At 40.6% G+C, this 288,358-nt stretch overlaps 3 protein-coding genes and 1 long non-coding RNA gene across 5 annotated transcripts; all 4 read right to left on the minus strand.

Annotated features, from left to right (window-relative positions):
* Positions 1 to 1,486: 1,486 nt before the first annotated feature.
* Positions 1,487 to 13,972, minus strand: LOC136361520 (solute carrier organic anion transporter family member 1C1-like). The gene is made up of 14 exons (XM_066319508.1): positions 13,824 to 13,972; positions 12,433 to 12,574; positions 12,213 to 12,345; positions 10,803 to 10,918; positions 10,070 to 10,216; positions 9,407 to 9,505; positions 7,729 to 7,974; positions 6,687 to 6,851; positions 6,006 to 6,201; positions 4,946 to 5,108; positions 4,031 to 4,215; positions 2,970 to 3,034; positions 2,724 to 2,841; positions 1,487 to 1,863 (listed from the first exon to the last, which is right to left on the minus strand). The coding sequence occupies exons 1-14, from the start codon at positions 13,950 to 13,952 to the stop codon at positions 1,650 to 1,652; spliced, it is 2,118 nt and encodes a 705-aa protein (XP_066175605.1). The 5' UTR covers positions 13,953 to 13,972; the 3' UTR covers positions 1,487 to 1,649.
* Positions 13,973 to 15,349: 1,377 nt separating this feature from the next.
* Positions 15,350 to 17,897, minus strand: LOC136361526 (uncharacterized). The gene is made up of 2 exons (XR_010743655.1): positions 17,782 to 17,897; positions 15,350 to 15,595 (listed from the first exon to the last, which is right to left on the minus strand). It is a non-coding gene; the product is annotated as an uncharacterized lncRNA (long non-coding RNA).
* A 9,779-nt stretch (positions 17,898 to 27,676) lies between these two features.
* LOC136361521 (solute carrier organic anion transporter family member 1C1-like) lies at positions 27,677 to 46,636 on the minus strand. The gene is given in 19 exon segments (XM_066319509.1): positions 27,677 to 27,723; positions 27,726 to 27,898; positions 28,934 to 28,988; positions 28,991 to 29,026; positions 29,029 to 29,049; positions 30,248 to 30,313; positions 30,490 to 30,494; positions 33,948 to 34,129; positions 35,095 to 35,114; positions 35,117 to 35,259; positions 36,245 to 36,440; positions 38,006 to 38,170; positions 39,113 to 39,358; positions 40,131 to 40,229; positions 41,289 to 41,435; positions 41,772 to 41,893; positions 42,525 to 42,657; positions 43,395 to 43,536; positions 46,508 to 46,636. Coding segments are annotated over 19 exon segments (2,127 nt in total).
* Positions 46,637 to 63,217: 16,581 nt separating this feature from the next.
* On the minus strand, positions 63,218 to 223,070 carry PDE3A (phosphodiesterase 3A). 2 transcript variants are annotated; one of them, XM_066319504.1, is made up of 16 exons: positions 222,571 to 223,070; positions 140,148 to 140,198; positions 98,102 to 98,362; positions 95,673 to 95,827; positions 92,527 to 92,642; positions 88,618 to 88,837; positions 86,203 to 86,288; positions 85,597 to 85,766; positions 84,532 to 84,669; positions 79,417 to 79,528; positions 78,068 to 78,181; positions 76,506 to 76,705; positions 74,851 to 75,054; positions 73,310 to 73,465; positions 69,632 to 69,872; positions 63,218 to 66,265 (listed from the first exon to the last, which is right to left on the minus strand). In XM_066319504.1, exons 2-16 carry the CDS (start codon positions 140,193 to 140,195, stop codon positions 66,018 to 66,020), a joined length of 2,469 nt encoding a protein of 822 aa, XP_066175601.1. In that variant the 5' UTR covers positions 140,196 to 140,198; positions 222,571 to 223,070; the 3' UTR covers positions 63,218 to 66,017. The 2 variants fall into 2 exon arrangements, with proteins under 2 accessions (XP_066175601.1, XP_066175602.1); XM_066319505.1 differs by lacking the exons at positions 140,148 to 140,198; positions 222,571 to 223,070 and adding an exon at positions 101,904 to 101,975.
* Positions 223,071 to 288,358: the final 65,288 nt, after the last annotated feature.

Genomic DNA, 288,358 nt, shown 5'->3' on the forward strand with positions numbered 1-288,358 from the left:
TTCTTCTTTTTCTTCGTTTTTTCTCTTGTCCATTGTGCAAGCACAGAACAATGTATTTATTTTGCAGTTTACAGCAACCTTCAGTCACAACCTCTAGTGACAACAAGGTGACAACCTTTGGTGTGTTTCTTCTAGGGGGGGTGATTCCACCACTACTCCGGGCAGTCTGTTCCAAATATTTCTGTCAAGAAAATATTCCTGATGTCCAAGCTGAACCTCCCCTGGCACAGCTTGAGGCTGTTTCCCCTTGCTCTCTTGCTGGTTACCTGGGAGAAGACCCTGACCCCCCCTGGCTACACCATTCTGTCAGGGAGTCACAGAGAGCCCACTGAGTTCCCCTGAGCTTCATTTTCTCCAGGCTAAAGAAGAAATAAAGAATTTCTCTAGTTTTGATGGATGGAGAATCTCTACCTTCAGCAAATATCACTTCATCTGGAAAAAAAGTCCCATGCTTCTCCCTTCAGCTGCTGCAATCACTGCTAAGTGACTGTCATGACAGACAACACTTCAGAACAATTCAGCATTACACTCAACATATTTTTTTTTAAATTTTTTTAATTTGTCTGCTAACCATATCCCACTGAGCCTTGAGCAGCTATTTTAAAGTATCAACCGTCCTGTTGTGAAATGGTATTCAAGTGCTCATCTTTTTATTTAAATAACAAGTTGTCAAGCTCCAAGCAACGTGAGCGCAGCAAAAGCAAACCAACAAATACAAAGGCAGCTTTGAGGATATGCCCTAAAGTATACTGAGGGAACTTTAAGGTGTGTGGAAACACGGATGGGTGTTTTTCCTGCCTGACGATGGTTTTCTCTCGGAATAATCGAAAGTGAAAAACACACGGAAAGGTGCGATAGTTATTGGGAGTAACGCTGTCATTTGAGTGCCCTCTGCTGGACTCTCCGTGGCGTCTCAACACAGCCACGAGTATTTCTTGTGTTTCAGAAACGTTTAATTAATTTTTTTTTAAAAAAAGTATTTTTGAATAAAATTCGACAACTCAAAGACTTTAAAAAACCAGAAAAACCCCACCCAAACCAATCCATTGTCTGTATGAAAACGTGTGTAGCTTTAAGCAGGCATAAATTTTTCAGCTAAGACAAAAATACCTTCTGGAAAAATACCACTTTTGCCAATTTTTGAGATGAAAACCAGGTGTAATGATGCAATTCTGTGAGGTGTTTGGCTTAAATGCTTTGGGTTACTGTGAATTTGACGGAATCAGAAAGATTGTCTTAGCCATGAGCCTGTCTCTCCTGTGTCAGTCTCCTGCATGGATCTGCAGGATCTTTTTGTGAACCTTTGGCATGTGGATGTTCTGGAAGCACCTTTGATCCCACTAAAAAAAAAAAAAAAAAAAAAAAAAAAAAAGCAGACAGGCTCTGTCAGAACTTCCAAGTAGGTTTTTCTTTGTCTGTCAAGAATTTGGTTCCATTTGTGTAACTCTTTCTGTTGCACTTTTAATCAGGTACACATAAAGCAGTCTCAATACTTGTTTGTTAGGGTTTATTGTTGTTGTTTGCAGTTTTGTTATTAGTTATGCTCTCTGTACAGTGTTATTATTTATTATTTAATTACTCACAGCATTTTGAATGGTGTTTCTAAGAGAAGCTGACCTGATTCACATGCCACTGGTCTAAATTACTTTCTAAATAGATGATTCATTCTCTGCATCAGAAGAACCTTGCAAATGTTCTTTGATCTTGCAGTTGTCTTTTTTATTCACAGCAGCATCTTCTTGCCCGTTCTCTAGAGGCCTGGAGTCCATATTTTGAAAGTCTTTCTTTATCAATATATAAAAAATTATTCCAACCAAGAAGGAAGGACCTCTTAAAATTGCTCCTAAACCCAGGAAGACATACCTGTTGGAGAGAGCATAGAAAATTGGGCCAGGCATTGAGTTTTGCAAAACACACTGAAAAAAATCACCTTAAAATATAAATATACATATATTTAAAATACACAAAAAGAAGCTTAGGGGAAGATAATAAAACACATTTTTTCTGAATGATACCAAAACCCCGACATTTTTATGTGCAAAAATTTGTCCTAAAGAACTGAAAATATTCTTTTTGCTTATGAAGATGATTGCAAAGTGAAAAGTGAAACTTCCAACCCTCCATCAGACTTTTTTTCTTTTAAATATAGATATATATATATTGAGGTCACTAGAGTGCTTTATTGTATGTAAAAATAAAAAACACATCAGAAGTGGCCAAGGCTTGAGTGAAACTGAGAAAAATCTATGGAGCATTCCCCCAAGAGACTGATAGTGTTTGAGTCTCACCAACACCTACAGCTACTCAGCACAATATTCTTTCATGGACTTTTCTCTCGAAAGTGGCCAATGCACAGAGGTAACATTCTTGCCAGTGTGAAAAAACTACCTGCAAATAAGGTAAATTTGGGTAACTTTCCTCTTTATGGTAAGTCCTAAAATCTGAGGTATTTTTAATTGGCTCTAAGTATATTAAAAATACACAACTCATCCCAGAAATCTCTTTCATGGATATTAAATCTCTTTTGTATAACATAAAAACTGACTAAAAATTGAGAGCTTACCATTTGATCTTGAGATTTTTCAATTTCAGGAGTTCTGGGCCAGCTTAAAGCTGAGCCCAGAGTTAGTATCGGAGTGTGAGTTTGGATCACGCCCTACAGTGTAAGAGAACCAATCATGTCTTTCCACAGAGAGGGTTTTTTGTGTCCTAATTTGCTCTACCTGATTGCATTGGAGTCATAGAGCCTGCAAGCCCCTCGCTTCCCACAGCCGGTGCTCCCCCATTTCAAGCACGTCTTGTCGATGGCTGCACCAAAATAGACCGGTGCTGGGACCCCAGCTGCAAGGAGACAAGCAAAAAATGGGACAAGATTTCACAGAGCAAGGACACCATCTTGGAAATCAGCTTTATATTTCCTTAGTGGTGATTACACTGGGTGGATTGGAGTCAGCAGTGATTTCTCTTACCCAGCATCCTCATGGCGAGTGTGAATAGACCAACTGCAAGGGCTTTGAGCTCTGGCTGAACACATCTGAAAAAAAGAGAGATGAGTAAGAAGAGTTGGCCTACTTAATGCTTAAACATGCCTATTAAACTGCTATTAAATAAACTGGATTTATTATTTCTTGTTGACAGAAAGCCAAAATGTGGAAGGAGAGTGCTTCCTTCATGAAGTTTGTTAAGTGGTGTGACAAAGGTGAATTAATCTACTGGCTTCCATCAAATAGTTCCTTGCAAGTCCATTCCCCATGCAAAATTAAGGAATTGAAATTTTAAAGTCATAATCAGAGTCTATCCCGACCTTAGGGAAATAAGCTCTGCAACTGCCTTCATTCTTGGGCATACATTCCCCTCGCTATTGAATGGAAATATCCTACTGCCCTAAGGCAAAAGAGTTTCAGGCAGCACAGTTAGTGCAGCATCTTTCTGTGCTTCAACAGAATTCCTCTGCACAAGGACACACCTAGGACAGCACAAAGCCCCCTGGTAATATGCTCATCTGTTTGGTGGGGAACTGCACTCCAGGCGTCTGAAATGGGCACTGATCTTGAATTCATTATAATTCTCTGCCATTTCCTTGTACATCCAGAAATCCTGGCAAGGGCAAGGAACTTTCAAAATCCGAGAAGAAAAAAGGACATGTTCTGGAAAACGTGCTTACCATAGAATGACAAAATAGTTTGGTTTGGAAGAGATGTTAAGGATTATCTTGTTCCAAAACCATGCCATGAACAGGGACCCCTTCCACTATCACAGGTTACTCAGAGCCCCATCCAACCTGGCCTTGGACACTTCCAGGGGTGGGGCAGCCACAGCTTCTCTGGGCAGCCTGTGCCAAGGCCTCACCACCCTCAGAGGGAGGAATTTCTTCTAACCTAAGCTTTCCCTCTTTTGAACCCATTACTCCTTGTCCTACCACTACAGCTCCTGATGAGCAGGAAATTCCTTTTTTTCCTAAGGTGGAGAAACAAACATGACTCTGAAAGCCTCACTAGAAAGCCTTGGGTAAACAGCCAGCTGTATTCACCTAAACATAATCATGTATGAAGGAGTGGCTCCCAGGGCATAGCAAAAGCCACCTATGATTTGTATTACTGTGTAATAAATGAAATTCTTCGAACAATCATCACTTTTTGGACATTGCCCCAAGGTAGCAGAATTGTTTCCTGTCCATGAACTTTTGATTTCAAGACATCTGCAGTTATGGAAGACCTGGAAGACACAAAAACAGGTTTGGTAGGACTCTGCTCATGAAATGGCGATTCTGTTGGAGAGAAAACAGAGTAAAGAGATGGCTCCAGATCATTTATGTTCTGGAGTAGTGACATGACATCAGGAAATATGCAAATGGCACAGCCCAATAAAGGTTTACATCCATGGACTGGAGCTTTGTCTCTGGGACTCTGGGAATTATCTCCAGCACTCCATGCCAAGCAAAAATCAGTCACCCAGAAAAACAAACAGTTTCTTGACATCCCAAAGTCTCACATGGAGGAAACAAGCTTCCTTTCCTTTACTTATTTTTCATACTTAAACATTAATGATCAGTGGCAGGGAAGATACTATGCTATCTCGGTGTACTTCAACTGTTAGGTAAAGCCTAAGGGCAGCCAAAATCATATTTATGAAAGGCAAAGCCTGTGGACAACCTTCAGGCAACGTGAAATCAATTTGATTTGCATGTTTGCCCCTCTTATGCTCAACCTACAGAAGTTGAAAATTAATATCTAGAACAAGAAGCTAGGGCTTTTTGCTGAGTTATGTGCAGTAACTCAGAGAAATCTCTTTTCTGTGCTGTCTGTAGCCAGAAATCAAAAATACCTTACTGACTAGTCCCCAGTAACTTTGGCTTTCCTGAAATGCATTATCCTAGTAAATTTTCCATGTTACATGGAAAATAAGGTGGCGGTAGGGAACCTCGGACACCAAAGCAGGGTCTTACTGTGTTTCTTCCATGTCCCACAGAAGTGTCACACCCAGCCAGACACGCCGAAACATAGGTGATCCCATTGGCTCCACACACAGGATCCCACACATTGGAGGCACATTTGCAGTGAGAGTTGCATGCCGAAAATAAGGAATTGTTGTAGTACGGAACGGAGTTGCTTGGAAGTTAAGTTCAGACAAGTGCAAGAAATTTTTAATTCAGTGCTGAAGTCAGTGAAGTCCCTTCTGTGCGACAGTGTTTCTGTTCTGAAACTCACTTCATATGCCCAGGATATGCTTTCACAGCTGAGTTTCTACATTTCTATTGGTCTGTTTGAGATTCTATCCTACTTGCACTGATATTAAAGTGATTACAAGATTATAGGGAATTTTAAAACAAATTTAAACATTGCTAAAAATTAAAATATTGATTTTACAGGTGTAGACAGAAAAAAGAAAGGACAGAGAGGTCATTTGGACTCCACCCTAACTGAATTTAGAGCTAGCAAGAGTTACCTCAGTCTTATCAAGTATATCTTTATCGGTTGGTAAAAAGGCACCAGTGACAGAAACCAGATCTCCTGGTCTCTGTAGTTGAAAAATACTCTCTTAAAGCTTAGCCTAAATTTTTATCAAGGATATGAAGAATGCAGTATTATCTTTTGCTTTCAGACATCCTTCTTGTGTTCAGCAAAAAGGTATGTCTTCACTCATCTTCTCCTTTCTAGGTAAATGAAACTTACGTGCTTGCCATTTTTCCATCCCAGTGCTTCTTAAACCTGTTCCCTGGTCCACTATTTATGCCTAGTGGAAATATTCCACAGCAATACTCCCACCCTCCTCCAGCAAAACAACCCACATTGCTAATGATGAAATTCCTAATTAATCTTTAACCTGTGTTGGGCTTTGTCAGGCTGACACTCTGCTGACCAACAAAAACCTAGCCCAATGACATGTGCTTGTGTTCACTTTCTCTCCAGCACTGCAAAAGCATGCTTTTTTTTGAGCCTTGCTGTCACAGTATATTTATTGAGAAATGTGGAAAAAAACCACAATATTTTCTGTTTAATACTCACCCTTCATAGGACACTGTTATTCCTGCCACCATATGGTTATCACAGCCGACAAAAAAGTGTAACAAACTGATGGCATAGGACAAAAATGACATGGCAAATGAAAACTTTGTCGCTCCAATGAAGCTCATTTTATACTTTTTCATTATAAGCCCTCCTATGAAAATTCCAAGACCTACAGGAGGTAAGGTTGTCACTCCTGAAAGAGATTATAGAGGGCAAGTGTTGGAATTAAAGAATCATTATAGTCTTAAGGGCCAAAGTTCTGTCCACAGTTTTTTGTTCCTGGCAGCTTTGTGGTCTGTTACGACTTTAGAAAGATTTGTGTTCAGTCCAACCCCTGGGCTGCACATACTGTTTGTGAAGTGCCTAACCCTCCAAACCCACTTCCATTGCAAGGACCTTGCCAGATGCTTCAGCAACTAAAACTTCTCCACCACATTCATTGCATATTTGGGGTGCCCTTGTTATAAATATAATATAAATGCAATATAATGTAGTATAACTTAAAAATATCTTATGGGCCCATAGGCACACACCCTGTATTTTTTATAATTCAGGTTCAAGTCAGACCACCATTTAACTCAACCTGCTCTGCATGGAATTCAGCCCCAGGTAAAGGACACCAGAACTTATCCCCTTGCACTGTTCCAGCACAAGCAGTCCTTGCATGGTGGAACTCACCTATTAGAAAGTTGGATTTGGATGTAGATTGTCCATACTGCTGTTCCATGTACTTTGGTTTGTAAGTCACGAAACCAATAAAACCACTGAACTGTAACAGTGAGCAACACAAATATGTAAAGTACATTCGATTACCCAATACTTTTTTCAGGGAGTTATAGAAATCTGAAAGAAAGGGACATATGAGTTGGCATTGAAAGATGCATGGCATAATTACTAGTGAGTAACCTGCAAAACTTAGGGCAAGGTCCTGCTCTCAGCTGTCCAAGTGCAAGTTGTACTGATCTCCTTTTGCATGAGGGTATCTGAAAGCAAAATCAGGTTCTTGGAAAACACCAGAGGCTGAGATACAGGAAGAGAACCTTAAAAGAAGACAGAAGTATGTGTTAAGGCCTGACTGTTCTATTGAGATATGCACATAAAGATTAAGGAGCTCCACATAGGACATACTTTGTTCAGTTTGCATGAATATTATCACAATAATATTCACGGCTCAAGGCTAAGTGAGAGATTGAGATGTCCAGTGTCTTTCACTGGGATCCAAACAAAAAATTTGACAAATGAAGCAAAAGCCACTTTTTCCCATCACTTTTCCACCGCATTTTTTTGGCCCAAGGACTGCACAACCACATATAATCCAGCCTGATGTATTTTCATCAGGCACCAATGTACTTCAGAGTCTCCATGAACTCTGTCAAATGAATAATTTGTCTTTCCATATTACAAAAGGACCCTTTGAATATTTTCTTTAGGTTCAGATACAAGAACACTTTTCCACTGCTCAAATTTCTTCCTGCACAAAATTTTAGAGGTAGGTGCCACTCAGGCAATGATTTATTTCAGGTGAAGCATGCAGAACCCCAGAGTCCTGAACAAGCTCTTTCTCTTCTAATAATTTCTGGTGGACCTTTCCTTTCCTGGGGAAAGCTGCCCGGTTTAGATGGAAGTGCAGGAGAGGCAAAATAGTTTGCAGAGCTGTTACATTTCCTTTGTTTGTTGCGCCTATTGCTTTTCACATTTATACAACTTGAGAAACACTTGCCTTTCAGTATTACTGACCACTTCCTTGGCTTAGTTTTATCAGCAGAAAGTTTATTCCTCATGGCAGCAGTATTTTCCAAGAGACTGTGTGAAGTTTTTTCCTTATTGGCTTCCTCTGGCTTTTTCAGACTCTTTGGCAGGAAGCAAAATGGAATAGCAGATAGGAAATTGGTTGCTCCAGCTATTACAAAGCCAAGCCACCATGCACCCACCCAGCGGGAATCCTGTGGGGTGATACTGATGCTCCCTAGAAGTGAAGGAAACAGGCACAAGTTACCCCAGTGAAGAAGCTGAACCTTCCCAAACTTTTTTGGCTAAGACAGCTACATTTTATAGTATCTGAGTTCCAGCAATAAACATCTAATGAGGGACCATCCATGCAGTGAAGGCATCAGGAATCATACCCTGAACGGTGTTATAGAATTGTAGTTCGGTTGGATTGGAAGGTGTCCCATGGGCAGGGACTCCTTCCAATTTACCAGGATGGTCCTGAGACCCATCCTACCTGGCCTTGAACACTTCCAAGGATGGGGCATCCACAGGGTCTCTGGACAATTTGTTCCTGTGCCCTACTATCGTTACAGGGAAGAATTTCTTCCTGAAGTCTTATCTAAACTTACTCTCTTTGGTTTGAAGCTATTCCTGTTTGTCCAGCATTATTTTATCTGTCATTCTACAACTTTCACTGATTGATGTTTTGTGGCAGACATCCACAAACACCAAGGTCCTTACCCAACACATGGGAAACCAAAAGTGGTGGCAGACACGCCTCAAGCATGTTTTTGGCTCCTGAGACCATCCTCTGGTTTCCTGAATTGTGTAGGTTGCTGTTAAGCAATTGGACATTCTCTGTAGTGTCAGAAATTACTCACGACTTTAAATAAATTGTAAGGAAGATGAGAGTAGCTGGTTGTATTTTTATGATTTTTAATTCTGACATGTTTGGTGGAGGACTAAAATTATAAGACTTTTCACTGCATGACTGGAATTGGCTCACTGTCTTTTATATAAAATCAAGCACTGGCTTAACAAAGGGCAAAGACAAAAGAGTTCAGCTATCTAACTACAGGATTCTGAAGATCTGAAAGCTTCTCTGTCCTGCTAGAAAAACAAGAAAACTGGAAAAGAACAGGATGAAGGACAACAACCACGAATTGCAGGGATTGCTGTGTCCCCTCTGGCATTGTGCAGATGTGAATACATTACATGTGTTTTCACTTCACCTGAATAAGCAAGGGCTGAGAAAAAGCTGTATATTGTGCTGCAAAAACTATGTCAAATATAAATAATGTAAAATACACAGTGGAAAGGGTGGGTAATTCCCCCCAACTGTAAAGCTGATGTACTAGTAGAACTAGCAAAAATTCCAGTTTAGAGAAAAGTCTTGGTTCTGTGAGAGTTCTTGTTACTAATTCTTAGAGTTAAGTGTGTATTACAATCCTTTAATCTTAAAGCCCAACTCTAAAATATGCTCCCAGTCTGATCCTGCCTTTACTCTAAAAGCTAAAAACTTTTTTTTGTAAAAATTGAAATAAATTATACAATAAAAATTAGGTAAATACAATTAAAATATAAAACATATTAATACAATTAATATAATGAAAGCATATGCAACCGTTTGTAGGAAATTCTTAAAAACGAGTATTAGCTTACTTTCACTTTTCCTCTGTTCTGCTTACCTGGATCCACAAATCCAATATCCACGTACAGTCTTGCGCATAGAGATCCCAAGAGGAAACCAAACATGGGGCCCAACATGGCTATTGTGTGCAAACAGGCTGAAAATACAGTGAACCAGATGCTAGTACCCTCTAATGGCTAAATGTCATCGTCTTCAGAGGGTGATCTGATGCCTTAAGTTTTAGCTTTCATGTTTTTCACATTCTGTGCTGCCCAGGGGTGCAGTTCTGAGCCTCACATTCAGTGTCACTCAGCTCTCTTCACAGAGTAGGGAGGCAAAACAAATCCTTTTCCTGCTGAAGACCAAGGACAACTTTCAGGCCCAAAAGCACAAACAATGGTGGGCTGAAGGGAGGAACAAGAAGGATGGGACCTCACAACCTGAAGCTGTAACTGGACAATTAAATCCCAATATGCAAATGGACCAAAACTTATAAAAGTGTGAGATCTCGTGATCGCTCAGCCATTGTGTGACCATTCTTAGTCCACCTTGGGTGTAGCCCTGGTCAGGCCCTGTCCTGCCCAAGGTGTACCCTTAAAGGCCTTTCAGTAAATATCTACTTTATTCTCTAGCTCTGTCCAGTCTCTGTTTCAGCCTTCCCAAGGCATCAGATGAACCTCTTATACTACGAATCCCTCACTTTACTTCATGTTGAGATTACCTACATATACAGGAACATTCTCTTCTTTAGCAAAATCGTCAAGATAAGAGATGCCCAGTGGTGTTATTGGTGTCTCACCAATCCCACGCAACAAGTTTCCCAGTAAGATATATATCCACATGTATGATGCTGGCTCCTTCTCACAGCCTGCAGATGAGAGTTTACACCTTTGTAATAAAATATTTGAATCCGAAAGGGGGAAAATCACAGAAAATGTAGCACATGTAATGATTATAGATTAGAAACCAAGGTATTAAAATATCTTCTATTTCCTTAGAGAAGATAAATGAAAAGCTGTCAACCCTATTATTACTTTTCATGATCTCTTAATAACACATTCTTCCACCTCCATTGCATTTGATTTCTAAAAGCACAGATAAGTATCACCCATCATAAAAAAATATCATTAAAAAATAACTTACTGATACTTTCATAAATATATCACCTGGCATATAGCAAGTATCTTTAATGTGAGAAGTTTGAGATGGTTTCTGACGCAGAGCTTGGCTCATTCTATACCTGTGTCCCATACAAGCAACACATAAAAGAGCAATATGTCATATTGTAAGGAGGATAATAGGAATATCCATTTATTTCTGTTAAACTCTATGCAGTTTCATGTCCTGTTACACTAGTTCTTCTACTCCCCAACTCCAGGCCCTGGGTAACTGAATTCTTGCAACCAAGGCTAAAACAAGCTCCCGTATTTGTACTTTCATTTACAGTTCTGTACCTGATTGTGAGACTTCCAGGACAGTGTCATTCATATCTTGATGTAGGGAACAGGGATTTATGCTGGAAGTTAAATTGGCTGAAGCAGCTGTATGTGATGTTGTCTCATACTTATAGCTGCAAACACACAACAGAAGGTTTAGAAGCAGTGCTCACTAGGGAAACACCAATGTGGTAGGGCTTGAACCACTTGGCTGCTTTTTTCCTACAAAGAAAGGTATCTTTGATTAAACATCAATTCAAAGGGCTACTGAAGGAGAAAATAAGATTTTTAAGAACATTTTAGAAAAACAAAATACTAAAATTAAGGACAAATGAAACTTAGAATTCTCTGTCTGGAAGACATAATGAGCCGGAAATAATTCAAAAGGGGTTGTGAAAATATTTCAGATAGGATTGAATTTTTGGTGTCTAAATTTAGGGTCAGGTCCAAGTGAGCTCCTTGTGTTGACGCCACAGCCAAGAAGAAAAAGAAGAATGTCTCGAGTTTGAGCAAAGGTCCTCTTTCCATCTTTGATATGTGTTTGGTCAGTTCAGCCGCTTTAACCTGATCCCTTCCTTCCCCAGAAACAGGTGCTGTTGAGGGGCAAAGTACCATTAGCTTTAGCAGAACAACATGGTAAAGCACACATTCTGCTTCAAAGAATTGCCCTGGTTCTGTCAGACCAGGTAGGCTTATTTTTCAACCAGGTTGAAACGAAGAGCAGTCATCAGTAGACACAGTGTAGAGCAGTTCCCCTACAAAGGTTCAGGCTCATGTTCATGTGTTGCCCTGTGTAGATGAGTATGATACATGGTCTGTCTTAAGAGTGAAAAATTGATGAAAACTCTGGTTCTAGTGCAAGATCTACTAACACAAAGAAAGCATTCCTCAGTTTTCTTTTTGCAGTAGTATACCTGAAATTATTCTAATATATTTAAGAAATCAACAGAATATGTCTTACTCTATTTGTCATACCTGTGCCCAAGCTATGACCAGAAACAAAATAGCTCAGGCAGTAATTCCTGAAGGTGAATAAAAATTATCCAGATATGGAAAATCAGTTTAACCAAGCATGTTTATTTAGAACAGGAAAAATCTGGTATGAGTTCTACCAGCACTCATCCATCTGCAGGCTTTAGTATAATTTGATTCTTTGTCTCCTTTCTGAACAAGCCTGTGGAAATGAAAGCATTTTGATTTTCTCGTTTTTTTTCAAGGAGTTGAACTTTCACTTCAGAAGAGCTTTATTTTTTAAATGAACATTCACCATCACATAGTGATGTGTGTGGCATGTGGGGCTTCTTGTACTTGGAAATGAGGTTCTACAGGCCTTTGGAAATCTAAGGCTAAATAGACAAGTTTCATTTAAAAACCAGAAAGCACAATACAATTGTTAAGTTACCCAAATTAACCATGATTAGCACTTACTATCCCATGAAGAAATGAGGCATCGCTGATAAAAAGCTTCCAAAAGCCATAATAAAGGATCCCACAGCTATTACTTTGGGCCTATGAAGTTTAGCTCCAAAATAGCTTACAAATGCAATCACCAGCAAGTTGCCTGCAAGGTAATGAGCCAGAATTAGTGCCAGATGCTGTCTCATGTTTCTCTGAGCAGTTTTCTGCTGTTAGGGAATAAATCCATTACCGATCTCAAAGCTCCCGTCGACGAAACCTGCAGTAGATGATGTCAGGTCAAACCTTCGCTCAATCTGAGTGATGGAGCTTTTCATTATCGTACCAGACAAGGCTTTGCTGAAGTAGCTGAATGACAGAGCAGCCAGAAATACCTGGGGGAAGGTTCAGACAGGAATGGGAGGGAGAGACAGGAAAACTGGTCACAAAGGGTTCAAATATATTTAAAACTGTGTGGAACAATCACTGTCCATGATATGGATTTGTTACTCTAATTGGAGTGGCAAAGTTAGTCTTAACCCAATTATCTTTTGCTTAGGCCACATGTCCCTTATTTTAGGCCAATTCATAACTGATTCTTTCAATCAATGTGGCATCAAAATAAAGGCTTTATGCAAGTTTTTATGATCTATTAGTATGAGGAATGTGGTAGTGACTGATTGAGTGCATCTCTGTATCTTATGATACATTTTGAAATAAGTATTTTGCCTGTATACCATATATCTCACAAGGAAAATCTGATACTCTTAGTAGTTTGGCTGTTGTTTCTGCCAACACACATTGTGGCTTTGCAAAGAAAGATTTATTTGGTAAAATGTTTAAGTTTGTTTAAAAATTATCCAGCTATTTCCACACAGTCTAAAAACCAAATAGACTTATTGCTCACTGGGCAAGGGTCCCAATACAACAGAAACTTGGGTAAATAAACATAGTAAATATAGGTTTGGACATTGCAATTCTGTCTACTGTAAGAAATTAAGACAATATGGGAAGTAAGAGGTTGAAATTTGTATATTTACTCTCTTTTTGTCCGGAATGAACAGGAAAATCTCCCAAGTGTAGGGTTTGTCATGACATGTTCTTATTTCCTGAGCTTGACTGGCAAAAATTCTGAGAATCACCCTTTGTGCCTTATGCCAGCAGTGCTCTCAGAGGGTTTGGCTGAAATCACAAACTGCTGATAAGCATGAAAACACAACAAAAAGTGCTGGGGTCGTTTGGGTTTTAAAATGCAATCCTCAGGTCAATCACAAAACCTTTGATGAAAACTGGTTCACCTCACCTGATTTTGACCCTACAAGACTGGTGGTGAGAGCAACTTCCAGTGTTTTGTAAGGCACCTAACTGAGGCTGGTTCAAGTCTTCCACTTGAAGTTGCTGCCTCTCTCTAATGACCAAGAAGGGGATCCACCTACAAGTACTTGTGAGTAAATTTGGTAGATCATGAATTTTTATTTTCTTTAGAGAAAAGGTAAGATCTGACTATCCCCTGGACCTCTGTGTGTATCCAGTTCCACAAAACATATGGGGAACACGAATGATGGAATTCAATATTATACCTGGAATGACATTTCTTGACAGAAAACAACAGTAATTCATGGTAATATTGCTAAGGCACCAAACCTTCAATCCAGTGCAAGAGGAAGTCTTTTTGACTGGTGGATTTTTGTTTTCTTCATCATCCAAAAGCTGATCAGGTTCTGCTTCCTGATTTGAGTCACTGACATTGCTGGGTTTGGTTTCCACTGTCATGACTGATTTCTTCACTGAGTGATCTGAACTCAAGAGAAAACAGGAATAAATACAAAAGCACATATGCCAAAATAGAGTTGCCTAAAGACCTCTCTGATGACTCTGGTGAAACTAATTACAGGAAAATGCTAAGATGTTGAAATTGAACCTTTCTACTTAAAATTATTTGGCTCAATGACTTGCATGTTTCAAAGTGTGTATTTATTTAAATTCTGAAGTATCTAGTTTGACTTTGTTTTTTTCCTACCTTATCCTGTCTTTTAATGCTAAAAAGGCAATTTTGACAGAGAAGTAAAAGACAAAGTCTCTGCCCCAAAATAAACTACAAGGGTAAACAAAGCAGTAGTGCTGAAGCACAGGAAGTCCTAGGAAGCTATAAATTTGAAGACCATGTGGCTTAGAACTCAATCAATGATTTGGTAAAATCTGTAGCAACACTGTGCTACTCTAGGAGGAGTGAAGGATTGCCTTACAATCTATTCCTTTACACTGACTTGTTGGAAAAAATTCTTAGTGACAAAAGAATTTATTACTTCACCTAATATTTCAGCTGTCGAGGGGTCCGCCGCTTGGGACCCAGAGAGCCACAGCCACCCCAAAGGATGTCTCACTAGAAACAGCTCCTTGGGGGGGCAGGGCGCTCCTCAGCTGGCAGAGGGGCTTCTCAGCAGCGGGCAAGCAGTGATTTTCAGCTCAGTGATTTCAGCTTTCAGTGATTTCAGCTCAGTGCTCTTAGCTCATGCCCTTGCGAGTTAGCCCCTCTTTAGCTGGCCGTAGTGAGAGAGAGAGAGGTCTTGTGTGGAATTTCCGCAGGGTGGTACTTTATTGCAAAGGTACCAGTGAAAGGGATCCAGGGACGAGGAACCTCTGCCGACCAGAGGAAACCCAGGGGTTTTTATGGGACACCAGGGTGGGAGGAAAAGGGTACAGAACCAATCAATGGTAACAGATCTACATAAAATCCCGAGGGGGCTTGTGGGTCTCCGGACAGGTCGCAGTGACTAGAAAGTTTGTCTTTTGCCTTAGGGGCTCTGGGTGAAGTTGCAAAATTCTTTGTTAACTCCTCCGCTTGGCCCTCTCCAGGGCAAAGCAGCTGGGGCGTCGTCCACCCCCACAACCTAACTGACCTCCTGTAAGGGTATTACATATTCTTTTCTTCTTTCATAATATGCAGGGTATTCGTCTTTTTCTCTTTGCAGAGTGCTGTCTATACACCCAGATGCTCGAAATGATCTGCAACTCAGCAGTTCAGCAGAACTGCTCCAGTTCCTTCAGGACTTCCTGTAGCCATAGACAATGGTATATTCTTTGACACATTACAGTGTTTTAGTGTTCAAAGTCTTATTTTGTTACCAAGTTGTATTTTGGTTTATTGCAATGAATAGTTCAATACTTCATCTTTTTTTATCTCAGCTTTTTAAAACTCTGTATCTGAGAGATGGATACAACTAAAAAGGACACTTCAGAGAAAAGCTGTAAAGGAAGTCTATATATCTGTTTGCAAAGTTTATTTAAAGAGTGAAAACACTTGCCTGTTTGTGCAACTCCCACTACAATCAGAACAGATTTCTCAAGGACGATCCAGAGCCACTGCAGAGCCCCTCGGAAAAAAATGGGTCACTTGAAACAAGCCATCTTCAGATCTGCAGATAGGAGTATTGCATATTCTATTAGAGTATTGAAATTAATGCCCTCAAGTCAGAACTCAGAAATCACAACTCGCATGATCTGATTTGTTTCACCTTTACAATATTCTCCTCATTTGAGGAAAGGGCAAAAAAGAGAGAGGGGGGGAACAATCACATGAAGAGAGGTTTTATATGCTTGAATGCAGCTGAAAAAAGTTGGATGAACTTTTCCAATGCTGGAAAACGTCCATCTGCTTTCCCACTGCTAATATTTACTTCCCAAACTCTTTTGTGGCTATGCTGTCAGTCTGGGTCAGCACACATATCAGGACAAAAAAAATATTAGCTTCTCCTTCCCCTTGGCTACTCAGACAGACAGGAACAAGAAGTAGAGAAAGGATTTCTCCAGGACTGCACAGCTACAAACAAAAAATGTTATGAAATAAATTCGTGGTGCTCAGGAAAAGTCAGTACACAAATACTTTTGAGCATCTGATCCTCTGAAATTCACCTGTCTTTGTGTAACCTGAAGATGGAAACTTCTCCTCGTAATTATGATACATTGATGACTTAAATAATGTGCTGGGGGAACATATCATTGCAGGTCACAAGGATTGGAGAAGTGTTTTGGGTTTGTTTTGGGTTTGTTTGTCTTTGGTTTTTTGTTTTTATTTTTGTTTTTGTTTTTGGTTTTGCTTTTTTCAAACATTTAAAGGTACAACATAACTTAAAATCTACTAGCATTATCTCCTCCCATTCTCAGATGACCCTGACCTAGACAGATACCAGCTGGAGATGGACAATATGAGGGCTGGAGAATTCCAGGCCACAAAAGCATTAGAAAAAAAGATTAATTCATAATTGATGACAACACATAGTAGCTGCTGAACCTGACAATTTTAAATATTGACGAAGTTGTTATTTTAGATTTTTTTCATTAGCATTTTTTTCATATTTAATAAATCAAGGGTTTGGTTAAAAGAAATGAAGTATAAAAGTAAATTATGAAGCTTTCTGCACCACACATGACCTTTCACTAATATGAGTTCTCTAAAACTAGCATTCTTTGCCTGCACAAGCCCCTCTTCTGTGATAGTGATCTAAGAAAGTTGAATTTGCAGAAAGACGAGATTAGGCAAGTAAAATGTGGTATTGTTTTAGTAGTCATCAGCCTAAACAAAAATTAACCAATCTTTCTTCCTATGGAAAAAATCCAAACCTCTTCCAAAAAAAAAAAAAAAAAAGCCAACAAAAAACAAAAAACCAAAAGCAAAAAGAAATGCACTAAAAAATTCTAAGCGGTACAAACAGATGAAAAAATAAAGGCTCTTAACCAATATCAGTGTGCATCGTTTGGGTTGCTGGGAGTTGAGAGCTTCCTCGACATCATGGGAAGTCATGCAGCAGCTTGCAATTCAATTGCAGAGTGAATGCAGCCAGCCTTGCATAGGACAGATTTCTTCAGTGCCTCAGGGGACATGATATTATAGGGGTCATGGCCTAACTCTGGGCCTGTTCAGTAGATATATTCCTTATTGGATATAACAAAAAATAATCTGCTTTGCTTTATACTCCATAATTATATGCAAATTACAATGAGTAAGAACATCAACTAAAAAAACTCCACGTGAATAACAGGTAATAAGTTTCCAAAGGTCATGACAAAAGTTTGCTACAGGCTTTGTAGAGTCTCATAAAAAAAAAAAATAGTGATGTTTGAGGACTCTTAAGAAACCAGTAAGACACTTTTAAGTCTTTGGGCTGATTGTCACCACAGTTGCACTCTCAGGGACTGTGACATCACCCAGTAGAAGAGCAAATCACAAATCAAGAGCCACGTTCCTCCAGTAATTTATGGAACGGTAATGATTTATGCTAACTGCAGTGCTGCTAATCTGATTATCGTACTGATTTTTAAATACCATCATAGCAAACCTTTTAAGGTTCACTTAAGATGAAAAATGAGTATCATGGAGCTGTGCAGACTTCATTGCTCAGGACATACAATGCTAACAGAGACACACATAAAATGCACAATGCCATCAACTAAAGCATTGACACTTTCACCAGGACTGTTACTGATGATACCAATTATAGCAAATGCAACTGGAAACTACACAGGTCATGTTTGATAGCTGCAAACACTAATGGCAACATTTTAAAGTTAAGACAAACAGAAAGAATACTGAAAAGGTTCCTACCTGGGTCCTGCATCCACAACAACAGGTAGTTCCACTACCACACAAATGTTCAAAAAGTCAGAGAATTCTCTCCTTAAGCAAAGCTCTGCTGGTACATGGTGGAAGAATCATTAACTTCCAACTCAAACCAATGTTTTAATCTTGTCTCCTCCCAGTTCTGCCCTCTGTTAAAGGTCCCAAAATCCATGTTTATCCACAGCGGTCAAAAGTTAATTAGGAAGAAGACATGCAAGTGTGTTCGTTTTGTACATTCTTGTAAAGCATCTTTTTACTCCCCTCTAAAATTGTCTAGATTTTAATGGTTCACACCTTTCTGCTGTTTAAAAACAGAGTGTCTCAACTTTACGAATATTCCTGTTTCCAATGCATTTTGTTATGAAGTTTTATTTTCATAGTCTATGGCTAAAGTCCATTCACCTCAGACCTGCTAGAGCCAGCCAAGGACTTGCAGGAAGAGAAAACATAGTGCCTTGGATATATGGAGCAAAGGCAGTGTTCAAGAATCATTCATGCTTAGAAGACTGTTGAATTTATAGTTTATTGCTATTAACAGCAAAGGCAGGTGAAATACGAAAGTATATTAGCGCTATGTGTACTTTGGAGCAGCCCTTTATCACTGACAACCGTAGTTCAAGGAAACTGGGACAGGTTTATTTGATTGTGCCCCTGCTGTGCATTCTGGCAGATTTCTGAGAGTAACAGTACTTAAAAGATAAATTACTCTTGAGGCAGGTGAGATACGACTGCTGTCTGTCTAGATGTTACACTGAAATATTTCATTCCTGGTAGTTCCTGCCTCCTTTCCTGCTGCCAATTTCAACCACGTCACCAGCCATTTCCTCATAGAAATCAACTGGCTTAGTCAGACCTTGATGTACCATTGATAAGTCCATGCTGACTGCTCCAAATCACCAGTCCATCGTGTCCAGTAATGGATTCAAGGTTAACTTGCTCTATAACCTTCCATAAACCTCTTGCTGCTATTTTATTGGTTCATTTTGGTTGTAACTTCTTGTGCAGAACAATTCTTATTTTACCATGACTAAGTGATCAATAACATGATCAAGGGAGACTTTATTCATCATTACAGAGAAAATCCATTATAATCTAGGAGCTCCCAGATTATAATTGCATCCATTATGTTCAAGTCTGATGAAAAAAAACCCCAAAACCACCAACATTGCCATCACTGCAATTTTTCTAAAAGAGTTGTCATCACAGTCAGAACATTACTTAGCATTAAATACATGCAAGAGATGGAAACTGATAGTTCTGTAACAGATGTGGGCCTCTTTTTTCAGAGTTAGTGATCCTTCATGTCTGCTGTGGCATAACCATCAACTACCCACATTGAGCAAGTTTCTTATACAATGATTGATATTTTCTAGTCACAAGACAAGCATCTTGGCCCCTCTTAATTGCTTCTTATTGAAGGCTACTATATCATACTGCTACTCTGTGTCTCAGCAAGGGCACTGTAGTGGTTTCATGCTTGTTTTTGTTTGTTAGATCTAGTGTAGCGGTTTGAGTGTTACTTTCTTTTTCTTCTGTGAGATAGCATTAGGAGAAGCAAAGCAGGCCTAAACTTAAAGGTAAACAATTTATTAAACACATACAAAAAGGAGAGGAGGAGGAGAGGAGAGGAGAGGAGAGGGAGGAGAGGAGAGGAGATGAGAGAGGAGGAGAGGAGAGGAGAGAGTAGGAGAGGATAGGAGGAGAGGAAGGAGGAGGAGAGGAGAGGAGAGGAGGAGTAGAGGAGGAGGAGAGGAGAGGGAGAGGAGAGGAGGAGAGGAGCGAGAGGAGGAGGAGAGGAGAGGAGAGGAGGGAAGGAGGAGGAGAGGAGAGGAGGGAGAGGGAGAGGGAGGGGGAGGAGAAGGGGAGGAGGAGGAGGAGAGGAGGGAGGGAGGAGAGGATAGGAGAGAGGGAGGGGAGGAGAGGGGGAGGAGAGGGAGGAGGAGAGGGAGGAGAGAGGAGGGAGAGGAGAGGAGGGTGAGGAAGGAGAGGAGGAGAGGATTTATCTCAGGAACAGGATAATCTTCTCACTTACTTCTTTACTGGTGCAGAGGACTTTTTTTTTCTCTATCTCTGTTCAACATCTCATGGGATTAATATTACTGAGTTCATTACAAACACTTTTGCTCAGATCTACACACAAATTTAAACAATCATCTCTCTAAATGCATATCTATCTCATGATTTAAAGGGAGATCTATATTTGGAGTTTATTTTTACGGTACAATAAGAAGTCTAACTTAGAATAGAATGGTAACTTCTTTAATCCTTCCTCTAATTAGTCTTTTCACTTTCGTTCAATGATTTCATGCTGTGTCTTTTCTGCATTTACTTTCTTTTCTTTTACTCAGGAGGAGAGTTAGCATCTGTGTTAGGAAAGAGTTAACATTCTTGCCCAGGCCTGCAGATGGTTATTGATTTCTGCTGGGTAGCAGCCTTTAGGATTTTTAAAAAGTTGCCGCGGATGGGGGAAGAGAGCTCAGGCCAAGGGATCCCAGAGCCCGGCTGGTGGATGCCTCCTGCCCCCATCTCTCGGTCTCATCCGGGAGGGCCCAGCTTGGAGCTGTCCATCGAGACTGCAGGCTGCCCTTCTGCTCTGGGAAAGGGCTCAGGCTATGGCTAGGCTTTGGGCCAGCTTCCTACCCCGTAGGGGGAGCAGTGGGGTGTTTTAAGCTGCTAAATAACCAATCTGGGCCGGATGGGGCCATATCTTCATCCCCTACCCGGGTTGTGGGCCAGGTGGGGCTGCTGTGAAAAGCCCGGGCGTGGGGCCAGTTCCCCCTGAAAGGAGAGAGCCAGGACTGCCTTCTTACTTCCTCTGAGGCTGGAAGGTAAAAAAGGTTGTTTTCTAGGAGCTTCTGATATTTAACCTTGTAGGTCCATGGAGACATATCCTTTCTATTTGGTTTGTCAAACTATACTTCCTGAAAAACCACAACTTCCGGCCAAATCACCACAGGCACAGACACACAAACACCTGTGTCCTCCTTCTTCAAAGGTGTGTCACAAGCTCCATTCTTGAGCTCTGACTGTGTCAAGAAAAGTATGCCTGTTGTTTTACAGAGTTTCATGGCGGAGCTTTGCATTCCCAAGCTTTCATTTTCAGGTTGTCTTCAGATGTATTAACACACCAACCAAGAGAGTTTTTTAGCCTTTTAACATCCTAACATCTGAAAAGGGATGGAGCTAAAATTACTCTGTTACTTTGAAGTGAGACCTGTAAAAAAAGGTGCTACTATCTTTTTCACATAAGGGAACCGTATTTCTTTGTGTTTCATCATTCTGACAAGTGAATACAAATCAGTTTCTCCCTCTATTTTTTCCTAGTCCTGTATATACCATTTATTATGACTTTCCAGGATTAAAAATATCTTCTGTACTTTTCTTTCGGTACGGCTGAGAAGAATCTTTGTCTTCAGACTGGTGCTGTCCAAGCTGTCTGTGGAGCATTCAAATCAAATCTTACTTCTTGAACCAAGACAGTGATTAAAACTACCAGAATGGGAAACTCCTGGAGTCAAATTGCAGACTATGATCTCACACCTTAAAAAAAGAGACTCATCTCTTTTCCATCCAAGACCTCCCTCCTATTACTCACACCTGCAGGAAAAAAAAATTATATGACAGTAAAAATCCCCTTAATAGGGACACTGAGATATCAGTAATATCTGATTCCTGCTGAGGTTAAAAGCAGTCCTTACAAAAGCCAGTAAGTCACCTTTCACACAGGAGCTGGTTGCAGACTTCTCCAGGCAGAGGGTGGCAGCAGATCCCACCAGAAAAAGAAGCTGTCAAGGCACAATTTGCAGGGGGTAGGCAGCAGCAGCAGGGAGATGCTGCCAAGCAGAGGCCAACTGGAGTAGGCAGCTTTGATTAGAGCCCTTCTTATTCTCAGGACACTAATCCCTAGATACAGAAATCGATGTATTTTAAAATTTAACTCTTTGTTAAATAAAAGGGATTGTGTACAGCAAGTGTAAGCAAATACCATGTAGTTAAGATACTACAGGAACCATGAGGGGTTGAAAATAGCCTTTCCACAAAAGAGAAGGATTCTTTGGTGCTCCTGTCCCAGAGTGTCTAGTTCCTGTTTGGTGCTGTAGAGCTAACAAGAGAGAAAACCATGCTGAGAGGCTGATTTGTTGTCTCCATCTTAGCCAGTGTCTGAGAATTTATCCTTCCTCTGTTCAGTGGAGCATTTGCCCTTCAAAAGAACTTGATAAGTTCTTTTGAAATCAGTTTGAACATTGATTTGAAATTGAAAAAATTTGAAGTTGAATCTTGAAAACAAAAATAAATGTTGTCATTTTTGCATCATGCATCTACTGGGGAAAAGTAGACCATGATGCGCTGTTTTAATGATATTTTTTTCTTTTGTTTTTCTACTTAAAATACAAAGGATAGATATTTATGCTGGTTGTACAGCTTCTCTTTCATTCAGTCTTAATCAGCAGCTTGAACAACTGGAGTTGCTATTACAGACACAGCATTGAGGTGTAGGTCAGTGGCAGGTGAGAGTGCTTGGGCCTTTTAGTAGCCAGTCCAAATGTGGGCTGCATCACAGAACAGCAGAAACAAAAACCCTGCTGACTTTGTGAAATCCCAGGGTAAGACCCCCTTCACCTTCACATGGTCTGGGATACTAACAGAGGGAACAGGACTGAAAAATTAAATATGGCTCACATAATACCTCGCGTTATATAAAACCCACTTCAATAAACTGTTCATCTGTCTTGTTACACTAGAGCAGATCTTTTACAAGAATGGGCAAGTCTTGATCTTTCCCTGACAGAAAAATCTATCAGATGTCAGAAATATCCCAAAACTGTTTTTCTAGTGAAAAAAAAAATCACTATATTTCTATTACAGTTTTATCCTGTTTGATTTCCAGACACTGGAAAAGTCTGTCTGCACAGTTAAATAAACAGATTTTTGCTGACTGTATAATGTTATCACAGGTTGTTTTTTACTTAACAAGTTTGTGTTTTTCCACATCTTATTTTAGCAGTGCCAATATCACAGGATCAACAAAAGGCTTCTGGATGTGTACAACAACCTTTCAAACTTACCATGCTCAACAGCCATGAGGGAAAGCTTCCTGGCCTGGTCACCATCCAGCTGTGAGAATGTGTTCCACGTGCTCTCCACTAAATCCTTTCCTTATTTACTTCTTCAAAATTCAATGAACTGTATTAATCTGGGATGAGCTGTTGGTTAACTAACCTCCTGATATTAGCCACATGTTGCTTAAGTAAGGTCCTTTTAATGAGCACTTTAAATCACCATTTAAATTTAAATGGCTTCACATTTAGAATTGCCCTCATCATTTTTACAGCATTATGGACTTTTTGTCTTCTAGATGTTGATTAGCACTGGATGAAGACTGCCTCATGCAGCACTTGCTTAGTGATGCTACAGGGCACAAAAAAGAGAACCAGACTGGGACAGATGCATGATTCTTCTAGGCAACAGCCTTTGGGGTGGATTATTAATAATTGTTAATAATGTTGATCTATGTGTAAATGCTTTTAAATACCCTTAGAACCTAGCTACTTGCATGTCTATGCACTTCTAAAAGTAAGATTCTAATAGATGATTATTATTATCGATTATTAAGATTCTTCTAGATTCTAAAAGTAAGTTTTAGTAACTTCTCTTTTAATATTATGCAGAATTAAGCTGCATGTTGTGTCATCATCAGACAAACCAGCCAAAATGGTGCTGTCAGTGTTTTCTCTCAGATACCAGTTGTGCTGTTATTTCAAAATATTGCAGTAGTGGTTCCATATCTGTCTTACTCATTATTTGGAGCATTCCAAGGAGGCAATCTATAATTATTCAGCATGTGTAATCTTTTGAGATATCCACACCGCCTTGCTCTCTGTTTTTGGTAATTCTCTGAGATGCTGGGATGGCATGAGCTCCATAGCTATCATATTACATATATCTGTATAGAATGTGTTGTTCCCTCAGTCTTCTGATCTCACCATTTTGCCTCTATCTGTTAGGAGTTCTTGAAAATCTCTTCTGACATGATTAAAAATGATGTGCCTTTAACTAAGACATATGATTTCACTTGAGAGTTGCATTTCTTGCTGGGAGGTAGGAGAGGAAATGTGCCTTTGGCTCTTTTGCCCCAGGCCTGGCTGCACATCCCATTATTTGGCACAGCCTCATCCTGCGTGTGACAGCTGGGGACCTTGCTATTATATCCCACCTTTTACATGGCACACAGCCCGTGGGTGCTTCTTAACAAGGGAGTAAGTCCCTCACTCTGGCCTGTAAGGGTGATAGCAAAGGTTGGGACATCACCTCAGCTAATCCTTTTAACAATCTCACCTTTGAAAATGAAAGGCGTTTGCTTCTTTGGAGTCTCTTGGTTGTGGTTTAGTATCTCTAACTCTAAAAAGAAAAGAGAAGATCCGGATTGTTGACCTTTGTGAGACAGCACCTTTGCAGATATAATTTAAGATAAAGAATTCTGGTAGGAAGATGTTGACAGATCCAAATACCCTAGTGCTGAGATAAGTATTATAACAATACGTCTCTGTAGTCAGACACTCATCCATGCATCCATGTTACTACTTAAAGTGCTAAAATAAAGTAGCAGTCTGAAAATAGTTCAAATGGAAATGGTTATATCTGCTTGCTAACTTACAGGATTATTATTGCCAAAGAATGGGAGGAGAAAAATGGAAATTTTCAAAACACAAGGCAAATAAGAGTTACTGAAACAAATTCTTTTCTCATATACCTATATGTAAAGAAAATGGGTTATGGAAGGAAAACCCATATTTTAAAGAATTATTCACTGAGTATAGACTTAATATATAATAGGAGATAAACCAAGAAGCTGATTTTTCCTGTCCTTGTTTCTTTCTGAAGTGGGATATGTTTTTTCTCTTATTTTCTTTATATGTCTGCTGCAACCTAACCCTAGCCAACAATTAAATACCATGCAGCTTCTTGCTCACCCTTCCCCCACAGAAGGATGGGGAGGAGAATTGGAAAAAAAAAAAAGATTGTTTGTTAACCATTAACCAATGGGTTAAGAACAGTTTAATAATTAGAATAAAATAAAAAAAAAAAACATAATAATAATAATTGCAATGAAGAGGAAGAAAAAGGAAAGAGAGAAACAAACCCCAAGAAAGACAACTTTTTGATGCATGATATGGCTGCTGACTGATATCCAGTCTGTTCCTTAACAATCGCTGGTTCTTCCTGGCCAATTCCCTTCAGTTTATATGCTGGAAATGGCATTCCAGGGTAGGGAATATCCCTTTGGCTTGTTTGGGTCAGCTCCTTCCCAGCTTCTTATGCAGCCTCTCACTGGCAGGGTATGGGAAGCTGGAAACTCCTTGACTTGGGGTAAACACAATTCAGCAACAACTAAAACATCAGTGTGTTATCGACATCATTCTCCACTGAACCTATGACACAGCACTCTTCCAGCTACAGAGATGAAAATTTTCTCTCACCCAGGTGAAATCAGAGAATTTTCCTGGCCTTCTTGCTGCCAGGCATGTGCAGAACTGCCACTGTGACAGCTTAATAACTGGTGAGTAGAAACTTGCCAGGACTTATTCACAAAGTAGGAATTATCCCCATTGCTTTGACACATATACAACATCACACACTGAATGAAATGCAGGTTTCCTCCTTTTTTAATCCCAGTGTGGACTTAAGTTGGGTTCCTCCTTTCTCTCATGGGATATGACAGCTCATTTCTATGGAAGTGCCCTCCCCAGGAGGCTATGGAAGGCTCCAAGCATCATTCTTTCCTGGATGCCAGTGCCGTTTGAAAATTTTGCTATTTTTATGGTGATGTAATGGATGAGGCCTGCGACAGGAATGCCAATCTTTGTGATTCACCCCAATCACAACTCTTGACTTAGTCCTTATTCATAAACCTTCAGATTGTTTTAATTATGTTTGTATAGTTCCATACCCATTTCACAAGGCCCAGAGAACAGCCACAGCTGTCCAGGACCTCACTGCCCACAGCCTCTGAGACTCACTTGGAAGGACAAACATCTGGGACAGGAGACTGAGTCTGCCATATTCCTGGCCACTGTCTAAACACTCACCCACGTGGCAAAGCTGGGTGACATTGGTTCTTCCTCTGACAAAGGCATTTTCCCCAGTAATGGATGTAAAGCCTTACCTTCTGCAGATATTTGGTGATTAACCACCATCCTTCTTGCTGTTGTGGGTTAGGTAAGTCCCTAATGGCACAGGACACACATGATCATTGATCAAGCCCAGTGAATCCCACTCTTACACATGTGCCCCTCCTCACACACACCCAGGAGAGGCAGCACGGTGCCTATAGTCACTGCTGGGACACAAATGATGTGATACAAGTTTGTTTTGCCAGTATCAGGGTGAAGGATGAAGCCTACCTTTCATCACGTGCTCAAAAATTCTAGTTGCTTTAAAGGATATCCCTGTCGTGGTGCCATTTTCTTTTCCAGTACAAACTTTCTGGAGATTTATTCATATTGAACAGCTCTCCTTGCCCTCCTCACCCCAAATAATATTAATATCAAATATTGACAAAGCCCAAAAATGTCTTAGTTGCAGCTAGAAAATACAATAAATTAAAAGGAAAAGCCCCAAGTCACCTGGTCTTTTAATTAATTTTAATTAATTTTATTTTTCCCAAGCTGTCTGGTCATAGCTTTTAAAATATAATCATATGTATCTTGTATAATTTTGTTACATCATAAAGTGCATGGAATTATTTAGTACACTGAGTACTAGCAAGTAGCAAAAAGCTGCTGGATATCTAAAAAATTCTATTTTGATTCCAGTTTCTTTGGATGTACTCTTGTGGTCTCTTTGACTGCAACGATAACTTCTAGTGTTGATTGTTGTGCTGTAAAAAACTGGAAAATGGATTCCTAACCAACACTCGATGTCCTAAGTGTTATGTATTGAATTCATGAGGTGCCCAGAGACTGTGGCTGATTTTTCCTTCCAGCAAACCACCTTCCTCCAGCCCTGTGCCTTGTTGGCAAGGATAGGCTATGTACTGGAGATCCCTCCACTTCCAGGCTGCCAAGTCAGGTTTTGTGCCCCAGCTCCTCTTGGCTGGTCTCATGGCAGAGGGAGTAATGCCTTAGTTTAGCTTTCATGATTTTCACATTCTGGCTGCCCAGGGGTGCAGTTCTGAGCCTCACATTCAGTGTCACTCAGCTCTCTTCACAGAGCAGGGAGACAAAACAAATCCTTTCCCTGCTGGAGACCAAGGAAAATTTTCAGGCCCAAAAGCACAAACAATGTTGGCTGAAGGGAGGAACAAGAAGGATGACCTCACAACCTGAAGCTGTAATTGGACAATTAAATCCCAATATAAATGGACAAAAACTTACAAAAATATAAGACCTTGTGACTGGTCAGCCATTTTGACCATTCTTAGTCCACCTTGGGTGTAACCCTGGTCAGGCCCTGTCCCGCCCAAGGTGTACCCTAAAGGCCTTACAATAAATACTGACTTCATTCACGAGTTCTATCCAGTCTCTGTTTCAGGTCAGCCTTCCCAAGGCATCAGTAGCTGCATGGCAGCATCCCCTACCCCTCACACCCAGGAGGAAACAAGGGGCAGCTTTGTGAGGAAGGAGGGAGCTGAGGGCCAGCCACATAACTTTTTCTCAGTGAGGGTACAGCTGCAACTCCTCACCATGAAATCCCTCACTCAGCAGAAAAAAACAGTGAGCAGTGTTTTTAGAGCTGTTCACACGCTAAAAATTGGTGGTCTTTGCTTTTGGGTTTACAGTGAGAAGTGCAAGAAGGTGAACATTTTCAGGATGGCTTCTAAGATACTGCTTCAGTGGAACACCACTCACTGGGTAAAATCATGGTGGAGATCTCAGCTTTCCTAAAGTCTGGTCTCCTTTTCTGGCCAGTAAGTTGACTGAATTAACGGTCACTATTGACAAAATTATCTTTTCTGCTCTTTGTCTCACAGGTGTCTCTCTCCCCGCTGGCTGAGAGGGTCTCGTCTTGTGGAGAAGACCTTTTTCGGAGAACCCAAAGGACAGCAACACTGAAGAAAATGGACACCGTGCCCAAGACCAAAGTCAGCCCCAGGTACACATACCTGAGAGAGAAATGATTGATCAGAGCCTATGTCAAAGGCAACAAACGACTACAAGGCATTGAGGACACATTCATATTTTCACCAGGTTAAGCTGGGTAAGGACACCTCAATCAAGGGGATGACCCTGGAGAGGGGATGTGTCAGCTCACCCAAGTCAGGTATACAGTGGTCTGTGGTCAGGAAAGCATCTCAGGCATTGACTGACCTCCACCCCAATTAATTTCAGTAAGAATAGCACTAATATTTTTAGGCAGTTACTCTATTTCTTGGTCATCTCATAAACAGTACCAGTGATGTCAAGACCATTTGATGACATTTTTGCTTTGAAGGCATAATGAGAGCACCAACAGCAGCAACAATGACATCATAATGTTTTATTAGCAAAAGAGTCCCAGCTGAGATTTTGCTCTTTCCTTCAAGTTTTCAAAACAAGATGTACCCTCCTCTCATGTTTATTTTCCTTGTGGTGGAGAAGGGGGCAACCTGTTCTCACATTTTCCTCTTACCACTGTTACTCCATTCTTCATTTCTGGTGAAGCCTTTCACAAATGCATTTCAGACAATTACTGTCCTCTATCAATAAATAAATTGATAAAGACAATTCTGCATTTAAGCCTTTACATAAGCGAAGCATGTGGCACCTTTGCCTTCCATTTTTTGATGCAGCTCCAACATGGAGAAAAATGAGGTTTAATAACTTATTTACACACACATATACTATGACAGCAGAGATGCTGAAAGCTGAGGGAAGCTTTAGCATAAAGTTGAGTTTCAACACAACTTTTCTTTTGGTGAATTATTAAGTGACAGTTATCTCCAACTGATACTGAAACAAGTTTACCACCACTCCCCCCCAAAAGATATTGAATTAAAAGAGTGGTGGAAATGTGAGCATCATTGTTAATATTGTTAGTCAGCCTTTCATTCAGTTTCAAATCTGTCACTCAAAATTTTAACAGAAATTCTTCTGCCAGTGACAGGTGCAAATGTAGTTTAAGAACAAAAGTGAAAGAATTAATGGAGAAGAGCTGTTACCTGAGTGCACTGGAGTCGTAGAGTCTGCATGCTCCTCTTCCCCCACACCTTTTGTTTCCCATTTCAGGCAAGCGGTATCTATGGCTACTCCAAATACACTGGGGCTGGAATCCCCGCTGGGCGTATTTAACAAATAAATAGAGGTAAAAAATTAATTTCCAGGGTGAACAGCTCTGATCTAGAGGCACTTTCACGCAGAACACAAAATAATATATTCTAACAGCAATGACACTCCACACTGTTTGCTGGTTCAAGAAGACGTGCCTTGTGCTGCCCAGGCACACACCGCCCTTTCCTCCTGTGGGGAGCCAGGAAAACATGAAAAAACATCAAAATCCTGTGGAAGTTCGTGGAAGGAGTGCTGGCCCCTCCTCCTGGTTTGGTTTCCTCACCCTGCAGGATATCTCTGGGTTAAAAAAAATTAGGAGATACTTCTCCTTTCTGGAGAGCAGTGGAGTCTGTTCAGCTTGGGTGCAGGGATGTCCTGTGCGTTGGGGGTGGATGAGAAGGACAGAGAAGGGGGGCTGGGAGCCTGAAGTGGGGCTGCAGAGATCCTCCAAGTATCTTGAGATCCTTACTGCGGAAGGGGCAAACCTACTGCAGTTCTTGGAGGTGATGGAAAGAAAAAGGCTTTTTCATGTACTGATGGGGACATCCTGGACTCTGTCACCTGGGGAGCCACCCATAGTTTCTGGAGGAGAAAGTAGGCCTGGAGAGAAATTCTGGCCTGCCAAAGTTGTAAGAAGGAAGCCAGTAGCTTGTTTTGATGAAATTTCATCCATTAACTCTTGCTAATTTTTGACTTGCTTCTTGCTAATTTTTTTTCCTGAAGACCTAAAGGATTTTAGGATTTCCAGTTAATTGGCATCTCATGTTACCTGTGATTTGAGGTGGCTCTACCACAAATCTGCAGAGAACCCTGTCCCCAGGCACACCTGTAGTCAGATTAATTCCCTTAGAAAACCAGTGAATCTATTGCTTGAAAGCAATCACAATTCTCAGCCATCGCTGTTCTATTATGCTTGTTGCTGAGTAAGGGGGACAAGATGTAATTCTGATGTTAGCTTCACAGTCTACAGGATCACGTCTCTATACATATTGGCATCTGTATTTTAATTACATCTAAGATACAATTATGTGATTTATGAAGTACAAAGCAATTTCTTTTTTCCAACCTTTTTTTTTTTTTAAGAAATCATATGATGTTTATTTGCAGATAGACATTGTTCTTTCCAACAATCAAAGCTTAATTCTAAGATAAATGATTAGTGAGAAGTGTTATTAAAACTGACTTAGGAGTACAAATGGACTTACCAAGTACTCTTATTGCCAGGGTATAGATACCAAGTGCAAATGATTTCAAGTGGGGTTTTAATGCATCTAAAAATAATAATAATAATAAAAGAGGTGTTAACTAGAAATAAGCATCAGGTGTATATAATTAGAACACAAATAGAAAGCGAGAGAAAGGAAAGAAATGTGACCTTTTCCTCCTTAATGTCATGGACTTTGACCAAATTGCACAAATATGTAAAAAAGGTGATAAAACCAGACACGGCATCTAGGAATTCTGAATGTCTATACTCTAATTCACATTTTAAGATGGATTTTCAGATGATAGCAGCACTTAGGTTACTAACACAGGACAAGAAAATTGATAGTGAATCATTCATCCATTGGATAGTTTTATTCAGTTAGACTCTTCCTGAATTTCAGTATCAAGTCCCAGGCTAGTACAAGGTATTTGGGAACTCACTTTTAATGGCACCCTATCTAGGATCAGGGTCCACACCTCCTGTAAAGGTAAATCCTTCAAACCATTCTCTGATGGAGCAGACCATTTGCATTTGGACTCTTGCAAGAGTGCAGGGTGAGTCCAAAACACACATCCAGTTCTTCTGGCTCCAGACGAGCCCTGCTCCAGCCTTGGATCATCATCCTGGCTCCTCACGGAGGGAAAGATGGTGGGCAGGATAGCCAGGCTGCCTTTTTGAGCCCTGCTATCAGCAGAGTGTGTATGGAGCCTCTTGGACTTGCAGGAAGCACCTGCTCCCTCACCAGCTGCTCAAAGAGTGCTGTTTCTCCCAGCACGTACCAGACTATTACAGTCCCCAATCCAGCACAAATCTGGGTATAAGTTTGATTTTGTCAAGTGAGTAGTGCCAGCCACATGACTGAACAAGGATGTTTTTGGTATGTGAGTAACACAGTGTATCAATATGGTAATTCATAAAGCTTTTGTCACTCATTCTATTCAATATAAATCAGAAAAAATGAAATGGGATGAAATTGAGTCTGCCATTATGGATGAACATAGCACTCTGGAGGTACAATCTGTGTGGCCTGGAACTAGGGCATCTCTGCTTCTGCAAAAAACTATTGTAATTATGAATATGTTTTTAAAAATAATAAAAACATTTCAGAATGAACTCTGCTGTTCCCCACCAGGAATAGTTTTCAACACTTTATTCTCTAATGCCCTCATCAAGGATATCATCACACAATCTGTTGATTGTGGCTTATACAAGCACTGCCATCTATGAGGGCATGACTGTAAAATGATTTGAAGTTGGAACAGTGTCTGATCTCCTACTGACACTTGCTATACAAACACTCCTAAGCCTAGAGTACTCCCAAACAAATCTAAGGACATAGAAAGCAAAAAAGTGGAAAACCAAAACCCATAACTGATATTTGATATGTGTTTCATAGGATCTTTATACTGCAAAAAATATTCTCTTTCAGATGAAAAACAAATTGTTTTATTCTTTTATTGTCTTTGCACGGAAACAAGAGTCCTTTGTGATCCTGAGTGATAGCCAGACCTCTTAGGGAGATCTGAGACTTCCTTTTCACAGCCTAATCACCTGCTATTAATAAGCTAGTACTTTACTTGAACAACAGCTATCTGAACTCCAGGGCTTTTTCTCAAAACTTCAGGGCTTTCCCAAGTTCCCTTGGCTACTGTAATTAGGCTAATGCCACCAAAATGACATTCAGCCAAATGACTTGGTCACCAGCTGTAAGCATATTTCAATTACTTCAGTGTGCAAAACCACCAAGGTAAAAGTCACTAAATCTTAAAGGCGTTTAGGGATTTAGCTGTATTTGTACTTTCTGGCAGGTGCAACGATATCTGCCTCATCTGAAAATATCAGCTTGTTAAGTGCTGGAATCTTAACAGAGATGACTGAATACTGAAAATTTTTAAAATATATCATGGAAAAATATATAATGAAGACTGCAACTTGGACCTCGGGACAGTTTGTGTTCAAGAAAATTTATTTTCCTTCTGGTAATGGAACCCACACACTCAATTCAGTCAGATTTTTGGAGAAAGTCAGTCAGTGATGGATTTCAAAGTCAAAAGTAAGCGTGAACTTAAAGTGGAATTGTGCCACAGGTCATTTGCAGTGCAGAGAAAAAAATAAAAAAGGATTGAACTTACTGAAACATGTTTTATTTAGCTGCACATCAAAGGTGGATGACTTCAATCCAGCAGGAAAACACGTAACTTCTCAGTTTCAGTTAAATGTCTCTCAAAGTAAAATGATTTTCAACAGCACTAAAAGCATTGGAGCAGAACCAATAAAACTGTTTTGCTGATTTCATATAACAAGGGGTTTAGTATTGTAATTGAAAACCTCTCTAAGCTTTTCTAACTAAATCGATAAGCAGTAAGACCCCTGAGAGCAAGTCCTTAGGGCTGAGAAGGGCAGGCAACTCCGTGTGATTTAAGCCTGTACGTGTTCAGTTATGAACATCTCCCAAACACTTAATTTTTTATGCAGTGGAGACAAGAAGAAAGCAGGAGGCTGAGCATAGCTACCACAATTTTTAGGCCCTGTGTGGTACCAGAACTGTACATTTTCCACCATATGTCTTATGGATAGATGGAAGACGTCATGTGGAAGGGAAAGGGGAAGGGAACTGCATCCCTGCATAGTTCTATGCCCATATTTATCCAGCATGTCAGAAACAACCACAGAGAGCAATCTGGCGTGAATCCTGAAGGCTTTTCTGCAAGCTCTCCACTCATGAATCATCCTCACCTTGGCACATGGACAGTTCAGTTGTGCAGAAGCTTCAGTAAAAATGGTCTAAGTGGATTATAGTATGATTGTTCTTGGAGTGAGCCCCTGGGGAGAGAGAGATGCTGCGTGGTTTCCTAGCACTCAGTGGTAACCCTGCAAGGTGTGTGAGAAAAGCCGTGCAGCTTGTGAACACCTCACTGGCAGTGTTTGTACAGGGTAAGTGGAGAAGGATCCTCACCTCAGCCATTTCTAAAAGTCTCTGTGTGAATGTTTATTCTGGTTCAAGGATTGTGATGGAACCATAGCTGAAGTCAGATTTCTTTATTTAGGTCTTTCCATATGGCCTATGTTCAGCCAGTTCTAACACTGGCATGTCCATGTGGTACAAAGATACCAGCAACGAGACAGGGCCTGGTCTAGAAAATTTAATTCAAAACAAAGAGAATTTGGGAGCAAGAAAATGCGGTTATAATACTAAAGATTAGTTAGACTGGATTTACTGTTGTTTTGTTTCAGTAATAAAATGTGCCCATCTGGAAATAATTGGGAAAAAGGAACTGAGAAAGAAAGGTTTCCAAAACAGAGCAGAGGAGAGCAGGACTTGGAATCCAAAAATTGCAAGTAGCTGACAAAAGTCCAGATTAAGCACTTGTAGTATTAAATGCCTTTTGCACTTGCTAAAATAGCTTCAAAGCTTATAGTGATGGACAAATACTTCCAGCAGTTAAATACGCATTGGGACAACCATTCAACAAATGTGTGATTATCAGAATAGGAAAAAAAAAAAAAAGCATCTCATGTTAAAACAATTGTTAAAACAAGGAGAAAAATCCAGGAGTGAACAATTATATGGAATATGCCACCTTGCACAGCTGCAAAACATTTCCTAATACTAGCAACACCAGGAGGGGAAGGAGTACCAGTCACATGTCCAAACACTTTGAAAACATTTGGCAATGCTAGCAGAAATTATTTCTTACCTTAGAAGCAGTATGTATCCGGGTGTGCCACCTACTGACAAAGTGTATGAAGTGATAACTGATATTACTAGAAAATACAGAAACATTTTGGGACACTCATTTCCTTTTTGACATGGTCCCACCACAGCTGAGGAGCTTTGTGAAGATTCAAAGGTTCCCACGCAGCTGCAGTTAAAAAACACCTGGAAGAGAGCAGGCAAAAGTGTATGATAACCTAAACGGTGGAGAAGTGGATGTTTAGGAATTGCACATCATGCTTTTCTGGATGGCTGAAAGTTTAGGTCCAAAGTGGGAAATGTTTTACAAAAGGAAAAGCTTAGTCAATGAAGGAAAAAAATACAAAGTATCTACTGTTGATGAACCTATTTATTATTTTTTTTCCAAAAATCTTGGTAGCCAACAGCTAAAAAAAAAAAAAAAAAAAAAAAAAAAGGGCTCCAACATTCTCTGCTTGTGATTTCTGCTGGCAACAGCAAAGTGAGAAAATTCTGAATGTTGGTGGCATGCGGGAAATGAAGGCACAGAAATTCTCAATATCTTGTGCATGCAGGCCCAAACACAGTAATGAATACAGGGTTTGACCTGAGACCTTGAAAACGACTTTTAAATTTAGGGACCATAAGCAAAAATGGGTTTGTTGTTTAAGCAGAGACTTATTAAGCCAGGTAGTGGAAAGTTCTAAAGCTTTAAAGTGTTACAGAAGTAGTTACAGAAATAGTAAAAAGTTTTAAGGTGTAACAAGTAAGTTACTTTGTCACTATGATTGGATAAGAAAACCCACATTGCAGTAGGATGTGTTTAATTAGCTATTGACGTGAAAGTAAAAATACTATGTGTGGCAGTAGATTATTGGCTAATAAACCTTTAAAAAACCCTGTAACCTGTGGTACTGGGACCACTGACCATGGACATTTCACCTCTAACTTATGCAGTGAAGACGCCTCACTGTTCATGAGACTGAGGCAATAAATAATATTTTAAACATCTCTTGGTGGTCCCGCCTGTGGCAGATTGCTGAAAACCCTGAGGAGTTCAGGGCTGTAGAGGATGTGTCCTGCTCAGTTTAAACCCACTTACTCTGACAGACCTGGTTGTATCAGAAAAAAAACCAGATCACGTCTCATATGGAAATGAAAGATTGCCTTACGGTGTTTTTCCCACTGCCGTGGATGCCTGGCAGCCGGCGAGGCAGGCGGAAACATAGGTAACTCCATCCTCCCCACAGATGGGGTCCCAGTCGTTCTTGGAACACGAGCAGCCTGAGTTGCACTCTGAAAACAGGGCTTCCTTGTAATCAGTCATCGGTTTAGCTCTATGGAAAAAGAGAAGTCACAAAGGTATTGATGTGGAGGAAGTCACGGTCATCTCCTGGGTTATGCTCTCTTCCAGGTGCACCAGGCCAGATCTTCCCTCTGTTCATTAAATGTTCTCTTCACATCAGCACAGCAGCGTAAATCCTTATTTATCTGTTATCCAAAGGTTTTTGCACTATCACACCACCTACTTTGAGATAGTATTTACTTTATTGAGGGGGACAACTAACAATTTATATTCATGCATTTTCTCAGATTTTTTAAGGTTTTAGTTATGCAGTTTTAATGTAACTAGGCAAGTGGCAAAGAAGTGGTTGAGTTACTCATGGGAAACAGGCTCTGTAGAAGTTAGCAAGGAATTTTTAGAACGGGATTAATCCAAACTGAGTGTCTGATACCTTGCACGACAGCTCTTTGCCAAACTCAGCCATCAGACACCAGTGGAGTAGCTACCAGAGCTGCTGTGAGTCAGTGCTGGAAACTCCTCCCAAAAAGATAGTTTTACAGAGTAACAGCATGGGCAAAAATGTTAGCCTCAGGTGTACCGCATGGTTAAACATCATGGTTAATCCATGAATCCTTAAGTTTTAAGTTCAAAGGCTATTAAATGCCATTCATTGTTCAGCGGCACACAAAAGGCAAGAAACAATTAATTGAATCTCTTCCCCCCTACTGAGCTACTCACATTTCCAGGAATCACTGGGCTCAAAGGATGGGTCCCATGGCAATAATAATTAAAAAGTAATCAGAAAATTAATCTGTACTTGCAACATAAACCCCACTGGTTTATGCCATAATCATGAGAGGGTCATGACACAACGCCCACTGGAATGGACCGGTTTCCACTGATTTGAATCAAATTTCTGGGAAGCATATTCAGGTCAGTCACTCTCTTTTCAACAATATGCACTTTGTGAAATAAAATGAGGAAGGAGTTTGGTTTGCAGCAGCCCTTTCTGCTGAAGCATGGCCTTCCCAGCATACCCGTGGTACGACACTGTCAGTCCGGCCACGTCTGAGTTCTCACAGCCCATTGCAAACAATGAGAGGAGCAAAAGGTAACCAAAGAAGGATGACCCCAAGGAAAGTTTTGCAGCCCCTAAAACACCGATTCCAAACTTTTTCATGATCAGTCCTCCGGAGAATATGCCAAAGGCCACAGCAGGAATGTTAATAAGACCTGAAATCAAACAGAAAATCTGTATTATGAAAACACCAGCTCAGTGGACTAACCTTATCAGCTACAAAACCAGCTGCATCAATCAGATGAAGGAACAAAAAGTAAAAGATCTTCAGTCAGGGCATTTTATTTTGTCCAGACTTTGACTGATCCTTGGAGTGTTACAAAGGTGGTGGGACAGCTGTGAAAAACTTACTCCCAAGGACATACTTCTTTGCTGGTTCTTTGACAGAGATTATGGATAAAGCTTAGATAATGCTCTTCCAATTTCTTAAGCTAGGTGTTTTTTTACCACAATTAGTTTGTCAGTAGAGTCATCTGCTGATTCTTAGAGAACAAATTTAGTTTTATATAATGCTAGGAAAGCCTGAGACTTTTTTTTTTTTTTAATGTGACCTATCTATCACAAGCTCTATCAGAAAGTGTTTTCTAAAAAAAAGAAAGAGTAAAAGAGGTTGTGAAAGAGACAGAAACACTGTGAGTTTGAGTCAGCCCTCAGGTTTTTTAGGAGGGTGCATTTGGAGAGAAAAGAAAAGGAGGAAGAAAAATAACCTGATTGCAGGGAGAGCCACTCAGCAGGATCCTTCCCTAACCGAGTCATCACACACTCTCTGTTGGATATAGCCCCTATGCTCAGAGAAATCAAATGGTTCTTAATCCTCACTCACTTTGCACATACCTGAAAGCTTAGCTCCAGAAAAATCTTTAAATACAGTGAGAAGTACTATACTGAATGTAGGGATTGTTTTCTGGGCTTTCTTTGGCCATCAACTATACTTGAAGATTTCTCCTTGCTTTGAGGAGTTTCGTGCCAGGAAATTCCAGCTTCTATCTTTAACGGAATTAACATAGCACAATGGATCATTACAGCTTTTCTGCATATATATACCTCTGTTGCTGTGCAACTAATGCTGCTCTGGAACAAGGCAGTTCCCTCTGTGTTAGGCAGATGTAAACCTCTTTGCTGCTTAATGCTATTGAAGCCCTGGACCTCTGGAGCTGAACCCCACATGCGGTTTCAGAAATTGGGCAGTCAAGTCCACCCTCCTGAAGTCAGCTACAAAAATGTTGATTTCTGTACCCAAAGGCTGAAGCAGCTTCTCTCTCATATGCTGTATGGGACAGCTTGGGATGTGACTGGACTTCCTTTTATTTAACACCAATCTCTTCAGAGTCACCCATGGCACTCACTGAAGTGATCATCATTTTGTTGAAATAAATGGGAAGCCATTAAGGCAGCAGATCTTTCTGATGATAAATTTATGTAAACTATTTTAAAATAATTTCTCATTTATTTTCTTGTGTTGTACATATATTACTTTTCAAATTTCTAGTTAAATGGGAACTAAGATATCAAATCATGTAAACTTTTACAGTAACTCTTGCATAGATAAACTCAGAGTTAATTAGTGCTGAAGGAGAAATGAAATAACTTACCTTCTGTGAGCTTAAGTCAGACAAGGAAGAAGAAATGAACATACCCTAGAAAAATAGTTTTCCTATATGTATATGCAACTCCTACAATGTCCATTTTAAAGATATCAAGAAGTAGATATAAACATTACCTATAACAAAGTTAGTTTTTGAAGATGTCTGCCCATACTGTTGTTCAATATACTTTGGCTTATATGTCACCATGCCAATTAAAGAATTGAACTGAATGATACTTGCACACAAATACAGAATGTAAACTGGATTCCCAAAGAGGTTCTTCAGTGATGGGAAGAACTCTGCAAGACAAAACAGCAGAAATAACAAACAGGCCAGAGAGAGAATCACTGCTGTGAGTAATGCTTTGTAACATGTGTGCACCTCCAAAAAAACCCATAACTGCAAAACCTTTCAGAGGGAATCTGTGAAGTTCCCTGATGCTTCTAACAGCCCCCCCCCCCCCCCCCCCCCCCCCCCCCCCCCCCCCCCCCCCCCCCCCCCCCCCCCCCCCCCCCCCCATTTCTGGATGGAGGAACAGTGGAGCAAAACACTAAGCATCAATTTCCCAGAAGAGATATTTTGTTTGAAATGCCTTCTTTCCATCATAAAGTATGAATGATTTGGTTTCTCTACGTCCTCAACAGCTACAGCACCGTTTAGCTTAATCTGGGGCAAAGAGTGCTCAGCACAGCTGACAATGAGCACAGACATACTGAGGTACAGATTCAAGTTTTCAGGGAAAATTCTTTTGGCAAAGCATGACCAAGGAAATGCAATTGTACAAACTAGGTCCTGTCAAAATCCAGACAGCCTCCTCTAATACTGCAGCTGGTCTGTGCCCATCTATATTCTGATCAGATATTGTACATGTTTTCATAATGCATGAGCTTACAGGAAAAAAATGATTAGCGAAAACCAAGGGTTGGTTTTCTTTTGAGCACTACTTCTGCAACAGTCACTATTTGCAAATAAAAAAATTTTGCAGAGTTTCATGATTTGTGCTGGGCCACTACTGTAATTTTACAAATCTCAGCCAAAGACATCCTCATGCAATAGTAAGTCCAGGGAACATTGAGGAGACCTTTTTGTGGGTACTATTGAGATGGAAAGTGAAATCTAGGGGAAAAAAAACATAATTCTGAGACCATTAAAATAGGGACTCAGAAAGTATAAAAATTTTTAAGTCTAAAAGCCTCTGAGAGAAAATCTCAGCAATCGGGAAGAAAACTCAGGTGCTTTGCCTTTTGCCATCTCTGCAATCTTCGCTTGCTGCCAGTAGGAGGTGCGTTGGTCCTTGTTCTCCTCAATGATGAACTTTGAGTGCTCGGAAGAGGTGCTGGAGTCCTTCCTGCTCTCAGGCTTTGGGAGGTGCTTGGGCAGGAACCAGAATGGGATGCCAGCCAGGATGCTGATCACTCCAGCTATCAGGTACCCCAGCCACCATGCTCCCACCCACTCCACGTCCTTGGGACTTATCGTGATGCTGTCTGGAGAAAGCAGAAAACAAGAAACAAATAAATACATTTTGAGAATATTTGTTACTGATAAGGAAGGTGGTTTTGCAGGGACTTTCCATCCCCACCCCGCCAGGTTTAGCTGTGCTATGTGTCACAATGGGCATTTTACAGGAGCAGCTGTGGGGACACGCTGAGGACTTGCTGATTGCTGGGGCACAGCAGCAGCCCAGCGCTAACACTGCTGTGCCAATTGCACACCCCCAGAGATGCTGCAAGGACCAGCACTAGGGGCAGTCCAGGTGCCCACTCGTTTCCAGTCAGGCTGTTCTGCACAAAAGCCCCAGGAAAAAAAAAAAACAACAAACTGGTTTCCTCCTGCTTTTTTCCTTCCTGTTTTCTCAGAAGAAGGACAATCAAGAGAATTGGCACCCCCTGCCAAACCACTTTTCTGGGCAACAACAGGATATTAAAAAAGCACACGCAGGATCCTGAGCCTCAGTCCTGTTTCCTCCTGGCTCCCATTATCTCCCCAGAGCCTCCTTATCAGACCATCTCTTGGAGGCACCTGCTGCAGACCTGTGGGGCTGAGGCAGAGTCAGACCTCCTTCTTCCTCTACTCCCATCCTTCTTGCCAGCCTGTTCTGCATGGACCACTACACTGTTGTCATCCTTTTCATTTCAGGAAGTGCCTACTCTACCCCTGCTGGCCTCTCTTGTCCAGAAGATAACCAGAGAGTTCTTGGCCTAAAATAGGCATTTTGGAGCCTGACTGGATTTTTAAAGCCTGAGTGTTCTGACTTACCCAGATCTACAAAGCCAATGTCAACGTAAAGTTTGGCACACAGGGATCCCAGGAGAAAGCCAAATATTGGCCCTATAATTGCAACTGTCTGTACACAGCCTGGAACAGAAAACAGGGGATGGTTACACTCCTGAGATAAAAAGGGGCACTGGTTCTTCTGCACCTAACAGCAGATTATGGCATGTGACAGGCATCAAGAGATATAGTTACACAAATTGAAATATTTTCAAGAAGGAAAAAAGTCGTCGATAAAATTTTCCCCACTGCAATGACACTTTTTGTTGTTGGCCAATTACAGAGTTAAACTCAGCCTGAAGGAAAAAATGTCCTAATTTGGATGAATGGCCTAAACTTAATAGCAGCACCAACCTACAATTGCTAGGAATGTTTTAGCTGACAAGATTAAAGTAACTGGGAAGCAAATGTCATTTTTTAGAGTTAACTGATCACTTTAAGTTGAGGTAGGCCCTAAATAGGCTGAGAAATCACTTTGCTTTGGCTTTCACTGTTAATATGTTTCAATACACCCTCAGCCAAACTTCCTGAATACTTTGAATTTGACAAAATTCACCTGGAAATCTGGGAAGACTGAATCTTTTACCGAGAGAATCTGATTTTTTTTGCCTGGCTGGAAACTTGTCAAGAGCAGATGCTGATGAAATAGGATTTTTGGTAATATTTCAGGTGAATGTGCAGTGATCAGACAATGAACACAAGAAAACACTGATCCAAACTTTCTAAAATTTCAGTACTATTGTTTATAATCCTACGTAAATCTGGAGGGAATGTTTTGAGTGCCCACTGAAATTCTATTTTAAGTGCTTAAAAAGTGCCTGTTTTTATCACTTTCCAGAGAACTGAATGTGCACAGAGGCTCAGCAGTCCACATCCAGAAGAATTAGGAAGATTAGGGTAACAGCAGGAACCCAAGGTCAAATTCTTTCACCAAATTAAGATAATAGAACTGTGCTGGTATAATTAAATGGGAACTTGGTCTCTTGAGTGTACATGACTGTTAAATAAACTTTAATATTGGAAATTATGCAAACAAAACAATCAGAGCAAGTTAATTCAATAACATTCATTCCATTATTCAGAATGACTCCATTTTCTCTGGGGAAAAATTCCATTAGGAGAAAGAAATAATGTTTATTTTACCAATATATAAGGCAGCATTCTCTTCAACAGCATAATCATCGATATATGTAATGCCCAGGGGCTGGATAGGGGTTTCACCTATTCCACGCAAAAGATTTCCCAGTAAAACATAGATCCACATGGAAGAGCCTGCTTCCTTTTCACATCCTGTGGGCATAACAAGAGACTACAATGATGTGTTTACAGTAACAGTTTGACACTGAAAGCTCAGGGCTTCTAAAATACTTCTGTTGTGGGAGAAAGAGTAGGAAAACTGTGAAACAGTCTAAGGTAGACAAATTTTTAGCAAGAGCTGCATCAAAGATACTACAATTTTGCTGGTTTTATTAATTTGCCACCACATTCCTTTTTAGAAAACTCTTTCCCTTCCTTCTAACCAAAACTGAGATCTCCTGACAGAAAGATTTGGGAAACATCAAGAATAGTGAGCACTACCTGCCCCAAGATTTAATGAGAGATCATTAAATCAGAGATCATTCTCACCTGCATTTATTTTTGTTTGAGATTTCTCCAAGGCTGAGAGTGGAGTCTGGCTTTTATCCTGCAGACAAGGAGAGAGGCTAACAGTAGAATTGATGGTTGAAGGGAATCTTTCATACCTGTATCTGTTTAGAAAACAAAGTTGTATTTATTCATAAGTACTGATAAGCAAAACCAATCAAATCTGTAACTAACAGATAGGCTTATACCACTTAAATGCAAATTTCATCTCCATCCCTATGAACCCATCTGGATCCATTGCCAGTGGTAGTTTACAGGGGATAAACAGAGCTCCATTTATACTGCAGCTGTAAGCGAAAATTGTCCCGTCGGTTCTTTTTGCATGAGTGATTAATTTCAGTTTAACAGGCATTTTACTCTACTATGATACATGAATTTGGACTGAGATTGTCAGACACTGGTGTATCCTCTGGCTTGTGATTGGTACTCAGATTGTCTTCCTGAGTTTTGTCATCACTTTACTGACATTTCAACAATTCTTAAACCACACCAAAATATGGCAAATCAAAATCAGAGACTAATAAAAAAATAAATTGATTACAACTGAAAATAGTATACATGTTAAATTATTTGCTCTACAGCAATAAATCTATTCACACACACACAAAAATTAAATTAACTACCCACATCCCCATATGCCTATTTCTATCTTCATAATCAATACCTAAATGTTTTAGTGAGCTGCCATTCAGTGTGCACAGCCCAGCTGGAAAACAGTGACCACTCTGCACTTACCGTCCCATGAAGAACTGGGGCATTGCGATTAGGAATGTTCCAGCTGACATAATTAAGCAGCCTGCTCCAATTATTCTTGGCCTGTGAAGCTTTGCTCCAAAGTAGCTCACTAGAATTATGATTAGGAGGTTCCCTTTGAGGGTACAAAAGGAAAACTGAGTCTTACTGCTTGTTGACAAGAGATCCCCTAAAACAACAATTCCTACTGTGTAGTATAGGCACTGATTTCAGGGAGAGAGGGCTGATGGGCTGGTCTTTCTCCTTCCTTCCAGGCATTCTTCCAATGCCTTCTGTGATAGAAAAACCATAAACCCTTGCAGAAACAGCTCGAAAGGAGGAGAAAGACTGTGCCATCTGAAGAGAGCAAATAACCAGAAAAGCAGAAAAAGGAGGAATCAAACAGAGTTTTATACACTTAGGCTAAGATTTCATTCCCATGAGTACCCCAGTCCACTGAACACTCATGAGATAAATTCAGTAATCTGAAATTGTAAGAGACATGCTGGAAACCTTAGTGTGAGTGGGAAGGAGAGGGACTGGACAAGAAATATAGATTACAGTTAGAGGTTTTTCCTCCTATTGCTTAATAAATCACAAAAGACAAACACTTGTGGGGAATATGGATTTCTGTCTCCAGAACACTCAAAATGTCAATTAATATGAATTAGCCACATGCATAGCTTATCAAATTTTTTTTATTATCTTTGCTGAAGTGCTTGTATTAGCAACCTTATCCTATTAAACATAATCATACTGATAGTCCCACTTTTTTTTACCAGGTGAATCTTGCTCAGTTTTATGGTTCAGGGAAATTCATACAATCATTCTTCACAACAAATTGCATAGCTCTATTGTTTCTACAGCACATACCAATTTCAAAACTTCCATCAATAACACCAACCAAAGAGGAAGGGATGTCAAATCTTCTTTCTATTTGTGTGATAGTACTTTTTAGATAACTTCCTGATAGTGCTTTAGCAAAATAAACAAAAGACAATGCACCAAGAAATATCTGTGAAAAAAGGACAGTGATTAAAATCAGGCAGTACAGAAGATATATGAATAATTTTTAAAGTTCTGCGTTCCTACGTCTTCTTTTGCCTAATAGCCAAACCAATATTTCTCCTACTTCTTATTAAATGCTAGATTGGAAATTTGTCCCTCTCTTATGAGCAATATTGATAAAAACTGAATTGACCATTGCTAATTTCAGGTAGATGCCAAAGCTACTGCTCTGTTGAAAGACAGAAACTTGTGATTTTCTCAGGAGGGAGTATCTTACATAGTAACCATATGGGTAAAGGCTAGGTGTGGCTTGCTGCAGAGGTGAGCTCATGAACATTTTAAAATATGTTACATGTTCTGTGAGATGAACAGTGACCTGCCAGGCAATTCTCTTCTAGACTCATCCTTCCCCTGCAACATCTCTTGCAATCACTAATACATGCATTTTCCTCAGAGTGCACCCTGCATTTTGCTGGGGACAACCTTCTCCCATCCTTTTGTTTTACAGAGACAGTTTTCTCTTTATAGATCACTGTATCTGTTTCAGCACATTCTTCTGAATCAGGAGTAGGCTTTGGAAATTAAACTCCATCTCCCTTCACAGTGCTTTGGTATATACTTCAAAGGTACAGACTGAGCCCCTTTCCCACAAAATTAAACTGTAAGATGAGGGGCTGGTCTGAAATGCATGTAGTGGGAGTGCAGGGTCCTTAGCATGAACTCTTTGCTTCTGCAGATCTATTGACTAAATTTGCCCTCACTGAATGCAGCCCAGCTGAGTTTATGTGCTCCACAGATACTCACACACAGTGCAGCACTGAGCTCAGCCTTCAGATACAGGTGGTGTTGACTCAATATGAACATGAATAGAGATGCTTTCTGTAAAATCCAGTCCCAGAAATTAAGAGACACATTAAGGTTTTATTTGAATAGAAGTCTAGAACTTTGTGCTGCTCCTTAACCCTCTCTGACAGTCACCCTCCAAGTAAGAAGGTGCTCTGAGCAATGCACTCACCTCCAGTGCAAATCTCCCTACATCTCATCTCACAAAGCACAGTGGTAATAACATCACTGCTGAATGCAAATTCTTGTGTTAAGGTTCAAATATATCTCTGTGTCAAGTTCAATAAACTTTAACCATTCTGCTTATCACTCCTTCAGAAAGAGTTGTGGGTAAATAAACATATGAAACCCCTCTCTGTTTTTTTTCCTACAGCAGCAGCTGTCAAAGAACTCTCTAGTACAAATATTGTAATAATATTTTACATCTTCTGTTTGTTTATGCCCTTGGATTTTAAATAGCAATGTAAAAGCACATTTTATTTTACAGGAAAATTGCATAGGCAAACTACAACTTGAAATGCTTCTGAATGTCTTTGGCACAATTTTTTTACTGGGTTTGCAAATGTCCCAGGTATGCAGTGGTGGAAAGACACTGTTGATTTAGGGCTAGGACACAAAGGTACACATGATTTCACATTCTTCTCTGGTCTGTCAGTGCTTGTAAGTAAATATTTCACCACATCTTTCTGATTACTAAAGGTGAATTTAAGACATAGGAAGGTTGTTAATGAAGGTTGATAATAGGAAGAAATAGCCTGTTGTATCTGCATATTGTTTTCTTAACACATTAGGCAAAACCTGAAGCAGAATTCTTCATGACTTAGAGATTTCTTTAATAATTTCATTCTGACTCAGAAAGACCTAATCAGAACTCTAAAAGGGTTAGTTCACAAAAATGGAGAGAAGTTTTCTAAGTTCCCACAGGAATACATTAGTTATATCAGTTTGGGCTCCCAGAAGACACAACTTCTTTAAAGAGAAAGAAACTGAGCTGAAATATTATTGCTTTTCTATTTCAGGAGCAAATAAACTGATTCCTGACTGGCTAACCTGTGATTGAAGTTTTATTCATAAAGGGGATTGGATTATCATGGTAGGAAATGGAGAAGCAATGACAGAATTATATTATGGTACAAAATATATTTAATATAACTTATCTTCTATTTCAAAACAAAACCATTCAAAATTGATAGGCTTCTATAGGGAATGTTTTTGGCTGTACTGGGAGCTGTATTAATATCTGAAAGTAGATGTGTGTTTGAATGAGGGGAAAAAACCAACAAAAATAAAGATTGTGCACAATGAAAAGAATGGGGCAAGGCTGAAGACTCATTTTCTGTGTAACTCAAATCATCTCACCATTGCATGGTGATTTTGAGACCTCACCCAAAATCATTTTGTCAGCATTTTGGAAGTCAGGTAGAGGAAGTAGGCAAAGCTTTGTGCTGCCTGCTGTGTTCTGAACAGGGAGCAATACTCCTCTGAGGCGCAGCTCCCGCCAGCAGGTAGGCACAGCTACACTGTGAGGCTCAAAGCTGGCATCTCCCACCATCTCCAGGAAAAACCTTCTTGTAGGTGAGAGAGACAGGGATAAAGTGGTAACACTTCTGCAGTTTCATTTCAAAGTCACCTCATGCAGAGTTCTGTTGAACAAGGAATATTACAATAATGCTTTAATAATATAGCACTTGTAACAGAGAGACCATAATACAATATAGCTTTGGGGAGCCCAGGAGACTACCAATGGCTACTCTTAAAAGAGCAATGTGCACTGACAGCTGCCTGTGGTATCTCTCTGCCAGTGCTCTGTTCTGAGCTTCAGGTGGATCAATAAGAAAGATAGAAGGACTTTTTAGGATGGGTCTTGAAGAGCTCATAATATGCAAGACTCAGCCAACAGAGTATATTTGATGACTGCCAAAAGCTAGGCAAATACAGATCTGAAGAAGATTTTCTTGTGACTTAGAAATATCTCTAATAATTTCATACTGACTCAGCATGATATAATAAGAACTTAAAAAGGGAACATTCATTAAAAAAAAAAAAAAAAAAAAAAAAGAAGAAGAAGAAAATAGAAAATAAAAGAAAGAGATTTTCTAAGTCCCTACTGGAATATTCAGAAACTCTTACTCTACCTTTATACCTCCACAACATGACTGTTTTTCCTTGGACGCGGATGATTCAGACTTGAATGAGGATCGGTCCACAGGCATAATTGTGTTGTTTGAGAAAAAGTGAGTGTGTTCTTTTGATGAAATCTCCATGATGGTATCCTCTGCCTCTAAAGCAGAAAACATGGAGAACACTTTAAAAGGGCATCCTATTAGCTCAGCCTCAAAAGCTCATCATGTGACAGCAACACCCCGCTGGACTGTTTTCCCAACAACAGCAATTACCAAACTTTACAACAGAATCTGACAAGTGCACTGGATGCTTAATTATGGAAATTTGCAATCCATTTGCCTATAATAATGGAGATTAAATCATACTCAGCAAACAGCCATCATCTTCATTCTCCAGCTATCATCAGCGTGATTTCATTAAACATTTGACCAAGCATTGCCAACAGACTAAACAAGGCTCATTATCATTTTAAAAAACATTTCTGAAGTCTACATGTAAATTCACATTTCTAGATGTGACCAGGTCTGCAGAGATTTCTCAGCACTGATCCCTGAATTTCCCATATATCTGGGACATTAGGTAATTAGATCAAAGGAAATCTATCTCCGTTAATGAGGCACTTGAATTGTTTTAGATGGAAACATTAGCTCTAATCGTCTGATCTTAGCTAATGAGTTACACGAGAATAAAGAGATTTAGTTCCCTTTACCATTTTACATAGAGTCTTAGGGCTCAGCGATCAATTGTTTCAGGAAAATGTGAATTTGTTTCTTTGCAGGTAAATACAAAGAAGTAAAGAAAACCTAAATACTGCACTTTGAAAACAAAAGGTATCAGTAATTCTTAAATCTCTAGTTACATACTGCAGTACTTTGTTTTTAATTTCAATCTCTAAATCAGATCTGAAAATATTGATGAAATCAGCTCCTGTGTTCACTTTTAGCCAATTCTGTGTTTTACAGAACTGCTGTCTGAAAATACGGATGGCAAAAGTTCCTGTTCTTTCATATTTGTCTGAAGACACAGATCTCACATAAGTTAAAAATATGTATGGTTTTATGCATATGTATATACCTCTGGATACATGTGTTTTCATGGCTTCCCAAACAGGCACTTGTTTTACCAGAAACACAAGTGAAAATAACAAAAGTATATCTTTAGATGGTAAGATTTGTTCATAGGCTCTGTTCATATATGAACAAGACAAAAGTTCTTTGTGGCACCAAAATTTTCACCAAGATCTCTCCATCATTTAAAATAAGAGCCGTGAATACATATAAGAGAAATATTTGCATTTCGCACTGTCCTGACAGTGTATTTATGTATTTCCTTATCCATGCTTAGGAATATAGAGATTTTTTTGCAATTAAAGAAAGTATTTTTTTTTTTTTTGCTTGCTGAATACTTATTGCACCTACTCCTGTTCTGCTTTTGATCTCCTTGATATCTTGGGAAAAGTCACACAGTCTGTCTCTACCCCACCTCTGAGCCTGTACAATGAGGAAAGATAGCATGTACCTCACTTGCATGAGGATGAATTCTTTTATGACAATCCCATAACGTGTGCTGCCACGCAAGCACATCACACAGCCTCTACTGCAAGGTTCTAAATGCTTTGCATGTTTACAGCAATTTTGGGATGATAAAACCTCAAAACCTGGAAAAGGAAAACGTATGCACCACAGCTAAAGGAATTGTCCTTATCTCTGAGCAATCCAACTTCCAGCTAGAGAAGGTGTGGCAGAGGTGTAGAGGGTCTCCTTCCACTGCACCACACATGCAGGATTGGTCAGGACACAAAAAAAATTGTTGTGGTGGTGTAGGGGTGGAATATGATAAACTTATGCTTGACAGCAGCATGCAAGCTTGTGTTCCACTGAGTTTAAACAAACCTCAAATGGACAGCAGAGTTAAAAGAAAACTTATGCTCAAACTACTACAGTATAAAAATTGTAAACATTTATTGTCCGACTTAAATTGAAGAGTGCAAGGAAGCCTGATAATCCATGCAGGCTCTACAGGTTTTAATATATCCCCAGCTGCTCTGGTGGAGTGGCTTTAAGGAGGCTGATAGTTTTCAGAGTATCTCAGAGCATCAGTTTGGTTGTCCTGACAATGCCTCTGACAGAAACTTTTAACACAAGACAGAGCACAGAGAAATGTACCCAGTGGAACCACAGCCAACTGCACCACTAGTTTTGATTCTTCTTCTTTAGTGCAACCAGAATGCACAGGGCTGTTTCACACTTTTGGCACTGTGGGTGTAACATTTGGAGTATTCCTAATAGACTGTCAATTCCAGTGGGAGGTGAGGGACATCTCTGGTTTTATCCAAGGAAATATCTGGCTGGCAAGGATGGCCTCTTACTGAATTGGGTATGGTGATGGCCTCAGGTTATTACTATATCTGGGATACCACATTTCTCTAGTGACATAGAAAATGAGGACAGGGGATGTCTAAGCATTTCCTTTCCAAACAAGGAAGGAATGCCAGAAAAAATGTGATCATAGAATCATAGAAAGGTCTGGGTTGGAAAAGGCCTCTAAAATAATTGAGTCCTTCTGTAGATCCAGCACTGACATGTCCACCACTAAACTCTGAGTGACACATCCACCCATCTTTTAAATACCTCCAAGGATGGTGACTCAACCACTTCACTGGGCAGCGCACTCCAGTGCTTGACAACCCTTCCAGGAAAGACTTTCCTGGTATGCAATCTAAACCTCCCTGGTGCAACTTGAACCTACTCTCTCCTGTCCTATTCCTTGTTACTCAGTAGAAGAGCCGGATGTCCCCTCACTACAGCCTCCTTTCAGGGAGTTGTAGAGAGCCATAAGGTCCCCCCTCAGCCTCTTTTTCTTCAAGTTAAACACCCCCAGCTCCCTCAGCTGCTCCTCACAGGACTTGTGCTCCAGACTCTTTCCCAGCTTCACTGCCCTTCTCTGGACACATTCCAACACCTCAGTATCCTTGCAGTGAGGGGCCCAGAACTGAACACAGGATTTGAAGTGTGGCTTCACCAGTGCTTAGTACAAGGGGGCGATCACTGTCTTGGTCCTGCTGGCCACACTATTGCTGATACAGGCCATGATCCCATTGGCCTGCTCTTGCACCTTTAAGATTTCTTTCTTGAAGAGTGTCCAGCCTTCCTTGACCCCTCTGCCCCTAAGGACTGCCTCCCAAGGAACTCTGTCAACCAGTTTCTTAAACAGGCCAAAGTCTTCCCTCCAGAAGTCCAAAGTGGCAGTTTGCTGAGCTCCCCTTCTGGCTTCTCCAATGATTAAATCTCTTTCATTTCATGATCACTGTGCCCTAGACTGCAAATGCCACATCACTTGCCAGTCCTTCTCAGTTCACAAACAGGTCCAGTGGGACACCTGCCCTCATGGGCTCTGTCACCAGCTGTGTCAGGCAGTTTTCTTCCACACACAGCAGGAACCTCCTAGACCTCCTAGAGCTCATTTCCCCTCTGCTGTGCTGCATTTCTAGCAGACTCCCACCAGGACATCTGCCTTGCTGGCCTTTCCACTGAGTCCTACCCATAAACTGTTGTCCCTGTTAGCACTATTATTAAGCTCTAGAAAATCAAAACATTCCCTAATGTACAGGGCTACCCCACTGCCTCTCCCTCTGTGCCTGTCCCTTCTGAAGGGTTTATGACCATCCACTGCAGCACTCCAGCTGTGCTTCAGTCACACCTGAAGGACACTCTGCCTGAAGGACAGCTGCTGGCCATGCTCACACCTTGTCCCTGACTGTCTCTTGGGCTCACAGCTGGGGCTCAGACCCCTCCTCCCATCCCTGCCTCCAGCTGCCCGGGGTGTGGGAGCCCTCTCTGGTGGCTCTGCTTTCCATCCCACCAAAAGCACACCTGGTAGCTCACCTGTGACACAGCTGGGTGGCAGTAGCACTCACTGTCCCGAGGGTTGGCATGTGGTCCTGCACCTGATGGTCAGGTCCAGGGACAGACCTGTCCCTGAGCATGCATCCAGCAGGCTAAGACAGTTCCAGGCAGTTCCTGAAGTGCCCCTTCACTCATCCAAGCTCCAGGCAATGAGAAAACATTCTTCCCCCCTCTGGAATCTCCTCCACTCTGCAGTAAGCCTCCTTAGCCATGCCTTTGCTGTTTGTCAGCCCACAGGCACAGGAGCTGCACTTGCAGGACTGGGTGGACACAGGAGACTCTTCACCCATGAACCCAGCTAAAAGACGTCCTCTAAGAAAAATGAAGCAACAAAGAGAAGAAGAAAAGCCAAGTCTTACCTGGCAGCAGGAATCTCCAGAGATGGTGCCTGGTGCCTACTAGTTTTCATAGGTAAGCTTCTTCCACTGCTTATGTATACCCACACTTGCAATCACAGGCATTGGTCCCAGCTTAGAAGGAGGAAAAATTGGAGGGGAAAACCTCCTCTTAGAAGTGACCCTGTCTAAGGATGTACATCTTATACTGGAGATAGAGAAAGAAAAAGAATGGGGGTGGGGGAACTTGTTTTGTGTCTTGTTTTGCCTGAGCATTTGCTGTTTGTCTGCCCCCCATCCTCCTCCCCCACCTCCTCAGGTTTTTCTTCCTCTGTCCCCTCCTATCAATTCCAGGACGCTGGGCACACCAGCAAAGCAAAGATGCTGGGTGCCCTAGATGGGAATCACAAAGAGCATTTAAACAGCTCCCAGGGGGTATTTTTCTTTGCAAGTTGCTGTAAGTTTGATGAGACACGTGACAAAGCTTTGTGGAGAGGAAAAAAACCCAAAACTCTGATCTTATTAATTGCTTAATTCCAGGAAACAAAAGAATTCAAGGGGGAATGTACTTGAAAAAAAAAAAATAAAATGGGGAATGCGTGATAGAAGACAGGCTGGAGGGTGAACAAGTGATTGATTCACAAAGACCTTTTATCCAGTCCCTGGTCCTTCCTGTTACACCCAATATGCCCTGCTCCCCAAAATCCACAGGGCAATGTCCTTATCAACATGAAAAAAACCCACAAAAACCAGAATGAAAAAGAAAAAAATCTATTAAGGGGTAGCACAGAATTTCATGGGAGAGTCAGTAAAGTCCTCTGCCACAAGGAAAGGAAAGGAACATTTTGAAGACTTCATTCCCATCCTGAGTTTCTCCTGCCACAAGGTCACAGCTGATGAAACATTTATTTGCAAGTTTGGGTAAAGGTAAAGAACATGACTAATTCCCCCTGTAGTTGGTTGAGCTGAGAGAGGCTGTAAATCCCATCTTCTGCTACCCTGTAGGCTTTCATTATATAAACAGAAAAGGTATTAAAGTTAAAAATTCTTCTTCCTTTTCCCTTCTTATTCCCTCCCACCCTCTGCAGTACAGTAGGTTCCCATGGCAGCCAGAACCTCACTCACACAGCCAAATACAGAGTAGGCTTCTGCTTTTCTAGATTTAATACAAATTATTATCCTTTCCTTTGCTATTTCTCCACTTTGGGCTCTTAGTGTGGCTGGAATTTTATTACACTGCATGTAATTCACATTTTGCACTTTAAAGTGTCTTGTATCCTTCGGTTTGGAAACTTGGAAATCTATGTTCCCCTTTTCTAAGAGACATCAGAGTGCCTAATAGGCCACAGTAAACAGTGATTAAGAGACTTAGTGATTATGAGCTCTTTCAGCCTCTTTAAGAGAACAGCTTCCAGGCCATTTCCTACAATTATTAGGAAAACTGAGTTTAAACAATACTGGATCTGTACTAGTTTTGCATGACCTTTAATCTTCACTGCTGACCTTGTTGCTTTCAAAGATTTCTGACACAAATTCCAATTATTCTGCCACTGGTAACCTTTACCACACTGTTCTTTAAAATAAGTGAAGTTTCATTATCAGATTGGTAAATTTGTTATAAAAATCCCTTAATCCTGCAATCTTCCAACACCCCATTATGCTACAAATTGTATTGATAAGCACCAGAGCCTTGTCCTCCACACTTACAGAAGAATACCTCCAGGCTGGTTTGATGTCCTTTAGAAAGCAGCAGTGCTTTCAAGAACAAGGCTCATGCGATTTAGTGCAATCCTCTCATCTTTCCTGGATTTTTGGTTCATTGTGAAACCTCAGTATCAGGTTTTTACCACAGCTGGTCTTTTACTGAAATTTCCTTACAGAGCCTTCTCTGACTTCTTTATAGGTGTTGATATCTTGACTGGAACTTCCCCAAAACCACTCGAGGGAGGTATTTTCCATTACAGAAAGTTTTCTTACACCTCCAGAAGAGTGTCACCATTCCTTTATGAACTAATGATTGCAGTCCTCAGAAATGACCATACTTACGTCCTCTACAATGCTTTTCAAGATGCTCAGAGTGAGTTAATACCAGATCCTCTCTAAAAGTCACTAAATTAATCTGACAGGAAAGAAAGTCTCATCCAGGTAGGAATTTCTTAGTCTTCCAGGCCTTGCAGGCCATGGATGTCACATGGGAAGGCGATGCAGTACATGACCTACCACAATCCACTACCAAGGACTGAGACATGAGAAACCACTACCAATTCTAATATTGGACATGACACCTCTTGTCACTTTTCAGTGCCTCCCACAGCACAATGACACCAAACCCACTGGAAGCTTGCTAGACAATCAACCAGACAAGAAAGGTTTTGCTTTCCTATAGTCCTAAAAGAAATTGTCTATTTATATACACTTATTCTGTGGTTGGAACAAAGCCTTTAAAGCAGCTACAAGATAAAGAACAAGACTGAAGCTTGTTCCTTGAGGTCTGTTTTTTATTCTATACATTCCTACTTTGTATTAGTTACAGGAAATTAGAAGCCAGACCACCTCTATTTCTAAAGCACAGGTTAAATTAATTACACTTACAAAGACTTGTCTAGCCAGAGTGAATAGCTGTTACAAGTAATCTTCATACACAGGCCCATCATTATACTGAGAACACAGCAGGTTTGTGAGCTAGTCTTTAGAAGCAAAAAACGTTTTCCTTTCTAAAAGATATTAGGAGAAGAAAAGGTATTCCAACAGAATGCATTTACAACAGCTAGAAGTAAACTGGTGAAAAAAAGCAAATCAAAAGGCATAAATAGGATTAGGATATACCACATGGGCTTAAAATCTGAATTTAAGAGATTCCTGTAGTCCAACAGAGAATACATTTGCAACCCTTAATATTGTGCTGCAAAGCAAAGTCACCTATAAACTCTTGGTGGAATGAGTCTTCAACTTCTCCCACCAAGACTTGGCCAAATGCTCCTTTAATATTTTATTTTTGCTAACATTTAAATGCTCCAGCCCTGAGCCACTCTGTATCTGGACTGACCCAAAGGAGAATTAGTCATGGCAGCAGTTGCTGTAACTGTCATTACTTGCAGTCAGTGACAGGTAGAAAGAGGGAAAACATTTTCAATTAGCTAATAAGGCATCCTTTCATGCCTACAAAATTTTAATTGCTTTATTTATGCTACTCTACTGCTACGGATTATTAATCTCTTGACATTAATTTTCCTCTTCTTTTTGTTGCCAGTCCTAGGAAAAGGCTTGGTAAGAATATAAATGAGTAGGAAACCCACTCCCAGAACAAACCTTGGGTACCCATTCCACATCAAAGAACCAGAGACAAATAATACACTTTGGCTTTTAGAAGTTCATGGGGATTGCTGGGGGAATTTCAGCCTTGTGGACTTTCTTGTCCAACTATGGACTTACAGATCTATCCTCAAAGAATAGTTTTCTTATCAAAGGACAGCTATAAAAAGCTATAGAAAAATGTTCTAATTACATTTTGGATCTGCGTAACTTCTTGTTATTCGGATATGCAAAGGTCCTACTGAATAGTCACTTTATTCTGAGGCACTCATCAAATCATTCCTGATATGTACATTTTCAGTCCCTTGCATGATACATCAGAAAGAAAAATTTGCAAAAGCAGGAGTGGCAGTAAAGGCCTTCTTTACTGCACCCTGACCACAGAACAGTACCATGTTTTTTGTGTATGCAATCTGTCCTGGCACCTGAGGCAATGTTTAGGAGTGTGATCAATGGCTGTACATTACCTTGAAAGCACTTGCAGAAGGTGACTGATCAGGTAAAATGTCTCAGAGGTTTTCCTTCCTGAATGGTTAGTAAAATATAACCAGCAAAAAACCCAATCAACCCACCCTCCACACACTCCCCTCCTCCTCGCCCACCCCAACTCAAATGACAGAGCCAGACAGGTTTTAACAGAAATTAGACAAGAATTACTATGTATTTTTATACAGCACCTCACTTTGCAAAGATCCCTGTGAAGGCCCTGTGAAACCTCTTTCTGAGGGAGTACAACAAACAGGATGAATGAGAAATCCAGTGACGTGACATTCTTCAGGGCAGGAAGCACTTGCACCCACTGGAGCTTTGAAGGGAATTTCTGTGTAAAAAGATGTAATAAGAGAAACTGGAACTTGTCCAGTTACCAGAGATTAATACCATTAATCTTGAAAAAGTCCCATAGCACCTTCCTTAATGAAGATAAGTTCTTTGAAGTAGCTTTAAACCCAAAGTTTTTGCCTAGAAATGTAGAAAGAGAAGGTACAAATAATTGAGAAGGAGAGCTGATTACATTGAAGGTGTTGAATTTGTAGAATATGATGCCTTTGGCAAGAACAGAAATAAACAATCACCATGTGCAAAGGATTGTGAAGGGACGTAATTAATCAGCAGCAACAACAAAAGGCACATTAAATGAAGCCATTGTGCAGATGGAACAGGAACCTTCTGCTGTGTATTTTCTGGCTGAAGAGCAAGCAGGTGCTGCAGCAACCTTTTATCTATATCAGACTTCCAAACCGTTATGCCTGGGTCTATCCTAGGTTACTTAGTGATTATAACTAGCAATCCACAATGGGTGACACAAGCCATCAGAACTTCCAGTTTAACTTGAAACTTGCTCGTTTTCTCATGAATTAATGCAAGGTTCTTGGCAGTGAAGCCATCTAACAAAGTCCTTAGTTTTCACAACTTCCACTGCAGCATGCCAGGTCCCTGGGAATCCAGTGTGATTAAAAATCCCAGTTGGACGGTGCGAGATGGCAACCCCAGAGCTACAAACCCCATCAGCCAGGGTAACACCTGCAAGTTACCCTCCTGTGAAAGCTGTTTGCTCTTCCATCCCTACATTAGTCACTGACAATATCTGGGCAGTTCGTGGTGGCATTAGGTTGATTTCCACAGGATTTTCGTGAGATAATTGAAGAGACATTAAAATAAAGCATTGCTAAACAAAGCACCAAGAGCTCTCTGAGAGCTGTGCTTGTAGCAAAACACTTCAAGTGCTTTTAGGCAACTTTGCCCAAGCAATTGAGTGTAATTTGAACACCTGGAAAAGGCAACATTTAATTGAGCTGCTAGGGGCTGTGCACCATGGCCTCCTTTATGTTTTAGCAGAACCCCAGGAGAGGCAGGCTCCTGTGTGGTCTCATTAGCAGATTCACTGCTTCTGCCCTGTGTTTTATTGCTCATCTCTTCCCATGGGAACCTCTCGCTGTTTGAAGAGCTCCAGAGAAGAGTTTGCCGATTTTTAGACAAGTGCATTCCTTACCTTGGTAGCCCTTACTCTTTGTGGTGAGAAGGAAAAGTTTTTCTTTGCTACTGCAGTTGCATTCCTCTCTGAGATATTTAGCATCAAATAATTACATGCTACTGTTTGGAACAGACCAGCTGCTGTCTTAGAAGCAGTTTCCATGGAATAGGTATAAACATACTTTCCTTTCCTACTGGCGATGATCCTGACTTGTACCTTCCTAAGCACTGTCTGCAATTTTTTGAATTTTTTTAAAATGCAAATTTCTTTACATTTTTTCCATTCTGAATTTTAGCCACAGGATAAACTAACTGGGAGCATTTGAAAACTGACAGCCAGATAGGTGGCTGGTACTCTTGAGGATTTTGAAATCTGTTAGTTTTTCACTTATGGGAAAAGAGGCTTTGAACACATGGTTGATCTAGGTAATTTTTATACAACCATTTCAAATCAATTAGCTGAAGAGCTCTCTAGGTCTTTGATGAAAGTAGGTAAGAAAACTTTAAAAATGGGTAAAATTTTTGACAGCAGTGAGATACTTTTATGAAACTACAAACAGTGAGCAAGGAGAGTAGCTAGATGTCAATTCTAGCCCACGTCAAAACTAGTAAAATTTTACACTGAAAAATGACAGCATACTTATCAATATAATGGCAAGAAAATCGATTTCACTCACATGTCCCACTTTAACAGATTACTTCTATGATTAACATGGGAAAAAGTTGGGGTAACACATTTCATTCTTTTCTGGAAGCATCAGTCCCTCTGCATTGCTGTGGCTGAATGCTGCCACCTAATACTGACCACGTTCCATCTGTATGGTCCATATTAATTGGACAGAGTAGTACATCGATGATGGATGCTGAAATACTGGTCATCATTAAAGAAGAATGGTTATAATAAGGCTTTCCACAGATTGGTTGAGTGACAAAGCATTTAACATGGGATTTATTAGTAATCTGAACCAAAGTGCAGAATTCTGCAGGTAAAAGTTTCAGGAAATTGTGTACCAATAAACATGAGCTTGGGTCACTATCCCATACCAAACAGGGCTGGCAGCTACAATGGTAATGCAGTATATACAAGCTTTCACTGGATTCGAATCAGAGTCTAAAGAGGGTACAAGTCATTTGTAGTCTGATACTTAAACTTGAAAGCTGGGCACCAAAGGCAATTTTGTTCAACAAAGGAAAAAGAAACACAGCAAACAGGATACCACAGAATTATATTTATGTTGTACATTTGTCTTCACATTGCAACATCCACATTGTTCATTTTGTGACAAGTATTTCTAATAATTTTGAATACATATTTACTGTATAATACATTTTACCAAGAGGCACTTCCAGTAATTCTGGCAAAAAGGAGCTTCATTATAGTGTCTAACTTACAAAACAGTAAAAATAAATAATGTTTATCTAAAAGATTTTTTTCCTGTACAGAATCTATTTTGTACAAAACATTTATCAGCCATTAACTAAATCACTTAACAAATACTTGTGAAGAGAATATATTAAGTATTGCTACATGTATCGAGTGCAAGATACTAGTGAAAGGAAAAGAATTATTCTGTTTATGAAAATCACCTAAAAATACAAGGCCTTGTTCCTGAAGTGTTTAGAAAGGAGAAGCTTGGTTACAACAATATTGACAATATATAAATATAAATTAACGTATGTAGTACTTAGTGAAAAGAACACTGTGTTAAAAACTGGCGTGTACAAATCCTAAACAAGATGGCACTTTTCTGCATTGCCACTTTGGCTGGCAGTTATTTTAGTTATTTCTTAAAATATTGCTTCAAAAGAATTATAAAGGTACACAAACCCCTTTTCAAATAGAGCCATATAAAATTACACCCCTCCACCTTTTTCTCACCTTTTGAAGTGAAAAAAAAATCAAGGAGGGATTAAATTTGTAGTACTCGAGTGATTTGTGGAAACTTGCTACTATAGCTGAGTCTGAATACGCATCATTAAAATAATTTTGCCCCAAGGTCTCAGGCCAGGAGTCAAACCTCAAAGAATAGGATGTAAGATGACCAAATTTCTCAGTTCTTTTCTTCCTGAAAAGAACTCTGTCTGGCCTGTTGTCAATTTTAAAATAAAAAAATTTGTTTAATTTGGCCCACAAGTCTGGTGGGGGTCAAGTGCTTCAATTATATTGGCATACCCAAGATTTTAATTCAGAAAGGGTTGTAATCTTGCTAGGTTAATTTCTTGATTACTTTACAAAAATGGGATTTAATATTTTTTTAATCGCATCTTCTACATGATATACATACTAGCATATTGTTACCTAGACAGGCCAAACTGTATTGGAAAAGAATTATTTTTGGAAGGTATTTCTTCCACAACTGGAGGCAAAGGTGGAAAAATATGTTTTCGTTGGAAAATATCCTAGATGTTCTTCTATCAAAAGCACTAAAAAGAAATAAAAAAACTGCCACCCATCAGTGAAAATGTTAATCTGTTATACAGACCTAACCCACAGTATGAATCACGGCTTTTTAAAATTACTTTCCATCATGCAAACATCTGATATTGATTATTCAAGAGAAGACGACTTAACTTTAGAAAAGCAATGACCAAAAGTACTCTGACATGGTTGAAATATTAAAGATTATCATCAACATCACATAGAAGTTATTCAGGTTGTCTTTGATCTTTTGGGACACCACCTGCAGTATTGTATCAAGGTTTACACACACTTACTGATCAACATTTTGCATTCAAATACAGGTTCTTGCTGTGTTTCAGGGTCAGGCAGGAATTTTGAAAAGGAAAGTCAGCTTTAACAGACTTTAGCAGGCTTTCTACCTAAAGCAGTATGTACACACATGGCAAACTCCTCGCTGTTTTCTCTCCGACCAGATAACAGTTGTTTTTTTTTTGTTTTGTTTTGTTTTGGTTTTTTTAGGAAAGCATGGGGGGGGAAATGACTAGGGTCAGAGAAGAAAAAAAAAAAAAAAAAAAAAAGCAACACCAAGACCTCCCAATTCCTTTAAATAAATACTTAAAAGCAAAGAGCAGTTGCAAATTCACATCAATTGTTTTTAAGCATTCAGTGCAGTAGAGGAAGACAGCATTGAAAATGAGCGATTATTTGATCTGATTTCTATGGTTTTGTCTCATAACGAGAGAATTCAGTCATAAAAAGACACATGGCCTGCAGCTGTGGCAGAGTCCCTGCTCTTATGCTTCCATACAGAAAACAGAAATATTTGTGTTTCCTCAACTAATTCACTGCTCAGATATACCTCTTTCCACACCTGCAGATTTCAGTGGTGCTCCCTGGAGTACAAAGACTCCCTGTGGCATCCAGGGCAGGACAATTCTCCTCTGCCTCCCTATTCCCACACCTCAGACATACTACATACACAGCTTTGGAAGCAAGGAACCTCTGGCACAGACCGGGGACCTGAAAAGCCCAAATGAAATATTGTTGGTTGTTTTTTTTTTTTTTTTTTTTTTTTTTTTTTTTTTTTTTTTTTTGTTTTTGTTTTTTTTTTTTTTCTGTAACTCCTCTTGCACCAAGAAAAGTTTTCCTTAATGAAGGAGAATTAAAAAACTTCAGTCAAAAATTCTTCTTTATTTACTACATCCTTCAGCTTGACAGACCACATCCAAGGCCAGTTGATTTGACCTGAACTCACCAGCAGTTTTACAGGAGCAAGCACTTGGGGGAATGTCTGCACACACCTCAAGTGACACTGCAGGGTTTCAGACTGCACAATGCTTATCAAGGAAGTAGTATGAACTGGCTTGAACTCTTGCCCCCTTTTGTCATTGTGAAAATGAACTCTCCAGAAATACACCAGCATTGTTCTTTCCCCAGGCTCCTGAGGAGCTTGTGTTGTCCCAAAAGCTCCGGCAGGTGCTCACTCAGGTGACATCTGCATCCTGCTGAGGTGGTGTGGTGCATTTTTCATCAAAAGAACACCTGCCTGCTAGGAAAATGCCACTAATGGCCTCTGAACAAATCATAATTCGGTTGTAAATGGAGAATAATTCGCACACTGCTCCCTCCAACACTGTGACTCAATAACTACCACAGCAGGAGCTAAACCCTGCTTTGATTTACCTGCAGAGGAATGTTGTTTTGCTAAAAGAAAGTGAAGAAATTCAAAGAAAGATTTATCATAATAAATTGCTCTCAAAAGTATTGGTGCTATTTTGCTCTAAATCAAACTTTGACTCCAATAATCAATAATTTTTCAAACTCTTCCAGTGTGTCTTAAGACAACTGTCACCTAATTTCTATTATTCTTTCATCTGTTCAAAATCACTTAACATGTATTTTCCCCCAAGATCCCTGGACATTCTTACATGTTGATTCACTGAAAAATAGGAAAAAGAAAAAGATTCCCCTGCTCTAATTAATGGGAATAATTATCTTCTCTTTAACACTGCCGTAATTGTGGCTAATACTACAACATCAAACAGCAATTGAACTCCCAGAAACTCTATGTTTACTCAATTTTAGCAGAATTACATTTGCTTTAGGAAGAAAAAGAAAATAATTTTTGTTTCATAAAATCTGTTCGATGCTGCACTATGATTTCCTTTTCTCTTCCCCACAAAATGCTAGTTTGACTTCTTTCCTGCATCTGTACAACCCCATCAGCTTGAGGACTGATGACCCCAGCTCTGAGCTGTCAGCTGAGGAACGGCCAAGTTCTAATGCCAGCACCCAGGGCTGAGGCTGGGGAGAGCAGGCAACCCTTAGTGCCTGCAGAGAGGTGTATTCTTCATTTTGGGAACATGCTTCTGTCTAGTCTTCTGCCCATGAGGCCCTAGGACACTCAGCAACTTCTCATCCTTAAACCAAAACCTTCCTTCCTTAAACATGTGGTGTTGGAACATCTCGATTGCGACAGGACTTAAGAATACTTTGCACAAATACTTCATTAACAGCCAGGACCAACCACAAACCTTTTGCTGCATTAGACTTACGGCTAAGTTTTCAAAAATGCTTAGGGCTCATTCTGAAAATTGACAAAATTCTCTAGGATTCCAAGTCCAGATAACCTCAGGTTGCTGACAGCTACCCCACACCTGTTCAGCTCACAGATCAGCAGCTCTGGATGTCACAGAATCCTTACAGGCTCTGCCACTGACTGATGCTCAATTTGGCAAGATTGTTGCCTTCTTCACACTGCATTCCACTTCCCAGGGAATTTCGGAAGAAAAATGGGGCAAGAATTTCAGAAAAAAAATTCTAGCAAAAAAGCAGACAGAAATTTAGAATTTTTAAAGAAAACAAATGAACTTAATATCCAGCATGGAATGCATAGAGAATGGGACTTGGGAGCATAATTTGCTTAGATGCCAAATGGTACCTTTAAAAGCATCTATTTGAACCTCTATAGCCTTAACTTTCTTGCATATTCAGACCACCAGGATCTTAAGAAATTCTAACAGTAATGGTGGTACACTAACGGTAAAGCCTTAAATCCATCTTTAGGGTGATGATGATGAAGCAGAGAGAAGTTCACACATGATGTCAGAATAAAAACTGATGAAAAACTATCCTTGCATTATTAACAAAAGCATTCTCAAATTACATCTACCCTGAGAACCATTTCCTGCCATAATATGACTGTGTTTACTGTGAGAACCAGCACCCTGCACGAAGTCACAGGGGAGGCCTTCAGTGACACAGAGCTTTGTGTGAAAGATTTCATTCACAGATGAAGGCCATCCAAAATCCTGCCAAGAGCATAGCAAAATCCCTTTTCCCCACATTGTTGCAGCTCCTGATGCACAGCTTGCAACATCTCACCAAACACCATCTTCCTACTGGAGGAAGGAGATGATTTTCATAGACAAGTGTCAAAATGCTCTGCACATTATCTAAAAACAAACCAAGTTTTTAGAATTAGAACATAAATATAGAACATGGTAAACTATGGCCCTTTGAACATGGGGGAAACTATTGTTTTTAGATACACCATTTTTGGTTTCTTAGAAGCTAAAGTCTTACACGCCTCCTAGAAGAAAAGGTAATTAAATAGTTTGGGGTTTTCACACTCTACTTCCAGGTGTTCCCTCTGCAACAAAAGTATAAATGAGAGAAGGTACATTCCATGCTAAACACCATGTGACTACCAACATAAGTGCCAATATAAAGACAGAAGTGTTTACATGTGATTGCTATGTGACACACAGAGTCCTACTGTCACTGCACTGGGAGCTGCAGGGAGTGCAAAAGCCTCACATCTCAGGCAAACTTCTAGACTAGAAGAGAACAGGATCAGACAGCAAACGCCATTTAAGTGGGAAAAAACAAAATATCCAACTGGAAAAAAAAGACCTAGCCTTTCTCTTCCTGTTTCTAAAGAACAGAAAACTAAAGTACTTTGGGTTTGCCACTGCAAAACTCTGTTTTAAATTGGGTTACTTTCTTTACATGTTGCTTTACATATGGTATGTACCAGGAATTCATATCAACATTGTAAACATCCCACCTAAAACACGAGCATTTCGGTGACTGAATACAATTATTTTTCTTTTATTTGTTTTTCTTTCCTAATATATTTCATAGGCTGTGGGTTATTTGGTGCTTGCAACACCAAAGAACTACACAAAATGGAAAACCTTCAAGATCTGCCTCCAAAAGGCTGCTGTAAATGCAGGTGGAAAGTTTTGCATCTTTTGGACTAGAAAATATTATAAAACCCCCTAAATTACCTGCTTCATTATCTATAAACCCCAAAGCACAAAAAAAAAAAAAACCCAAAACAAAAAAAAAAAACAAAACAGAACAAAAAGGTTTTCACATTCTTAACATAAAATCTCTCTGGTATTTTCTTTTGTGTTCTATGTAAGCCAACCTGGAGATTTCCTGATTGCTGCCTGCCAGACATGCACTTCAAAGACTAAGAATCAGATTCATGAGGAGGGACCACCTTCAGAAATTAGATTACTAACTATTTGGAGTGGGGAAAAAAAAGTCACGTCTCACCAAGCTGAGCACTCACAGCTACTTCAGCTTCTTCACTGGAATTTCTTTCTAGTTTGGATAAAAACAAGAATCGTTCTCATTTTAAGCCTGTAAGCAATTTCTTCATCAATGACTCTTCCCATGAACAGGCATTGGGTAGCAATCAATTTCTAACAGCTGCCTTGGCAATGCAGAAAAACTAATGTTACCTAATGCCAACCAAAAACTAACTAGAAAAGTACAATGGTTTAATTTCAGTTCATTTTTAGATAACTGTTCTTAGTTATTCTTAGTTCTCTTCAACCCTATCTATGCCAGTTTAGAGGAATACGTGAAACCCTACTTACAGGATTTTGCCTCATTCTTGAATGCTTCTTTGTAATTTTACAAACTGGGCACACATTAACACTTGCTCCAACAGAATTTTTTCATTTTCCAGCAAAGGCAATATAAAACTCAGTATTAAAATCCAGTTGCAGTGATTATGCACAGAAAATTGAGAAAGAATGCTTGGAGATGTGACATATTAAAGCATCTCTGTAAGTTTAATTTTTAAAGGACAGAATGAGGCATAATAAATCCTTCTCATACTATAAGGTATGCATATCACTTGTACAAGAAAAGCCCAAATAAAATTATCAAAGTGACTGAAGAGATATGAAAAAAATGCAAGCTGGAATTGGTGGAGACTTGCTCAGATCTTGGAGACAACTCTTTTCTTTTGAATGAATTCTTCTATGTCCCTTCCCTTTAAAACAGCAGTGGAATTTGGATCCTTGCCTTCCTGTATTCATTGGAAAACACTTCCTAAATCTTCCTGCTGATAAAAGCATTCAGAACCGTTCTCCAGTCACTCTGCTGAAAGGCAAACACATTTTCTACTCGTAAGAGTAGGACAGGACAATATCAGGGAAATGCAACCAGTAAAAACCCCAAATCTTCTTTTGATCAAAACCTCATTCTGACAGAAACACAAAACAAGAAGGAATTCTGAAGTGATAGCACACACGTGACTGGCTTTGATAGAGAATGTTTTCCAACATTTTGGGGAGGTGTCAACAGGATCATGAAATTTGGTGAATGTGTAACAATAGCAAAAAGTGATGGCTGTAATGACAGAAATTTAATACAGAAAGGACTTCTACAAACTCTGCCTTTCACAAGGAATCTTACTCTCACAAGCAGCTGTCTTCTTGGTAGTGGGCTGCAGAATCAAAGTAGAAAAAGCATACATAGTCAAAGGATTTTTGAGAGATACTGAAGTTTATATATATATATATATATAAAACTCTTTCTGTGGGAACAGATCTCTAAATTGTGGGCTACTGGTTGGTGCTGCCAGTTCCCAAAAGCATTAATATTCTAAAGCCTTGATCCTGTAGACCACTGGTTTCCCAGAAGGGTCTTATACAAATTACTCAAGACTTATTTGTGGGGTTTGGAAATGGCTATAAAAATGTTTTTGTATTTATTTTTTAAAAAATTACCTTTACAAAACAACTTTTCCCTTTTTTCTTTTTCTTTTTTTTTCTTAAAGATATCATTATCTACAGGAATCCATAAAAATTTTTCCATATTTACATCTAGATAGCTAATCATTGACAAATATACCGTGAAATAAAATATTGAAAGTGAATACCCAACCTTTTAAATAGACATTTGGCTCACAGCATAAACAACAGAGAAAACAAATGAACAGAACAACAACAACAAAAAAGATCGGCTGTTCTTATAGGCTTGATCTTTTTCTTTCTCTCTCTCTCTCTCAAAAAAAAAAAAAAAAAAAAAAAAAAAAAAAAAAAAAAAAAAAAAAGGTATATTGGTGGGATCAAACATGCTGCTTCTAAGCAGAACGCCAGCAACAAACTGTTCCCATTCAGCACCTGACACTGAAAACCCAAGTTCTCTGAAGCTCATGTGAGTGGTTGCTGGCCCATGCAGGACTGGCACCTGTCCCCCATGCAGCTCCTGATGCACTCTTTGCCTTTTTCTGGGGAAGGCCATGGCCCCCACGCTCCCCTTGCTTTCTCTCACAACAGTTTAGCTTTGTTCTTAAATGATGCACTTGGTCATTGATGCAGAGAGAGGCAGGGGGTGAGGGCAGAAGAGGACAGAGTGCCTGCAGCTCCCTGATTTCTCTTGCCCAAACAGGCGTGCTGACCCCACACAGCCCTTCACACCTGCAGAACCACAGGGAGGGTATCTCCAGGGGAACACATTGCTGTGCCATGCGGTTCCCACTTTGGAAATAGCGCTCCTGGCACATCCCTTTCACCAGCAGTCCAGGAGGAGCCAAGGAGGAGGAGGAGGAGGAGGAGGAGGTGTCAGCACAGCTGGGTAGGGCCAGTGCAGCTGCCTGGGCCACTGCTGCCCACAGCTGGGGTTGGAGGGCTATGGGAAAGCAAAGCTTCTCAAAATTGTTCCCTTGCAGGCATGAATTCTCTTAAATTCTGGCCTTCTGTTTGTTGTGGTATGCTGGGACATGTGCTACAGCTAGTGTGGTAAGAACTCAGACCATGCTGTGTTTCCTCACATCCACTCACACTTGCAAACACCCCCTCACTCACATATATGTGTTGGCAGGATATATCAGCATTCATGTAAAGCTTTGGAACTTTTATCCCTCAGCATTAAGAGCAAAAGCTACTTAACTGGTACCTTACTGTTAACTGCAAATGTGCTTCAGAAGCAGCATTTCCTTAGATAACTTTCTCCTGTAAATATCACAGTGACCATAATATATCATTAAATGTATTTTGCTGAAGTGTGCAGCCAATAACCCTGGCTATATATATATATATATATTTATATAATTCCGTCCACCCCCAAATCTCTTCAAAGAAAGTCTGTAAAGCCGGTGTTGCAGTGTGAAAGCTTCCTTGAGCATAGGAGTTTAAACAATGTACCTCACCATAAAAAGGAAAGAGAAACAAATGAACAGCTGTAGGCGCATTATCCCATACTTCTACAGTGTTGTGTCTAAATGCTGTGCTGGCTTGAGAAAGAGTCTGTGCACAAGTCAATCTGTCTTAAAATACTGCTGTAAATATTGTCATTGGTTTGGTTCTACAGTTGTGTTCTCCTCTTCATCCTTCTTGGCCTTCCCTTTCTCCTCCTCCTCTTCCCTGATGGCTTGGATTTGTTCTGAAGATTGGTGCAGTGGGGATTGCTCCGTGCCTTGCTTCTCTGACCCAGCTAACCTCTCCTCATCCTCAATCACTTTCTGCCACATCTTATGGTTCTGAAGCAGGTGCTGAGTGATCTGACAGTAGATTTTCCTCCTCTTGAACTTCTTCTTTCCTGTAAAACACCATGCAACATTAATGTACTGGTTTCTAAAGGAGAAGGAAAAGAGACTGAAGGCATAGGAAGCAGTCAGAATGTACATGATAGATTTTTAAACCCAAAAATTTAAACATTGTTAAAATTCAGAAAGCTATGCCTCTCCAGATTTCAGGGAAAGCAAACTGGTTTCCTGTACATTTTGAGCCCCAGCTTCATCCCATCCTAAGGCTGCATGTTGTGCCTGACTCAGTTGCTCACAGCGGTATCTAGTCTTTGAATGATTATGCATAAAAAACGTTGCTGAGCTCTTTCTGCTCATTTTATATTCAAGTTCTTAAAGAGTCTGATCAAAACACAATAAATTCTGTGCCCTCCTCACCCCAATAGATCCCTGCTGATTGTCCTAGGGAAAAAAAAAAAATCCTGATTTTGTTTTCCTATGTTCCATTTTCAAAGTCATCTATCGTTCCACCATAGCAGTCGAAGTGACCTTAAAGCTTAAGCATAATGTTGCTTTGGCACCAGCCTGAGTACTGAAGTACTAATATAGCCAAATACTATCAGGGAGCTTTCTTCTCTTTGCTTTTGAGGCACCTGTCCCCTGCCCTCAGCCTACAAAGTGTTTTTGTCCCTGGTGGTTCTCATGGCTCTTGACACAGCTGACACTACAAGTGCTTTGCTGTCTGAAGGGTGTTTTTTTTTCCCTGTCAATATAGTCTGTCCAATACAGATTGTTAACTCCTAAGTAGTACAAAGTTTGAAAAATTTTCCTGGTCATTAACAGGGACAATGGCAGTCACAGAACTGGAATAATAAAAACCCTCCAAAGACAAATGCTGGTTCTTCTTTAAAGAAGGTGACGTAGAGGAATGTTTTGTACCAAATAAATTTGTGTGGATTAGTATTTGCAGGTTGCCTAAAGTATGTCTGTGTCAGGATCCAAAATGTTGAGCCCCTGAAGCTTTTGAACTGGAAACAAAGAGCTTTTCACTGAGCACAGACCAAATCCAATTCAATCCTTCATTAGAAAGCCCTTGGTTCGCTGTAGGAAACTTTCAGGTTTAGCACTAATAAGAAGACTCTACCCTGCCAATGCTACAGCAGGACATTCTCTCCTGGGTTTCCCAGGTGACCCCACATCTTGTTGCTCTCTGCAGACAACTGCTGTGGAGTTAAATTTTATCTGAATCACTAAAGAGTGAATCTGTTTAATTTTTGTACTTGCATAAGACCCTCAGGGAAAGTACATGCTGCTGTATAGTAAAAAAAAAAAAATTACTTAAGGCTACTTTAAGGTTATAACCCTTAAATTTATCTCAACTGCTTCAGTGAATTATCAGGACCTAGATGAAGTGTTTTGTGCCACAATTATATTTCTATCTGCCTAAAAGGCGTTTTCATCAAAAGATTTTTTCCAATACCTATGCCAGTCTTAATGTCTGTGCATGCGACATCTCAACCTTTTATTGTTTCACAGAGAAAGTTTAGAAAGTCCAAAATTGTGTTAATCACAGGTACACATTTCTAAGGAACTAGAGCCCCCTATATTGACACAAAAGATATCACAGAATCCTGAGGAAGGTCCCCACAGTCACAGAGAATTATGGGGACCTGAAGAAAACAATTTGCCACACATTAGTAAGATCGAGGAGCATCCCCCATTTGGTACAAAAGAAGTAGAAAAAATTCGTTGAATATTTAAAAACTTCTGATACATTAATTTTTCAAGTTTTGAAAAACCATAGTCTAAAAATACCAGGCTGAATAGTAAGGTACTATAACAGGGTAGAATGTAAAAAAGAAAACAGAAGACCACCAAAATCAGTTTGTTTGCAATGTGAAAAGGATTAATAACAATCAGTACTTTAATCTGAAAACAGCATTGTTTGAATCCACTAATGGTAATACAGAAGATGGGTGAATAGAGATACTAGATGAAAGGAAACCAAGGATTTCACAGTAAGTTTAGACACTCCATGGATATATAAGAATATCCTTCATCTTTTTTTTTTTTTTTAATACAGCAGTATCATTAGCAGGCTTTGGGGTCTGTATTAATTACCATTTGCATCCATTTCCTCCAAATAGGCACTACCATAATGGCCAATCTGCCACAAACATGTGGCTCTGCCTATTACAGAACTGACAGATCATAAGGTGCTAAATAAGCCCATGTGTGTTATATTTCTGGATGTTTACTCTTCTCTAGGAGATTTTTTTGTGCATGTGAATGTGCTAAACTTAAAATATGTGTAAGCGTGAGTGCGTGAAAAACAGCAATGATTTCTTAAATACAAACTCTTTACCTCTGGATCTTACTAGAGATAAAAGGTCAATTCTGCACTACAGGAGACAGATTTTAGTTCCACATCCATATGTGGCTTACTGCACTCATCAAATCTCTCTCGGCTTTCGCAACAGAAAACAGGGATGATACCCAGGCAGGGCATGAAAGTGTGTAAGAAAGAACGAAAAAACTGAGGGAAAAAGCTATGTATTGATATTTATGATGAGTGCACTTAAGGCTGCTGTTCCCTAAAACTTCTGGATACAGGAGAGAGAGAGGAAAGAGGGAAATAAAGAGGAGAAAATTTCAGAAGAGGGAAATAAAGGAACAGTAATAGAAAATTCAGAGTGAGAAAGAACATGAAAGAAAGAAAAAGGTAATGCAGGATTAAACTGATAAAAGAAAGAGGTCTACAATTGCAGTATTCTGTCTTAAAAATCACTTTCCACAAGTGCCTCAAATCTCCTTTCAGGGTAAAAAACTTCCATCTCAGTACAGTAAATATTGTCGAAGTCGCCTTTCTAGAAGAGAGAAAGGAGAATAAGAGCTTTAGTTACTGATTAGCCAAGTGATGCAGCTCCCAGCACACAACACAGCAATGCTCAGTGCCAACTCTCCTCCCACTCTTCTCCATGTTACCTTGAGGAGACTTACATTAAAAGGATTCTGTTGTTAAAAACTCTTTTACTGCATCAGCATTTCAGACCCTCATTCTATTATTCCTGTCTGTCATGTTAACTCATGGAAATGACGAGTGTTTTCCTTGAAAAATCTTCTCCCAAACATCCTTCTTCAACTGAAACTCTTGTAGTTTATTCACACCAGCGCTGAAAGAGTCTAGAAAGCCCTCATGCACAGACAGATAATCCACCACCAGAAACCCCAACTAAGGTAGAAATAAGTGGTAGATATGAACACATTGGTCCTGAAACCATGGAGCATTAACAACATAAGTGGCCACAGCTTCACCAAGAGCAGCAAGGACTGATTTACTGTCATTCTGGAGAAAGCCCACATTTAACCAGCCTCTGCTTGGTCTTTTGGTCACAGCGTGGAACTTGTTTTGTTGGGAAACGGAAGTGTCAACCACTTACTGGATTCGGCGTTTTCACAAGTTTCCATTTCTGCTGTTTCTTCCTCTTCTTGCTCATCAGTGTCTCCTGATTCATCACTGTCTTCTATCCATTTTCCCGGCATCAGCCCCGCTGAGTCATAGGAGTTACAGAGTGGCCCCACAATGTGAGTGATGAAGGATTCCTGGAGGTGTGCCAGCTGAGGAGCAGAGCGGTCCATGAAAGGACTGATGGGCAGGCCCAGGCTGGCCTCTTCATCACCCTGGAGATGAAAAACAGCCATAATTTACCCAAGCTAAATGAAACAAAACTATGTCACAAAAAGGAGTAAAGAGTCTCCAACCAATTAGAGATGTTGAAAGAACAACACCTGAATGCCACTCTGGCACTTCCACCATGACCTTGCTGCAGTGTCAAAGGGTCAGTTACAGCTCTGTTCTTGCAGGAGCTGATACCAACCCACTGCTGATAATATGAGTTTAACAAGGATGTTAATGGCTCTGCAGAAGGATGCCCCTAGCCCTGAACTTTACATGGTGTGAAAACTTGAATATTGTTATTTAATTTCTTTCTTCACATTATTAAAAAAAAAATAATCCCTTCTGATTGTGTGATTGTTAGTTCACAACAACCTTGTTTACAGGGAATAAGGCAACTTCTACAAGACAGAGCTATCTCAGCAGACTAGTTTTCTTATTAATTTCATCCTTATTAAAAGTAACCTGGAGATGTCCTCTTGGCTTTGGGTCATAAATATTTGTTTCCTATTGAGTATTAGAACGATCCCTATGAAAGCAACGTATGGCATTGATTTGTTCAAAACCAGGAAATCAATCCCATGAAGCTTTCCGTTAGCTTTTTTGAGGGAGAGAGGGAGGCATAAGATGAGTTTTTTATCTCTCTTCCCATGATGTAAAAGAAAGTAAAATTTCATTGCAGGACCAAATCTGATATCCTCAATTCCCTAACACAGTAAAGCTTCTGGTGATATCAGTTTGCTTTCAGCTGAGCAAACATCAAAACACCAGTTACCATCTCCCCCTCACAAAATATCTAATCTCCCTACTCATGCCCGATACGTAACTGAATGCTGTAATACAATACAGAGTTCTATATTTAAGGATATAGATTAGAATTTGGAGACACATTTTCAGTTTCCATTATGTATAAAAGTATAAACTTTGCTTATATTTATCTCCTTGTAATGTAAATTTTTCAAAAGTAATGGTCCTCATAGCTGACCAACACACTGTCTGTATCTGTATTTGGTGAAGGCCAAAAAATGAGAGCTAAATTCTGGAGTATGTACAACAAATATCTCATTTCCTTGTGTTTTGTTTGTTAATTTTATAATAAGCAACCCTGAAATGTTATGCTCGATGATTAAAAACAAAACATTTGTGCTTACAAAACACTGAAACATGCCATCCATTCTTGAAATAGCAAGCAAATTAAGAAGAGGTGACAGCATGCTCTTTACAGAAACATATCTGAGATTTCCTAGTTGTGAACTGGGAGAAATTCTGACTGTTGAAATGTTTACAAAATCTTTTTTATTGTTCTGTTAAAACAGGATTTATTATGTGAAACATCTTGCAGTGTGTTTTTTTAAATTCTAATATGTCTATCCTGTCTTCAAATAATTATGCTGGACATGTAAAGAGAAGGAAACATCCTGCAACAATATGGCACAGTATTTTGAATATTTTTATACAATACATTTTTAATTAGCAGTTTTTATTTATATGGGAGTGAAATTCTTCAAAGAAATTGATGTTTATTGTAACAAAGATATTTCATGATTTTCACAGTATAGGTTGAATTCACATATGTGTCCTTTTTGATAATACTTCCAGGGAAATTCAAACTTTCCATAAAATTCTCCTTTTTTAGAAATGAGAATATGAAGACTTCCAGTCGCAGAAAAAAATCTAATGCTCAAAAGCATGATGACTATGGTTTGACACACCTCTTGCAACATATTACAGTAAATAAAACCAGATTTTTCTAGAGATAAAAGAAATGGAGAATCTAGCCCATCCTCCTGATTGCCAAAAGCAAGCCCAAGAAAGAAAATGTTCTGTGTTTTGGATCCCATTTCTGAATGATGAAAGATCCTGAACACAGGTTCATACTGTGTAACAGATAACAAAATATCTTCCACATCTGTTCCCTCACAAACTTGATTCACTGTCCAATGCTTTGATGATATTAATATATTGGGACACTTCCCTCTGATATAAATTTTATTGGAAAAAAGAAAAGTCATATTATACATCTGATTAACTTCTTCTGTCTGCATGCACAAGTCACCCACATAAGCTGCAATCACCACCAGAATTGTCAATTGTTGGGACAGTTTTAATGAAGAAGAAAAGCATTTCCTGAAAGAAAATTTGGGACATGAAGGTTGTTTTGGGGCACACTCTCTCCGTTAAAGAAAAAAATGAACAAAAAAGTGGAACCAGCTATATTCATACTATATGTAAGGCTCATTGTACTTTCTTTTCATTGGGAGATTTGAAAGAAGTGAAGAAGGTTCAGGTCAATGGATGAGTTATACACCTTTCCCTGTCTGTTTACATACTTCAGAAGGCAGCAGTAAATCCTGGCTGGACTTTTTCTTTTTTTTTCCAAACTGTAAGTGCAGTAAATTTAAGGGAAGTTGAAAAAGCTTTAAAAGGGATTAGTCTGTGACTCCAAGTTATGGCATTGCCTCCCTGAGAAGTCTGTGGGTTGTCTTGTTCAGTGATTTAGCCTGTTTGCTTCATCTGGAAAGGACAGGATGTGGAGTTAATTCTGACCAGAACATTCAAAATGTTCCCACTCAGGAAACAGAGGAATAGTGTGGGAACAGCCTCGACCCTTGCACTCAGCCGGGCTAAATAGTTTATAATGAGAAAAGGTTCAATTAAGGGCTCCCTTACACCTAGAAAGAGAGGAGCAGTGCCTGGCTGTATTCCCAGGTCTCTGTAAATCAATGTGTGGCTGTCCTCCTTCCTTGTGCCACCAGCATGGCCTTGCATAATTAGTGTGATTGTACTGACAAACCTCTGAGAGCTGCAAATGTTTTAAAATTTAAGTGTGGGTCAGGATCAATGTATAGGGAGCAGATGTGGTTGGCCTGTGATGAGCTGAAACCCTGTGATGAGCTGAAAGCAGTGTTACAGTCCTGCTCAGCACATAGAGGTTCTGGTTGTGTGAACAGAGATGTGGCCTGCAGAGAAGCTAAAACAATCCCACTGCTCTCTTTAGGCATCTGAACAAGGATGTTGTGTCCACTTCTGGAGACTACATGTCAATAAAAGTGTGAGACTGCAGAGGAGAGCCATGAGAACCAGCTGATGCCTTGAGAGAACACAGAAGGAAGGATGAAAACATGGTTTGCACTAAAGAGGGAAATGACAGCCACAGTGACTGACAACAGGGAAAAAAAAAAAAAAGAGGAAAGGAACATTTGTTCACCATGCCAGTGCTTGTCCACAGTGGCAGACTTGAACAGTTTAGCCTGTAGAAACACAATCATCAGAGGTCTCTGAGGACACATCAGAAACTTCAGTGACAAGTGGACTTTCACTGGTCCAGCAAAAAAATGAATTAATGTAACTCTAGCCAACCTCTTCATCCCTATCCTCCGAGATTTCTTCACTCACTATCATGCTTCAGAACACCAGGCATGCAGCTTTGGAATGCATTTACCTGTTCATAAAACTCATTGACGATGCCTTCTGTCCACTGCAGATGCAAGTCTTTGCACTTTGCAGGCCCATTGATGTCAGCCAGTTTGATGCACATCTGACAAACCAGCAAGCGGTCGTTCTCGTTGGTCCAGTCAATTCCAACATCATCGTTCACCTAGGAGACAGGAAAAAGGAAAAATGATGGCAATCCCAGGCAAAAGAGGAAGTTCTGACGTGGGATATTGTACAATGTATTTAGTTGTTTAACAAAATCACCAGGGGAAGCAGGTGACCTAACCCCAAGCTGGAATTAACAATATGGAAAAGGAAAAAAAGGGAAAGCCAAAGAACATTGAGATGAATAATGAGAAGTCAATATTTAGCACATTATGCACCTGTTTGAAAGCACTTACTGGGAAAACAAACAAATGCAATCTTTCCATGGCATTTTTCAAGAAGTTATATTTACCAATAGGTATATAAATATAAATTACTATAAAATACCATGATGGCTTGATTGCAGCGTGAAGATGTGTGTAATGAACTTATTTCCCTGTTTGATCTAAGTATGGCTGAAACTATTTTTTCCCTTTTTTCTTTTCTCTATTTTTCCCATACCTCTCACAAGAAAAAGTGACACATATTGCTCTAAAATAAAAGCAGAAAGGTTAAGGTTGGAAGGGACATGACTAGCAGGGGAGCAGAAGGAGCTCAGACTTTTATGGATCTAGGGCCTCTCTCTAAAGCTTCTTAAAGCCTGACAAAGAGAGATGTTACAAGGAAATGGAAAAAAAAAACCCCAGTCACATGTCTGGTGGCTTCAAAGTGTCAGCACACAGATCCATCCTAAGTCATGCCACAGGAAAACATTTTATCCATATCACTGAAACAGCTAAGAGGTCCTAGGTACAAAACACACTGTTCTGGGGGGTTTCTCACAGGGAACAAGAAGGCAGGTATCTAGTTAACATGCCAAAAACTTTGATGGAGTTTATTAAATATCTTAATAGGAGGTGATTTCTAGTAAGTTAGGTTGAAACTGTGAACTGTTCTTAAGAATGGTTTCTTTCTCAGGGTTGTGATTTTATGGCTTACTGAATGGAGCATGCAGGAAAGATCTTTAGTGACCTTTCTCTGGAAAGAGAAAGGAAAGAAAGGAATTTGATAATACAACAGTAAGAATAAGCCAGTAAAAATTCACTTAAAGTAGCCATCACGGAAACTTGGTAATAACACCTTTGACTTTTTATTCCTGAGTGCTTTGCTAATAGGTCTAAAGTGCCAGTGAACAAGAAAGCAATGTTGAAAAGTAGCCTACAAAAATAGTTCTTAATATTTTTGGCCTGAAACCATTTTCTGAAAAAAAGTAAATATGCATAAGAAGAGAAGCTGTGTTTACTAACTTTGAATAAGTAAAACCCAACAGAATGGCCAGACTATTATTCAACATTTTACAGCACCCGAAAGGACATTCAGAGAAAGCAGAAATCCTTTTTGCTGGATGCTACCAAGGCCCACAATCTTTTCTGACCATCCCCCAGAGACCCAAACTGATCTCACCTTGGCGTTGAACTTGGCTACGAAATCGAAGTGTTTCTTCAGGTCAGTGGCCAGAATGGCCTCGATGACGAGGAAGCGGAAATGTTTGAACTCCACGTGGTCCAGGTTGACCAGGAAGTTGTACTCTGGCCTGGACATGAAGAGGTTCCAGGCAGCAGCAGCGTGGTGGTTCTCCAGCACGGAGCGGTCGTTGTACAGCACCGCCTGTGGGAGCAAAGCGAGGAGCTGAGAACACCTCAGCAAAACCACAGCAAGGGACTGTCCTGTTTCAGCCACAGGTTGGTAGCTGACATGAAACAGGTGTGTGTGCTTCCCTCATTCTCAGAATTGACCTCATTTAGTGGGTAACTGCCTTTGGTAATTGCACCAGGCAGTGGGGTCCATGTAGGGCTGATTCCAAACACAGAAACTAGAGAAACTCCAGTTTTCAATCTGAAAACACATACTCAGCCTGATAGATAAGCTAAAATCCAAAACTGGTGAAATCTTTACCATTACGACTGACAACAGAAAAAAAAAAAAAAAAAAAAAAAAAAAAAAAAGAGGAAAGGAACACTTGTTCACCAGGCCAGTGCCTGTCCACAGTGCCAGACTTGAACAGTTCAGCCTGTAAAAACACCATCATCTAACTCTCATGGTGAGAGCAATTCCATTCACAAAATAACAAGAAAATTATTTATTTCCTATTAAATTATTTTCAAATTAGAGTCAATACATAAAGGCTAATCATCTAACTTCCTTTTCTGATTTTTACAAGCACAAGAGCTATAGCACTTGTTTCTCACAATTAGATTTAAAGATAGTGCATGTCTTCTCCCAATCTATTTACCTTGCCAGAGTATCAAAGCCCTTGATCACAGAAATGCATTGTAGGGATGAGAAGATTACTACCAATTCATAGACACAAACTGATACCAGAGCGAGTTCAGGTGACTTTCTCTTGGTGACAGTAGGTTTGGTTGCAAGCTGGGGAATAAATCTGCCACCATTAAGATATCTTTTTTTATTTCCTCATCCACAGAAGTATTTTTCAGCACAGTGTGCTGAAGTCAGGCAGGTCAGCTATGCAAAGTATGGAAAGATGATCTCATAATTAAGCCAATAGAGAGTGACTCAGAATTACTGAATTCAACCCTCAGGACTGGCAGCAACTTCTGTGTAATCTAAGACTCAATTTTACATTTGTAATACTGAGATTATTTTCCACTCCCTGCCTCCAAATAATCTCATAAAAAGATCACACCTGCTCATATTCTATAGAAACAACAGAAAATGTGTTATGATCATGCACAATTAACTTGAGAAGCACAGTCAACTACACAATTTATTTTCTTTAATCTTTCTGTGCATTACTTGGTAGAATAATTCTTTCATTCTTCCACAGTTGCAGATTCTCTATCAGTCAGCAGAGCTTTACCTTCTTCACTGACAAAGTTTACCAGTACCTTTCTTAACAGATCTGCTAACTGAGGGTGTGTAAGAAGACTCTTACCAGCAATCCCCAAGCGAAGTGATTATTTCTGTCACTTTGACAAGCTGTTTCAAAATATTTGGCAGACTTGTGCTTAATGGAAGCCACCAGCTTCCACCAGCAAGGAAAAGCTGTCATCAAGACCTTCCAAACTGTACAGAAGCACTGCCTGAGATTTATTTACCTGAGGAGCACTCGTTGCTACCAAGAAGGCATTGGTCCTTCCTGGGTGATCATAATCATGCATGGCTGCAGCTACATAAAGAGCCATCAGCTCCAGGGCAGGGATGTTGCCAGCCAGGCACCCATAGCTGTCATCTGTAGGTGTGTATGTCTTCGAAAACACATAGCCCATATGGCCGTGAGTGATCCCACTGTCAGAATCTGAGCAGAAATAAAGAAATGAAAACAATAAAAACCCACTGCCACCTTTTCAGTCACCCACTGTAACAGAAGCAATCAAGGAGGGAGAGGAGGAGTAAGTTTACAGAAAGAATAAATGCAGCCTGACCTCAATGCTTTCTGTGCCTACAATCTAGTGCAATAAGGCAAACAATTGGAAAGGAACAAATTCTGATCCCACCTGGGCATCTTCCAGCCATCCAGCAAAACCTATTCTCAAACTATGCAAGTTACAAGCAGTAAGACATGGATTCACAACCATTCTGGGAGCTTTGTGGGGAAACTTGATCTTCTCACTCCTTTCTCTAATTTCTTTCATCATGTAGAGAAGTCTATGAGACACTGATAGTCCTTAAAGCAACAGACTAGAATTTACTAATTAAACTACAGTGCATGTTTTCAAATACAAATGTCTAGACTTTGGATCTTTGCTGGTAATCCTCTTATCATCCCCTTTTTGAAGCATCTTGAGCATACCTGTCAGAGACAGATACTGAGATGCTCTGCTAATTTAATCCGAATGACCTTGAACAGATCTTGCAAACAGTTGAACAATGTCTTTCAAATAACAAACATCAAAAAGGCCCAGAAATCAACCCCTTTCATTCCACCTCACCTACAAAGCCATTGAAATCCCTTGCTAATAAATTTTTCCAGGAATGAAACAATATAACGTCACACACACAAAAAAAAGGCACAGAAATGGAACAAACGCCTGCTTTTCTACCAACTCTCTGAGAACTCCCACAAAACAGAGACGGGTCCTCTAGTTGCCACAGCTGCACATGGAGAAGTTAATATAAAAATGCAAGAACAACTTCCTGTAGTTGGCAATCATAAAAAAGAAGTGTGGTCTTGTAAAGCAATTGTCAAATGGTAAAAAGTCTTTTTATTTGGAGATAGTGAGGAAAAGCAAAGAACACTTCATGACAGCCAAGCAGCGTCACTACCTGCATGCCCCAGAAATTGTAGAATAGCAAAATAATGAAGGGTTTAAGGATTTAAGTCTATGCTGCCTCTGATACAACACTGAAAAGCACTAATAACACAGTTTTCTGGGAAAAAAACCCTCTTGCAAAAATCAAATGGTAACAAAGATCTGTCATTAGAGGTGACCACAAAGGGTTGAATTCACACATCATTAAAAGTTAAGTATTTGGAGGAACAATTCTACTACCTTCAAAGTTATACAAGCACCTGAACACCTCCAACATCCATAGTGCTGCTGAACTACAACATCATGTTACAGACTGCAAAAAATATTCTGCATGCAATCCTCACTTGTTGGCTTTCCTAGAGCAAATTTCATGAGAGAAACTTTAGGAATACAACATACAAAAATACCTGAATCACTTGCTGAGCCGTGGTCGTTGATCACAGTGGGGAGTCCTGGGATGGGCTGGGTTGTGAGGTACCACACGGCGTGTAGAACATCAGTGGCGTGGATTCGGTTGTGATCTGTGAGAGAAAGAAAAACACCCAGCTATAGGACATCAGGATATTTCTGACAGAAGGGATATCAGCACCATCTAGTGGGTACCGTGTGGCAGTCAACCCAGCAGAAACAAAACCAACATTACCACGAGCATCAGAGCTGTTTTCACCTTTTTCACGGAAATGAAAAAACAGAAGATAAATTGATTTTGTATTAGAAGGAGATTCCTCTTTAGTAAAACAAAAAACACTTAAGAAAAAACAAGGAAATTGAGTGCTAGGTTCACAAAAATCCCCAAGACTCTATGAATAGTTGAATGCTTTAAACAGAAAGGAAAGGCTTTAGTAGAACAGACTGTGGGACTTCCATCTCTAACCTCCTTAGGCTGCAATCTGCTGCTTTAGGTCCCTGATCCAGTTCAAACACATGGACAAGACAGAAACTGGTTTTCACACTTTCCCAGAACAGACTCCAAACCACCTGGCTGAAGGCATTTTGAGGTAGCTTTCCTTAAACCCTTCCCACTGTAGCTGCTCCAACTGGTATTTAATATTTTGACAGAGAGACTACATGACTTCTTATAATGATGTCTCTCAAATTTTTCTGTAGAGAAAACAGGATGGCCTGTGTTCCTCAGTGCCGGGTTTATCTGCCAGTTAAAGGGGGTAATAACTCTTCCCTCTTGGGAAAACAAGAGCCTTTTGTAGCTGAAACACTGTCATAACTTCGGTTTGAATTAGTAAACACTTAGGGGATGACGGAAAACAGGTTTTTCAGTGAATAAATGCTACCCACTGAAAAATATCAGCTAAGCTGTATAACAGGACAGGGTTCACTTGTGTATTTGGCATATTTTTTCTACCTATAAAGCTCATCTCCTTTGGTAGCATAGCACTGCTACTGTGTTGAAGTCCAAGTTGCATTTAGGGGGTTAAATGTGTCAAGAACCTCCACCTGGGGCACTGGGGTACACTTGCATTATTGGGAAATAATCTTTACTTATACTAGCTTTCTGTGATTTCTGGCTTGTACAGATTTTGCCATGAATTATGAAACTATGTAAAAGGTGAAATACAAAGAAAAAAGACGACAGGCTGTGGGTTCAGCACCAGCCTCTGCCTAGCCATCCATTTGGTCAGGATGTACTAGAAGAAAACAGTAGCTTTATAATGCAAGAAGAAAGGCTTCAATAGAAAAGTGTATGGAAAATCCCAAAACTTTAAGGAAGCATCATTATCTGACAGGAATTTTTACTTACAAGGTATCTCTCGGTATCCACACTCCAATGCATGAAAGTAGTTCATAAATTCCCTCACTGGTATTTTAAAGGTTTCAAAAAGCCCCATGTCTTCAAAAAGCCTGTATGATACCTGAAAGAAAAAAAAAAATCAACAAAACCCCCATGCTGCTAAGTAGATGAGGAAAAACTAAAAATTAGATTTAAAACTCCTTATGTCAAATTACCCTGTGAAAATCTGCTTTCCTGGTAATATTTTCTCAAATCCTTGAGGTTCAAATCAATTCCCAAAAAAGGAGGAACAAGCAAAGGACTGACAGAAGCCGGAACCGTGTGTATCCTATGCATTGTGTCCTTGCTTTCTCTCCAGTTTTGGAAGTGAAATGATAAAAATGACTTAAATAGGATATTAGAGGCAGCAAATAGCTTAGGAGGCAGAGCTGCTCTGAGCATTCCTGCCTCAAACATAAACATCCAGGAGAGGATGAATTGGGAAGCAGAAAGTGATGGGTGAGTGAGGAGGTGTCCAGGAGAGATGAATGCTCAGAAATGTAGACAGCAGCTGATGCAAAATGGGCACTTCTTAAGACAAGTTTGAACTTGACATGCAAAACAATGGGACAAAGTAAAAACGCTGCCTGATCTTTTCACTTATTTTGCAAATTAGACCCCAAAGCCTTGTAGAATCTTTTAGCTAAATTCAGTCCTTTTGATGCCATTTGCCTGGTAATGGGCTGCCTAGAGTTAAGCAGTTTGAAGCACGTTTGGACTGATGAGTGCTATATGGCAAGACATGGTCACAAATTACACTTTGTGCTTTACATCTGAATATAAATCAAACCTCTGTCCACACCTGTTTGTGTCTGTATATTTTGTATAAAAATTGGCACCTGTAAGCTGCACCTAAAGTTTCAGTGAACATCAACTCCAAATGTCCTGCCACTGTGGATTTTTACGGTAAGAATAACAAAAAAAGGATATGAATTTGCAGCATTAATGATCCTCCTCCTGCCTCTCTGCATGGTCATTCTCTACCAGGAAAATCCTGCCTGTGAACTAATTCTGGCAAAGCATTACAAGAGGCAATGATGGTGCAGAGGCAGGTTGAGTGTGACCAGTATCTGACAGGGGGGGTTCTGCCGGGAGCCCCAGCTCTCACTTCTGTTCCTACCGTAACTGAACTACTGTGCTCTGGAAGACAAGAGCTTAGAATAAAGGCAGGGCCTGTAAAAGGCAAAAAACTCTCTGAAAACCCCATGGGATCCCCCTGTATTTAGGCAGAGTGAATAGAGTGACCTTGTGCAAAATTTGGATTAGAATCTGCATAGAATCTAGTATCTCTCTAGAATCATGGCTTAACTGTACCAGCTGGCATTCAATATTTCACCTACAGACAGGTGAGTCTTACATTCTAGTTTTAGGTCAGTGAAATGTAAGCTACTTATTTCCAGCAAAATATTGCTGTATAAAAGGAGGAATCATAATGAAATAATATTTGGCAGGACCAAATCTTACTTCTTTACACTAGCAGTACTGGACAGGTATCTTAAATAAAGCATGTCATAACAGCATGTTTTTTCTCCCCTTGGATTTTGGGGGCTGAGAAATTCCATAGCTGAAAAGAAGCAAAGTTTACTGTGATGTGTAGGAATGACAGCTATTCCCTCTGACTTGGGGTAAAATGGCATTATTCTCAGTGGTCATTAGAAAGCATAAACAGCCAAGCAGGTAATTCGGCCATTTTAATACCTTCCTACCTACCTACCTACTTACCTTCCTTCCTTTTTTCTCTCACTCTCTCACCAAATAGGGAGGAAGCAGGTCAGAAAGAGGAAAAAAAGGGCACTGATGTGTTCCCCAAAGTCAATTAGCCAAATTCTTAATTAAAAAAAAAACCAAAAAAAAAAAACCAAAAAGAAAACCAAAAAAAAAAACAACCACCCAACTGTGCAGCTTTTTTTTTTTTAATTCCTTGCTCTTGATTAAACATTTTAATCTGTCTTCTGTCTTTCAAAATACTTTCTTCCCTGTCCACATACTGTTTCAGGAGCTCCCTGGGAGCTGGAATCCTGTGGGCTGAGCTCTTGAGCTGAGGTGTGGCCTCTGCTGCCAGGGACAAGCCAGGGACACTCTGATGGCTGCCAGGGGCTTGGTAGAGGGTGCTGCACCACACTTGCCTCTCTCTTCCAGCCTCCCTTTCCTGCCTGTCTCTCATCATGACTAATGCTTGAATGAATCATTTATCACTCAGAGTTCTGGTGGTGCTTCCTGACGAAGGACAAGCATTGTCTTAATGGAAGATTTTTTGCAGCTGGGCATTGCTATTCACACACAGTTCCTCTCCTGGTTTTGCAGGCACACTGGAATGGCTCTCCTTGGAGGACATGAGCAAAGTTTAGAGTGGCAGTTCCCTTCTCAGTGTTTGCAGGCAACCCTCTCACAGCCCTTTTTATGCCTCGTGTATTTGCTTTCTTCAGGTAAGCGTTTCTTTGAAATTGCTGGCACCCAGTCTCTGGCTCTGACAAACTCCTCACTGCTGTGATGATCCCAGGGATGTCCAGGGATGTCCCATCTCCCACGTGTGATGATGAGAGGCCATGATGACAAACAATCCTCTTACCATCATGCAGGGACCAACTCAAAGGCCCTGCAGTGATGCCACCCTGCCTCTGACACTGCTCCTGTACTGCCAGCACAGGAGCACCTCCACTTCTCTCTATGGGCCCAGTAATAAAGGCTAAACCACAGGATTTAGTCTTATAGGAGCTGTAAGAAAAGTGTTAAGTGTGACTGAAGATATTATTGAGTTTTATGGCTTGTTATGAAGCAACAGCTCAGTTCTGAGAGCTTGGGTCTTTTTTTCTGAAATGAGACTGAATGTTCCTCTCCAAACCCTATCATGCATATTTGTCAGTGCCCATTAACTGGGCTTGCCACTGCGGTTTGCACAGATGCTTTCATGGTTCCAGACTGGTTTGGGGTCTTTTCACATGTCTAAATCACTTTAACATTCCACAAAGAATGAACAGACATCTCCAGCAGCTTCAAAGATGCTAAGCCAGCATTTGCTTTCTAAACTGAATGCTTCCCTAGAGGCCTGTGTCAACTTTGCTTTGTTCCATCTCATAAATTTCACCTAGCGTGGATAACATAGTTTATTCAGCTTTTTAATTTAGTTTCTTCGTTTTTTTTTTTTAATGGGTTAGTCCATTTAATATCAAAATACAGAGAATAAATCATTAGAGCTTTTTTCCTTTGTTAATAATATCCCAGGATTTAAAAATCAAACTAGAAAAAAATGTTTTTGGCTCAAGAAAAAGATTTATTTATTTTAGTTTCCTGATTTCAGAAACTAATTTCATTCGCAGCACCTCAGTAGGTGGAGGTAATAAGGATTTATATTTTCTGAACACAGTTGAACTTGCTACATTCTGCTGTTAGGGAGAGGAAGTTATTATAAACAGCTGCTACAGAAAATGTTGAATTTTCATTACAAATATTAAAGCTTCCCTATTTTATTTCACAAGCCTTATTTTGTGGAACTGTGAAGTGGATAACACGTTGAGAACCTGGGCAAAAAACAGATTTTGGGAAATAGATTGAAGCGATTTAGTGCAATTTGATGGAAGCACAGAGGACTTGTGTCCACAGGTACACAACCCCATGCAGCTTGGTAAAGAGCTTAAGGCCTCCAGAGGTACCCATGTAAAACCAGAACAAATTTTGGCTCATCCAAAATTTCATTATGCCATTAAAAGGAAGTTCTGGTTTTTCTTATGTTTCATTCATAATTCCATTATCATTCCATGCCATTTGAAAAATGAGCTGTATGATCTAGAAGAGCATTTCAATCACACACTCACTTTCCAGTGCAGAAGTGCCTCAATGAACATCACTGAATTTATCCAATAATTACATCCAATATCCACAGTTTGCCTATTTCTCTAAAATGAACCTAGAGACTTGGCAGGCTGGTCAAACACAGATGTTTGTTGCTTGCCAAGCTGCAGAACACTAGAAGGCAGACCACAGAACAAATCCAAATTCATGCCATGGTTTTCCTTGTTGACCACCAGACAATTGAATCTAGCTGAATAATAGGTAACCACCAAGGGACTGTGATTTGATCCAGCATTCTCTGGAGCCTGTTACACTGAAATCTGCCTGACACACTAACCTCTGTGTTTCTGAAGGTGGGGTGATAATTGTACCACATTGTACCAATTAACTTTATCTCTTCTTTCCAGTACTCATCACTACATAATGCCTTGTAAAGTGACACTTGTTCAGTCAGATTCTCTTGGGCTTATTTTCCCTTTCATCCCAAAATAATAATAAAAAATAATTACTTGCTTTTCCTGTTTAATAATCGTCATTACTTTTATAAGTAAAAATTACTGATTTGTCAGTGTGCCAGGAAAAGGGGCATAACAGAGTAGAAAGTTCAGCCAAGAAAGTGATTACGGAAAGTGACACTAATCGTGCTGGGTAGAGACAGGCTGTGTCAGTAACTGAATTAAACCCACAGGAAGGAATAAAAACTTGAGACCTGAAAGAAAGACTAGTAAGCTCTCGTGCCAAATTAGTCTTCCCTACATAAGATAACATGAATTTTCTCTCAAAGTCCTGATTCTATAAAAATGAGAGAATATAGCAAGGATTCTTTCTACCCCCACTTCCTCATACCTTGCTTTCTTGCCTAGCCTGAAATCTTTTATTTCTGGGATTTTATACTGAAATCTTTAGTATAAAAGAGGACCAAAACTCTGTATATCTTGCATCCAAGATATCTCAATATATTTACTGTTCAGCCCTCTCATGCTAACCCTGTGAGAAATCCTTTCCCAAAGAACTCAGCAAGGGCTGGAAGCATCTTTAGAGAATATTCATAAAAGCAGAGAGCAGAAGGCAAAAAAGGCGCGTGGTTTCTCTTCTTTCGCATTTTTACATTTAAAAATAAAGACACTGGAAAGTAAGGAATATAATGAGACAGAGTTCATATTGTCAGCTTTGAGTTAGGTGTCAGGGATCACAGCTCCTTGGATCATCAGCTTGTAGGACAATGGCTTTTAACATGTCTGTGTCTGAATCTGACAACATTCTACCCAGACGCTGCAGACAAGGTACACCTCTCACCTGACTGAGAATCCGACCACATTTCTTCCCAATTTTTTCCACCAAATCAAAAATTGGGAAGTTCCAACTATTTAGCTGCTCCATCAGGGGATCCAAGTTGTCCATAACCAGAGGCTCAGGAGCCAGTACAGGCTTGTCCTGTGCCAGAAATCAGAAAAAAAAAGGATGGTTAGTTCAGTGAAGCATCTCAAACAAAAAAATTATGCTCTTAAAAGTTAAAGTCACATTAGTATCATGTGTAAGTCAGCGGTACTCTGCTCAGTGTAGATGTCCTCATTTCTTGCAGCCCTGCAGCTACTCACTCTCCTTTGTAATGTGTTTCACTTGAATGGGTAGGAAATTCTGTTTATGAAACAGCAATGTCTGCACTTAGCATTGAGACTCACTCATTCATTCACTCATGGGAATCATTCATTCATTTCCAAGGGAGTCTGCCTCCATTGTGAAATCCACTGTGGTACAGAGAGAAAAGCTCTCAGTTTCTGCTTCTGCAGCAGGACTCATTCACTACACTCTAACATGGCTAACAGAGCTCAGTCCAAGTGAGGACTTGTACTCCTTAAACTGAAACCCACCTGTTTTTCAAGGTCTGCAAATAAAAGATGGGTTGTGCCCCTCTTTTCACATTTCTCCCTATATACTCCCTGGAATTTCATTTTACTCAAAAGCTGGAGATGAATAAATGCCAGAACATTTCGAGCAAAATGCCTTCTCTCATCATGTCCAACTCCAACAGATTACAATAAATTTTTCAAGAGCTCCTGCCAACTTCAGGTTATTAATTCAGTTGTACAACAGGCTGTGGAAACCTTGACAAAGCTTTCCTCCTGCATCTCAATCAAGCTCACAGCTGAATGCTGTGAGATAATACTCACTTGTTCACCACACTGCAACATTTGTTGTTTAAGACATGGACCTACAATAACACATTGCAGCACCCTCAGACCACATTTTTTTCTGTGGGTTGTTGGTTAGTTTGGTTTTTGTTTTGCTGAGTTTTTTTTTTTTCCCTCAGTGTCAGCATACAGTCCGTCTGTTGTGCTGGGGGAACTTAAGAGGAGCTACCTCAGGTGGTATCAAGGGATGCAGGATGATGGTCTCGGGTGTGAAGGACCTACAGCCAGATCCCTTCCGTGGCTGCTCCTTGGAGCAATCGGTGTCGTCATCGTTCTGCACGATGTCACTGCTGTCGCTGTTGTTGGTCTCGTAGTCTGAAGTGGCTTGAGCAGGATCATCTGCAAACACAAATCACAAAGCTTGTGGTGTGGGCAGCAAGGGTTTCATGGAAGGCATCCTGCGACCTTCTGAATAACAGCAACAGGATCTCTGACTCATGATACCTATGTGCTGCTTCGCTGGCTCTGAGGTTGGACAATCTGTCCAAGGGCATTAAAGATATGCACCCTGCAGAGTGTAAAAATGGCATCAGGGAATGGAGAAAAAAAGTGAGGACTATTACTTAAGTAAATTGAGAAAAACAGTATATTCTTCATATTTTAACTCCATAAGCATTTTGTACATGTTGTACATACGAAAAGGGAAGGAGCCTCAAAGACAATTTGAATGGACTCACCTGTGTGTGTTCTCCTTTTATGACAGACAAGCTTGTCTGCCCTTTTAGTGGATGGTTACTGAACTTGAGGGAATGAGATGGCTTTGACAAAGAATTACCTGTTCTGTTCAAGGTGTGTGTAGTAGTATCATTTCTATTTAGTGTCCCATCACCAGCTTCTATTTGGTTGTAGGGTCTCCCACAGCTGAAATACATCAAGAAATATGAAGAGCCACATGCCTTAGATAGTCTTGTGTAAAGTGATTTCCTGCTGGCAGTGTGAGATTATGTCATCTCATCAGAGTATAAGCCATGGTCCAGGGTACATTCTCCAGACAAAATCACAGGAGAGTCCTAAAGTTTTATTGGATCTCAGACAAAAATACAGAAAGACCTTGGATTAACTGCCCACCACCATTAAATTTGTGTTTTCAACAGTAAACCTGAACCACGTGATTTCTTTAAATGATTTTTTTCCTTCTCTAAGTATACCAGCACAAAATAAATCCCCTAGTTCTATACTACAGCTGCCCTATAAAGATTAATTAAAATTATGAAAATGTGCCAGAGTCCCATACAATCTTACAGAATGCAGTTTGAACACAGTCATGATCTGGCTTCACTCTTGCATAAAATGTGACTATGTTCCTCTTAAGGAGGAAAATTATATTGATTTATCATTACTTCAGTGACAGCACACCAAGTACATAAGAACCAAGTGGGCAGAGTTTGCTTCATCATTTCCAGAACAGAAACACATTTTGGGAGGGGTCACAATCTTATGACCTTTTAAAATGACTGGCTCTTCCCTTCCATTAAAAAGCTTTATTCCTTGTGTATAATTCCCTTTAAACCCTAATTACAACCTGATGTTTTAACATTTTCTCTGGTTTGAGTCAGCATTTTGGGGCATATCTTATATATAACTGTCTTCACAAAGCAACTATTACAGAATTATTTGGATTGGTCGAACTTTGAACATTTTAAGTCCAAATATAAAAATGGCTCAACCCCTGTGCCAGCTAGCTTTTGACTGCATCATCCAAACATGTCCTGGAGCTTGGTATGCCCTGCAAACATCATGACTTTCTGAAAGACTTTCAAATAAAAATGCTAATCTCTATTCAATGATACCTGTAGTGCATAGCCAAGCAAATAAATCTTGCATCAGTCATGTTGATAAACAAGATGAAAAAGGTATTAATTTCATTACTATCTACAACAACCTTACATTGATTCTTTTTTGACATTTTTTAATGCAATACTTAACTGTTCTTTTTAATAGATGGCTTCCAGAATGCCACTTGTGAAGTAACAGTATTTTGTTGAAGTGGTAATAAAGGCACAGCTTAGTAAGACTGCAGCATCTTTATGTTATATTTCTGTTCTGTAATATAGTTTTAATTTCAAATGAGTCTGTCCAAATCCCAATTCTGGTATGTCTTTGGAAAATTCTTTAAAGCACTCAGGTTTCTACTTTGTCATCTAAATCCATCTTAGAAGCCTGTTTGGATCCTACTCCAAACTCCAGTGAGGATGGTTCCCTTAAGCAAACCTGCAGTCTCAGTTTTGACTTTCTCACAGCCACTTCCTAGCCTTGCACGCAGCACACTGAGACACATTCAAAGTCATGTGATTGAAGGCAGAAACTAAAAACCATTTCCAAAGATAGTCAAACTTGATAACAACCGTGCTTTCTGCTGGCTGGCCACTCATGCTGTGACCAAAAGTAACATCTGGTAAGTAAGGCAACCTTGAAACTGAACTGGAACAGGCTTGGGAATAGCAGTGTTTTCCACTATTCTGAACTGGACACATACTGCAAACTCTAGTAATTTGGTTTAACAACTGAATCGTTTCTGAGAAGATAAATAGCACTTTCTCTGGAACTTTCTTTCCAAAATGCTAATTTTGCAAAGCAAGCCTGGTCTGTGTTACCAAATAAAGGGGTGCTTTAAAGTAAGAAATTAAACGGTGTTACTGGAGCTCTTAGCAGTAGAAAGAATTAATCTGCAGTTGATTTCTGGGGAAAAAAAAATATCCCCATGGTACGTAATCTGACTCCGCCTAGGGAAGACAGGACCCACTCCTCCTGAGAGATGGCTCAAAGTTACAGAGTCTTCAGGCATTGTTGGCCCTAGCAGTCAGATTTTTCTATACATCATCAGGTGTCTGCTGTGGAAGACTTGGCCTGTGACCTGAAGGTGACTGCTCATGTCAAGGGCATGGCTCCAGAAAAACAAGTTGTAAACATGAAATCCAGCTTTGGGATTTGCAGGTTATTGACAAAAGATTTATTTAGGAATCAGGCTGTCCATTTGACAGGAGTAAAAGCAATAAACACAGCAGTAAATATAGCCAACAGTCTTCCACTTTAAAAGTATTTTGTAGCATTGATCTATATATTTACTTATAAGCCTGAAATATCAATATAAACGCTGTAGTAAATCACAAAAACTTGTATGTGGGCCAATAGAACATGTTCATGAGAACAGTATGAAATGATTCCAAGGCATGTCAAATTATCATCTTACCTGCTGCAGATGATGGAGGGGCTGATAATAGGGTCGGACAGGGTAGGTGCACTCTGAGTAGAAGTTAAGACTTTGTGTGGCTTTAAGCCCTGCTTGGTGTCAGTGTCTGTAGGCTCTGGAAATGACACAGAAGATGATTTTCCAGTAGGACTCGTGGCAGGCGTCCCCTGAATTGGTGAATGGCACGGGGAGGTGAGAGGTGAAATATTTGGTGGGATACCTGGCCAAGGACAAGAAAAGTCTCTCAATGAACAGAAATGGCAGTTGGTTGTATCAGTTCACTGTGCAGAAATACTCTTCTTGAGACGCATCAGCAAAAACAAAATAAATAACACCCTTCTCCATTCTGAGCCAAGCCCAGGGCTGTCGCAGAGTGAACAACTTCCACTACTATCAGCCACTTTTACCTGTTGAAGATCTGTCCCAAAATTCAAAGCATATTCTCCCTGTTGAGCAGGATGCACTAACCGGACAGGCATGAAATGAAAGAGAAGTTTGTGGCACAACTGTTGGTATCAATGTGTTCTAGTGACAGAGACACACAACCCCAAACAGGCAGTTCCCAGACCCATCTGCAGTTTCTCTGTCACCATCTCTAAAGCAGGGTCAAGGAAGGCTTATACACATTCCCAGAAAATTTGTATTTCTACATGTTTGAAGACTAGCAATAAACCAAAAAGAGCAAATTTTAGCAGTCACACATTATAGAAAATACTGTGCTTCTGGGGCCATTTCTCATAGATTTTGGCCTTGATTTTCAGCTTGAGTTTATTTTTCAGTATCTGTTGCTCACTAAGGGAGACTTGCAACCATTACTGCAGCACATGGTACTGTACACCTGAGCTGGAGTACAGAAACTGCCAATAGCCCATGTGCAATATAAACAAGATGTAGTCCCCTCTGTCCCTTATTCCACCTAAGCACCACTGCCAAGGGGAAATGCATAAGCCAGCCCAGTGTTTAAACAAAGTGCTGCCTTCTCTTGGAATCCACTTTGCAACTCCTAATCTCAGACAAAATGAGACCCCAAGTGCAGAGGAGCAAACTCAATCTTTTTTAAAAGGAAATGCACGGAAATTGAGTTACCTCCTGTTCTGAAGTTTATAGGAGCTCAGCCTCAATTAATTTACCACATTCATCTTCAAAGCCAAAGGATATCAAGGCCTTAAGAACTTGAATGGGTTTTATGTTTGAACTTTGCCCTCTATCTAAATGCATTCCAGACACGAAAATTTTCATAAAATAAGGCAATATGTTGATCTAAGTGCATGAAATATTAACCTTACAGGACATACATGTACAGTTCCAGTGTTTTTTGCTGATAGCAACTTACTGTGATAGGAGGCAAAAATATGACTTACTGCAATCTGAGAGTTTAAAAAAAAAATCTGATCGTTACTGTGCTGCTATTTGGAGATACCCAGCATCTCAGTTTTGATTAAGGGTATTTCTTCAGCAAATGTGGTATGCATTTATTGTCTTAATTCAATGACTGCATGTAGGATATAATTCTAGTTTTGAGATCAGAACACTACAGTCTTCAGAGCAATTAAAATGTTATCAGATAGCCATGACACAGGGAAATTGCTTTAAATACAGAAAACCTGTTTCATATTTATGAATTCGTTGAGATATCAGCTTTCCATCCAACAAAAATATGTCTTTAATACATTTCACAGTTGCACAGGGGATTGAGTTGGATTATGATCTTTGAGATATATGTTACCAAGTAATATTCATAACTCTTAGAGGATGCAATACATATGGTCATCTTTCAACAATTTGAAACATGTCCTGAGAATTTAAAAAGCACTTTTCATAATCATGTCTCTAATCACAGCAGGCTTTCTACTGATTGTAGAGATCCAGCCTCCTGAAATATTTTTTTGTTGTGTGTGGTTTTTTTTTTTTTTTTTTTTTTTTAAGAAAGTAATTTACCAGGGAAGGTAACCACAAATACATAAAATTACCAGAAAAAAGCAAACTGTTTCTCAGTAATCCAACATTCAACCATTTACTGGCAAAAGTGAGAAAAAATGTGTATTGCTACAGCAAGTATTTTTTCACAATCAAGGTAAGAGAAGAATAAAAATACAAAGGGGATTTTTAAGGTATATCCACGGACTTAGGTCCTCAGAACTTCTTCAAATGTGAAGTGTTGAAGATATAAAACAGTGACTTCAGTGTGATGTGAAATTAAAAATGAAATCACTTGAGTCTTTGCCAAAATAGGTAGAACTAGCAGTATTTTAAAATGTGAATGTTTTCATGCATAATTAAAGACACATTTTATAAATGAATCTATTCACAGATTTAGCTAGATCAACTTCTACTAATAATAGCATTATATTGCCAATAGAGCTAATATATGAAAGTCTAAATTGTATTAACTAGTCCAAATTGCAATAATTATTTTGCTGGAACATGAAAACAAATAGCTAAAACCACATGATCGTAAATAGTCTAAAGTATTGCAATATCGATTTTCTACATAAACACTGATGCAAAATTTTTATTCCTCTCCATCAGCATTCCTAGGAATTGCTCATGATGGAATGGAGATCTCCCTTCATCATGGGGGAGCTCTTGTATTCAGACAACAGAGATTATTATTAATCCTTTCTGAAAGCAGAAATTGCTAAAGTAAAACTGACTGAAGGGCTTGGTAATTGTTGTTTTCCAAGTACAAGATATTATACACCCACTCCTCTCCCTTTCAGTTTACTGGGATAATCTCTGAAAATCACAAGTCAAATGTTTATTTTGTTCTAAAGCGAATCCCTGGATTCTTGTTGCTATGTCTCCATTATTTTCCAGGTTAAATTTTATTTATTTGCCTATGTGCCTATAACCTTTTGAGATAACGTTGTGCTACTTAATCTTCACTGTGGTAAAACAAAGCCACTTTGTACAAGAAAAGATCTTTTGTATGGTTCTCTTCAGTTTGAAAAGGCAACGCGATGTGACTGCACTAGAAATGCAAAATAATTGTGCAGTCATATCTTAAAACTCATCTCTAAGTTGGGATTCTCTGACTTTTCCAGATGGCCTCAGCTATTTATCAATTTCTATCTGATACCTGGGCAGCCAGGATCTCTGAGTAATATTATCTCAATAGTATTTAGGTTTGGATAAAAAGCAGGCTGGTATGAAAAAGCAAAGTCTTGTGATAATTTTGAATTGTGAGTTGAAGCATGGGTAAACAGCATGTTATACTGCATTTGCAGAGAGAGTAGAACCACATTATTGTGGATTAAAGCTGCTTCATGGCTGTCACATTACACATTTCATTATCAATTCCAAAGTCACCTGCTTGATTTCTTTCAGGAAAGAAATACAGGCTTTTAAAAGGCTCAAAAGGCTGAGTAAAAAAACCCCATGTTTCTCATCTCTAAAAATCAGTAAGAATGACCTGTATTTTCTCAACAGTGAATACACAGAGGTAGACCTCTGAGCTACAAAGATTGTATCTTGGATATGTTTGCATAGGACAAGTCAGTTGCCGCTTCCAGCTCAGAATGGATTTATGTAGGTTGTGCTTTAGGAAATCTCAGTCAAGCAATATGCACAGACAGCTAATGTCACAAATGTTATGCAAAACACCCTGCTATAGCCAAGGGAATTACAAAGATATAAATTACAATTTAGTAATTTACTTGCTGCTTCGTGTCATGACTAACTTCTATAAATCAAGAGAGTCAAAACACTTACAAAGGGCATGACTACAATCTATACTACTTTAAGCATTTGCGTTTCTTTGTTTTTTTTTTTTTAATAAAAGAAATAACTATATTATATTGATGGGAAAATAATAAAAGCAGCAGGTTGGAGAGAGAAGAAAAGCAGATGCACCAGCTAGTCACGGGGAGCAGTTAAACAAGGCTGACAGAACTTGGGATTCCTGCTCACCTTGGCGGCTCTGCCTTTTCGCATTCAGGTGGTTGGCAGAGGACACTGCGTAGGAGGTGGAGAAGGACCTGCTCTTTGTGATTGTCATCAGAAGGGAGCTGTTCCAGGAGTCAGAGCTGCAAAACCAGAGCACAACATTCAACACAGAGAAAAGCCTCAATGGTAGATCTTATGATATTAGGAGCTGCAGTAAGAAGTATGTGATGATACTGAGATAGCACAAAATCTGGCGAGGGAAACTACATCTATGGCTTGGCTGAACGGGTATTTGTGAGGCACTCAGTACCATGTTCAGCAAGAATATTTACAATGTAGGCAGTCCAAAGCTGGACTTCCCTCAGTGTCTGTTTGCCTTATTTATACAAAGATGCCTTCATTATATTGTTCTGACAGTACAAAGAGACTCAAAAGTAGACTTGAAATAAGTTAAATTTATGTTCTCTTTTAATGACTTAAAAGGGCCAAAAGTGACACAAATTCTCAGTAGAACTGGAAACCCAGTGTCCTCTGCTGCTGGTGTCACAGCAGACACACAATAACCCTTCGGGCACTGGAGGAACTCCTCAGGAGGCTGGAGAGGACTGGAAGCATCCTGCATGGCTGCGGTTAGTGGAGTGCCTCTTCACGCCCTAACCAGGTGAAACGGCTGCTGCATCCCGCACAAAAATGCCCTTCTCAGACCCTGGAGACACTGGTGCAAGAGAATCGTGCTGAAGGAATTCGTGTGTCCATCTGTGTGGGGAAAAAATGCTAGTCTCCTACAGCAGCATGGGTTTATGCTTTTAGCCTTTAGGCTGTAATTGTATGTCAGAAGAGGCCAAAATCTTGTTTACAGCAGGAACACTGTATTTATAATAATTTTCCAGAATAATTTTCCATCAAATTCCAGCTTCTTTCAGGATACTGTGAGCTCTCAGAACATCTCAAGCTCCACATTCCTCCTCACATCCAAGAGTGAAGACAGGCTTTTAAAGTAGCATAGCTCCAGCTGAGCTTGAAAGAAATAAACCTGAAGGCACAAAAAACCATTCTGAAAGAAAAAGGCATGCGACACTGTGTTAATTCTACAAACATCATGTTTTGGAATAGTAAGCACTACCTATGAAAATACTTGCTGGTTGTCTTCATGGGCCAAAATCCTTAAAATCTGTGATGAAGTGATTGCAAAGCATATACAGATGGCTTTTTAAAAAATTTTGTTTGTTTTATGGTTTTGCTTTGTTTTTTAATTGACATGAAGAATATAATACACTGGTGCAGTAAAATGAACCAATGAACCAATGAACCAAAACAAACAAAAATCTCTGAACCACATTCTTTGAGTTCCTACAGGAGAATCACTTGATATAAAAGTGGGTGAGGGAAAGAATGTGAGAGCTCTTCTTTTTCCAGCGTAATGTCTACCCAGTTCAATGACATGGGGTTGGAAGAATACAGAATTACTAAACTGACACTAATCACTAATTACCAAACTGACAGTTATGGGGGATTTTTGCAATAAATTTTGAAATCCAGATGTCCCACATTGTGAGGAGCAAGATGTTTTGTAACTACAGAATGTGCCACAGGGCAATTCCAGTGCCAGCCTCTCTCCTACCCTTCAACTTTTGAAATGTTTCTTATGTTTCTTTCTCTGTGACCAGTGGAGCGCTTGAATTTGGTACAGGGGAAGTGGCAGATAACCAAGATATATTTTTTTGTCTTTAGTTCAAAATTCTTCTCCTTGAAAGCAGATCTCTTTTGGTCTGCCAAAATTTCTAAAGCTAGACTTATAGGATTCATTTCCCCCCTTTCTGGAATACACATTGTTTCTCCTACTGTGAAAGAAGTAGTGCAAACAGTAGGCTGGGAGGCTTGACAGAGCTATAATTATACAACTGGCGACATTAAACATAGGAAGAATTGATAGCCTGCTTCGCTGGCTCCTCATGCAGAGTTACATAACAACCGCAGGAAAGGACCAACAATAATATTTAATTGCTCTCCTTCTCCCTCTGATTCCCATCTTGGGATGCTTACACACTACGTGAGAGTGGGGTCAACAGCATAAATCAAATGCACCCCAGTAACCACAGGTCTGTGAGTGAAGAACGTTTGCATTTGGTTACAGCTTCCTTATATTTACTTTTACTGAGACAGATGGGACTTCTCACAAAGGCAACTTTGGCAAACCATGTATTTTTCTTGCATGAGACTTTCAAGGGTACTCTGCAGGCTGCCTTGAGCACCTCCATATTCTGTAAGACAGTCTCATCCACAGGAAATATTTAGGTTTCTAAGAAAGGCCAACCTTGGAAGAAAGCTGCTTTTTTGGGCTGCATTCCCCCAAGCTATCCAACAGGGCTACACTGGTGATTCTGGTCCTTCCAAGGTCCTATCTTTTTCTTCACTACCAGCACCAAATTTTGAATTTCATGTGAGTCTTTTGATGTCACAGCTCTGAATTCTCTGCTTCAATGTAGTGCTTTCATTCTGATCTTCCTTTCCCTAGGACAAAGCATGCCTCCACACTCTTTCTTCATCCACCAGGTCCAAGATGAGGTGAGGAGGGCACCTGAAATTTATTCTCACAAGGTGGTACCAAAACTTGCTGCTCTTCACCCTTCCTTTGAAGGCCCTTTCCCTCTCTGACTAGAACAGAAAAGGAGCCAGAAAGGAGGAAATCCTCTGTAACGACATGACGTGTAGCTACTACAACTTTCATTACAACCTCTCCAAATTCCCCAGACAAGTTGGCTGCTGGCTATAAGCAGCTGAGCAAAGGGAGGCCCATGTGTTTCATGACACCAGCTCAGGGATCAGGCCCTGAGAAGAATGGAAGATGAAGAAGTCCTCTATGAACTGGTTTAATGACAGGACCACACATCATTAGGTGTGTTCTTAGAAATGTCTGGGCTAATTGCTAATTTATTATCATAAATAGATTTTTAAAAAATTATTTTTCTACCCAAAAATATAAATAATTTTGGCATAATCTGACAAAAAAATAGGAATGCTGTTTCTTTGGCAAATCAATCTAGAGCAACATGAAGAAGCAATTCTAACACAGCTCACAGCCAGCACTTTTGAATGCAGGACATCATGACACAGAACCAAAGAAATCTGCCCAAAGAGAAACACAAAAGTGAGAGGAGGCAATTTGTAACCTGGATGAAGACGATTCATGAGGTTTGATGCTGGCACTGCGGTCCCTTCTCACTGGAGCTGGCTCCAGAGTGGGCAGTCCAGTGGCTGATGTTGTTGTGGTCCAGGTTGAGGACACTCGTCTCAGCAGTCCTGGAGGCAAACTTCTCCGTAAGCGCTGCAGAGAAATCAGTTCCTTACAGTTTGTACAGCCTTACAAAACCTCTACACATGCAGAAATAAAACCACTTCCATTTGCTTCATTCTGTCTGACAACACCTAGTGAGGTACTTTAAATCTGGGTTCTCCCATGTATTACTCACTTCAAACACAGCCAGTGTTTAAATGCCTGGAGAGTCTGGACTATCCTCCCTATCTGAAGTTTAAAAAAAGGCATATGTCCACAGTCCCATAGCCACAGATGTTCAACACCTGATGGACAAAGGTACTTAAGCAAGTTAGCAGGGCCACAAAGGTGGCTGAAGCATCTGTCATAAAAGGAATGGCTGAGGGAGTTGGAATTGCTCAGTCTGAAGAAGACAAGCCTCACAGTAGATCTTACCAGTGTACACAAATACCTAAAGGGAGGGTGTAAAGAAGGCAGCTCTTTCCAGGGGTGCCCAGTGACAGGACAAGAGGTAATGGAGCAGTAACTGAAGTACAAGAAATTCAATTAGAATGTAGGAAAGCATTTTTTACTGTGTGGAGGACTGAACACAGAAAAGTTACCTGAAGAAGCTGTGAAGTCTACATTCATGGAGATACTCAAAACCCAACTGGACATCCTCCTGAGCAACCTGATCTAGGCTGAGCCTAGAGAAACTTTCTCCCCAATGAGCTGGGCTACTGAAATAGATAATCTCCAGATGCACTTTCAACCTCAGCTATTCTGCGATTTAAGCTGTCATGAATCCTCAGAATCAGAGATTCAAGGCAAGAAAGGCTGTAAAAAAAATAAGGGAGGGGAGCTCCAACTTTTTTCCCCTGCCATATCTACCTAACCCAAGGATTACACACTGAAATAAAACTTTCATGCTCTGGGATATGATGTCTCAAAAAGCTTAGAGAAAGCATCACTGTTTACAGCAAATTTTTCCTGACAATCCTGCATTTTTCTTTCACCCGACTCTTCCATTTAACAGGATTCAGATGTTTGCTTTCAAATTTTCAAAAGCAAAGATAATAAAGGAGGTTTTCTGGATCCAGATTTGCTGTTGCAGATCCTGTAATTTTCTAAGTTGTTTCTCTTGTGAAGTTCTCATGAAGTGTTTATAGTTAAGAACTAAAATAAATATATCTGCAATGGAGAGCTTGGACTTTGCCAGAGGGTTAAGAAATATGAGATGGAAGACATCTGTGGTTCTGAAGCTCAAAACTGCAGATAAATATTTTAACACATTATCTCCTTACACATAATGCCCAGCATCAGATGCTTAAGGTGAAGGTCCTAAATCTGCTTTTAGACACTTTAAATAAAGACCTGCAAACTATTTGTTTTACGAACCATAATACATTTAGGTCAGTGAATTCTTCAATCAAATTAGTTCTCTGTAGCATTAACTCATTTCTTCATCCTTCATTTCTCTTCTCCTCATTAGGTTTTATGCAACAGCAAACTGGTATCTGTTCCCTATGTGTGCTCATGTGATAGCAGTGCTCTTCCACTTTTCCCCTCAGAGCCCAGGGTACAGCCATTATAGATATGGTCACTAAAATAAACTGGAAAATGTGCTTAAAAACCTGTGAACATCCATTTCATACACACAACTGCTACATAGGCAAATAGGGTGGTAATTACCATCACACTGAACTATAATAAAAGAATCACGAGCATTGCAATTCAGATGCCTGGAAATGCTGGAATGAATGACTGGCTGTGCCATTTAAACTGTAAAAACATAAAAGCATTCACCTGTCAACGTGCTCTCCCTATATTTAATTTTACAAGGGAGGCTGCAATACAAAAGCATTTTGGTTTAGTTTCAGAAATGAAATGTAAGCCCTGCAGGACAGCTAATTAGCAACAAGCCTACAACTCAAACTACTTCAAATCTGATGTGCTCTTTCTAGCTGTTCTCTTGCTAAGTGTGGGTGGTTAACACTGTTATTTCCTGCCTGATCCCCAAGCATTCATAAAGCCATTTTTCAAGGCAGTATTATATACATGTTTATGGCTCTGTCTTCTTTCTCTTCACAAAACAACTTCCATGAGCTCAGAGTATTTGTCATACTAATGACTGTGATGATATTTTTGTTAGTTTGTGTGGTACACAAGTTTAGACTTGAACCAAAGCACCTGAAGGACACCAATAGAGACTTTCGCATTGACTTCTGTAGATTTCACCCTTCTGTTTAAGAGAAGGAAGAAGAGATGGCAATTCATACAAAAAGCCCAGTGACATCTGATAGCCCAATGGTGTGCCTTTAGGGAGAGGCAGGCTTCAGTACTCACCTTGGGAATAGCTAGTTTCTCTCCTTTCTCCGGACATTCCTCTGAGTCAGAGCAGGTGTAGTTCTCACTGAAGGACACCAAAGGATTCACCCTTGGCTTGTGGATGGCCTGGAAGGTTAACTGTGTGTTGAGCAGGTTGCTCACTGTTCTCAGTGATGTGCACACATTGGGGGGCAGCGAGGGATCGGCCAGAAGGTCGGTGATGAGCCCGTGTGCCTCTCCCATGACGGCGATGTCCACAGTGATACTGGTGCCAGAAGACTAAAGAAGAGAGAAATAATACATGTTAGACAGCAGAAGTGAACAACCTGGTGGGCACTACCTCTTCACAGCTTCTGTTAAAGCAGTTGCAGGTGGGAAAATAATAATATGAAGTAATTCTTTAAATTCAGAGAACAACGCTGAATAGATTGATGAACAGTCTGCAAAGACTCTGGAATTCCATCATATCTGATTTCACAGCTTTCACCATCTGCAGCTGACTTAACTCATCTGAATAAATTGTTTGGGCTCCCTATAGAGACATGGTTAATAGACAGGGCCTATTTGCACAAACAATTTTGGAGACATGGTTTAGGATGAGAGGAGACTCTCTTGAGAGATCCCTGTGTACTAACTACAGAACAACTGATCTAGAACAACTAATGTTCAGTGCTTATGCCTGGATGAATGAAATTAATCCCAAGCATATACTGAGATTTCTAATGCATCTCCCTGCAACTAAACTATAGTATTCTGGTATGGTACCAACAACATTCTTCTCCAAGCAATTGCATATTGGGTAGTATACCAAAACTGAAATGGAGGAAAAAGTGGATTTTTTAAAAACTTGAAAGTTGTCAAGTCTGTGAACTGACAGCTATATAGTACAACTGCAAAGGTCTGAGGAACTTTAAATGCTAATAAAGAACAGTGAGACTTGGATGCACACAGAATTAGAACACCTAAAAAGGCAGGAGGTATCTGGAATTTCAATGTAGAAGTGACATTTCAGCCTCTCTTGGTGGTGCACCGACACCCACCACAAATTCTGCATGGAGTTGCTAATTCAAGGCACTCCAAGAGTGACCACCTTCCCCTGCTTGTGTCTCTGACACAGAAGCTCAGTCCTGCTGCTACTGTTTGCAGTGTAGCAGGTGTACGTGCAGTTTCCCAGAGAGACCACTGCAGCAGATTCTGTACTAATTTGCTTTCATGTATTTCTCAGAAAAAGCTAAAATACATAGTTTGATAAATGGGGAAGTTACGTCTGTGAAAAGAGCATAAGAGCTGCTCAGAGTGGCACAGGAAGAGCATGGAGAATTGGTCAGACTGAGGAGGAGAGTGAATAAAGCCCTAGTCAGCAATGACTTGTCAGTGACAGCATTCATGGACCTCAAAAAACAAGGAAAAGAGTAACACAACTTGACACTGCCTCGTTCTCAGAAAAGGCTTTACAGGCAATAAAAAGTATTTCTGAGGAAAGTGATATATTAGTTAAGTACAGCTAAACCTTTTCCTTCTGTCTTCCCAGTTGCATAACGTGGACATCAGACCCTTGGCAAATAGATGTTTCACTCCACTGATTCCTTCCTCCTGTCCTACTTCTTGCTAAGACTGAGGTAAGCTGCAGGACCAGGGGATAGGCTTCCTCACTCACCATCCTCTCCTGCAGCTACAAAACCAGCCTCTTCCCACATTTCTTTGCCACGCTATGAAATAACATAAACCAGAAACAGGTTAATCTACTGGAGTGCTATTTCATCCTACTGAAAAAGAATTAACACCTGAATTAAACTTCATGGCTCTTTCATTGCTTAACATCTCAGGAGTGCATGCAGAAGATACTGGCAGATGCTAAAGAAAACTCTTAAATTAAAGGACAAGGCTTAGGATGGGAGTAATTCATTATCTATCTTAACTTCAGCCATGACAAACAGACCAAAGGGGAGTGAGACAGAATGCATCATTCAAAATGCAACAGAAGCCTCTTATTTTCAGCAAAACTGTGTCATCTACAGTTTGTGTCATCTACAGCTTGAAATTCTATTAAGCCTGGAGTTGTTGACCATCAATCAGAGACAGAGATTAATATTTCTATGAAGTAAACAAGTCTGACTAAGCGGGCTATAAGCAGAGATTCTGTACAGCAGAACTAATATTGTGCAAAGCAGCCAGCACTGTTCTCCATGATTAGTACCAAGTGGGGAGAGGGAGAGCCCTTCTCCATGGTGGATTTCTGCTACAGGGCCTCCAACTCCCTGTGTTGTCACGTGTGTTGGTGACCCTTGCCTTAACTCTGAGACCTGCCAGATTTGTCCCAGTCAAATGCCAGGCTGTCATGGGTTATGTCAGTTAAGAAGTATGAACGGCTCATCTATCTCAGAGTCAATTTAGAGCACAGTAAAATTTAGACTAAGTAAAATTACAGGTATTTAAATTATTATTTTCTATAAAATTATTGCAAACTGAATGCATGAGAACATTTAAAACTGTTTTTCTTTTTAGAGTCTCTACTGAAAAACAGTAGAGAACCGCATATGTTTTGCAGACCATTATTCAGAAAGTAAATGATCATGTGTTTCCCTAAAGGGCAAAGAAACCTGGAATTTAATGTAAATCACTATGTTGATGTGAAAGCAAGAGAGTAAACTGGTGGAAATTTGAGATTAATGTAACCTCATATACGCATATGAATTGTATGTATGCACATACACACACATGACACATGCACACAGATATATATGCAGGGAGTCTTCTTTTAGGGTAAAAGTGCATACAAAATCCATGTTCAGTCTTTGCAAGCTGTTTTCTACTAATGTGCATAGCCTCTGTATGAACTGATTTGGATTCTTTCCAAACCACTTTACTCACTGAAGCTCCAAGGCTGGATACTCGGGAATAGTGGCATGAACAACATTTGCAATCAACACTAACAAACCACTAATTTGATAAAACAAAACAATGAGGAGCTAAGATAAGGTGAACTTAATTTCACAATGGTCAGTGTTCATTTACTATCTGTGCCAATAATTGTGAATGCAGTTTCCTCCCATGAATTTTGGATAACACTGGCTTGCTGTTCATTTTGTGACTTCATTCCAGTCCTGATTTCAGCAAAGTCATGCAGTGACTTAAACTGAAATGCTCTGGGGGCATGAGAATGAGAAAGCAAACAGGCTCGGAACAAAAGCAAAATGAAACAGGCTCATTTTTAACTAAGATAAGAAGAAAAATTAATTCCTTACAATGCTGAAAAACAGCTCGTTTAGACCACAGTGCCATCTGGAGTTCCTAAGTGGGCTCAAATGCACTTGCTGCATGTTTTGAGGTTTCCTTTTATGTACAGAAATAAAACAAAACAAACCCTAAACCACAGTGCTGCATGTGCGGGACCAAACGACAAAAGTTGCATGTCCCAGTATCATACACATGATTTTTATCAGGGCAGGAAACAACTGTAGGGAACACTCTCTTATTCAATATGAAAACAATATTCTGGAAAATTTTAATAATAATTTAGAACTTTTAGGCTTGAATAATTTGTTTTAGAGTCTGTAACATGACTAGAAAAGTTTTCAAAATTTGCATAACCTTCACTGGGGTTTTCTATTACAGTCCACAAAATCCCCTTTCTTTGTGTTCTTCTTTGTGTTAAATTATATTCTGCACAAAACTCTAAGAATAGCTTTTTACTCAGCAGGAGGAAAAAGCAGATAAAGCTGTGCAGGAAAAATGAATTTAGGAAAATAGGAATAACAACTTCCTTTAGCCATAAGACCCGAGAGATAAATTTAGGCATGAACTATTCCTGTTGGCTCACCTGTGGAGCAGATTTGACATCCATACGCTTAACAGACGCCTCACCACAAAGAAAAGTCTTCCCCCTCCCCATTTATGTTTTACAAATGATTCTCATCCAGCTTAACTAAAAAACACCACTCTCTCCACTCTACAAAAAGGGCGATTATCATGATGACACAAAACCAGTCGAAACTTAAGCAAGGAGAAAAAAAAAATCAAACCAATTATCAAATACAAACCACAATTCATTTCACACAGCCTCATGTTAGGGAGAAATAAAATCTTCATTTGCTGTGGCTTTTACAAGGAAAAGCAATGAAGGCAGAGATGTTGGCCTTTCACCACGTTACACTCAAGAACACTCTGTAAGCAAAAGAATGGGGGAGGCGAGGAGAAAAAAAGAAAATAAAAGCGGCATCCAGCGTATCTTCAATCTTCACACAATTACGAGCAACTATAAATCACAATCTGATAGGGTTTCCAAGTCACATAATAAATGTTCAGGCCAAGCTGTCTGGAAACAAAATTAAAAGCAAATATAATTCTCCATTATTTTAATGTCCACAGAGCAATTTGAAGGATAAACATCAAATGGCTTCTATGGAAATAATGAATCATTTTAAAGGCGCCACAGACTTAACTACTCCATCTTCCACTGAATGAATAAGGAAAAAAAGTGTGCATGCAATTCTTTCACATTTCACTTTTCTCTATTTAAAGCTCTAGAACGGGAGTGTTTTTATTTTTATATAAATATTTGTATTTATTTTAGTTTGTACTAACACAAGATTTCAGATTTTCTCTTCTCTGGCGAGCAAAGAAGATGTTTCTGAGAATCTTTTCTCCAGCTTAATGAAGCAGAGCATTCCTTACTGCTCTCTGGAGGTCAACCAGCCACAGGCTCTGTAAGGCACACTCTTTGGTAGGGCTGAAAATAGCATCTTCCTGTTGTCTCATCACACTGATCACAGAAAGCCTTTCCAAGGCACCCATGTAGTCACTGACTTTGCTACTGAGTCTTTAAAGCACCCAGAGCCACACAACCATAAACCAGACACTGAGGCACAAAAGATGAGCCCACAATGAAGGAAACTAAATCTTTCTTGAGCCATAATGATTTAATATGGATTTTAATATGGGTTCCAAAATGCTTGGGATGGCACCACCACAGAAAAGCTGACCTACCTGATAAGAATTACATTGAACTCTGATCTGCAGAGCAGAAAACATCATGACTGCCACATGAAGTGTGTCTGTAGCATGAGCACAGGCCAGAAAGATGCCAGAGTCCAAGGATCACAGAGCAGCCAGAGGAAGTCTTGCAAAGTAGTTCTGTAAACACAGGATCTAACCAAATGGGTCTCACTGGAGTTACATTTTTTGTCCCCTCCCTGTACTGCAATGACCCCTTTCCTCAGCAACAGGCCTGAGGCCACAGGGTCAGCAGGAGGCAGCCCTGCCTGGGGCTAGATGTGCATGTTGTTGAGCAGCCTCACACAGGGCTGGCTCTGTAATCTCACAGTATATTAAACTACCAGTTTTCTATTACCAAGCAAGGTCACTGATTTGGACCTTCCTCCTGTATCCCATCATGGGCTAACATAAAATTTCAAGGAAGATAATAATCTCTGAAACTTCCTCCCACCTGCCACATTTGTTTGAAAGTGTCACAGAGGAGCACGACCACATAAGACAACTTTCATTAGAAAACCAGGATGACAACACCACCATTCCTTAAGAAAGAGACATTGGTTTGAGAAGGAAATACTTTTTTCTCCCTTTTTATAAAACCTGTGGAATGTATCACTGTCTATAGCACACTTTGTCTGGGGAGACAGCTGCAATCCCCACATCCTGCATCTCTACCTTAGGTGACACCACTCACAAAGCTCACAGTTACAGCTGACTAACTTTCTTCCATTACAGGATCTTTCAGTTCGTGACAGCTTTGTCAGCCAAAGAGCTCAGACTGAAACACATACTGCCAGGTATTTGTCTGGGGTGAATTATTTTAGTGTTTGAGAAAAATTGCTCAGACATTTACAAGAAGACTGTTGCAGTCTTTTATCCATCCTAAAAACTCTTTGTAAACTGATACCATTTAATCTGCAGCAGGCACTGAAGGTACAGTAAGGCCTTTTGCTTTCCCTGCCCTGATATGTCCAGATTTGTTTGTGAAGTTCCTGGGGAAAATGACACCAAAGCTAGCCCTGCAGGACCTCTGTGAGTTGTCAGAAACCTGCCACCAAACTGCCCTAAGTGTGCTCACCTCCACACTGCACGTGTCCTGCAGAGTGCACAACATTCCAAAGGGCAGAGGATCACATTCAAGAAACAGAGAACACATTTGAGCTGTTAATGCAGTTTTGGTGCCATCTGTAACTTTCAAGGGAGACTCTCGGTTCTTGCTTTCAGGTCACCTGGCAGGCTTTTCCATATTTGCTACACACACCCCGAAAGAAAACATCCTCGTGGTCACTAGCAACCAAGCAACAGTAAAAAGATAGAAGCAGAAATAATCTCAAGGAGTGGGAGGACTGAATTTGTTAAGATTCAAGACCTACAGAATAGGAAAGTCTGAACCCATGTGGATGCAAGTACTGGACACAACCCAACGTAACATAATTAAATCTCTGTCATTTATATCTGACAGAAAGGACCTCAAATGAACTAACTCCACTGGTACTGACATAAAGTAGTACTTAATTTTCCACATTTCCTCCTTCCACAGCCGAAAACCCTGGAAGGCAGAGGAAAAAGAGGCAGAGGGTTGTCCCGGGACAGTACGCTGGGGGGCACAGCATGGCAAGGGGCAAGCTGCAAGCAGCCATACACGTGCCCTGCCTTGGGCTCCTTGGGAAATCCCAGTTCAAGTGAAGACACTCAGACAGTTGGGATGACCTTCTGCATCAGGCAGCCATGAAGAGGATCCAGGGAAAGCAGCAGCTCCTGGAAGGAGGCAAGAGCACAGGCTGAGCTTCCTGGCTAAGAGCCGCTGCTCGCAGCTTGCAAACCTCGTGGAAACTCTGACGCTGGTATTTGATGTTCTCAGCAGAGCCCTGGGGACTCAGTCACCCAGTTCCAAGGGACTTTCCGTGCTATTTGGCTGCCTAAAAACATTAAACTATCATGACTATCCAGCCCAAAGAACTACTTGATGATGTAGAGCAGATCACCAAGTCAGTTACAGTCAGGGCTGATTACTTTAAAACTAGACACCCCTCTAACTAAACTAAGAATTTTAAAAATTATTGCTTTTAATTAAAGCACAGCAGATGGGAAAAATTAAATTCTAAATGAGGCTCAAATCTGCTTTGAGTAACACAGACTGAGGAAAACAATTCTGTACTTCGGAGGCTGTCCTCAATTGTCTCACATTATTGTTCTCCAGTTTGTACATCAGATGGTCACAAAATTGGTAGCTTGTAGCTGATGGTTTGTGTTCATATGAAGAAAAAAGTGACAGTGAAGACAACTGTCGTCAGCCCCAACTTGAGCTGCAGTAACACAAGCTGGTACCCAGCAGCAGTGGGGTGCTGGGTGCACACACAGTGGAGGATAAGCCATCTATTAATACCTGGTGATCTTACCCATTTGAGTTTATAGCTCCAACATCCCAACTGCCTGCTTAGAATGGAAAGCTATTTTAATTCTATGGTGAACTAAAACAGAGCAGCCAAATACACAGCATGAGTAAAAAAAAGATCCACTGAAAGCAATAATCACCATTCTGCCTTCTGTGTACTAACTAATCCTCCCACATTTTCAACTTGACAGTCTCAGTTACACCAGGGCAAAGCCAAAGGAGCCACACAGTACCATATTTTCTCCCTTTCAAAGTACTTCAGGCTCTTTTGGAATGTGACTTGAGAAGCGACATCACAATCAGCAGCAAACTGCAGAAATATGTATAAAAATAAACCCAGCTAAAGATTCACAACCATCTCAGCCCTTCACTAAGAACTGCTGAACAGTATTGAAAAGAGCACCATCAAATATCATTAAAAACATAATGCAAATAAATGCAGCCTCTAAATGAAGAGAAAAGATTGGAGGGTCGGAGTGAGGAATTGCTACACAGGGTGTCAAGTATATTTTCAGTTACTAAAAAGGAGTTGCCATAGGAGAATAAACTGAAAAGAAGAGAAAATCTGGTAAGGTTTTAAGAATGAGTGTTGAAAACCAGAATAAGAAACTAGGAAGCAATCATCAGTGAAGCTGTAGATAAAGAGCCTTTAATGTTCAGTCTGTTCTTACTGGAATTACAACAGGGATTTGGAAATGACAGCAGGAGCCAGATGTATATCTTGGGCCATGTTTCCCATATGCAGTAGCAACAGAGCAGAAGGATCCCATGAAATCCTCCAGTGACCATGAACACTTATGATATTTAGTGGTCCATTTTTAAGAACCGGCTTTCTCTGAAGCCAAAGACAGGCAGTGGTATACTGCACCTTATCAAAAGGATAAATCCTCTGCACATCAAACTCCAGTGAGAACAAATTGGTCCAATTTCAACATTTTTTTCTTCTCCATCAGACATTTTGGTTTGCATTATTTCAGTTCTCCTGATTTTAAGCACTCAACACTAATACCAGTTAATAGCCACTGAGTGCTACACATGCCTCCTCCTCTTTCTCATGACTTCATGTCACTAATGAACTGCCCTGTGAAACGAATTAATCATTTTTCTGTAACACTTGGCTTTGGATTCTTATATTATGACTCATTCAAAAAAACCCAGCTGTAGCCCTAGGGACTAGCAGCCCCCAAATCCTTCATCAAAGCTGCTGCAGAGCTATTATTATTCTAAAGTACAAGCTGCTAACATCTAAAGCCACGACCTGGAAAAGTCACTCTAAGCATGCACTAGATGTAAAAATCCCACCTCTCCTAGATTATTTATAGGCAGACTCTTCAATGAAGATCAGAAGAGAGGGAAACAGTAATTAATATACAAGAAGGATAAAACACTATTCTCTACATGCCTACTATGATATTAAAGGTTTTTTTTTTGTTTGTTTGTTGTTTTTTTTTTTTTTTTTTTTTTTTTCACTTACCACAGATATAAACTGACAGACCAGCAAGCCCTGAGGACTGCTTTCAACCTACTTCATCCTTGACCTGCAAGGACCAACTTAAAGACACACTGGGTTAGTTTATACTGCGGGCTTATTTTGACTTTGCTGTCACAAATGGAAAAGAAAAAAAAAAAAAAAATAAAAAAAAAAAAATAAAAAAAAATAAAAAAAAAAAAAAGCAAGCCTGCTGAGATACAAGGTACACAGCTGATAATCACAGGTCAATGCCTGCATCAGATGGCCATTTTCAGCTACTACTATTCTGGCCTTTAATCTACACATTGGATGCTAAAAGTTGTAGGATTTTCTAAGTCGTTTCAGCAATCTCTAATTTCTTCCATGTAGCTGGTGACTGATTTGTCTTGTGCACAGTTTTAATCTAAGAAAAGCCTTACTTTCAACTTGTGTCTTCTAGGTTTTGAGCAGTGCTTGACTTGCACTTAAGAGCAAAAAAAAAGTAAAATGCATATAATATTTCTAATTCTGACATCCTGGCTGCTTCTCAATTCTAATTAGAGATAGACCCAATCTGTACTTCTGCATCATTAATATCTCACCATACTGAACTCTGACTTTCTGGCTCAGGGTCTGCACTATTTTATGAGGGCCAAACACTTCTGTGTTTTTGGAAAGCTTGGATTCAAATTCACATCTAAATATAACAGCACCACTTCTCATTTACAAAAGGCAACAGAACCATAGAGACCAAAAAACAGACACAGATCATGAAGCACTGGTGCTTATGCTGGCAACCACACTAGACAATGATTTCTATCTCCACAGTGAGTTATGTTTTCTGCTTGGATGTGGATATTAAGAAAAAAAAAATCAACTGTGGGTTGCACTTTTTTTAAATAATGTTAAATATCCTTGTGAAGCTGAACTTCAGTGGTTCGTCTGAATCTGCTCCAGTAATAGAAGCACTTACTACTACTGAGTAGGTCAAAAGTCTTAACTGAATTTTCGAAAGGCGGTATAGAAAAGAAGTATGAACAAATTGGTTTTACCATATAAAATCAAAGACTTTAGAAGATACATCAATACAGAGGCTTGATTTTTTAGCTCAGAGCTGATCCTGTTAATTGGTGCACACAGTATTGAGCTGTTTGCTGATGAGCCTTATAATCACATGATTCTGCCACAGAGAACAGTGTGGTGTCCTCACAAACGAGAAACAGAAGCTCAAACTAGGCAGCTCAAGGATTCAGAGTGCACTGACGACTTTAGACACACACACACACACACAGGTATTTTGCATTGACAGAAAAAATACTGGGTTTGGAATTTCTGGCAACAGAAAGGGCTTTTTTGGGCTTTGCTTCACCAATTTTAGAGCAGTTTTATTAAAAGATAGGAACAAGAAATCACATCAACTTCTCCAAACTTAAATATTTAGTTTGAAAATCATGAAATCAAGTTCGTGAGTTGTTATGGAACTTCTCAATTCTAATTAGAGATAGACCCAATCTGTACTTCTGCATCATTAATATCTCACCATACTGAACCATAACCAAAAGGTTATGGCTTCTCTTTGTGAAGAACAGCCTGGTGCCTATATTTGCATTGTTTTCTGCATTAGACTTCTGTAGAGGCTTAGTGTGTGTGTCTATTGTGGTCAGAGGCTCATAGCTGAATTAAATGGGATCCATAATGGATTAGACTCCAGAGATGACTTCAATATTCAGGTTCTTAACACTGGTGACCTAAGGCAGGCTATTGAAGCAAAAGATCTCTCCCCAAAGTCAGTTTAACTTTGAGAGGTTAAGCTCAGAACAACAAAGATAAAAGACCAGTTTAATCACAAGAAAACACTTGACTTCATACCCCTGACCTTGGTGAACAGTCACGCACATCTCTCATCACAATGTGTTATGTAAACATATTTGTTAACAAATTGAAACAGACCACCGGCTAAATTGTTTGCCATAAGGTGCTCTGACTGATCAGCTGATGAAGCATATGGATTCTGTCTGCCTAATTCTCTATTATCTTTCTGACTGCTTCCATCTGAATGTTACAAGTGGTCCCAGATATCCTATTTATCCCATTAAAGTAAAAAAAAAACCCAAACATAAATTGCTGATCGACTCTCTCTGTACGCCCTCCTTCTTCTCCTAATGCATTTGAGAGACTTTTGGCAACAACATTAGGAAACAACCTTCTGTAGAAAGAAGAATCACTTCATTTAAATGATTTGTTCTTTTAATTACTGTCATTCCCAGCCAACACAGAGCAGAAAACGCATATCAATAATGCTCACTGTGCAACAGGTTGGCATTTCACCAGGAATCTGAAGACTGCCCTTAATCTAAGTAAAAATTTATTTGTATCCATTTCCTCTTTTAATGCAAGTTACAACTACTGTGGAGAGTAAAGCTGAAGCATTCTGTATCATGCTACAGCAAAATGAAATACCCAACCAAATTAATTATGCACAACACTTCAATCCACATGCCCTTTTATTTTTCACTGACAGATAAAAAAAAAATGTCTGATTTCCTGTCAATAGAATCAAGGTGGCACAAGAAGAAAATGTGATGATATCCCACTTTGTTCTGCCTTTTAGGAAAGATGCCTTCAATTAGGATGGCATTTTTCTGGCATGGTATAAACATGCCTTTAATTCATAACTAACTATATAGTTACCTAATTCTATACAGGTCCACAGTAATATACTTCACACATGTTAATAGCTCAGTTTAAATATGGGAAAGGGAATTAACTGGAGAGAAATCAATTAACATTTAGTTGGCTGTTTTTTAAACAGAGAAGAAAATGCAAATCAAAAACTGTCTCTAAAGACTATTTAATGTTTTGTGTATAAAGATGACCGAATAAACCCGTGCCAGCTACAAAAAAACAGACAAGTTACAAAAAAGACTTCACATTCGACTCTGAAACCTGATTTGTCTGGGTTTGGGTATACTTTGAAACCAGTCAAACAAGATAAAGCCATGTTCTGACTCTACATAAAATTTAGAGTCTGCTTGAAGGGCTTGCTTATGTGACCAGCCTAAATGCAAACCTGCCAAAGGACATTCCACCAAGTGCACAAAATAAATTATTTTTAAATAAAACTTGTCCACGGGCAGACTCCTACCCACACACAGTAACTATTTCTGCTTGTAAAATGATGCTCATTTAGCTCTGTATAAACAATTTATGAATCCACCTTTAACATAACACAACCTTTTCTCCCTGCACCGAGCTGACAGCCCACAGAAATCCCCACAGGGCTCCAGAGCAGCAGGCTGAACTCTGTTTCCCCTCGGGCAGCAGCAGCAGCCCTGGTGATGATCCGCACGCCAGCCCTTCGTCACTGGCCAGAACATAACGAGGGAGGAGATCAGAGAGCAGGTCTTGTGCTGGAACCCAGCCACAGCCTCGCTTGGAAACCAAGCCAAGGCAGACTGGGAGATCCCAAGGGATGGACCAAAGGAACCCAAAATGTCCCTCCTCTCTCTGAGGGTTACTGCCTGCCCAGCAGTGTCCCGCGGGCACAGCAAAGGGCAAAAGGGCAGGAGATGGGGTCAGGCAGGGCAGATGTGAGGACATCCAGCTGCACAAGTGACCATCACACCAGGAAAAGGGGATGGGAGCGAGAAAATCACAGAAGACCTAGTCTGAACACTTATTCCAGGCTAGAGCACAAACACTTCCATAAATGAGCACACCACCTTGTGCCAAGTGACCACTCCAAGCGAGTCAGTTCCTCGGGAGAGGGTCTGAGGTCACAGCCATGGCACAACTCAGCAGAACTTTTCATACAGGGCATTACGATCCCGCAGCTTTAGCTGCAAAAAAGCCTTTCCCAGGGATCACCAGATGGCACTACTCTTCCTTCGAATCAGGACTGTATAGCTCTGCTGTGCCCATGAAATGCCATCATCGATTTGGGAGGAAAAAGATCTTAATCCACGTTTTTTGTATATTAGCCCAGCATTCTCTCACTGTTCACATTCTTTCCTACGATCTTGCAGATCTTGTGCAAACAGCAAGGAAATTACTGCATCTGGGGGAGGTGGAGGGAGCCTCATAACGTTTTGAACTGACTCTCATACTAAAATATTCCATAGCAGAGGGATTACAGAAGTTTCTCTAGGAACACAAAACTCCCCAGCATTACATGCAGTGCTTGACAACTGTATTAAGAAAGCAGAATTCCTTTCAGAGAAGTGAGTCCTACATGTAAGGTTAACATATACATGCCTCTCTTTTCTCCCCATATTCTATTTCTGTCTGTTACCAGAGCTGTTGAAGATGCTAAACTCTATCTGTAATTGTGCTGTATTTTAGCTTGAAAGTATTTTCTAAATTTGGTTCAAGTTTATTGCACTTTTTTCTCTAAAAAAGAGCTGTTGAGAGTACCCACATACAAATAATAATGGAAGATAGAAAATGAAAGCACATTAAAACGCTAATAAAGAAACATCAACACAAAAAGCAATGTTTCCACATGCACGTTAGCGTAAGCATGCTTTCTTTCAGTTATTGATGTGAATTGCAAAAAGATGCAAAGTATTCACATTTGCATGTCTTCAGTTGAGTACAAGCTGATGTCAGGCTGTGGATTACAACTAGTTTGGGATGGAAGGAGCACATTCAAATTGAAGTCTCAAAACCCTCTGATTCTTGCTGAGAAAGAGTGATGTTTCTTTTTTGCTTGTTTGCTTTGTGTTTAATCCACCACAGGACTCATCTGCACTCAAGACTTTACAAATTGAAAAACTGAGGGGCAAATTAATCTTGCAGAGTGACTCCTCTAACTTCACCAGGAGTCACAGCAGAACTGAAGTCTGCCTGCTGTGCTTATGAGCTGAATTCCCTCACAAAACAGATATTTTGTCTTTCTCTGAGCAACTCTCCCCCCTTTCAGCTCCCTAGAAGTTGACAGGCTGTTTCCTGCTCCATGATCTGTGAATCACGATGTGAACGCCGATCGCTACTCCCCGGTGAAATTAAATTAGGTATCGGAGCACAGCATGAGCAATAACTTTCCCTGAGATGCCAGCCCTAAAGAAACTCTACATTTTCTTCCCCTAGCTGAAGAATGAAGAATGGAGTTACGAAAACAGGGTCAAGTTGGTTATTACTCTTCATACTCTGCAAGATCACCCCATCTGCTCTGAGCCAGTTTAAAATTATTTCTCCACTTCCTAGTCAAGAATATAACAGCAGCATTATAACAGTAGAATATAGTAGCATTTATATATTTTATAAATATATAGAATTTATAATAAATTTGAAGAGTCCAACAATTCATTATATTCATTTGTGTGTTCTTCTGTAACCACTTAACACCATGTGAATTGCAACAACTTTTAACATACACAGAACACCACGATAAATCACCAGAACTTAGTGCATGTCATACATCTGGGAAACTGGTAAGACAAGGGTAAGCAATATTAAAACCTGGCTTATCAAGCAGGAAAGGGGAGTTTGTGATGCTGCATTTCAAAGTGCTTTTCAATAGCACTTTGTTAAGTAATAAAATATTCACACATGGAAAGATCATAGGGTTATGTTGCCCCATATTTTGTTATCCAGACATACAGCCCTTGGGAATTTACAAACATCTTGTCACTGCAGTGTACTCAGAGCAAGGAGGCACCACAAGGGCACATATGAAAGCTGAAACTGGTAGAAAATAAAAGAGTAATGTAATAAAACCTGGTTTGTGAGCTCAGATTATTGCTCATTCTGGAGCCTTTGGTAATCTCAGGCAGGTTTAGGGGAGTTTTAGTTTCAAATTGTGATGTAGATGTCAAAACCAGATTACTTAGCCTTTTTTCTGCATCACAACAGAGTCCATGTGCTCCAACAAAGATCGTTTGTGTTTGCTTCAAGGAAAATTAAAAGATGCTCCCACCTTTCATTCTCAGATAGAAATAACTTTCTCCTCCCTTTAGCCTGAGAAACTACTCCAAAGATCAGTTAATCTGCAGGAAGCAGAAGTCTCCATGCTACCCAGAATTAAGTGTGGCTTTCCCTTCTCCAGCATTCTTATGTTCCCCTGTGAGTCTTGCAGGTGTCTCCAGGTTCACTTCTCCAAGGTCCACTGAAAATCTACTCGTAAGCTCCCTCTCTTCTTGGTGAGCTGCCAGACAAGGGCTAGTATTGGAGTTACTACGTCAGAAAGAGATTGTTCTGGCCTTCAAACACTGCCATGTCCCCTGCCCAGCTGCTGTGGAGATGGCTCAGGCACAGCAAAGTAAATTGGTTTAATCTTGTGCATCTGGTACTGAGCTCCCACTCATCTGTTTAGGAGTATAAAGGGACTCTGTTCCATTTCAATGCATCCATCATGTCACAGCCCAGCTCTAGTGTATAGAGCCTGAAACCTTCAAAATCTAAACCCTGATAGCTCCTCTTCTCTGCTGATATTTATCAGTGTTGGACTTGTATGTTTGTTCCATAAGCTAGTGAGTCACCTGGGCCTGAGAGACTCAAAGTAACCCTCTTAGAGCTGAACAGTACTTCTGTGAGTTTAGGGTAATAAACAGACTTATTCCTTTGTCATTTAAAAAGAAACCCACAAAACCTCGGCAAAGCGCAACCGTGTAGAGAATTCTCGGTATTTCCACATTAGCCAAATGAACATGAAGTAAACCCTTCATCTCTGCATCCCTTAAAGGATTCACAAGGCAACAATATCTCACAGAAGGCCCTCTGGGTCCCTGGAAGGTGCACAGCACTCTTTGCCTGTACAGTGAGCAAACGCTTTAGACCACTTCTGGGAATGCAAATGAATGGGATCCACGTGACCCCGGTAATAAAAGGCTCCTGTCTCTTTGCAAAGCATTGAAATGCCATCTGGCAATTTTGTTGACGTCAGCAGGCATAGAAAAACAACCCCCACCTCCCCCAAAAAAGCAAAAGCCTTGGGCAGGAGGGGGAGGAAGGCAGAGTTTCGTGGTGTGTGTGAGCTTCAGGCTGGTGTTACTGAAATCCTGCTGGCAGCGCACTCAGCCCAAAGCCTGGAATTCTGCACCAGCATATTCACCCCCTTCCCTCTGTTTTACATATCTTATACCCTGGCACCCCGGGCACCAAGCAACAAACAGTGAGCACTACATCCTCCTCTTCTGCACCACTTACACCACTACATCCTCCTCTCTCGTTTCGCCTTGCCGCTGTCAGGTTGTCAGGAAGTTTGTAGGTGAGAACAAATCTCTCAGGGTAGACCACAGGGAAAGACACAAAACTTCCAGCACTGTTCTGCAGGCTGTGGAAGATAACGCCACCCATCTTTTGGCTGCTCTGGCTACACTTCTTGTCACTCTGATCTGGGACACAGTGAAAGAAATTCTGTGCTGGTTTAAGTCAAAAACCTCACACCAGCATTTCATGATGACAAGGGAGAAAAGACCAAAGATGATGTACAAAAGATGTCCAAATCCTGTGAGGATAATATTATAAGCTGCAGGTACTAATTTTAAATTATATTTAGTTGAAGGTAATTGCTCCTAAGTATTACATGCCATTTGCCACAGAAAAATTGCTGCATTTTCATGGAAAATGCCGATATTTTAAGTCAATAATGTAAGTTACCTTATCTGTGATGAGTAAAAATAATACTATGAACACATGTGCATGCAAAAGAAGCAGGCATCTTTCTGTACTGAAGTACAATTTTTTTGTTATCAAAGATCTCTTTAGTTATTTCTGATCTCAATTAAGAATTCACACCAAAATGCAGGAAAGGGCAGCAGATCACTACTTTAATACAAACTTTAGGATGGACCTGTCCTCCATGAGGCACATTTAAACCCTGAAAAAAGGAGCTTGTGAGCTGCTTTTAATAAGGGATTAGAGATGTTACAGTAGCTTTGAGACAGAAACACAATCCCCTCAACAATATTTCTCAAAAATATTAGAACCACACAAGTTGGGTGATGATGAGGAGAGGAGGGTGGAGGGAGGAGGCTGACCTGTCATCCAGGACCACATTCTCTCAGTTGTCTCACCAAAGGGTTGTAACAAAGCATATTCTTAGGGCTCTACTGGATCAAAGTTTCCCTGACTGAATATTCAAACCTGCCTGAAGTAATAGTCCTTTTTCTTTGCCCTGCTCATTCCCCCCCTTCCCTCCCTCCTTTAACACATCTCCTCTCACTGAATGAAACCAAGGCATTTTTCTTACAAAACTGCTCTTTGAATTCCTAATCTCTGCCTCAGTGCAATTTTTTAACAGCAAGTCAAAGCAACACTGTGTAAATAACTGCAAGGAGACAGCTCTGCCTGGAAACTGGAAAGTTCTCCTTGCTCGCATCTTAAGCTTGAAAGCTTGTACTCAATTCAATTAAGAAAATTTATGGGTAATTCCACAGTTTCTTCCCAATTCCTTATGTTCTCAGGCAGCCAACCCAGAAATTAACAAAATCCCTGACAACTGACTACTTTCTGCTAGCACATGGGCAATTATGCAGAAAGTGTGTATTTAATTGAGTTACTCGTAAATCCTGACTTAGGAATAAATCAGAGGATGGAGACACAGCTATTCCCTGCTGCCATTTCAGGTTTAATCACTTCTGCTTAAGGTTTATTTATTGACTGCATAAAATGCATAAACAACAAAATCATCCTTCCATAATTTTATAGGAATTAAGCTTCCACTTGAAGATGTAGAAGAAAAAACTTAAAGACACACATGTGACAGATGAGAGAGATTTTCTGAATTCTCCTGCTATCTCTCAGGTCTGCATCATATCATGTCTGTTTTAAACATAAACAATTTTCAGAGTTCACAACTAAGTCCCAGTCAGCGATTCTGCTTAGAGCACTCCCCAGTAAAGCTTATGTTCAGCAATAAATAAGAAACTTTCATGCCTTCTTTCACTGGGCAGTATTTCAATGAACTCATGACAAATACAACCTCTACACCTAAGTGGTCATCCCGAGGACTCTGTTATCTTCAAAATCAGCAAGATGCCTCGCCATCCATTCCAATCATCCACTCAAAAGAAATCTGTCCTCCCTGTGTCTGTGTGACAAGTGTGTGTTTTACCTCCAGGAGCTGCTGCAGACCTCAGAGCTCCTCAGCCAAGAAAAGAAATGGCTGTAGTGACACTCCCAGGAAAGTCTTACCAGCTCCACTCTAATGAACTTCCAGCCTCTTGTTCACATTATGTCCAGACAGATAGCCAAAAAATCAGGATTGTGAAATTTACCTAATTGTCGAGGTCTGTGGGGATTATTCAGACACTGACATCCCCTATGCATACATTAAATGTGACTTATTCAGAGGGAGCCCATCACTTTGGCAACTGTACAGAGTGTGGGAGGAAAGCAGTGCCACTTGCAGATCCTCCTGAACAAATATTTGTTTGTTCTCGCATGGGGAGCATTTCCTAACGCTATTTCCTGTTTTCCAGTTGCTTTGTTCTGCTCTCCAAGCAAGTCATCTCTCTCCAAATCAGTGCTGCCTTCCCCCCTGCCAGATACATCTGAAAATTTTTTTGGGCCAATCCATCTACTGTTCCAGCTACTTGTGGACTTCCCACTTGAAGTCAATACACTGGATTCAGGGAAGTCCTTTGCCCCTTCACTGCCCTCCTCTCTCTTGGAGATCCTTCAATATTTCAGTTTGGAGACTAGAGCTGAGCTAAGCCAGCACAGCAGGCTGGCAGGTGACTGGCTGCACTGAAGGACTTCTCTAAACTGGAGTTAACTGAAGTTAAGCTAAACTGAAAGGCTTTTAAAAATACCCCAGGCTCCTGAATTCAATATTGAGTTGTTAATCAGTAAGAAAATGAATATAAACCCAAGGACATGTATGTTGCCAGGCCACTTAAGATGACTGCTCTCCCCCCATTAGTGTGCCAGCCCCTTGCTGAGGGGTCAGTTACCCAGTTCCCAGCTGATAGCCCAGTAAACACCTCTGGCAGTGGCAATAATGTGGCCTTGACACAATCCACTGGGCAGCCACTGCAGACCCAGCCAGAGAAGGCAAAATATGGAAATCCCAGCCTCATGTACTGAGGGCTAAAGCTCCCATAAGGTGCCCTTTTATCCCACTCGTGAAGCTGAGGGCAGAGGTGTGTCAAAGGGCTCCTCCAAAGGATGAGTATCCTCACCTGAGGGCAGTCCCACAGATTTTATGGCAATGGCATAAATCAGTCAGAAGCTCAACCAAAAGTTTGCAACGCAGGTCCTGTGCTAACATTTTTATAGGCTATTATGAAACAAGCTAATTAAATATTTCCACTAGGCTAAAAGGGCAAAGGTTTTAATATCCTGGGAAGAACAGAAATTACAAAGGCTCCAGATAAAATCTCTATACTAGGATCAGCAGTGATAAGAAATTACAGGTAATTTGATTACATGACAGCCTTGCAAAATTGCGGCTTACTGAGACAGCATGATCTTACCCTCTCAAGAAAAAGAAAAAAATTAGAAAAAAAAAAAAAAAAGAAACCTAGGTTCCCACCAAGCAAGTTAAACAGGTGTTTACTTCATTACTGTTACTTCATAATGGTATTATCAAATTTGTTTCTCATACTAGGGTCCTTTTACTACCTTTACAGTAGACTTCAGAATCTAAGCAGAGGTGTACAATTATAATTATTTCAATAGAACATAATTTAGGCACATTTTCACTATCACCACAACAAGACAGAAGGGATTTAAAGGGAAATGGGGAACCACAAGAAGCCACATGCAGACTACAAACTGCAGCTGTGCTTACAATCAAGCATCTCACCAAATGGGGCCATTGCAAGTGAGAGTTCTGTCAGTGCATCCAGTGTCAGCTGATGGAGAAACACACTGGACTTGCAGCTGAGCTTTGCCATTTACTGCTTTTACTTTCCAGTTTTATCAGGGGAAAATTATTTCGGACAAAGGGTAGCTAATTCACACTTGTGAGCCTGCCATTTTGCTAACCCCTGAGTTCTCTGCTGTGCCATACAATCTAGCACATATATCATTGTGAAAAGTTTTAAATTTAATTTACCACTGTGTTGAAGTCTTTAGCATGGAGCAATGTGACAGATTCTCCCAACATTTATTAAAAATAAAGCAGAACGGAGCAAGCCATAAATAAAATAAAGTGCTGGCAAAGCCTGGAATGCAATGAATACATCTGCACTTCCAGCAGTGGTCAAACCATAGTGCTTTATCATAGCAAAGTAGCTTGAAATAACTTTTCAGTGTATTTGATATATGATACTGCTCTCTTAAAACCAAGTCTAGAGAAAGTTTGTGAACTTCAAAGCGAGGTTGTTTCCGGTGGGAGGTTTATTTTGTTATGAGCTTGACATACTGTAGCTGTGACACTGAGCAGAGTTGCAATGTCAGGGTTCAGAAAGTTCACCCACACTCTAAAGACAGGCAATCACATGAGCCTGACAGCAAAAAATGTCATGGTTGGGGGGTTTCTTCCAAAGTTTCATTTCCCAAGCATTTTATCTCACTCAGATTGCACACAACACCCCCCTACTCAAATCTCAACACAGAATGAGGCCAGAAGTGTTTGAATTTCTTTCTGTCTGGTGTATAATAAATCCAATTCATGTAAGGCAGTTTTGGCTAAGCTACGTATTTGCACATTTCTCTTGCCTTAAGTCAGACTTTCTGTTAGGAGAGCTGCTCAGAAAGATTTGTTTCCTCCAGTCTTATAAATCGTTGGCACAAACAACCATTCAAAAATTTAACCTCAGTTACCTGGATTCTAATGGTTTAGGTTGAAACCCACAAACTTGGGTTTCATGTTAAAATCTGCGTGTGAATTTAAGTGTATTAACTTTCAAAATATTTAAATTCAGTGTAAGAGAAAATAAGAAGGGGGTGGAAGACATCTGACAGCAACACTGCTCACTTCCACTGCTGTCTGACTGGAGAGTGACACAGGAGAACCCACACAGATGAATCCTGAACTGGCAGAAAGAAGAGACAGGAAGATACCATCTTTTCTCTTAAATTTTCTCTTCCATTTCTATACAGGCTCCCCTACAAAACAGTATGTCCTCTCTCAGCATTATCTCCTTAGTCTGAGTTCCTTTCTAATTCAGTGGGGGGTTTGGTTGGTTTGGGGTTTTTTAAATTTTTGTTTCTTTGAGGGTGGCAGGAAGGCAAATAGCTTAAATGTTCCAATAACCAAGGTAGGCAGTAGCTTCAAAGAGAAGTGCACTTGGATGGGACAAACACTTTGGTATGAAACATCAGAGTACTTCCACAGTGGCACAGATTCACCTGAGTCATGCCTGCTGGGTGCCACAGTCTGAAAATGAAGAGATGAATTAAACATGCCTTCAGTCACTGACTCATCCACATCCAAGCACACAAACTCTTTGGCACTTCTCCCCCTCTGAAATAATGCAGGGAAAAAATAATCCAAACAAATATCCCAGGGAAAATTATTTTGTGCTTCATGAATTCTGTTACAGAAAGGGGATTTATATACAAGCAAAGTGTTTGTGCGTGCAGCTGGAACTGAACTTTTTGAAAAAAGTACTGAAGCAATGAGTAAGGCTTTTGTGTCTCCATTTACCTAAAACTTGATTAGCACATTGACATGCAAAACACAGACACTATCCAAAAAAGGTTACAACACATCTACTATGGGAAAAGGAGCAGTGCCAAAACAACATCATACCATTCCTACTTTGCTAAAAACTCAGTAACTCTGGTCAGTTAGCAGATGTTTGAATGATTTTCCTGACATACTTGCTACGTCATCTGAGAATGGTAAATCAAAGGCAGCTTTCTTTCTGCTCCCACAGCTTCATCTCTGATAAACACCCTGCAGCTGGCTATGGAGGCAGTGTTGGTTATAGTTTATGGGTAAAATTAAACCTGGTTCACTCGTTCAGAAGACTTTTTGTATCCATGCAAGAGAAAGAAGAAGGAGAAGGCAGAGCTGGGCCAGGAGCACTTTTGAAGGAAGCATCACTGCTGTGACCTGAGCTGCACATTTAGGTGGTGCTGAGGCAGTAGCACACCACAGGAGGGCAGAGAAGCAATTTGCCCCGTGCACTTTTCTGCACAAGGTGTTCAGGGACATGCAGTTTCCACATAGCTGTGTTGGGATGAGTTTTTGGTTCGCTTTTGAAACAAAATTTGGTCCAACTTCTATGAATTACACCCCATGTATTCCTCATGTGTGTGTTGCTAATCCTTTTCCAAGTGTCTCATATGTGAGGGGGGAAAAATGAAAACACAAAAGGCAAGTAAATAGCTGAGCAGATAGAGATAATCAAGTCCACTGACACTTGACATAAAACAGATGTTGAATGGCTTAACAGTGATGCTTATGGAGTGATGCAGTGAAGCACAGAGACATCAAAGCTAACCAGGGAAGATCTCTTCATGGCTGGAAGCAGGCAAGCCAGGTGAGCTGAGAAATTGGATGTATTATTGAGGATATCTGTCTCATTCAGTATAGGCTGAACTGTTCCCAACACCAAAACTAAATCACTTGTGTCTACACGAATCAATACTTCCCAAAACAGGTTGAGTTTGGTAAATCAGGAAGGAAACAACAATGCCACACTAGAAGAACCCATTAATCTTAAAATTAAGAGTGTGCCAGCTCAATTCGAAAACGTTTGTTTTGCACCCTCTGCCTACATTCTTTAGTTGCATTCACTGCAAAGCTTTACACTGCTTGGAGTTCTTTAATAAAAAAATAACCCTATAACCCCATGAAACCCACACTCCAAAACTCAAGTAGTGACTAGTCACTAGCAAATCAGAAGTGGAAGAGTTTAAAACTGAGGCAGAGGAATAGATTCTTCTATACTGCATCTATTCTATTCAGCAAACCTTTCCAATGGCCTCTGCTACCTCCCCCCAAAACCAGCATACCCCACAACAGCAGTGTATGTCTGAGAATTCAGAACCTCTATCAGATCACAACTTCTCTTTGAAAGCAGTTTAAAAATATTTTGCTCCTATTTCTAATAAAATAATTTAGATAAGAAGACTTAGACTGTATCCAATACAGGGCTCCTATGGAGTCCAGCAGCATTTAAGCAGTACAAAAGATGTTATCTGCTTTGAAATCTGTTTTGCCTCTTTGCTGTAGTCACATGTTCCTTTTGTTCTTTTTAATGTAATGTAATTTTACTAATTTTATCAGAAAACAGGGGGAGGGAAGGTGATCTAATTTCAGAGGGAATGTCAAAGGAAATTTGTACCTACTGTAGCACCAAGTGATGTGTCTGTATCAAAGAAAAGAAATTTATTCTTTCAGTTGTCCTCCTGCTGCGAAGTACAAAACTTCTTTCCATAAATCCTATGATCCTGTTCTTTAATTCATGTATTTTACATGAATGCTACCATGTATGTTATTAATTTTACATTCAATCAAGGAGTAATTAAGACAATAATTGCAAGAATGTGCTAATCCACAATTAATGAGCACCCTTGGAAATATTGTATGCCCCTACATACGTCAAAATACAACACACAGCAGCTGACAAAATTACCTAAATGGGCTCATGTGTCAACTAAGTATTCTTGACTGGAAATATCAGTTACTTATAACAGAGAAATACCAAACGTCTGGCATATCACCTTCCCTGTTTATGCATTGACAATATTTTAGCAAAATAAAGTTAATCATGTTGTACCCCTCTTCCTGCCACCTCCCAGACACCTTCTCCTGAAACAGTTGAAACTTCCTGGCCACTCTCAGCTGAGACTGACAGCAAAACAAAAGCCAAAACTGTTTTGACTCTGGCCAGACTTCTTTACATGTCCATCAGTTTTCATGAGGAGTAATGCTTGGTATGACCTCAGACGCAGAGAGGGAATGGCTCAATATTAGGTCAGTGGTTACCTCCTCTGTTGTCTTGCTCTTAGTGGATTTACAGCAATGACAGGGATTAGGGAATTGGGGTGTATACAGGATGTGAAACATAAATTACTGACTAATTAGGTTTAATTACACCTTTGCTTGGAGAGGTACCCCTTTAAGTTAAGCTGTAATTGCAAGCCATTGAAACCTAAACGATGGCATTTGCACTAGAAGCACTGCCTAGCTGATCTCCTTCATCAGTACCTTGTGCTCCAAAAGGGAGCGCTTGGTCTTTCCTAGGATTTATACTTTATGCCTTCCCTTTTAGAAGATAATAAAATTATTCAATCAACAGAAAATCAACCACTTAAAGTAAAAAAAAACCCAAGAAATCATTACTCCTCTGAAAACTCTTTAAACTTGGAGAGAGGTCCCGCACATTACTGAAGAGCCAGGATAGCTGGAGCTGCAGACCTGTATGCACTTCTCCACAAGACTGATTATCAGGGAGAGTGAAAAAAAGTAAGAGCTGGTTTCAAAATCCAACAGTGCAGACATGTTACATGGTCAGGAAGTAATTTAGAAAGCTGAAAATACATGCTCTGCAATGATGCTGCTTCTGCTTTCTCCAAGGCCAGTCCTGGAACAAAACAGCCCAGTACATGCACCAACCCCCTAGTTTGCTCTCCAGAGCACATTTTCCTGATACATCAGATCCAAATAACAACAGATAAAAATTTTGTAACAAAGATATGACACATTTCTTCGTGGGGTTTTTTGCATTACATAAGACAGCTTTTTAAATGCAGCAGACACCCACCTCCCTCCCACCTCCCCATACAGTCTGTCCATATACCTATGAGAAATATATTATTTAAACATTGCTCAGAAAAAACGCAAATCTGAAGAAACCCCAACTTGAGAGAAGACCAGGGGAAAAAAAAAAAAAAAGCTGCATCCAACTGCTAGAATTGTCCCACAGTTTGTGATAACCTTTGCATTTGGGAAAGGATGTGAGATCCCACTCCTTTCCTAGATACTTAAAGTATATGTTATGGGCTGTCATAGTGTTAAGTTCTTCCACATCAAAAGCTTCAAATGCTGCCACTCTCTTGCTGAGCCTCTGCCAGAAATGCCTTGGAGAATGTCTCCAAAAGGAGGACTTTGTGTCCAACATCACCAGCTCCTAAATCAGCAAACACAGTTTCATGGGGAACATTTCCTAATGCAGGTTCATCGTTTGTTTGGGTTAAAAGGCATTAAATTATTGGACTTCAGTCATCATTTCTGCCATTCAGCTGACACTTAAAAGTGTTCCTTGCCCTCCCTTTCAACACTAGATTTTGAAAAGAAAGCATATCTCAGCAGAGTGTCTGGGTAAGCTCCTGACTACAACCATGACCTCAAAGTTGTAATAAGAGAAATAAAGCAATAAAAGCAAATTATTGATTGCATTTAAGCAGTAGATTCCTCTCTAACTGCTCCAATACATTAGGTAATCCAGGAAAGAGAGATGGATGACTGGCAATTTACTCCATCTCCTGAGACTATTTGCCTGGAGGAGGCTTCTGCTTTCTGTCCATGTTTGTGCAAGATGGAATATTCCTCCTGTCTTTTTCTTCAACTACTTTTCTAAACGGCTAAATTAAATACAACTTCAGGAAGGAAAAAGGTCATGAAAACTCAGTTCTTGTTCTCTAAAATTGGAATTCTTCCTCCTCCCTTTTTCTCCTAAATTAAATCATAAAGCACAAATATAGTAAGCACAATACCTCTGTCTTTTGTGGTTTTGCCATCTTCACAGTCCATTTTTGTTTGCTAGTTAGAATCTATATATGTACGTATCATCATTATATATATTCTATATAGAACATCTATAGAGAGCATTTTAAGCCTAATTAAAGAATTCTTGCTCTGCAATTTTCCAAGAATGCTATAGTTTTTCACCATCCACACATGATGCAAATCGTTCACTAAATATATTTTGCTCAGCCTCTGCCTTGCTGTTTATTCATCAAACACACCACATGCAGCAAGTTAACCTGCCAGTCCAGACTGCACATTTCTATTATTAGACCCTCAAGAATGTCACCTCTGTGCAGCTGAATGACATGCCCTGCTATCACTACAGCTCTCCAGACAGCAGAGACAGACTCAGTGTCAGAGTCTCCTTGTCCTCTTCCCTACTGCCATTCCACAGGTTGCTTTTCCACTGTCGTAATGTTTCTGTTACCTGCATCAGATGGTAATCAGGTGGTAATCAGATCAATTCTGGCTGCTGCCACCACTGAGGAAATTAGTGACAAAAATCCTGGGGAATCCACTAGCAGGATATGTCAGTGTGCAGGGATCAGTTTTTGAGTTTCTCCAAGACCAAGTCGGTCTTAGGAAATGGACAGAATTCAGTACAGAAGCTAAAGGTTACACTCCTGGAGACCAGCAACAAGAACCAGCCCAGATGAAAAGATTCTCCATTTCAGATGGTCAGGATCATGTTCACTAATCAGGGAATGACCAAATAGCAGGCATTGATGCCGGTGCAACAGGACTGACGGTTCATCCAGTTTGGAGGTGTCACCAAGGCCAAGGTGGCCCATGCCCTTTGTCAAAATTGGTTCCATAAAGAAGAAAAGATGTGTTACTGTCCTAGTAGAAGGGAACAAGGGGCCAAATATGCAAAGCAGATCCACTTAGAAAAGTCTGCTGCCCCCCTGGTGTTGAGGTTAAAGGTGTGAAGCAAAAGCTTCCTGCCCTGGTACAGCCCTCTGACCTTCATCTGTCAGTATTCTTTCAGACAGGCAGGGACGAAGCTGGAACAAGAAGGCTGAGGGTAATCAATAGAGAGTTCAGGGACTTGCGACAACTGGTTAAGGGCTAAGGAGTACAAGCAGTGTTCCTCTGTATCATTCCATTTGCAGGGAATATAGAGGGAAGGAACAGGAAGAGCCAACAGGTCAATACCTGGCCCTGAGCCTGGTGGCACTGGCAGGATTCGGGGGTTTTCATCATGGGTTCATTTACACAGCAGCAGATCTGCTGGTGAGAGACAGAGAAAGTCTCAGAGGGGAAAGAGTATCTTTACAAAGAGTTAGCAGAGATCACTGAAGGAGCTCTAAACTACATTTGAAGGGGGAAGGAGATAAAACCAAGCTCCCTAGAGGTAAAAGCGAAGACAGCATGCCAGAATTTGAGGGACAGCATCCTAGTGTGGTCCTTCCACCTGCAGATCGTAGAGGTAGGGGATGGAGATCGATGCAGCAGCAGAGACACACAGGTTATGGAACTGTGGGAAATCACAGGAGTGCCTGAGAACAGTCACACAGGAATTGAGGCTTCTTCCCTGCCAAAGATGGTGGGAACAACAGCCCAAGTGCACCTACAGCACTGCACAAGGCATGGGCAGGGTGCAGGAGGAGCTGGTAGCTGTGGTGCATCAGGAAAATTCCTTGGAAGGGCCAGTCAAAGAGGGACAGGCAGTAGGGTAGCCCTGTATGCAGGAATGGGGAGTTTTGGAACATGCAGTGCCAGGTTAATGGTTGGGTTTGATGAATTTAGAGGTCTTTTGCAAACTAATAGATTTGTTTATTCTACAAATCTAGATGGCTTCTACAAGAGGATTAAAAATAAGCTTTAAACTTGATTCATTGTAGTTCCTTTAATCAGATACCTAGATAGACACTAATTTATATTCAATTTGTGCAGAAAGTTGAATTCTACAAAACTGCAATAAACACAGGAAGGAGCCTTTAGATGAAGGAAGAATGGGCAGAGAAAAAACCAACCCCTATCTAATGCAGCAGACTGACAGCTGAGAGGGGATAGGATTACTCTTTAAAGTACCCTATAGAGCAGGCTTGTTTGTGCTACAGGATCGTGCTGGCCTGTTACAAATGGGGTGGAAATAAATACAAGCAGGAAATTACCAGACTGTTCCTTACCACTAGAGGAGAGTTGAGGGGAAGGGAGAGGAGGGGAAGTGAAGTAACAGTAAGATAAAACTTGGATTAAATTTATGGAAGGATTACAAAGTGCTGTCTTGCTAGCAGAAGGAGCCTTAGAAGTGTCCTTGCTCATAAACTCAAATACTGCATTTTCTGTAACCTGAGTAAAAAACAATAATAAAGAAGTTATAGTACTATGAAGGCCAACTTTTGGTTTGTAAATTATCAATATTTTTAAGTAAGACAACACGCTTTGTAGTCTAATAAAGGTTGTAGGATTTGACTTATAAAATGTAATAGCAACAAAACTGAAAAAAATATTCCAAATAGAAAAAAACCCTACCACAAATACTGAAACTCATCAGCAACAAAATGAATCATGAATAAGTTTCAGAGACTCATCTTTTGGGTTTTTTTCCTGGTTTAGAGAGAATTGCTAGGTTATGATGCCTTCAAAGGGTTGAGCTTAGATACAGGATAAAAAATGAAAGTTACGTATAGGCTCTGGGGAGAGCATATCAAACTGTTAAAAGTACTAATGGATGGACATGAATAATGAAAAAAAAAAAAAGGGAAAAAAAAAAAAAAAAAGGGGGGGGGAATGTTTTCCCTGAATTGAAAAAGGCATTTTCGTAAAATATCAAAGCAATGGATGTTGCAGGGATCAAGGTTTAACACTGATAACCTGGACCACATTTTGTGGATGGGAAAAGTTCTGTATCACAAACGTTGTGGAAAAAAAAAAAAAAAAAAAAAAAAAAAAGTTGGCAAGGCTGAGGCGGCTTTTCTTGGATTTGAGGGACTACATAGAGCCAGATGATACAAAGGAGGCCTGAAAGGAATCTAGAAGGGCATTCAGAGGAAGCAGAGGTCCAACGGCTCTATATAAGGCTTCTGATTACTGAAAAATAAAGAGGCATTTCAACTCTTCTTAAGGAAACAAAAAGGGACAGAGACCCTAATACAGAATATCATATATCATATGATGATATATGATATATGATATATCATATGAAACACACATATCATCAAATGTGGAGATGAAGATCAGTTACTAAACGCTGATATGCACTCTGACCATCTGAAAACATGTCTGGAATGCCAGCCTGGATAGAAAATCCAGCAATATCCATAAAGGACTAGGCGGGCATTACAATCGAAATGAAGTAAGCAATGTGGGGACTCTGAAGTAATATCTGGAAAAATAACAGTCATATGACTGAGCTGAAAAAACTGCATCTAAACCAGACCCATGATCAACATGCATAGAAAATTTTATGGCAGCATGAGAAACTTACAGGCAGGGCTAAGTTAAATTCCAATTTCATGGCAATGGCCAAAAAGTCCTTTGACATGTTACTCTAACATGGCAGGGAATATGAGTGGGACAAGATTCTGAGTAGTTGGATTCATAGTAGGAGGGATGATCAGGCAAGTGAGAGAAACACAGAGAACATTCCTCCAGATGAGATGAAAGGAGATGATGGGAAGAATTACATCAGTTAAAATAGTACTGCCTAATTATTCCCCTAGTAAATACAGTTGATATCAAGAGACACTGATTTCTAATTAAAGAGAAATAGGAGGTGAACTTTGAAATACCACCAGAAGAGGCTGACCCAGAAATTGTTCTGTGCCTTTATGTGACTGCCACCTCAAGTGGTTCCTTCTAGCTGACATGCAGACCAAGACAGGTTCATCTACCCTACTACAAGGACTCTAAAAAGCCTGACTTGAAGAAACAAGCAGAGTGCAGAGTTCACAACCACAAACACCCCCAAGCACTGAAAAACTGAGGTAGAATTTTCAGTGAAAAGTGCTTGACCATTGGAAACTGCACTGGGATCTCTGGCTCATTTCTCTTGGGTCAGTTGTTGCTAACATTGTCTTGACATTTAAGCAGAGCACTTCCCTTTGGCAACAACAGAACTATGTGTGCCATATTAAAATATCTTGGATTTGTTTCTTTCTGCTCCTATGGTGAGGACTTGCTAAAAATTCCTGGACTTCAGAACTCCAGCAATAATTCCAAAACAAAATATTAGAAATACATTTTTTCAAATGCCTGTAGCTACAAAAATAGCACCTTGAGCATCTCAGGAATCCAGTGCCCAGTTGCATAACTTTTCCACTTTCTTCTTTCCCAAGACTCAGTGTTGGTGGAGGGATAAGGGGAGCGTGGAGAAAGAGCATCAGAATCTTCAAAGAAAGGTGCTGTCTATGCAGCCCCAAAGCCAATGGGATACCCCACATCAGGAGAGTAAGGGATTTACTTTGTGACTGGTACAGGATAAATATCAGTGTGCCTTACATGTTCACACCATTCAAAGCACCTTCTGTTGCAGTTTCTACTTTTCCTCCTCTTCCAGGCTCTACCTGATCTTCAGGAAAAAACCCTACACTGCACAGCATGAGCCTAAGTGTGCTGGGGGAGCTTATGACGAGGAGCTGTTGAGCCACTCTTACAGTGTCCAACTGCACAGTGTCCTTTGGTGAAGGACACACCGTGCCTTGTGCTGCTCCCCCACCAACACCAAGCAGCATCCATCATCCATGACTACTGTTAGCAGTAGCTCAAAAAACAAAACTGGAGTCTGTTTGTAAGACAGGAGGTGGCAGCTACACACAGGAACCACATGTTACAATCGTGCATTTTAACAACTCCTATCTGGACAGAAATGAGTCAAAATCTACAGGGTGATTTTGCCCAGGGGCTGTTTCTGTGATGAAAATGCAACCACACCATAATCCCAGCAAAATCGCCATTCTGAGACAGAGCTGTCTCAAAGGCAACATTGATCCTTGAAGATTCTAATCATTGGCTTCAGCTGTTCATCACTTTCACATCCCACAGAGTTGTAAGGAATAGAAAGCAGTACTGCAGCTTCTCTTGTCAGCTAAGCCCCCCTCCTATTCTGCATTTTAATGAAGAACTTAATCTAAAATAATTATTTGCAGATTGTTCACTCAACTCCAACTGTTAATTTAAAAGAAGCAAGCACATAAAACCCTCCAGGAGTCCTAAAACACAATCTCAATATGCATAGAGTTGTTATTTTTAGACACCTATAAAAATTGGTCCACAATGCTATGACACAAAAGCCTATTGCCATTCCACACTTCTATTCATATCCGCCACCTAACTTTGAAGATTCAGGTCCCCTGGCTCTGGATGTGAAAACAAAGTCCTGTATGTGTGGGGTTTGCTCTGAAGCCAAGTGCATTTATGTGAGAACAGCATATGAACTTTCAAAACTGTACCTGACAGAAAATCTCTAATTTTTTCTCAGATACTAAAATAGACAGTATTAAAAATTATATTTTCCTCATTTTTAGAGAGGTGAGCTCTTGTGCTTCAGAAGCAAAGATCCTGGAAACAGAAAGGTTATCTGGATTTCTACCAAAACACTATCCATGTCATCTGAAAAGGTATTACATGTTTTAAATCACTACCTTGGTAGCTGGATTTTAATATATCTCCAGCTCTGTTTGGAAAGATTTTTTCCTGGCTTCACTTTTCCATCTACAGCCTTTTTTGCCTCCTCATGAATTTTGTGTCTCCAAGGATGAAGGCTCCATAACCTCTCCACATAACCTGTTCCAGCACCAGTTCACCCTCAGATTAAACAAGTTCCTTTCTATTTTTAAACAGGAAATCCTGTATTTTAGCTTGCACCCATTGACTCTTGTCCAGTGGTACCCCTGAAAAGAGTCTGGCTTCACCTCCTTCACTCTCACATCAATACAAAAGGTATTTATACACATTTATGAGATCCTCCTGAGCCTTCTCTTTCAAAGGCTGAACAGTCCCAGCTCTTTCAGCCTCTCCTCACAGGACAGATGTTCCAGCCCTTTAATCACTTTTGTGGTCCTGTTTTGGACACACTCCAGTATTTCTGTGTCTCTCTTGTTCTGCAGAGCACAGACCTGTACCCAGCACTCCAGATGTGTCTCATTGGTGCTGAGCTGAACCAATGGTGGCAATTGCCCTCAACCTGCTGGCAATTCCCAGTGCATGAAGCTGTTGGGTTTCTTTGCCATTAGGACACACTGCTGGCTCACATTCAGCTTGGTGGCCATCAGGACCCCCAAGGTTCTTTTGTGCCAAGCTGTTCCCCAGCCAGTCAGTCCCTTGTCTGTACTGGAGCCTGCAGTTATGTCTCCTGAGGTGTGGGAGGACTTTCTCCCCTTGTGTTGAGCTTAGTAAGATTCCTGTTGGCCCCTTTTTCCAGCCTGTCCCTCTGAATGGCAGCACCACCACCTGCTGTAGCAGCCACTCCCCCTGGTTCTGCATCACCTGCAAATCTCCTCAGAGGGCAGTCTTCCCATCATCCAGGTTATTAACAAAGACACCTTTCTCATGCGAAATGTTTTTTTACTTTCTTGCAGTTCAGTAATTGATGCCTCTATCTCTCCTCTAAGGGCTTGTCTATTCAGCATAACCAGTAGCTTTTCTAGTCCTGCATAAACACCAGCAACTTCATAATGATGAACTCCAAATTCAACACCTTATAATCTCCTGCCTTCCTTTATGAACTGTAAGAAGTCATACTGCTCTTGTAACATTCAAGGTTATTGAGGAATTGAAAATGGAGCAATGCAGAGCCATTACACAATGAACTTTTGATCTCTAAAATCCAACCTGACATGAAATTTTCTTTTTTATGACTTGACTTTAAAGATTTACTCCAGCTCTAGCTTATTCAAAAATCTCAGGAGGCTGCTCCAATAACTCACTTTGAAATTTTGAACACTGATCCATCAGACATAGAACAAAATTATAGCTTACTACTGAAGTCAAGAAAAAGAACATCTGCTGTTGAGAGCAGAGCTGATCAGCTGTGAGGTTTTCCACTGGGAAACTCGTAAAATGAGCTAGAGAATTCAGCATGTGTTCCTGTAAGGAAGGAACAATAGGAAATACTTTCACTTATTTATTCTTTAAAACTATCCCAGAGAGCAGCAGTTAAAGCATATATATCTTCCCCAGTATGGACACAAATCTCGGGGGGGGGGGGGGGGGGGGGGGGGAAAGAGCCAAAAGAAACAAGTATTAATAAAAATGCTTTTAAAATGAAGTTTCCATTATAGAGTGCAATTAGTTTTCATTTTCTCCTCATTAATGACAACATCTTCCAACAACAATGGCATTGTGGAAACTCAGTAAGGAATGTTAAGGCAGCCCACATCTCCCAGAGATGCTACTATTAACATGCCAGTGGAAGCACACTGGCTGAAGATTAGCAATAAGCCCTGCCCAGTAAAAAATTAAGTACATTAGTCATATTCATTCCATAATTGGGTTCGTCTCTGAATACAGGAGGCTAAAATTTTGCAATGATTGTGTTAAAAAATGTCCTTGGGAAGGTGACAAATACCTGGAATGCACGTATGCAGTATGTGAAACTTAAGGTGCTACCAGAAATTAAAAACACACCTTGTGGCACAACTCTCAGCTTTTCATAGTTCTCAGGAACAAAAATGTAGTCCTCTATCAACACAAAAGCCCCAGTGCTATCTAATTTTAATGTGAGGTTCATTTTTTTTTTTTTCATTCCAAAGCATCTGACTGTATCAGTCATTATTATGTTGGCCATTACTCCCTTCCCAAGACCTTGTTTTCAGTTGCTCAGAACTTTTTCAGAGCTGTGATCTTTTGCACTGACATTTCCCCCTGCAGCAGTTAGCCTGTATATGGAATGTTTTATCCAGCATAGCCGTTTCCAAGAGACTGAGGGACACTTTTACTAATTTTTAACTACTCACATCTTTGAGGTGCACCACTGTGGTCTCAAAACATTGTTCAGTGTAGCTTTTGTTTCAGAGACTGGAATATGGATGACTGTATTTTGGCAATTCAGAGAATTTGCAGTCTGAAAACTTGCAGAGAATTCTAGCTTGTGCTAAAGCAGAGGACATGAATTTCAGGGGATTAAACTCTCTGAAAGTCCATAAGCCTATGGGTCTTAAATGTAGCCAGCAACTTTAACTATCAGATGCCAATAAATTTCAAACCCTCTTAAATCCAACAAACAAGTTTTTCCTAAGTTTGCAACTGGACAACAATAACCAAAAAGACCCAAACCAAACAAACACCACCCCCCCAAGCCCAAACCAAACCCCAAAACAACACTGAAAAACCCTACCCTCAAAAAAAGCACATGAACAAAATCTCTTAACCTGAAGATCTTAAGACCCTAAATTTATAAAAGGCAACTGAGAAATATAAGCTTTAGTAAGAAAATCACACCATATAAAAACCAGAGTTCTGAAAACAAACAAGTTAACAAAATTACGAAAATTGCTGAAAATTGAATTATGAAAACTGCCAGAAATAGAGAAAAATGAAGGGAGATTAAGGGCTGTTTCAGGAGGCTGATCACCCCACATGGAAAAAAAATCTCCTTCTGCTCTGAATGATGACAGTTCACAATCCCACCTTCTCAATTCAATTGCCATAGGCAATCTATATCTGCATCCCACCAGTGGACATGCACTCCCTAGTCTAAGGAAAAGGGTGACCCACAAAAACTCCAAAAAAACCAACACTCACACACCAAAAAAAAAAAACAAAACAAAAAAACCCAAAAAAACTCACAAAAAAACCCCACAACACCACCACCACCGAAACAACATGACGCCCCCCCCCCAAAAAACCATCCGCTTCTGCCACTATCTCTGCTTTTCAAAATACCCAGACAAATGGCACCATGCCAAACTTCTTATACTCCTACCATGCTGCTTCTTCAAGGAGCCATTTCCCTAGGATATGATTGCCCACTCCTTGTTGCATTTCAGTCCTGATTCCTCTTCCAAACTGCACTGGTCTGCAGCACAGCTATGATCCTACAAACTGCAACCTTCCTGAACTGAAATTTGCTCACTGAATGAAGTAAAATACAATTTGAGTCTTGTCAGCAAGTTTCTCTGCCACACAACTGGATTGCCTGACTAGCACCAGGACTTGCACCACAAACCTGGGAGGAATAATGGTAGAGAAGGGTTTGTGTTGTGTTCCTGCTTAGTTATGGAGAATAGTGATATGACAGTGAAAGTCATTACTGAACTTCCACTTCACTCCTGTCCCCCTGTCAGTCATTTTGAGATAGAGAATTTTGAGAGCCAAGAGGATTCACAGGGTGGCTGACACCATTTAAAAGGTTTTTCTCCATCCTAGGAGTGATGGATGTGGAAGGTTGCAGGAGCTTTGCCCACATCATCTGGTTCACAAGTGCCAGTATGAAAGATCCTGTCCCACCTCAGAGCAGAGGGTAGAAAACCTGCAGAACAAAAAAGAAATGGTCCCACAGTCCCAGATAGTGCCTGTGGCTCAACTCCTCATTCTAAGAGAAGCAAGGACAAATCTGAGGCAGATTATTTCTTTGAGAAAGCTTTCTGCTCTGCATTGCTCATCTGCTGCATTAGAAAGCAAGGAAGTATTTCCTAGATGATTTCTTAATCCCAGACTCAGCTTTCTGCGCCTTTCTTGCTGTGCAAAAGCAACTCTCCTCCCCCAGCCCCAGCTCGATATTCCAACCAACCCACAACTCTCCCATGAGGCCTCTTTCTCACGACATCCCAAACCTGCAAATCTCTGCTCTGCCACTAAAGCTTTGAAAGCTTGTCTGCTGAATGAAAGGATAATGTAAGGTTTTATTAACAACAAATAACTGTGAAAAGCCACAAAAACATTCTTAACAGGAAACCTTTGTTGTTTTTTTGGTTTGGTTTTTTTGGGGTTTTTTTGGGTTTTTTTTGTAAACTGTTTTCAGGTAAAGTAGAAGGGATTTGGTTAGATCCAAGGATCACTGCAGTGACATGTCCCAGCAGGACTCTGCTTTATACATGAACACACAGTGAATATGGTTAAATGAAACTCAGAAAATCCCTTGGTTTATCATTTCACAGTTATGACTCAGTCAGGATCAGTTCATTTGCTGCTTAGCACTTTGCACAGGTTGCAGACTGTGGAAGTTTGTCCCATCAACTACATCAATGGTAAGGAACAGGATATTGCACTGTACATGCAAACTGCCTTAGGCATAGCTGTGCTGTAAATTACTGGCAGGTAAGGGAAGCATCACTTCAAGGGCTTGACACTAATCCATCACAATCTAAACTGGTGACTTAATGCCACAGAAAGCTTCACCACTGCTTTAAGCATGAATTCCCACTTGAAAAAATGTTACTGCTGTTATTGAACTGCATAATATATTCCTTTCAACTATCCACAACTATGTGTATGTAAGCCCCTACAGCAACTCTTGGTTATGTTCTTCTTATATCGTTGTGGAAATCTAGTTTGTGTTTTTAAGTTCACAGTCATCAATGAAACAATTAGAAGTTTTCATCATGGGGTAATGGGGGAAGATTTTTCCTGACTTAGGACGAGTATCAAAACCAACTTATGCTCAAAGGTTACAGCTCATGAAATCAACAGGGAATTTCAGGTAGATGGAAATACTCAGCAGCATTACAGCAAATATGTAACACCTCTGGTCCATTTGGTTACCACAACATTTTAAATCCATATCCATTCAGTGAAGGCATTCTCAGTTGCAGTTCTCAGGAACAAAAAATTAGGACGAGTCTAAAAAATAAGATCCTCAAGCACATACACCAAATAAAACCAACACAGAATTACTCCCAAACCTGTACAGAAACTTCAGGGAGGGCTTTCAAGCAATCTGAACAGCTGGATGGACAAGAAAGAAAAGCATTCACAAATTCTTTCCTTAGTTATGTAAAGGTAATTCCTTCTGAAATTATTGACAAAGCCATTCAAGATTCAAAAACTAAGAAATATTACAGTTTGTTAAACAGAGGCAAATATACAGTACTTAATTTATCACTATTTAACTTAAATTTACCCATGCAAAACACCCACAGAATAAAGATATATCTTCCATATATAAAAATGAACAGGTAGATCAGACATTTTTTATCAACCAAACCCAAAAAGATCTAATTCAGGGTTCACAGTTAAATCTACTTTCCTCACTCTTTCACACACATAAAATACAAAACAATGAGCGGAAAATTCCTTTGTCATACCAGAGCCTGGAAACCATGGAGACCTCTGTGATGTAGTGTCTGAGAGCATAAACAATGCTCAAAAGATCAAAAATAAAATTATATAACAATCTAGCGCCGAAAACCTCCCCAGACCAACAACCTGCAATTATATTGCCTATAGACATCATAACTACTCATGTTTTTTCTCTACCCTTACTTCTTAGACTGCTCCCCCTTGCCTAAACAGTTCTGGATGTCATTTGATTTCATACAAAGTACGCAAGATGAATAAAAATCACTTTATGAGTTAAAAAACCCCCAGAAAGTAGGATCAAACAGAGTATCAAACTTCACTGTGGACTTACACCTCCCACTTTCTTAAGTCACCTGCCACGTTGTTTTACTCAAGAAATAAGAGCAAGCCAAATATCTCATTTTACAGTTTGATTTTGTTTCCTTCCTTTTGGTTTTTTGGTTGGTTTTTGTTTTCACTTTAGGTGGCAATAAACCCATTTGGAGACATTTTGTTATTTGTTAACACAAATATCTTTTATCTACTGAGTAGAGAAGTAACCTACAATGTTACTACTTACCAGTCAAAATATAAAGCCATTTTGTCAAGGTCAGCCTAGAACGTAGTAAGTGACTGCATGCCTTTAAGGACTAAGAGATGAATTTGCACCAAAAGGCAGAGATGTTATTTTCATACAATGACTTGTGAACAGGATCAGCCTAAAACACTCAGGAAGTTGCCTCTTTGGGGTTGTCATCCTGCACAGTAACTGCATTTTCCTCCAGTCAGTCCTTACAGACTAATACTATGCTCAACTTAACTGTATTTACGTGCATCGCTTTCTGAGTCTCACTCTCCCAGAGTGGTAGATGGGTCAGGGAAATTTCCTCTTTTAAAACCCTCCAGAGGGCTTGGGAGACTGATAGTGGAACTGATACACAGCTCAGTGCAGCCAAGTACACCTCGGACCTAGGTGAGGAATGCTTATTTTTTCCCACGTACTGTGTTACAATATAATGTATGATGCAGTGCAACATTAGGGTTAGAGTGCTTCAAAGGAAATGGAAAAGTAAGGCTGAAAAACAGCTTTCCTTTGAAGTAACATTAGTGTCTCTACATCTTAACAGAAACAACATGACAAATTATTCACTTCCTAACAGAGCATTTATTTATCCTTTTTTTCTAGGAAATTTAAGAAAGCTGGACTGATCTGGATCAATTAAACTCCTTTCAGTACAATAAAATTAATCAACAATGCCTTATTATTTTAATGTGAATAATAGTGTGACAGCATGTGGGGTTTTTTTGACAACTAATATGTCTGAGATCTCTGCAAGTTTCAAGTGGTATGATTTATCTTTAAAATCTACAACTACATAAAATATGGCATGTAATCTGCCCTGCCCTTCTCCCTCTTAACAAAAATACACAGGAGGACACTTTTCAAAAAATGGGATACATTTCTGTCCATCCCTCTTCCTGTCTAACAATTGTCTCTTGCCCATGGATAAAGACTACTATCCATAGTCAACTGTTTTATACATGGAAAACTGAGATGGAATTATGATTGAGAACAGAGTGGAGCTGTAAGCTCACCAATATTGTCTCTGTAATTATTTCTTTTATTATCTGTACATCCCGAGCAAGGTATTGGAAAACAAAAAACCAAATCAGAGAATCTTGGAGTGCCTGGAGCAAGAAGTAGGAAATATACTAAATCACACTATCATTCATCACATTATAGTCCTGCTTCTGGCGGCAATATTGGCTTTCCCCAGTAGATGTTTACATATGTCCTGTTTACATCTGTTTTACTCTCATCTCGGTTAACACACTTGGAATGACACATCAACCAAGACAACTCTGAAAACTCTGAGGTTCTGCCAATGCCTCAGTGACTTCATGCACACATACATATATGTAAGATGTGAAATACAAAAAAAAGTCATGCACCCATCAGCAGAAGACTACAATTTTCCTTAGCCACTCGGTTTAAAATACTCCTAAAGCCTTCAGTAAAGTCACCTTTTTGAGACAGGGAGACTTCCTTGGTTAAATACATCTGCATTCATGGGCTGCCATGGCATCCCCACGTTCACAAGCACATGCCCTTGTAAAATCAGCTTCACCAACGTTTTGCAGCATTCATCTTGGAAACCGCAAATAACGACCAGCTGGTTCTCACTGTATTCAGAGAACCCCTACATCCCCATTAAATCACTGTAAGTCTCTTTACAGTGGCACTGAAGGCACACTAAGACACAACAGACTCCCAGAGCACAGTACCTGGTCAGCAGCAGGAATTGACTCCCACCTACGCTTCAGCAAGTACAGAGATTTCCGGCTCATGGTTCTCAATCTGCTCTAGAGGCTTTTCCAGACTTGAGAAAAAAAGGCGTCTGTCCCAAACCAGTGGCAAGAACCTTATTTCTGACTCCTGTTCTTCATTGTAGACAGCAGAGCTCCCTGAAGCACACAAGTTTTTGTGAGCTGCGAGGTCGAGACTGGTGAGACCCCAGCTTCTCCTGTTCCTCTAAAGCATCTGTGTCCTTGCAGTGCCACAGAAAAAGGCTGAGGCAGGGAACAGCCTGGCTCCCAGTGACGAGCTACCTCACAGAAAGAAGCCTGAAGTAGGTAGACAACACCAGACGCACTCAATCTGAAAATAGCTGTTGCTTAGGAACTGGAGGGGGTAAAAAACGCAGCACCTCGGATATATAATTGAGAGCTTTTATACTGAAAGAGAATTAAAAAGGCTGGACCCGTGTTCCTCTCTCCATCATCGTTCTTTTACAATGCTGGAGGAACGATTGCTCGATTCCACTGACTCTGGGGCTACGCCTACATCTCCAGAAAGCCAAACAAGTCTTGATGACAGAGCAACAAATTACTCCCACACATCCAAGAGCCCTTGTAAAAACATGTGCACAAAGGGTCCCACCTGAAAGATCCTGGGAGTATCAAGTACTGTGCTTTAGTAGGATGATGAAAATACAATCTGCTTTTTTTTTTTCTGCAGAGCAGTAATATGCCAAGGATGAATTCTGCTAGTCACACGCTCCTATGGCATGTGCCAACATCACAAATGGGTATATGAATATTTTCCCCTTAAATGATGTGGTTCTACAGACTGCATGTATATACTGAGACACAGAGAGAGAGATTTCTTTAGGTGGATTAAATATTCCTAAACACTTCGGAATTTCTTTAATTTGAAACTCAGTTTTGCAGTTTCATGCCTAAATTCTTAATTCTAACATGTATTGATCTTAAAAATTAAGCATGAAATGTAATAAAATTCACTTTCCACTTCCTGCTTCATTTCAAATCCATAGAGTAAATTCTCAGCACGAAGCACTTACAGCAGGCACTGCTGTCCTCAGGGATGAAAAAAGAAAGGAAAAAAAAAAAAGAACAAGTATGTAGCCAGGAACTCACTGCTCTTTGTAAGGCAACCTATAGTTCAATCTAATTAGAGCAGCCTTAATAGTAGAATTATTCCAAAAGAAAAGGAACGCTACAACATGCATCCACATATATGTGGGCAGTCTCTTAAAAGAGGAGTGCAACGATGGCCATGGTAGAAGTAACAAGCAAGTTAAATATTGTAAAGACAGCTTTTTACTTGTGCCATTTACATTCTATTGAATTGCAGATGCTTATCACGAGACAAACTGCTGCAAACAGAAATTCCCATAGGCCTCAGAGTATTTCATTTGACATCCTTCCCTACCTGTAACTACAGCACTTTGCATTTAACTCCTACGTGCAGAAAAGGAACATGTTTTCCAAGTGGGCCATTAAGGAGTATGACATGCACTGTAGCAGCTTCACCTCATGTTTCAACACATGCCATAGAAAACCTACTAGCTCTTAAAAAAAACCCCAAACCTTCACTGAATCAGAGGTTTTTTAATGAGTCTTGAAAGAATAACTTTATGAGTTCATATGTGGATTTTAGTTTTACATTATGGTAAACCAGTGATTCCACTTCCCTTTTTTTTCTTTCTAGGTTTTAAGGTATCTAAGCATACCTAACACATCACTCACCTTAATTTTTCAGCAAGATCTTGTTTTTTACAACAAGTGCATTTTTTTAAAAAGACACAAATTGGCAACCAATGTAACTCAATAACAAAAGGATAAAGTCTTTTTTATTACATGCAAAAATCAGGACCTCCCTTATTTCTACTAACCTTTCAAGGAACTTAATTAATTTAGGTTCAATACTATTGCCATCTAGACAACTTTCAGAGTCATGTAAAAGAGAGCATCTAAAGCTACAGTGGAATAACTGAGACATGTTTTCATCTCTCTAATGAAACTTTTCTTCCTTGGCTTTTGTGTCTGGGCATTAGGATAGCACATGGTAATCAGGAAGCTTGAGTCATTTTGGGACTCTTTATCGGGAACTGTAGTGAAAGAACAAGGGGGAATGCCTTCAAACTGCCAGAGAGCAGGCTTAGGATCATTGTTAGAAAGAAATTCTTCTCTGTGAGGGTGGTGATGCCCTCTCACAGGCTGCCCCATCCCTGGAAGTGTCCAAGGCCAGGTTGGATGAGGCTGAGAGCAACCTGGATAGTGGAAAGTGTCCTTGCCTGGGGCAGGGGTTTGGAATGGGATGATCTTTAAGGTCCCTTGTGACCCAAACTGTTCTATGATTCTACTGTTTTCTTTTCCCACCTTCTTACAGATCCTTTAATGCTTTTATGACACATCTGGACTGTCATTTGTACAAAGTATCCATATGAAAATCCTTCACCTGAAGTAAAAGCAAGTCCAAATTGCTGGAGCTCTAATAATGTACTTATGTTTTTTCAACACTAATGGGAGAGACTATTTTACCCAAGCAGGAAAATTCCTGAACATCAATATTGGTAGTGATGTCTCGTTTGCAGCAATTGCAATTCTATAGAAAATCCTAAAATGTATTGCGATACCACTAACACTGCTGGCATAATTTCCTCCCAGTGACCAGTCAAGAGCAAACACGTGGCTTCTCTGCACTGCCTCACACAGTTTTAACACCTTGGTCAATAATGAAAGGATTCATAGTGAGAGGGCCATCCAAATTTTACAAATTTGTCAGGTTAAAAAAACAAACAAACAAACAAACAAAAAACCCCAAAACCAAAGAAAACATACCCACAATATTTGAAATTGCGCTCCTTTGATGTCCTGATGGAGACAGCCGAGTAAGAAATGCTTTCTCCATACATCTAGTTCATCTTTCTGCTATTGGAAAAACCTTTCTGTTGGATGACTCAGCTCTGTCTGGATCAACTGCTTGAATTACAGCTCAAAAATTATATTAATGAAAGCTATTCTGGTTTTATGCTTTTTTCCATTGCCCCAAACCCTGCAAATATTAACAAAATTAACAACTTTGCCAAACTCAGATGGAAAACTAGCTTAAATGCCTCAAATGCAGCAAAAGCCAAAGTAAAACACAAAATACTGAGCAACTGACCTGTGAGCCTCTGGGTCCTCGTTTGTGATCCCATTCAGAATGCCCCATGAGCTGAAAAACAAAGAAAAGCAGAAGTGAGTGATAAATTGCACTCGTTAGTTTTAATTGAAACACTCGTGCTTTTATATCCATTACACATTTTTCTTGGAAATAAACAAGTTTGCTTTTATGATTTATTTCACACAGCTTTTAGCTTCATAATAAAGCCATATAACATTGTACCTTTGCATTCAGAACCCAAACACATCTGATATCACAACTCTGCTCACGTGAATAAAAGTCCCACTTAGATGCTACAGATTCAGCTTTAGCCAAATGTTTAATACAGATCTGGCAAAAGGACAGCTAATACATCAATAAGGAGATTACCAAAACCTGGGGACATTTGAATTATCAGCAATGTACATTTTTTATCAGCCATGATAATTAGCACAGCTTTAAATCAGTTTCAGCACTGAATTATGGGGGTTTTGTACATCTACTCAGGGATTTCTTCTGGGCATTGTTTGCTCCTACACACAGAAGCATTGCTAAATGCAAATATAAAAATATGTGAATGGAAGATAGGAGGGTTAATGTGATATGTAATGACTTACAGTCATGAACATTTTCTTGCTTATTTTTCCCAACATTCTTTCTCAGAGGAAATGCCTTCTCCCAGTTCAGAGGCAGGCAAAGAGATTTACAGCCCACATTTATTGCAGAACATGCTTTCAAAACACTCAGCCCAGAACAAGAAATTAAAACTAATTTACAAAATCAGGAAAGCCACATGCATGTCCTATGATGAGATTTTTTTTTTTATCTTATCCATTAACTGTTCCTACTTATACTTTTCTTTTCCAAGGGCCCTTTCTTTTTAAGTTATTACTTACAACTATCTACCTCCATAACTGGAGACAAATCACATATGCAGAGAAACATCAAAGATCAGAAATGTCACACAATTTTTATTACCTGATACAGCCTTCTGACTGGCCCCCTCATTTTCCTGCAATTTTTTTTCTATTTTCCATATACTGTTGGTGGAAACACTGACTATGCTGGGTTTCCCTATTGGTTCTCCACTACTGCTTGAAGCACAGCTTTGATGTTTATGAAAGCTGGCCTCAGTAAATGTGCAAAAACTACAAGAGATGCACCTACCAAAGGTCATGTGCTTCAAAGAGCCTCTGCCAGAATCCTTGTACCTGTCTTTCCTCTGTGGCTCCTGCCTCTCTGGATCAAAAAACCCTCAGTTTGACTTCTTAGCCCCTGTGCCTTGGGAGGAAGTAACTCCTGCTTTCTTAATTTACTTGGCTAAAAGAAAATTCATTTAGCTTGAGTCTGACCACCTGTGATTCCTAGCATAAGGGCCTAGATTTACCTCCAGGTTCCTATCAGTGGAATTAGCACAAAAAATAAAGACTCACAGTGAAGAAAGAAGGGTTAATGTGCCTGGCCTTGCTGTGGCCACTGTGGTTCTCCAGGCTCTACAGCACTTGGCAGCACACACCACATCTTCAAACCCAAGGGTAGCATAAGATCCCCCTGCCAGGTTTTTCATGCTCCTACCCTCCCTGAATCCATAGCTCACTGAAAAGTGGAAGGTTGCTTTATTACTGCCGCCGAAAATGAGAGGTGTAGTCCCAAGTCCAGCCTGGAATTTCTATTCCCGTATGTAGGGATGCTCCCAGGGCAGCCAGTCCCAGGAAACTAGACTGATGTGTTACTTGTGATCACCACTAATCCTCACACATAAATCAAGTCCTCTTAAACATTTGTTCACCTCTAGGCATAGTTTGCTCATCCTGATCCCTATTCTTGCCTGGTGCTTCACATCTCCAGAGTGAGTTTTCAGAGCGAGTTTCGGCCAACTCCTGCTCTGCTGCCCCACTCCTCCTCCTCCTGCCTAGCTTGCAGGTAGCTTTTATTTCCCCATCTCTAACCCTTCCCCTCCATGTGTGGGCAATCCTGGGGGGCTTCACAGAATGGATGTTGCAGCAGCAGCAGCTAATGCTACAGTGACAAGTGAGTCCAAAGGCTATAACAACTCATCCTTGCTCCATTTCCCAGTGCCTATCAACATCAATTACAGAAGAGAAGCCAAAGTCACCAGTGAAGCAGTCACAAATTCATAGGAACCAAAAAACTGGCAACCAATGTAACTGAATATAGAAAGACCCCCTTCTTTATTTTCTCACCATTTTATGAGCAAAGTCCTTATAGCAAATGACACAGCTCTTGTCAAATTTAATTTCTCTACAAAGATGCCTTGGTGGAATCAGCCATGTTTGTATTTTAGCTGATAGATCCATTGTCCCCAGCATAAAACCATACTCACACTGTTCTCTCTCACTGTGCCAGGATGTTCTGCTGAGTGACATGGGCTGTGGCTGTCACCAGATAAAACTGAGGCTGTTTTGAATCATTACAGTCAAATCCGCTACTTATGAAACCAAACTTTTCCTCCCATTTTTATAAAATCTTACTTGGCTTTAAAATGTGTTTCTCCCTCGTTATCTACAAAAACCTGTGCTCATCTCATGCTAGCATGTTCTTGGCATATGGTGGTCCCTATTAGCACAGGAGTGAAGGAATGAAAAATGAAATGAGAAGGATACTACACAAAAAAAGGCCTCAAGCTTTAAGACAGAAAGAATAAAACTTCAGAGGTTATAACAAAATCTCTGCCAGGCCAGCATTCTACAGAGGGATGACTGCCTCAGTGTGACACCCTTCAGGTCACCAAGCCACACTCTGCTCAGTTACTTCTGAACCTGATTTTCTTTTCATGGACAAACAGTAAGTGCTGTAGTATAATACCCAGAAAAGGAGGAAAGAAAGTATCCCTGAACTACTGGGCTAGGTAGAAATCACGATTTCCACAAGCTGAATAGAAATCAAAAGATGAAGAAAACAGAATAAAAAGCAAAAACAAAGCCCAAAAACAAACAAAACCCCTCCCCCACAAAAATAAAAAAAAACCCCAAACCAAACAACGAACCAACTACACTCAGAAAAAAACAGAACATGTGCATAAATCCACTTGAGTGAGTCAACCTTCTGAAATCATAGAAAAAGAAAATATATACTATTTAATTGATGCATGCATGCAGACATAAAAATGCATTTGGAAGTAGGGGGATTTATGCTTATCACTAACAGATGGGTTTGCTCCAGACCCTACCACCTCCTCTGAATGTTCTCTGGAATCAATTTGGTCCAGAGTGATGATAACAGCCTCAGAGCATCAAATCTATTATTCTTACTGACCAGGCAACTAAGGCTAAGTGTATCAGCAGCAGAAAAGGAAGGATAAAACCAAAATTAAACTCCCACACAGCTTATATGCACGCAGTCTCTCTTAGAAGAAAAGAAGCTACTTTACATTTCATCTGAAACTGTCCTGGAAACCCATCTCTGACAGTTTTAATACTCACAGATGAAAGCAGCTTTCAGGAATGCACAAAAACATGGGCTTTGCTAAAACCAACTGGTTGTTTCTACCCTAATAACTGACTTAGAGGTCTCCAGGGAAAACACTCCCCCATTCCAGCTGAGGGTGAAGACTGTCAGTGGAAGAGGAGGAAGGGAAGGAAAAGACCCCAATATCAAAACCCCAGTCACAGCCGGAAAAGGAGAAGTGAAAGGGATCATCTCCTTTTGAAGGCCTGTGCTCCAAATTCAGGTTTTTGCTATAAACACCATGAAGTTTCTTGGCTTGTGGTTTTAAAACTTATGTTCAGTAATGCAACAATACCTTCAAAGGAGTAAGGAATGGTATAAAGCACTGTCTGCATTAAATAACTGAGATACTCATATTGAAGTAGAACAAAGCCATTTAAAAATTAGCATCTTCAGCCCTCGCCTCTCTAAATGCAGCTCTTCTCCTATATGGTTATTTAATTAAAGCCCGAGCAAATGATTACATAAGGATTTCAACTTTCATTAAAATTCACAAAACATAATTCTTAGCCTCCTTAGTATTAGAGAACTGCAGGAAAATGTGACCCACACATATTGTAGAAGATCTAAGTAAATATAAAGACAGAAAGTAAAGTATGACAACTTAGATCTGTTTATAAGTCCTGTTTTTCCCTAATATAATATTTTCTTGACTAGGGTTTTAATTTTGGTACCCTTGAAACAGCAATACTGCTAACTATGCAATGGCTGGAAAAAAAACCCAACGAAATAAAAAAGACCTCCAACAAATCCAAGCAACAACAACAACAACAACAAAACAAAACCAAACCAAACCAAACCAAAAAAACTCCAACCATCCAAATCAGTCAGAGAAATAGAAAAGGCATAGTCTTATTATTAGGACCTCCCCAACTGGGCACAAGTCAGGAACAAAACCCAATATTTAAAATACAAGCAGTCCCATGTATATTCTTTGAAAGGGGAGGGAGTTCTCAGCAGCAGAACGCAACAGCATTTTGTAACCATATGGACTCACCAAAGCAAATATGACACTCAGCACAGTTTCATTAGAGAGAATGAGCAGATCCTTTCCTTGTAAGTATTAAAGAAGACAAATGAAATAGTTATATTTAGTGTTTAATAGAACCTTTTAAATCAATTCAAAGTCTATTCTAATTCTGTTCAGATTATAGTCTCTTACTCGGGAATTTTATATCGACACATATTTACACATACACTTTTACTGTTCTAAAAACAATTAGATGGTGATGACAAAAGTGAGCTAAATCAGCCAGCAGTCACCAAAGACAGTAAGTGGGATTCAGGAAGACTCCAACAGGATCACAAAGTCCAAATGCACGTGAGAACCTTGCCCCAGCTCACTGGCTCCTTCCCTGGATTTTAAAGATTTAGACTCATTTCCATTCCAGTGAACATAAAAGACTCCTGCTCTCTCTAGTGGAAGGTGAACACAAGGCAAAGTACAGGAATGAGAGAAATTGCTCCTCTGTTTCATCTGTGATTGGGAGCCAAACACTTGCATCCAACATTTCCTGCTGAACTGGCTGTGATACATGAATAGGGCAGCCTGAGCCCTCCCAAACAGCTGAGAACCTGCAAAAATGCCTTTCTGTCACTTCTGCAAGGATTTAGCCCATTTAGTAGTGGTAAAAATGAATTACCAATGAAATTGTGAGAAGTTGTGGCTGGGTGGTGGCCAGCAGCCTTAAGAGTTGTTTGTATTTGGAATCAGCATTCAGAAGAACAAGATAGGAGTAACCAATCAGGCTGGCACCTGGTTTCAGCCTTCACCAAAATAGCAGAGCTTCTATTTAAACATAAGCATAACATCTTCCCTCTTTGGAAGAGACTTAGTTGAATGGGCATGTTGAGGATGTGAAACAGTGTCTCACTGTTGAGTTCTCTGACACTGCCTCCTTACAGCATGTGCTGAATGGGGCACAGTATGATCCATATTTTCTGACTGAATGGGTATTAGCCATGCTCCAGTCAGGATCATATTTCCACTGGTAATAAGAAATTGTTTGTTACCAGCACATAGGCACAAAATGTTCCCGAAAAGTCCCTTTCTTGGTAACAAAAAAAACCCCAACCCCTACTCCCCCCACCAAGAAACAAACAAAAAAAACCCTCCCAAAAAACCCACTCCCCCCCACCACCAAAAAAAAAAAAAAAAAAAAAAAAAAGCACAAATTATTTCTTTGATTACATATTAGAGGAAACATTTGTTTATTTATTTTTTACAAACATGCAGGAGTCAGGTCACACAGAAACTAACCGGGTGTTTTTTAGCACATGCTATTTTGAGCAGGATTCTTTCTATCCAGTAGACTGTTCCCTGCATTTTCATAGTAATCAAGATGATTTACTGACTCGACTGATTTAGGGAGGGAATTTTGGTGTGGACACCATCAGCAGGAGTAGCTAAGCAGGATGGAGCTGCTGAGATTCAACACTGCTAGATCCTGATAACATAACAGGGGAGCAACTGGCTGCTCTGACCACCTTCTCCACCAAATGGCAGAACTACACCTTGCCTTGGGGCATCCAAAGTGTCAGAGATCCTTCCTTGGCTGTGTGGTGAGAGTGATCACACACAGGCATGTGTAGGCCATGACACACAGACAGCAAAGGGCTCCAGTATTTGCAAAAACAATTCCTTTTCCACAACCCCTGGCCAGCTCCCAGGGTCAGCACAAAGCACAAGATGTCAGAGCTGCCAGATGTGTGAGCTGCTTGCTCATGTCATCACAGCCACTGTGGAGAGGAAACTCTCCACCCAAATGCTCCCAACATCTTGTAGCCTTGCAAATCACCAAGGCCAGCCTCAGTTCCAAGACTGGTTTAAAAAAAAAACCAAAAACAAAAACCCAAACAAAAACCCTGAACAAAGTAATTCACAACATCAAATAAACCAAAGTAACAAATCGGAGGTGAGCATTTAAGAGCCATTCAGCTGCTTCTTAATCGAAGATGTTGTTTTAAAGGTTTCTGAGCTGCTGGACAACAGCTGGAAGCAGAGATAAGCTTTTTAAATCACAGCAGAGGCAGAAATGCTTTGAAAGTTGGCATTGATTTGAACTGGAGGCAGGGCCAAGGAGGTACTGAAGAGGTACTGAAGACGGGTCTGAAGAGGAGTTGCAGTGAATGGCTTCTCTGCAGGCTGAGCCCCATGTGGGGACAGAGTAAAGTGCTCTGATGTTGCTGTCCTAGGGAAGCTGGAAATCCTGGAGGGAGCTGCCCCCTCCATCCCTCTCAGAACCTGCCTGGGAGCTCAGGCAAGGACCCACAGCATCGCCAGAGGCTGCTCAGAGCACTCAGACAGATCTGTGCTGAGACAGCCAGCAGGATCATGACCCACTGTGGCAGCAGAGAAGGGAAAAAACAGAGCCTTGGTGAAGCAAGGCTGAGGGGAGCTACATGGGACAGCTCAGGACAACCCAAAAGTTGTGCAGTCCCCAGCAGCGACTGTCCCGAAGGCACGGCAAATAACCCGCCCCAAGCTCTTAACCAGGCACTCAGCTCCAAGGGAATGAGATCACATCTGGCACTGGGAGAGACAGCAGGAGTTTGCATTCTGGAGGACTCTCATGGCAGCATACAACCTTTTAATTTCCAGACAATAAACTGCGTCTGACTTCTTCAGGGATCCTGGCTTCCTTACAGGGTGGGCAAGGGACACAAAGATGTGTGACACAGCAAGCTGGCAGCAGTGGGCTCAGGGCTGTGCTCCACAGCACCCCTGAAAATGAGCAGGTTTAACGTCAGAGAATGGGAAGCTGCTGGGAAATTAAAAAAAAAAAAAAAAAAAAAAAAACCACAAAAAACCATGTAGGTGGGAAAAAGAAAAGGCTCAGGAACATCCACCTCCACACCCTGTATCTGGTTTTATAGAAATTTTTGTCACAACTACTTAAACAGATGACAGTAGTAAAACAAATCCATGCATGTTTCTATTATTTTCACTCCTACCACTGAATTTCTCAGGTCCCTATTAATCCTTCACACATCAAAGAGGATTTTAAACAACAGGTTTGGGAGGCAGAGCTGTAGTAAAATAGAGAAAAGACCTGATTTTGGAGGGAGTGGGGGGTGGAAGGGAGGAGGTGGTGGTGGGTTTTGCCCCTTTTTATTTTGGCTTTTTTGGAAGCAATTCTTATTCTTTAGTGATCCTTAATGATGGATGCCACAAAAAGAGTTACTTGCAGATGTACTGCAGATTTTTTAACAAAGGCCTCCTAAATTAATGATCCTAATTTGGATATTTAATTTCAGAATAAATTATTAAAACAATTAAACTGATCATAAATATATTTCTTGAACTGAATCTGGTAGATTAATAATAGGCATATTGATCTGGTGGACTAGTAACCCACAAGTAAAAGTGCTCACCAAATTTTTCATGTACCCATTTTCCCATACTGAGCGTACTCATGAAAAGCAAAGCCTTAGAGAAAAATATCTAGAGTGGGGAGCTAAAAACTGTGGCACAGCTATTTTGATACCGTCCCACCTTGGCCACAGACAGAATTTACAGTTACTTAGAGAAGAAGACTGCTCAGTATGGGAATGCCAGAGCAACACAGCAACATCAAGCATAACAGCGGGTTAACAAAAGAACAGAAGTGTACTGATAAAAAGGAGAAAAATTACTATTTAAATGTTTCTTGCTATTCACAGTACACACATAAAGTTCCTGGATTTCACAGCTACACAGTCAATTCCATTCTGGTGCAATTCTGGTACAATTAAGTTCCTAGAAAAGTCAGAAAGCTTATTTACTTTTTTTTTCCCCACTGGGAATCATTCACTGTGCATTAAGAATCCCATTCAGAATACCAAGCCTGGCACAAGCTTGATAAACCAGACAGCTACTACAGCAGAGTTAGCAAAGTCTGAAATCATGTTGAGGTATCTAAAATCTTTTTTTTCTTTTGTTAAGGAATCTAAAGACTTCTACTTCTACAATACAACCTGCTTTGAAATGTATGCGCCCAATACTATTCTCTCTTTAGTACATAGTCTTTCCTCTTTCTTTCCATCTTTTCAGAGATCCTTGTGTCAGGTAAGTTTCATCTGTACTCTGTGTTGCTAACACAAACCTCAAAGGTGACGTGTGCCCTTTTAGGCTTAATACCAGTGCACAGAAGGGTCTCTGCTTCCACAGAAATGTCTTGAAGATAGAGGGAATGTCTTTTTGCAGCACAGCAATTAAAAGCCCACTGGAAAAGCAGGTAAATGTTTCAGGGATTTTTCAGTCAAGCTCTGATTTCAGGTGGATCACCTTCAATAGGAGCGCAGATCACAATAGCTCATATGGAAGGCAAATTAGTCCAAAGAGTTTAGGAGGTGCATAAACGAAATAGCTGACCATTCTCTGGTAGTTTGCATAAAAATGGGAATTTCCCAATTTGATTCCCAGTGGCTAAGTGTCTACCTCACAGGAAAAAAAACAACAACCCAATAACAACCCAAACAAAACCCCAAACCATCATCAAATTGACATCCTTACTGGCAGTCCCAGCAGAAAAAAATCCTTAGGACTGAGTAAGCATGGAGGTTTCACCAGACATTTAACCTTTGGAAGTGGTCCCAGTGCAGGGGAACTGAGCCACTGCAGCAGAGACAGAGACATGCATGACTTGTTCATGTCACCTCCATACTCCCCTCGTGCACACAGGATGGCATTTTGTCACAGCTGTCAACTCAAACCTCTCAGTGGAGCAGGGTCACTTAGAAAGAGGAAGGGGGGAGAGACTGAGAGAGAAAATATCCTAACTCCATGTGCTTGGTCAGAGGTATCAAAGGTGGCAGTGCCACTACCCCCAAGACTGGAAAGCCTGTAAGCAGCAGAATCCAGGAGTCTTACCAAATAATTTCTTGTATGCCATAAGCATCTCCTGAAAATTAAAAAAAAAAAAAAAACAACAAACAAAAAAACAACAAACCACAAACAAAAACAAAAAACCCAAACTTTGCTTATGGTAATATGGCATCTTAGTGTACATCTGGAGTAAAACACAAAAACATGGTGACTACAGGAATTGGCCCCTGGTGAGGCCAAAATACAGTGAGGCAGAAAGCCAGAAATGTAATTCAGTTTCAGCAGCTCGTTTTACTGAAACACATTAACTTTAATGGTAGCACTGAGGAATAGCTGCCATGAAGTAATGAAAATTTTAAGATAAAGAGAATCTGGCCTCTCAAAAAGCAGACTGACCCACACAGCCTTCTCCTACCCTGAGAGCAGCAGTGAGTCTGGCCAGGTATACCCTCAGCTTCCAGGGTTGGCCCGGAAAAGAAAAAAAGCATTGCTCTGCCAAGGTTTGTTTCATCCTGACACCCACACAAACAAGCCACTTCTTTCATTAACACCCGGTTTTCCTGGTTTTGAGGCTTCACAAAGCAGAAGAATAGCACTGGTATTTTAGCAGCTAGATCTCAGCTAGCAAATGTCCTAAAATTACACTGTAGAGTTGGGTAGCTTACTAAAAAACCTCAATGTCAAAACTCAAAGTACATTCAGTTTAAACACACCCTTGGGGGGATTTTATACTAACTACTTTCTATTTCAGACTATTCACTTTAAGCTCAACCAGCAATGCTTCATCACTCATCCCGGAAAACTCCTCTCTCTGCCACCCAATCTCAATCAACCTGCCAAATTAATTATCACCCTGCATTTGTCTATTGCTAAGAGGGGGGAAAAAAGCAAATAGATGAACGCAGCAGTGACCCGAGCAAAAATGAATCCTCTGAAACAGAACTAATTAAATCAGTTCAGTGATCTTCTTCCAGCACGACACATTTCACCCACTCCGTCCCCAAGCAGCCCAGCTCTCCCATCTCCTCCAACTCTCCTCACATGGGGCTCAGATGTCTCTCCAGCAGCAAACCAGAGAGTTTTTCTACTCATCCTTGCAACTGCATGATTTAAAATAAAGGAAAAATGCCAACTGCCACACAGAAAATTCACAATGATAATTTCCCACTGACATTTACATGCAGATTCCTGGCCACAGAGTATGTGTTTCAGCCAGACAGCAGTAGGATTTGATTACCCACCTCAAATTTATGGGACCACAGGCACCAAAACTTTGGTGCTCCGTTGGCTCTATGGAATGAGCAGAGCTCAGAGCACTGGTAGAGCAAGGCTTTGCTTTTGACAGCCCAGTCAGGCCTTACAGCAGAGCTGTCAGGACTAACACACAGAGAAATTGCAGAATTTGTGGGGTTTTAAATCCGTGTCATGAGTCAGACACCAAACCTTGTGCTAAGTGCATTCCCAGCCTAGCAAATCTGTGTGCATTGCACGGCAGCATTTGTGACCCTGCTGACTCAGAAGGGCCCAGCTCAAGGAAATAAGCTACACACACATTTTAGGTTCTCCCATCCTACAGTTTTAAGTGACAATCCAGTTGAAATGCATGCAAGAACACATTTGGGCCATACACTTCCCTGCTGCTGGAATTGGCACCAATTCCCTTGGGGTCATGGTGCCAGACACTGCGTGAGACCCTGTGCCAGCTGATCACATCTCGCCTGTGCAGCGGGAATATGGAACGCTGCAGAAACATCAGCCTCTCCTCTCTCAGTGCACTTCACTTTCTATCACCCTTCTCTTTCTGCAGAACACATTCAGAGCAAGATCAGAACAGGGCAAGGCAACTCAAGCAGGGCACAAAATGCCAGGTGACAGCCACGCTTGAGGAATTAAAAAGACACCAAAGCGAGATCTCCCTTTGCTGCAGGGTTAGAATATCGAGCTAATCCCACCTTGCTTTTCTCCCTGTATGATTTTTAACACCATCTGTGCTTTCTTAGACAGGAGGCACATCACAAATAGACATCAGCACTGAAATCTGGATGCCTGCATGGGATCCCTGTCGAGTCAGGAGAAGCTGCAGCTGCAGGAGCCCTGTTAGTGCCCTCTTCCACAGCGGAGTGCAGGAGGAGGCACAGCAACACACAGAGGCAGGACTCTGAGTCAGCTCGAGGTAGGTGCCTACACAGGCAACAGTTTGTCATTCACACCCATCTGCTGCTCCAAATCACACACACACAAATGCTGTCACGTGTGCTCTTCCCCATCTGGATTGCAGAGATGCTGGGTATAAACAGGCAAAAGCCCGGAGGATGAATACTGGGCTTGTGCTGTACAAGGGGGGATTGTCAGGCACCTTACCAGGAGTGATCTCAGTGGAGGTTTCTAGAAGTCAGAGTAAAGAGATTTTTCACAATGGCTGCAGGTTTTTCCATTATTTGAAATACTGCCTTTCAAACCAGCCTGTTAGTAAGCTTTGCTTCTCTGATTTTATTTTTAAATAAAACCATGTATGTTTTCTTAGAGGGATATCATAAAATACACTCTTCTTTCTGCACCACTCTCTGCCAACATTTCATTCCATGTGGTCACCCAAGTCCTGTTTCCATCATATTTCCATGGTGTCACAGTGCTAACAGCAAAAGCAGAGCCCACCAGAGGTGTGGTCTCTGCCATGCTGTAAATATCCAGTATTCGGGGTGGTCATGGTGCAAATGGATGTACCAGGAGGCATTTCAGAGTGAGAAGGAGAAAGGCAGAGCAGCACAGAGGGGCAAGGAGCCCTTTCTGGAAGGGCTGACCTCAAAGGAGAGACATGCAGCTGACTCTGTTTCAAGCCCCTAGTTTTGGTTCACTTAAAATTGAATCATGTGAAAACTGCTGAAATGTTCTTTGCTGGAAGAATACCCCAAATTGAAAACGCATTTGGACTAACTTGCCTTTCAGAAATGAGCTTCAACAAAATTAAGTACCATTTCTATGGTGAAAAAAAGAAAAAAAGGGAATAAGTTGTGTGTCAGAAAGAACCATCTATTCAAAACAGGAAATTTGACTTTCTCTTATATGAGCAACTACTTGCCTCTCCACCATTGGTTCCTTTTCCTCCCCCCACAATTTTACTCCTTAAATGATCTAGCTTTGCATGCTGCTGAAATATACTTTTAATGCAACCTTTATCAATAAAAGCACTGTTTCTCCTCTAATTGACAAGCTGCTCAGCACTGACTGAGAAATAAGAGCTTTTGTTCTATTAATTTCACTTCAATGTCATCAGTCCCTTCATTTTGTTGCTGAAAAAGTAATTTAAGTTCCTCTCTCCTGTGTCCCAAATACTTTTTCTTTCACCTTCTTATGTTCAATTTGTGCAAGAACGCTATTTTGATTTGGCAGAAGTTTATTTTACTAGAAATACATGACTTTACCCTAACCAGGTGGGTCTACATTGAAAGGTATTATATTTCTAACTATAATTAAAAAAAAAACAACAACAACAAAAAAAAAAAAAAAAAAAAAAAAAAAAAAACCACAAAACCAAAACAAAACAACACAACCAAAAAAAACCCCAAAAATCCCAAAAAACCAAACCAACCAAACAAACAAAAAAACAAACAAAAACCCCACAACACCTGGAAAAATAAAAGCGGGAGCTGGTGGAACTCTTCTCAGAGCTAAGTGGCTATGCAGATCTGGTTTTCTGGCCATGAAAAAGGAGCTCTCCAGATCTGTACTGATTACAAATTCAATCCTAAACCCCTAATGCTAACATCATTTTACATCAATTCAGCATGGCCTGGAGGTTGTCCTTTGTTTTTTTCCTCCTGTGCCTGGGAACCAACCCGGTCTTCTGGGAGCTGTGGTTAAACACAGTTAGTCTGAGTCTTTGTAAGATGGCTTTGAGTCCCTCCCTGCTATTATCTGCCAGCAAATCAGAGAAATCTTAGTAGCAACCATTTCTAAAGCATTTCCAGGCCACCATACAAACTTTTTAACTCAGACAGAACCTCCCTCAGAAAAAAACCCTAAAATCTCTCCATTTCACAGATGGAAAATTGAGACATTCACCCAGCACAGTACTGCAAAACTGGGAATAGAAACTAAATATCTTCAGTTCGTGGGATCAGACCATAGGCTTTGTTTTGATCAACTATTTATGCCCAAGTTCTTTTCTGGAGGGGAGTCAAGGATATACACCAGGGAACAGAATTATTCTTAGTTTTGGCTGCCAGGAGATCTTATCACTCTTTCTGAAAATGAACTGTTTGGCCCTCTAAATATCAGGACAGGCTTCATGTACCAACAACTTTCCTTTTTAAGAAAGCCCATTTTAAGAAAGCGAAACAAGAAATATAGAAAAACTCAAAGGATAGAAAAATAACGTTTATCTCCTGTATCTGGGCTCAATTCAGGCATCTTGCAACCCTCTTTCCTCAGTTTGATGGACTTCAGCTAGAGAAGATAACTTGAGCAAAGTGAAAAACTTGACAGTTGTGCCCCAAAGCTGGGCTGAACGTCGCCCAAGCCTTCAAGACATTGGGTCCACTCCAGCTCTGCCCATGGATGCAGAGGATGAACAACGACAGGAAGAGATAAAGAGCCAAAATGCCAGGAGAGAGAGCATTCTCACAAACCCCTCTGAACCATCTCTGACATCATAGTGTTGACGACAAGAGCTCCATTTTCTTCTCTTCCACTTCCATTTTTTCCATGCAATTCTTTCTTTCAGGAAGGGAAATCATAGGTAATTGCAGTTTGCCAACTTTATCAGTCTAAAGACCCATATTCCACAAGCACCCCTGCCAGCAGATAAGCAGTTGCATTCTGAATATTGAGTGCCTGTGTGCCTTGGGCCCTCTCAATGGATCCCTTTATTAGGACAAAGACTCCTTGAAGGAGAACCAGGCCCACCAACAACTTTGGTTCAGGCAAGGGTGACAGGGGTTGAGAAACAGATGCTTTATGAGCTTGGGAGAACTACAGAAGATGAAAAAAAAAAAATCCCTTCTCATATCTAAATATAAAACATAAATAAAAATGTATACAACCTAAACAGTTTTCCTAACCTCACTCTTTTCTTCCCACACATCCAGCCTGTTTCCTCCTAACACACAGATTGTGGTCCTGGAACCAGCATTTTCATTGGTTTTCAGGAAGACAGTTCATGGTAAAGCACCTGCAGTGCTTTAAGAGAAAATCAGGAATTACAAGGTGGATCAAGGAGCTGCTTGTGTGCTCAGTTCTCAGTTCTCAAGGAGCCACCCAAAGGTGAGAATTCCCAGTGGAGACTTCTCAGTGGCAGTCTGGAATGTGACATCGAGGCAGACATGATCAAAGAGAGGAAAAAATGGTTCCCAATTAGTTGTAATGCCACATCTTGTTTGCTCTATGACTAAAAAGTGGCATCCAGCCTCCGTATGCATAATGCTTCCGATATTTTCCACAATATTAAATACAGAGGATGGAGAAAAAAGTGTATGGAAATACACAGTGCCCACACTGATAACTACTGATAAGCTCAAAACATTTTGAATCTTTGAAGACAACAGCACTGAATAAAGTTGTACTGTAATTTACAGAAGACACAGCTGGTTATTTTCTGCTTGCTGTCAAAATTACAGAATTTCAAGTTTACTTAGAAATTTCACTTCCTGGAATCTGAATCACAGGGAAAAAAAAAAACCAACTTCAAAATTATTTTTAAAAAACAGTGATAAAAGAGGGAGAAAGAGAAATTACATTTCCTCAGAGAAAGAAGGCATTTAACTACAAGGACCGCAAACAGGAGAAAAAAAAAATACAAGGATTGCAAACTGAGTATTCATGGCTGAGCTGTCATTTGCTGCCCCAGCACTGGTGGGAAACCTGTCGAAGGATAAACCTCAACTCTACCTATTATCATAAGCCAGAAGAGTAGATATGGTAAAACATAACAAACAAACTTCATCCTTCCACCCAGGAGGATGGGCAGGACAGAACAAAATGCCAGAACTAAAGCAAGCTATTGCTAAAAATAACTTTATCTCCCCTTCTTTATCACAAGGGCCAAATTATCTCAGTTCTACTTGAGAAGACTAGGCAATGCCAGCATCAGGAAGGTCAAAAAGCATGTGAAAATTTGCCCAGTAGCTTATCCACTACCTAAATATCTGTTATTGCAACAGTACAGAATAGCACAAAAATTCCTACTGTCTTACAGCACAAATATAGGCCAAGTCTTTGTTTGAAAAACAGGAGTTAAAAATGCACTTTGGATAATACAGATTTAATGTCCTCACATCCTAATACATAAAACATTTTTGTCTTGTTCTGTTTGTTTGTTTTTCCCAGTGAAATAGCCTTCTGGTTATTTATTTAAAAAAATATTTGTGATTAATATCAAGTATCTTGTAGAGGTGTAGATTAATTCCTTGTCCCCAGAATGCAAAGAGCACCTGCATATAAGCAAATAACACAAACAACTGACTGGAAGAATTAAACATGGGTTTCTTCAAAACTCAAATGTTCACCAATTGAATCAGCTAAAGATTTTGGTTTTGATACAAGCACTTGAAGGGAGAAAAAGGCTATTTATAAGACATCAGAACGTCCTTTTTCAATATTTCATTGTCTAGGACTACAGCATTTCAGTTGTGTTTTACTACAGAGTGTTGAAATTGAAATCTGAAAGGAAAAAAGCCCCAAACCTAGGGGAAACCGTCCCCAAAATTGTTTCAAGTTGTAAAGGGTTTACTGACTGAAATGAACATTTATGCTGTTGTCAAACTTCACTCACAGAGTTTCTCAAGGTATTCAGGCTGCATTTCCTGAAATGCTTCCAGAGTTCTTCCTGCAAATCTGGTCACTGGGCTGTGAATCTGACTGTTGGGTAGCTCTTGACTTACAACGAGTGGCCAGATTTTCAGAACTTACAGGCTGGCCAGCATTTCTAAGGTCAGAATGCAGGAGAAGAGCAGGCAGACAGAGTCAGGAGAGGTTGAGGAGCAGGAGCTGACAGCAGCTCACAGGCAGCCTGATACCCAGGCTTGCTTGTCCTGCAAGTCCTGTGCTCTAGTGATCCCTCTAAAGGGGGGAAAAGATGCCTTAAGTTTTAACTTCCATGATTTTCACATTCTGTGCTGCCCAGGGGTGCAGTTCTGAGCCTCACATTCAGTGTCACTCAGCTCTCTGCACAGAGCAGGGAGACAAAACAAATCCTTGTCCTGCTGGAGACCAAGGACAACTTTCAGGCCCAAAAGAACAAACAATGGTGGGCTGAAGGGAGGAACAAGAAGGATGGGACCTCACAACCTGAAGCTGTAATTGGACAATTAAACCCCAATATGCAAATGGACCAAAACTTACACAAGTGTGAGACCTTGTGACCGTTTGTCCATTGTGTGACCATTCTTAGTCCACCTTGGGTGTAGCCCTGGTCAGGCCCTGTCCTGCCCAAGGTGTATCCTGGAGGCCTTTCAGTAAATACCGACTTTATTCTCTAGCTCTGTCCAGTCTCTGTTCCAGGTGAGCGTTCCAAAAGCATCAGTAGGAAAACCTACAACCCTGAAGCCTGGTGTCCCTGCTGTCAGGTGTGGATCACCCCAGAGCAGTGCAGACATCCTGGTGACCTGGGGCAAGTCCAGCTCCACTGCTCGTGCCCAGCAAAGCCCTGGGGGCACAGCAGCAAAGAAACACTTCCAAAGTGCCAAGCTGTAAGGACCTGGGGGATCTAACAGGATGTAGACATGAGAGAGCAGAGATAGAATGAGGTCAGAGTCTCATCTCCAACCTAGGGAGCTCAGCAAGCTACATCCAGGCCAACATTTTACTGTAATCCTGTTGTTGAATGGGAGGCAGTGGGAGAAGAAGGAATACTCTCCAAGCTCATACAACCACCAGGTAACCAAACAACGAACCCAAACCAGAAATGTGCTAAGAACATGGCCAGCAGATTACTGTTCTTGTTTTGCTGTGTGTAGAAGAGTCATATGTCCAGGATTCCATACCAGGGAGGAATGTCACTTTCGCAGGCCAGGACATGCAACTCACCCTTTTTGTCTAGTCAATACACCTAACTGCTCAGTGAGCAGACAAGTAAGTGTTCGCTGTTTCTTATACTTGACTTTTTGCGGGGTTTTTGAAGGTCACACTTCTACAAAGGGATGCAAAATCCATCCCTAAATCTAGCAAACAAGCAAGAGAGAGTGATGAATTGGCCAATTTAGCTGCTCCAATCTGCTTTTCCAATCTCCTCGAATTATTCTCAAGGCTCTGTGGGAACAACAGGAAGCAGTAACTCCACTTAGAGAAAAGGCCCATGGGATTAGCTGTACCAGGGTAGATTTTTGTCAGGTTCTGGTCAAAACCAGAAGAAAAACCCCAAGATATGGAAGAGGAATAACACAAGGTTAATTTGTATCTTGAGTAGTCAAGAAAAAAAGTGAAAAATAAGAGCCCAGACTTCTTTTTAGCTCTTCTTGTTTTTAAATTTCCTTAGCATCTCTCCTATGTTATAACCAATTCTTTTCAGTTTTTACCTCATAAAGTGCATTGCCCAATGAACTCCTGATTGCTAAAAAGTGGGTAACTGTCTACTGTTGAAGGATTTTTTTGCCCTAAGAGGACACAGTCAGTACAGCTTAAAGACCACAACTTTCAGCAGCCAAACAATTGCTTTGTCACCGAATGCAGCTGAAAAAAGCCAGAAAAACAACTTGCTGCATTTTAAAACATTGATTTTCCAATGCGAGGGAAATTCTTATACTTGGCATAACGCATGGGGGCCAGGTGGTATCAAATCAGTTCAAGGTAGAACTTTCCTCCAGCCAAAACTCAGTTTGACTGAAAACTCTCCGGGACAGAAGAAAGTTTAGTTCTGTCTTGGTTCTATGCTGCTTCTAGAACAATGGGGCCAGATACCCAAGGAGAAATCCTAAGGGCTATTTTCCTGTAAATAACAAAAACCAGCAGTCACACTTGAATGAAAACCTCTGTGCCTACCACTGTAAATATGGTTTTAACCAATAATCAGCCTTTATTTTGGTCAGTCAAAGATGACAAAAAGGTCAAGGATGATTATTTAAAGTACCAGTTATCACGTCATTTATAGAGAAACAGCATGACTGTACAGCTCCTAAACGAGAGACCTAGACCTAAGAAAAGCTTATTCTTGGGATTGTGAGGCTGCAAGGGAAAGAGGTTTTAAAAACACACTCAAATAGCAACCCTCCTTGAAAACAACCATGCTTATACTATCCTCTAATACTAAACTAACACAGTGAAAAAGCAAGCAAGATTCAACATCTAGATGAGGAAAAAAAACCAACTGAAAAAAGGGGGCAATACTGAATCTATTTCAAGAATATTTTCAAAAATAAAACTTTCTTTTCATAACAGGAACAATTGGTCCCGACAAACTTACTTCGCTTTATACATGCAGCAGATTTGAGCTCAGGCAGTTATAACAGTGTAACTCCTGTCAAAGAACTCCAATGAAAAAAACTTCCATTAATATCAAGTTTCTGCTTTTCAGATTCCTCAACCTAAGGGCTGATTAGGTTTAGAAAAAAAAATTTAAACAACAATATGATGAAAAAAGAGGCCACGGCCCTGGCATATGGTATTAAAAACACAGGAAAGCGCCAGTATAAACCTTTATCGGGAGACTGGGTTCTTTGTCAAGCCGTGCCTTTCTTCCAAAACATCCTTGTTGCCATATGTTTGCATCTCTCCAGCTGCAGGCCTAATAAGAGGCTTCTTATTCATGCTGTATAATGTTTTACAGGTTTGCCACGGGGGTCACTCGCCGAGAGTCATTTACGTCACAACACCAACAGCCCCGGAGCTGACGGGAGCCAAGAAATGTAGGCTGGGGAGAGGAGAGGGGCAAGGGGAAACATCACCCTTGGAGCCCTGTGATTTCATCTCCTCGCTGAAAGCTTGCCTTTCCAACTTGCTCTTCTGCTCCGAGGTGCCCTGGGACTCTCCTGCTGTTTTTACACTCAGGAGAACAGGGGAAATTAAATACACATACTTAGATGGAGACTGCTGAAAGACTTTATTCCCTCTACTCTTGTTCCACGCCTCATTATTTGCAATAACACCCCAGTTCTAACAGGCCAGCCATCAGTTCTTGTAACCTGTTTGGGGTGTTTTGTGCATTTATAAAATGCAAATTGAAAGATATGCCACACATGCAATGCTGCCTTCATCCAAGCTGAAATGGAGCTGGCTGCCTGATGAAGTCAGTTTTTAAAAGAAAATCTGCTACCCCACCCTCACAGTTTATCACTCTAAACTGGCTCTCTGCAGTGGTTTTGGTTTGTTTTTTTAACCAGTATCCACCAGTTGTAGGAAAATGGCTTTTCAAATCCATGTGTTATTATAAAGAAAAGATATACTCCCACTACAGTCACATCTTAAAAAGCAAAGGACAAATCTGGAGCAGTGAATGGAGTGACCAGCGCATCTCTTCCAAATGTCTGCAATCCTGAAGGCAGGGAAATATTTGCCTTTCCTCCTCATTCCTCTTTTCACATAAACAGAGAATAACAGGAATGAGTGGAAACATGAGGGCAAGGCAAAAATTTGCCCTTTTTGCTACTGGAATAATTTGCTCATTTAATGGCCAGGGAACTGAGTGTTGAACAATTCAGTCTTGCACACCAAATTCAGAGCCATGCCAACAAATTCACACAAAGCTGACACGTAATTGCCCAATAAGTGATGAACAACAAAGGCCAGAGCTTTTAATTGTTCATTTCCAGTCAAGTCAGTATTTCAAGGGGTTTTTTTTAAGTGCAGGTATTCTGTAAGTGTCAAACAGAACAGGAAGGAGACACTCTTGAAACATTTTCAATTCTTGCTCCACTTCGGGGAACTTGGGGCTTTTGTGTTCCTTTCTGTCTCAGGGGATAGGACGCTTTTTACTTCAGTATTACTCCCTCCTTTTAAAGGTTTCAAATGAGACAAGCCTTGCCCAGTCAGATGCTTACCTTTTCCTTTTTCTTTTTTAAATGCTAGCAGGTCATTCATGAGGCAGGACATTTTATTTGGTTAGGAAATAGCTACAATGTAAAGTGACTTGGAAAACATGAGGCAGGTATTTCCATGGAAAGTTTAATAGCTACAAGAGTTATTTTGCTAAAATTTTAAATGTTTTAGTCTTATTTTTTTTTTTTTGTTTGTTTGTTTGTTTTTTGGTAAGAGAAAAGACATCAAATATCTATTTTCCTTTCTCTTACCTGATTCCTGTCATGTCATGATTAGAAAATATGCATCACAATATAGTCTGCTTTAAGAGCTCCTTGTCTTGGGAGTCCCACAGCCAGAGGAGAACTGCACTTTGCACTTTTGAAATACCAGCCTTCCAGACTGAGCCCACTGTACCAAACAACACCTAAAAAACCATCAAGGACAGAAGAAGAAAGTGAAAGCAATAACCAAAGAAGGGACATCCTTACACTTTTAAATATTTTAATTTGTCAAAAATGATGCACATCTAACAGATGCATCACTAGCACTTGCAGGCTATAAATGCATCCTCTGCATAAGTGCAGCAAACCTCTGTGCATCCCACTCATCCAGAGCTTCTGAAGGAAGGGAGATGGAGGACCAAAGCACTCTGGCACAAACCCAGAGATTTATGAATTCAAAAAAGCCTCTTAGTGGAGAAATACAGATCTTAGAGGTCACCAATCCCTAATCAAGGCTGAAAATAGCACTTCAGAGCTACGGAGCACTTTACAGCATGTTAAAATTAGCGTTATGAGCGCTGAAACTACAGTAGCTCTGCTGGGAGTCCTGTTAATGAGTGTCCAGGAAGTGTAGCACTGAAGTCCTGTGGCACAGACACGCACACACACACCCTGTCAGCTAACCTATAAACATTCTGTGCACTAAATCCAAAGTCACGGGCCGGGTCTATTTTTTGCCATTCTTCCCATATGAGAAACTAAAAATAGGCCCATGAGAACCATGCATGGGACTTTGCTCTTCAAATGTTTAACTCTTGCAACAAAAACTGCCCAGTACTGATGATGAAGAGATTCTTCAAGGCCTTTTTCAATGTGTAGATGGAGAATATATTTTATATGTAGATGCACACATGATGAGGCAATGAGAACCCTAAAAAATTGTGGATAGACACCCTTGCCTATTTATGTATTATCTCTTGAGTTCATTAAGATAAAAATAAAGACATTAAGAAAATATGGGCATGACCTCATACAGGTCTGAAGTTAAAAAGAAAAAACAAAAAAACCCCCCCCCCAAAAAAAACAAAAGTGAAGCAAACCCTGCCCCCATTCTTTTAAAAAAATCACTGCTATGTCATCAAGCAAGGTTACACAGCTGGGTGTAAAAGAATCCCTCCAACACTGGAAAAAGAAGAGCTGTTAAATTTAAAATAAAAGATATGTCCATAAGGAAAAACAAGAATCACCTTGCCTGTGCAGCACCTCCTGTCTTTGCTACAAGGCCTTTTCCACTCTGCTGCAAGGCAGCCAAACTGCAGGAAGGTCACACTTAAACGCTGCGAGTGTCAAACAGAAATACAAGCATGCTAAACCAACAAACCTCCACCTTCCCCCTGCTTCTCCAGAGAAATGTTTCCCTGGTTTAGGACAGATAACCTTCCTGTTGCCATCAGAAAGGGCATGTGTGTCTCTGGCTGCAGCCGGCTCCGGGGAGCAGATGGCAGCAGAGGCAGATGGCAGCACACACAGGTTCTGCAGGGCTCAGAGCACATGGTGCTGCATCTTCCAGTGAGGAAAACAAATGTATGGGGACACCAAACTGAGGCTGGACTGACTGCCTCAGAGCCTCTGCTGTTGGTTTTCTGGGGCTGAAACTTCAAAGAAAAGAACTGCTAGGTTTCTGCAGTGATGCCCAGCACTAAAATGGCTGGGAAGGCTCCCTTGCACCTTGGCAGAAAACTGCCTGAGCGTTTGTCTCTATGTACCATCACCAACTCCACTTTTTATCTCATTTCATTCATTAACAGTGGTGCTTTGTGCTCGCAGACTGCTGAACAGCTTCTTACACAGATTTTTATACACTTTGGAGAAGGAGACTAAATAGACTTATCTCCTAGGTAAAATAAGGAGACAGAGGGGTAAAAAGTCCCATTGTCCTCTGCTGTGAAAGCTGAGAGTCACTGCCAGGAAAAATGCTGGGGTGGCTCAGCTCCAGAGTCACACTACAGTCACTGCAATGGACTGCAAAGGGATAGGGTTGTGAGGAGCTGGAGGGGATGTGGGACGATCCTGGCAAGAAAACTGCAGTAACATTGATTGGGAAGTTAGGGATTCCTAATGGGACTTGGCAAAATCAAAATAATAGGATTAGAGAATGGCCTGGGTTGGAAGGAACCTTAAAGACCATCTTGTTCCACCCCCCCGCCCTGGGCAGGGACACCTTCCACTGTCCCAGGCTGCTCAGAGCCCCATCCAGCCTGGCCTTGGACACTCGTAGGGATGGAGCATGCACAGCTTCTCTCAGCAGCCTGTGTCACCAACCTCACAGGACAGATTTTTTTTCCTAGTATTTGATCTAAACCTACTCTAGAAGCCATTCCCCCTTGTCCAGGAGGCAAGGATCAGTCACTTCACAGTGGAAATCAGTGGAGAAAAAGGAGACAGGGAACCACTGTGGCACAATAGGGTGGAGTAGGGACATATAGACTGAGATCTACAACAAAACATTCCACCAGTGAACTCCTTAAGAGTGGGAACAGACTGGGCACCATGACCACAGATTAAAGATCCAAGCCAGGGAAAACACTCGTAAGATGAGTCAAGAGCAGTGAGAGTTGGGGAGAAATGTGCCAAAGCATTCACCCAACAGAGTACTGGCACATTTCAGACCTTGGGCTGAGACACATGAACCTCCTATGGCCAGAAGCAGCCAGAAACCTGATCTCTCTGAATTACTGATTCACCTGAACAATGAATGAAGAAGAAAACTAGGCTGCAAATAAACAAAGACCTCCACTTTTTGACACAGAAGTCCAATTTTACTTCACTCTTTCTTCTACCAAACAGCATGGAGCTTATTGAAGTGGCCATAAGGTATTTCACTGCAGGGTGAAATACTCTGATTTGGCAAACAGAATAGGTGCTGTCTACAAATGCTTTTGAATGAGCAGCTGCATTTTCTCCAGTATATACGCCACTAAAATTTAACTCCAAGCTATGGAAATCCTTCTCTCTGTTCCTTTATTTTCTGGGAGCTTTTAATATTCTTCACCAGAGTATCTGAAAGCTTCAGAAATATTTATTTGAATAAAACTTCCTTAAGGAAGAGAGAGCTAAGACAAAGAGTGTCAAATCAAATGTGTCTACTGATTTGAAAGGTACAGTATGAGAAGTCCAAGGCCTATTTCTGAGAAATTTCCTTATTACATAATTCTTTCCATATTCAAAAGAGTACTCATTGATCTCTGGAAGAATTCACTAAATAAGATAAGGAGTCAAGCCATCATAAAAACTGGAACTCAGAAGAATCTGGATTTTAAATGAATTGCCTAGTACTGCACAAAAAGTCATCACTCCAGAGCATCATTCACTGATCTTCGCCCTGAAATTTTTCCTTCTGCAGTCTCCTGACTCATTCTCTAAACATATTCTGGCATCCTCAAAAAAGTGATCTAAGAAAATGCTGCTGCCCTCAGTGGAGAGCACAGATTTACTTCTAGCACTGTGCAGAAGTTTGTTCTGTGCAATGAGTGGATCCAGGAAACTATAGGGAAAAGAAATACACAGAGATATGCAGGAGATGTGTATTACTTCAAAGGTTTAGGACATGAAGTGAACATGAAGGGGATAATGGGGTGTAGGCTAGTGTAAGCTCATGCAGGCTGCCATAATTTTAGCCTTCTCCTTATTTCTGAAAGCTCAATAAATCTTTTTACAATGTTTTTCAGTGGAATTCTATGAGGTATACAGTCAGAAAAGTGAGACCTGCCTTCATTTCTGTTTCAAGTTTCATGAATATTTAAACGATGCAGCAAGTGAAATCATCCAGTGTGAACAAGCTCAGAAACTGTGCCTCATTAAAGTATAATCAAAAATCATTTTAGGTTCAGTTTTTGGTTTGTTTTTTTTTAGTTATGTAAGACAAGTTCCATTTACCTGATTCAGTCGAAACATTAGTCTCTAACAGAAAGAACAAAGCCACCCTTCAATCATAAGTTTGGGTAACCACATACTGCATTAATGAAGAAAAAAAATAAGGTTAAACACCTTTCATAATTTCTAAATGTATTCTTCATTGAAGACCAATACTGGTTTGCTAACAATCTGTTTTCCTGGGAACTCGTTCTTTAACCCAACAATTTGTAAACCTGATCTTTCATTAGCGTCCTTCCAGATGGGTATTTTTGACATGCACTGATATTTAATGATTGATGCTTTTACGGCATTTACGTCATTTTGGAGGAAATAAGGAAGAAGTAAGAAAGAGCATTCCAATGATGAACACTTGCAGTAGAGGCCTCTGCTTTATCAAATGTCTAATTTAATGTAGGATGTTGATGTCTGTGCTCAGGTCAGGGGAAAGAAGGAATGACCATCTGAAGTCCAACCGGTACAGTAGCAATCAGCTGGTCTTGTAGGGGCTGTAAAAACAAGACAGGTCTCAAAACCAATTTGTTTTTAAAGCCCTCAGACAAGTGACTTTTGCCCATTCATTTACAGAGTAAATTTTTTTCTTTCCTTTTTCCTTTAGCAAACAATTTTCTATGGCTGAATATTTACATATTCTGAGTTCCAAGAAGGAAAGCTGCAAAATGTCAAAACAACTAATTACAAAGAGGATCTTTATATTGAAATGCAAAACCTTCCTGCAACAGCCCTACTGCTTACAGTAGCTCTAGTGACCTGGTCAACATGAAAAAATACATTTTATTGAAACATTAACATTTTTATATCTCATGTAAGATTTTTTTTTTTAATTTTTATTTTTTAGCCATAAAAAGCTCCTGGAGTTGATTTCAAACCAGCTGTTACTTTGTACTGGGTTTCAAAGACTGATTGTATATACTGTTCCACCTTTAGCTTAAATACATATGCTTACTGGGAGCATATTTAAAAAAAAAGCCCTAGGCTTCTTCAAAAACATGCCGATCTTTTGCTTCATTTGCTCTTCTGCCCAGAATTACCTATGCCTAAAAATTTAAGTTCTATCACAAAATGAAGCTGCACTTTTTTTTTTTTTTTCTACTCACTCCAAAACAACATAGCTAAAATAAACCCCAGACAGTTTTGCTGGCTCACTCAAGACTCTAAATTCCCTCCTGAGCTGTTTGAGCCTCCAGCTCCCCTGTGACATCTCAGGGTGCTAGAACCATTGCGTTCAGGTCTGTTGATGTTGGCAAGTATCAAAAGCCCAGGGGAGGACAAAGCTTTCAAGTTTTGAAAAAAAAACCAGGTCTCCTGATGGGTGAGGAAAGGCAGTGGAGAGACCAGGCAGAAACTTGTCCTTTCGGTCCCTCACCTCTTCTCACCTGGGCCAAATTCTAGCAAGAAGCAGAGGATGGGAATGGTGAATGAATGGCTCATCTTCCATTACAATGCTATTTAAAGCTCCAGATTTCTTTCCACTATGAACAGAATAAAGTAGTAAAAATTAATTAAGCAGTGACTTTTGGCTACTGCCATGGGTGGGGTGATGGCATAGAAGTCACCTCTGAGCATCACAGTAATCTTCCACATTTTAGTGTAAGTTGCAGCGAATTGTACAATGTGAAAAACCTGCTCAGTGCTTATGAGAGGTCACCCAGAATTATTTCCTTATGTGGGACAATGACAAGACTGTAAAAAATGCAAAGGTATTGACTCATGATCATTACAAATTCGCTGGAGAAACATGGAAGTTCTCAAAAGTAGGACAATCTCTCCATGCTGAAAACATATAACATTTCATTTTCCTGTGCTAACCCAAAGCATAGGCTGGAGTAGGTAGGTGAGTTCTGCAGAGCTGCCACTGCAGTCATGTTCTACAGACTGCTTTAAGGTTTTCTCAATGAATCGCCTTGTACTGGTGGGGGGGAAAAAAAGACCCACAAAAACCCCAGAAAAAAATGTGAAGCAGCTGACCACACATCAGTACCTCTCCTGTGCCGAGAGCTCAGACTTTCCAAAGTCAACATTTTCCTTCCCTCTCTGGTTTGTGGGGGGTGGGGGGGTGGGGTGTGGAATTTATCAAGCATTTACAAATGAAACCAAAATAAAGCTGAATTTTTACTTTTTTTTTTTTTCTTTCATCTCCACAGTGACAAATATGGATTATAAGAAGTCCCTGGTTTTCCTGTCCAAGCCTGAAGTTGGTTGAGAGTGATATTTGAAAGACACCACTTGCACTTAGTTTTTCATTACATCACTTCATATGACTGTACAGGCAAAGGAGTCTACATGATGCAAGCTAAACCTCTTTGGAGAGGAAGACTGTTTCTCTTGGACTGACTTACAAGCTTCAGAGGCCAACAGCACTGTTGAAATTCAAGCACTTGAAAACCCAAACATGGAGTTTTCTTCACCAAATGATCTATCTAGCAACAGTCCCCTGAGGAGCAGGAAGAAAGTAGATTCTTCCTATTTCTCTCTCATTTTCCATTCTTCATTCCTTTCTCTTTTCCAGCTCCACAAATGAATAGGAGAAATCTCCTTCCCCCACTATCCCTCCTTTTTGCAGGCAATGATTGGGAAATCAGAAGCTGAAGCAGCTTCTCAGCCCATTCTAAACATGTGGGCAGGCTGTACACTTCTCCAGCTCTCTCGCTGGCTCCTTTCCATAATGAGCTCAGAAAACACAGAGCCATCCCCAAATATTACAAGCACCAGACTGTTCTGCTTCTGCAGACTCCATCCATGAAAATGATGAAGCAAGACAGGAAAATATCCCTCCTTCCCCTACCTTTCATTTATAATTGACCTCTTTGATCCTCTCTCTGGAAGGGTCTGAACTTTTCCTTGAGGTAGGCCAGCCTAATGACAGGAAAAACAAAAACTCAATATTCACTTCAAGAAGTGTTAGGCGTAAAAGAATGAAGTTCCTGAGAGAAAAGTGAAGGGGAAACTTGGGAGCGGCAAAACTACCAAAAACCTTACCCTGAAAGAGGACAAACAATGATAATGTTGTCTTTCTTGCAAGCAAGCAAATATATCTGCAAATTTCTAGGTTACTTAAACAGGGCTTTTAAAAATTACTTGCTAGGGAAACAAGTATTAAAAAAAAAGGAAAAAAAGAAAAGAAAAAAAAGTCAAAGCAGTATGATATTTTTGAATTATTAAATGCAGTTCTAATTTTTTTTTTTTTTCAAAAGGAACAGCATCAAGGATCCACAAGAAAAAAGCCTGGGAGTACATACTGGCACTTGAGATACAAGTAACCAGAAAAAATAAAGAGTTGTTCTTCTTAGCTTCACAGAGCCTAAGAAACTCTGTACATTGCCTAATCCTTTTTATCTGCGTTATTGCAACAATAAACTTCCTAGAGAGACACAGTGCTGCTCCCTTGCCATGCTGGCCTTTCAGAGAGTACTTTATCACCACTGCAAAAAGAAAAGTGCAGGCACTAAGGTCCCCTAGGCTGCCTAGGTACAAATTTGGGGCTACCATGCACAATGATGAAGGCCAAAGAGAAGCTGGCACATCACTGCCACAGATCAACACTGAAGACATGCACTCAAAGGAACAAACATCACTGCATTTGGTCACAGACGGAAGCCTAAGCCCAAACCTGCACCATTCATACTCCTAGAGTCTCACTCCCTGAAAATTTTTATTTTCCATGAATGCAGAAAAAACCTCTTTGACTGCAATGCTGGCAAATAAGTCATCAAGCTTAGACTGCCCAAAGTCCTTTAAGAAACCAGTACAATGCAAGTATTATGGGTAAACCTCAGTTTGGATTAAAACCTGAGATTTGGATTGAAGTCAGGTTAGAAAACTGATGCAGTCAAACATACAAATTTTTGACTAATGAATAATTCAGGTTGAAAAGGACCTCTCAGGGTCACCTAGTCCAAGTGCCTGTTCAATGCAGGTTAACTCAGGGTGTTGGCCGTGGTGAGTTTTCCACCCCAGGACAGAAGTGCCACAGCCTAACACTGTACACCATTCTGGTGTTTAACTACTTGTTGTGAACAGTTCTTCTGCTTAATCCGACTTTCTCTTGCCCTGCTGGTTGCCCCTGGATGTTACAATATGCAAATTGAGGAAAACCTGACTCCACCTTCTCTCTGATCCCTTTTCAGGTAGACTAGAGAGAGCAAAGAGACTAGAACCTGCTCCTCAGCCTCTTGTCTCAGCTTTAGTGGGAGGGAATCACACACAGCAAGTCACAGAAAGCCTTGGAAAGCCTGGAGGGAAGGGAAAGATGCCTTCCACCAGCTGGCCAGCTCCACTCTTGCAAGGGCAGCGGGTTCCTGGTGAGCCCCCACGGCTGGCGGGCACACGGATGACTCAGGCTCTGGCCTGACTCCTTGCTGACTCATTTCCCTGGAACCTTTGGAGTTAATCACTCCAGAGTGCTAATGGACTGCTGAAAAGGGCAAGTTGCTGCTTTTGCCCTCGTATATTCCACGATTCACAGAATTCTGCTAATAGTGCTAAGAGTGCTTCGACTGAGTGCTCCAGAACCGACTGATGCCATACTTAAGAATGGCATCAGAATTAATTCTCTAGAAAAAAACAAAGACGTCAGTATCTATCTTAACAATGTCATTACACAACAAAAAAAGACTTTGCACGGAAGAATATGTAGCTGAAAGGCTGACAGCTGTTTAAGGAATATTGGCCAAAGGCCACAGTCCTGTGAAAATCTATTCTCTGAAATCAAAGTGTTTCTTAGTGCTGCAAAGCAAAAGATAACTACCACTCCAAAATATATCTCATTTCCTCTGATTCTCAATATGCAACAAAACAAGAAAACCAGACAACTACTGGTCACACCAAACACCTGGTTTCCAGCATGCAGCCCTCAACTCTGCACTCCATCACAATTTTGGACCTGTTATACCACGAATCAGGAGGAAATACTTAAATTTGAAAAGCAAATGTAATTACACTAAAGAAAGAAGGCAAGTGTTCAGTCTGCTGGCACCATAGCTCCATCTACCTTCCCAGCTTCCAGGGCACGCACAGCTGGCAGAGCAGACTGAGATGCATTTGTGCTCCCAGGTGTTTCCTCCAAGAACCGAGGCATGCTGCTTTAGGGGCACCCAGGCAAGTGTCTGTGCCATGCAGAGAATGTGTCCAAGGCTTCTGCATCTCCCCACAAAAAGCCTCTCTTTCAGCAAGTACATAAAGCATTATCTTAAATGTTTAAGTCTTTCCCCCAGCATGCCAAAAATCTTTTGAGGTTCTGCCAAGAATATTTAACTAAGTCTTCCCTTAGAAAGGCAGTAAAGGGGGGGAAATTATCAAAAGGGGTTAAAGAGACAGCTTTCCTTTTCCCCTCCTGATAATTACATAAAATATATCTCAGCCTGACAACAGAAAAATAATCGCTTTATAACAAGAGAACTGTTGGCTTGTTGTTGTGGAGGTTTTTATGGCAAAGGCTTCAGGTCACAGACTCTTGTTGTCTTTTTCCATACAGTGTTACAGAGATATGATGAAGATACAATACAGGTGAAGTTTCCTTTGCATTTATCACACTACTTTTCAAGGCATTTTCTACTGATAAAATCTATTCCAACTCCATTTCATCCAGTTTTTTACTGTCACGTTACCTGATATCAGCTATGAGCAAGACATGTTTCAAATTCCACCAACCAACAGAAAGAAAAAAACTTATCAGTCTGGAACTCTCCCTTACAGCCTCCAAGTCAAGTGACTATCTATGGCTTTCTTGGTATGGACTATTTTCCAAGCCTCAGTGAGATACAGACCATTTAACAGTCAATAAAATCATTGGCCAGTCATCAACTAGTAGCCTATAAAAAGTTAAAATGATCTTTTGCGGGCAGATACAAGCCACTTTTCTAATGCCTCAAGGCAAAGGAAAGAAAAATGCAGTTTCTTTCAGTTTAATGTCAAATCCATGTTAAAAAAGTAGCTTAAATTAATGTGGTTTTCTTTATACCAAAATGAAATAGGAGCTCTCTAACACTTCTGAGTCTCAGTGGAGGGAAAAATGAGGAACAGTTGAAGGGTGGCAATGTTGTAAATTTGTACTGCTGAAATCATTCATTGAAACCTATATGAAGAATATTAAAAAAAAAAGAACTATTAAGGCCGTTTTTTTGCGATGCCACTGCAGTTTATAAAGACAATGCACTGCACCACAATGGTAAACACACAGTTTTGACCCAGGCATTGTCTTATTTTTAATGTATCACATGTATCCCAACACCGTGGAAACAACAGGAGTAGTATAGGATACTTCCTACTTCCAGCAAAGCACAGAAACCAACACTGATATGGCCATCCAAAACTTTATTCTACTGTGAGTCTAGATACCAACAGATCCACATTGTATTTCTTGCAGAAAGATTCAACAGGCAAACAGTTGTGCCATAACTAAACAACCTCTTGTAGATATTAAATATGCAGCAACAGACAGATGTATCTGACCAGCTGCAAAAAGGACTCATTGACTTCCAGTACTGACATGTCCACAACTACAGCAATTCTTCTAAATGAAATAAAAACTTTCTAGAAGTCTAGCCTACAAAGGAAAAAGAAAAGTTACAGAAACAGTAACTTTTTTTTTTTAATCTGACTGGATGACATTTTAATACTGGCCTGTGGTGTAAACAAAGTGGAGTATCAAAGATGTGTTGGATGACTAAATTGTATTACATAAAAGAAAATAAAGAATTGTTTCAATAGAACACCCTACCAGGATTTTACTGATCCTAGATGATTGGAAGGCTCTATCTATGATACACATTCATGGACAAGCACACCTAGACTAGCAGAGGTTTAGGAACAGAAAAGCACTCATACCTATATATGGCTTTGTTATATGGCACTGCGAAGAAGTGCAAATACAGTAAAATATATGAAAGGACTCACATGGTGAGCAAAATAAAAGCACAGACAGACTGGAAAATTTCCCACTAAAACAGAATTCATTCCTGAGGTATTCGTTTCAATGGAAATATGCTTTTGCTTTTACTGAATTTAATAAGGAGATCTTCCAGTTATTACAAATGCAGAAGAAGCAGTTACCCTGAAAGAATGAGCCAGTCAAGAACATTAAATCCTACAAGTTTCAAAAGGTTTGTCACTTTTAATAAAAGGCTCAGACACTGTACTGGTAATCAAATCAATCTATAATAACTATTACACCGTACACCAAAGAATGCAAAAGCTCTGTAATCGAGATATGGGATTGTCAGCCCACATGTATCAGGTGGAATCCAAGCCAGGCCAATGGCAGCCAAAAAACCATTATCTGCCTGATAACTGTTTGGCAGCTTCTGCAAAGCAAGTTCGGCACGTCTGCACAGGTGATTACCCCACCATGCAGAGCCAGCTTGGGTGTGGGAAGCTGCCTTTGCCACGTCAGTGCGCTGCAGTGTCCGGGCTAATTGGTGGCTGCTTGGGGCACGGACCTGCTGCTTCCAAGAGCACAGCTGGATTCCTGCACGGCACTTCCCTGTCTAGACACACCACCCCATCCAGAGCCAGCTCTCCCTGCCAGCCCTGCACTGCTCGGGACAGAAGTGTCCAGATCACAGAGCCATCACCCTGCCCCTCCTGGCAGGAACTGGGAGCCCTGACCTGAGCCGAGGTGCTGCGACACACAATACTTCCCAAAAATGCTCTCTTCCCAAAGGCTCAGGACAAAGGGATGAAAACACAGCTGTACGAACTTGTTCCAGCTTCCCCAGTCTCTTTGCAAGCATGCTCTCTAGTGATGGGCAGATCTCCTAAGGAACATTCACAAAAGGCCTAACTTTCATGCTGAAAATGTTAAGGAATGTTATTGTTCCACTTTCCTCTGTAAAGGACACAAAATAGTTGGCGATACTGTGGGTACACAGGAGTGACTCAGGCACTTTAAGATAACCTACCCATTGTGACACCCACCTGAGAAAAATAACTTCATCGGATACTAAAATGGTAGGAAACTGGACACTGGTTAATGTGCTGGTGGTACATAAGTAGCAGAGCCCTGGTCATCCTGTGCTCTGACCAATTTAGTATATCCTGGATTTCAAGGCAAAGAACAATTTTTCTCTAGTCTCTCTTAGTACAGCAGATGTAATAGTCAATGCAGCACCAACCATTTCAACTCGTGAGCCCTAAAAGCTGCAGAAAGTGCAGGACATCTGCTCGCTCTACTGAGCTGTGAAGGAAAGCAACAGATGACAACCTTATGCTTCAGTGTCCTGTGGCACTTTTCTTAATAACAAGGATCAAGAAGACACTCGAAAAAAAAGCACATATTTATGCCATTAAAAAACCTACATCTGATGCTAAAACCGGTGAAACCCCTAACACCATTCCAAATGAGAATATAGCAAGTCAAACTGTGGTGATGTCTCCTAGGCATTTCTAAATTAAAGCCAAAAAAATCAACACATATTGTAGCCATCTAGTAAAGATTGCTTTCTACACGGAATTTAAAATCACAGCACACCTTGACATTTGTCTAAGGTATGGAGCTCTTGTTTTAAGCACATACTTACAGCTTCTAGTCTCAACGAAATGACTCACCCTTGCATTTGCAGTTTCAGAATTCCAGCTAAATGGAAATGAACATACAGTCAGTAGTGAACATGTCAAAAATAAAGCAGTAAATGAGGTGTAGGGAAAAAAAAAGAGAGAGAAAGAGTGAGAAAGAAATAAGGATCCAGTGGAAGCTTGGGAGGGACTAATTTCAGACGTTTAAATCAGAAATACTAGTTATATTTTCATCTCCCAGTATTCCTTCAGTATTTTTCCCTCTTTCTTTCTTGCAGATAAACAGCTGCTCCTAAAAGTTAACGTGACAGCTCTGGGGTTTTTTGAAAGGATTGAATCCCTCTTTCCAATTTCTGCAGAGAGTGGATCCTACTTCTTCCTTCAAGTTCTAATTAAAATAACAAGGTTCATTTCTACACTTCTTAACACCAATGTTATTTAAACTTCATCCTAAAGCAAACTTCAAAAGGGAAGTCACTAGAAATCATTTGCATTGGTGTGATCAAAAAGAAAGACAAAATAAAGTAGATTTAGGAATTTGATGAGCTGCATGTGTATCTATGAGTGTATTCTTCTCAAATTAGCTTTGATCTGGAGAATGAAATCCCAGCATAAATATTTCAGACTTTGGTCATCAAAACATAATCTATGTGCATAATTATTGAATGAGACCAAAATAAGCTCCAAATTGCCAATAAATCTAGAAGTGGAAAGCAGCAGGTTCATTTCAAGCACAAGACTGTCATCCTTCTCTCAACCACTCCTCCCTGCCCCATATGTTTTTCTAGGAAAACTTAAGATCCGTTCATGAACACAAAAGACAAAAAGCAAACTATAAACTCTCATCTGGAATCAGACTCAGTGCTCACAATTGCCAAAAGTTGTGCTATTATACTGGGGGTCAGAGTGTGGTCACTGTTGAATCAAATCTGACTGGAAGCAATCTGTAAATTACCTCAGGTCATAGTCCTGCCTTGAGTCAGGATCATTTACTGTGGTGACATTCCTGACAGACACCCAGTTACCCTTGTTTGACAGCACTGCTTCCAGTGCCAGTGCCAGTAATCCTGTTCTCCACTAATTTACACAACAGATGATTACTTCCTCCTTGTGAGAGCCTTTTCAAGAGTCATGTTACTCCTCCAGTTTTTTTTTTGCCTGGGCTCAGATTCTGCCAATCTTTCTTCTGAGGTCATGCTTTCTTTACCTCCAGTCATTTTAAGAACTCTCCTCTGGACTCGGGTTCATATCTTCCCTGGGTGCAGGGAAAAAAATTAGAAAGAGTCAAATCTGAAGCTTAAGAGCTTTGCAATTTCAGAGCAAAGTAGAAAGGTTGTGTGATTTGTCTTGCTGGTACAATAGTATAATTTAGGTATTCATTATTCACTAACTTTTTTCACATCCATATAATGTTATTTTTCCAAGTGTCGGCTGTGATCCACGAAAAACCCCAGATCTTTTTAAAATTGCTGCTCCAAGCAGGTTGTTTCCCATCCTCCTTAGGATTGCCTAGCTACACTAATCTGCATTTATCAAACTGAGCTGCAGTTCATTTCCCACACTGAAACTGCAACTTGCTCAGGTAAATGTTGGAATTTTAACCTGTTCTGCAAGATAATGACAGTCTCTCTTAACTCCTTCAGGGTTTCTGTATTTAATGAATATTCTGAGCTCCAGCATTCTGCTTGATAATGAAATTACTAAACAACAAAATCAGAGGTAGTTTTTTTACTTTTTTTTTTTTTTTTTCTAGATGCTTAAACATATTCTGGCTACTTTGCTTCAGTGTTTTTTTTAACATTTGAAATTTCCTCTCTCACCTACCTCCCTCTCTTCAAAAATCAATTTGGACACTAATCTACAGGTCTGTCTCATATGTGCTCTCATAAATGGCAGCTCCAAGATGTTAGCCACCAACTCTTTACATGTCCTAACATGGAATTCATGAAGTCAAGGTCACCCTAAAACATGTGAAGGTACTCTAACCTTCCCTGCATAATGCTGTCATATGTGGGCACATTATTTGTACCAGGCATCTTCCATACAACTGACCTTTTCCATAAAGACAGCTGCTCAACAGCTATAAGTAAGTTTTAAAAATACTGGCCTTACACTCCATAAAGAAGAGGATTGACTCTTTAATCTTCCACTGAGTACTTGCCTATCATGACTCCCTTTGATTTTCGTGCGTATCTTGCTAGTCACCTCTTAGGTTTTGGCTTAGCATTTCCTGGTTTGTCCATGGGTACTTCTAGTATATTTCCTCATTTTTCCTTAGCTCCTAGACTCAGTTCCCATGGGTTGGATATGTGCCTACATATATATAAACATACACACCTATGCACACACAAAAGCTGACATTTTTACTTTGCTGTCCATTCTTGTCACTCATGTTGCTTTCCCACCCGGATATATTCTAGCTCTTACTTTCTATTGGCTGGAGTCAAATTTGAAGAGTTTCTCTTCTATTTGTGTTCTTCACCTCCTGAGACAAAAGCCACTTTAACTGCTTGTGTGTCCTCTCACATACCATGGTGACACAGACCTGGTATTCATCATCACAAATTCTACAGTCTTTTCTCTTCCAACTGTCACTTAAAGACTTTGGGTAAAGACCCTCCTCAGGTATAAAGGATTTCAGACCAAGTACAAAATGGTTATACAAGGATGTAGCCCTATTCCTTGCTTGCTTTTCTTAAGCCAATTGACCACATAAATATTACTCTTCTGTTATAATTACTTACTGGGTCAAGTCTGTCCCAGGCAATATTGCTTATCCATGGCTTCTTCTCTGGTATCCTTCTCACTACACGTGCAGAGCAGGTTTTCCAGTTTTTCTCCCCTCCCATTCCCTGCCCCTTGATTTTAAATTGCTTTATAGAAATCTATGCAGTATCTATGACATAAAAAACAATTAGCCACTAATTGCAAACCAGGAAGCCATCATCATTCATCCCTAAGTCCTCAACATGGATGCAATACACAGCTTTGCTCCAAAGATATTATATTTCAAATAAGTCCCTTCCTGCATTGTAAGTCAGCCAGCAGTCCCACACTATCAGAATAATTAGCCACAGCTTTCTGTTCTTCAGTGAAGATGTACAGGCTAACAGCTTGATTTTAATTCCCCACTGGAACAAGTAACTAATTACAACCTGCATTAAAAGTGAGCTCCAGTAATTTAACAGGGTAATTCTGGAGATCTGACAGACCTCTAAATTATGTGTAAATAGATTGTTATGAATGCTTGAGAAAATTAGATTATATATTTAAAAGTCTCCTACAGAGCAAGTTGAAGACCAGCTAAGCACACGAGTCTCTTAACACATCAATTTCAGGTTTTGTGTTTAATAATGCTAACTGTCCTATATAGCTTCTGGCCCAAATAAATCAATAGCTATCAGGAAAAAAAAGTCCAACTTTCCTGAACAGAAAAAGATCAGATAGAAAAAAACCCAAACCAAACCAAACAAAAAAGCAAACAAAAAAACCCCAAAACAAACAAAAAAAAAACCCCTCACAAAAAAACCCACAAAAAAAAAAACAACAAAAAAACCCAAACCAAAACAAAAAAAAACCCAAAAAACAAGAAAAGGTATTAAATTAATTTCTTTAAAGTTTCAGACAAGAAAATGGTCATTCTGCATATGCACCTTGTAATAATGGAGGCCTTTATTATCATGGGAGGGACAATATAAAGAATCTTGAGGTTTCATACAGTTTTGGGAAACTTGATAGCCATCTAACAGAATAAATATCCAACATATTGGATTGATTGTACCTGAAGTTCATTAGTACTTTTCCCTTTAAAAAATAAAGGTTTTCTTTGGTGACCGGTGTATGGCTGCTCCCTGGTCTCCCAGTGTTAAAGCCTGTCTCCCAGAACAATGAGAGACTGGGGGGAGGGGGAGGAAGGGAGAGGCAGACTGTCTAACTTCATATTAGTTTAAGAAGTAGAAATGGGAGGGCATCACCTAGAGGACTGCTGAGAGGAAATGTATCAAGTGCAAATTTCCTGCTTCAGCAGAAAACCTGTCTTATTTCAGTTTGCAGTTACAGGATCACACATCCTACCAAATTTAATATAAAGATTAAAATAATTTCAAAATTCAGCCTCAAGATGTAGGAAGTTTTTACACTCATGCAGTCAATGTCCACAAGACACAAAATGAGCCTCAAATCCATTATGTCCTAAAAGCTTTAAACACCTCTCCTTTCACTTTTGTGGCTATGTGTTAAAAGCACGGCCAAGGCAATATTGCTGCATTTCATCTCTTAGTTCCATGGAAAACTTACTGTCCTGTCAACAGAAAGGCACAGCATGTCACATTTCCTGAGCTTTAGCACAGAAATATTTATATTTCTTTTCCAACTTCTTTTTCACACTTCTCTCTTGCACCTGTTCAGACCTAGTTTCTCCTTCCTTTGTATTATAAAGACAATTCCGTGTGCCAAGGAAATGCGCTTTGAGAAATCTTGGGTCCAAAATGCACAACCACAAGAGCCCATCCTTTCCAAGAGCAGAGCAGGGAGCATCCCCTGAGCTCTGGGGGCTCTCCAGCTGCCCTGCTGGCAGCACTGCCAACTCCAATGCCAGTGAAAAACAACCAGGATTTCCCAGTTGTCTGTCACGAGGCACTGAGGCAGCAGGGGACCTCGAGAAAGTGTTTAAAAAACCTCCAGGTATGCGCAAAATGGCTTTGGATAACGCATGCCAGGGAAACTGCAACTTAAAAGGACTCCTGAGCAAGTACAAGGCTAAAAAATCCAGAGGGAAGAGGAAATTCTTGTCTTTCATCTCCTACACACATGAACTATCACTTCTACTGTGGAAAGTACTTTCATAAGCTTATGTAAGGAGAAGAAGCTTCAAGTAGGATATATATCTAAATACAATCATCTGCTTTCAGACTCTTCTCCCCAGATGTTAAAATTAAATAAAGACACTTTGCTACTGGAAGCCAGTCTAGCAGCTGTATTTATTACTGAGACTGCCTAAAAGCTACACTTATGACACACTAAACACCATTGGACCTACTGGTGACTTTTCCATAAGAATTCACAGGGTGCTGCCACAGTTGTGGTTCTGATTTACAATTCTGACACTGCTGAGGAAAAGGGAGAACATAGCACCTTCACCCAGAGGGGGGCTATGCAGTCAAATAGCCTCCCCAGGTCAGTGGTCACAGCACCAAGAGCTCAAGAAGAGTTTGGACAGCATTCTATGACACGTGGTCTGATTTTTGGGGCCATCCTGTGCAGGAGTTGGAGCCAATGATCCTTGAGAGCCCCTTTCAGCTCAGGATATTCTATGATTATGTACCACGGAAGCCTCAGAAATGCAGTTTATTCTGTATCTGTTAAAAATTTGCATTCTTGAGCCAAAGAATAGGCAATTATTCCCATTCATCAAAATTATAGGCTCTAGAAACTGTTGCATCTATTATGTGTAGCCCATGGCCAATTGCTATGCATACAATTGAAAATAAGATTTAGATGTCTTTCAGCATCTTGAAAGGATTTTTTAAGAAGTCCATAGGTTATTTTGATAAAATTCACCCCAGAGCACCACTCAAAAACCAGTTTTATCAAAAACCTGCATGATAAGATTGGTTCAGATTCCTTTCTTGAAAGAACATCCATATCCAATAAGTGCATAATTCAGACTGATGAATAAGGAAATTTGCCCCCTGAAGATACAGCCTATGCTATCAACTTTTACCCAGCCACAAACTCTTTCATTTCACTTCACTCAGCTTTCTCACTCTGCAGTTGTTGCTCAATTACCAAAATATATTCACTACCTATTAGTTACACTACCTATATTACACTACCTATTCACTACCTATATTACAACCTCTTGTACCTCTCTAAGTCAATTCCTTCACTTTTTCCAGGGCAAATGCAGGTTCTGATATACATAAAAATCATCCAGACTGTTCCTGCCTTCACTTGTTACACATCAGAGCATCCTCCTGCACTTTGTGTTCTGGTTTTAGGCTCAGCCCCAGACTGCAGGAAATCCTCCTCCTCCTGCAGGGTTTCACCTCCTACAGCTAGAGGTGGCACAGGTTATTCCATTTAGAGCTTACAATTCCAGTTGGAGTTTGTTACCTTAAATAGTCCCAGCAGAACATGGGACAAGCAGATGTATTGATTACCACAGCATTCACAGTAGGGCTGGGAAAACAGTGCTGGCTGCGTCAGTCCTTTCGTCTCAACAAAAGAGCCTGAAGGAAATCATACCACTCATGGATTTGCCGCTAGATTTGCACTCCCATTGTGGAAAGCCATCCTTGTTCTGTTCGGCTGGAATGCAGTCATTCCAGGCTGCCTTGCCTCAACCTACACGTGGGTCAACTTACTCACTTTCATCCCAGACTCACAGCAAACGCCAAAATTCCATTAAATCGACTTCTGCAACTGAAGTTGCTTTTTGTGTTCTTTGCTTTATTTGAGTAAAAAAAAAATCCCCTTAGAACGTTTTTAATGCTGGCCTGTGGAGACACATCTTCCCCTTTGCTGCCTCCTTCTATCTGCATGGAGCAAACCTCAGTACTCACACTCTGCTCCCCTCATGTGCTGACCTTGGCACGCTCAAGTGGTTCCAGTGAAAGGAGAAATCTTTCCCTTCAGACATGTGAGAAGCTGCAGCATAAAGCCTGAAAAAAAAAAGGAACTTGCCCTGCAACCGGTAGCGCTCGGGAGATAAGGGCAGGGTCAGACAGAACCCATAGCAGTGCAGCTGATAACCCAGCTATCTGCTGCAGTTACCAGATAATGCATGAATCCAGTCTTTCAGCCTCTCAGGAAAACACACAGGCTCAGCTCACTGAGCTTAACATACTCCAGAAACCATTCATTCTTCTGTTTCTTTGCAGATTCCTGAATGCTCACCAAGCCTTGGACAAGGATTTGGTATCATGAGGTTATCAGTGAGCACTCCACCCCTGGCCTGCTCTCAAGATGACTTTTGCATCTCTGCAGCCCAGTAATCTTGAGCAAGTTATATGAGGAATGAAGATTCTCCTCAAGGGCTGAAACCACCGAATTAATATTTCCACAACAGTATCCCTTGACTGAGATCATCACTGCCACACCTCAAATCGCGTACTTGGGTTCCTCACTACAAGAAGGACATTGAGGTGTTGGCATTGTTTCCAGAGAAGGGCAGCAGAGATGGTGAAGGGTCAGGAGAACAAGTCTTTGGAGGAACAGCTATGGGATATAGGGTTATTCAGCCTGGAGAAAAGGAGGCTTAGAAGGGACCTTGTCACCCTCTACAACTACCTGAAACCAAGTTGTAGTGAGGTGGAAGTTGGGCTCTTCCCCCCACAACAAAGGATAATAGAGGAAGAAATGGCTTCAAGTTGCACCAGGGAAGGTTTAGACTGGATATTAGAAATATATCCTCTCACCCCCCAAGAATGAACTCACTCAGTCAACTGCAAAAATCATGAAGAAAAAACCTTCAATCTATAGAGGAACGACCATTGCGCTCATCTGGCCAGGGCTAAATTGTGACTTAAAGCGCCACCCTATCAATGAGTCAAGGCAAAAACCTCAGTGCAGAGAGATGCTGCACAAGCATCTCAACAAGACTAACAGACATCTCCAGCTCTAATGCATTCCTCCTTCTTTCCCAAAATGACTATCAAAGGAAATTTGCACTGAAGAAAAAGCAGCCACACTCTACTCATGAGTTTCAGTAATGGATGTGATGCTCACTCCCACACTCTGATTGAAGACAAACCAAAGGGGGTGATTATCAGCTCAGCAATATGTTAAGCATGAGCCCTAGGAGATAAAACATTTCCTACAGAACATCAAGGGAAAGTCCTCATATTCTGAAGGGAGACTGTGGCCAATTCACAGCTAAGTCTTAATGGCCAAGCAGGAAGCAAAAGGCATGCCACTGAAATAGGCTGAGACTTGCAAGGAACTCACCAGCAAAGGGGCTGGCATTTTCCTGCCTTCCCTGAACTTGTTCCAGCTTTCTGAGAGTATCTCCCTTAAAATTACACACAGTCTTCAGTGTCTACTGATGCTGCACCTTCAACCTCTGCTGCAGCCCAACAGCATTGCTAACACCAGGGCTCCTAACTTGCCCCAGAAATGATGGAGGAAAAGAAATGGGAAAAGGACAGTCAAGTTCATTCCTGCTATCAACAAGCTAAGCCATAGCAGTGACAACCAGCAGGAGGCCTGGTGAAAGGCTGCTGTGTGTAGAAAGCTGAAGAACAGAAATAGCATCATGGGAACCCAAGCTCAGGTTGTTTCAAAGGACACTGAAAGAGTTTCATAGAGCCAACTTACAAGCATTTCCACATTTCAAGCCAAGGACACAACCACTTACTGGTGCAAGTCTCATCATTAACATAAACAAAACCATACCTCATTCACACACATACGGAATAGTTTGTGTGTTTAAGATAATTTTTGGTTTCTCTTTCAGGGAATTCAATCACAGCTGACACTATGGTAGAAGGTGACCTTATATAGCATCTGTGTTGCAACGTGTGAATGTGCTTCTAGGGTGAGCTAAGGATAGGAGCTAAGCCTTGGCTCTACATTTTCTGGCTTTTTTCAGCTCATGTCAGCCCTTATTGTTATTTCCACATAGGGAAAAGGAAGGTGTGATTAAGAGAAAGAATACTGTTGCTTTGCTTGGCTGTTTCTTGGCAGTTGGTGGCTTTTGCTAAAAACCTTATCAGAGTAAGCCTCTTTCATATAGTGGAAGCATTTTCATCTACAGGAAAAGATATGCTGCAACTGAGCTGTTCCCCAACCCAACATTATACACAGCCTCCCTGTCAGCAGGGGCTTGATCCCTTCTAACCTGCAGGAGAGGAAGACTGAAGTTGAATCTCTTTGAAAATAACCTTTTAAGTCAGGTTTCAAGTACTTATTGGGAAATAACACAACCCAACACACTCAGGCAGACAGATGAGTCACTCCCAGCTCTTAGCACTACCTCATTTTACCTTTCCTGGAAATATAACCCACCCAATATTTTTTCTTATTTCCCTACTCTTCTAACACCTATTAAATTGCACATGCCTGTGTCCCCCAATAAGAACTGTGAGATATATTAAGAACAATTTTAGAGTCCACAGACTGTCCTTGTTATTTCTGGTAGACAACAGAAAAGGTTAGCAATTATTCACTGTCTGCTATCTGCACTTAAAAAGTGGCAGTTATTGATAAATGTGTTCCCTCTTCAAGCATGTTACTGAGAACTGGTGAGAAGTCTGGACTACTACAAAACCTGAAAACATTAATTGGCCAAATAGCTTTTGAGGCCAGAACACAAATACCAGCCTTGCTAATTGAAAAGATGACGTCATTGGACTGATTTATGAAAGGCACTGCTGATGTTTAGATTAGGAAAATTTACTTGAGATGGCCAATGTAAACCCCACGGCCTTTGTTTTGGATAGTTCAGTTTATGGAGCTGTCATTTATAAAAGAGCCATTAGAAATAAACACATATGTGGTGACAGAACCTATGGAAGAGGCTGGGGTGGAGGTGGTAGTGCTGGCACTGTTTTATTTTTAAACCCACATACAACTGGCCCAGCAGTGTTTCATCCAGGCTCTCACTCTTGTCCCCTCTCAGAAGTGTAAATTTTCCAACACAGCCTTCTGCCTAAAATACCATTAATGATCGCAGCATATGTTGTTTACGATACAGGTCTAGTCAGTGTTCCAACAACAAAAAAGTAGGGAATAATCTATATTCTGGAGAAAAGCAGCCTGAAAATACTCTCTCTGAGTCACAAACATTCGCTAGGCCACAATTCAGGTAGTTTCCAAGAATTCCAGCAGTGGATGAAATGATTTATAGTCAGAGCAGTGAATTAAAGCATTTGGGATGCTTAGAACTATTACCGGTTTATGGACTTTAATTACAAGTAGTTTTCTTTTCTTAGCAATTCTAATTTTTACTACCTGATATATTTGACATTTACTGCCTTTTTCTGGCTGAAGACTAGAACACAAGGATGCTTTAAGGCACCCTACCCCAAAACCTTGGAGCTTTCCTTCTGCAACAACTGCAACAACATGCTCCCCTGTACGGACTGTGTTGAAACAGGTGGCTTGAATACAAGCAGCCATTCCCAAAAAAGGGGCAGAAACTTCTCCAAAATCTGACTGCCAGGCCCTGTAATGCACAGTGAATTCATTTTTTTCTTCCCTGCATATATGCGGGCTTTACCTCTTTAACCAAACAAATGGAAAAGCTGCTGTACAGCTGGATGGGGGCTGCTACAATCCACTCGTAATGCCAGTGGATCCCAAATATTTATTGGCTCAGCTGTTCTACACACAGTAAGGGGGGGGGATCAAAAAGTGCCTAATTACTCACTACAAATTATGGGCTTCAGATAGAATCATTGTTCAAGTGCATATACAGGCACTTGGAACAATTATATAAAGTTTTGGGGGAGATTGCAACAGAAGGATAAATAAATATCCAGAAGAATAAACTACTAAACTAAGTAGTAAATGTTATAGCTGCCTTGTAATAAGGGAAAGAATAAATAGGCATAAGGGAATAGGTAAGGCACTTGAAGCAGGACACCTGTTTCAATCCTTTCAAAGAACAGCAGGAAGAAATTATCTAAATATTGGTTTTGGAGCCAGAATCTCTTGCATATGGTGGGACCCAAGACCCCATCCGTCATGGCAGGAACAAAAATTAACTAGAAAGATTAACTAGATGCCTGCTAAGTATCAAAGAATTAGACTAAACCTAGACTGATCAATCAGACATATCTAATTTATTTAAAGCCTCTGTCTTCCAGGTGCTGTACTCCCTAAAGTACGAGGCACCCCAAAACAGTGTCACTTGTTGGCCACAAAAAAATCAAATATTTTCTGAAATCATTAAAAAACTGTTGCCATTTTGAATTTCCAAAGACTTTCTCCTGTCTTTGGTGGGTGTTCTCTTCAGGGAACAGGGAGAAGGGATATTTGTGTAAGAGAAAGCTCTCACCTTATTATAAATGCAATCAAGAAAACAAACAGACCTTAAAATTCCCAGCTTTTTTTATAACCATGAGTAGAATCCAAATCATCTCACAAGTAATTCCTGGGAATTTTAGATAAGTTAAGCATTAACTGCTGAGGGGAAAAGAGACTTACCCCAAAAAGATTGCTTGTTTTCTACCCATTGAACCATAGTAGGGCAGACTCTGCCCTGTAACCCATTAAAGTAACTTCAATTGGCTTCAGTGGTTTACACTGAATTTTTAATCAATGTACCTATATTAATCTTTCAATAAGCAGCTTTTCAAGGTCTAGTAGAGTACAAGAAATTTTGTACATGCTACTTCAAACAGAAATAAAAGTGAAAAAGTTTAAACAAAATGAGACAAAGCCAGGCAGAAAAATCCTCTACAACTTCCCAAAACCACAGTGTAAGGGAGAGAAAAAAAAAAAAAAAGAGAAAAAAAAAAAGTAAGCAATTTCAAATACATGACCTTAACTAAAAAGCCACAAAAAGAAACATCAACACTGCCCCCTCCAAAAAAACCCAACACACCAAAAAACCTACCAACTAACTGAAGAAACAAATCATAAAAACAATAAAACAAAAAATCCCTGTGACATCTTAGAATAAATAACAATAAACTCTCGGCTGATTAGTAGTGCACTCCCAGTGCTCCTTCTCCACTGTCTCCAAACTCCAAACACAGTGTGGATTTCCCTCCTCTAACTTGGGAAACTAATAGAAATTTAAGACATTTACCATTCTCTCCAGGACAACTAAAACTGTTTAACAGGTTAAAACCCAGCCTTTTGTTTGCTTTCTTGGCGAAGGAAAGGGAAATTATTTAGGCATCTTCATTCAAGGAAAACAGTGCAATAGTACAGTTTTTTTTGCAATGCCATTATCTCTATTATTTACTCAAAAAATTATCACACAAAATATTTGGCATCTGTATTTATAGGAGTTGCTTATCTTGAAGAAATTTTAGTCATTTATATTAAAAAAGTAGCCTCCCTCAACAAACTGCGCCTCCTGATATTTCACCTCAGTTTTGACATAAGCTGAGTAGCAGCAATGTCTTCCTGACTTCTACTTTTGCATGAAGTCCTTAAGATGGTTTGAAACTTCTGTATTACCTGTAAAAGACTGAATTACCTTAGCATAGAATCTTTTTGTAGACATTTAATAGTTTATGTCTACAACAGAACGACAGAAGGTCTACTGAGCAAATCAGCAGAGCCAAGATTAAAACTCTTACTCTCCTAATGCTTTGAATGTAGGAAACTCAGTCAGAATGGGATAGTTTTTTTAAAAAAAAGTCTCCTTCAGACATGCACACTCACTCCCACCAAAAAAGTGCCAAGCAGCATTCCATTAAACTTTCCAAAAAAACCTTCTGGAGTGAGAATATGGAAAAATTTCAGCTCTGAATGGCCTGCGAGTTCACAGCTCCCGTTTTCACATACTTCTAACAATAAAACTTCATTACATAACTGCAGTGTTGCTCTTGCCATAGGAAATCTTTCAGATGACTTCCACGTTGCATGTGGCAGGTCATGCCCTCGCTGGAGCAAGCAGAGGCAGCTCCAGCAAAGCTGTGCCTCAGCTGACAGCAAATGATAATCGACTTCCATGTCCCTCAAAAGCTTTCACAGCAACATCACAGAAAACACTGCAGTTGTGCCTGCTCCAGTCTGACAAACTTGAGCTATTTCACAAGATTTTTGTCCTTAACAAAAAAAAAAAAAAAAAAAAAAAAGAAAAAAAGAAAAAAATTCTTTCTAATTGGTTGACTACAACCAATACACTAAATCACAAAGCAACTGGTGTCAATGGACACTGTGGTACAGCTGCACCCATTTAAAAGAACAGCTGCTCAAGAAATAAAAGCACATTCTTTTCATCCAGCCACAAAACTTTCAGAAACATGAGTGACAAATCTGCCTAAGTGAATATTTATTAGCAACACTAAGGGCTCCTCCTTAGATCCCCAGTGTTTTGTTCCAGGCCCAAATCTTCTCTCAGCATAAAATTACTCAATTTTTGTGACTGATCTGGCTTCTACAAGCAGATGCTTTTGCCAAACATTAATAATAATTATTTGTCTTCAGATTCATCATAGACCCAGTGTCACCCATACACGTGAGGGTGCTCTTATAAGACCCCCCCAATACCACTGGTCTTTAAAGCTGTTCCTATGCCCACGTGGAACCCGTCCAGCAAGGCCCAGCTTTACTGCAGGCATCTGGGTTTGTGGCAAAGGAGGAGGTTTTGCTTTTTCCCATGGCCTCTGTGTCATATCCTGTTTCTCAGGGTCCTCCCATTCCCCTAAACATGACTTATCTCTCCAGCACTTCTCTTTCTCAGACTCCAGGCTGACTGTCCTGCTGACAGGGAAGCAGCATGGATGCCAGCTTTGCATGTAATTACATAAAGACTTCAAACCACGCTCCACCATTTCCTGGCCTTTGGTGATTCTAAGAAATAAAAACTTGAGAATTCGAGGTTTCAGAAATGTTTCGGAATGCAAGATAGGAGTGCTATGCAGAAGTACTGTTTATATTTACTTGGTTTACCAAAGAATTTAGTTAAAATAAACCTTGTAAGTGATAGAAGTAAGGAAGTATTTGTTTGCCAGGCTACACTCTAAAATGACTAAAATGTGTTACCAGATTAAAAAGTTACAGATGCACAAGCACAAGCCAAGATCAAATTCTGCTGTCCTTAATCAAGCAACATGACCCTAAAGCTACTGGAGGTCTAAGACAGTTACCAAGAGGAGGAAACTGGATCTTAAATATGTTGGTGTTTGGAAACAGTACAGTACTCACCTCCCATAGAGCTACTTACGTCTGGGTCTGAGAACACATGCTACAGCAGTACTGGAGGTGGGATGAGATTTGGTGGGTTTGGTTTGTTCATTTTGGTGGCTTCTTTCTTTCCCTGGACATAATCCAGGGACAGCACGTGGAAAATAGGACACAACAAAAAGGAAGGAGTGCTCCTGAGAAAAATATTCTTAACAGAGCTACACATAGGTCAGGAAATGGACAACTGACCCCTGCTCGGGAAAGATTTTATCAATGAAGAGCTTTTTGGTTTCACAATCAGCATCATTACAGAAGGGTGGAGGAAGGCTTATCATATCTGCTGCATGATTTCTCAGCTTTACACAAGTGATTTAAAAAACTGCTATGGAAATGCTGGCCTTTAATGTACAAAAACCTTTTAAGGAGGATCACAGAGCAGGGGTGAGTATCTGCTAAGAAGTTCCATCTGCTGAAGTCAGTGGTTCAAGCAGCTTCCTCTGTGCAACCTGAAGCCTTTTCCAAACACACACTCTGCTAGCCAAAAAAGAAATACAAGATGTGCTCACATTTGGCCCCTAATGAAAGCCTAGAAATTATTATGGGTTCTAGTGAATATGAGTAAAAACAATCTTTTTCTTACTTAACAATCCTCCCCCAAATACCTCTAAGGAATAAAGGCTAGGACAAAACTTGCCTCAGTGCTTACCCAGAAACACACAGAAGTAAACTCTCTACCAGCCTACAAAAATTAGTTGATCAAGTAGTCCCAGAACAGGGGAACCCAAAAGCATCACTTAGTGAAGCTTTGGAAGGGAGAAGATAAGCAGGGGAGGGGAGCACAAGTGACCAAAATAAGGGCTCAATGCCAGCTGTGAGGTCAATTCTGTTCTCAAGTATGTAGGCACACATCATTTCTTTATAAAATGGACTACTGCATTTACACAACAGAGCAGTAGTAGCCAGCTTTAAGAGATTCACTCATAAATTTGGCAGAATACACACACAAATTGGATGTTATACAGAGCCCTTTCTGGACTCAAGGGTGAAGGGAATAAACAACTTGTTTTCAGCTACATTTGAACTGCACAAACAGCACAGAGAATTATGGTTCCATTTTTTCCTATTCTGAACTGAAGGAAGAAGGTGTTGGCTACCAATGTAAGACTCACGTTACTGAGCTCCGTTCAAATATTCCCCTCATTTAGACCACAGACCTCAGAAATGGGTCTCATTTTTTTTCCCTCCTTTTTGAAAACCTAAGGCAGTAATTCAGACATGCAAATGTAACAACTAGTTAAATTTTAAAATACCTTCATACCAGGAGGTACCAGAAGAGGTTTCTAAACTGCTTTTCCAACAGACGTAACTATCCACTTTTTGAAGCCAACCACTTCCACAGTGCCCCAGATACCGAGGAAGGAGCTGAACCCACATTTTTTAGACAGGATGATCTGACGCAGTGCAGGTGTTGAATAAAAACCCCAAGGAGCCATACAAACTGGGTTGTCTCTAGCCCACACAAATCCTTTTGCATCCTTAAGATTGCCATGGCTACTTCTCCAGCCTCTTTGGGGTCTCTTTCAAACACACACAGATCCACTCCAAACTCATCTGCTCTCTTTGCTATTTAAATGAACTCCATTTCCCTAATGCAAATCCCACCATATACAACTGAAGTGCTGAGAACAGAGACAGCAACAACTGGTTAACTAACTTCATTCTTCAAAAGAAGAACCTACACCCAGGCAAAACAAAGCAATTAAGAAGTAAATAGTAAAATGCATAATGCATTCAACTTCATCTTACTCTCTGAGTCAGTGAACAGACACAAGCCATTACTGTGAAATTTTTTGTCTAACAGCTCTAGAATAAATAATCTAAGGAAATCCCACATTTTTAAAAATACTCCTCTACACCACAGTTCCATCTAGGCAGAACTGGGATCAGCCATGCCTAGCAGTATAAAAAGGCTGTGGACTCTACTCATCTCCCCACTTTACCTTACACATGCTTTACAAGCAGTGGTAGCAACACCCTTATGGTTTAAAATTCCCAGTTCCAACAACACTGAATCAACAGCATGTTTGGACCAGTCCATGAGCCATTTGAAAACTCGTAAGATTTTCAAGCTCGCTGTTACATTCACATGGGTTGTGGGTTGTGGTTGTTGTTTAAATTCAGCCTTCGAGGCTTTGGCACTCTGGGGACTTTGGTGAAGCCTGGCACAGGATCACTCCTGCTGCAAGTGGCTGCCAGGGAGAGAAGCCTCCCTGTTGGAGAGAGGCACACAGCCAGAACCTGCACCAGCCCATTCATGCATCCCAACAACAGCCCAGCCAACTGCCATTTTTTTGGGTGTCACTTTTCAGCAGGACTGGCCTCTTAATGGGTTCACCAAAATAAAAGCAAGAAGCTGTTAGTCACGTTTACGACCACCAGTGTCCCCATTTGAGACTGTGTTCTCCATGATTCCTGCTGTTTGACATGCTTTCCCTTTGCCCTGAGAAATTCTTTCCATTGAATTTCCAACAGAATGAACATAAAACAGGCTTTTAAAAAAAGCCATTACTCTGAAATAATAAGAAACAGACAAAGCCATAGCAATTTCTGCTGGCATAAGACAAATTAGTGGAATTTAACACATAGCCTGATGAGTACCTCCCATCAAAGGATCAACCATAGACAGATGAAAAGATTAGGAGTAGCCACTGCCAAATAAAAATTCTTATTGAAGCTAAGAGTAATCCAGTCTCAAGGCAAGTTCCAAGCAAGGACTAAGAGCATTGTAATGCTAGCAGAGATCCATGCTTTTTCACTAAGTCAGGAATTAGAAACTTGTTTGGTTTATGAAGAGGAATGCATAACACTCTTGACCATGACAGGGAAGAATTGGAACAGATCACACCATATGTCCTTTCCAGACATAAGATTTTTAAGATGACTGAATACTGAAAGCAAGATGATACAGATGGTTATTTGTCAGCCTGTTATCCTGCCCTTGTGATTCCCTCTCTCCTTCCTAATCAAGTGTACTTTCTCTCAGCTTCCAAAGCACTTTCAATCTCAAATGAAACATGGTCTCAGAAAACAGTACATTATTTCAGAGTGAGAAGTTGGATGTAAACTGTAGTTGAAAGAGGATAACATTTTAAGTGATCAATTAATCTGGTCAGCATTCTAAAATGCCCAATTATATGGTTAACATAAGCATGCTGAGGGCTTGAAAGCTGAGCTAAATGAGTAAGGAAATTCTCTGGCTTTGTGGTTCAGTAAAAATGAAGAAGGGAAGTGGGGGGAGCAGAAATCATCTTCGGCCAAGAAACAGAAAAATTTCAAACTAACCTCAAGAGCAGGTTCTTCACAAAATAAAGATTTATGTCATTTTTGGCTAGCACATATTTCTGTTAATCTTTAAAAAGTGAAACATAATTTAACATTTAAGTGCAAGAGACAAATTACATTTTGAAATAGGGTCTGACAGATTCTTTACCTAGCTCATTTAGTATTTCTAGAGTTCATCCTATTGTCGCCTTTAATCCCTTGGCTGAAAATACTCAAATCATATTACTCCTTTTCATTTTCTTAAATATTTGTGATGGGGTGACAGAAGGGACATGCTACTCCACTAACCATACTTTTCCTTGGACAAGTCAGCAAATGCTGCTAAGATGCCACTGAAGCCTTAAAAAGACTTCACTCCCAGATGATGCCCACGCAGCTGCTGATGCCAACATACAAAATGCAGGGGACATGAAAAAACAGCTTATCTTGAGTTCCAAAAAGATTTCTCTCAAAAGTGCTGCACAGTGAAACTGAAAAACTGAGGTTGGAAGGGACCTTTGGAGTTCATCTGGCCCAACTCCACCCAAAGCACAGCCAACTTAGTAACTTCATATTTTGCATACTTTTTCAAAGAGACAAGAAGAATAAGCACAACCACAATGATTTAGAAAGGGATATCAAAATCTTTGTGACTTAGATAAATACAGAGTGCGCAAAACAAACAAACAAAAAGGAATAAAATGCAAGCCCCTATAAGTATTTTCTAAGTTACCTGCTATTGATTTAACACTCTCCCTTTACAAAACACACTTCAGTCCAAGAGGAGGCATGGTATGAAACCTAGATATGAGACAGTGAGAGAGGAATGAAGGCACCTCAAAATCACTCTTTTCTCTTCATGTATTTTTCTTTCCACTGGTGTCCAAAATGGTGTCCACTTTACACCATTCTTTGGCAACTGAGAAATTAAACCAAAAAAAGGGAATGTTTTTAAATGCTGAGTGTCTCCAGGACTTTCTGGAAGTCATGGGGAAGTCCCTGAACAGTTCATTGCAGTTTCAGTTCAGTGTCCCTCACCCAGGTGGCATCAGATGTCTAAGAGGATGGTCCAAGAGCTCCCTGACAAGCAGATATGGTACTCCTTAGTCTCTGAGAAGGTCTCTTCTTAAGCCCTAACATTCAAATGTAATTCTCAAGAATGCTGTATTGTACTCCTTTCTGACACCTTTGCTTTTCTTGCTCTTAAAAAACAAAACAAAACAAAACAAAACAAAACAAAACAAAACAAACAAAACAACACCACAGAGAGGAAAAAAAAATTTCTCCCCCGAATCAAACAAATCCTAAACATTATTTTTTCTTGTAAAACCCAGACCACCATCACTGAGAGAGGCCAAGAAGCTCACACATAACATGATAAATTTATCTGTACATTTTAATGTCAACAAAGGTACAAACAGGCTGAGATCTGAGATGCACAAGCCTGGGGTTTTGTCAGGGCACCCACGAGAAAATTACAGCCCTCCTGCGTGACCTTTACACAGGAATCTCAAGTGCAATCCTTTCATACAAGTTGAGCTGACTAAGCAGGAGGATAAGGTTAAGTCAGAGAGCCGAGACTCTTCTATAATCAGGAGAAAGTGGCGGAAAACTCCTGAAGGTAATTTGCATTAGTGTGAAAAAAGGAAAGGATTGAGACGAAAAGGAAGTGGAGGAGAGTAATGAAAGATTTCTGAATAGGATTTAGGAAAACACCTAATTTTCCTTGTAGCCTTCTAAGCCCTTTAAAAGCAATATGATTACAGCACATATATATTGAAGGAACCCTGAGAACAAAGATAATACAGCCCTTGGGAAATGGTAAGGCTAGAGCTCAAGAACTGCTCTTTCTGAAAAATTCTGTCAGATGAGAGATCTTTGATCAAAACCAAACAAGTATTACTCACTGTGTAGTTTCATAGTCTGTACAAATTATTGTTGTACTGTATTGCTAAATACTTATTCCAAGTGTAATTAATTTTAGATACTGGAGGAAAAAAAACCACACTGTTTTTGAACATGAATGGCAGCAGGGTGCACTTAACACTATTTCTCCTTTTCAAACACATCTTTACACTTGACTTAAAAATGTAGAATGGGAGCATAATACCCCATTCATTGCTAATAGCACTATGAATGAAAGGCTCTCTGAACATCTGTTCAATGATATTTAATGCATGGTCTAATAAGCATTGGCATTTCCCGCTCACAGATCTGTAGGAATTACATATGGGCTACAATTCTGTTGACAGATCCTTGCTCCTCTGGAAAGGCTCTGCCCAGTCCTGGAGGCTTTGGTTTAATTCCTTAGGGACATCACCATATGCTTGCAGCTCTAGCTAGTTACACTGAGCCAGGTCTGATCATGGCATTGGATACACACTGTCTAAATACCATAGAGCATCAAAAGCCACTTCCCAAATTAGCTGTTGCTAGGAGAGAAGGGAATGACAGAGAAACACAGGAAGCAGAACCACTGTTTTGTTTTGCCTTTTTTTTTTTTTTTTCACAGAGCTGGCATTTATGAGGCATTATCATCAAGTTTACACAGTCATGTCCACAGTCTCTTCCTAGCCCTTTAAGTCACAGAAGAGTTAAAGCAGCAATCAAAAAAACCAGCACGGAAGTTCAGAAACCACTTTCCTTATTATACAATAATAATGCTTTTATGCATAAAAAACAAACACCTCATTTTTTTACAGTTCTGCAGTTGGAAATTCAAAGCACGTAAGTTAATTTTGATTTGCACATGAAAGCACACTCACTCCCTACTTCCCTATTTAATCTTCTAAAATCCAGCAGGGAAAGTTATTTTACTTCAGGGTAGTAGAAGGACAAGCAATAGAGAAAACTTTTCAAGGCTTATTCCTTGCATTTGAATATTCATGGAGACGAAAAGATCTGAAATTTATGCAACATTAGTCACACTGAAGAGGTCCAACATAATGACAATGCAAGAGCTAACACAACATCTGCGTGGAAAGAAACCTGACCCAGCATAAGTAATATCTTTCTTGGTTTGTAAAGTTCCCTGTGGACTTCATCCAACATACTTTGTGGATCTGCTCTCTCTCTATTCCCCTGCTGCAAACTTGCACTCATCTGAAGCTGGCTGCCTTCTCAGCTCTCTGCATAACCTCAGTGCTCTGGCTGCTTTGAGCCAATTCCTCTGCAGCTCTTGCTGTCTGGAGTAATCTCCCTGGGCATCTACACCTGCACAGCTTTTCTCCTCCCTCATCCTCCCCCTCTCCATTTCATGAATGGCATTACACAGCCTAGCCGTGCTGAAACACAATTCAAACCAAGAAAAAGACACAAACCTGGGTGAAAATAAAGCCATTGGAAATAATGGGTCGTTATCCAGCATACATGATGATGGAAGAAGAAAAATAGCAGGATGAAAGCATGCAACTTTCAGGATGAGGAAAAGCTGAGGAATGAACCAGCCCAAAGTCCTTACCAGGCACTAATCCACACTGCTCACTGCTTGTTATCCTGCTTGGCCCTTTTCTCTTCCAGAAAAGACCCTCAGAAACCTTCACTAGATAAACACACCATTTAAATATCAGAAAACTCTTCTGTGTACTTAATACAAGTGATTTTTGGGTGGCGACTGGCTGCTTGAGCAGCCCATGTATGAAGCCATCCAGCTCCTTGCCCTGATTCCCAAACGACTGTCACGTGACACACCTGTCCACCCGTATTTGCTCCTCCTTTGTTAGAACCCTGGAAGCTGAAAATTTCAGGCTTTCTGTGTTAAAAGGTGCTAACCCTCAAGCAAGCACCACATTTGATTTAAGGCCTTAAAACAAGCTCCCAAAATTGAGTGATAGCACGGGGGTTGTGGGTGTGTAGTTTGAATAGTATCATGCGATCTCACAGGGTAAAAAACATAAATTTAAGATTTTAGTATATAGTAATACATGTAAGTCAAGATAGAGGATTTTAGGTGTTGTCTAAGCTCTTCACCTTTTTCCTTCTTTGTAAGTTTGGGTAGTTTTCTGTAGTTGGGTGAAAAAGGTCCGCATTTCAGGCCTTGGGTGGTCATTATTAGGTCAAAAGTATAAATAATACAGATGTCACCTCGTTATTGGGTAATTATCACTTAAAAACCTTAGAAAGAAGGACTCCATTTTACCTTGTCTCTCTAACTTGCTAGCTAGAGTTCATGGCTTGTGACTGTAAATAGATAAGAAATAATAAACATCCAAGTTCAAATTTGAAACCTGTGTTTCCTGTGTATTGATCCCGACCTTGGCAAATAAAAAAATAAGCCAAAAGCTTCACACTCCCTGACTAAATGCAGATAAATTACTGAGCATCACATGGGCAATGGGGAGCAACCTGCCTTCCTATGGGAGATAACAACCCTGGAGAACATGAAATAATGCTCAGAAATATGATCATCTGAGACTGGGGAAGAACAAGCTGTAAAAGTGAGGGGCATGCAGACAACTCAGCAAAGACCTGAGGAACACAGCTAAGATACCAGACCCTGTACATTTACTGATCTTAAACATGAACAGAAAAGTAATGGAAAATGTTGATTAAGGTCCTCCCACCTCTGGCTACTTGGAACAGATCTGTATTTCCCTATTGTCAACATGCTTTTCACTACACAGCATTACAGATCAATAAAAACATGCCTTCCAGAAAATGTCTAGATTATGGAATACTTTAGACAGCCCACCTTGGTAAGAACAGTAGATTATTACAAATTAGGTTGGAATTCACAAAACTCAGCCAATGAATTAAATTGTAGCCTTTGGTTACTCCAAGCCACCAGATACGGAAAGTATGGCAGAAACCTTAAATATTTGATCCCTGGGCTTTGCACATTTTGTAAGCAGCAGACATTTTCATAAACCTCTTGAGACAAAAGGTCCCTTATGGCATGCACGAAGCCCTCTCAATCTGTATTTTTTTCTTTCCAATTAAATTTTAGAAGAACTCACAAAATGAAAAGAAGAGATATAGCAGTCTTTTCCCATTACCCTTGGTGGTGCTCAGGACACATTAAAACATGTTTTGCTCAGCAGAGGTTGAGCAACGGGACGCCTTACAAGGACAGGGAAAATATCAAGTCATTCATATCTAAAAGGCCAAAATAAATTCCACAGTTGCAACAGTAAAATCTAAGATACTGAAAAATACAAACATTTGCTGAATATTTCAAACAAAGGAAATGGAAAAAAAATCAAATAAAAATACACTTTGGAAAGGAAATGTTAACAACAATCCAAATACTAGATGGAATATTCTAATATTATTCAGCCTATTCCAGTTGCTACCACTACATTTAAACATGTTACTTAGAGAATCTACAACTTCAAGTTGATTTTCCTCTACAAAAAATGTCTTGCTCACATCAAGACCCAAAGTTTCAGACAAAAGAGAGAGAAGTGGGGTTTTTTAAAAAGAAAAGAAACACAAAGGAAACACTCCCACACCAATTTTAACATGAACAGTAGAGAGATTCAACATTCAGTTTAAGGCTTTACCTTCGACCATTTGTGACTTAACTGTTATTATTCTTTAGTCATACATCACTTACTGCTACATGCTGTGAGGAGCAGGGGAGAAGGGCTGGGGAAAAGGCATTTAATGACAGTAAGCAGAGTACTTGCTAATTTAAATAACTCCCAGAAATGTTCTTATCTACTGAACAAACATTCCAGTGTTTTAATTAAGCCAGGCAGACAGAGATCAAATGAGCATGTATATAGCAATTTATGAGCAACTCTCAGCAGTGCAAGATGCACTTTTGTTCCTGAGGCCAAGCTAGCCTTTGAGTCACTTTTCCCCCCTTTAAGTTAGAATACACGGGGGAAAACACTCTGTAGAGTAACTTGCATGGAGGCTCCTTAAGCTACTTTGTTACTTCCTCTATAATTAAATGGTTTGAGCATTCAGCTGAGTAGATAAATCCCTAGTAAAACTTGGTTTTGTTTTTTTTGTTTTGTTTTGTTTTGTTTGCTTGTTTTTAACTGCTGCTACTAGGGAAGTAGAGCATTGAATAGCAGAGATTTCAAAGATTTATCCAGAACTACCAACAACAGCTTGAAAGAATGGGTTAAGAGCACAGAAACCAATGTCTGTGAGCATTGCTTTGGCAGGAAGCTGGAGACCAGACTGAGCTGCAGGGGTGTCCCTGACACAGATCTGCACAACCACAAACTTCACAATGCCTTTGAACACACATCATCAGGCTTTTGTAGCAAGAGAGGTCCCACTGATTTGTTTGCTCAGCATCTGTCACTGCTCTGCATCCAGTGCTAGAATGACACATGAGTGCAAAAGGCAAGGCTCAGATGGGCCATCAAACAGCTTTATTATAGCTGATATTATTTCTATTGGTTTGTTTTAAGAGAAAACATTTATCTCTAGAGAGCACAAAAGGATAACACATCCTTGGTCACAGCCTCTCACAATATCTAGAGCCTCAAGACAAGCTGAATCAACCAGCAATGCATTACTGAAGATAAAGGTGAATACATCTTAAACCAAATATTTCTCCATGTTATGAAAAACCAAATTACCAGGCATTCTGAAACATGAGCAGAGAGCTGAAGGTGCGAAGAGGTTGCATCAAGATAGCAGTCATGCAGAAGTGGAGCAATGCTTTTAAATGACTGAATAAGTAAATGTCAGAACAAGTGTAGTCATAAAATACTTTTTTTCACATAACCTTCCGAGTGGTCTGCTCTTCATAATGGAGAGGAATGGAAGAATTTTCCACTGCAGAAGGAACATACTTCAGAAATTGACTTCAGCAAGAAACCGGGATAGGATAAACCGGTTCTTCCTTACATTATTTGATAGCATAGCTCCTTGCCTTCAAAGCAGCAAATACACTTTTCCAGAACTGCTCTATTACATCACAAAACTTTGCTTCTTAGATATATGTCTGCTCTCCCACATCAGCATAACAATTTCAGTTGAAAGCAGTGTAGACAACCTTTAGCAAATTTATGCCTTACAGTTGTCTTTAACTTATCACCAATCATATAAATAACTGAGGCTTCTATTTCAAAACAGATTTTAAATACTTCAATGAGTCAATCAAAAATGTATAGGAAAATGTTCACTATATATAGACCAATTTAAAACCCACAGCTCTACACAAATTTCACTGTGAATACTTAAAAAGCATCAAAATGCAGTAGAACCATTTTCTGGTTCATCCAGAGAACAGGATAAAAAGGAGCTCAAAAATTACAGAATTATCTGAAAAACCGAGCCTGGTGACTCATGAAGATAATTCATGTTTAGGTTTAAAAATCTGGAAATCAAGAGTAAGGACCCAAACTCCTTGCATTAAAGTCTAGGATTGCATAAAATTTCAAGAGGGGGAACAGACCCCAGCCACAAACAAAACACACATGGATGTTGCATAGTTTTTTCTGAGTCTATAAACTGAGATTAATACCCCAAAGAGCTGTTAAATATTCACTCTCTTAGGTGTTGACTCTCATTCTGTATTGGCCCTTGATTTAAATTCATCTGTCCTTTTTTTAACCTCATAGACTCACATGTTCATATATTCCCCATTCTCAAGAACTCAAGAGAAAAATCAAGCACAAATGTAATTATAAAAATCCCCCAGAGCTGCACATGAAACATTCTTTTCATGCAAGAGACACAAATGATTATTTTTAAAGTCTGAAACCAAAAAGACAGTTTCACTCCCACTCCTCATAAGTATTTAGAAGTCTAAAATTAGAATTAATTAAAAAAAAAAAAAAAAAAAAGTTTAACTAAAATATTTTAGGCAGACCAAAATGAGCATCTTAAACCTTCTCATGTAGAAACCTTACATACATCATTCTTATAATGCCTTTTGCCATTTGACTAAAACTCTTGACTTATTTTTCAGCCATTTTAACCCTTCATCTCTCAGTCACTATCATTAAAAGACAGGTTGCTATGGGGAAAAGAGGGCAATGGATTGTATACCTTAACAGCACCCCTGCAGTGTAAAGGACAAACCAGCAACCAGGCAAGATAAGCATGGAAGTAAGCTTGGAGATAACTCAGGGCAGGAAAAATTTCCGATAAACAGCAAGAGGCACTAGGAAAAGGGTAGAAACATCTCTTGGTAGAAAAAGAGAAAGGAAGCAGAGGTTTTTTTGGTAAGGAAAAGACAAGATATGAAAACTTCAGGGAGTTCAGCAGGTTCTAGACTCTCACAGGCAAAGCAGGCATTTATGATGGGAAAGATTTACCTGTGGGGACTAAAGAGAAAGCCACAAAAATGATGACTGTTCTCAGTATTTTAATGCTGAAGATACAGACAGCACTAAACATGAAGAGACAGAAAGCTCCTGGGAAGACACCTGGAGCACAACAAGAGCAAAACTCCTTAAGGGTAACAGGTCCTTGAGCCAAAAATATAACACAGACACCCAAGGCATGCTAAGAACAAGCCCTTTGTGTAGATCCCAGTAACATCTGTAGAGCTACCTAGAAACACTTTATCACTCCTGGGATCTCATCCTGAACATCTTGCCAGACCACTGCCAAACCAAAGCCTTGCTAGGGCTGAAACAAACCTGACTTCCCCCAGCTGTGTTCTGCAGAAGCTAAGACTGAAGACACACTCACATTCTTCTTAAATAATATATATTGAGGGAAGAAAACAGGTCATCAGTTTCTAGTGTAGTATTCATGCCTCTCCCTCCTCATTCTCCCTCTCCATTCTGTACCTAAAAGGCTTTTTAAGTATTTTTCTCCATGAAAACAAAAGAACTATGCAGTTACGAGGCAGATGTGATGAAAAAGGAGGCAAAGACTTTGCCGTTTTTCTAAAGGTAACTCATTCCGCAAGAACAAGTGCAAACGTTAAACTGCGCTGTAAGCTTGCAAATCTGCCATAATAACCCTGAACCCTCCCTCAGCCCTGAGAAGCAGGAAGCATGGTCCCTCCAGGGGACACAATGATCCAGCCCCAGCCAAACCAAACCTCCAAGAGCCAAAAGCTCCTGATTTATATTCTAAATTATATTGTAAAGATTTTACATCTCTATAATAGTAAATAATGTGAACTCCCAGGGTCAGAGCAGAAGCTGAAACACTTCATTTTAGAGTCCCAGTGACAAGATAACTTTATTTCCCCTGCCACCTCAACACACACCTAGTTTTGATTCTTTATATGAATCTTCTTTCCTAAACTGGACTCTTCTGGAAGAGGTCTTATTGGTTCATCCAATACGGGAAGTGCCACACAGGAGAGGAAAGAGCATCATTTCTGTGAGGAAAGCGTCACTTATCTCAGCTCTCCAGAGAAAGAAGTGTAGCGAACCTAAATAAATTGCCTGCTCACTGCAAATGGCTTTGAAAAGATCTGCAAATGCAATATAATTTCTGTAACCTTTTAGATCACCACCTTAGCTTTGGACCTGACTTGGAACCTCCTCCTAAAATTCCAATCAACTGAATTAATTCCTGATGGCCACAAGGAGAACTGAAGCTTATTTGCTTTTATGGAGTAGGATTTTTCTGTCTTTGTTTTCACTAAGCTAAAAATGCGCATCGGTGGCTTGTAACTGTGCTTTCCAAATTTCATTCCTCTGTCTTATGATGTGAGATGGATCACTTCACTCTGATGAACAAGTCAGCTGGCATCAGCCTATTCAGCAAAGGCACCCACTACTAGGGCCAACACATCACAATACCAGTTGTCATGAAAACCTGAACCAAAAAAGAGAGCTTACTGAGTAGTTCTGATTAGAGGGAAGAGAAAAAAAAAGAAAGGCAAGGGAGCAACAACAACAATTCATCCCTCATATCGTTCCCCCACAGAACAGGCAACTTTCAGAGTAATTTGTTTACAAACAGCCACAAGGACAGGAGCAACAAGCCCGCCCTGGCCCTCTGACATCCAGGTTGGTGTCTGCTAAGAACAGAGGGCAGTTTTCAAATGCTGCATTGCATAACAGCACACGGCTCAGCACTGGACAGAAGGGTGGGACTGGGAGCTCACAGGGAGTATTTGGACATAATTTGAGAAAACAAATTTTTAAATGGGCTTTTTTAAGAGGCCTCCAAACTTGATCAGCCCCTGGATCAGTCGTTGTTTTATCTAGCCTAAACCAGAAGGACTTACTGATTGCTTTTTATTATTTTTTTTTCCTGGGAAGTGAGCAGATCAGTCTGGCACACTGATTCATGGTGTTACTACACTGACTTTCCTCAGCTGGAACATTCCTTCTGCATCCCATGAAGGCCTATTAAAATAAGCAAGTCACGAGAACCATCTGTGCTCTGCAGAGAGGAGGGAATGGGGAGTGGGTTCCCTTCTTGCTGCACTGTGTTGGCCCCTTCCTTCTTGTGAGACCAGCCTGTGTTATGCTGAGAACTACATCCCATATACAACGTTTTGTCTGTTCAGTTAAACTTTCAGTTGCAAAGGAAGAAGAACTAAACCTGGGGCCACATGGGACAAAAGGCAGCATATAACAGTGTGCTGGGAGAAAGGAACACCATCTTTCTATTCCCAACAAAACCTTCATCAGTTGGGGTTTTTTATTTCACATTATCTTCTTCCGCTTGAGCTGACATCCTTCCTTTAGGCTAAAAGCTACTATATGCTAATGAATGTACATATAGATTAAAAAGAACTTTGTTGCTAGTCCTTTTAAGAGAAAAGTTGCGTTTTCCATGAAAATTCACAAGAGCACCTGCTTTCAGTTTTTTGTTAAAATAATGTTGTACTGACTTTTCACTCACACCAGCAGAATATTTATCTGCCCTCTGAGCAAAGTGATTTATTCCTCCACTAGCATCAAAGCAGAGCAAGAGTAGGATGCAATTAAGCAATTAAACACACAATGAGGTGATGTGATATACACCCTTATATGAAAGTGAGTGAAAATGGAAAAGAATAGGCACTTATAAAAATGTCTTTTAAGAGCAGTATGTTTTTGCTTTGAGATAGGCATCTAATCCTCTGTGTCTCATCAGGAGGAAACATTACTTGTCATCAAAGGAAGTTATTGTTTCCAGTTAATTAATGACTGTAACATGCCTTGGGATCTTGGAATATAACATATCATTGCTGCTACAGGACGCTGAGGTCTCCTCAATCTGTTAAATATTTCTATTAATGTGGATAACCCAAGTGTGTTGTGATGCTTACCTTGTGAAATGGCTTAGAGAGAATATACTCAATCTTCCTGCAAAATATGGTTTGAAAAAATCTGCAAAAACAGCTGTAAAAATATCAACCCTTATTGATCCTCAAATAAAAGATCCACACTCTAGAAGTGTTTTTACTGCAAACAGTTCCTGACTTAATGGAGCAATGTGCTGCTCATGAGTGTAATAGTTTTTACAAATTTGGGATGTGAAGGGGACCCAGCCATTATGACCAACAGGATTCATTCCTTTCTGTATTAAAGTCAGGCAGTAAATATCCACATTTTTTACTTAAGACCAAACAACATCACAGAAGAAGCCAGTTTTTCTGGTAGGAATGTGGAAATCACAGGAGAACAGCATATATTATATGCTGCAGTTCTTTCCTAACAGACATACAGACTGTCTCATCGACCTCTAAAATTTCATGTTTTCTTTGATAACTATCCTTCTCTACCTCAGGGTTGGTAAATGGGTTTTATAACCTCTCTTTTAAGAACAAACAACCTTTCTTAATGCTAAGTGGTGCAAGACACACAGAAATATAATTTACGGCAAGCAAAAAGATTAGCTCAATGAACATATACGTAGGGAGGGTATATGGGAAACAACTTTGGACATGTAGAAAAATCATGTCAAGGGTTTAAGAAATAAAGGAAAACAACTTATTTCCATTTACATACACAGAAAATTTCTCTTGTGCCTTACACATTTGCCAAGAGAACAAATTGAAATTTGATTGCTAGAACCACACAGCAATAAAGAGAGCCCTAGACAGAATCAGCATAAAACCACAAATAAAAACCAGTTGTTTGCCAAAGGCTGCCTGAAACCAGGAGGAGGCTGAACCTTTTTGTCCAGCAAAGATGAAAAAGGAAACGTTCTGCTGTGGTTGTCAGAGTGGAGCACGTTCCACAGCCAGGCAAAGAGCTGCCCTTGCAGAGCTTCCCATGAAAACAGGCTTGGCTCCTCACTGCAGTCCTGCACAGCTCCTGCCTTTCAGGGCACAACAATAACCCTGATGCCAAAGAAACATCAAGAAAAATCCCAGTCAGGAAAAGAACAGAAAGCAGCAGCACTGAGGAAAAGCTGCTCTCTCCCTTCTGCATCTTGTGGTTGTAGAATACAAAACAGCTACCAAAAGGGGCGGCTAAAAGTTTAGAAATTAGCTTAACTCTTTAAAGTAAGCAAGATAATATATCAACTACCTATGACAAAAAGCACATGTGCACAACCTAATTAAAAAGTCATTAACAGAGCACTGAGGATGTCAAAAAGCAGTCCTGAAACACAGTGCTGTTACCAAATCTTTACTGTAACTATATAAAAAGCACATTATAAATAGGCAATCTAAACACTTCATCTACTTTAAATCCAGTGTTTAGCTTTGTCTATATCTATACCATTCAATTGCTTGTACTTCTTCAGGACAGAAGAAACACAACACGGTGTTAGTTATACAGGCCTATATTTTACAGATGTGGTGTCAATGTTCTGTCTGTATTGTAGTGTGTATATATATATATATATATATATATATATATATATATATATATATACATATATACACATACATGAACAGAGTAATAAAGAACTGATACTGGAAGAGCCATTCTGTTCACTTTAATGAAGAACACTGTGGTAAAGCTTACATAAAGTAAATAATTTTCTGTTTACTGGCATGAAAACTGCCTTATTAAAAAATGTGGCCTAAGACAAAAATTACTGCCAAAATACAAGAAAGCTGAGTGGCTTTAAAATGTACTTCAAAAAATCTAGTTGAACTTAACTCTCCAAAGTACGTTCTAGCTCTACAATAGAAATTTCTTATGTACATTTCTTATTTCTTAGGTTTTCCCAAAGGTGAACTGTTACAAGCTTGCTTAGTTAGCAGGCACTGATGTAGAAGAAGTCCCATTGTTTATAGTAAAGGCATAAAATGAAGAACAGTGCTTCTGACTCTTAGGAAATTGTATTTTAACCAGACTAGTAAGTCAAAAGCTAAAACAATGAGCCGTTTATGTCCACTTCCATAAAAAGTGCTTTTTCTGAATGCTTTTTAATACAGAATTGTTAAAAATATCCTCACGTGACCAAAAGAACTTAAGAGTGAGATGTGATACTATTTTCTCATATAACATAGGCCGTGACCTAAGAACATGAGCATGTCACTTTAATGGCTACAGATTTGGATCCTCACAAAAACCAGACCCACTCACTTATCCAAATGTTTTAGAGCATAAACTACTTTTTGATATATGTTTTAATGCATTGAGATTATTTGCCATTCATCAAGACAGGAAAAAAATAGAAAAAAACACAGAGCATAAAATGTTGAAATCAGTATTCAGAGCATAAACCTGCATTTCCTGGCCTTTTTTTGTTATAACAATCACAAAGAACAATATTCCAGTTGATGCAGGATACACAAAATAGCAGAATTTGTGATATTTCTTTAAGCTGTATCTTCCAGAAAAGAACAGAAAGTAAATCTGTTCATGACTAAGAAAACTTACTAATGAATCAATGTGTAAACTTTATTTCTAAGAATAAAAATACTGAAATTAAGAATCAGGACGTTCCTCTATATTTGGCCCTAGTTGCCAAAGGCAAGGTATTGGGTGTCACGTTGTGAACAAAATATTCAGTAATTCACATAAATTAATTCTGTAACTGTCTTGTTATAGATTTTTATCATTTTTCCCAAATACTGTATTCCACGACTGAACTTCTGTTATAAGAACAAACAAAGATCATACATTTGAAGCTAATATCGTGAGAAGGCGTGAAACAGTAAAATGCTATAAACAACTAATCAATGAAACTCTTCCCCATTTTGAGTTAATTTATGTTATTTCTTTGAGCAAAATAATGAAAATAATCCGGGTGATAAGGATCAAACTAAAAGAAAGTCTTGTTTTTCCATCATCTACAACAAAAATATCTCTTGTTTCATTGCCATTAAGTTAGAGAAAGCAACAGGAGTCAAAGTGAGGTGATACATGGATGTTGGGGCTTTTTCTGAATGCAGAAAACAAAGCTGCTCTACTCAGGAGCTGGCAAAGGGAGACTAAACTCTACATCTTGTTTTGTAGCTGCCTTTTTCTTCAGGATTCAACCACATCTGTGTTACATTTCAGTACTCCAGAGGCTGGAGAGATTTTTAGAGTAAAGTTTGTGGGTCCTACCAGGGATGGCAGGCAAAATTTTCTGCCCTGGTGAAAAGGAAGAGCACACTGCAGAACCTGAGAGACACTCATTCAAGCCCTATGGTTTGTTTGGTTAGGAAGTCCCTCTTTAAATTGTCGTGGAGAAGTACAACCCACTTTTTTCCAGTCAGACAGGTGGCGCAGGAGCAGAGGTGCCACAGGAACAACTGGTTTGTTTTCCTTGTGCCATACGGCTCTTCCTGCAGACACTGTGCCAGGAGCCCCGTAAGAGCAGAGGGACTGGCAGGAGTGGCTGACAGGACAGGGAGTCCCAGCTCCTTTCACTCACTCCTCTGGCTTGGCAGAGGTCTCCCTGCCGCCAGACTGCTCCCTGGGATGCCTGGCTCTCCCCAGGAGCCCAGCCAAAGCTGGCACTCCCTGGGAAGAGTCACCCCGGCTGCAGCAGGAGCACGGCTTCCCACCTTCTGCATCCCGCTGTAAATACTCCAGGCTGTGAGCGAGCTGGACCAACAAAGACTCATCTTCCACTGGCCACCCACTTCTAAATCCAGCAGTGGCATTGAGACAACTGGCTGGGCCCTGCTAAAATAGACACAAACAAGCGATTCCAGCAGCCACTGAGCCAAATTCCAGGGCAGCAACTGAGTCATGACATGGCAAATTAGCTTTGAATTCATCAGCGCTCAACTGCTCTATTTAGGGCAGTCAATAGGGAGACAAAACCCCATCTCATCTCACATTGTTTAACTCTGACTGCCTCATGCACTTTGTTAGGGTCTCCCTAGGCTTTCCAGATTTCTTTGGAAGCCCAAGACCGAGTTTTTACGAATCCCTATAAAATACCATAATTACAAGGGGTGTATACAAGAGGCAAATGGGGGGAAAAGAAAAAAAAAAAGAAAAAAAAAAAGAAAAAGAAAAAAAAAAAAAAAAAAAAAAAAAAAAAAAAGAATACTAAGCTTGATTCATCAACAAGTTAGACCAGTGGTTCTAACCATTCCTTTCCATGCTCTTCATGGTCCTGTTCTCATGCTGCCACTTTGATTTCAAACACTCCACAGAGCAGCATTTTTACCTTTAATAGCCTGAAATTCCTGGTAAATGAAAAATTAGAAGAAACCCTCTGAGTATGATGGCAAAAAAGCAGTAGGCATGTAACTGTAAACTTAAGCCTTTATGTAATGTTACTTTAACAGGAAAGCAGTACCTACAGGATAAAGGATTTTACATTTGTTGATAAACAAGCGACTTAAGTCAATGGAAGAAAAAATAAAATTAAAGGGATGAAATAAAAATGGGACTCTCTGAGGTCCAGGTGCAGGTGCAAAATCTCCCATTTAAAGAGGTTTTCTGAATGCTCACAGTCTTGGTTGGAGAAACAGTGTGCATTTCAGCTGGACCTGCTGTATATCAAATTTAAGAACCATTAGAGTTAAGCAAGCCAGTTTTCATCAATGCTGAGCACCCATAGTTCTCATTAGTATCTCTGTAAGCCAGAGTGAGGCAGCTGGGGAGAGTGAAGAACAAAGATGAATACAGCTACTAGTTCCTCCATGATGTGTATTTTCTTCCATGGAAAAAACAACACTTGGGGAACTCCTAACCCTTGGATCAGTTCCTCTCACTGCAGTCTGCCCACCATGCCAACGTCTAACTCTTTCTAGAGCCACAAAGAAACTGCTAAGATGACGTTGATGAAAAACACCTTCTTGAAAGGATTTCAGCTTCAACTCAACTTCTTGGCATGACATAAAAACCGAGGTAGAAGCAAGCCTTAAATATAAGGGCCTTAAATGACAGGGAAAATCAGTGGTCAGTCACTAAATAATTTGATGCCACCAGTGTATCAACAGGCAGAGCCTGCTGGCATCCTGCAGTGATAAAATCCATATTTTCATTGGGCCACCCCAAAGAACACATGCGCTGTTGTGTGAGTATATAAATGCAATTTCAGGCTCATGACAAAAACTAAAACAATCAAGGGATAACAAAAAAACCCCAACTAAAAATAACAACAACAAACCCAACCAAACTGAAAAAAACCTCACAAACCCCCATTTTCAGCAGGGTCAGTTCCTGACGCTTACTATGCAACTGATTTAACAGCTCTACTGGTATAAAATGGATAAAAATGGTTAGAAAGCACTATTACTCTGTCAACAACCACCTGAACTTAACAAGATAAAGTAACTATGAAACCACAGCGAGTCACGCACCTTGAAAATCATATTTTCATAGACTCAGTTTCTGGGTATTTTGTCTGACCACCACGAACAACTACAGGAATAAGGAAGCAAGTTATCTTCATTCAGGAAAGAAATATACCCGTCTCTACCTTGTTAGAAAAAATAGCTTCACTATTCTGTATAAATGCAGTATCTGCTTCCAAGTCAATTCCACTTCCCTTGACTGCAGCATTTTAATCCACAGACAGAGCCTTCACATTTATCTTCACCCTCCAAAATAAAGTCATGCAGCTCCTCTATTGGCTGGGAAAAGAATTTAAACTTGACTGAGTAATGCATAAATTCCTGTTTACAAGAAGAACTGGCTTGCTTGTATTACAACAAGGGCACAATAATTTGTAAATGAGTGAAGGTGAATCTCTGTTTAAGATGGTCTCCAAAGTGCATTATTTTGTTAATGCACTCAAAACATTAGGAAAGAGTATAGTGAAACATCTGGAAAATGGATTCCGTGATTGTGAAATCCAGTTTGTAAGCAGAAAAATCCCTCTTCTGGGAGCCAAAAGGAAATGGACAGCCAAAGCACTTCCAAAGGAGGAAGATGATGGCATTTTGCTTGCCTTCAAAATCTACATAGGTGAATGAAAACAGTTAAAGTCTGTGCTTCTGGCATACTTAAGAAAAACATTGCCACTGAGTGAAGGCCAAGCCAACTGTGCACTCCTGACAACAAGCATCTTTCTAGACACAGAGAGGTACATGCAAAGTTGGAGAATTAAATTAAGTTCCCCAGCTGAACATGGCTACCCTTGGTGCTGGCACTCGAGGAAAAAGAAAACATCAGCAAACATTCCTACAAGACAGGAATGGCTTATTTTGAGTTTCACAGGAGTGGCTGAATCTCCCAGGTGTTCCAGGTCCAGCTGGCACTGTGCAGTTCCATCAACAAAATGCATGGCTCATCTTTTACCACTGCTAGAATTGCCTGCACATGCAAACTCTCCAAAATGCAATCAGATCATCCCCTAATGTGAAAATTGCCCAGCCCTTCAAAGCCCTCTGGAAAACATCTCATAGCAGGCACTTAGGTCCAGACATCTACACTGGTTACATATTTGGATTCTGTGTTAAACAAGGCAGTATCATACCACTGTAATGCACAGCCTAAGCAGCTTGGTATTAAATAGCTTATGTATTGCTGAAAGAACTAATATTAAAAACCACAGAGATAAGTTAAAAAAAAAAAAAAAAATGCAGGCTACAGCTTCAGAATCTCTGGAAATGCCACCAGTCTTCAAGTCAGCTCACGTACAGTAAAGAAAAGGAACGAATTTGACCTGCATGTTTAGTGAGGAAGATGGAAAACCAAGGATCAGATAACTTTCCAATACACCAAAATGCATCTGCAGAAACTGGTTTCTCACATAAGCCAACATGAATGCTTGGTTTGCAGGCACGAGGCTGTCCAAGTGAAGTAGCTGTAGCATCACAGGAAAAGGACAAAAAAAGGCATCAGCTGTTGGTATGAGAAAAATCACAGGAACTACCCAAGACAGACTGGCTTGTGGTTTCCTTTGGGTTAGCAGAAATCATAGGAGTGCTTTGCCGATTGCCTTAGAGTATTTGCCAGCAAATTACCACAATGGTTTCCTCTTCAGAATAAAGTGTGTGCTCAGATTTGGATCCTACATCACTAAAACAGGGAAGCTCTGTTATTGATTTTCACGGCTGTAAGGGAAAAAAAAAAAGTACAAACCAAATCCTTTGTAGCTGATCTCCTCTGGAGAAAAACCTTACCAGCAGCTAAAAGGCAGAGAGGGCTTTGCAGCACCAAGCTAAAGGAAGTGCAGAGTGGTAACTTTTGGCAAATGCTATCATTATAAACAGTGAACATGGTAACAAGCAGGAGAGTTTTTTTTCCCTCTGGACCCGGGGGGCGGGGGGGGGGGCGTGGAAACCCAATCCATGGACATTTCTGTGTGTGTACATGTATTAGTCTTTGTACGTCATTAAAATGTTTGTGTGTCAGGACCTTGCTTTAGAACAGCTGTTCTCTTACTTTGGGTAATGTATATTCCCACTGATTTCCTGCTAAAAAAGGAAACAAAACACACACACACTTTTTCTGTCTTTGTTGCCCAAAATGGAACACCTCTAAAAGGAAACTTGAAGAAGTTTTTAGATGACAAGCAAGAAAAGAAAGAGGATGCTACATAATGAACATTTAACAAAATGGTAATTGTATTTTGATTTGTTATTTCTGGCCAGGTTTTCTTCCAAGTACATCTGTTTAGAAACCACAATTAAATTACTTTACTATGCAGCTAGCATGGGATGGTGGTGAAAAAAAAAATCAACAATTGAAAATGCTGATAACTAAAAATGTCTTCTTTAGGAAAGTGACAGTCAACTTCTTTTAAAAGATTACAAGGCTACAAGTACTTACCAAGTTATAAATCACTTTTCAAGTATACTGTAGCACAGGAGAATCTTCTGTGATGAAAACAGTGTCTAGATCATGTACTAAAGTGGCACCACATTACTCAAAACAACACTTGTCATGCAAAACTGAGGCCTTTGAAATCTCAGCACCACCTCAATCTCTGTCCAGCAGAACTGCCTGGACTAACTCCCTGGTTAAAATCAGTTAAAACTGTTTGCCTTCCTTAAAGATGTGGATGACATCTTTGAGTAAAATGTCCAGCTTTTAGTCTTGGATCATAGACTTTTGCATCACTGTACTTTACACTTAAGGTTTAAGATACATACAGTACTCCCACCCTATCCAGGCATCTCTGGTTTGCCTGTACAAAAGCATCATAGAATAATTTTGATTGGCAGGGACCTCCAGAAGTCATCCAGTGCTCTAACAAGAATCAGATATCAATGGGAAATACAAGGAAAAAAGCATTCTTACTGAAACAACTTTATAATGAAGTCCTTCACAAAAAGAGGACTTGGAGTGATTTAATCTCTTGCCTGGAGAAATGCCAACAACCTACTTGAAACCTGACTGTTTCTGCTGGACTATGGAGCAGCCAGAGCACAGGAAGGGTTGCAAACCACAGACCTCTTTTTCTGGTCAGTGAGGAGTCCCACTAGGACACAACTATTAGGCACTCATCAGCCACCCCTTTCTCAGCTACCAAAAAATCTCATCAACTACACCGGAATCATATGTGCACATTTGTGTTCCGAGTGTTTAAAATAAAAGCTAAAATCACAATTTCCTCATGAAAATTCACTTTGAGGACAACTCTACCATATACTCATTGGTCTTGTGTAATATCTACCACACCCTTCAATAAAACTTCCCCAAGAACAACCACAGGACAAATAAAATGAAACAGCCCCTTCAAACTCACCATGGTCTATCTGTGAGTCACTCCTAAGAGAAAGCATATTTTTACTGAAATCAGGATATCTTACAATTCTGAATCAATTATATATTTTCATTATTTTGTCTCCCACTGCCATCCTGCAATGAGCACTGTTTTCAGATGCAAAAATTCCTGTGTTCTCAAGCATTGTCATGGTGTTTAATGAAAAAGTGTATGTGGGAAAGCTTTGTGACCTAGAAAGGAGATGTACTGTATGAATGATGCACCAAGCCCAGAGAGTAAGACGTCATTATTCTATTTATATCTATAGGCAAAGGAAAAATGAGTCCAGGAAAAAGATGAAATACTTCATGTGCTGCAGGAATTGTTATTTAAATTAGCAGATTTTTTAAAACCCCAAAAGGGCAAAAAAACCCAGCACCCAAACATAAAGACTAACATCTTTGTGGTACAAAGAAAAAATAATCAAATTTATAATGATCAAATCTCAGTCTTGGCCAATTTGTTCTCTTGTGTATTTGGTTTGCCACATCTCCAGTTGTCTGACATGAAGCAAAAATATTTCAAATCTGTGGTTTGTAAGTAGGCTACCAAACGCATTTAAAAATTGTGTCCAACTGTTTCAAGTAATCTCACACAAGGTACTTAGAAATAAAGTGCTTTTTTTTCAGCTTTTCTTCAAGAAACATCTATTTTCTTTTCTCTCCTGTGGTTGCACCACCCCACAGGCATGTGAGCCAGAGACACCAGCACAATCGAGGTGTCAGACCAAGCCACCACCCTGGGTACTTCATGGAATGGCTCTCAAGAGTTTGCAGAATACAATGCAGATTCCACACTTGTGATTTTATTTCAATCCAGATTAGATAAAGTGCAAGAAGGAAGGAAAGGATAACCCATCTTTCCAAGAAAATCACAATGTAGGACAGTTTCAGTCTCCATACATCCTGCTGTAATCTCTCAGGTGTTTTTCCTGTTATATTCCCCTTGTGTTGGCCGATCATCAAACAGCACCAACACTGTGTAGAGGAAGGGTTCCCTGAATTTATTACAAGACATCACTGGAATCCATTTGTAAGAAGTAACTGTCATCAAAACAAGCATCTCTCTCTCTCCCTTATCCCTGCTCTTCACTTAAACTTTAATCCACACAACTAAAAATCCTAGTGAACTGCCTCTCCCATTTTCATAACATTCTGAAAAATCACTGGCAAGCACACAAGAGCTCAGGGACTCACTCAAACACATTTAACCTACATACAAAGAGTTAAAGGAGCTATTTCAGCCCTGCCTTCCAAAAAGAAAAAAGAAAAAAAGAAAAAAAAACAAAAACAAAAAAAAAAAAAACAACAAACCAAAAACCAAAAAACCAACAAACCCACATGCAAAATCAATTACCAGTTCTGCCTTTTTGAGCCTCTGGATCCAACAGCTGTAGCTCACAGACTCCCTCACATCACATGTTTATATGACAGCCCTGGTACACATTTTAGTCATGGAAAAAACAAAACCTTTGATGGCCATTTCAGCTGTCATCAAACCAACCAGAACCTTGTCTGCTTCCATTCTGCATTTCCTTCTCTGTACTCCCCACGGACTCACAGAATGCTCTGGAAGATACACCCTCAGACTACCTTTCCTAGAGGACTTCTGATTTGAGAATAAAATGAGAAGCTGCTGTGGTTTTCAGGAGGTTTTCTGACATACACCTGCAACACACTTCCCCTCTCTTCTAAGCAAAAGAAGCAGGTTTTTGTGGCTGGCTAAAGCTGACACAATGAGTGAGTAGGTCTAAGCTCTGGAAAGAAGGGATCCACCTTTCAGTATGTTTCAGAAACCTACTGAAACATAACTAACCAGTCCCAAAGGAGTAACACTCACAGTGTAGAGGCACTAGTAGAGAAGGGACACAATTTTCCAGTGCTTCCCCATAATGAAAATGCCAGTAAACAGTGCTATTTACCCTTTTCAGCAGCCATCAACAGGCTGTCTTGGTGCTTGCAAATGTTCTGTAGCTTCAAATACAGCTCACAGAATCACAGGAAGGGAACTCAGGAGGACATCTTGTCCAACTCTCCAATATTTAGTTGCAATAAACACCAGACCAATTTTACAGCAGCTGACTCTAACCCTATATCCATTAACATAACCAACACCAACTCCTCACAACCAAATGAAGCAACATGGACCTGACCAAAGGAGTTGATAAGCTTCCAACAGCAAGAAAATCTGCCTTCATTGATTTTTCTCCCCTTTGATTTGCCTGCATTTTTTTTTTGAGCGGAAACTCCAGTGTGGTTGGCATGCCGGCAGGATCCCAGCTGGAGGCTGCCAGCTCTGCACCCAGACATGGCTGTGTTCGGCACGCTGGAAAATGTTTGGGACACTCAGATCTAAGAGTGCCAGCTCGTGGCTGTGGAAAATTACCAAATGGTTACTGAAGAGAAAACTTGGATAAATTGCCAATTGCTCACTGAGTGTTTGAGTCTTGTCTCCCCTTTTTCACTGAGTGTCTCTGTCTTCTCTTACAAAACTGCAGCTTTTAGAGTTAGGACACTTTGTACTTTCCCTCCATATTACTAATTACTGCCACCAAGCCGTGAAGAACTACCCCACACTAAGTCATTTTTCCTTCTTTTCCATCATTACATTCTTTGGTTGGCTAGAGTCCTTTATTGAAAAAAGAGGTGACGAGGTTTAGTTGTTTCTTATATCTGGTTTATATATACACAAAACCAAACCACACATGATGCTGTTCATGACAGGTTTACTTTACTCAAGCAACAAAGTTAGCAAGTCCAACTTTATTATTTTCTTTTTTTTATTTTCAATTCGTCAGGTTTCAAAGCCAAAAAACTTCTTTTACTGAGAAACAGCTCAGGACTACATGTAAACAGCGGCGTGAAAATAGGTCAGATTTTGACAAGTCTCTGAGTTACCTCACAGAAAGTCTGTGAGGAAGTTGGAGATTTTCTGGGAAACTTATCCACATCATGTTTCCATTACTGAACAAATAATAAAATTATGCAAACAGAAAGGAGGTTTTTCACTGTACCCTACTGTATTTGTTTCTTTGTCTCCCATTAAATTTCCAATGTTCTGCATACTTCTCAGTCCAATTACTTCTAGAATAAGAAACCCCATATTTGATTTTACTTAGCTTATATGCATCGTATCACAAATCATATGCTGTCATAACAAACCAACAGACAAGTTACCACGAAAATCCAAGCTGTTTGGTTTGGGTTTTTTTCAACAAGTCAACCAACACCCATTACGGCAAAATTAATTATTTTTCAAGGAAGCATAAGTGGGTAAGTCTAAATGTTCTATCTCTTGCGTTTTTAAACTGAGATAGCTGATACAGGCACAAATAAGGTCACAAGTTACAGGAATGCTTTTAAGAAAGCATCTGGGAATGAGTGACTTTGGTACAAATTGAGCACGTGGGAAGATCCCTTGACCTACCAGAAGGACATGCTAGAAAACATCTGGCTCAACCTCACCATTTGTGGAATTCCACAGGAGCACAACCAGAAACATGTCCCCTGTCTGCAACAACCAAACCGTTTTACCACTTCCAGGACTGATTCATTCAAGTGAAAACAGGAAAACAAAGCAAGAAGTCCTTTTAGGATTTGCAAAACAGGCCAACATTAGAAAGGTAAACAGAGCCAAGAGCTGAGCTGGGGCTTGCAGCTTCCCCTCCATGGGCTCTACCCAAGAAGAGCCACATTGCACAACTCCATGCTAACAGGTGCTCAAATGCCAGCCAGCAAACAAAGCTCACTAAAATCACTGCAGGCCTTCACTTTTTACTGCTGGGCTCAACACTTCAACACAGTTAAGAGCTCTCAAGAGCTCATCTGGTTTAAGGCCAAAGTATCCAGTGTTTTACTCAATCATGTCAATAAAAAGGATTATCAACCACCTACTTAACACACTCTTTTGCAGTGTTTCCATCCCTCTGACTGCTCACCTATTTGTGTCAAAGATAACCTGTTTTACAGTATATATGCAAGTTAATGATTCTTACTAGTACAAGGTGTACACTATGTGCTTGGCAGAGGTAAAGACCTGGTGTGCCCCATAAAGCTTGCCATCAAAGCAGCCACATTAAAAAAAAGAAGACAACAAAATGAAATAAGGGAAAGATGGAAATTTAAATTAGCAATTTTTTGAGCCCCTCCTTCATACAGAACTTATATACTGCTGCAGAAATATAAGGAGAATCGGAGAATCAAAATAATTATTTCTTTTGTACTGGCAATTTTAACAAAATCCAGAATAAAAGCAAGCAAGGCCTGAGCCACAGTATTCCAAGCAAACCTCATTAGAGCAGACTGGAAATAGAACTGTGCCAGCTGAATGCTCTCTGATCTCCAGAAGCACAGTATCCATGCACTTTTGTGTGACCTTCAGAGACACTGCCACAGGCTCTACACCTTCAAAAATTCAAACACTGCCTAAGGACAGAACTGTCAGTGTTCACACTTCTTTTATGGTGGTTTTGTAATGGGAGACCTTTAATTTACTTCAGATTTTTTAGGCTTCCCTCACGTTTTAAGAGCCTTGTAGTTTGAATAAAGCAGGATGCAATTTGATTTAAAACCCCTCCATTTCTTGACCTGTTGCCATTTGAAATGAGGTATCTTCTATTTTGTATGGAATTAATGTAAACCAGTCTCATGAAGATCCTTCTCCATTCTTTGAACAACCACCAATGAAACTCAGGTCTGCATCTTTTTGGCCCTGAAATGCAATCTGAGATCAAGCTGAACATTTAATTAATCAACTTTTAGTGCTTGCAAGTCTAAGTTTCACAACAGCTGAGGTTCTCTCTCAAAAATACCCATCAGTGGATATCTCAGAACTACATCATCAAGAACTACAAGATCTTCCCTTACACTCGGAGGAAAAAATAAAGCAAATCAGACCAAATCCAATATTTACACCTGTGAGTGGTGGAAAGACACCTTGAAACTCACCAACCCTAAAGATCTGGTTGTTTGTTTTCTTTTTTAATAGGTGCATTCATTTATATGAAATCACAGAATCACATATTCCAAGTTGGAAGGGGCCACTAAGGATCACTGAAGTCCAGCTCCTGGCCTGGCACAGGATACCCCAAGAATCCCACCACATGCCTGAGAGAGTTGTCCAAACACTTCTTGAGCTCTGTCAGACTAGGGGCTGTGACCACCTCCCTGGAGAGCCTGTTCAGTGCCCAACCACCCTTTGGGTGAGAAACCTTTTCCTGGTTAACTTCAGAACATTTATTATCATGATCTTCAAATTCCTCTCCTAGCTCTAAGATGTGTCATTGGCCTAGTTTCTTGGCTTTTAACACTGTAGTTCTGTAGATCTGTGGTAGAATATATGAAGGTTGTATATGATTACTCATGCATAAAAGTGAAATTAATCCAAGCTGCTCCAATTAGAAGCTGTAATTCCAGTAGAGGGAGAAGACATGAAGTCCCAGATTCAAGGGCATCCCTTTGGGGAACTTCCATAAACTTTAACTACAGGGGCAATAAACACAGAGTGACAGCTCACATCAACTGAAATAATAAAACAGTGAGGTCATTTCTCTATAATGCTTATCAAAATTTTATCTCAAGTAAATGATTTATAGTACTAGATAGTACCCATCAGGGCTACTCCTCTTTCTGCCTCACAGTCAGAGCTTCTCTTAAGGGGAGATACCTTTCAAACAGAAGAAGAGACAATCTTCCCTCAACTTGCCAATTGGCAGTCTCCAGTAGATACGATAATGTTGCAAACAGACACCGACTGCTTATTTCCACTCTGAGGGACTCATTGCACGTCTACATGCAAAGAACATTTTTACTGACCTTCTCCACTGGTCTGGCCATACAGAGATCAGAAGCCACAACCTGCTTTGTCCTGCACACTTCCAGCACTACTACAGGCTCTTCAAGCATTGTTTTGTTCAGCCTAGGGATGGTGATTTTCCAGGCAGCAAAGGGAAAATCAAGTGCAAGCAGTCTGTAAAAGACTTCACAAATTGAATCCCGGATTCAGAAGAACCCTAAGCTACTTGTTTCAACATTGAAATGAGCTGGGCCACTGACTTCAACCACAACACTGAACTGGATTTTCTCAATTTGTGCAATGCTCAAAACTCCAGATTATTTTGACAGGGATGACCCAGGAATGCTCCTCCTCAGTAGCAGTTATGTAAATTTACCAAGCATTAATCTCTCCTTGTCTAGGCTGAAGCCTGTAATATGATAGTGCCACCAAAGCAACATTTCCAAAGTAAACTCTGTAACTTGCACAAGCTACACCTTAGCCTGTTTATTTATATTTTTCTGAAATGACTGTTGCGTCTAAAATTCTATAGGCAAAGAAATTCTAAAAAGCAAACAAAAACAACAGAACCCCAAACCCTGCATTGCACTTCGTTATCTTATTCTCTCTTGCCCACTGCACTTTACCATGAGGAAAAAGGAAAGCTCTATCCCAAATCAGAGGAGCCAGGAACAGAGAGGTTAGGAGATACACCCACACCCTGCAGATAGTCATTGCAGAAACAGTGTGAGAACCTGGATGTGAATATTAAAATATTCACTAATTAAAACATTCAAATTCCCACACATTTTTTTTCTTCTGATGTTCTTCATTATTGACACTATATGTGAAGCTGCATTTAGCAGCCCTCGTGGGTGGGCATAGGTCATCCTCTCTTCTGTATATTCTATTTTCCCCAGGAGAGGCTTATGCAATATCCTGATGTGCAAACAATAACGGAGTCATGGAAAATGTGCTCTTGCATGAAAACTTTAGGAGGGGGATGGGATGAGATGGAGAGCTGTCCCATTATGCTCAAAAATTTCAATTTAAACCAGCTGTACAATAAATAACTTCCTGCACTTGGCCACAAAGACACTGCAAGGATACTCTCTAAAAACAAATATTTTTTGGGTCAAGTGTGTATATCCAGTACAATGATAACACTTCGAGTACTTCCTGCAAGCTCAGCAACAGCTTCACCATTTTCCAGAGTTGCTCTACTTCAGGAGGACCTGGCTTCCTGTCTTTCACCACAACATTTCAGCCTGCTCAAGTAGCTCTCCTCAATGTTAAGAGAGAGGGTTTCCCTAGGGAAACCTGTCTGCAATCTCTTGTCCTTGTGCCAGTGGGAAAGCCCCAGCCTGACACCATGATCACAGTCATGACCACATGCCCAGTCCATACAGATGTTTCCATGTGGTGAAGGATGAAGTCACTTCAGTCTTTTCCCTTCAGCTGTGAAATGGAGGGAACTGAATCGAGTCCCTTTCTCTTTCCTTCACCCATCCATCTTTTCACATAACTTGCAGGAAATCAGTTCCTTTCACCTTTCTACATTCCGTGAAAAATGTCTCTAGCAGGCTCAAAGTCTTAGAGGTCAGGGCAAACACATATTTATACAAGTAACAAAAAAAAGGAATTTGTATGACTGGAAGAAAATCAGCTAAAAACAAATACTTCATGGTCTGTCACCATAAATTGAATGCTTTCTGCCACATGAAGATGCCCATGACCAAAACTCACTAGCAAGACACCCTGATGCTCACAGATTATGCAGAATTTTGATCTATTTTCAGATAATTTAAATAGTTAAAGATAACTACTACACATTTCTGTTTTATTAGATAATGCAAAGCATGGTCTGGGTTCTTAATTTCTGCATGGAACCACTTAAAGTATGATGAGTTGTGACCTAATGCAAATCTTTTGGTATTTCGTATTTTCCCCTAGAAGTTTTGACACCTACTGAATGGTAACAATAGGGATATATCTGTTTTCATTTTAAAGTAAAGTTTTTAGTGACGACAGCACAGGAGAAGCTTGAGAAATGTACCAAGGGAAAAAAAACCCTCAACAAAGCAAAAATAAAACCACATACAAAAAAAAACCTCACTCACAAGAGAAGTAAAAACAATGTTTGATATTAACAGGTATATACACTCTAACATAAAGGTTTCTTTCTCTCTTTTTATAACTTGAGGATGACATGGCTCATTCAGGCAGCTGTCACAATAACTTATATTTGGCTGAAAGAGTGGAGCTCTATTTCTTTGCTATAAAACTTTTTGTGTTTGTTTTGAAACTTCCCATGCATTTCTTTTCCAGCTAAGGCAGCAGGCAAACATGCCTGATCAAACAACCACAGAAAATATACATTGTATATCTAACCTGAATCCATCTGTCAAGTCTTTGGGGCTTCAACAGCTTTAGCTATGACAGACTTATCCTCCTCATAATCTTTTGTTTGCCATGGAAGGTAAACTTACACAGAGCATCAATGCCAAAGACAAGCCTTGCTGGCACAGAACAAACATCTTCTAGCTCCTGTGGTGGCAGGAGGATGCTCTGCTAGAAGATACCAGACATGTATGACCTCTAATGACCCAAAATAGTTGTGCAAGGCTTGCACCTCAGAGGCCACGTTCCCTCTGGACTTCTTACCTTGATCCATAAAAGCACGGCAAATTGTTGCTGATCCAGGCAGCTCAGCTGTTCAAGACATCACAGTGAAGAAATGTACCATTAAATTACTTTTCCATGCACAGTTTATAGGTGCTGGTAGTCCATGCGGGGCTGGAAAAAAATGGGGGGATTGTTCCTTATGAGCTTTGTGCAGACAGCTTGTGTGACTGTTTAGACAAACACCATACAGGCTATGGCAAGAGAGCAAGGATGTTGAAATGAAAGCATCACTCCTTTCCTGCTGCCACATGCTCTGTGGCCATAGAACTTCACCATATAGTCAGTCTCTATCTAAATTTGAGGGGGGGTTAAACCCATTGCTTGCTGTTTTTGTCTTATGGAATGTTACATGGGCAGAAAAAAAGATTCTCTTCCCCTTCATACTAAATGTCTGTACTGATTATCACCTTACCTTCCTTTGAAATCCAGCAGACTATTGTCTTAAAGGAGTAAGTCACTGGACACCTTTCAATGATCCTGCTACACAAGTCAGATGCTTTTTTACGTTTAGGGTATTTTTAAAAGAGCTTCTGGAAGTAGAAAACAAAACAAACAGCAGCTACAGAATTTGTCAACACAAAGACTATAATGATCTCCACAGTACATGGCTTTAAGTAACCTCACAAATGTCAATCTCTGCCCTCTTGCTCAGCTTCTGCCCTCCAAAGCTACCATCAATATTCTCTGCAACCTGCCACTCCAGTGATTTTCTAGCATTCTGACTCCCTCAGCATTATCATAATGAAAATAGCTATTGGAGACTTTCCTGCTATTCATTAATAATCATAACCCATCAGTTGTTATGATGATTTGAAAAAGCAAATTTACATTAAGTCCTTCATTTGCTTTTAGCAATTATCTCATCATCCCAGCCAGCCACTGAAGTCCTGGTGTCTGACTGCTTCAGTGCAATGAGATCCAGGAATCTTCAGATATTTTCTTTCTGAAAAGATTGTGTGATGACACTTACCTGCCAGGGGTTTAGTGTGATTATTCAGAACAAACCAGAGCTACCTCTGGGCAATCTCCAAGGCCTTGCTCCTGCCTTAGCCCAGCCCTTTCTGATCTCCCCAGCATCTGAACCTCTCTGGCCACGGCTCCCTGCACACAGACCTCTCCAGTGGTTTTCCCCTTTCGTCAGTTTTTCTCATCTGAGCGGAATTTTCTACCAGTGAAGCCATTAGAACATTAAAATTGACTTATCCTGATGGCAAAATGGACCAGGTTTGCTGGCAAAGCATGAAGCTAAACAGACACAAAATAATCAGCATAAAAATGGCGCTTTTCATTCCTGTTTGATAAAATTTTCATATCAACACATCAAACGCTCAACATAGCAAACATCTGCAGACAACCAGGAGCAGGAACACACCCGGCATTTTGTGGAATTTTCCTTAGAGAACTCACACATAAGACAGAAATCACTTCATGACTGGATATCACAAATCATATATCAAACACGCAAAATAAAACCACAGAAAGAAGTTCATCTGATAAGATTAGCATTCTCTCCACCTATTCTTCTTTTTTTCCCCCCATGGAATCTCCACATATTTTTTCCTCATTTATGCTTACAAACTTCAGCTTTAAAAACGCTGTGAGCATGAGAATATATTTTTTTGTCTCCCCCCAGGTTGAAACTGAAGCCCATGGTGAAGTGGGAAGAAGGGGTGATTATTAATTCCCTGCCTCACACACAGCAAGATCAATCATCACCTCTGGATGAGCAGAGATGTTACAGAGAGAGAGAGAGGGAGTGTGAGTGTGTGTTCTGTGTGTATGAACACACACACACACACATATATGGTAACAACTGGTTTTTCACTTTTCAAACTATTTGCTTTGAGACTGGAACATTCTGATCCTGGCAAAATGACGCAACTTATTAGTGGCAAGAAGTGACTCAGTGCCTTGCACTATTTTAGAAAGCCAGAAAAGAGAACTGCTAACTCTGCTACTTCCAACATACACACGCTTCCAAATTCAAACTTTATTATGGAAAAAAGAAAAAAGAAAAAAAAGTACAATGGAAAAAACCTTCAAAATAACTCATAAGAAAGTACAAAGAACGCCACAGAGCTTTCGATTTGTTGTTCTTAAAATGACCAGGAAATAAGAAAACACCTGATCAACTATTTATTCTAATTAGCTCTGCTTTTAAAAACAAATCACAAGACATCAGAAAGAAAAGTTTACAAGAAGTCTCCAGGTTTTCTCCATCCATAGCTCTTCCAATAAGCCAAAAAGGTTCGATTTAACCCAACTGTACATCCAAAAGTCATTTCCCTGAGATACCTTATGTGAGCACCATTAAGAGTGAAGAGGTATCCTCAGAGGTGTCTCCTCCAGGAAGCAGTAGTTTCTGAAAACTGTGCTGCATCACTGGCAGAGCAGACACTGCATCAGGGCAAAAAGAACATCCCAAAGGCTACTCCAGATTTGTAAAATTAAAGGTGGGAAGTCTTCAGTTCACTTTACTGTTAATCCCGTTTCTCCATACCCACAGTTCTGTCCGGTCAAATAAACCTTCAGAGGAAGCATTTTATTTAATTTATGCATATATGAAAAACACAGATAAATTTATTTATGAAGGCTCTTTGACACAGTGGGCACAGCACTGTAGAGAGCTACAAGACCCAGCTTTCATTTTGAGCAGCAATATTTACATACACTGAACTTATTTCCCTTCTCAATTTGCTTATGCCCAAAGTGGAACTTCTCATCATACCTACCCACTTTGAAAATAAGGCTTGAAAAATGTTAAGAAAGCACTTTTCTGGATCTGAAACCCCAACTGTACCAGCCAAGCCTTCTAATACAACTCCCAGGCACCAAAAGGTGGTTTTGAAAACCAAGTTTATGACTGGCTTGTGAAATGAAACAGGCCATGTTAAATACAGGTAGCTTTTAGCTTAACAACTACACATAGAGGATTGTAAAAGTTACTAAAAAGAAAATAAATTTCCATCCCTAAATTCTGATTAAAGCAGTTTGAGTATTTTTTGAGTATTGAGCAGTTTGATTATTGTTTTAAAGAAGGAAAAAAACCAAAAAAAACAACAAAAAAACAAAAACAAAAAAAAAAAAAAAAGGGGAGGGCTTAACATTTATTAAAGAATACAATAATGTCATACTGTGTCTGTATCATACTAAGTTCCTGTGCCTTTATGCACAAAACCAACAGAGAGATGCAGGCATAACAGCCAGACAGAGTGGGAGACTCCTATCCTACCTCTGCAGAAAGAACCTTTGTAGCAAGTGTTGAAAACATCAGCTAAGCATTTCTCTAACAGCTACTTCCAAAATTGCCATTTTTAATGTAGATTTTAGAATCCAGAAGAGATGTTTGTTTGTTTTGAAGCCAGAGTGGTCTACATAATCCTGTAATTTCATGTAGTGTAGTTTCTGAGTTCACCACGGTGTCATTGTCATATACAAGCTCTACTACAACAAAACTCCCTGTAATCATGTTTGGTAACTGTTTATGAAGAAAGAGAAACCAAAGTATGCCTAGAGAGCAGGAAAAATTAGGAGTAAGATGATTAAAACAGACATGAAAAAAAAAAAACAAACCTAAGGCTTGGGAAAAAAAAAAAAAAACCACAAAAAGAGAGGATTACTGTCTTACTAAAGTGATCCCCTGTATTGAAAAGAGATTGCAATCAGAAATCTGCCACTTATCCAATAAATTAGCCTGACTTTCAAAGGCATCCTTTAGCAGATGCGTGCCTTGGAGTAATCAGTGCATCCATTACATGGAAAGCCATTTATTGCAAGAAGCAGGATTAGACTGAATCAAGGAAACAAAACCAACTCTCCCTCAAAAAAAACCTAATTAAAATCAGTCAATGTATCTTTCAGACAAAATTATTTTCAACCTGAAGCACTGTCTGGTGCAAAATGTTGAGAATAACTGGAGGAGGAGAATTCAAGGATCTCTACACCTTTTTTTTTTCCAGTTTAAGCCTGAAGGTTTGTGAGTAAGATGACACACTCTCTAGAAGAGACAAGGAGTGTACTTTATGTCACCTTCAGTATCAGCCTCCAACTTTATAAACACACAAATTCATTAAACAGTATAAAAAACTTGGTTTCTCACCAGCCAGGGAGGATGAGGGGCTTGTTCTCCAGATGTGCCATCAGCTTTGGCACACCACACCCTCTTCTGCCTCTCTTCTCCTCAGGGAAAGTCATGGAGTCAGAGCTGTCTGAGCCCTACAAATGGACCTTCAGCTCCCTAAAACTGGTCTGGGGAACTAAGAAATAACAAACTAGGAATGCAAAAGCACTCATCAATACTGGCAGAGAGGAAAAACAAAAACAAAACTACCATGGACTCACTTTTCATTGTAGTGTCTCATTCCCCAACACACCATCGTCAGCCTAATGGTTAAATGAAAGTTATGGGAAATGCCTCTCCCTCCCATTCTAAATTGCAGCACTGATTCACCTGCAGAACCCTGACCAGGTCATTTAACTCCTCCATTTGTTTTAACCAGCTCTAATGGGAGTATGAAGATCCTCATCACCTGAGGTCTGAAGAAGTTTCTTTGAACAAAGATGCTTTGAAGCATGAGTAAGCAACAGAAACTACACAAAGCACAACTATACAGTAATTAACCAGCTACTATAAAACAAAAAAGTTTAAGAAAAAAATCAAAGACAAAACTTGAAGGTCAGATTTCTCAAAAGAAGAAAGCAAAAGAAGTGAACTCAGATTTTACCGTATCTGATTATATTTGGGATGCTCTGAAAATGAAGTTCACTAAACAGCAAGTTTACATACAAAGAAAAACATTGTTCCAAAAATGCAAAGTTTTACAGAAAATGTACATTTATAAGAGGGTTCAAATCCTTCTAATTCTTTAAAGTTTTAAGTCTAGTTTCTCTAATATATGTGCATTTTTGGCCATTCCTACTTCTTCTTTGTGATCATTTGCTTAAGCATTCATCAAAGGCAGGTACTGAACATGGGAACCCCTCTGCTGCATGTCAAATATGCCCTAAAAATCCTAAATGGGCTAGCACAGACAAACAAATACATAAGAGAATGCAATATGAGCTTTTGGACATTTGACACAGTTTGGAAACGATCACCTCTTTTTTCAGCTGGTTTCTGTTCTTTCCATTTACCCGATGAATGTCCTGCCCTCCCAGCTTTTAGCTTCTCTGGTTAAAGAATGAATCCCAGGCATTCTCTGCTTCTACACACCCCCTTTTATTTAGCAATATATTTGAATGGAAGGATGAGCATCACTGGATGAACAAACATCTTGTTTAAGCCACAGTGTAATTTCGGTGCTTCTAAAACCACTAAGGAACAGAGCCATGATCGCAGCAGTTACTGTAGGATAGTTTTTTCCTGTCTTTCAAAATAAGACGAAATGCATCCATAATCAATATAGTTCCCTGCATGGCTGCCATTTTCTCGTGATTTACAGTGCTTGTCATTCAACCATTAGCCACAGACATTCCCAGAACATCCAGCATCTGAAAGAACATATGGAACAGCTCTGCTTACCTCAAACTCCATTAAATCTATTGTGCTAAACAAGACTGGAATCAAAGGAAAGACTGTAAAAATGCAGGCAAAAGCCCTTAAATTTATGGCTAATTCAGAGATTAATGAACTCCAAAATTCACCTAATCTGGAGTGTACCCCAGATTATAATAATTGTAATAAACTCCACCTTGCAATTGTAATAAAAACATTGTAATAAAGGTCAACCTGCACATACAACAACCTGTGCTCACCTCAAAGCTTTGCTCCAGAACACTGCTTATTTATCAACATATTGCAGCCCTTTAAAGTATATACATTGCAATCTGACCTCTTCCCAGGAGTGAATGTTATACATCATTATGATTATACATTTTCAAGAATTCAGTTTCTCAGTCCCAGTTAAGAGAGAGTTTTCACAGTCTCACATGTATTCTTGCCCTGGCCTCTGCAAACAAGTGCCTAAACTATCATCTGGTACTTTTAAAACTGTGACACTCCAACCTCTGTTCCTAACTTCTCTCCTAACAGTTAAGCAGCAATAGGTCTGGACAAGAGCCCATTTAATTTTTTACCGCCAAACCCCATGTCAGGGAAAAAAAAAAAAAAAAAGTTGGGTTTTTTTTTTTCTTTCTTTTTTTTTTTTTTTTGTTTGTTTGTTTGGTTGGTTTTTTTTTTCTTTTTGGTTCTGTTCAGTCCCTTAATGGCTCTCATTAATTGCCAGGGCCCACCTTTCAATTGAGCAGCTCTGGTGTTTAACAACACACACAATTAGCTGGCCCTGTTACTGTTTATCTGGGAGGCAGGCACGGAAATTTCCAAGAGCGTGGTGTCTGCCGTGCCCATTAGAAAGAAGAGTGAGGACATTAGTCTTTGTGACATGTGGTATTCAGATGCATCCCACTGACACAGAACATAAATGGCCTCGGGGCACTGATGGCGAACACGTAACTTCTGAAGCCATCACGGCCCTGCTGTCCACCAATTTATCACTGTCTTACACAAGCCATGTGTGTTCGCTCACTCCTATTAGCCATCATTTCAAAGGGGCTGGCATGTCACTACAAAAGGGACAGTCAATAAAACTGTCAGTGCACTCCGAAGCTTTTCCTGTGCAGAGCCCTGGGTTGGGTGGGAATCAGCAGCAGAAATCCTGCCTCTCTCTGTCCCCACACTCAAGTGCACATCTGGGAGCAAACGTTACAAAAAGACTTCGTTGGAGGCAATGTAAAATGAGGGCCAAATGAGATTCTTACCTCTTATTTTGCCTCCATGCTTTGCAAATCCTCTCAAGCTCCTTGCAATAATGTAAATGAAAATAGATGCAAATGTAGGCAGAAGCAGCAGTAAATAATTGACTGTCTGATTACCATTGTCTGCTCCTATGCAGAGCTCATTTGGTAATTATGAGGAACTGCAAACAAGCTATATAGCTCCATGAATGCATTTAAAATCAATACATTGGGGGGGGGGGGGGGGGGGGGCAAAATACATTGCATCACATTTTCTGCACCATTGTTCCTTTTAACTCTTACTTTGAGACTAATAAATTTACCACCTCACTTATTTTCAGTTTAATAAGAGACATTCAAGTCAGAGATGAACATTTTTGCTGCTGCAATTAAGAAACGTGAAAATCTTGCCATCAGATTCTGGCATGGCTTGTATTTCTTGTTTACCCTAATCTATAACTTAACAAGCCCAATTTCCTTTCAGCTATGTACAAATACTAGCGTGATTGACATGGGAAAATGACACATGTCCAGCTGCAAAACTGCTTAAAAGATGAATTAAGCATTGCCCCTAAACCAAAACAGTCTTTCTTACCAAGACAAGGTGTGCCTGTATTTCCAGACCCATTGGTCCTGGCCTTCCAAAGGCACCAGACCTGTGCAAAGCAATTGAAGAAGGGTTCCCAAGATCTATTTTCTGAAGACAGCTGGGTATTTTAAATACTAGTTTGTAAGGACAAAACAGAACTAGGTTAATACCAATATAGAATGGAATAACAGGATTTTTTAAATCCCCTTAGGCCAATAAAGAGCTGTCACTAGGAACAAAATAAACCCCAAAAAACCAAAACCAAAACAAAACACAAAAAACCACCCACCCAAAAAACAACAAAAAACCATTAACAAACAAAAAAAAAAAACCCCCCATCAACAACAACTAAAAGAAGAACAAAAGAAACATTTAAGATTTCAGCTGAAACACCTTCTCTCCCATGCTCAGTGCGTATGCAAGAGTATATATTAATACTTTAAAAAGAATAGAGTAGTTAGGATTCCTGCCTGTTTCTTTCCAGCTACCCCAAGCTCCAATCTCCCACAGGCAGGTAAAAATTCATAAATTATTCCAAAACCAGTCCACCAAGCCATTTTGTTAGAGAGGCTGAAGGGCCAAGAATGCTCTTTTAAGTGTCAAAGAGCAAATATGCGAATGAAACATAATGTTAGTTACTTCTGCAACAGCATTTTAACATTGGGTAAAAAGAATGGAGTGGAATGGAGTGGAACCCTAGGTTCTTAGCCACAATTTTATCCAAGAAGGAAAAGCAAACAAACAACCAAACAAAATCTGGAAGTTAAATACCAAATATTGAAAATAATTAAAGAAACAAGTTTAAGTGAAGTTCACATAAAAACATGGAAAAAATAAAAGTAATTTTGGAAACACACATAAACATTTAGATTTAGAAAACAGGGCACTTTAGCATTCAAATTCTCCCTGCTTCTCTTAAACTGAACCTGAAGAGCTGCTGAGTATTGAAATGCCTGATATACAAAAAATACTACATAAGATACAAGCACACAAGTACTCATTTGTGCTGGCTAGTGCAACTGCTTGAATATCCAAACTGAGGATATCACAAGCAGAACTAGAACAATTGCTTTTGCTGCAAGTTGTAAAGACTGTCCCAAATTCTCACTGCAGTAAGCACTGGCGAGCACAGCTGCACCCTCAGTGATGAAAACATGTCCCAGGTTAGTGGGAGGCTGCAATGACAGGTTCTACAACATTTTTCTTTCCAGCTGTTGTGCTCTCCACCAGAGGATGGCATCTTACAAGCAGCCAATGTTCAGGAGTTTTCAGCAGTGTTGTCTGATTGCCATATCATAAAGCAGTACCTGACCACATCCTGATTATTCAGCAGTCTAATCAATACAGATTTCAGTGATGTTCAAAGTCAGAAGAGGACTCTTCCTTTTCCTTGGAAGTTACAGGAACAATTTGACTGTACTTCCTACTTGTGGGTATCATTCTGTCAGAGGAGGAGGAAGTGAGAGGGAGGAGAGAAGGTAAGGAACATTTCCGTTTGGTAGGCCACTGGAATTTATTTAAAACCCCATAACATTAGCACAGATTTTTAAAGACATTTAAATTGTCTTTATATTTGTTTAAAGCAAGTCTGAACTGCAAGCATGGGAATATTTCTTCTACAAATCTTACCTCACCTTGTCCAGTAAGTGACCCAGGGGACCAGATTACATTATTACAGTCTGGAGGTAATTCAAGCATTTTCACAACCAGTGGACAAATCCTGGTTTGTTCAAGGCCTTATTAATGCATCAGAAAACACTCTGGAGCAGCATTTCAAATTACTTAGAAGACAAGGTCTTATCTTTGAAAAAAAAAAGTAAGTTATCAACTCAGAAAGGCTTTTTTAATAAGAGATGTCACTCAAGACAAGTGGCAGACTCCAGCAGCAGCCCATTATTTGCACAGCCCTAGAGTATCAGAAAGATGAAGTTTAAAGCTGCACATGGTCATCACACTGACACAGGGACAACCTTTTTTCTCTGTGGAGAAATGGAAAGCACATGTGTCCTTCCAGAACCCCTCATTCAGTCACACTTTGCAGTGCCAAATACAAAAAAAAGACAACCACAAATAGTTTGTTTGCTGACGAATCGGCACCAAAGCCTTGGAAAATTCTACTGTTAGCGGCAAGGAATTCTGTGCTAAATAATATGTCTGTGGTGGAGATGAATCCAGTTCAAGGGTGATTAGAAGCAGGAAGTAATAAAGAAAGAGAGTCAGCATCAGACTCTGCTGAAAGTCTTTAACACCCAATTATCATAACTATAAACAGCAGGGAAAAAAATTAAGATTTATTGAAATCAGGCTAGCACTGCATGCATCCCATGTAGGTTTTTTTATTTCTATGAAACCCCCTAACATATCTATCAGCTTTCAGGAATGACTAATAAATTTTAATATTCCTCTTGAAGTTCACATTGAAGCATTTTACAGCAGGAATAATTAGTTTATAACTAATAGATCAATATTAATATTGATTTGACATAATAAAGCTTGTGAGCATTCATTACCTTACTAATTTGAATTCAGCAGAATGATGGGAAACAAATATTACAAAACATCACTAATAAATATTGCGCATACACCAGATTTTGAAGCTCTACCTTCTCCTCATGAAGGAAGTCAGTCCTAAAAAGGCAGAACTCCAATCTTAACTTCACTTGCCATTATGGTTACAACTGGATCAAATTGAAAGGAGCATTCCTTTATCACCCTAAATGACGCAATAGCATAAAATTACATTAGAAGACAAGACCTGTGAAAATATCCATGTATTATATTATACATCAAGCTGAGCCAACACCTAGCAAAATGAGGAACTGCAGCATTCAGAGTATCAGCCTGAGGAAATTGCATTTACAGAGAAGGGATCCCACAGGTAAAAACTTATAATGCTTTAGGACTGAAGAATAACTATAAATGTGGGCAGGTCATTTGTGGGCTGCCCAATAACATCCAGGTGACTGAAAGGCTCCTGAGTACTTTTGTGCATCTTGCTCAAAAGGTGACATTATAAAGCACTTGCACTTCCTTAGCTTCCAGCCATAAAACCAAGACATAAATCCAGTTTCCAGCAAAGAAGTCAAAGAGCCTCTTTATTACCAATAAAATTGCTAGTAGCAAACATATAAACATATTTATAAACGATTTTTTTATTTTAAGTCAAGTGCTGTAAGCTAGTTAGCTTGATGTTAATTATTCAATCCTGAAATCTATTTCAGCCTTGCCTGGGGAAAAAAAAAAAAAAAAAAAATCTTAAATCCCAGCCTTGCAATAGATGTGGCTTTGTTTTCCAAGATTGCATGTGGAGTTTACTGATGCAAGTACCACCAGAAGAAAATACTCAAGTCTGTACTTGACTCGCAGGCAGACGTAGTACAGGCAGGACTAACAGCATCAATTTAAAGTGGCCCAACACTTGCCATAATACAGCTCATTTTAAGTTGCATGTGCAATGTTTGACTCTTCATTTTGTGCCTGAGATTATGGATATGGGTTGGATGCTCGCTGTGCAGATGACAGAGAAACACAGTGTTCTACTCCTGTGGAAAACTAAATCTGCTTTCTTGTAAGTCTTATTTCAAATCATGAATTTCACAGTTTGGAAGGGATACAGTACTGAAGACGTCATTCTCTGTCCCTCTCACAAGCTCCCCCAAAATGGCCAAGTTGTAAGATAATAAAAGTAGATCCTTGGATGCCCTAAGCCCTGCAACTCCTGCCCTCTCAGGAAGCTGCCTGCTGCCAGGGTTGGGGAACACAGACAGCAACAGCCAGCAGGAAGGACTTCTCTAGCTCACCTGGTAGAAGTCTGCATTCACTGTTTAGGTACCTTTGGTGCCTAAATGAAGCTATAGTCTCATTTTAGTTCCACACCAAACCCACAAAGTTTATCTTTAATAAGCACTTATGAAATTCAGTTTAGACAACAACAAGGGAACAAATACACAGACTTAGGATGGCTGCATAAGTAGCTTGAGAGTTAGTGCAGAAAGCAGGTTGTGATTCAAGACATGAGAACATCCAAACTCTCTCCTCTGCTTGCTGCATGACCTCAGACAGGTAATGCTGCTCATTCTCTTAATACTTCTGTTTCCTTACAGTTTCCTCTGATGAAAGGAGGATAGTGAATCAGATCTCACCTCTTAGGTAGACATCAAAATGTACATGAAGTCACCAGGTGAAAATTATTCCCATTTAAAATGGGGCTGACTGTAACACATTAGATAGCATACAGACCCCAACAGAACCCTTTTGAATGACAGAAATTTTGCAGCCCGACATCTTTTCCCTTATTATTTCTTTTGACATTTGCACCGCTCTCTTTCCCTTTTGTGCTGAGGAAGAGGCACCTGTGCTCCTCCAGTCATTTATAATATTCAGATTCTGCTTTTGAACTTTCCTTTGCCCCAGTTTTCTTGTCATCACTGCCTAGTTATCAGCATGGGGAAGCGAGCAAGTAGCTTTCTCTCTTCCCTCAGGCAATACCATTGCTGCGCTTTGATTTGCGTCACAGGGACAAAAAAAGTAGAACAGCTGCAGCCCTTAATTGCAGAAACCACGTATGCCAGGCCAGGCTGCAGTTTCACTGTTGCTCTTTCAGCTAGAAAAATTTATTAAAGGCCCAGTCTTTTGCTTCCCCAAAAACATGCTTCCCAGCTTGTACACTACAGCGGTACACAACTTTCAGGCAGTGAAATATGGCAAAAAAAAAAAAAAAAAAAAAAAAAAAAAAAAAAAAAAAAAAAAAAAAAAATCAATGCTTTTAAGAAGAATAAAGGCAATTTTTGGAAACAGACTCCCATACCAGGAAGCACCTGAGTGCTTCCTGTAAGTCTGTTAAGGGACACTGCTTGTCCCTGTTCTCCAGACCCCTCCTTGGAGAGGATGGACAGGCACAGACACTTTATTCCACTTGCTAAGGTGGGTTACTGCAATGGAAGGGTCAGGAGTCTGGGTTTTTTTAGGTGCAGGTAGCACTATGTTAGTAAATATGAGATGTAAGCGTCATATGAGATCTAAGAGTCACATCTGGCATTTGCAGTGAGGGGAGACCAGCAGGTCTGGCAGTACATCCCAGGTTCCTAGGGATATCTTTCCCCAGATTTAAGCCCTAACTCTTTAACACATACACACTCCTTTTTACACATCCATAGGTGCACTCCAACAACAAAACAAAGAGTGGCTTTCATTAACTGAGCATGGAACTGAGGAGGACCTGCTGGGAATTCCCAAAAAAGTCACCATAGTCACCATGATCCAACCCTGGCCTGGAAAACAATGACTATGACCAAACCAATATTGATCTGGACTAGAAAATACAGACACAAATTTATTGCTTTCAGCTTCAGCATATAATAACTAATACCTTTTTCCCACTGGAACACTTTCCTGCAGGTATATAATCCCTTTGGTTCTGAATGGCTGTTCTGAGGTTTTCATGAAGACAATCATCTCTTGCCACACTGTTCAAGTTACCAGATGGTCCCAGAAAGTATTTTAAGACATAGCTTGTTTGCCCTGTAGAGCATTAAGACAACTTTATACTGAGAAGAGTCATCATCTGATGATGATTTCTTTCGCTTCTCAAGAAAAGAGAAGTTCTGTAATGGATAATATGTTAATATACTAGTACTTCTGAAAAAGAAGTAAGGACATCAAGGTGGATGGTGCAAATATGAAATGTAGAAAGAGCATAACACAATAAGAAAGAGAGAACCATCAATTAGAATCCAAAACAATTAATTACATCCAAAACAATTAATTACATTAGGTTCCAATGCTTCAAGGCTTTAGCGAATCACTACACAAATTCAGATGCAGAATGCTTTCAGAATGTGCACTCAAAAGTTACACCTGCAGTACCCATGTGCTGGTGATGCAACAGCTGGATAAATCTACTTCTCCATCCAACTTCCACCAGCTGACTCAAGAACAGCAAGGAGCATGAGAAATTTTTCATTATACTGTAATCATATGCATGTTACTGATGCTTACACAGCCCTGCTTTCATGAGGAAGAAAAACCAAAAATAAAAACGTCTCAACTTAAAAGAGTGCCCTGTTCTGGTTGTATTTACACTGCTGCAGAAGTGTAAGGTTTGGATTACTAACATGGATGTTCACCACCAAATTCCCAGGAAAATGCAAGCTGTAAAAGGTTGTGCTTGCTTTAACTTCTTGACCAAAAGGTAAAACTTTTCTAGACAACTTTGCAGTTTTGTTTAAAAACTATTTTGGTCCTGATTAAATTTGTCATTTTACACAAACCACACTTACTACCTTGAAAAAAACCAATCACCTTGAAGCACTGTTTCATCCATTAGAAGAACAAAAAAAACCCCTAAGTCACTAAGATTTTGATTGGCTGGAAAATACATAATTATTTTCTCTACACTACTTGCTTGTACTGGGTGAATATGGTGAAGGTTCTGATTTTTACTGCCATGTTCTCAGCACATCTAATCCGTCCTTTCAGGAGAGCTCAGTTCTGCCATGAGTACAGGGTGCTCATTCAGGAATACAGTTTTTTCCCTATTCAAGGGCATTGCTTGATCATACCAAGTATCTCTGGCTTAAAGCACAGACCTGTCCATTTATATGAGTACTCATTTTGGTGCCTCACAATCTAGCTGTTTGCTCTAGGCAGTTACTATGGCTTCTGCTCATGAACATGCTTTGTTCCTCAATCTTCCAGAAAATAGGAAGCAACAGCCTCACAGCAGAAGGAAAAAGAAGACAGCAGAAAGCTCTGTATCAGAGCTATCCTCACACATTTGCTTCCAGGTCTAGATGTACTTTTGGGCTCACAGTTGCTTATTCCAATCAAGTTTTGTCATGGGAAATTTTGACAGACATGGAGAATAACAATGTTTTCCACCTACAGTGAAATGTTCTGAAAGCCAAGATGCCTCGTGGTTAATTTTCTCCTTTTGGTAAATATGCATATAGCCTGTCCTGGTTTTGACTTGAATGATATTTGAAGTATTTTTAGAGGCAACCACTGGCTAGACCAAACATTCTCCCTTTCCTGAAATAGTAGCTCTATTTTATGGTCTCTGAAGCATCCTGGCTTGCTGTGTCCCAACTGCATCTCAGTTCTGCTGATCAACTCGATCAGAGCTCTTCCCCATACCTTCAGGGATGCTCCCAATTCTACACAGCCCACCTCAGTCTTTGATTACCAGAGCTATATTTTCAGTGAGCAGTATCACACAGAAAATCCAGCTTCTCGTCTCTAGACAGAAGCAAAAACAACATGCTGGTACCTCTCCTCATGCCAGATTCCTTGATAAAGAGAGACTCCCGGAAAAAATGACTTCTTCTCCAGCACAACCAGCAAGAAGAGATCTGTAACAGGAAAAATTCATTCTTCCATGGGCAATGAGAATCTCACACCAGGTATGGACCTGACTCTGAAGAGTGCTGGCTAAATTCTGTGCCGATCTTTCAGATGAGTACCTAATGTACCTTGATTTCATTCAAGTTCAACGAAAGCATCACAGAGGAACAAGGTGTGCACACTGGAAAGGCACCAAATGGTGACATGTTTGTATTGCTGTTTGACTAGAACAATACAGCATTTATCAAAAGTTAAACATTTACTCAAAACAGGGCTTCTGAACGCTTTCTGTCACAGTGTAAATTGCTGTAATACAGCATGAAGTTCCATACAGAGGAGCACATACAATGGAAGAGGTAAAACAATTCTGCTGACTTGACCCACCCTTTTTTGCTCTGTTTTCTTTTCTCCTGAGCATGGGAAGAGTGGGATAAGATTATTCCAAGCTTGTCTTAAAGAAGATAACAAATTACAACAGAGTATTTTCCTGTTTGATTTCACCCTTAGTTAAGGAGAAAAAAATAATAAAGACAGTGGTACAACAGAGAAAGTAATTGACTTAGGATTTGTTAGCCCTGTAGCCTTGATCCAGTTTCACCTTTTGTATCTAGATGCCTAAACAGAAGGAAGGGTCAGGGGAAAAAAATCACACAGTCCCAACAATTGTATCAGTAAAGTGTCAACCAAATCATCTTGCTTCTGGATGGCAAGGAGTCTGCCCTAGGGCACCAGACTCTGAGTTAGGCACCAGAAGTTTAAGGTCCTGGGATATAGATACCTTTCTACTGTCATTTCTCAGCTTAGAAGGGCAGCAGCCTGTCCCAAGAAGGGTCATAAAGCAGCCCTGCCATGCAAAACATGCCTGGATTTTTTTTTTTTTTTTTTTTTTTTCCTAGCAAGCAAACTTTAAGACTGGTATTGCTTTAACACTGTCAGTTGAGTGATGCTGGTCTTCAGGAGTGCTCCAGCAAGCAGTCAAGGAATTTAGTCTTTGCTTGAGCCACTTCTTGAGACACATATGCTCCTAGCCTCCAAGCAGAGGGATTGGCCTGAAATCTCTGAAAAAGGGACTGCAACTTGTGTATTCCTTCTTACCACCATTGCTGCAATGTTTATGTATTTACGTACAAAACCAATATACAATGACAAGCCATTTAAGACTTCTCCAGGGAGAAAAATGACATCCCCCACCTGCCAAAGGGTACAAAAAAGGTACAAACTGGCAGATGGACAACTGCAACTGAGATGAGCATGAAGCTGAAGAGCTTTTCCAAATGTACTGGCTGTCCTGCCCTGCTGCCAGTGGTGTGTTTCTTCCTTTGTGTTGTCATCTGATGCAGACTCGAAGGAACTGGTCCATCCACAGAACTAAAGCAGCACAGAAATGCATTTAACAGGCGCCATGGAGGCACTGAAATAATTGCCTAACCTGCAAGGTCACAGTGTGCTGTACTAAATCTTCCATGTATTGTAAACAGGCAGTTTCTGCAGGACAAAAGCACAGGCAACATTGTTTTGCTCACCTATTCTAGTGGCCTCACCTCCAGAATCGTTAAAAAAACAGGATATGAGATTAGAGAGGAAAATAATCTAAATTTCATCCTCAGGCCATGGGCTCTTCCTCCCTCCAGCTTCTCCCAGCAAGCACGGTGGTTTCACTCACACAGGGCTGGTGTTTCTGCCATCTGCCCACCATACTGGTGGGGAGGTTGGAAAAAGGAGTGAACAAAGCAGGGCTTGTCTCTCTCCACCAGGCAAAGAGAAGCCTGAACTAGCACCCAGCAGGCAGTCTCTACATCAACAACTAGCCAGGAGTCTGTGAAGGCTAAAAACAGCAAGAGATCTCCTTTCTAAGAAATAATTTAAACAGAGTTGAGGCTATATCAAGAGCTGGAAAAGGGCCTATTGAAAGAGTTGAGGGGAGAGGGGAAAGATGCCCTCAACTACATAAAACTGTGTGATAAAACTAAGGCAGCACAAAAATCCAGCTGCAATCCAGCAGGAACGAAAGATTTATTCACACTCCTTTCTGTAGAGCACCTTGACTTACAGCTACTTCAGAAGCCTCTCTTAATTCCAGGTAATGAGTGGCTAATGGCATTGCCAGGGAGGCTTTGTCACAGTTACATATTTTCCTGTTACAGCGGGCAGGAAGAAAAGACAGCTACTGGTAAGAAACCATAATTAAAACCCAAACATATTTGTATGAAACGAGTTAACACAGGCAACAACTCCATAACAGGAGGATGAAGAATTCCAGTACGATCAAACTCCTATCCAGAAATCTTAGTTCTTTACTGGGAACTAGGGAGAGGTACTCTGACAATTACTATCTCCCATTCAGTTTGAGGCTGAAAACACCAATTTCAGTCAGTTGCTCAACACTAGAAGTTGATACAGCAGTGATAACAGGTGTCTCTGGCATTAGTGTAAAATAAAAGTCTTTGAACAACTAAAAGAAATTTTCCAAAACCAGACATTATGTCAAAGAAAAACAAAAATACCACAGGGCACTCCATCACTCCCTCAGCTTGGAGCCTACCTTATTTTCCAGTGAGTAGGGGGCCATAAAACAGTAAAAGCCCTAGAACTGGATCCCAGAGAACAAAGCATTTCTGAATAGCTGCTAACAATCTGGAGATAAGCCCTAGTTGGATATTTAGTAAACAACTGCTGGCATAAAAATCACATGTAACATAGACCAACCAGAATTGATCTTACCATCTCAAGGGGATTCACAGTCTACTGAAACACACAGTTTCTTCATCAGTTATCAAAGATAGAAAAAGAAAGTGTGACTGCACATTGGAAAGACCTAATTGTTTAAGAAAAAAAAAAAAAAAGGCAAATAAGAAGTATTAAAAGAAGCAATAAAATGGAGAACTGAAGCGAATCTTGTAATTTTCAGATCAAAATAAATTAACGTGGTCTGAAAATTAAAAACATCCCAGATTAAAACTCAGTCAGCCACACCATTAGTGAATTCTTCCCAGACCGAGTGGTCTGAGGAATTTATAAATTTGGCATCGTATAAAATGTGCTATTCCTGGCAGGTCTTCGAAATAGGGGAAGTGAAAAGGCCAGGAGCACAGGCAGAGCAGCAGGGCCAGCTTCAAGAGCACAACTGTGGGCTATCTGCTGACATTTCCAAATATTTTAAGTCCCAAACCCAGAGCACCAAAGAGGGTTGTGCTAATCAGCCTCCCCTTGGATTAATCTCTATGCTCTGATAAATGCTGGGATTTGTAGGAAATCCACAGCAAGTTTTGTCATGTAATATTTATGGGTAGCATATAGACTTCTTTCATTCTTTTAATTGAAAAGTGCAGAAGTCATGAGTTGAGACATCCCTTTAAAAAGGTTTAGTATGGACCAACTCTGAACTACAAAACACTACAATTTTTCTTTTTCCATGCTAAGGAAACACTTAGAAAAAAAACCCCAAAAAACAAACAGAACCCCCTGCCCCCCCCCCAATCAAAACAACAAACCAAATAGAAAATTCTTTTCCCACAAGGAAAAGCAGCTTTATGCACAAGATTATCTTTCACCAACTATGCAGATAGTCTGCCTCAAGGGAATGAAAAGACTTGCAAGGCATCTGTCACACAGCAGCAGCAAAAAGGTAGATGGCAAAGAAAAAAATGAAAGACACAAAACCATACAACTTCCTCAACTACTAGGAAGGTTTGGATAGAAGGACTCTTGCAAATGACCATATTTGCCCACAGCAATGACATCTGCATTGGAAACATAAAGCTTTTACTTGTTGGGCCTGATTTTTTAATATTTAGAGTATTCATTTCAAGCATGCTGCTTCTTCAAATTTTATGAAAAACACCTATATACCAGCAAAAGGAAGGAACTCACTTCCAGTACACAAAAGAAGTCCTCTACTGAATTTCCAAGCAAAGGCAAACTGAAGATCACAAAGTTACTGGTATCTGTTCAAACATCTACATGTCAGAGCATATTAAATGTACCCACTACGTCACACAATTCCAGCTCAGTTCACTGCCACAGACCCAATCTCCATCAACCCAAGAGTTTGTGTCAGCCTTCATGAGTTTCTCTAGACATTGATCTGTGCCTCTGTGACAGAAAGTAGCTCTACCTGTCACGCATTTAGGACTGAAGAAGTGGGAGCCTGATGCACAGCAGTCCCTCACTCCAGCAAAAGAGGCAAAAATACTACGCTGTGCTCAGAAGCAGCTTTGTCCTGCTTCTCTACAATTAACCAAATTGTTGCCCAAGACATGGTGGACCTGAACACTTATTCCTCGCTGAAAAGCATGTTGTGCCTATGATAGTTGTTTCTATTTCAAAATATGTCCAAGAAAGATGAGCCACGTTATGGGAGTGCCTTGTGACAGTCCTTGGCTTGGGGTGGGACGGTGAGGAGCGGTGAGTTATGGACTGAAGGGAAATTGGTCTTAAAGAGTGTGCGCATCATAGGTTTTTCGGAACCAGCTCCCTAGCTGCTCCTGACACAGACCAAAAACCCAGAAACATAAAAAGACATCTGCCTCAGAAGACAAACAAGGAAATCTGAACCACTGCAGCAAGAAAATATTCTCCAGTTTCCTTCTGCACTCCAACCACAGCTCTGCAGAGCCTTTGGCATACCTGGCACCATGTCCCCACCCCACTCCATTCCTGAAGATCATGAGAACATCTCTGGTTTGCAGGAGATAAAACATAGGTAGAAAGGAAAGATCCTTTAGGTTTAGTGGGTAACAAACTTCTGAAATTCTCTGTTTCCAAAAGAAAGGAAAGGCAAAGGCAACGAGGTGAATCAGAGGTGCAACACAGATGTAAAAGCAGAGCCACTATGAAGAAAGGAAGGAAACAATAACCAAAGAATGTATTTCTTCAAAATTCACACATCCTAAAGCTGCCCACTTCCTTTGCACTCCCTCAGCTGAATTTCTGTCCGTGTAAATAAACATGTGCAATGGGAATTCAGCTCAGGACGCTGCTCCCATTGCTGTAGCTTGCATTTAATTGAAATGTGCAACCCCATGGAAGTCCAAACTTTAACCTATTTGGGTGGAGTGACTATTATTACAAACTTCATATTTTTCCTAAAGCTCCAGCTGCTGGAACTGTAAGACTCTGTGAGAATCCAAAGATCTCAGTTGCAGGATTTTTGTTCTGTTTATTTTAAAAGATAACTCAAGTTCTCATGCTTGTGGAGAAATTAAAACAAATAAAAAGAAAAAGCTTAAAAGTATGACTTGCAGGTTTATTAAAGGCTCAGAAACCAGAAGAGGAGAGAAAAAAATACTTTCCATCTTTTAAAAAGAGCTTATGATTCTTTTAGTTTCCTAACTGCTAACTCCTTTGGGGTTTTATTTTGCAGCACTTTTTCTCCAATGATTTTTTTTTTTGCAGAATATAATTATTCCTCATTAAAGTGATAGATTAGAGGGCCCATTCTTTCTGTAGTTTTACTGAAGGTGAGCATATTAAATGAGTCCAAAGTCATTTCTCTTCCATGCATATAAGAAGATGTAAAATTATTTCAAGGGTTAGTTTTGACCACAGTGCAGGAGATAAGAGGGAAGAGACAAATCTGCTACGAGACTTCTTAGATAAAATATAAAAAGGTAACAAAACATTTATGCAGTCTCAAAACAAAGGAACAAGGCCACACATAGTCTGTCATCAGGTTTGTACCTATCACCTAATCAATGCCAATAATAAACAAAAGCCTGAACAAGCAGAGAATATACTTGACTCTCCATGAGCATTTTTCTGGGACTTCACTAGAATGACTTATCTGCAATACCAACACCATTATTGCCAAGGGAGAAAGAAAGCACACAACACATTACCCTAAAAATTGCTCCATTACTTTTTAACAGTGATTTCAAACTATTTTCAGGCCATGCTTTAAGTCTCATCACATGGTTTATTTGGTTTTGAAAACACCCTGTGGAAGGAGGGGAACAGCTTTGTGACACAAATGTGTTTTATTTGGTAGGACCACATGACCACACCAGCACCACACCAGACCACCTCTATCCCCTCCACTAGAAGAATGAAGTAGTTGTCAGAACTCCTTGTCTTCATAGATGTTAATAAAAGAAATTGAGGTACACTTTTTCCAGCTCTAATGCTTTTTATGTTTGTTATATTTTCTTGGAGAAAAAGAAAATATTTCTTTCTAAGCAGTTTCCAGGTATCATTTGTGGTAAGACGAGAGACAGAATAAAATGCAAGCAAGAGAGCACACATGGGTGTGTATGTATGATTGTATTAAGCTATGCATAAGCACAGCTTGGCCAAATTCAGTTTTCAGTTCAACTCCCATTACTGAAACACAGCTTATGTGCAGTTTATTAAAAATACCTTCTAATAATTCTCACTGAGTAAAGCAAACTACAGCTATATAACAGTGATGGAGACATTCACCAAAATTCACTCAGACGACTGTGCTGGCTAAAGAGGTTAAGCATTGAGGGCAGAGAGGTGCACTGCCATCTCACTGTTATGCTGCAACCCCAGAAAGTCTGGCTGGCTGAAGAGGAGCTACTCAGTCCACAGATCTGCTTGAAAAAAAATTCCATCCACTTTCAAATCTGCTGCAAGATTTCCTCTCCCTCCTCTGCAGTATCAAATGCTACTGACCACAGCTGGAAAAGACATATAAAATGAAATGGAGCCCTGTCTCCTACCAGTACAAACTCACTAATAAGAAGTTATTAAAAATATCCTATTCATTCCACCCACAAGAACACTTCCCAAAAAAATTTACTGCCAACATAGACCTTAGCCTCAATGGTAAAGCCAGGATCAAACTCAGCCTTATCTACATAGATTGCAATACCACAGCATAATGCAAGCAGCACCTCCTCTCAATACATCCTCAATTTTTTTAACCTGTCTAAGTAGTTAACAATCAATTTCTTTCATCCTCAGGGCAATAACTGCTCAGGCCAAAGGAAGAAAGCAAGGAATTCTTTCATTTGGCTTTCTCTTGTATCAGTACATTTACCAAACAGCTCTGACGTAGAACTTGTCATGGTGATTCATTTTATTGCATCCAAGGCTGTTGTACTGCCCCAATAGGTATTCCAGCTACAAATGAGTCATAAAACCCCTGAATGTGGTGTTTCGTAGAAAAGGCTGAATTCTTCATCAAAGGAGTTTCAAGAAAAAAATTAAAAGAACAAAAAGAAAGCACCATTACTTGGGGGCAAGGGGGCAGGAAAAAGAAAAAGAATACATGAATAAATAATGTGGAAATAAACAAAGTCCTTGCCGTGTTGAGCACAGCTGTTCTACAGCATTTATAAAGTCTCTGGTTACAGAGTCAGGGCCATTTCCCCAAGGAAAGAAAAGCCCTGTACTGCACAATATGGGAACATGAACACATAGGGAATATGCATTGACTTGTTAGTGCTGAGGAAAAAGATTTGGAAAAAAAATCACCAATCTACAGTAATTCTAAACAAACAAACAACCTGATGCTGCCAGAGAACTTGCACAGAGATGATTACACCGGAGTCAAAATTCTTACAAAGTCAACATTCAGCCTACTGTGTTAGACCTAAACACGACCAATTTTGCCTCCTTGAAGCAGTTATGTGGATAAGAGAACAGCCTATTATAAAGTGCAGACACTGAGTAAATCATTGCCCTTGCTGAGTTCTGAAAGGGAGAACAAGCTGTTCCTCTTTGCTCTGGGCTCCTCATCCGTGTTCGGCACGTGCACTGACTCCGTGTGTGCGGAACCTGTGCCCGTTCCTGGAGATGGGAAGGCAAGAAGTTAAATAACAATTACTCTGGCATTAAAAGATGTCCAGCAAAGCTAGTCAGCCCAAAGCCAGTCTGTAGGAAAGGGATGAGGTACAGCACACTGATGGAGCAGAGCCATAGCACGTCCATAGGGCTGTTTAAACTGCATTCAGTCAGAGAGCCCATGGAGCTCAGAGCAGGCAGTGCAGCTCCTTGCTTTCTCAGGGCTACAATAAATTACCACAGCTGCAGCAAACTAAGTGGGAAGTCACGTTTTCCAACAAGCATGACAGCATGAGACACCTGCATTCATTGTCCCTCTCTGGAGGTGGGCATATACAAACAGGCAGCTGAAGGCACAATCTTACAAGAGTGAGGGATAGGGCTCTAAAGTTGCTGCACTGCTGCACAGACCTAGTTCAAATATCCAAAACAATGTAGCCAAAGAGTCAGCCAGGGTTTGTTTTGCTCAGCTGGAGAAAAGCCTTATTGCTTCTAGTAAGGAAGCCAGCTCAGTATACCCATGTTTCAGGGCATACAGACATTCTTTGATACTATATAAATACCATAAACTACTATCTTGCTCCAATGTTAGCTCCTTCAGATTTATTCACACGAGGCATCCCTTCTGTTGAAAGACCAGGATTTTTGCCCAACATTTCCAGCTGATCCCGGTGTGACAACTTTATTCTGAAAATCAAAAATCCCTGCTTTCCAGTTCAAGAAAGCAATTCCATTAGTCAGAGCAATCTCCTAGCAGTAAGAAAGCACTGATTGAATTTTCACTCCACCCAATTCAAAGGTCAGAGAGTAGTTTTCAATCCTACACTGCTCTATACTATGCAGACCAGGAAACTGCACCAAGTCTTCAACACCTGAAGCCAGTCCCTTAACAGCCTTACCATGCATCTGCACACTCACGTGCACACACTCTCTCATTTTCCCCCGGAAAAAAAAATAGCAAAACTGATGAGTCTTGCAAAATACTTTGGCTCCAGAAACAAAAAAACATTTCAACAAAATCCCAAACCCAATTTTTCTGAGCAATGACATCAATTGTCAAGATAACAAAACCAAAGTGAGCTGGCAGAGTAAAACTAATAATACAAGACCATGAGCTAATTAGGATGGAAAACAGACTTCTGTGGCATTAAGTTTGTATTGCTCAATGCTTGTGAGGTTTCAGGTGGTGGTAGACAGATCTGCAATCTTCACTCTTATACTGGTATGTGTCTAGAGCAAATAGTATACATTCATCAAAGCTGCTCCAGTATTTTCAGGAATGCAAAGATGAGCTAATAAAAATTAGATTTTAATTTTAACATAGCCTATTTTTTATTTTTTAAATCATCAGAAAAAGGGGCATTCAGTTTAGAAAGCCATTTTACTTTCACTGACTGCAGGGATGGAAAAAGGAATAAGAAAGAGAAAAAAAGACTCAGAAGCCACATTCCTACTCCTCTGCCTTCTTGAATGACTCCATTATGAGGCTGAAAAGGAGATTTAATTAAATCAGTTCCACTTACCAACCAAACCTTACCTGTTTCTTTGCCAGAGACACCATTCCTTCTTGTTCCCAAAGGAGTGTTGAGAGGAGGGAGAGAAGAGCAGCAAAACTGGATTTTAAGAGCAGGAAAGCAGAGGGGTCTTTTAACTTCTAACCCAATGAAAAAAAGACAGTGGAAAAAAACCCAAACAGAGATATCAAGCATTCATTAGTGACAAGGCACCACTGCTACAACTCTTCTCCTGAAGATCCAGGATACCACATGCCAGTCTCAGATACTAAAAATAAGTAAATATTCTAAAAGGGCTTCTGCTGAATTGTACTTTCACAGCAGAAGCTGGACAAGGTCCAACAAGAACCATGAAACTGAGGCTTTCTGTATAGTGCAGCCATTAAAATATGCAGTGAGTTAAAAGACTGCAAGGAAACCCTGTACTGTGGTAGCCCCTGCTAAACCTCATAACCATCTCTTTCTCCTCAGCTGTTGTATGAGGGGAGAAAAATTATTACCCTCTGAAAATGAAGAATCAACTTCTTTAAACAGATGAGTCAGCAGATGTAAACTTCAGCAAAGCTAATTCCCCAAGCTGCTGACATCACCACACACATACAGAGACCACCTAGGAATTACTGCAGGCATGCTACTGTTCTGAAAAACATGGAATGAAAAGCAGAACAACCTCTGTGATGGTAGGTGTTGTTTTACTGTGATTACCCAAGGTAACAGAGCTGCTGATTACCTCAAATAGTCTGAGTGCTGTGCATTTTGCTCTTCAAAAGATTTCATGTATCATCACCTCACACCCAGTTGTTTTTGACAACAGAGTTGGCATCTCTCTGGTTCCCTGCTTAGACAAAACAAGTCCCAGCACTGTCAGGGGCTCTGGAGCAGCTGCTGAGAGCAAAGGGGTACCTATTTCTGCACAGGTCACCTCTGCCCAGCGAGGCTGTCAGCAGCAACCTTCGACCACAGCTTTGAGGGGGCTCAGGTAGCACCAGGGTTGGGCAGCTGGAGACCCTGAACTGTCAAATTCTGTCAGCCACAACCCGGATTTTTCCACGAACTGAAGCAGCACTGCAGTCAGCTGGCTGGATTAGGAAAAGAAGAGAAACACAGTGTTGTCACCATGCTTGCTGCAAATGATACTAGAAAGTTGCAGCTCTGTTATTCCCCATACTGCAGGAGAAAAATGTCATTATTAAAATCACTTGCTGATAAAACACCTATGATATAAGTTGGGTTTGACCAGAGAGAGCCACCCATGTAAGCCTGTGGCCAGACAGAGCCACGAGGCCACATATGTTTTGGACCATGCCAGACCTCCCCAGCCATGACACAACACTCCCAGGCTGGCTCTACCCCAAGTTTCACTTCTGCAGGAGGAGAGGGAAGCCCAAGGTCACCCATCCCTGAACCTCTATGGGCTGCCTGAGCTTCACAAAGCTCACCAGTTGCCCAGTTTGATAATAAATCACACTCTTGTCTCTGCCCTGACATTACAATGTAGGTTCACATTCACTGCTGGACACACACCATGCCACTGCAGGATGCCAATTCTCATGAACAAAAGATCCAGCTAGTTAAACAGAAAAATAAATCTCAACTGCTAACAGGAGGGAAGGGAATTTTCAGTCCAAATAGCTGCAGGATTTCTTAAGAATATTTCTTTTCTAGTTGGAATAATTCAGACATAGAAGAGGCCTGTTATGCCAAGCACAGTAAGTTAAATCCACAGCCATTTCCATCTGAAATAGGCATCTGGCTCACTAATAAGAGACCCTGCATTTTGTACTTTACCTAAACATCAGTATAAAGGAAAATCTCACCATGGCAATGCCTACAGACTCCACAAAATGCTTTTATTGCAGAAATGTAATACGACCTCATAGACACAGAAAACAACATTCACATTCTGGACAATATGGACAGAGTCAGGAAAGAGCTCAGCAAATTATATTTTATTTTGTCTACTTGTTTAAACAAGGACAATGAAAAGTAGATTGAACTGCTCACTATCTGTTTTGCAGATTAAGGTAATACTGACAAATGAAAAGTCAATTTGCCAAAATTCAAAGAATTAACTTTGTAAAAGGAAACAGAGATACTGAACGTGTCACAGCAGCCTTTGACTTTGTAATGCAAAGCACTGTGCTGAACCATGGAAATCAGAACGCCAAACCCACTTGGAAACAGATCAGTCTGCATTTCACTGGAAGCAGTAAACAAGAGAAAAGGCTTTGAGTTTTAGGGATTTTTTTTTTTCAAAGGATAAGATAACCAACAAAAAGCAACTTTCCCCACCTGCCATCAAACTATCTGCCTTTTGATATTTCTGTCTTTTACAGCAAATACACTATTTATCACTTCCCTAGTGAGCATTCAGCGCCTCCCCAGTAATTGTGCACCCAGTTTATATTTGAAATGCCTTTGCAACACTTGCATTGCCTGCCTGAAAAAACAGATAGTTTTTCTAACTCATCCCTACACAAAGAGAGCACAAATTAGTTTGACCACGTGACTACGTAAAGAAATCATCATAAGATTAAGCATAGATGATTATACATTTTTAAAGCTTTAAAACTACTTCAAGCCTCAAGGTGTTTTAGGTTAGGACACTGTTCTTCATGGCTTGGGATTCTCTTCATGGGAATCTGCAAACAAAATACAAACAAACAAGACACTACGCAGCTCCTCTGACAGGACTGTTCAAAACCCTATGCTGTATTTAACCCAAGCCACATTAACAGATGCTGTTGGTCCTTTCAACTTCTCTAAGAAGTATGTATGACCTTTCACAAGATCTCCTGCAAACTGATGGGGCCAAAATTAAAAACAGTAGTTTTAATTTTTGCTAATTTATAACCCCCTGGTCCCCACTTCCTGACGCACTTTTGCACACTGCCCTGCCAGGGAATGGAAAAGGGTAAGGAAACACCAAGTTACCTAGCGTGACTTGGAACAGAGGGCCTCTGTTGGGATGTAAAAACCACGGAGTGTTTTAAAAAAGTTGCAGGCTAGCAGGACAGCTGAAGGGAGGAGCAGTGAGATTCACACACTGAATGTCGGTGTCACTGCAGAGCTGTCACACGGTGCACCACGGAGATAAACATTGCACATGTGAAATAATTGTCAGTTACTTCAGGCTGTCAAACATTTCAGTGGAGCATTGTCATCTCAGTGGCAGACAAGTAAAAGAACTGTATTTAAGTCTACATTTATCCAAAGCACACCTCACAAAATCACAGTGGGGTGGAGGGAAGGCAAATAGAAAGCACCCATCATTTTCCCTTAGAACACACTGGAAGTTCATGACAAAACCCTCAATGCCAAGCTTTGTCCCCATTTGTGCAGCATACCTACTTAACACTGCTGCAGTAACGTAAATTCTTAAATCATGGGAGCACAATGCAGCTGTGTCTGCAAAGCCTTGTTATTTCAGCTGGCAGAGACAAGATGAAACTGAAAAGGAAATACACTGGTGCATACAGAGCCTCAGTTCCACAGGCAGGGTAGGCTGGGCTTGACTTTTGGTTGTAGGATGGAGAAGATTCAAAGCCCACCATGGAAACAGCATGGCGCTACTCTATTGTTAGGGAAAATTCCTTGAGCGACTATCCAGGAGCCACTGACACCACCTGAGCTGGGATGAAAACCCCTTTGCAGCTACACACCCCACACTCACACAGGCAGAACAGGTTTCCTCATCATCTCTATCCCAGGTTTCCTATAGCAGAGTCTCAGACCTCTGGATCCTTAAAGCAATTTATTTACTCATGGCAGAGTAGCAGACAAACAGCTCAAGGTGGTGTCTTCGAGAGGGAACCTGAAAAAAAGGAACTCCTGGGCTTTTATCCACTCACAGCTGAGGCACAGGAAAGTAAGGGATCTTCCTGTTGAGTCTCTGGCTCCTGCTGTGTCTTTGAGTGTCCAGTCACCTGGATGTGCCACAGGTCCCTGTGGCCTTCATTATCAAAAGCGTTGGCAGTTCACAGCTCAGCCTGCAGCTGCACCCCGAGCTGCCTGCACTGAATGTGCTCCTCAACAGCTTGGAACATGGACAGCTGGGGTACTTAAGTGGGTCTGGAGCCACCCTGGGGGTGCCAACCAGTTCTACCCCCATCCCAACAGCGCAGATGTAGCTGTGTACTCAAAGCTCAGGAAGGGACTCCTGCTGTCCCTGCAGAGGACCAGGACTGGCCCTTCAAGGAGCCTCCCTTGCTTCCCTCACCAGAGAACTGTGCATGCATGCAAAGGCTTGTTAACTCTGCTCAAGGCTGGGGGGATGTTGTTATCCCTGGAGATCACTCCCTTTTCTGCTGCTGAAGGCGAGGCAAAATGCTCTGAACTCCTTACCCCCTGCTAAGTCCATGCCTGGATTTCCTGATTTAAGTACAGACCAGGCACCTAACTGCTCTATGACAGAAAATAATCCACCTGTGGATGAACAACCACCTTATTTCCTCACTCCATCATCTGCTGCCATGCACTGCGCAGTCTTCAGGGCAGGAAATACTGACAACTACAGGTGGGACAAACCATGACAGATGTTGTAAACCCTGAGAGATGTTGTCTTGACTCAAGCTGGTGCCTCCAGAGTTTTTCTAGTTGCATCAGTACCTTGTGAGCAACTGGACTGGGCAGGTTAAAAAGAGGTGGTAAAGGTGGTGTGCCACAGAACCTGAGGGGGAAAGCTGAAGCTGAGAGCAATGAAATTGGTAAAATAAACATTTTGGAAGGGCTCTCCAGCTCTGTAAAAGCCAAGAGATTTGTGACGTGACCACAAATGGCAAAGAGCTGTCTTCTCCCAATACTTAACATCTAAACCACTAGTGCAATTAAAAAGCAAATATTTTGTGGACTAGAAAATGGAAAACAAAATTGCTTGGTTTTTGTTTAGTTGATTTTTTGTAAGTTATTCTTTGTTTCTGGAAGTCTGATTTTTATTAATGTAATATTTCTGTTAGCAGCTTTGTCTACGTAAGGCATCTGTAGAAAGTTTTTATTGTTAACTTAATAGCGAAAATCTAATAGAGGTTCAATTTGAATTTTCCTATTAAATTGACGTCAATCGCAGTCTGAGAATCAGATTGTTACAACCCAGACTATGAAAAAAACATTCAAGTCAGATGCTATAAATGTAGCCACTGCACACTGGTAAGTGTGTTTTAATATTTTTAATCAGGTCTCTATGTAGAGCCAAGATACACTTGGCATAGAGATGAGGGAAAAAATTATAAAAATGTAGATTTTTTTTACTTGGAAAGTCAATTATAATTTATTTCCAGAAAAGCTGAAAAAAATAAATGGAATACACACAGAGAATTGCCCTTTAGCAAGCAGATGTATAAATATAAAAGTAACTAGAGCTTGATGTCCTAATCAGCACTTGCCACACAACGGACTGAAGATGAGACATCATCTTTCCTGTAAGGTTATTTCCACAGGAACATTATGTGTGACACAGGGATCCCAAAAAGGAAGGGGAATAAGAGAATCCTATGGCAGTGTTGGAGCAGCTGAATGGACTGAATAATGGTACAGTGGAAAGACAAGAAATTGTGTGTAAGGAGACGAGCCTTTTGTTTGGAGATCAGAAGAGTTTCCCAACAACAGGATTACAAGAAATCTGAAAATTCCAGCTAAGATTCCCATCAAAGGGACAGCAGGGCCCTATACCTCATCCAAACCTTATGCACTTTGAAAGAAACCTATCCACCTCAAAGCTGTTGATTTTTACAAACAGACCAGCAGAAAAGCAGATAAAACGAATGCATCACAAAGCAGTGACAAAGAGCTGTGCTGGAAGAAGAGACATGGCAGGGACGACCTTCTGGCCCTCTCCCATGTTTTCTCCCAGAAATCTGTGGGTATGGCATGAGGTCCCAGGGCACACAGCACTGATGCTTCTCTTGCCAAAAGCCACAATAAGATCAAAGAGAGCTGAGAAGAGTAAAAAAAAAGTCCACACAAATACACATGGCTCTATTATTTGCAATTGGTTGCTGCTACAATGAGGGTCTGAACCTTTATCAGAGTTCAAAACCTTTTAGAGATGTGTGAAAGAAGGATGAATCAGAGCAGAAAAGACTGAAGAGTTCTGTCATTTTTCCAGCAAAGGTGGACTACAGAAGTCGTATTTTCAACTCCAACAGAAAAGTATTGGAGCTTTGTGCTAATTATAAAATTACTTAAAATATCATCCAAGTCACAGATTCTTTTGTTAACTAGAAAACCAGATGGGTAAAACTTCTCTTCACATCCACAAGATATTTGTAAGGCCTGCAATAATGAGGTTTGAAATCAAACAGGTTTTTAAACTAAAAACTGACAAAACAAAACTGCTTTAAAAATAAAGAGATATATTACAGTTTACAGAACTTTAGATTGTTTCTTATTTAATACTGACATGGCTGTAAGTTATGTGCAAGTGTGAGAAAAGTGAATTCTCTTTCCAAAACATTTTTCAGGCCTCTTGGCAATAATAACCAACTTGGGCTTGGATGTTAGACTAAGGAGAGGGGAAAAGAACCCTCTGACCCCTACTGCATGTTAGACTGAGAGTAAGGAACGGTAATTCCAGTGCAGGCACCAGCTACCTGCCATAGACTTGACCTCTGTCTGGAAATTTTTGGATATTGCACTGAAAAATTGAGGGATGCCAGTATTGCAATAGAAAAGGTGTTGAGAATGAAGGTGCTGGAGCCCTCGACGCATCCCTCTCCCATATAAATCCACACCTGAAAAATGTAAATTCCCAACATTCAGTGAGAAGCTGATGCAAACATAAAAGCATTCAACCTTCTACCAAGCAATAACCTGTTGAGATTCTGTGGGCACTGAAACGCCTGCCCATGGCAGCCCTGGGGAACACAGTCTTGTTGTGATGACTTGTGTGGACATTTGCTTCACCCAGAGTACCAGGTTTCCTGTGCAAGGCTGGAAAGATCCCAGGGTGATTTATGGAGTATTGTTACAGCACCGTCTAGACGTGACTCGCTCGCTCAGGAACCGATAACAGTGAGCCCACGACAATGCAAGCCCCACAGAGGTGCCACTTCCTGCCAACACTGCAGCAGGCACAGCTCTCTGGGACAAACCTCTTTTGTACAGCCTCCTCAGCAGGCTGGTCTCCTATTCCCAGCCTGTTCAGGGTGAGGGAAATGCAGACTGAACTTTTAGAAGCTGTGATGCGCCTACTGCAATCTTTCCCGGATCAGCTGTGGGGATTCCATAGCCCTCCCACGTCCCTTTGCCCAGCTGGGAATGGCTGCCCAAGTTACAGCTGCAGCAACAAACTCAGCCCAGGCTGCAGCACACACTGGTAAAGAGCTGGGTGCCTTCTCTGGGGCCTTGGGCAGGATCTGATGGCTTACTTTTGCCATACCAGTAAATGCCATTGCCTGGCCAAGACACAGCTTACTTTGGCAGAAGGCTCTGCGGGAGGATTAGCAACAGCACCAAGAGGACTTTCATGCCTGGAATAAGCCTAGCTGCACCTGGGCTTCTGTTGACAGAATTATGCTGGTAAAAGTGGAAGGGGGGAAACGGAGGGGAATGGCTTCCTGACCAACCAAACATGCCAGCAAAATCAGAAAGAGTAGGGTCAGGCTTCAGAACAAACCTCACCGCAATCCCTGGCACACGCTGGTGTAGTGGAAATTTCAATCATAATAACCTGCAGTAATTAAATGGACCACGGAAGGACTTTTGCCCTCAGGGAAGGGATAAAAAGAATAATATTTCCTTCAACAAGCTGGAATACATCCAGCACCAGCACAACTGTGCAGGACTGGGTGTAGCAGAATCAACCTCTCACGCGACAGCCACCAGCAAGGAAACCAGATAGAGAAGTGTGGGAAATCCAAGTGCTTTCTCTTTTCAGTCTCATAGCATTCCTTGATACCTGAAGCTGCTACTGCAACAAGGAAAAAAAAAAAAAAAAAAAAAAAAAAAAAAAAAAAAAAAAAGCACAGCTGACTGGGAAGTCAGTCACTGTGCATTGCTGCTTGGAGAGGTAGGTGTGAAGACAAACTGCAAGTCTGGAGCATTTCTGGAGGAGGACTTATTGATTCCTTTCTGCAAGCAAGCTCATTTTAAAACTTCACTTCTTCACGTGCAGGTCCTGGAGCAAGTTTGGCCAACTAGAAGAGCCCTCAGAGGTATGTTGGCCTAGTTTTTGAAAGCAGAGGGGTCACAGAGGTGGCTTCTGTGAGAAGCTGCTGGAAGCTTCCACCATGCCCAGCAGAGCCAATCCTTGATGGCTCTGAGGATGGACACGCTGCTGGCCAAGGCTGGGCCAGTTAGAGATGATGGTAATGCCTCTGTGATGACAGATTTAAGAAGAAAATGAAAACAAAGTAGTGAGCAGTGTTAATTCCAGCCAGAGAAGAGGAGGAGATGAGAACGTGAGGGAAACAACTCGGAGACACCAAGGTCAGTGCAGAAGGAGGGGCAGAAGGTGCTCAAGGCACTGGAGCTGAGATTCCTCTGCAGCCCATGGTGAGACCGTGGTGGAGCAGCTCTGCCCCTGCAGCCCCTGGGGATCCACAGGGATGCAGAGATCCACCCACAGCCCCTGGGGATCCACAGGGATGCAGAGATGCACCCACAGCCCCTGGGGATCCACAGGGATGCAGAGATCCACCCACAGCCCCTGGGGATCCACAGGGATGCAGAGATCCACCCACAGCCCCTGGGGATCCACAGGGATGCAGAGATGCACCCACAGCCCCTGGGGATCCACAGGGATGCAGAGATCCACCAACAGCCCCTGGGGATCCACAGGGATGCAGAGATCCACCCACAGCCCGTGGGGAGGTGCCCAGGCTGGAGCAGGTGATGCCTGGAGGAGGCTGTGATCCAGTGGGAGACCCTGTGGAGAGGGGATCCTGCTTCCAGGCTGGAGCAGCCTGTCCCTGGAGGACTGCACCCCGTGGGACAGTGACCCACCCTGCAGCAGCTTTGGGAGGATTGTTTGCCCATGGGAGGGACTCACGTTGCAGCAGTTTTGGGAGGGCTGCTGCTCGTGAGAGTGGAACCACGGTGGAGAAGTTCACAGAGAACTGTCCCCCATGAGAAGGCACTCCATGGCATAGCAGGGGAACAACTCTCTCTGAACCAAGTGAAGAAAACCATAATAAACTCACTTTGTATCTCTAAGCTGAGCCTGTTTTGCCCTTGGGGTGTTTTCTCCCGGTCCTCATCTCAACTCATGAACCCTTCATTAAATTTTTCTCTCCTCTGCCCAGCTGTGGCAGGGGAGGGTGAGTGAGGGTGGGTGCCTGGCATTTGGCCAGTGTCAAACCATGACAAGAAGAAATAAAGATGGAAAGGCCTAAATAAGGAGAAGAAGCTAGGTAGAGTCCCCATAAGATTCCAGTCAGCTGGAACCGAGTGTGTGAGCATGTGGCATGGAGAGTGTGGGAATGCTGGGACAAGCAGTGAGGTGTCTGTCTCCCATCCCACACAGTCACCCTCTCGAGCACAGGTGGAGAACAGAGCAATTTCAGGAACAATGTACAGACACGTAGCAGCTCAGTACTCAAAAATATGTCTCCATTTGTGGAAGCTGAGGAAGGCTTCATCATTTAATCTAGCACAGCATTTGTTTTTCAGACAGATCCAATTATTTTTCAACATGCAAGCTCTTAAAGCTGACAGGATGCATCCTTTTCCTATCCCACCAGTACACCAGCTTTTATGGAAACTATGTATCTTAAAAGACAAACAGTTACCAATTCTCCTTACAGTAACATCCATCCTATTTTTGTCATCACTTGAAGCCTTGTTTAAAGACATGTGAGATTATAAATTTGCTTTACTTCTTTCTGGTTGACTTAGCAAATCTTCCCCAAATCAAATGTTAGTCACACATACATTCTCTAAAACTTAATGCTTAGCAACACCCAAAATAATAAACTCTACAGGATTTTTATGAGTCAGTATGTCTACACTCCTGTCCTACTAAATATCAAACTCCTTCCTTTGATCAGTTGGCACTAATGTCATTATGGCTGACTCTGGCCACACTCATGTATTAAGCAGATCTACTCTTACCTGAATTTCTTAATTAATGCATTTGCAAGTTTTTAAGGGGAAAACCAACAAATCCCTCCATCTGTAAACTTTTTTTTTCAATCAAACGTGTGAAATCTTTAAACACTTTTTTTATCACAACCATGGCCTGCTACAGAGCTGGCACCTCCAGCACTGCAACCATGGATTCACAAAGATATTCTGTAATTCCCTTCCTAGAAATTCCTTAATAGAGATTACCAGGCATTAGGGAATCCTGGATAGATTAAGGAACAGCTGAACATGTAGTCAGCAAAAGAGGAATTTCCTTTCTGAGTCCAGAAAGCAACAAAATATATATGCTCATATTTCACAGAAGACACAAAACAGAGCAGATGTGCATGGGGGAACACATTTTAGGAAAGGGCCAGTCTTTGTCCAGCATTATTCTTGTGTGCAGACTCACAGGCACAGAGAGCATCAGCTACCCTGAGTAACATCCACACCCTCTCTTTCTGTTAATAGCAGGTGAGATCAGAATGCTTTTAAACTAGGAAGAATTATGACAGTTATTGAAATCTTCCACTACATTGTACTATAAAATTAGTATCTTGTAGTTGAATACATAATACAGAGAAAAATAAAGCAGTCTGTATTAGATAAAACATAGCTGGAAAATTGCATGTTTTCTTTGCTATTATATTTAATCTACCACTACAATTTCAATATCTCAGTGGCATCTTGCTTCTTGAGTGCATGAGAAGTCAGAATTCACAGGTCAGAGAGTAAAAGAAGAAGGGTGAAAACAGAAAGACATATACCTACAACTTTGCATTTTACAAACCCTATTTATGCCTAACACAGCTATTCACATTTGGTCAGCTACTGTACATGTGTGGGAAACTATTCTGAAAACAGTAATTTGGCAAAGGCAGCAAAAACACATAGCCGGGACACTTGCTGAACAGAAATACATGTAAACTCCATGAAGGTGGTTTAACACAAAGCCAGGAGTGGTGCTATTCTAAACAGTGGTAGTAGCAGCAGCATAAAACTTAAGTAGGAAATTTAGACAGCCAAATAGCACATTCTCTCTCTTTCCTTTAGAGACAAGAGAAGAAAATGATGGTAGAGGTATAAAGAGCCCCATTTCTATTCCCCTATTCTTTTTATCTGGACAAAGCATCAAAGTGCATTCAACAGCCAGAGAGAGCAGGACCTTTCACAGCATGAAGCTCACTGGCACAGGTGAACAACAGGATCCAGTGCATCTGGAGTGTGCTGAGCAACAGGTGAAATACAGAATGAATCTTAGAATCCTGCAACACTGTTGACATCAAAGGAGCAACACTATAGCAGGCCTGACTCTGACTAAGAGCTGTTCTTCATGTGGCAAAACCTGTAACAGCAGATCACAGAGGGGGGAAAAAAGTGTGGGAGAGAAACACCCTCCAGGCAAGTTAGCAAAGCAGGTTGGCTCCAAGCAGCTTTTGCCACTCTTTTCTTGGGAAAACCTTAGTTCCTACAGCCTCAGGGACAGACTTGGTGGAACATAAAAGCCTCCCCTGTCCATCTTCTCCAAGAGAAAAGGAGCAAACAACAGTTTCCATCTGGAGAGAGACCATCAGGGTGTCAACAGCAACACTAACCCTCAGAAACCCACCCTTTCATCACTGAAGAGTACATTAAAACTCATTAAAACTACCTGAAAAAAGCATCAGTGAGCACAAGTCCTGCTGAACTGCAAAACTAAACATAACTATCTGCAAACTAACGTGACAGGGATGTGAACACCACTCACCTTTACAATGCCTCTCTGTCTTCCCAAGTGCTAGACTTGCATGGTTCTACACATGCAAGTCCAGCAGCTGCAACCAAGTTATCTTTTGGCACCAAGAAACGAGATTTCTACTTTCAACAGCATTTCTGTCCGCCCCAAGAAAGATCTTGCAGGTGTAAGAATTCTAAAGAACAAGAACCTCAAATTATGGCGTTGGGACTAGAAATAAATTTACAGCATTCTATTGAAAACCTGTATCACATGAATCAAAGTAACAGCAGGAAGATGAGAAGAAGGGAACATGTAATACCTGTGTTTGCAAACCCATGTATGCATCTCAATTTTCAAGTATTAAAAAGATCCCATTTTTCCTTTAGCTGAAAACAGAGTTCATATATCAAAATGTTCCCAACTCCCAAAAATCAAGTTTGCATTTACACATAGGTGGCTAGTAAGATTAAAAAACAGCCCTTCCATCCAAGCACATGTACATATACTAGTATCTTATGGCTACAGAATGAAAATCTGCCAACTTTAAAAGCAGACAAACCACCAACCAGCTTCAAAATCCACACTACTGAACATCTTAGGGTAACGATCTAAAAGGAGGTTTCCTTGAGGAGGTAACAAAAATGGGTAAATTTGATTTCCCAGTCAATGCTTTAAACACTCATGGGTTCTCCACAGTCAAAGATAATATCCCCAGGGATAACAGACTAGTGGTTCAACTTGGGGATGCCCAAGTAGATGCTCATGTTTCTCACCAGAAAAATCCACCCTCTCATGACAAAATAGTTCATGCAAAGGTTCCAACCTCAGTCTGTTCTGCATATTAATGCCCTTGTCCTCGTATAAATAATTAATCATAGAATCACAGAATCATTTAGGCTGGACAAGACCTCCAAGATCATCGAGTCCAACCTACGACTGAACACTCCGTGAACTAGACCACGGCCCTGAGTGTTCAGTAATTTCCTAAACACCTCCAAGGTTGGTGACTCCATCATCTCCCCGGGCAGCCCATTTCAATGCCTGACAACCCTTTCCATCAAGAAATTCTTCCTGAAGTCCAACCTGCACCTCCCCTGGAGGCTGTAACATGCAATGAAACTCAAGCAAGAGGAAAAGACAGCACACAAAATATCAAAGCCCACAAGTGTGAAAGGGCCTTGAGTCTGGATATCCGCACAACACCAACACAATTAAATATTATCACTTGCAAAGTGTAAAGTACATGTCTGCACGTCATGTTTACAGGTATACATAAAATCAGAAGTGTTTCCAGCTTGATGTGTTACCTGAATTTGGTAGCACTTGGACAGATTCTGAGACGTCATATAAGGGAGTTACACACAACAAACTTTATAAGGAGAAATAAACCTAAAGTTTATAGGGTTATTTCATTGTCAATATACACATTGCTCCCAAAAAGCTGTACAAAGGAAAGGCAGAACTAACCCTGTACTCATGATTCCTTCAAGCAATTTGCTGTTGCAATCAAATTTGAAACATGCAATTAATCAATAAAACTTACTAAAGGATTCAAAAGTGTTCACATACGAAGTTAATTCGGAACTTTTTCCCGTGACATTCATTAAGGAATATTCATCCTGTTTCTGTAAATGCTGATAGTATTACACCCAAATGCTATGGAAACACCATAAACCAGGACATCTTCATTTTGATTAGCAGACCATCACAATCTAAGCTCCTCTTATTATTAAAGAGTTTTCTTAAGATAAAAAAGATCACAAGTCCCTTAGAGCCAGTTAATTCCTGTTTTAATGGAAAAAGTAACTTTTTCCAGCTGTGAAGCAGCCCTAAACTCCTCGAGGCCTAAACTCCCACAGCCAGATTTGACTTGAGAGCCTTTTCAGGATTAAGAAATTGGTTTGAGCTCAGGGTGTACTGTCAGACCACAATAAAAGGAAAATGAATACAATATGCTGGAAATACAACACTAGTCACTTTAAAAAAAAAAAAAAAAAAAAAAAAAAAAAAAAAAAAACACCAAAAAAACAAACCACTTTCTGACAGCATTAATTATGACACCGTGCCTCCCACTCTTATCACGCACAGCCCTTTCACAGCAGCTCTACAGACCTCCACCCTCAGCCATCCCAGGCATGAAACAACAGAACAACAAGCCTTCTGGAAGACAGAAAAAGAGAGTTACTGCTTAGTTCAAGTTCACAGAAAACGCTTGCTGAAAGGGTTTTTTATGTCTGTTTTTCAGTTTCATCTGTTTCCAAGAAACTTCTGCATCTGTCTTTGGGAGAAAGGGTGATGAAGGCGAGTGGTTAAGGAAGGGACAAACACTGGCAAACCAAGGAAAGTCACAGTTTTCATAGAAAAAAACCCAAAAACCAAAACCTCACACTTTACATACTTCTATTGAAAAACTTTTCTAAAGGGGAGGAGAGAGAAGGAAAAACAAAAAAGCAACAACTCTTGGGATGCTCTATCTGCCACCCAAGGCTCCAACATAACCCCTTGTCAGAGCATCCTTAGTCTTGTGACCTGACCAGTCAAGTAATCTTTTCTTTTGTCCTGCAAACCCACAAATAAGAAACTGGTACCATAAGTCACAGTAACAACACAACAATCTTCTGAAAACACACAGCTGAAGCAGCCAGTGAGAGATGTGCCAGCCTAATTCAGGTACCCCAGCACACGTACCAGATCCCGGGCTCTGAGTGCCAAAAGAGCCAAGAGCCAGAGGGCTCTGTCCCCCCCACTAGGGAGTGCCAGCAACTGAGATGGGCAAAGAAGTGGAAAAGCCACGGTGACAAATATAAAAGCCCAACTGTTCACTACTGGAACAAACCAGTTCAGACTGGGAATGAGGTCTAAGCCTCCTTTACCTGGAGCTCTCTACCAGTATAACACCACATGGCCCCTTGCTTAGGGACACTGCTGGACCTATTCATCTTTGGACAGACTTGTCCTCTGCTTTTGACCTGCTCACATGGATTGGTCTGCACAAGAGAAATACAGAATAAACACAGTGTAATACACAGCTGTCAGGCAGAGCTGTGCTGCAAAAACCAGCAAAGGCCTCCCTAGCAACAAGTTGGGTGTGAACAGCTGTTTTTTCCCCTCAGTTTAGGCAGTGTTAAAACCAGCATTTACTGCCATGGCAGCAACACCAAGAAAAACAAAAACAAAAACAAAAACAAAAACAACCAACCAAACAAAAAAACCCAGCCATGTGCTCAAAGACAACGTACAGATTTACTGCCCTCACACAGAGGGCAATGCTATGACTGCTCCTTATCACAGAGCAGTTCAACAAGCAACACGTGTCCTATACACAGGTATTCCAACCCAAGAGAAACAAAGTGCAGCAAAATACAAAGCTGCAGGATCAATGACCAGCAAAAGCTGGGCAGTGAATGCCTGTAGTTGTTTTGGCATTTGGTGTGGCCACACAAAAGTGATTTATGGGTTATACCATTTGGATCTGTCAAACAGCAATGGCACAGGAACCATCTTTAATTATGGAGGATTTAAATCACATATACAACCATTACAAGAATAAGTTTTGAGACGCAGAGATGCATTTTCTTTATTTCTACAAAATTTTGGCTGAATTGTCTGCTTGACCAAGTTCATTTATCTTTCCTTCATAGTAAAAAACATCCAAATCACTGTCCTATACTGCAACACTCTCTGTTAACAGAATCCACATATGTGGTAGTCCTTTAAGAAAGTCTTCATTTTTAAGAAACAATTCCCAAGCACACATACATGCCACAAAGCATACAAATTATAAAATTAGGAAGAAAAGTTAAGAGTTAGCCTTGTTCAAAGAAACAATACATGTACCAGCATCTTTATTTCAGCTGCACAAAGAGATTAACATATAAAGACGAGCCTGAGACCATCACAGCTTTGTTATAAAACCATCCAGTGCATCCAAGTTCCTAGAAAACCTGTCACCCTGAGAAGAACACAGATGACGTTGCTGATTCATTTTTCTGGCAGTCACAATGCCTAGTCCTGTTCAAATGTCCATTTTCCAGACTCTGCAGGACCGTCTTCCAATGCCTAGTCTTGATAAAGTGTCTTTTTTGTATTTTAAAAATGTAGTTGATCTCCCATTGTCACTAAATGTGCCAGCAATTGTAATCATTTCACAGACCTTTTCCCATTTTGTAGCAATTAGTCCAGTTTGTTATTACAGAGTTTGACACATCTAGTATGTTACTGAATAGTCAAGGCAGTCTTTTAGAAGGAGCAGACACTGAAATTACATAAGCCCCTTTTTCAATTAGTAAATTAAGCTCCTATTTTTAATTTTTAAATACAAGGCGGAAAGACCAGCGGTAATGAATCTCTGATGGGAGTTAATGAATCTCTTGCTATCTCCCAGCAGGGAAAATAAAGAAGCTGCTTGATTTTTGCATCTCAAAGAAACTGAATGAAATAAGTGATGTCAAAGTTCCTATACACATGAACTAGAAATCACTTGTTCTTTGAGCAACATAGATGAAGTCAGGATACAGACTAGGTTTCTTCATCAATTTCAACCCTTTTTTTGACCCCCTTACATTGCTAATTATTCCTCTTCTTTTTTTCTATATTTCAACTCTATAAAAATCTAGTAATAGGCTTATACAATGTTCTTGAAAGAAATAATTTGTATCAAGCAGAATAAAGTTTTACTAGTGCCTTCCCCAACGCAAACATTCCAAATAAATTTCAGTTTTGGTCAAAAATCTATTCAGAATTACTTTGATTAAATGTCACTTTTATAAATATAGAGGCAATTAAAAACATCTGGAATATAAAACACTTCTTTGTACGCAATGTTTTGAGTAAAATCCAGTAATTTCATGAAATTTATTTACTGTGTGCCTCTAAGTTAACTGAGGTGACTGAACTAGGTGTTACCTCTGAAGTCACAGTTACCTGCTTGTGCAGAGATTCCTGCTTCCACCCACACCAGAGGAGCAGAGCACCCACACACCAGGCTGCTAATCCTCTGGGAACGATGAGAACACCACCAGCTCAGCCATAGAGTTCAGGAAATGGCAATTAAGGCTGTACTGTAACACCCCTGGGCAGAACTGCTGCACTGCTGCCTGGAGTAACCCCACAAGCACTTCCTTCATGCAGGAAAATGCAAGGGTGTCAGCAAGATAACCCACTGCCACAACAGAGAGAAGCTGTGTGCCTGACTTGATATTGTGAGACAAGCAATTTTAGGGTTTTACATCTGAGGCAGAAACAAGGAAGGCTTCTTTTAATCTTTCTGTGGAAAGTACACCCTGAAATCCCTCTAGGTGTGACAGGAGTTTCTTGAAGCAGTGCACTCACCACAAGTCTCCCTAGGGTGGATGGTAGGATACAAAGTGATGTAACAGTACCTTTGTATGGAACTGCGTAAATAGCTGGATATTAAGAAACAGTTCTAGGATAAACTAGTTCCTTAACAAATAATACACTCTTCTGTGCCTTACCTGCACTTTTCCCAGTTACAGCCCAGAAAGAACAAACAAACTGACCCTGTGCTGGAACCTTCCTTGGCCGAGGTTTGCCTATACCTTTCAGAGCCTGAGAACTTTTGTTGATTGTTTCAATCTGGCATCCAGCTGATGCCTTGAGAGGCTACCTAGAACACAGTCTAGAGAGTGTTAAAGGAATAAAGGACATATTAGTTTTAAAGGCCTTCAAAGGATACACCTTGGGCAGTACAAGAGCTTGGCCAGGGCTACACCGAAGATGGATGGAAAGCCATGAGCTTTCCCACTTATATAAGTTTGGTCCATTTACATATTGGGCTTAATTGTTCAATTACAGCTTCAGTTTATGAAGTCCCATCCTCCCAGATTGCTCTCCTCAGTTTCCAGTTGTTTAAACTTTTTGGGCCTGAAGTTGTAACAGTGTCCTTGGTTCTGGGGCTGGAAAAGGATTCTTTTGTCTGACTAAACTCTGAGGAGAACTTGCTAACACTTTACATGAAATTCAGAGTTATATACTAATGCAGTACTGAATCTGGAAAATACGAAAGCTAAAACTTAAGGGATCACAGCACATAACCAAGAATGACTGTAAGGGTCTGGGGTGAGGCTGGCACAGGGCGGGGTTTTCAGGCCCCCCCAAGGCTTTGCACCGTGTTAAGAGACCCCTGTGCTCTGTCCCAGGTGGGCTGGCCCACTGGCACATTGCTCCATTATGGATTTATATGGAACAGTCCCTGGAAAACTGCTGGTCTGTTCAGATTGCACTATTCCTGGCTTAAAGTGCATTCCTATCTTCTTTCCTGGCTCACTAAAGGTCTGCAAAGCAATGGCACTCTCCAGAAGTATTTTCTAACGTATATAATTTCCAGTAATTACAAACCATCTCTGAGATTAGAGACCCCCAAGTTGACAATTATCATGTGCCTATTCCCTGTAATATCCTTCTGCAAGATCTTTTACACCAGGGCTGATTTAAGATCTAAACAGATAGAAGCAAAAGATAGGGAAAATGACACATTAATTCTATTTACAATGCAAGCCACAGATACTTCAACATAACCCCCCAACACCAACTGAGCAACAGGCAAGACCTGTGTAAGATCTAGGTCCTGAACTGAGGTTTAGTCCCAAGACCATACAGGACACTGAATAAAAGCACCTTACTGATGCAGCTCTCCCAGGCTATTCCCTCTCTCCCTGCAATTTCCTGACCTGTTCCCACATCAACAGTAATTTCCTTTACCTTCATGCTGACTCCCACTCCTACACAGGCACTGACAGCTCTTTTCCCTCCCTGGCCTCCTCGCAGCCAGCCTGGGTAACCAAGATGCTCCAAGGGCTGCTCTCACATTGTGCTCGGAGGACTGTGCCCACGGGTGGAACTGTGTGCTGCCACAGGCAAGGCCCGCTGTACCCAGGGAATAAAGCACCATGCCTTTGAAATGTGCTTTCAATTATCTGGGAAGGACTGAAAGAAATGCCTTGGGCTCCCCATGAGACCACATCACCTGTGACACAGCAGAAAATGCCCCTTAAACACAAACTCCCGCAGAAACCTCTGGCTCCCTAAATGCTGAAGTTAAAGTTGCATTTCAACACTACAGAAACTAGTCCCTCACTTTTTCCCCTCTCTCCACATTTTAGCCTTCTGCAATATATTTAGAAGATAAAGCTATGTTTGAAAACATAAATCTCATCATTAAGTATTAAGATCACAGAAGGAAAACATGAAAAGCCCCAGCCAGAAGTCTTTTATTTAGTCCTCATCTATCATTCTTTTCCAATCTATGTGCTCAGTACAGGCTAGAAGGCAGCTCGAGGTTATGCTTCTTGCAAATCCTTTTCTGTCCTGTATTATCAGCCACTGTTATTACCTAAACTTTCATTCAGAAACAGCATTTGGAATAGTTTTTCAAGGGAGAAATTATTTTTAATCAAGTCAGGTGATGGATGACGTTAACCAGATTTGTTTTTATTTCTAGTCACTCTTCAATTTATTAATATAATTCCCTGCAGACAAATGGTGTGTTTGTGGTTTGCGATACACATCGAGAGGGAAGACTTATGAGCACAAGGCATTCAAAATCTTTTTGCCAATGAGAAATGGGAAAGTTCTCTGGATAGCAGAAAGTAGAGCATCCAATTAAGTAGTATTTTCCTTTCTTATCCCTTCTATTTTTTTTTTTTTTTTTTTTAATTTCCACCTCAGAAAGGCTTTTGGCTGCATTTCTGACAGACAACTGAAGCAGGAATGGTACTGAAGAGAGTTCAAAAAAATCCTTTCTAAAAACAAAGACAAAAGTATTTGAATGCTAGAGAGGTTTAGGGATTGCAAGGTCCTAAGTGATTTGTTGCCCTCAGGCAGATGAAGTTTGACAAGATGAACCTGCAACATTTTACGAGACAAATTCCACCACTGGGTTCACCAAGCGTTTTCCAGGTGATTTCACCTAAACCACTTATCTCCATGTCTCTGGTTACTCATGGTGCTTGACCATTTTTCTCCCAAGATGTTGTTAGGATTTCAGATGTTTAAGAGCTGGAAACACTCATGATGCAGACAGGGCAAAGCTGTTCCTTCTGCCTCCTTTGAGCAGCTGCACAAAAGCCATGACTCTTCCCAAACTGCTGCATTGGAGGTAAGCTGTCAGCTCACCTTGGGGGTGAGGGACTGGAACACAAAGAGGCTGCAGATTCCCCAGCCCTGGAAATATCCAAGGCCAGGCTGGATGGGGCTCTGAGCAACCTGGTCTAGTGGAAGGTGTCCCTGCCCACGGCAGTGGGGTTGGAACTGGATGATCTTCAGGGTCCCTTCCAATCCAAACCACTCTATGATTCTATGACCAAACCAGACTGAGGGGCACCACCTCCTCCACCACTAAAAGGAGCACACCAGATGGGAATGCCCAGTTTTCCCAGACTTACAGCTCTTGGTGGGGGGAATATCAATGCCCTTCAGCTTCAGTACATCCTCCAGTTAAACTAAATCCTTTCCCCACCCCACAGCTGCCCTTTTTAGACACAGTTTTACATGCCAGGTGAAAAATCACTTAAAGAAGAATTTGACAAGAAAAAAGAGAAACATTTGAAGCCAACAAAAAGCCCCAACGTCAGGAGAAGTGGAGGAGGAGAGAAACAATTTTAAAGTGACCTTAGTGGGGGGCAGGGGAAGAGGTCTGTCTGATTTTCTTTGGATATAGTTGGGCAGGAAATCGTTGAGGTGGGTTAAAATACCTTTTTTGTACATGCTTTACAAAGAATTTCCTCTGATTACTAGAATAATATTTGTTTTCATGTCAATCTTGATAAATCACAGCTGTGGTGCTTTATTTCCTCTCTTCCCTCTCCTTATTTCCATCTATTAATAGGCCTGCACGTACCCACACATCAATTAAAACACTCATAATATGCTTATTCTATATATAAACACTTCTGTTTTGCAATCAAATTCCCAAGGTAACGTTGTTCTGCTCCTGAAATGTGTCATTTGCACTTGCACCACTGAGCTCACAGCATGACCCTGCTCTCCCCCCGGTGAGCACAGGATCCCAGGGATGCCCTACCCTTCACAAACCCCATGCATGGAGAAACACAGAGGTGTTGAGGAGGTGACTCAAGCAATGGTATTGCTTGTGTGTAATATATTAAGCAGTATGGTCCCTGCACCCACTGCAGGCTCACAAGTGGAAGCGCCGGAACAAGAAAAGCAAAAGCCTGAGCAGTGCTGGCTGTTTGGTTATGGGTTTGGTTTCCCGGGTGTTTTGGTTTTTTCCCTTTCTGCTTCCCCAGTTCAGGAGAATGAGGTAAGACATCTGAAGAAGCTGTAGTATAATTCAGAGCTATTCGATTTTGTAATTTCAGAGTTATAAAAGGCCCTGTGAGTAGTTTTAACCAAGTATTTTAGGCCACCAATATGGTCGGCATCAGTTCCAAATAACATTCTTCAGTATTTCCACTGCTGAATGTTGGAATCTAGCATAGGAAGGAAGGGATTTATTCTTCAAGTTTGATACACCAAACCTCACATATTTTTAGTCATTTGGCTTACAGGAAAACTATGAAAATCTTAGTTCTTGTTACAGCTTATCTCCCCCAGGTGTCAGCTATCCCCTTAAAATGCAACTCTGAACTAGTTCTCAGGCCCACGTTCAACATATTTTTCAGACTCCTGGGAGAAAATGGAGATAAAACTGCACTGCCACAGCCCACTGAGTTTCATTAACTGATCAAGTGGAAATTCTTTCCAATTTCAAGTTTCTTTGAAAGCTTCTGACAGTCGCAACAGCTGCTTTATTTCTATGCTGAGCAGAGTAGCATGAATGAGAGAGTTATTTGCTTTCTTTAAGAGGATTTAGCACAACCATAAAAGAGGGCTCTTATGACAGGTCCCACTAACCAGTTCCTTAGCTCTTAACAAAGCAGGTGGATACAGTTTTAAAAACATGACTCCTATCCCAGAAAGTTACCTGGATGCATCTGACCTATTCCTGCTGACAGTCAGTGCATTCAAAGGTCTCCCCTAGGAAAGATTATCACCTGGAGTTGATTAGGCAATTTTACAGCTGCCATACTGAGATTTTTAACAGCCTTTAAGAACCATCCAGTTAGTTCAGAGCGAAATGAAAAAAAAAAAAAACCAAACCAAAACACACACACAAAAAAAAAAAAAAAAAAAAAAAAAAAAAAAAAAAAAAAAAACCACCATGGAGTGACAACAAGCATTAAAACCCAAGCAGACAAGAACTACTCAGCTGGGCATGGAACGTGCTGTACCCTACAACACACCCATGCCCTTCCTCCCACAGGAGCTCTCTCCCAAGTCCAGTGCTGCTCCCTCATGTGAGCCAGAGTGACAGGGTGCTGCTGTGCCCTTCAAACTGCTGTCCCTTATCTGGCTGCTAGGAAACCTCCCCACACACAAAGTCTAACAAATCCCAGCCACTCCATCTCACTTAGGCCATGCAGCACTCTCTTGGCAGCCATAAAAGCATTAAGCTAACAAGTGGACTTGATAAATCCACTTGTAGCTGGGCCAAAATGAAGAGCAATTAGGAGCCTACCTGGAACCTGAACACTATCATTTTACAGGGAGTAAAGAGGGGGGGAGAAAAGAGTGCCACCAATCATGACTTGATAATAGAAACTAAATAACACAGCACCTCCTGCATCAGAGAAGGGCAACAGACGAAGAGACACAAGAAATCTGATCTGCTCTTCAGGAATCCTGTCTAAGGGCAGGCACCTAGGCTGAAAGCTCCTGGCCCTGGAGTAGGATTAACACTCCACTTTGGGCACTGACTGGAACATAAACGGGGCTTACTGGTTGGGTCTGCACCAAACAAGAACACCTGGCACTGCACGAGGATTCTGGCCAGCAGCTGGGGAGCACAGCCCACAGGGAGATGCAGGAAACACTGGCAGTAACAACTGTGGTTTTCTCTAAGAAAAAGCATCTAGACCCACCTGGAAAAAGACCAAAAACACTGTTCTAAAAGAACCTTCCATGTACACAGATGAAATTCCCCTACCTAGCTTGTTGCAGAACTTTACTACTACTACTCATAGAAAAGTTTTCCTCACCATCCAACCAAGCTCTTTTTTTTCCACAAAATAAAGGGGATGAAAAGAAATCAGCTACCAGCAGACATGGAGCACACTATTCTTTTCTCGTATCTTCTGACATATCAGAAAAGATATGGGCTTTGCTCATAGTCATTTCCGCCCTCTAGGCCTCTCAAAGAATGTTGTTTGCCTATAAAAAGCAGGGAGGAGCTGTAAAGTACGAGAAGAATTCCAAGGGAACTCTGGACTTCCAGGCTTCATCCAGCCAAGACCGGATGTGATGCACTTGGCCTCCATGGCAAACAAGGGAACACTGAGAACCATGTTTCCCTTCAAACTGAATTTTATCAAAATACATCTGCCCGTGCATTTTGCACCAGCCCAAGCCAGCTGGTCTTAGGTACATCACACAGCTGAAGCAAGGAAGAAGACGGATCAGAAAAACATGGAACCAATTGACCTCTCCTGATTTAGTATTTCATTTACCTCAAGTAAGGCCAAGATATATTATACCCAACACAAAGAGCTCTCAACACTTTCCCTCCCTCTCAGCTTCCAAGAATCCCACAGAGATATAGGACAAGTCTAACTCAGAAGACAGCAGGTCAGAGCTGACAATTTCAGTACATGCCTTCCAACTGTGTCTCTGACCCAAGCAAGAAATAACAGTGATTTCTATGGCTCTTCCACAACACCATTTAATATAAAAGTCGACAGGATTAATCTGTCAGCATATTCATTCCTGGGAGATGCCAAATGCCCTTTTTGCCCAGCCAAGTTGAATACACGACACACCTCAGAAGGCGAAGCCAGTAGTCTGCAGGGTGCTCCAAAAGTAAGAAGACCAATACAAATGCTAAGCAAGACTAGCAGAGGGGACACTGATTTGCCACTTAATATTCCAACACCAAAGAAATAAAAGACTTCAATGCTGGCAGCTCTGTGTGGAAGCATCTGACAAAGCCACTTAATGATAAAACCTACTGGCCTGAGGAAATGTTTTCTTGCAGCATTACTGCTCTCACAAATGACAAAAAAAGTGCAGGAACAGAAGTAGAGAATTGGTGAGGATGGAAGAAGCTCTGAAATCTTACCAAGACTTACAGAAAGAACTATGCCATCTCAGGAACCTGAGGAGCACATTGCTATCATCACAAGGCCACAGCCCTGGGACTCCAAGATAACAGTTTCACTTCCTGGCCAACAAGCCATTTGCAGGGTATGAATTCCCTCCACGTCAGCCCCATGCAGAATGCTTTCCACCGCCTCCAGATCAGGGACAACGACCTAAGAACAGTGATGTCAGCTGTCTCTCCAGGCTGTAAGCAACAGCTCATGATGAAGATTTTTACCTTGGCAAACATAAGAAGAAATAAATCGTCTTCTCACCTAGATAGGATTTTTTTCCCTGTTTTCTTCTTCTTTTTGTTGCTGCTTTGATCTTCTGAAATAGTAACCATTTCGGTAGCAGTGCTAACAGCAGGCCTAAAAACTGCGCACATCTAAGAAGCAGAGGTAAACAAATAAAGAATAAGATCTTGCTCATAAGCCAGCCATAAAAGCTAATTTATTGCTTCCTATTTCAAAGCAGTATGTGGTCACATCAGGAGTGAGCTTGGAATATCATGCTTGCTGGGAAAAATAACACACAGATGGAAAAAGTACAAGACACTCACTGGGTACATTGATCAGTTAAAGGTCTAAAACACAACATCTCAATGAACAACATGCCTAGGTCTTCACAGATACAACTAAAAGCAAACCAGAACTTTTTTCAATTATACATACAACAGGAATAATATATTGGAAATTATTTTCAAGACAAAAAGCTCTATCCACATGCAATGAGCACATGCAGGTAGTTTTATTTATAAAACATTTCTGCACATACTGTGGATTATGCCATAAATGAAGATGAGTTTACTAGGCAGAAAATCTTCCTACAGCTGCACAGACAAGAGCATGAGCCTTAGCACACACTGAAACTCCTCTCCCAAGGCTTGTATCAAACATGCTATAAAAGAAACTGAATTATGATTTCACATCTCTTATACAGCTTCTTTCCAGCCCTCACACACTGTAAGCGAAAATTGTTTCCCCTTCTCAGTAAACCTCTTTGATTATGAGCACCATGTAACATCTATGGACATTTGGCGGCAGTGAAAGATCTCAAGCAAGGCTACCATTAAATCTTTGCCGAGAAACAAGGGGAGACATCTGTGTTTCATTGTCTTTGAAATAATTAACTGATTTGTGCATTACCAAAGTGAAAATTAATTTTATTCTACTGTGAGAAAGTTTGGGGAAAGTGGAAGTCTTTAGTAATCTTAAAAAAAAAAAAAAAAAAAAAAAAAAAAAAGTCGTCTAGATTAGGCCAGACAAAAAACCAGTTCCCACAAAAGGCATGATGGAGCTATGCCAAATGTTTCTAAGAACACAGCATTTTTTGGTTGTTTTTTGGAGCCAAATTTCTTATGCCTTCATTCTCTCTTTTATGGGTATTAATAAGATTTCCACATAAATCTGTCTCTACTTAGTCATCTCCACCACTGTCAGACTTCAGAGCCCTCCACGAGGAAGGACTGCCAACACAAATGTTTGTGATGTCATATGAGCCACACCATGGCTCAGAACAAACAGGCCCAAAAGGTGAAAGGCCACTATAACCCTATGGAGGGACAAAGGGTTAAACAATAAATATATCTAGCATTAGAATTAAGAGGGGGAGAGGTGAAACAACAGCAGTAATCACCTAAATGCATTTCTTGATTTGGTGTTAACAAATGAAAAAACAGTGAGCATCTTTCTCCAGTTAATACACATTCTTAGGACAGACTTCATCCACTACTGGGAAATTTTACCTGTGCTCATCTGAAACTGCCTTCCCATTTTGATTTCACATACTGTGACCAGAGCAAACCTGTCTTTGACCTATGAAAATTTCCTCCACAGCATCACTGAATTTTTGCATTCAAGCTTTTGCATTTAGAGCCAAGTAACTCTATCATCCCTTAAAATCTGAAGTAGCATCTTCACAGATTGACATGGGTGGATCTCTCTGGTTCAACAAACAAACATACACATACACACACATCCCCCCCAAAACGAACAAAACCAAAAGCAAAGTAATCAAAAAAACCAAACCAAACCCAAACCAAACAACAACAACAACAACAACAAACAAAAAACCAAAACAAAACAACAACAAAACCAAAAACAAACAAACAAACAAAAAACCCAAAAAAACCCCAAAACCACCACCCACCAGATGCTGGTTGAAGGGAAAGAAGTGAGATGATCTAAGGGGAAAAAAAAGCCAAACCAAATCTCACCAGAAAAACTGCCAGTCATTCTCGGGTGGTCACTCACAGACAATCACCAAACAAATCTAATGCACCTTTTCTAACATGTAGAAGCAGAATCAAGCGTACAAAGGCCATCCTTGAGTTGCCTGGCCTGTCTTTCATGAGATAGGAAGGGGGGGAACAGATTTGCTGGACTAGAAGATAGAGAATGAGGCAGGAGTAATCAGCTCATTGATGTAAGCATTCATAGATCAAAAAAGACTGTGATCATTCAGAAGAGTGGCACTGAGGAAGTTCAAAGCAGGTAGCCATCAATATCATGACATTTCTTTTAAATTTGCTTTTTATTAAATAAACACGTGGAAAAAGAAAACAAACCTGCAAACAGCTAAGAAGTTAGATATCTAAAATTTCATTAAAAACATCTGCAATTGCAGATTCAAGCATTCAAAAGATAGTGTATGACATAATTATGCTTACAAGCACTGAGTCACTGCTTTAGATAGCAATGCATTAAGATCACAGGAAAAGATACTCCCTAAGCTATCAAGTTTTTCCCTAAAATTCTCATCTCCTTAACCTGCTATTATAAATGATTAAGAGCATCTGATTGCTACTTTCATCTCAGTTCTAAAAACCTTAACCAAATAAAAGACCCCAGGCCAAGTTCTCATGAGCGCACTGAATGACAGCAAAGGAAGCCGTTTTGTCCAAAAATTGCTCCAAAATCTGAGGATTTTTTGGGCTGGGGTTTTTTAAGTGCATATCAGTAAATTTTGCAATACAGTGACTTCAGCTTAAAAATCAATGTTTTTCTCAGCATCACGTTACCATTTTCATTTGAGAAGAGACAATTTATAAAGCAGATCAGAACATGAAATAAGCACATATTGGAAGTGGAAGAATTTTACCATTTTTTAAACACAGATAAGCTGCAGCTTCCAAAAGAAAAATAAAATCTAAAGATCTAAACATGACAGCATGTCCAGGCATGCTGATATGATAAATATCCAGAATTTAAAATTCTGAGGTTTCGAAACGTCTGTTCGAGTGGCAGATCACAGCCCAAATCAGGATGTCTTAAGGTTAATCTTAAGGATCTTCTTGTTCATCTAAGCATAATAATAATAATAAATAAAATAATAATAATAGTAAAGGAAAAGAAAATTCTAGATCCAAGGATGATGGCAGCTAAAATGTTGGAATGAAAACCACTGAAACTATGCCTCAGTCACTATTACCAAAAGTTCATACTATCCATCAACCCTGAATAAGAACATCACACATTTTAGGGCTAGATTTATACACCACACACAGCAGAAGAGAAAGCTAAAATAAAGATTGGATAGCTTTGAGTGGAAGGGGACAGACAATCTGTCTTTACTGCTTCACTTAAAAATGCTCAAGAGCTCTCCAAGAAACATTTGTGTTTGCCATCTCTCTCTGCCTCACCACAACAGATGTATCCAGAAAGCTGGGTTTAGATGTCCTCAATTTCAGTTAAGCCCTGGTTCCTCATATTTCCTATGAGCTGGCTCTGATTCCCAAGGTGCCTCGCCAAGAGGAAACAGCAGGTTTGGATCTTCACAAGGAACTGAAGCTGGAATATGTGATTTAGTGCTGGCACCCCAGTCCATCTAATTGTTGCACTATTACCCCATAATCCTCTATGACCCTGCTTGACACAAACACAGCAGGCTTAGCAGGAATCAGCATTCTGGATTCTGTGGCCCAGAAGTCAGTTTACAGTCCCAATAAGGCACAGACAATATTTCCTCTTTACCACTGAACAAATTTCTTACTATGGTCTCTGCAATGAGGTATAAACAGAGCCAATGCTGCCTAAATTGATGAAATTGTACACATCTATGGACATACCAGCCTGCTTCTAAAGGTTTTTTGCTTCTCCACAAGTCACAGAAAGGATGAATGCTCTGCAACTCTGAGCAGAAGCCTGCTGGAAAGTTTCAGGTTTCCTTTCCACTCTTATCCCCCTTTTAACTCCCAAATCGTCCTCGCAGTTCCATCCCTCATGGGCAGACATGAAGTACAGCATTAAATTCTTTAATAGAAAATGTTTATTCATTTGCAGTTTCGTGTAATCAGTAGACAATTAAGACTGCATTTAAGAATGACATTTGCAGACACATTAAGCTAGTCTTAAAAAAAACCCCTAAGCTCAGTAATGGCTCATGAATTATCTTGAAACATTTCAGCTCATATAGAATTCATACAGAAATTCAGTGAATTTCAGAGAACTGTTTTAATAAATACCAAATATAAACTAGTCCACAGCTTCCCAGAGAACAGGTACACAGCAGCAACAACACATCCACTACACATAAGAGTTTGACCAGGTAAAGCTCACTGTGCTTATCTGTAAAAATACAAGTCACCTATTTATATCAACTGGTCTTATCGTACTTCTCACCAGCCAGAGCTCCACACTGAACAACCCCTTATTTAGGCCCATAAGAATGGCTCCAGTTCAGGCTGCACTTGGACCTTATCAGCTCCTCCTGCCCAGCCAGTCCCGTGCTCCACATCACAGCTAAAGCCAGCAGCACGTCATTCCAGTCACCTGGGACACCATGGAGAGGACCTTGATGGCTTTGCACCCCTAGAACAAACCTGTGGCACCAATCTCCAAATTTAACACTGGAACGTGCCATTGGTAAGACATAACTGGTTATTTGTTTTTTAAAACCACTATTCAAGTGTTTACAAATAGCTAACAAATAATTGCACAACTTGGCACATATTTGCAAATTAAGAAGGAAGAAGAAATATTTAAACTATAAAGAGTCAAACGTCAAGCAACAGTTACTAAAGCTGGCATATTAATAAACAAGCCTGCCTGTGGAAACATCAGAAAATATAATTTAATATCCAGAAAGAACCCTGTCATATGTAACTCAGGCTTGTTGACTGTGCTGTCAGAGTCAAGCAAAGAATTCCATTCCTCTCGACTGCACAATACTAATTTGTAGGTATACATACATATATATGAACATATACATAAATATCTATATGTGTGTGCATACACATCTAGAAAAACATGCTACAAGGTGTCAGGTCACATTTTCAGCAGCACAAGGAATATTAGCTTTGAATTACTTCCTTTAAAATAAGAAAAAGACTCTTTAGCTGTTAAAAAATAAATTAAAAAGCTTTCTTTGGATTTTAGGACGTGAACACAACTTCTTCTGCACTAAGGACTGAACTGAAAGGATCACCCTGAGCACTCTCAATTACCATTGGAAATAGCAGAGGCAGGAGGAGATGATTATTAACGTTTACAAAAAGAATTTTAAGAAAAATGGCGTTTTTAACAAACCCTCACTTGTACCATATGAATTTTCAAATATCACTGAATGTGAAAGTGAAGGTATCCATTGTGTCACAAGAGTAAGTGGAAGACTGCATTTCAGCACAAGTTTTCCTGTAACAAACCCAGGGACAGATTCCAGCTAAAACCCCAGAAACATGAAAAATATCTTCTCAGTTATCTTGCATTTATAGATGCACCCAAACACATTGAAATTCCTTATCAACACAAAACACAGTGATCAGACTTTGCCAAGAGTAACCTATAGCTGGCGTCACCAGTACAACTGAAGAGAAATGCACCAGAGAATTCAGTGCAGCATGCAGCAGCTTTTTGCCATTCAGAAGAGAGTTCTGGGGGAAGGACTTCAGCATTACCAATACAGAAATAGGGGTAGCTGCCCTGGGGAGTGGGTTTGTAGAGGAAATGGAGCAGCAGAGTCTACTCTGCAAGGAAACCCCAGTTAGATAGCTGGTGAGCTCAAACAAGCATCAATAAGAAAGAAAGAAAAGCAAGAAAGGGGAAGAGAAGCCAGGAAAGGAAAGAGAAGAAAGAAAACAAAAGCAAAAAAATAAATAATTTAAAAAGACTCTCAAAAGCACTTGACGCTGCATTCACAGAGGCAAGGGTAGCCTGTACATAAGGCTGTGCAGCCTTTTTCAATCTACACTTTCGCACACAGGTCTGCACCTTTCCACAGATGTCATTTCCACTGAGAGCCACTATATGAGCGTAGAACAAGGTCTCACAAGTTTTACTCTGCAGACAACAAAAAGCTTGGGACAGCCTATGTAGATTACAGCTCACAGAAGTGGAGTAAAAATTGCTTGGACGTATCCCATGCACCACCCTTTCCAAGCACCCTCATCCTCTGCTGGTCAGGCAGCAAGCAGAAAGACTCCTGAGGGTGCCTTTGCTTTTTTTCATTGATAGCACACAGCCCCCCACCCCGGCCTCTCCAGCAATCTCACAGCCACATTTTAGGGCAAACTTGGGGTGTATGTATTTGCCGAGAATTAATATTTTTATGTAACATCAGTAACAAAACAGATTAATGATCTGCCTCTCCTTTGTGATATTGAACTCACGGGTTTATTTAAAACCATACAGCAAAAGTAGAGTGCAAGAGACTCAAAGTACCTGTACTCGAGGGTGAGGAGCAATTTAGGTTACTGCTGGTGCCCTGGCAGCAACTCCAGCACACAGATGCAGCAAGGTAGCATCAACCTCCTAGGAGTGCAATAGTTAAAAAAAAAAAAAATAACCTTCACCACTCAAACACTCAATTCTTTCCCTCTCTGGAACTCATTTCACAACTGTGCTTATGGACAAATTTACTCAAAAATCAGTCAGAAGGATGCTGCTCAGAATAAGCAATGCTCAGTTTTGAAGTTCAGTAATAATTGTTCCCCTACAGTAATATGATTTACTCGAAGACAACCAGAAACAAGAAGCTTTTTTAAAACAAAAAATAAACCCAGCAACCCTCAGTGACTTGATCCTCAAAACACAGCAATAGTTTTCCAGCAGGCATCATCACATTTTTATTTCACACAGCTTTTAATGAAGCTGAGATATTTCTAAGAGGACCAACCAGTCTGAGAGGAAGGGTTGCTTTTTTTAAACTGTCAGCGGGGTGTGCCTCAGGACTTCAGCAACCATCAGAAAAACCATCATGAGGATATTTGAAAAGCGCCACTCCTACAGAGTTCGGCAGACAAAAATCCCATTAAAAAAAACCCCAACAAAATGACGCAGAATATAATTTTATTTCATTTTAAAATCCAAACCAAAGCATAAATCTCACTACAAAGCAAAGCCAACTTCAGCAACCTACAAAATACAAAAGTCAAATAAACCACTTTAACCCCACATATTTCACTGGTGGATAGGGGGTGTTAGCCAAGGAGGCCTCAGCTATGCTCGGAGCTATTTCTGATATGTGGAGGTTTTGTAATTTTCCAGCCTTGTACAGGGGCAGAAAGAGAGCCTTTAGCTCCACTGATGCTCATAAATATCTTCTCCCTAATTTTTTTTCAGTAGTTAATTGCAGTAAAAATACGGAGAGTCATGCAGTGATAGGTCCTAGTCAGTAGGCACTTCAGATAAAGCAGTAAACTCACTAAAGCACACAGCGTGAGCAACTGGGAACTTTCTCCCTAATTAGTATCAGATTAGGAAAAAAAAAAAAAAAAAAAAAAAAAAAAAAAGCCTGCCTGTTTTTCTAATCCTCAACCTGTTTGGCATCAGAAACCTGTACACTTCAATAAATATTAAATGCAAATGTCTAAGCTGGAAGAGCTTCATTCATACCTCGTGATACGCACATATTTTCCATGATCAGTATATATTTCTGTCACACAATCAGACTTCCTTGTAGCAGTTTAAAAATAAAAGGTTTGGGGGGAGTTTGTTTTGAGGGTGGTGGGGTAGTTTTTTCTTTTTTTCCCCCCTTCCAAATTCCTTTCTAGTCTTTAATTTTTAGGCAAACACCTTGTCAATATCCCTCAGTCAGATCTGTTTTTACATAGATTTTCAGTCTCTTCTTACAGAAGGCTCAAACTTTTGGGCTGTCTGTGAACCCTCAGCGTTCTGTATGTCTGACCCAAACTTGATACAACACTCCATACCATGCCTTCACCAACCTAATTTCATTATTAAACCTCACCCACACAAAATCTTTTCAGTGACCAGCACTGCAACATGATACAAAACCCTTTCCTTGACAGGTTCAAAAATTAACAATGCCATTTCACTGACCAAACTCTTCTAACAACCAGTATGTTCCAGCATCAGCAGTATATTGCATATATATATAGATAGATAGATGTGATATATATGTATGTATACATACACATATATGTTACATTTTGTTCAGCAACCCTTGAGGTGGCACTACAAAAACATCCATCCACCTCCTGTGTTCAGCAGCAAGGAAGAACCATTTGTCTCATCAGCACATTACACAGAATCACAGAAAGGCTGGGGTTGGAAGGCACCACTGGAGATCATCCAGTCCATCCCGTTTGCCAAGGCCTCTGTGAATGCAGCTCCTGGGGTCACTAGAGCAGGTGACACAGGTGGTGGCCAGGCAGGTTTTGAATCTCTCCAGAGGAGGCTCCACAGCCTCTCTGGGCAGTGTGTTACTGCTCAGTCACTCTCACAGAACTTTTCCCTCACATTCAGTGGAACTGGCTTGTTTCAGTTTGTGTCCCTGCCCTGTCGCTGGCACCACTGAAGAGAGCCTGGCCCTGTGCCCTTGGCACTCAGCCTTCAGATATGTGGGTGCATTGATAAAATCTCCTGTCAACCATCTTCTTTCCAGGCTAAACAGGCCCAGCTTCCTCAGCCTGTCCTCACACGAGAGATGCTCCAGTCTCCTGGTCATCACCACAGCCCCACGCTGACCCTTCTCCAGCAGTTCCTCGTCTTTCCTGATCTGGGAAGGCCAGAATGGGACACCGAGCTCCAGCTGTGGCCTCAGCTGGGCAGAGGAGCAGGGGATGTTCTGCTGTCGCCCTTTTCAGCTGGCATTTCCCATTTGTTTATAAATGGTTATACAGAGCCTTGAGGCGCACAGCCCATGCTGCCTGGGGAAGGACCCAGCAGGATCACCCAAATGCAGCTCCTGGCTCTGACACGGCGGAGCCGCGGGAAGGAGGGCCGCGGCTGGAACGGGAGCTGCAGAGCAGATCCCGGCACGGGCTGAGTTAAGGACCACGGACAGATTTTCGTGGAGGATGCTGTGTGCCCGGCTCGGCGGCGCAGGGGCTCTCGTGCCCTCTAGGGGGCCGCGCCCGCCAGCGCCGGCACCGCCCGCGCCGCCTTCACCACCACCACCATCATCATCATCACCACCACCACCATCATCACCATCATCATCACCAGGAAAGGCTCGCCACAGTGACACAGACACACACACAGAGGGAGAGGAAAAGCGGCTCAAACCCCTTCCTTTAAGAAATTAAAGAAGCCGAAGGCGGGGGGGGGGGGCGCCTCCTCTTCCCACCAACCCCAGTGGATTTCCAAAGGCAGCTCCGAAAGAAAAGCACTGATATTCCACTCACAACGAAAAACTTAGGCAGGCATCGCATTCAATTGTTTTATTTCTCCTGGTGCAAGAAATTGATGTTACCGCTTGCAGCAGGGCTTAAAGCAAAACTCGCCACAGGACTTACAGCAAGACAACTTGAACACAAAAAACCCCACAAACAAACAAACAACCCCCAAACAACAGACACACACAAAAAAAGCCCCACAGACACACACAAACAAAAACAAACAAACAAAAACTCCAAAAGCAAACAAACAGACAAAAACCAAAAAACAAACCAACCCCACCGCCTTCCTCCCAAAACCTGAAAAACTACATAGTCCAAAGGAGAGGTGTTTCTTTGAGTGACACCCCGACTAGCACAGAAAGGACTTTGAGAAAAGTGTTTGGTAAGCCGTAAAAAAACTTCTTTAGAACCAAGCAGAGGAAGAAATTTAAAAATCCATGCACAAAGTAAAACACGACTTTCAGTTTGTTATCTGAATCTGTACATTTCTATCCTAATCTATCAAGGGATATGCTACAAGTTGTATATCTCCCATCAGATTACCTAAACAAATCACTGCAACTGGCCCAAAGCCTTAATTGCAGCAGTGCTCTTTTCATTCTCAAATCATTTTGTACGCAGTCAGCTCAACCCCACTCCAAGTCCTGCGGTTTGCAGGCACCAGAACCCAGCAACCTTTTCACTTCCAGGCTGGGATTATTTTTCAATATTACTTTTTAAAGAAAAAAGCCCAAGCAATATTCCTGCTATTTGCAACACACAGCTATGCCTCAGTCTCCCACAAAAAACCAGCTGGAATGTGAGAACACTAACAGCAGATTAGGACAAATTCATACAAATGTCACAGTTAACGTCCAAAACATCATGTGTCACTGTTTTTCCCCTCCAACCCCCAACAAGCTTCTCAAAACACATTTCATACACAGGGTCACTGTTCTGGCTGTTTATTTAATTAACATGACAACCCAGAGTACACAGGATTTCTTTCAGCTCCCCAGCTTTGCATTTTCACACTTCAGGCAGAAAGAGCAGAAAGTCACCACTGTACTTTACTTTTTTTGCCCATATACCATAATATACATTTCTTGATTTAACCAACGGACAAAAATAGATTCTAAGCCCTTCGTGAGAGTTTCAGCAGCAGTTTTAACATTTTTGTGAGGCTGAAAGAAAAATCAAAAAAACCAAGTAGAGCAGGTTTGCGTAAATGAAGCCATGCAAACGAAAATAAAGCATTACATCTGGCCTCCCTGGGTGATTTTTCCTGGAGCCTTACTTAAATATTTTACACAGTTGTGTTTCAGCAAGTCACCAGATGACATAACTCCTCAGTATTCCTCAGTTTTTAGTGACCTAAATGGCAATGCCAGTAAATCTTATCAGAGTAATTACAGCTCAATAAACCTTATTAGCAGGAGGTATATGGTATATAAAACCTCACATGTCCAATAGGAGACCTATGTCTTTGACACAAAGTTCAGTATCTAAATTCAGTCTGCCATCTCCCCTCTAAAATGTTAAATTTCTCTGTGTTGCACCCTGACCTCACCCATTTTCAGGCTAGAGGACAGGATCCATATTATTAAACACTGGTTATAATATAAAGATACATTTGTTTACTTTTTAAGGCAAAATGAGGAAGAACCAGCAATAGAGAAGAAGCAACATATTCCTGGCACTAGCAAAGCTCTCTCTACCAAACAATGAGAAGAGATAAAGCCTTAATTTTCCCTTGGGAAAAAAAAAAAAAAAAAAAAAAAAAAAAAAAACGGCAAATACATTTCTTTTTCTCCACTGTTTCTTAGATCTTATCACTGGAGAGATATCTTTGACCATGTGAACTGTTTCAGTATTGTCTTCTCGACTCCACAGACAGGCGGTGATAACGATGGTCCTGGCTCACAACTTTCCCAGGCTACAGGCTGGGAACAAGTAGAGAACCATGGAAAACAGTCAATTGAGCAAAAAAAACCCACTGCTGCTGCTGAAGGAAGACAGACGAGTCTGGCACTAAAGTTACTGGCGAAAGTTATCTGAAAAAAATAGCTCTTAACAAAGAGAAAAGAGATGGGAAAGATGCAGCATCAAAAAACAGCTACCAAGTCTCAAACCAACTGAAAATAAGTGACAGACCCCCAGACATCCCTTGGGAAGGCAAAGAGCTTTCTACTTCTCCAACTGCCCAGAAGGAGGGAAAGAGCAAAACAGAAACACATCAGGAAAATGGATAGAAAACCTGTCTGGCCTTAGGAGGCAGGGAAGACAGACGGGAGTTTGTACGTGGAGCCACTGGCCTGACAGCTGGGGATATCAGAGCTGCAGGAGAGGTTCCTCCATCCTCGAGCTGCCTCCTGCATGGCTCAGGGCAAGACTCAGCACCTCACAAGTGCCTTCTGTCACACAGGGCTGTGTCTGGGGAACCAGAAGGTCCTTCAGACACTGATGTGTGCTGTACCGCTCAAGTCTTCTGACTAGGGTAAGGAAAAAAAATCCTACAAAAGCAAATCAAACTATTTGCAGCAGCTGCAAATAACACACACTTGTAATAAATCCAAGGTTGCTGAAAGCTTCCCATTCCCCTAAACAAAACAAACAAGCAAAGCTCAAAAGCAAAATTAGGAGTCTTCAGCATGGTTTAAATTTGCCCTGCTACAATCTCCTGTGCAGCATTCTACCAACCAAGGCAAAATCATCCCCTCGGACTACTGTATGTCGAGATTAACACATCAATCAGAGGCACAAGTTCGGCATTATAATGGGCGTTATAATATTTTAATGGGAAAACAACACACAGAACACATTTCTTCTCCCCTCCCTACCCCAAACAACCTTCTCTCCACACTTTTAGAAAGAGATAAAATGTTTGCAAAAATCTGGAGAAGAAAACCTCCAAAAGCCATCTTCTTGGCAGCACTTTTGCATTTACTGAAAAAAAAAAAAAAAAAAAAAGGTATTTCTTCATTCATTCCCTGTCTTATCCATCCATTCACAATTTTGCTCTGCATCCTCTTTCAAATCTGGGTGAGCGAGCCCTCAAGGAACTGAGCATCCTCAGCCAGCCTTGATGAAATCACAGGGAGACAACACTCAGCTGGGAGCAAGATCAGGCACACATTTTTCAATGAGATCTACACACACGCACACCAGCCTGGAAGCTTTTAATGCAAAGATTTTGCCAAAACTGGGAAAGAGAGAGAACATACACAAAAAGCAACCACAAAAAGCACAGAATTTAAAAATGGGGAAAGAGCACTTTCCGCAACAACAGAAGGTTGCATCATGGTACCATTTGAATTCTGGATGATGACTTTTTAATAATGAAAGTTTTTCTTCACAAATTCCTTTTGGAACTCATAGGCAGCTAAGATGTGCTAACACAATGCCCACGTTGCCAGTTTGCAACTCCTGGTACTGTCCTTTGCATCACAATGCCACACAGACTCACCTTCAAATTCTAGTAGGGAAGAATTCAGATTATCATTGAGATGTGTGTGACTAAAAAAGAAAAATTCAGAAATTCTGACTTTAATACAGGAAGTCTCATACTACATACATACTTCATATATAGTCTCATACTACCAGAAATAGATATGAAGGGAATCAAATTCTGGAAAAATAAAAGCTCAGTTAAATGGTCAGCAATAGGAAAGGTTACACAGCTAGTGATGGGAAAGATCTCTAAAACTTTGCCTAATGTTTATCACTAAATTGAATTATGTGTTTCAAAGCAATGAAGTGGATCTATTTCTTGATGAAAACTGTTGGCTGCGCACAGATGTACAAACAAGACGAGAAACATTCACAGGATGTTTTTTAAAAACAGGGGGGAAAGAGAAGGCCTGGTTTTCTTTGAAAGCCCTCATCTCTATTTTTAACATGTTATATTTTAAAACTGTCCAAAAGAAAAACATTTACCTGTGCTTTCTTTAAGTCTACAGGGAGCTGCTTTTTGCTATAAACATAAACTTTGTTTGCTGTAAGAGAGTCCCACTTCTCCCATCATTTCTTCGATGTCCTTACAGAGCTTTGTTTCAGCTTTTCCATTTTTCTATTATGCTAGCATTTATTTAAGAGAACAGCTTTTAGGGAGAGAAGTTCACATACACACAGCCACATTGTGCTAAAAAAAAATTACAGAAAGTCTCCCCAAACTCCAAAGTAATCATCTCTTTCTAATCACACAGTGACACAAGCAACACCAGAACTTACTATTGATTAACAGTGAGTGAGAACAAAAGAAACAGAAATTTGCCAAAATCCAGCAGCGGGGTGAATTGAACAGTTGCCAGCTAACTCCAGCCCAGCTCCACTGCCTGGAAGTCGGAATTGCTTGGGACAAAGCTGACCACTATCCCCAAATAATGCACCATCAAGGAGGGAAAAGAAGTGTACCCTGTTATCCACCCTCAGTTTAATGTTCTGGTATATGCAGGAGTTTTGAAGTCCCTCCATAAGAAAAGACAAGGACCATGGTCACTGAGTTTTGTCTCTGAATGATTAGGTTTAGAGATGTTAAATAAAAGGCTGCATTTATTGGAAGTGTGAAAGCAAGCGAAAAATGTGTTTAAAGCCTTACAAATTATTATTGTAAGAAACCACCAGAAATGCCTAGCACCACCAAGTAAGCATAAACAGTTTTAATTTTGTGCCTTATTGTACTTACAAATTACTCTTACACCGTTCCCTCTCAGTTCCTGTTAAAGTCAGAACTGGGTCAGTTTTCTGCTTTTTCACACTGTATTTGTCTGTGATAAATATTTACTTTACTTAAACAAAACTGTTAAACAAATAGGCACATTTGTTGTAAAACAAGTCTCTGGTATATAAGGGTGTCAGGCCCTCTTATAAGAAATGTCAAAACCAACCACAAAGGGATGTCATCGAACCGTTTCCAGAAACAAACTAGCCACCCACACCACATAGGTAGCTGCCATTACTTGGAAAATACTTCGCTGCTTATCCAGCAAGCCACCTGAAAGGAAACCTTTGGTGTATAATAAGACGCTTCACTTGGTCACAGTGCACAGAATCATTTTCAACACTAATTGAAAAAGAAAGCTTAACACCATTTGATACTTATTTTGCCCCCAGGTACCCCTTTCTACTGCTCAGCAGGGCTTGTGCTGATTTTCAAGACACTCAGTTCCAAGCGACCCATGGAGTGATACTTTTGTGAGGCAATCTCAAATCTCAAACCAACAGAGAAACTACTTCAAGCGTAGAAGCAAACCCACTTTGTGTCCGTGTCAGGACTCTATACAGCTGTGCAGTAAAGACACCGGAGACTGATTACTTCTTTCTCCTCTCCAGTTTGTTTGTTGTTTTGGTTTTGTTTTTCTTTTCTGAGGTGTGCGTTGAAATGAACGCATCGCTGGTAATAAAGTTCTCACTCAGCCATTCCAATCACAGCCTCTCAAAGGAAACAAAGTCGAGATAAACCGCGTGTGCCTCGCACCGGTTCCCACAGCCCCGGCAGAGCGGGAGCTATTGATTACACGCACGGCAACAGCCTTGGGGAGGCAAAGTGCAAAGACGAGCCTCGGCGGACAGGCTCCCGCCCTGATAAGGGACTTCTCCCACCGAGGACAAGCTGCTTGGCTCACGCACACACACCCCTTCTATGCTTAAAGCAAGTTTCAAAAGGCTAAGGTACCTTTCTAGGAAACTACAGGTTTGAAACGGCGAGGCTCCTAAGTGATGCTGGGAAACCCGAGGGCTGCGCTGAGGGCAGGTTCCCACCGGTTCCGAGAGCCAAGCAGGCACCGTCCACCCCAACCCTCTGCCAGCTTTAGGGAAAGCCAGCGCCGGCGACAGCTGTAAGAGAAAAGCGCACCCCGAGCCCTCCGCCTGGCGCCTGCAGCCGGGACAAGTCAGAGTGGTCCGGAGAGCCCGGCTTCCCCCGGCCCCGTCCCGAGGCGTCCCGGGGCTCTCCGCGCCGGGGAAAGCCCGCTCCGTGCGCGGCCCCTCCGCCGAGCAGCGGCGGAACGGCGCAGCTCCCCGCGCCTCCGCCGCCGGCGGGACTCCCGGCAAAGTTTGAGACCCGTCTCCCCACAGCCCTTGCCCTACCTGCTCCCGGGGGATGCAGGGCAGCGAGGTCCTCCGGTGGGTCTTGTTGCCGCTGCCGCCGCCGCCCGACATCTCGGGGGAGATCATGGAGCTGGACCGCCGCCGCCGCCTGAGCACCGGGGCTTCGTCCGCGGCCGGGGGGGCGGCGGGAGGCTCGGCCAGCGGGGCGGCCCGCCTCGGGGGCCAGAGCCGGTCGGCGTAGCCGGCCAGAAGGATGCCCAGCAGCCCCAGCAGGTAGGCCAGGTAGGGCCGCCAGGACGCCGGGACCCTCTCCAAGGCGACGAGGGACGTGGTCTTGGCCGCGCTAGTCACGGCGAGCATGAGGACGCCCTGCCTCAGCTTCAGCACCAGCCATGTCACGGCGGCCAGGCAGCTCAGCACCACCCCCGTGGCGGCGAGGGAGAGCAAGTGATCCTCCTCCTCCTCCTCCTCCCCCGCCGCCAGCGCCGTCTGCGCCACCGCTTCCCCCCCGCAGCAGGCGGCCAGCAGCAGCAGCAGCGCCGCCGCCCGCGGCCGCACGCCGCCCCGCACCGGGCAGCGCCCCGCGCCCAGGAAGGCGCCGGCCAGGCACAGGGGCACCGCGCCGGGGGACACCCAGCCCCGGGGGCCGCGGCCGCGCTCTCCCCGCGCCAGCCTCACCGCCGGGGCCAGCAGCACCGAGAGGGAGCCGGCGCTCAGCGCTGAGGAAAGTTTCCGGCGGCGCCAGGGCTCCCGCGGCGGCAGCGGCGCGGTCCGGGCGGGAGCCCTTCGCTCCGCCGCTGCCGCCCCGCTGCCGCCGCCCATGGCCTCGGCGGGCTCCTCTGGGCACCCAGCCGCGATGGGCGCCCGTCCCGGGGCTTATTCCCAGCCGGGCAGGGGTCCGGGAGCGACCCCGGCGGTCAGCGCCCGCTGGCCGAGGGGCGGCGGGCCGGGGGCGCTCCCCGCAGCAGCGGCGCCGGCATTTCCTGCGGAGCGCCCCCCGCTCGCCCCCTCCCCGCGCACCGGGGGCTGGGGAGCGCCGCGGCCACCTCGGGCGCGGTAAATTAAAATTTATTTTTCGGAGTGCAGGACTAGGAGAGACACAGAGAAATCATAAGCGGTGTACGAAAATGGGGAAGGGGGGCGGGGGTGGGAGAGAGGCAGACGTAGCACCTCAGAAGTGCTGGTTAATTTCTAGGCCATGCTTTGCCTTCCAGGAGCTGCCGGCGGAGGCAGGGACAGGGGGAGGCGGGGGCGGAGCGGCGCTGCCCGGTGGAGGGTCCTGGAGGGTCCTGCGCGGCCCGCGGGGCTCCCGGCCGTGCCTCTCGGGCAAGGGGAAGGAGCCTCCGGGTCGTTGCGGATTGCGGGGAATGAGAAATGACAGGGGAAAGGGAAAGAAAAAAAAAAAAAAAAAAAAAAAAAAAAAAAAAAAAAAAAAAAAAAAAAAAAAAAAAGGGCCAGCGGAACCGCGGCAGAAGCTGCGAAGTCCTGCCGAGAGGGCGAGAGAGAGACCTGCGAGGGAAACTTGAACGTAAGCCTGCTTGGGAAGAAGAAAATAGGACGAGCGAAAAGGAGAGGATTTCGCTCCTGAGGGCTGCAGGGATAGTCCTTGAGTTTTACACGGGAAAAGCGCTCCCCCGGTCGGGAGAGGAGGCTGCCCAGTGCCCAGAGTTAAACCTGCACCGAACAAGCGGCCAAACCCGAGTACTGAAGGCGATAGCGAAGGAGCTGAGGGGAACCGGGGCTTTGCCTCTTCCAAAGCTGCCGGAGCGACTCCCGAGGAAGGGCAGCCCGGCCCTGCCCGCGCTCCCCCGGAGGAGCTCCCTGGCACCGGCCGCTGGCAGCCGGGGCATAAATCCGCCTGTCAGGGTGGGGGCAATTACGAGGCCGTAAAAGAGTCAGGAAGATGGATGTTCTTGAGTGATTATTACGGGTTTGTGTTGTTGTTTTAATAAAGAGCCCGAACTGGAATCCCGAAGCCAGCGGGCAAGGATCCTCCGAGGCGCTGAGGATTTCCAGGCTGTAGCTCTCCAATCCGAAAGCCGCTGTTTCCTTCCTCAAAACCTGCCTCGCTCTCACGCCGGAGGGCTCCACACCATGCTGGGGGCAGATTCTGGCCCTGACCCTGGGCTGCCCAAAATTTGCCTTCACACAAGTGGAATCAGGTGCAGACTAAAAGTCTGTGCAAAACCCCGGGTCCCCCCAAGAGCATGGAGTAATGTGTTTAGCACTTAATGCAAACCACAGAAAAATACAATCACCAGCTGTGAAGTGACAGAGCATTAAGAGCCAGGAAACGAACAGATTAGAAAACAGAATTTCCCAGCCTTCTTCCCCCTCGCACATCTACAAATCACAAAACTGAGACAGATTTACAGACTTTACATATTTATTGCTGTATCTATCTGGATATCATGCCTATCAGCCGGGATCTGAGTATCTGAAATGGTAGCATTAGTGAGGCATACTTGGGATTTTTATTAGAAATGGGTCATAAAAACTGAGTCTGTTTTAAAATAATCGTTTTCCAGCCTAACTATTATGGAATATGGATTTATTAGTCACTTTTATGTTTGAAGCTTGGTTTGAAAACAAACTAGATATTGTTAGCAAAGTTTGGCTCTGAGGAATGGAAAGCCTCTGGTTTTTTTAAAGGTTAAGGGGCCAGATTAAGAACAGCTGGAAAGGTTTAGAGTTTATTCTGGTGAGACAGCAATCAGCAGGTTGCCATACACACCTAGAAAAACATAGCTGGGTTCCATCTACCCTAAACATGAACCTCCCAGAGACAGAACCAGTGCCCAGATAGTAATAATTACATTACTTTTTTTTAGTTTCTCTTTTAATAAAAATATGCATCTTTCAGGTATTTCTAAGTCTAGATGCATCAAAACAGAATGCAAATAAATGGATATTGCAATACTGGATACCACACATGCAGCAGTTACAAATCAGATAGATCAGGCCTTTGACCTCATACTCCCTGCCAAGTTGCATTTGCTTACATCTTAATTTATCTCCACTTTGTTAACACTTTACACTTACACCTCCTGACACCAGAAATGTTGACACTTTAAATAAAGTAATGAGAACAAAAAGAAGAACTAGATGAATAAATACTCCCTACCTTAATATTTTTGCTGCCACCCCCTTCAGAATTATGATACATAGATCAAAGTGGATAATTGACTATATTCTTTTAATTCCTTAAGCTAAAACATTAATTATTCTGGGGGGGTTTTGTTGTGTTTGTTTGTATGTTTGTTTGTTTTTATTTGGCTGGACACATTCTAGGTTCTTTCCAGTCTCCCATGAAACAGACCAGACCTCCCCAAGGCATCTGCCATTTTCTGTGCTGAAGTTGACATGAAGTCAAATTGAGAGTCCTTTTTCCTGGCATATCAATTCTCACATCATGCACTAGGTAGCATGATGGAAGTCAAGGCTCACAAAGTCAAGGCACAAGTTCTTATGCATTGATCAGTACATGAGAAGATGAACTTTGCTGTGCTCTCTACCTCATGGGATTTGATTAAAATAACTTCTGCATGTTTCTGAATTAAACAGTGTAATTGTCTCTTATTCATCTGCTATCTAAGGGTGTTTTGGGCACTTAAGTTGTGAAGATCTTTCATAAAAAGGCAGCAGTAATTTAATTTTAGCATCTCCATCAGAATCAATACCGAGTAGGAAAACATGGTAGGTGATGAGCCAGACAGAACATGAGTTGCACAGAAGATGAGAAATAATGACCATTTAGGAGATTTCTTGTGCAGGGGCACACAAAAAGAAGAGGAAAGGCAGGAGGGTGTTTATGTTATTTCATTCTTCAGGATATGATTCCAGTGGATTTGGCTGCCTGCAGCTGACAGGGACTTCTTAAACAGTATGCTGAGCATATAGTTATTAAAGTCACCTAAAAATTCTGTCTTCCTTCTCTAGAGAAGAGGAATTCGGTGAAGGCAGAACTCCACCCCTGCACATAGTCAACAGCTCAAGACTTCACTGAAGTTCTGGTGATGCATCTTTTTGGCACTTGCAGACTCAGCTTCCTTTTGAAGAATAGGTGTCTATCATAACCCAAAGTGAATAGGAACCATTACATATGATGAGGTCATTGTATCAGTCATTCACCAGAGAAACTGCAGCAGTTCACACTGCAGTGAAAACCAAAAATTACTCCTTCTAATTTTCATTTGGAATGCAATCTTCCATAGTGATGGTGGAGACTTCTTGGAGACTTCAAAGGAGACAAACCCAGGAAGTTTCATGGGTTACTGTCACAGAAAGGTCTGTGAGAAAATAAAGGTGAACATCCAGTTAGTTAAAAAGGCTGAACTGGCTTTAACTGAAAAAAAAAAAAAAAAACCCAAAAAAAAACGGCAGTTTGCTCTGGACAACAAACAGCAGGAAACAGACAATGAAGAGAAGGAGACGCAAAGAATATTTGGACAGCTGACTGTTCCCCAAGACATAATCATTTGTTTCAGAATCACTTCATCCATAGTCACTGGTGAAGAAGATTAAGTGAATTTTACATGTAGTAAGTGATAGTAGTTTCACCTAATCCTCTCAGGGGGAGTTACATGAGGCATCCACACAAAACACAATTCTCCATCTAAAGGGGAGAACGTTGCTTTTTGACCACTAAGGACAGGGGGAGAGATTTTGCAATGGAATTGTTTAGCCCAGCTATCCAAATCAGACAACCAGCATTTGTTTGGTTTGTCCACACTTTCCTGCAGTCTTTTCTCATGCCGCTGCTGGTGTGTGGTCACAGGGACTGGGCCACAGCTGCTCTGGGGAACCACCAGAAAACATATACAGGGCCACTTCCCATAGCAGGTTACATGGTCTGTGCCTCCCAAAAATAGTGGTACAACAAAACGAAAGTCCCTACAGATCCTGGAGAAATGCTGTGATTGAGCTGACGTGGGATGCTCTTCTGGGGGCCAGGAAGCAATAGTGAAAATGAAGTAAATTCTGCACCGTGTCCTACTGAAGTCTGCCATGGGTGGAGGGGAAAGGAGAAAGAGACACAGTCCTGTTCATACATTTTAAACTTTACCATTCTTTGTTGATACTTATGGTAATTATTCTTGCATTTTTTGGTTGGGTTTTTTTTGAGTTTTGTTTTGTTTTTTTTTCTCTTATTTCTTGTCATTTCCTCAAATTCTTATGACTTTGCATATGGATAATACTATATAGATTTTAATAATGCTACTGAATATTAATTGCTTGAGTAAAGTTAAATTTGCCTAATTTGTGAAATGTACTATGATTAAAACCTATACAGGGTGGTAATGTTCTGGACCTTATTGATAGTTTTCTGTGTTAGGATCTCAAATTATTTTACAGACTTTTAAAGACATTAAAATCTTCAGTAGTTTAGGTAATTACCTGCATGACAGAATTATATGTCTGTTTACTGGAGCACTTAAAAATATGCTTATTTACAAATATGAGCATTTTTCTGACTTCAGTGGCATTTCACAGACTATCACATGAAATTCAAATTTTTCATGTAACTCTTTAAGCATCCAGAGTAGTATTTAGTAAAAAAAAATCAATGTGTGAGTTATATCAGTGATTAAATGATTTTAATAGTGAATGTGGCATTGAAACATATTTACCATGTGAATTAGATTATTTTTATATAATTTTCAGCAAAGAAGTAGTAAATATTGTTACTTTGGGGTTGGGTGCAGGCATACTCACAACACCTGCACTGCATCTGTTTCATGTAATTCACAATCTCAAGGTTTTCTTCCTAAAGGGATGACCGAGGTATGTAATGAACAAAAATTAAGTCCTGTATTGTGGAGAGCTTCCACTTGATGACAAATCAAATTTATTAATTTATGAAAATTTCCTTTGCCTTCCATTGTGGTGTGCATAGAAAGAATTACAATCACTGTGTTAGGAAAACATTAGAATCTTTATGCACTGTAAAGAATAGGCCGATTCAGATTTTTTCCAAGCACAGAAGTGAGGTTTTTGGTCTCTGTAAGTCTGTTATACTTCCACTAGAGTCATTTAAGAAAGTACAAACTTTATATTTCAAAACAAGAATTATTCAGAACTAAATGGATTACTTTTAGCTTACATGAATGATCATGCTTTAGGGAAAGAGTAAAGTTCTGTTTCTGGAAAGAGTGTGACTGGAGCCTTTTATAGTTATCTTTCATAACTTTGATCTATTATTCTTTGTCTATGTATCTTTCATCAGTAGAATCATGGAATCTTGGAATATTTTGGGTCAGAAGGGATCCTAAAAGTCATCCTGTTCCAACCCCCTGCCACTTTCCACTATCCCAGGTTGCTCAGAGTCACATCCAACCTGGCCTGGAAAATTTCCAGGGATAGAGCATCCACAGCTTCTCTGGATAGCCTGTTCCAGGACCTCATAGTAAAGAATTTTTTCCGTATATC

This window comes from Sylvia atricapilla, chromosome 5 (assembly GCF_009819655.1).
Source record: "Sylvia atricapilla isolate bSylAtr1 chromosome 5, bSylAtr1.pri, whole genome shotgun sequence".
NCBI classification, from domain to species: domain Eukaryota; kingdom Metazoa; phylum Chordata; class Aves; order Passeriformes; family Sylviidae; genus Sylvia; species Sylvia atricapilla.

Bases quoted from the DNA above. Each gene is read 5' to 3' on its own strand.
- LOC136361520 (XM_066319508.1), bottom strand. From the start codon at position 13,952: ATGACAGTGGAAACCAAACCCAGCAATGTCAGTGACTCAAATCAGGAA. The intron at 5,109-6,005 runs GTGAGTATTAAA...TTAACTTCCAAG, and splicing joins ATAACAGTGTCCTATGAAGG to CAACTCCGTTCCGTACTACA. The intron at 3,035-4,030 runs GTGAATACAGCT...TCTTTTTTTCAG, and splicing joins TCATACATGATTATGTTTAG to ATGTGTTCAGCCAGAGCTCA.
- PDE3A (XM_066319505.1), bottom strand. From the start codon at position 101,975: ATGGGGAGGGGGAAGACTTTTCTTTGTGGTGAGGCGTCTGTTAAGCGT. The intron at 95,828-98,101 runs GTGAGTACTGAA...ATTTCTCTGCAG, and splicing joins AGAAACTAGCTATTCCCAAG to CGCTTACGGAGAAGTTTGCC. The intron at 78,182-79,416 runs GTAAGTAAAAAT...TTTCTCTCACAG, and splicing joins TGGATACCGAGAGATACCTT to ATCACAACCGAATCCACGCC.